Source organism: Mus caroli, unplaced genomic scaffold, assembly GCF_978045245.1.
Source record: "Mus caroli unplaced genomic scaffold, Mus_caroli_1 scaffold_3, whole genome shotgun sequence".
Lineage (NCBI taxonomy): Eukaryota > Metazoa > Chordata > Mammalia > Rodentia > Muridae > Mus > Mus caroli.
In genome coordinates, this window is record NW_028227258.1 from 62,893,977 (window position 1) to 63,159,351 (window position 265,375).

The 265,375-nt window shown below is 45.3% G+C and overlaps 2 protein-coding genes across 3 annotated transcripts; both read right to left on the bottom strand.

Annotated features, from left to right (window-relative positions):
* Positions 1–21,118: 21,118 nt before the first annotated feature.
* On the bottom strand, positions 21,119–23,641 carry Adam30 (ADAM metallopeptidase domain 30). The gene has a single exon (XM_021158248.2). It carries the CDS (start codon positions 23,411–23,413, stop codon positions 21,215–21,217), a length of 2,199 nt encoding a protein of 732 aa, XP_021013907.1. The 5' UTR covers positions 23,414–23,641; the 3' UTR covers positions 21,119–21,214.
* A 10,130-nt stretch (positions 23,642–33,771) lies between these two features.
* On the bottom strand, positions 33,772–204,255 carry Notch2 (notch receptor 2). Of its 2 annotated transcripts, none has more exons than XM_029475637.2 (34): positions 204,206–204,255; positions 135,794–135,875; positions 112,914–113,173; positions 111,126–111,461; positions 102,301–102,423; positions 85,903–86,136; positions 84,654–84,809; positions 83,866–84,054; positions 82,607–82,720; positions 81,797–81,910; positions 79,619–79,852; positions 77,068–77,178; positions 72,629–72,821; positions 71,217–71,362; positions 69,020–69,133; positions 67,502–67,621; positions 66,974–67,126; positions 63,342–63,570; positions 62,153–62,354; positions 60,381–60,534; positions 59,946–60,130; positions 58,066–58,198; positions 52,956–53,192; positions 49,961–50,073; positions 48,804–49,309; positions 46,921–47,268; positions 46,015–46,157; positions 45,692–45,902; positions 44,861–44,957; positions 42,952–43,117; positions 41,353–41,654; positions 39,757–39,904; positions 39,046–39,143; positions 33,772–38,263 (listed from the first exon to the last, which is right to left on the bottom strand). In XM_029475637.2, the coding sequence occupies exons 1-34, from the start codon at positions 204,219–204,221 to the stop codon at positions 36,872–36,874; spliced, it is 7,359 nt and encodes a 2,452-aa protein (XP_029331497.1). In that variant the 5' UTR covers positions 204,222–204,255; the 3' UTR covers positions 33,772–36,871. The 2 variants fall into 2 exon arrangements, with proteins under 2 accessions (XP_029331497.1, XP_021013091.1); XM_021157432.3 differs by lacking the exon at positions 204,206–204,255 and adding an exon at positions 169,942–170,216.
* Positions 204,256–265,375: the final 61,120 nt, after the last annotated feature.

A 265,375-nucleotide genomic window follows, 5' to 3' on the forward strand; every position in this document is an offset into this window, starting at 1 on the left:
ATAAAAGTACAGTGCAAGGCATAGGATACAACTTCATTGAGTAACTGATCAGATGTATTTGGAGACTCTTCAAATAGTACAAACCATTTTTATTGCCCTAGAATTTGTATGTCCCTAGAATTTGATAAGACTATTGCTGAAGACACAGCGCATTTTGGTCACAGAACTTGAATCTTGTTTCTTTCTTTTCTTTTTTTATAAGTTTTTAAAAATTATATTTTATGTATATGAGTATTTTCTTTGCTTGTACGTATGGGCACCCTGTGTAGTACCTGCAATAGTCCGAAGAGGGCATTGGTTTCTCTGAAGCTGGAGTTACAGATGATTATGAGCTACTATAAGAGTGCTAGGAACTGAATTTGGGTCCTCTGCAAGTTAGTGAATGCTCTTAACTGCTGAGCTATTTCTCCAGCCCCAGACCTTAGGGGTTTTGTTTGTTTGTTTGCTGTATTGTATTGTATTTGTTTGTTTGTTTGTTTGTTTTAATATATGCAGCTAGGGTCTCTGGAGGTACAAATGTATGCAGGATACAAAAATAGAAGAAATAGAGAGGCAATTACAAAGGGGAAGAAGAAAGAGGTCTAAAGGAGAGGAACGGGGGACAAGAGAAAGTGGCAGAGTCTAGCTGTCATGAAAGGAGGGGGAGGGATGGAGGCATCAAGAGAGGGAGGGAGGCAGAGAAAAAAAATAAAACAGTATTTATTTGTATGCTTACCAAAAAGTTATTTTTAAAATACACTAAAATTAGAGAAAATCAAATATAAGCCAGAAGGAAAGCACTTAAAAAGGCCCTGAATTCTCTAATATCACAGGGAGAACAGGGTAACAGTGCAAATATCAAACAGGGCTTCTGAGATTAAAAGTTGCCTCTGTGATGAGAAAGAGGGTAACACAAGACAGTTTCTTTCTAAGAGAGTGGGGGTGTAGTTCAGTGGAAGAACATTTGCTTAGAGGTGCTTTGATCCTCAGCACAGTGTGTGTGTGTGTGTGTGTGTGTGTGTGTGTGTGTGTGTGCAGAGAGAGAGGAATTGAGATTCTATTTCTAAGAGAGTAACAGAGGAGGAGTAGCAGGTACCACATAGCCATTGACAGGGAACCGGAGGAGCACAACCGAGAAGCTATACAGTGAAACCTGGAAAACAGTCTCCAACCATGGCTTCCAGTCCAGAGAGGCGAAGCCATGGCCGTGAGCTAAGCCAGATGGCGTTGGTTAAACAAACCTAACCCCAAAGGACAAGCTCCCAGTTGTGGCACACTTAAATCGAGTGTGGGGACTCAATGACAGTTACTCCTCCCAATACTGCAGGCTCTCTCACATGTCAGAATGCTACAGCCAGGCAGGCACCTTGAGGTGGGGGCTATTGTTTGAGACTAAGTTTCTCTGGGGACCTGAAAACAAGAGACAGCCACAAGTCAGGGAATCTGGGGATACTATGTCACAATGTTTGGGCAGGAACCTCTGACTGCATCACATCAGCAGATGGCATAGAAGAGGAAACAGGCAATATGTGTCTTTTTACATCTGGCTTCGTTTTGCTTATTTTTCAAGTTCCATCCATTTTCCCGTGAATGCTGTGACTTCAGTGTGCACATGAACCTGTGTCCTGCTTCCTCTCTCCATTCTTCTCTTGACCCACCCCCGGGCTGGTTCCATGTCTTGGCCACTATGAACAGTGTACTAATACGAGCCAATGCGTAGGTATCTCTTTAGAACACTTGCTTAGGAGCCTTTGGGAGTATTCTTGAGAGAAGTCTAGGGGGGTCATGTGGTAGTTAGCTTTTCGGGGTTTTTAAGAACACACACATGGACTTGCACAGTGGCTGCACTGCTTTAATTTCTGGCAGTGAGTGAAGGTCTTGCCCCTCATCATTGCTGGCCTTTGTTGTCACTGATTGTCTTGATGTCAGCCATTCTGACCAGGATGAGATGGAGTGTTGAAGCAATTTTAAAGGGTTTTTTTTCCCCCTCCTTCCTGATGACTAAAGGCACTGAGTACCTTTAAAAAGAAATATTGGTTGACTGTTTGCATTTATTCCTGTGGGAATAGCGTTTTCAATTCATCAGTCTACTTACCGACTGGATGGTTTGGATTTGGTATTTAATTGGGGGAGGGGGATCTTTATGGTTCAAAGTATTAATTTCCTGTCAAGAGAGATCTGCCTTGCTCGGGCCGCAGACACTACCCAGTAGTCATTGCTAGAAACCTCATACAAGCCTTATGAAACATAAAATCACAAAAACGCAAAATGTTTCATTAATAAGATTGTTAGTGTGCTAATTGATCAGTGAATATAGTTGCACTTATTGCTAAAAGAAACAAAAATACTGCTTGTAACTCCATCTGTCATTTCTCTGTCAGAATTTAGTGGGCAGGAGCATTGCCATGAGTTCTTAGCCAGCCTGGATGATATAGCAAGTACCAGGCCAGCCAGGCATACACACAACAATACATGAATATACTCTAATAACTGTGTATGCATACTCAAATCAGGCTTTCCGGGTCCTCTCTTCCACAGCCTCAGGCAAAGGCTCTCTCAGCAGCTGTATCCTTCTGATGGTCACTTCTGCGCATTCGTGTTGGTGGTTCAGAAATGGTCAGACTAATGCCAAGCTGTCTACACAAGTTTCTTGTTCAAATTCTGGGGAGGCATTGTTAGGATCTCTGGGTCCAGGGATCATTTTAGGGCCAAAAGACTTTTCAGGACCTTGACAAACATGATCAGAACCCTGATTCAGGACTTTGATTCCCATCGCTGCCTGGCAAAAAATGTTTGCATCATAACCCCCCAAATCTATGAAGCTCTAAAGAATTTTATACCTGGCATTGTTGTAAATCTTTTGCTTCTCACAAAAATCCTGTGAGACAAGAAGTGTTAGGCTGAAGAGATGGCTCAGTAATTAAGAGAGCTTTCTGCTCTTCCAGAGGACCTGAATTCAGTTCTCAGCACCCACTTTAGGCAGCCCACAACTGTCTGTAAAGAGTTTCCAGGGGATCCAAAGGTCTCTGCTGATCTCTTTAACACACACAATTAAAACAAGTATTTTTATAGATAGAGAAAATGAAGCATAGGAAAGTAGATCAATCTGAATCAATAGATGGTATAAGGAAACTAATCAATATGAGCCAGTGGATGATACATAAGGACTCATTCAGGGGACCACACTGCCTTTGGAGTAGAATCTGTGCTGAGAATATCTTATATTCAGATTTCTGTATACTCACTGATGGTCTTCCTGATTTCCAGAACCTAATTCTTACACCAATGTGCAGGCCATGTCTGAGCCTGAACCTAAAGTGTTTTATTTCCTTGAACTAGTTTCCTCTCCATCACTGTTTACATCAGAAAATGTCTTTCATTCTACTTAGTGCTATTTTGAAACTTTGAAGATAATTTTGACTCTTTTTCTCATACATTCTCTGTACTTCTCTATTGAAGATTTTTAATCCAGCAATATGGCTGCTCTGGAAAGAGATCACACCCAAAGACCTTCTAGGTCTATGGAATCTGACCAGAATGCAGACACACTCTGGATTATAAGATGATCTGGCTAGAATACAGACATGCCCTTATTACATAATCCCTAACAGTGAAGGTAAAGTTAGTTTATAGAATAAAGCAGCTATGTTTGAAAGTAATGTCTAGTTGAGGGGCAGACAAAGTGACGAATCAGAGAAAGATTTCACAGAATGAATCAGAAAGAAAATATGCCCAACTCTCATGAGAACAGACAGGAGAGAGAGACTACTTAAGAGAGCAGTGAGGAGGGGGGCAGTGAGAGAGAGTTTGTTTTACAGAGACAAGCTAACAGGTGAACACAGAATGAGCCAGAGAAAGAGAATGAGCCAGAAGATTAGAACAGATCACCAGAGTTAGTTTGAGCCAGAACATCTGAATTGAACCAGCCAGTCAGAGTTCTGAAAGAGCAGAAAGGGTGAGTGTATTCAGTAGTGAGTTTCTGATGTGACAATTCCATCTGGCAAATAAAAGTTACTTTTATCAAACCTTTAAGAATTTATCTAATACTAATATTAGTAACTAATAAAAGTTATTTTTATCAAACCTTTAAATGTATCTAATACTAATGTCTCGAATCCATTTCAAATTATGGGTGACATGTGTATGGTAATAAAAACTTCAGAGTCTTTAAAACATAGAGATAAACTAGAGATTTTAACTTCCTATTGAAAATTATTTCAGAGCATAATACCACTTCCACCCACCCCTTCACCCATGTATAGTCCTTTTTACAGAAAGAGAAACTTCACATGTCCACGTGGCCTATGTTTAGGTTAACATCACACAAGGAATAATCTTTTGAGGGCAAACCTGTGAGAGACAGCTGCTGTTCTATGAGAAAGTTCCATGTAATGACTTCAGTATTCAGTGTTTCTGATATCAGAAGAGAGATATCTGATTTCATCACAAAATCTATTCTTGGTGCCCCACACTTATTATTATTATTATCATTATGGAAGTGCCTCCTTGTCTGTGATAACAGAAGCAGCAGAGTTGAGGCTCTGAGGAAAGTGAAGACACTTTAAATGCTCTTTTCAGAAAAAATGTTAAGGTGGGTGTGGTGGTACCGTCCTTTAATCCTAGCACTTGGGATGCAGAAGCAGGGGGATCTCTGTGAGTTTGAGACCAGCCTGGTCTACAAAGGACAGCCATGGCTGTTACACAGAGAAATTCTGTCTTGAAAACACACACACAAATTGCTTACTCCCAGAAATGTTTTGAGAGGACTATGAGATTTTAGAGCAGGCTAGTTAATCAAGTTCTGTCCTTTCAGGGAGCCAGTTCCCAAATACAGGACAGGTGGCTGGTTATCCTAATGCTCAGTTTTCAGTGATAAGACCACAATACATATAAAGAAACAGGAAGAAATGCCTCCATTCAGAGGACCAACATCAAGCTGTGGGAAGCCAACCCCGAAGAGACCCAGACCCCTGGATTACTGTAGATGTCAGTAAGCTAAAGGACTGCACAGAAACCTAAATGCAATTAGAAAAATGGCCTGCAAACCAAATGAGAACACAGTTTTGTTTTGTTTCTTCTTTATACATAGTGACTCCCAAAGTCTGTGTAGAAGGCTTGGTCCTTGTGTAGAAGGGATGGTAGCCAGGCCTACTGCAAGGTCCTTTGCCATGGGAAGCTGTGCCTTTTAAGGGATCATGCTGCTGATACGGTGGAGCCTGCAGTTCATGATGTGAGGTGGTTTGCTACAAAGTCAGTTTCCTGGATAAAGGAGTCTTGTTGTAACAGCTCCCAGGCCTTAAAATATGACTGCCAAAATCCCAGCTAGATGAGTAAATGAGTTTATCACGAGTTACTCACAAAGTACTGAGCAACTGCAGGGACTGGGAAGGGGAACTGGATTCATCCACAGTCACCACTACTTGGCCTACCTACCAAAAGCCTGTCTGGCAAGGCTGTCTGCTGCAGGATGAATGCAAATCTAGGCATAGGGCGCCACCTATTGTTATCACGCCAGCAGCCACTAGGCTCACCAATCACGTGATCAGCCCATCCTAGCTCACAGTCAGACCACCGAGAATGGTCTTATTTTGCTGCAGTTGGGCATGCCAAACAGTGAACTGGAAACTCTTTGCAAGAAGGACTTATTCTGGCTATGCTGTGGGAGAGTCTCATCACTAATATTGGTCCCTAGTGATGCTGTCTGGTACCCTCACAGGAGACCCAAAGTGAAGGGGCTTCTTCATCACAGCCTGGAACTTGCAGAAACATAAGGTAAATTATCGATTTCTCTAAACTGTGTCAAGCATTTCATCGTAAGAGAAAGCCAACTAATGTATGAGCACAGGCAAGGGTAAATATTATGAATAAAGAAAAGAGGTTTAAATTACTGTGCTGAAAAATTCAATTACCAGGTTAAAAATTAGCTAGGTGGTTGTTGTATTAATCTAGTTTACAGTGCTATAGCAAAATAACCAAAGCTGGGACCTTACAAAGATAGGAGGTTTGTTCACCTCACAATTTGAGAGGATGGAAAGCCAAATAGCATGAAAAATGCTCCAGTGAGGGACCCCTTGACTGAACCACACAGCAGATGGCATCACCCAGGAAGGGTAAAGAAACAAGAAACAGTAGACCCTGGAAAAGGAAGCCAGTGTACGACTGAACCACACAGCAGATGGCATCACCCAGGAAGGGTAAAGAAACAAGAAACAGTAGACCCTGGAACAGGAAGCCAGTGTACAAAGAAGGGCCTTTGATGACTCTCGCTGAGTCCCACCACATAAAAGTCTTGGTGCCTCTTCCACATCATACCCAAGACAGAATTGAAGTGGAAATCTCTGGTTACTTTAGACTCAGTTGTGTGATGTTTTTCTGGAAACTGTCTTATGAGAGGATGCTTTGCTGAGAACAGACAGGTGGTGTTTTTCAAGAAGCTGCTAGGGGTCAGGGGGAGGCACATGATGTGTGGCTAGAGTGGATACTTGAGAGGACATGTGATATTTGGAAAGGATATAAGTATAAGCCAACGGACATTGGACAATGAATGCTGTGGCATTGGTTCACCTTGCTACTCTTTGCTGGTCTTCATTGGGCTTTGCTGACACTGGTCTTCACTGACAACACTTCATGGTATTGGTTCACCTTGTCTTCCTTGGTGAGCATTGTTTATTGTGACTTCCATAGGAAAAAAACGTGCCAAAGAACTTCTTGGGATATTCCAGCAGCTTCTTGCTGCTTCTGCAGACTCGGGACAATTGGAAGAGCCTCTGGCTTTCTTCTGGATCCAACTGTGAACTGAACTGCTGATATCCTGACAACAAAGATCAGAATTGCCCCAAAGAACTATTTCTAAACAGGTCCACTTCCCCGTGTCCTAATAACCTTTCTTTTCCACTACCTCTGGTGGGTGATAGGCTAAAACAGAGGTTGAAGCATTTAAGAACCTGTATTAAAGTAGGTTTTCTAAGCCTACACAGAATCCCAGCACATTCACCTTTCAAAGGACAGCCCATGCCCAAGCCATAGTGTTCTTTCTCTGGCCCCTCAGGTCCATATCTCAATGCAAATATGTGTATTTCATCATCTTAGCCCCAACACTTTGTAGAACTACTCAAGGGTTCCCATCCAAAATTTTGTCTCAGACATGAAGCAAACTCAGATGTGAGTGGTTGTAAAACAAAAACCAAATGCCTGCCTCTTTGATTCATGATGGGGCAGAGATAGGATGAACATTCATGTCTCGAAGGGGAGAAATAGGGAAGGAAATGGGAAAAGACGATTCAGAGCAAGACAGAAATCCAGCAGGAAACCATTAAAATTCAAGCCGGAAGCACTGTGTTCTGTGCACGTGGGACTGGAGGGTACTAGAGGTTATGACACTCTAAGGCCCTGCTGCTTACACTGTTGCTCTCTTTGACTGCATTCTGACATTGGTGGCTTTCCGAAGTACATGCTGCTGGCCATTCTGCCTTTCTGGGATATTCACATATGGTCCATTTTTTTTTTTTTTAGGTAATTTCCTCAATTACATTTCCAATGCTATCCAAAAAGTCCCCAATACACTCCCCCCCCAGTCCCCCACCCATCCACCCCCACCCCTTGGCCCTGGCATTCCCCTGTACTGGGGCATATAAAGTTGGCAAGTCCAATGGGCCTCTCTTTCCAGTGATGGCCTACTAGGCCATCTTTTGATACAAATGCAGCTAGAGACAAGAGCTCTGGGGTACTGGTTAGTTCATAATAATGAACCTATGGGGTTGCAGTTCCCTTTAGCTCCTTGGGTACTTTCTCTAGCTCCTCCATTGGGGGCCCTGTGATCCATCCAATAGCTGACTGTGAGCATCCACTTCTGTGTTTGCTAGGCCCCGGCATTGTCTCACAAGAGACAGCTATATCTGGATCCTTTCAGCAAAATCTTGCTAGTGTATGCAATGGTGTCAGCGTTTGGAAGCTGATTATGGGATGGATCCCTGGATATGGCAGTCTTTAGATGGTCCATCCTTTCTTCACAGCTCCAAACTTTATCTACATATGGTCCATTCTTATAGCTTAACTCAGTATAGCTCACTATAGTGAGAGGTCCCTGCAGGGATCATGACCATCAAGCATACTTTTGCCTGCCCATTCAGTCTTTAGGTTGAAACCTCAGTGGAAGCCACCATAAACCCACAACTCTTGTATTCTGTACACCAAGAAGACCCTCGCCATATGCCCGCATGTCAGCTACCAGTGTGAGCTGTACCCCAGCCTGCTTGAACAATGGTCAGAATGGCCACAGAGCCCTTTCCCTCAGAAGACAGAGGGATAGGTTCCAACGCAGATCAAAATAGAGTTCTAGGGCCTTCTTTGAAACAACTCCAGCCTGCCAGAGCTCCTGGCCTGTCATGGAAGCAGTAGCCTCAGAGATTCTAATATACCCTCAGATCTCCTTCCTGCTGTCCTGGCACAAAGCGACTGGTGCCCTTCGTCCTTGCCGGTCTCCTTAGAAGACGGGCACTCTGCCATGCTGCTTTGTTTTCTGACACACACTTTTCTGTTTTCCTTGGCTAGGCTGAGATTTTTCCAAAGCCTTTTGCTATGCTTTCCTTTGCTCTCAAATCATGCTAAATTCAGCCAAAACCATCCACAGCCCATTGCATAATGTTGTTTGGGAATTTCTGCCAGCAGAAACCTTAGTCCATCACTTCAGTCCAGACTTCTCTGGAGTGGTAAGGGCGCAAATCACTATTTCTTTGTGGTGGTATAACAAGGGAGCCATTTTCTCCAATCGAATTCATATTCCTAATAGCATTCATATTTCTGAGACCAGTTTCTTAGTCCTCCCTGGAGTTACCTGCAAGGGCTCTGCCTTGTAAGAGTCTTGGTCTTTTCTCCTTTTCTCCACCACACTTCTCTAACATTTTCCAGCTGCCAGTTACAAAACCAATTACAGAAAGAACATTGAGGAACCAGGGAGCAGTTTGGGACCAGAGAACACAAGGAATAAGGGAATAGTGTGGGACCAGAGAATGCTGAGTAAGCAGATCTCTGACTCCAAGAGCCCCAGAAGACCAAGGCTGCAGAGAGCAATGGCTCCCAATCTCTCCTCTGATACATACTACCACATGGAACCCAGCAGAACCAGATGGATCTCACAGAACATCACCTTTCAACTCAACCCACCTGGGCCAGCGACTCAGCTCATAAGTAATTTTTTTGTCTCTTATTTTACCTCCTACTTGTGTCTCACTGTGGTTTAACTTTTGTTTGTCTATTGCTCAGTTGGGTTTTGTGTTTTTCTACTCAGTGCCCTGTAAGGTATTATTTATTGTTCTCTTTAGCCACGCCTCCCCAATAGACTCCTCCCCTTCCTACGCCTTTTTATCTTTCTTTTAGCCTCATCTCCTCCTCCTTTTGCTTCTTAAACAGAAACTCCCACAGCTCTAAGTCTCTATCTAAGATCTGCAGACCCGAACAGTAGCCTACCTCTCCCCTTAGCTACTTTACCTACCTTGATTTTTCATCTTTTTTCCGCAAGGTTATCTAATGATTAATCCTTAACATTACCCACTTCACTGCTAATCCTATGAACTAAAATCCAAGTATATTTCATACTATCCTTCTTTTTTTACTCTTCTACATTGTTTTAATTTTTTACTATTTTAAATGTGTGTGTGTGTGTGTGTGTGTGTGTGTGTCTGTGTGTGTGTGTGTACAGAGGCCAAATACCCCTGGAACTTCAGTTCCTGGCAATTGTGAACCACCTGATATAGGTGCTGGGAATCAAATTCAGGTCCTTTGGAAGAGCAATACATGCTCTTAATCACCAAGCCATCTCTCTAGCTTTCTCCAACAGCTTTTGAAACCCAAGGGGCTACTGTTATTAATTGGTTAGTACTCCAGGTGCTTAGCGGCAGTGTCAGATAACTGTGGTTGCTGTCCCCATTAAAATTCTACTCATTAATACAGAACTTAGAACAGGCATCCAGGGCTCTGGGTCTGAGTAATTCTCTTCTGAACTACACACTCAACACTACTACATCCAAGTGTCTCATAAACATTATAAATACTTCAACAGAAAGATTATAACTGATTAAAAAAAAAAAAACCTTAGCCATCCCAGCACTTGCTGGACTTCATGAACGAGGATAAAAAAGAGAGAGAGAAGACAGGAAGTTAAGTGGGTAGGAATAGGGAAAGGGGGGAGTCTAGGAGGAACTCTGGGAGGGGTGACTATGATCAAAGCACATACAAAATTCTCAAGAATTATTAAAAATGTGTTTTTAAAACACCTCAAAATAAAAACAAGCCAAGCAAAGAAGTAACGTGAGATGTGTAAATTACAATGAAATAATATAATAAAAATGAAAAATACAAGACAGCATATTCCTTCAAAAACTATTAATCCTACAGCAGTGGCACCTAACGAGAGTAAACTGGAGGGACATGAATGTTTCCCAATTTTCTGAGAAACAGCCATATTCATTTTCAAAGTGGTTGTACCAGTTTGCACTCCCACCAGCAATGGGGGAGTGTTTCCCCTGCTCCACATCCTCACCCAGCGTGCGCTGTCACTTGTGGTTTTGATTTGCATTTTCCAGATGACTAAGGATGCTGAACATTTCTTTAGTCTTTCTGGGCCATATGAGATTCATCTGTTGAGAAGTCTGTTTAGATTTGTATTCTATTTTTAAAATTGGATCATTTGATTTGTTGATATCTAGTTTCTTAGATTCTTTATATATTTTGGATATTAGCCCTCTGTCAGATGTAGAGTTGATTCCTGGTATTTTCTTGATTTTATCCTTTTTTTTTTTTTTTTGGCTTGCTTCCTCTTATATTTAGCTATTACTCCAACATCATTTGTTCTTTCCCGTGGCCTTATAGATAGGTTTGTTTTTCTCTTTAGTTTAATTTGTAGGATTACTTCAAGGATTGTCTGGGGAGCTAGCTTAAAGGACATGAATTCTTTAGTCTATTTTGTCATGGGAAGTTCAGATCTTTCAGGTGTACTCTTAAATTGCTAGTCTGAGATCTCTCCATTTTCTTTATGAGGGGCACTTTAGTGCTAAGAACTTTCCTCTTAGCACATCTTTCATGTGTCTGACAAGTTGTCCGTTCATTTTTGTTACATTCTAAAAAAAACACTTTTAGAGCTTTAGTTTGGTACAGGATGAAAGATCTGATTGCATTCTTCTACACGCCAATATCTAGTTAGACCAGCATCATTTGTTAAAGATGCTTTCTCTTTTCCACTGAATAGTTTTGGCTTCTTTATAAAACATCAGATGTCCATAGGTGTGCGGATTTACATGTGGACTTTGATTTGATTCCATTGACTGACCTGCCTATTTTTATGCCAATACCATGCAGTTGTGTTGCTATGGCTCTGGAATAAAGCTTGAAATCAGGAATGGTGACACCTCTGGAAGTTCTTTTCTTGTACAAGATTGCTTTACTAGCCTGGGTTTTTCAGTTTTCCATATAAAGTTGAGTATTGTTCTCTCAAGGTCTGTAAGTATTGTGTTGGAATGTTGATGGGGATTGCCTTGACTCTGTAGGTTGTTTGGGTAAAATGGCTGTTCTTACTGTGTTAATTCTACTGATCCACAAGCCTACAAGACTGTTCTATCTTCTGATATCTTCTTCAATTTTTTTTTCTTCAAGGACTTGAAGTTCTTGTCATACAGGTCTTTTGCTTGTTTGGTTAAAATTACCCCAAGATTTTTTATATTATTTGTGACTGTTGTAAATGGCATTGTTTCCTTGATTTCTTTCTCAACCCATTTGTCATTTGTATACAAGTACACAGTAGCTGTCTTCAGACACACCACAAGAGGGCATCAGATCCCATTACAGATGGTTGTGAGCCACCATGTGGTTGCTGGGAATTGAACTCAGGACCTCTGGAAGAGCAGTCAGTGCTCTTAACCTCTGAGGCATCTCTCCAGCTACTGTTTTGTTTTTGTTTTTGTTTTTGTTTTGTTAATCTTATATCCAACCACTTCGTGGAAGGTGCTTACCAGCTATAGTTCTCTGATAGAATTTTGGGGGTTGCTTATGTATACTATCACATCATATATAAATAATGATACTTTGACTTCTTTCTTTCCACTTTGTAGCCCTTTGCTCTCCTTTAATTGTCTTATTGTTCCAATTAGAACTTCAAGTATGATACTAAATAGATGTAGAGAGAGTGGACAGCCGTGTCTTATTCCTGATTTTAGTGGAATTGTTTTCGAGTTTCTCTCCATTTGATGCTGGCTATTGGCTTGCTATAATTTGCCTTTATTATATTTAGTTAAGTCCCTTGTATCCCCAATTTAAGACATCATCATGAAGAGATGTTAGATTTTGTCAGACATTTTCAGCATCTAATTAGATGATTGTGTGGTTTATTTTCTTTCAGTTTGTTTATATAGTGGATTACATTGATAGATTTTTGTATGTTGAACCACCCCTGCATCTTTGGGATGAAGTCTACTTGATCATGGTAGATGATTGTTTTTAATGTGTTCTTAGATTTGATTCCAGTATTTTTGTATTGATATGCATGAGGAATTTGGTATGTAATTCTCTTTATTATTGAGGTTTTTTTTATAGTTCAGGTATAAGGGTAACTGTGATCTCAAAAAATGAATTCATCAATAGTTCTTCCATTTCTATTTTGTGAAATAATTTGAGGAGTCTTGGCACTTTTGGGGAGTCTGTGTGAAAATGGTTACTTTGCAAAAGCAATATACAGATTCAATGTAATCCCAATAAAAATACCACTGACATTCTTCTCAGAAATAAAAAATTAAAACAAAACAAAACAAACAAACAAAAAAATCCTTAAAATTCTTATGGAAGCAACGAGACCACAAGAAATCCTGAACAAAAGTACATCGCTGAGGCCATGACCATTCCTAATTTCAAGTTATACTACAGAGCCTTAGTAATAAAGACAGCATGGTACTGGCACAAAACCAGTCACAGATCATTGGAATAGAATGGAGTGCCCTACAACTACACCTACCTGGGTTTCAACAAAGATGACCAAAGACACATAGAGAAAAGAAAGCATCTTCAACAAGTGGTGCTGTGAAAACTGGAAACCTACATGCAGAAGAACGACACTAAACCTAAACTATGTTCGGATCTAACATAGACCTAAAACTTTGAAACATCTAAAGCAGTGGTTCTTAACCTATGGGTTGTGACTCCCCAAAAGACGGTTAGAAAACATAGATATTTATATTACAATCTCAGAATCATTTGATTTGCATTTCCCTGATGGCTAATGTGAAACATTTCTTTGTTTTTCAGAAGACATTTGTGTTTCCACTTTTAAGAATTCTGTTTAGATATGTACCCCATTTTTAATTGAGTTAGTCCTCTATTGGATGTGGAGTTGGTGAAAATCTTTTCCCATTCTGTAGGCGGCTGCTTCTGTCCAATTGAGAAAGTCCTTTGCTTTACAGAAACTTTCAGTTTCATGACTTCCCATTTATTGTTGATCTTAGTGCCTGCACTATTAGTGTTCAGAAAGTCTTCTGTGCCAATGAGTTCAAGGCTATTCTCCATGTTCGCTTCTGTCAGGTCAAGTGAATCAAGTGAATCTGGTTTTATGTTGAGGTCTTTGATCCACATGGACTTGAGTTTTGTGCAGGGTGATAGATATGGATCTATTTACATTCTTCTACATGCAGACATCCAGTTTGACTAGCATCATTTATTGAAGATGCTCTCTTTATTCCCATGTGTATTTCTGTCTTCTTTATCAGAAATCAGACTTACATCTGGATCTTTAACTCAATTTCATTAATCAACATGTCTGTCTTTATACCCATACCATAATTTTTATTACTATAGCTTTGTAATACAACTTGAAGTTAGTGATGGTGAGACCTCCAGCAGTTTTTTTATTATTCGAACTTGTTTTAGATATCCTGTTTTTAATTTTATTTTCTTGTTTGTTTGGTTTTTGTTTTGTGTGTGTGTGTGTGTGTGTGTGTCCGTATACAAGTAAAAACAGATTTTTCAAAAATCTATGAAGAACTGCTTTGGAATTTTGATGGGAACTACATTGATTCCGTAGATTGCTTTTGGTGGGATAGCCATTTTCTGTTAATCCTACTGATCCATGAGCATGAGAGCTCTTTCCATCTTCTCATATCTTCTTCAATTTCTTTCTTCGGTGATTTATAGTTTTTATCATGTGATTCTTTCTTTCTCTTGGTTAGATTTACCCCCAGAAAATTTTATATTATTTGAGGCCATTGTGAAGGGTGTTGTTTCCTTGTTGTTTCTCAGTTGTTGTTTCCAGGACTTTTATCATGAAGGGGTGTTGGATTTTGTCAAAGGCCTTTTCTGCATCAAATGAGATGATCATGCAGTCTTTGTTTTTCAGTTCGCTTATATTGTGATTACACTTAATGATTTATAGATGTTGAACCATCCCTACAACTATGAGATGAAGCCTACTTGATCATTATGGATGATCTTTTTGATGTGTTCTTGGGTTCAGTTTACAAGTATTTTATTGTGTATTTTTGCATCTGTGTTCATGATGGAAATTGGTATGGAGCTATCTTTCTTCTCATGCTGGCAATGATAGGTAGTAAGGAGAATACTCACCCATTGCTGGTGGGAGTGCAAGCTGGGAGAACCCCACTATGGAAACTGGTAAGGCGATTCCTCAGGAAGATGGGAATCAACCTATCTCAAGACCCAACTGTACCATTCTTGGGCATCTACCCAAAGGACACGACATCCTATCACAAAGACACTTCAATAACCATTTCAATGCTTATCTATGCACAATAGCCAGAAACTTGAAACAACCTAGATGTCCCTCAACTAAAGGATAAAGAAAATGTGGTACATTTACACAATGGAGTGTTACTCAGCCATTTTTTAAAAAATGAAATAATGAAATTTGCAGACAAATGGATGGAACTAAGGAAAAAATCGTCTTGAGTGAGATATCCCAGTGCCAGAAAGACAAATATAGTATATATTTGTATAGTATTTATATGTGGATATTAGCTGTTAAGTCAAAGATAACCAAGCCACAATCCATAGAACCACAGAGGGGGATTAGAGGCTACAGATAGTTCTTGTTTGTTAGGATAGGGAGATAGAATAGATAATTATAGATGGATGGATGGATGGGCAGATGGAATTGGAGGACCGAGTGGAGAGAGGATGGGAAGAGAGACGGTTAAAATTAAGGGGCACTTGAAAGGTGGTGTGTAAACTTAACATAGTCGAAGCTTCCTAAAATATATGCATATATGTAGGTGTTCTATGTGAAACTGCTAAGTAATGGGGGAGACAGAGTCCCGTTTGGCCTTCTCTTGTTAGTAAATGAAGCTTCCTATGTGAGGATTGGGTTGCATCTAATTGAGTTGTTGGCCAAAGGGGTCCTATGGAAATCCTCTAAAGAATCCAGGCTGTTACCAAAACAATAGGTTGCTCTCTACAAACTAACTGCAAGTCCCCATTGATGAAGGCACTTACCCAACTCATGAGCATGGAGAAGTTGAGCTGGTATCTACATAGAGCTTTCACCACTACATGCTAGTGTCTTTGGTACAGGAAGGCACTCTTCTCGCTACCAAAAGAGAAATATAAACAAGCCACCTGCAAACCCTACAATGATGTCCTGCCCACAAGATAAGCTAGAGCAATGTTGGCACAAAGTTTGTGAGCATAACCAACCAATATCGATCTGACTTGACTTAAGGCCTACTTCACAAGATGGAATTCACACCCAAAACTGCTTGGATTACATAGCCCATGGTTCTAGAGTAAAACCAAATTCTATTGGTCAAAAAAAAAAGTCATGATAAAATGACTCCTAATGATATTTTGCTAGATCAGTGCCTTGCTCAGCCATCATCAGAGAAGCTTCCTCCTGTACCAGATGGGAACAAATGCAGAGACCCAAAGCCAGACTCTGTGCAGAGAGAGACCTTGGAAACTCTCATCCCTAAATGGCATATTTCTCTATCAAATGCCTCCTCTCAGAGTGTAGGAAACTCCATGGAAGAGGAGACAGAAAGAGTGTAAGAGTGACAGGGGATGAGGACACCAAGAAAATAAGATGCTCTAAATCAACAGGAGCAAAGCTCATATGAAGTCATGGAGTCTGAAGCAGCAACCACAGGACCTACACAGGTCTGCACCAGGTCCTCTGCATTGTGTGTTCCAGTGTAGTGTTTTTATGAGTTTCCTGACTGTGTGAATGAATGGGTCTCTGATCCTTGTCCCTTCTCTTGGCCTCTTTTCTTTTTGTTGGTTTGTATTGTCCAACTTTGATATGATAGATTTTGTTTTCTCTTATTTTATTTTCTTATTATCTCTTAGAAGGCTGTTCTTTTCTAATGAGACAGAAATGGAGTGGATTTAGATGGTAGGGGAGATGGGGGAGGAACTGGAAGGAGTAGAGGGAGGGAAACTGTAATCAAGATATATTATGGAAGAAAAAAAAACTACTTTCAATAAAAGGAAAAAAGAAAGGAAAAGAAATCACATGACATATCTTTTCCAATCACAATGGAATGAAGCTAGAAATCAGCAGCAGAATGAACTGGAGAATCCTCAGGTCTACAGAGTGAATTACAAGGACAATTAGAAAGTATCTTGACATGAATAAAACTGTAAATACCAGGCATCAAATTTAAAAGCACAGGAACTAGAGAGATGGCTCAGGGGTTAAAACTACAAGCTGCTCCTGCAGAGGACACAGGTTCAATTAATTCCCAGCATCCACATGGCAGCTTGCTACCATCTGTAATTTCAGTTCCAGATGATCTGGTGCCCTCTTTTGCCCACCCCTTCAGGGGCACCAGATATGAATGTGGTTCATAGATATTTATACAGGCGAAACATCTATATACATAAAAACTTTAAGAACCCAATTTATTAATATACCATAAACAATCCCAATAGGGAACTTTTAGTTATTAAATTCACCGAATGAGAGAAAATAATTTTCTTTTTTTAAAAAATAAATTATTTATATATTCACTTTAAACCCCAATAACAACCTCCCCCAAAGAAAATCTTAAATAAACTCATCTTAAGGTAATAGAAGCAAAATTAACTAAGCCATAGTCATGGATGGAAGGCCCAATAAAGATGTGAGCAGAGGTCAGTGAATAGTAGAAAACAGAAAATTAATAGGTCGACATCAATGAAACCATTAGTTGGTTCTTGGAAAACACCAAATAAACAAAAACCTGAAAACCTGAGCAAGAGATTTTAGTATATATTCGCAGTGAAAACACACAAATAGCCAATAAACATATAAAAAAGATGCTCACCATCCCTAATCATCAGGGAGTCGGTAAATCAATTAAGTTGTAAGGAGATAGTACCTCAGAAGCATAGAAAGGCTATTACTAAGAGTCAGAAATTTCCTGTCCCGAGGATGGGCAGAAATTTGAACCCTTGCAGAGATGCCTCTGTAGCTCAAGCATTTTCCACGCAAGCATCAGGACCTGAATTTAGACCCACAGATACTACCTTAAAGCTGGGCCAGGTAGTACACAGCTGTAATCTCAGCACTCCTATGATGAGAAGAAAAAGAAAGGCAAGAGACATCTGGACCCTTGCAGGTCAGCTAGCCTGCATTTGTAGCAGTGAAAAGAGAGACAAGGTAGAAGGGTAGAATCAACACCCAAAGTTGTCTTCTATCTTTCTCATGTGCACCTTGTTTTTGATGTGTAATATGTATGTATGTATGTATGTATGTATGTATGTATATATGTACAGAGAGGAGATTTTAAAAAGAAAGGAATTGGAACCTGGGCAATGCTAGCCAGAATGTGAAAAGGCACCCACATATAGTGGAAAAAGTAAGGCAGCTCAAAAAAAAAATCATAATTAAAAATATAAATATCATAAGATCTAACAATTCCACTTTGAGACATATTCTCCCAAAGAATTGAAAACACACACATAGAAAAATGTTTCTGCACCAAGGCTTTTAGTGGCATTGCTCAGAATAGAAGAAAGGTGGAAGCAACTGGAGTTGGATGGAGAAAGAAATACAGTTCTTAACAATATGATCTCGTAAGCAAGACCTACACGATAACACCACCAGCTAACATGCCAAAGGGAAGAGGGAAATCTCACAGGGCTCCACCCCCTAGACGAAGATCCAGGCAATCAAAGGCTGGTGAGAGAGAGAGGCAGGATCAGTTTCTTCTAGGGCTGAGCCCCTGGTAAGGTTAGCCATTCCTAAGTGGTCAGCCTCAACAGGAGTTGAGCAATATTAAATGAATTCAGTATGCTCAACTCAGGGCTTATGGATTAGAGAGAAAGTTAAGGAATGCAGGTGGTTTTGAGGGGTGTGTGGGGTTATGATGTAAATAAAGTGCTTGATAGGGGTGTAAAATTTACAACAAAATAAGACTTTAAAATTTAAAAACTTTACAACATAACAGACCACTAAATTTTTAAAAAGAAAACGTAGTATATAGACACCTAGCGATGCCATCCAGTCTTATAAAAGAAGAGACTTCTGACACATGGTTGAATCAAAACTGTTGAGAATGGACAACCTCTGAATTAAAAGGGTTTGTTGAACCATCAATGATGTTTGCTAGAAATGGTCCAGGGACTGGGGCACATTTCTGCAACTGGCAGCAACTGAGTTACAAAGCAATTAGGAAAATGTCTTTCATGCCTATAAGCCAAGAGCATTTGGATAGCAAATTATGTGGCCATGTCAGGGTTTCTCTCATACCAACATAGTACAATACAGATACCAGCCACAAAAAAGAAAAATACCACATAAATGTACTTCTATGAGGGATCTAGCTCACTAAGTCTCACAGACTGAAAGCAGACTATTGGGGCGGGGGGGAGGGAGAAAAAAATGGGGCGTGGTTTATTGGATATACAGTATTGCTTGTGTAAGATGAAGAGAGTCTTGCTGGGTGCAGTTAAGGCACAGCTGGGGCAGGGTGTAGAAGGCTGCGGTGCTGCCGACAGGAACAGTGGGAAGATCCAGCTTTGAGCAGGATGCAACAACCGGGGCTGGTCCAAGTATGGAAGTGGGACGATCCTCTCCCTGGACATAGATGTGGCAATGACTCCTGGGAAATTAGTTTTCCTCTTCTCTTGGAGTGGCAGCACTGTGCACAGGGGAAAGATTAGAGGCTTGAGGGATAGTGGGGGTGGGTTGGGAGGTGGGGAGTGGGGTAAAAGGCATTCTTCAGTCTCTAGTTGTACTTAGGGGTGCAACAATCACCTGACCTACCTGTGAAACAGACGCACTGTCCTAGTTAGGTTTCTGTTGCTGTGAGAAACACCATATCATGACCAAAAGCAATTTGGGAAGGAGAGGATTTATTTCAACTTACACTTTACAGTCTATCCCAAAGGGAAAACAAGGCAAGAGAGGAACCTGAAAGAGCATGGAGGAGTGCTGCTTACTGGCTTCCTCCTCAGGACTTGCTCCGTTTGTGTTTTTAAAGCACCCAGGACCACCTGCCCAGGGGTGGCACCACCCACACTGGGCTGGGTCCTTCCACGGCAAGCATGAATCAAGAAAATGATTCCCCAGACTTACGGACAGGCCAATCTGGCTGAGACATTTTCTCAACAGAGGTTCCCTCTTCACAGAGAGCTTCAGCTTCTGTCAAGTTGATACACAAAACAAAAGTAGCCCAAACCATGCAGCAAACATTATTTTTTTTGTTAGCAGCCATGTTAAGAGACTGCTGAGGGCTGACATCTATAGACTATACAGAATACAGGTGTTATGATTGTTTAGGATAGTGGGCCTATCCGTGCTCACCTCATCTGAAACACACAGGGACAGACAGAATTGTCTGTACCCACCAGAAGAGACATGACAGGAAGTCTCACTGAAGGGATCAACCCTTCTAACTTGTGTTTGTTTGTTCTTCTAACTTATAAAGTGTGTTATCACCAAGTATATCCTGCAGCAGGTGCACAGGTGCATGCAGCAGGCACACAGGTGCAGATACTAGCACCAAAGAAGCTGAAAGATACACAGGGGAGAAATGAGCTTCCCTCATCAGGATGCTAAGGGCTGTACTCTGAACACCACAGCTGTCCTCTGACAGGGACTGCACTCAGACCATTAGCCATCTTTTCAGGTAATGCAACGCTTGATCCCAAATTGAAGGGAAAACGAATCCTGTGGAGAAGTTGCACTGTTTTGTATCCAAACAATAATATAGTTTATTTTTGCTGATTTGAAATGTATGGGAAATTTGTACGGGAAAATAATGAAGAGTCATTTGAATAAATGGTGAACTTGTTAGATGACAGGATTGCTGGTCACATTTATGACCTGACCTTCTTTGCTTTAGATAGAGTCTTGGCTATTTTTGTTTTGTTTTATTTTTGGTTTTGCTTTTTTTTTTTTTACATTTGAATCATGTTTTATATTTTAATGCTTAAGTAAATATAATGTAAGTAAATTACACTAATATTAGGAAGGAATTTACAGTACAGATTTAACCACACTCTGCTCCTGGGGAGTTTTTATAATTTTGTTTTTGAGAAGGAAGCCGAGGAATTGCATCAGTGATAAGTAGGGGAATCTCAAATTATTGTTGTGACCCAGCTATATAGCATTGATCAAATACTTAAATAAGGATCCCAAGCAAGATCTATAGATTGCTGGGGTGCACTGTGTGAAGGTTGTCTCTGTATATCCAACCACTGACTGCTGTACCAGCAGAGAGCTGAGAACTGTTATTCTTATGGCTTCTCACCTGCCTTATACTTCATAAACAGTCACCTTCCTCGCTTGTCCATTGGCTTAATAAAGAACTGGTGGACAACAGCTAGGCAGAAAGAGGAAGGCAGAGCCTATGAACTGAGTTAGGGTCTCTGGGAGAAAACCATTAGAAGCAGGGATTCACCAGCGGGACACAGAGGTGGCCGGATGTGAGCAGACGCAGAGAGGTAACTAGGCACGTGGCAGGTCGTGGGCTAGGATAGTCAATAGTTCTGAGTCTGCCCAGCTAAAGACCTAAGTTATCAAACAAATTAATAAGTCTCAGCGTCATCATTTAACTGGAGGATCCAGAAAGTCCCACTACAATATATTGCAGATAGTAGGACTTTAACATGAGCCATGGATACAAAAATGCCACTCCAAGTGCCAAAGTCACCCCAGTGTGAATACAAAACAAAGGGATTATTTTTCATTCATTCATTCGTGTATTTACTTTGCATCCTGATCACAATTCCCTCTCCCTCCTCGCCTACCAGTCGCTCCCTCTCACCTCTTCTTCCCCCGAGTCTCAGCTGGATTTTTTTGCTGGAGATTACGGCGGCGATTACGAAACAGATTTCTTATCAGCTGCCCCAAACACACAACGATCATGGAGATGAGGAATAAGATAGTACGCAACATGTACAGAGCGCTAGTCGTTGAAAGTACTTCTGTCCTGGGTCCAGGAGGCCCACTGTCAAGGCTCCCACCGTATCCTACCTCTGCACAGAATGGGGGTTCCCAGCCATATGAGCAATGGCAATTCCTTCTATTGTTGCAAACACCTCGGCTATTGCACTTGTCAGGTAAACAGTCAAACTTCAGGTTGGTGTAGTCAACACAAGTCCTGTTAAGACACACCTGATTATGACCACAGGAGGTGCCATCACTAATGTCACCTATGTCAGGTACCCCATGGGGTATCATGGTTCCATGATAGCTTGTGCCCCAGCAAATGAGATTATCTCTCCTCAGATAAGTGGACAGTATAATGGTGTGATCTGGAAATTTGGAGAGGGCTTTAACATTGATACACTGTAGCCTGCCACAGATTGCGTTGCCTCTATGACACCTTGTATATCGGGTAGCATTTACAATGCCACAGTTCCCAGACTGGTCACCTAACATGTTCACTGCTTCGTAACACTGGTGAGGGGCCTCCTTGGCTTTACGCCCAAAGATAGACTGGCACTGCAGGTACCTGGATCTGCATCCCTTACTGAAACAAAAGCCTCCGTTTCTGCATGGAGTTCCATCCTGCTTGTAAGAGTCATCTGGACAGAAACCTGAGGTCCCATCACAGTACTCTGCGAGATCACATTCGTTCACTTCCTTCCGACACACATATCCTGATGGAAGGAAGTTACACTTATGACAGCAAAGCCCAGAGGAACAGTTGACACCTTCTTTCCATTTACAGTCCGGCCCACAGCACAGGTCTTCTTTGCAGTCTTCTTTGGAACCACAGTCACATTCCTCTTTGTTTTCCACAATTTTATTTCCACACCTCTCTACTATATGTAGCTTTGGGAAGTCAGATAGACAATAGGACATTTTATAAGATGCGTGTAAAAAATACTGATGGTAACTACAGTTACTAAACCCTGTACGTCCTGTCCCCATGATGCAGCTCTTCCTACCTCTGCACTGACAGAATTCCTCATCGTGTAGCATCCCCACACAATGGCCCAATTCATGAGCAGTCCAAGTAGCAGGCCCAAGGATATTAACATTGAGGAAGCTGCTTGCTGATCCAGCATGGAATTCTTCACAGGCTCGTCCCCAGGACCATGCATTTGCATCTATATATCTTCTCGCAATATATAGATGGAACCAGTCTGCGGGGAGCCGGTGATGCATTGAGTTTCTTTTGTAATGCACAAATTGACCTAAGACTTCAGATAAACTGGGATAATAAAGACGTATTCTATTATAATATGTCCAGACTTCAAGTGCTTTCAGTTGAATCTTCAAGCTGACATCCTGAAAGTAGGTGTCTGCAATTGAAGCCAAAAGAATGGCGTCATCCACCATCCTAGACAAATTGCCACGGGCAAACACAAATCTATTCAGGTCAAAGACCATGACCAGTTCCAGGTACCTTTGGTGCTTGTAGGACTGATGAAAGTTACTTATCCTAGCCATCTCCTCTTCCTCAGCTGTTTGCCCACCCGTTTCTTCATCAACCACACCACAAGTCTCATTGTTAACGTTGTCCTCAGTTACTAGATACACCACATGTTCAAAACTGGAAGAGGCCCTGAGGGGCTCGATTTGGTAGTATCTGGAGTCAATGTTCAGTACGCCTCGCAGACCTCCCATGCATGTACTCAGAGTAGATTCGGATTCCTGAGAGCCTTCCACGGAGCCCACGTAATTACACTGGTCTGGTATATGCGGATAATCCTCTATCAGACTGCCCTCTTGGGTGAAGGAGAAAACTGGCAGATGTCTTGGCAACAGTAACTTCTTGGGCCGCAGGTGAACAACACGCGCCTTGCCTTCTATCTGTAAGAGGTATGACAAAGAACTGTCTACACCCTGCGCCCCTTTCCTAAAGCTTATTACTTTGGGAATGGTGATTTCATATGAGTCAAAGCCCCAGTCGGGGTCAAATAGTAGGTCTTCTTCGCCTACAGCCTCAAGAAAGAGCATCGTCAGAAACAGCCAGTGGTGCTGGGGCAGGAAAGCCCACACTGACCTCATGATCTGTTCTATTTATCCCCGCTTGGTTTGTCCTGGACCCAGGAGTTGCAGGAGCAACTCCAGCCTCTGGTTTGTGCATCAGATTTCCATGGGACTCCTCTATAAATGCAGGAGCCCCAGGGGCACTGCTCCCCTGGCAGGCTTTCCTGGGAAAACGGGATTCTCAGGGCCTAGATGGCGGGTTTCCCCAGGCACGCCCCTTACCTAACGCATCCAGTTCCGTTTTCCTCCCCCACCCCCAACCCCTAACCCGGCAGTGAATTAAGCTCGCGCTTAAGAATAGAGGGAGACCGCTGTGGCGCTCGCCTTTAATCCCAGCATTTAGGAGGCAGAGGCAGGCGGATTTCTGAGTTCAAGGCCAGCCTGGTCTACAGAGTGAATTCCAGGACAGCCAGAGCTATACAGAGAAACCCTGTCTTGGAAAAAAAAAAAAATAGAGGGAGACAAGCACGATAAAGAGCGCGCCACAGCATGTTCTGAATATGTGGGATGCAGAGGGGTGGTTGTAGTGTCCGAAATGGAGAAAGAATAGGGAAATTGGCTCAGAAGACAACTTACTATGGAGCCTGTCTACAGGAGAACAGAAAAAAAAATTCACATGTTTTGCCCGTTGGTTGTGGAACATGCCTTTAATCCCGGAACTCTGAGTGGCACAGGCAGTGGGATCTCTGTGAGTTCGAGGCCAGGCTGGTCTCCAGAGTGAGTTCCAGGACTACACAGAGAAACTCTGTTTCAAACAAACAACAACAAAAGCACCATCACCACCAAAACAAAACAAAAACAAAACAAAACATAAAACTCCCACATTTGATAGCACCTCCCACACCTCACTAGTAAGTGTGCCCCATTTTCTGGTGGGTCCCTCCAAGAAGCTGAAGACACGTCAGACAGTCCCAGATTCCACATCCCACCCTCTGCCCCAGGGTTCCAACTGCTGGCTTTTCAGAGTTCTATGGCCAAACTAGAAAACGATGGTTTTGCCTCTTTTGCTGCAGGTCAAGAATTTTCATGATAGTGTTGCCATGCTCAGTAAGCACTTGTTGGGGTCGGGAGAAATCCAGGGATATTCTGAGAAAGGTACATGGTGAATATAACTGTAGTATGACTATGCACAGGTGACAGATGACGAAGCAATGGTGAAGAAAAATGTGTAGCAGAAGGCATGACTCTGGGCTGAGAAGGAAAGGGAGGGGAGGAGGATGAGAGAAAAGCACAGCCCTTATGGAGGGGTGAAGGCCTCAAAGGACTTTCCCTGAATGAAAGACATGAGCATTGAAAAGGCTGTCGCCATACTCAGAGGTGGCAGCTTGCCAGCCCTTCCACCCTCCAGGCTGGAACGTTAACTGCCTTGGTCTTGTGCAGGCAGCCGCAGCTGCTCTGCTCTCATAATTGTGGAGATCCCATCATGCCTAGAGGATGCTGTTTCCTTTGGTCCCCCTCCGCATCTGGCTCCTACAGTCTTTTCACCCTTTCTTCCTAGATGGCCCCTGAGACCTGTAGGGTGGTGTAGGGTGTGACAGATGCCTCTGTGGCTGAGCACTCCATAGACTCTTACTCTGCACTTTGGCCAGTTGTGAAGTTTTGGTTCTTTGTTTTGGGGTGTGTGTATGTGTGTGTGTGAGAGAGAGAGAGCTAGTCACCTGAAAAGACAGAATTTCTTTTTCATCTTAACTTTTTTTTTCTAATTCACTTTATGTGTCTACATTCAAATAATATTCCCCTTCCCAGATAGAATATTTATTTATTTATTTATTTATTTATTTATTTATTTATTTATTTAATGTAAGTACACTGTAGCTGTCCTCAGACACTCCAGAAGAGGGAGTCAGATCTCATTACGGATGGTTGTGAGCCACCATGTGGTTGCTGGGATTTGAACTCCTGACCTTCAGAAGAGCAGTCGGGTGCTCTTACCCACTGAGCCATCTCACCAGCCCCCCAGATAGAATTTTAAATGTGGTCAGGTATGTGGACATCCTAAGGTAACATAGCATGGGCTAGGTCCATCCCAGCACCATCAGCAGAGCCTCACATCAGCAGAGCATCCCATCATATTCCTCCATGGAACTGTGTAAGGGAAAGCAGACAGGGAGACCAAATAAGAGACCCCAGAAAACCTAGGGTGTATGGTCACGCTAAAAGAAGAGGCTTGGAGGTGGGCTGAGGAATGAGTTTGGAAAAGGAAGGGCAGGTTGAAGGGGAGCTAAGCAGGGTTCCAGGAATGCTGAATTCAGCCAAATGAAGGCTACGGTAACCGTGTGAGCTGGTTCAGGCAAGAGCTCGTGAGCTAAAGCAGACACCAGGATGCAGGTATACTAACTGGAGATTAGTTAGCTCGCCAGCTCACCTCTTCAGCTGGGCAAGAGAGAAGAGGCAAGGAGGAAGCTGGTATGGACACCACGACAAAAGGGAAAGTTAAAAAGGACAGGGTTCTGACCATTCTCATCTGCTGCTGGGAAGCCAGGCAGAGAGCCTGGCCAGCCTTCAGGGACTGGGATGCCCCATGGGTGGGGCTCCCCAGCAGAAGGCTGGGCACTGTGGGGTAAGAAGGTGAGGGAGGATCAGGCCAGCCCCAGCCCCCCCTCCCCCATGCTCTGTGAGCTCAGCCTCTGGCAGTGAGAATGAGGACTTGGCAAAGGGAACCCAGGAGCCAGGAGAGAACCTGTGCCTCCCCTACTGTGAAAGCCCTGCAGAACACTGTCAAGAATGCAGACAGTGGCAGCAGCAGACACAGCATAGCTGAGGAAAGGCTGAATTACCCTGACCATTGCTCCCCAGACTCCCTTCACCATAAGAAATAGAGAAATCCTACATTGTAAGACATCACTAAGTAGAAGCACACCGCTTAGGAGCAGATCTCTGCAGATCCACGGAGATGTACTACTGTCTTGTAGTGATGCTGTATAGACAAATAGATGACTTAAGTCTTGATGATGATCCTACAAGCATTCCTAAAATTATATCTGTGATTATTAAGTCCTTTTATAATGGAACTGCTATTTTAAAGAACTTTCTTTTTATAAAGAGAACATCTTTCTCTTTTCAGAGTCAGTCTTGCTACTATGCTCAAACTGTAGTGAGACCCATAGGGAGTACAGACATTTGCCACCACATCTGGCAGGATATTGGAACTTTTGAGACATGGGGCCTAGTTGGAGGAAGTTGCATCACCCAGGGTGTGCCCTTCAAGGGGTTATGGAGATGCTGGCCTCTTCCTCTTTGCTTTCTAGCTATGAGATGACAGCTTTTCACATTCTTTGCTGTGATGTTGTTTTAGCACTGACCTAAAAGATACAGGTCAAGTGACCAGAGTATGTCAAACTCATAAGCCAAAATAAACCCTTTCCTTTACAATTGGTTATTTTAGGTATTTCCCCACGAATATGACAAAGGGGGCAGAAGAAACTTTGAAGAGGCAGTGGCTCTTCTAATGATCTCAACGGTGACAGCTCTACAGGTACACACACATCTCAAACATGTATGTACATCTGTAATAGATATGAGTCTGTATACAGACAATTAAATATGTGCAGCAATTTATATGTGGATCATATCTCAGTAGAGTGCCTATTGTTTATTTTTGCATCTGGTCAATATAAATATTTAGGTCAATATAAATGGTACATAAATACAGTGTTAGGAAATAATGACTAAAATGAACTAGTTCAGTTCAATGGCCGTCTCCACAGCCACCTCTCTGCCCCACTTCCTCATGGTGTTTCTGCTCCTGGTAAGTCTCCCTCCCCCTTCCTTATTTCACGTGTTCACTCCGTCCTCTGAAGCCCCTTTTAGAAAGTGACTTAAATCTAGAAAATAGTGCCTATTGTTCATTTTATTGCAAGATTGGCTTTTCCCAATGAGCAACAAATACTGCAAATAATTTTCTAGATTTACTTCAACGGCCCGACTGGTGCATGGTATTCTAGCAGCATGCACTGCTCTCTGACTTGACCAGTTCTCTCGTGTGCCACAGTTACGCTAGTCAAAAACTTCACATTTATCCTGTTTTAAAGTTTTCCTATATTATGCTAGTGAGCATGAACAAATTATGTACATTACAACAATTAAGATGTATGTTTATATATAAACACACTTTTTTTTTGCCCTTTGAAACTACTTCCATTGTATTAGATTGCTAGAATTTAAATGAATATATCAAAGAAAGTGAACGTGTTCATACTGACTAATGTTGACTCACCCTTAAAAATGGTGTTCTTTACAAACTAAGAGCCACACTGCACACTTGGGTTTTACATATTAGAATTAAGACCATCTAATTAGCAGCATGTGCCAGTAGCTGTCATCTGAGGCACCTGAGAGCCATTATCCACATTGTATAATAGCTAAGATTTTTCACTAGAAAGAGAATGTAGTTCAATAGTTACCTTGCATCCTTGGATTGTTACTAAGGTGGGGTATATTTAGTAACTGAAAGTGAATCTGCTTTTAGTTGTCAAAAATATCAACATTTCTAGGGGTTTGGAGAGGGCTCAGTGTGTGAGCCTGCAGCTTGAGGGCCTGACTTCTGATCCCCAGCACCCATGTTGAGAGCTGCACAGCTGTTGTGTCCCTGTATTCCAGGCACTGAGGGGTGTGGCACCGAGGGGTGTGGCACTGAGGGGTGGGGCACCAAGGGCAAATCCCAGGAGCTTGCAGGCCAACCAGCCCAGCTGAAATGGTTCAGGAAGAAACCCTGCCTCAAGGCAATATGGTGGCAGGGAAAGATAGGAGGATGCTTCCTCTCCTGCTTTGTCTTCCATATGCACTTACACACACACACCACATACACATACCACACACACACCACACACATCACACCACACACATCACACCACACACACCACATATCACACCACACACACTACACACACACCACACACACTATATCACACACACCATATCAAACACACACACACATCATACACACCACACACACTACACACATCACAGACACACCACACACACACAGACAAACCACATCTCTCTCTCTCACACACACCCTTAAAAAGAAAACACTCTGGGAACCTGGCACTTGGGAATGAGCTTGAAATAATGTAGGAAGAGTTTGTTTATGGAGCTATTAGAACCAACAAGGAAAAGTTCTCACTCTTAAAATTCTTTCCAGCTCAGTGTACTGATAAAGCTTAGCAGAGTGCCAGCAAAAAAAGTTTAATAGATCTTTTTTTTTTATGTGTGTGTTGTGGCTTCCAGTCTCCATCTGCACCCTGGAGCTAAGGCTGTCCTACCGCCCTCTGCACCCAAATCCCGCTCAAAGAGAACTGTTCTCCCCAGAAGTGCTGACACACATAAGATCACAAGTTCACAGGCCCACAGGAAGGACAAGCTCCAGTCAGAGACAGCAAGACCAACTTTAACACCAGAGATAACCACATGGTGAGAGGCAAGTGCAAAAATATAAGCAACAGAAATCAAGTCTATTTGACATCATCAGAACCCAGTTCTCACACCACAGCAAGTCCTGGATACCCCCAACACACCGAAAAAGCAAGATTTGGATTTAAAACCACATCTCATGATGATGATAGAGGACTTTAAGGACATAAATAACTACCTTAAAGAAATACAGGAGAACACAGGTAAACAGGTAGAAGCTCTTAAAGAGGAAAAACAAAAATCCCTTTAAATTTTACAGGAAAACACAACGAAACAGGTGAAGGAAATGAACAAAATCATCCAGGATCTAAAAGTGGAAATAGAAACAATAAAATCACAAAGGGAAATAACCCTGGAGATAAAAAACAAACAAACAAACAAACAAACAAACAAACAAAAAAACCTAGGAAAGAGATCAGGGGTCATAGATGCAAGCATCACCAACAGAATACAAGAGATAGAAGAGAGAATCTCAGGTGCAGAAGATACCATAGAAAACATTGACACAACAGTCAAAAAAAAAAAAAATACAAAATGCAAAAAGCTCCTAACCCCAAACATCTAGGAAATCCAGGGCACAGTGAAAAGGCCAAGCCTAAGGATAATAGGTATAGAAGAGAGTGAAGATTCCCAACTCAAAGGTCCAATAAATATCTTCAACAAAATTATAGATGAAAACTTCCCTAACCTAAAGAAAGAGATGGCCATAAACATACAAGAACTCCAAATAGATAAGACTGGAAAAGAAATTCCTGTAACATAATAATCAAAACAGCAAATGTACAAAACAAAGAAAGAATATTAAAAACAGTAAGGGAAGAAGGTCAAGTAACATATAAAGGCAGACCTATCAGAATTACAGCCGGGCAGTGGTGGCGCACGCCTTTATTCCCAGCACGTGGGAGGCAGAGGCAGGTGGATTTCTGAGTTCGAGGCCAGCCTGGTCTACAAACTGAGTTCCAGGACAGCCAGGGCTACACAGAGAAACCCTGTCTCAAAAAAAAAAAAAAAAAAAAAAAAAAGAATTACACCAGACTTCTCATCAGAAACTATGAAAGCTAGACAATCCTGGGCAGATGTCATACAAACCCTAAGAGAACACAAATGCCAGCCCAGGCTCCTATATACAGCAAAACCATTACCATACATGGAGAAACCAAAATATTCCATGACAAAACCAAATTTACATAATATCTCTCCATAAATCTAGCCCTACCCAGGATTATAGATGGAAAACTCCACCACCAAGAGGGAAACTACACCCTAGAAAAAAGCAAGAAAGTAATCTTCTTTCAACAAACCCAAAGGAAGATAGCCACACAAACATAATTCCACCTCTATCAACAAAAATAACAGGAAGCAACAATCACTATTCCTTAATATCTCTTAACATCAATGGACTCAATTCCCCAATAAAAAGACATAGACTAAAAGACTGGATATGTATACAGGACCCAGCATTTTGCTACATACAGGAAACGCACCTCAGCAACAAAGACAGACACTACCTCAGAGTTAAAGGCTGGAAAAAAGTTTTCCAAGCAAATGGTCCCAAGCTGGAGTAGCCATTCTAATATCGAATAAAATCAACTTTCAACCAAAAAAATGTAAATACATAAAATATCCAAAAGAAGATGTGTGTTGTGTATGACTGCGTGCACATGCACATGTGCCTTTTTGTGCAAAGGCCAGAAGCTGGCATTGGATGTCCTCTATCATGCCACCTATTTCTAAGACATAGGCTCTCTCCCTAAACCTCAGATTGGTGTGTTCTCAGGTAGGCCCAGAGGACTAGCAAGTCCTGAGCTCCTGACTCTACCCTTTCAAACCTGGAAGTAAGGCATGTGCTGGCTCGAGGGTACTGGGATCCAGATCTGGGCCTCATGGTTGTGTAGCAAGTGCTCCTGACCACTGAGCCATCTCTCCAGCCACCCATCTGCTTTTGAAACAGATCTTATCAGATCTTTTGATCCTCAATCTTATCAGATTACTAACAGCTCTAAATTTTTGCTCAGCCACAAACCAGCCTTCCTACCCAACAGAGTCCTCACCCCACAGCAGCTATAAAATACATCGTCACATTTGTGTTCACTCTTTGCAGTGGAGACAAATGTCAATAGTTGGGAGTGTGGTTTAATGGTTATCTCTGTGTAAATGTATATAACCGACTAATATCTATTCTTTTTGTTTTCCTTAACACAGGTACCACTTTAAGATCTTTTTGAGTACAGGGTTTAACCTCTTTGATTACTCTTTCACCAATGAGCATAGCATTTGTTTTAGATGGTAGTTGATACCTTATTTTGTGACATTCCCTGGCATAATTTATTTCATAGTTTTTCATGAGCATGTAATTTTATCAGCACATTCTTGACTTCCCTGAAATTGTGAGTTTTCTTGATGGAGCAGCATCTTAAAAATGTTTGTTTTTATTGTATTTGTTATGGGTGTTTTGCCTACATGTATGTGTGTGCAGGATCCCCACAGTCTACAAGAGGGCATTAGACCCCCTGGAACTGGAATTTCAGAGCACTGTGAGCCACCCACTATGCAGATGCTAGATTCTAAATCCAGTTTCTCTGGAAGAACAAGTGATCTTAACCACCAACCATCTCTTCAGTCTTATCAATACACTTCTTTGCAGTTGTCTCCTTAGGAGATGGAATGTTATAATACTCACGTGTGCCAAGTTGTGTTTACTACCTGACACAAGCTAAAGTCATCAGAGAAGAAACTTAACTGAAAAAAAAAAAAACCCTCCCCCACCGGATTCTCCTGTAGGCAAGTTTATGGGTCGTTTCCTTGACTGATTGATGACATATGAGAAGACCCATCTCACTGTGGATGGTGCCGCCCTGGCAAGCCACAAACATCAAGCCAGTCAGCAGTGTTTGCCCATGTCCTCTGCTTCAGTTCCTGCCGCCAGGTTTCTGTCCTGCTCTCCCTCCCGTCATGAATTGTAAGCAGAAATAAATCCTTCCCTCCTCAAGTTGCTTTTGATTATGGAGTTTGCCACGGTGATAGGGAGCAAAACAGATCACCACTGTAGTTTTAGTTTGCTAACAGCTGATTTAGATTTGTGTATCTATAAGTAAGATGAATCTATAATTTTCTTCATGTTTTCCTCTACGGCACACATGTGGAGGTCACAGGACAACTTGAGGAGTTGGTTCTCTTTGTCTTACCATGTGGGTCCCAGGAATGGAACTCAGGCTGTCAATTTTGGCGGCAAGTGACTTCACCCATTGAGCCATTTCATCTTTATAGGGCTTGAAGAGTTTCCATTATCTATCCTGCTGCTGGACTGTCTCCAGGTTGTGCCATCACAGCTAAAGAAACCCAGCAGCAGGCCAGGAGAAGCCGTTTTGTCACAATTATCACAGAATCCCTTTTACTTTGTGTCTCCTGGACTAACACATCAGTGACAGTGGAAGTTTCCCCCAAAATGTGGTTGGACAACGATTGAGGAAGACCTGTGCCTTCAAATACACCCTCCCCCCATTCAAACTCTGGCCCAGGACTCTGAGCTCTCTCTCAGGGTGGGGTGAGACATGCAAAGTTTATGGTTTGCCTTGACAGGGAACCTGTGCTAGGTAGCTTTCTTTCCAGGTTCCAGTAACTCCTCTTGGCTTCCATGCCTTTGTACTAAAAATGAAGAGACTGGTCAATGCTACTCAGGGGGTCTCTGCACTCCATGTAACACTCATGCATCCACTCCATTATTGAAACACAGTCTTGTGTAACCCTAGCTGATCTTGAACTATGTAGATGAAGATGATCTTAAAAATCTGGGATCCTCATGACTTCATTCCCAAGTACTGGGAATACTGTCACCTGTTAGTTATGTTGTTAACTATTCTATGCCAAAAGAAACATTGTGTTCTTCATTCCTCCCCCTCTCCATGACAGAGGCTCCTGCTAGAGGCAGTGGTCAGCTCACAGATCCCAGGCACCCCACATCCTGGAAAGTGTGTTGGTACTGTATAGGAGACTGCTCTATTTGATTCATCCCAATCTGATGTAAGCCAGTTCCCAGCTCTTGGGCTGTGAGGCTCGACTGATGCTTGGCTGAGGGAGACAATTCACTCCCTTTCCTTCCACGATTGTGGGAAGTATCCGGTTCTGCTGATCTACAGCAGTGCACACAAGAGCAATGCTGCAAGGCTTCCAGATGCAAGGGCAGGAAATCAACAGACCAGTGATCTTCAGCCTACATCCACGGAAGGAAGTGTCCTCCAAGCAAGATTCAGCACCACAAAAGTCTGCAAGAAGCAACTCCAGCTCTGAGAACCGCCCGTGGGGCATCCCTCTGAGGTTCTTATGATCTTCACACACCAATTAAAAAAAACCCACGTGGAGGCCGACATGTCTTATGTACAATTATAAAACTTGAGGACTGATGTGTGCTAATGAACTGTGAAGTCCTGACTCTTTCTTAACCAAAGCATCTCCCAAGATTTGAAATCAAGTCATTTCAGGAGAAAAACCAAACTGTTAGTTTTTTTAATTATGCACTCTCGATCTAGAAGTGTCTATAAAACACCAGGAAGTGAAAATAAGCTAGATGGTTTGGTTGCTGTGTTACTGCTGGCATCGTACTGTGCCAACCCCAGGGACTCGTGTGCATACTCTCAATGATTGCCTCTATAAATTAATGTACCTGTTAGCAAATCTATACCCCGATATTACCATATAATCCTATTGTATATTATATCCTACACAAGCCCACACAAACTAGCAGTGCCCGAGCAAATGAACCAGTAAGTGTTTCTATCCCAATTCTTGCCCCAGCACACATTCCCCACTTCTGTGGGGGGCACCTGGTCCCAAGCAGCTGTCTGTTGGTCAATCCTACAGTCAGGGTGTAGAGGAATGACTCTGTATTATGGCATTTCTGAATGGATGAAAACTTTCCCCTCTGAAGCATTACTTTGTGATCAAACTAGAAAAGAAAATGGAAGAACCCCATACTGGGCTTAAGATTCAGGATGAGGAAGATTTAAGTTTCTCTCACCAACTGTGACATCACGAGGTGATCACTGTGGAACCAGGGCCCCAGCGATAGGGAAGGGCAGAGTACGCTATCACTGAGTTTTGACATGGAACCTTTTTTATTTTGTGATAAAAATGTTTTCATATAAATTTCATCTTAATCTACTTTTAGAATGAAACTTTAAAAAGTAAAAACAGTGTGCATATTCCTTCCTATATTTAGTCAGGAACACGAAGTCATTTTCTGGTTACTGAGTTTCTCATACAAACAGATATAATGTCACTTTTCAGGGAAATATACACGAGGAAGTTGCCATAGTACCAAAACAGTTAAGGGTGGGGGCCTCAGGACATAGACATGTGTCCTTCCAAACAGTCCTCGTACATTCAACTCGCTGGTTAAAGTCTGGGTCCTGAAATCACACGTGAACAGTGAACACCTTTGGTTCTTTTCTATGCAAGACTTCAAGTGGCCAAGTTTAACAAAATGATATAACCAACTCGTGCTGACAGCTTTCTCGAAAATCTTTAACTCAGTCTTTCTTTCCTTCAATCCCCCCACCATTGCATAAGTCAGAAAATTATGCTTAAAACAAAAAAGAACAAATTAAAAAAATATCCTTAAAGGCAGGTAAAAGTCAAAGGAAGATTTCATAGGAATAAAAAAAAAAAAAAAAAAGCCCAAAACAGGGCTCTGTGTATGGAATAAAGGATGTGCCTCATACAACCTGGACCTCTGATTCAGATCCCAGAGTAAGGGACTGCCCGTCCCCCTTCCCTTTCCTGGACACAACACAGGTCAAGAATTCTAACACCTAAGGGACTGATCAGATAGATGTATGACTGGCAGTGTTGTCTTCTTCATCTCTGTAGTCTGTTGTCTGTCACGGCAGTTTTCACATTCCTCCTCCTAATCCCAAAGGATCCTCTTTGAGGGATTCTTGAAGGAGAAACAGCAAGTTTGTTCTTCTCTGTGTCTGGGGTAGGACCAGTGACCACAGACCCAGTGGCTGGATTCTTGGTTATTGTTCGCAGGCAGTGGCACTAGAGCTTTAGGGCAGAGAGGTCCACACACAGGTTCTCTTTATCTGGAACTAGCTGACGGGTGCGTGGGGAGACAGTCACCATTTAGGGCAATAAAATGTCTCTATTTCATGAAAGGGGCTGGTAAGATGATGTCACTACATGAGAATAAAGTCAAATGATCAAACTTAATCTGCCATAGACCAGGACAGAACAAATTATTTTTGTTGATTCAGTGAACTTGAATGGGACTAAAATCCTCACTTGTTCATAGACTTCTATGTAACAGATACACAGACTTACTAAGTTCACAAACTGATGAATGAGGGGAGGGGCACTTATTTTAACTATCACAGGAATAAAGACTATTATTAAAACAACAACAACAAAACCCATAAAACAAATAAACACCCCCAGGTGGTCCCCCTAATAATATACACAAATGCTCCAGCAGAACTCATTTTCCTGTGTCCTGGGTGCCATGGCACCAGGAAGCAGTGACTGATGACATGGCCATAGGGCCAATTATTAGCCCTGTGACTGAGGAGAAAACTATCACCCTAGATTACCACAGACAAAAACGTTTCTGCTCTTGAGAGTCTGAGAAGTCACTGAGACCACACTGCAGGAAGCAGGTTTGGATGAGGTACAATCTTAATCTGAACACAAGGACAATGGGGAGCCGTCATCATCTGAAGGGGACTCTAGGGAAGGAAGAGAATGCAGCATCGACTAGCAAAGGCTGCCTCGTGAGCTCAGGAGACTGTCCGTTCTCCACATCTGGAACCCAAATACAGATTCTACGTCTTCACTGAGAACCTACTGTGTGTGCGCCAATCACTCAGATCACAGGCTGTGGAGAGAAACTGGCTTCTGATCTGAAAGGAAAGTGGTCCTAAGGAAGTTGGCAGTCACTGGGTCCCCTGTGCCCCAGGCAAGTTCTGTCCTAAATGGCAAGGGCAAATGGAGAGGCATTTTCTTCTGCGGGCATTGATGAGGAGCAGTGCAGCAGCCAAGAGTACCTTCATCTGCTGGATCAATGAGTCCTAAGATAGGGTGGTAAATGTGCTTCACAGTGGCAGTCAATGAAGGGCCTGGGGGGTGGGGGGCGACTGCTTCTTGAGCAAGTTAGCTTATTTCTTGGACATTCCAACATTCACCCACTTTTCCTACTTTACAACAAAATGAGAGGAATATCACAGTACCTAAGCCTCCTAGAGTTCAATTTTATACTGCCTAGGCCAACTGACAGAAGAACAACTCATATCCTCCCCCTGATGAGTGTATATGGGGCCCCACGTGCAGGGAGAGAAACTAAGGTGCAGGTTCAGAAGGAGGCTTCTAGTCCCCAAGTATTTTGCTTCCTCTTTCCTTCTAGGAATAAGACCTGAAGACTAGTGTGTGCATTTTCCATAGAAGCATACTTCAGAGGCCAGGGCTGAGACCCATGGCCAGAGTAAACCCTGTGAGGCTCCTTGGGTGCCGGGAATGTGGGAACCGGAGGCTGAAGTTGGTTTCCAGGTCAGGAATGATTAAGAGCACAGAAGTCTCACTTATGACACACTGACGGGGATCAACCACAGACGGGCGCAGAGAGGAAAGCACCGAGTGACATCAAGGCCACTTCCAGGGCTGAGAAGACTGGACACGTCAGCCTGGACAGAGTCCCAGGGCACAATTCTCAGTCAGAAGCCCCGGGGCTTAAAACGTTACTCAGGCTGCGAGAATGTCTGGGCGATAAAAGGCATCCATGGTATTCTCCAAATTAAAAGAGAGTAAGGGGTCTCAAGGCTTGTCACTCATCTTGCATCTCCATGAACTTGCAGGATGGGTGAAGGTCAGTAGAGCTGAGTCCTCCCCTAAAACTTCACAGAGAGTCAGGGAAGATGGAGATAAGGCTTCTCATGCTTGTCTCAAGTTTGGAGCCTCTCTCTCCTGCCTCCGGAAGCTGCTTACAGACGTTTCTGCATTTCTCTCTGGATAACCTTCACTCGCCCCTCAGCAGTATGTGTGATAGGCACTTCCATCTCTATGACTGAGGCAGACTCTTCATGCATAAACCTGCATGTTGCTGTGTGGTGGCTCGGACATGTGTGTTCCGGGTCCCCGCTGACCGCCTCCACCACCTCCAGGAGTTGGGCTGGTGGTCACATCTGACCAGTCAGATGCAGAGTGTGGTGAAGAGCTTGACCATTGGTCAGGAGACTCTGGGGATGGTGTCAGGTATGGGTGCTCACCCTGGAGGTGACCACCATGACTGGGGGTTCGCTCAGCAGCATTTGAGGAGGCGTAACTGTGTTGGGAAGGAGGTGTGGGGTACTTGCCCACAGAGGCTGGGAAAGGATGATAGGTTGGCAAAATGGTCTGAGCTACCTGCCCCTCCTGCTGGGGCATCATGGTAGGTGGGAAAGCCACACTGGGCAAACGGGCCATCTCTGGGATCTGGTACATAGAGGGCAAGGGGCCTGCAACAGCTGGAGGGCAACTGGATTGCGTCTGGGGAGCTCCGGCTGCCTGGGCAATGCTGCCTTTTGGGATAAGCTGGAAAGTCACGATGGGAGGCAAGGGCTCCCGCTGGGTGGACATGTGCTTCCCTTCCGGAGGTCTGCTCTGGGGAGCTGCTATGCCAGGGTGGGCTCCCTCTGCGGGAGCCAGGACCATGCCAAACATTTCATTGTACTGGGTCTCATTCATCTCCACACGGTTCATCCAGTCTGCTGGGACAGGAACTGGATGTAACCTGCCCAAGCTTCCTGCACTGCTACTACCTGGGGGAACGATGTGGTGGTGGGATAGCAGCTGGCTGACTGAGGGAAGCACGGTGCTGGCTCCAGGAGCCAAAGGCTGCATGTCATGAAGGTTAGAGAAAGACAGTGCATGCTGTGTATGCACTGGGGCAGCCGGGGCGGCAGCAGCCAGCAGAGGGGTGGGCGAGGCCTGTAAGATTCCAGGGGATGTGATCATGGGAGAGGATGTGGCATCAGAGACATATGTGTGAGGAGACTCGAGCGAATCGACGGGGGATAGAGTCACTGAGCTCTCGGACAGCTGGACCTTCTCGTTCAGACACTTCTTCCTCCTGCTGCCCTTGGCATCCTTGGCCTCCTTGGCAAGGTTTGGCAGGCTCGTGGGCATGGTGCTCTTGGTGTTGGGCCGCCTAGCCTTCTTACCCATTGGGGTGTGCTTCAGACTGAGGAAAGACCTGTTGGGCCCACAGAGGACAGGTGAGAGAGCAGAAGTCAAGACCGTCCCCGGAGGGCTAGGAGTCACGTTATACTCGTCCAGGAGGCGAACGATGTCATGGTGCATGCGGTCCCGAGCCACATCCCGGGGAAGGCGGTCCATGTGATCAGTGATGTCCCGGTTGGCAAAATGGTCTAACAGGATTTTGGCCGCTTCATAACTTCCCTCTCGGGCAGCAAGAAACAAAGGTGTCTCTTCCTGAAGAAAGACCGTAGAATACATTTTAATACCCAGAGAACACAGGATTGTTCCTAACCTTTACTCTTTTACAACCTTTTTAGTGCTTTTCCTAAGTGCTTCCTCTATAAAATACCACGGACAGACAGCATCATTTCCTACTTATTGTGTATCTTTGACTTCCATAGCAATCTCCTCTCTCCCAAAGAACCCAGTCTGCTCCCAGGACCATCAGCTTTTTAGACAGCCTCAGAGCCAAAGCCTCACTGAAGAGAGATGGGCTTGTCAACACGAAGTGCCAAGGGGAAACTGGGCTACCAATAAGAAAGAGGAGGGAAGCCAAAGTGTACAAAGGATTCAGAACACGAGAAGGCGGGGACGTGGGGTGGGGGTGGGGCTTGAGGAAAAGAAGGAAAACAGTAAGTGCAAGAGGGATAAAGGAGGGGTAAGGAGAGGAGGGGAGCCACAACAGGAGCGGAGCCACGACAGGCAGCTCAAACACAAGTGTACCTCGGTATCCAAGAACAGAGAAAAAAACTACTGCACAGAGAGAAGGGAGAGAAAGTGAGAGAGGGTGGTGAGCACCTCCCAGAGAAGACAGACTGCTGAAAGAGAAAGGCAGGGAGGGGTACGCCAAGTGATTCCCAGGACAGTGCAGTGAGCACCAGACAACCAGGGGCTGCCTCCCAACAAGCCCTGCATCCTCCCTCCCTCAGGCTCTCTGCACAAGCTTTCCCAGGTGTCCTCCTAAGTGAGAGAGACACTGCTGTGAGAATACTCAGGCTCTGAGCTAAGAGCTGTACCTTATTGTCCTGCATATCTCGGTTGGCCCCATTCTTCAACAGCAAAAGAGTCGCCTCCACATTATTGACGGCAGCTGCCCAGTGGAGGGCAGATTTTCCTGCAGGGGAAACATTTTGTAAGTAAGACACTAAGGAAAGTGCTGTGCTGGTGTTTTTGTTTTTTCAAGAAACCTTGAACCCGGAGAGCAGCAGGAAGTCAGGGGCCAAGGGAGACCACAGGAAAGCACACTTGTATTTTCCTTTCCTTGTGTCTCAGAATATTTCAGCACAGGCTGGGAGCCTCTAGCTACCAGGATCCCTGGTGTGGGACATCCATGCCCTCCACATGCCCAAGCTTCACAAACTGAAGATAGCAAACATGTTACTACACACCAAGTACATATTTAGGATGTCTCATAACCCACAGTGAATCCACTCCCGCAGTAAGAATGGCTATGACTAGGAACCCACAGGCAAACTTTCCAAGAACATTCTTTGAGGTCCAAGAACCCTCTTACTGAAAAAAACTAAAACTAAAACCCCCTCTCATCTTAATGTGGGACTCCTATCACCTCAGTTCTCTGAGCCCCGCAGACTGAAGGAAGGATGTGCAAATGACAGGGAAGAATAAGGGGCTCTCCAGTTTCAGATCTGAGAAAGTCCTCTCAGGAGGGTAGCAAGTCTCTTGTGTAGAGACGCTCTCTGCAGATGGAGCCACCACCTTGTCCCTACCATGGTCATCTACTGCATTGACATCTGCTTGGCAATTGATCAACTCTGCCACCATTCCTTCCACAGCCAGGCGGGCAGCCAGGATCAGGGGGGTAGTACCATCGTTCATTCTGGCATCTAGATCGGTTACACGGTTGCGGATCAGAATCTAGAAGAGAAGCAAAGAAGTGTCCCTTAGATAAGGAAAAAGAACGAAATAAGAGCACTCAAAATGAGGTGTCCCTGGGAGGCACGCTATTCTATGCCCTAGGAGCTATAATGGCTGATCATTATGCATTTGCTGAATAAGTGGATGAGCCACTACATAGGGAAAGGTGTGTACAGGTGTCACAACTTCAATCATGCATACAGCTAGAATGTTTCCAATTTCCTCTTCAGGTTAAAATATGAGTATCAAGGAACACACTGCCCACTCATGTCAGGGATGAGCCGTGGGCCCACAGACAGGCAGAGCTATACAGAGAGTTAACAGTAATCCAGGGGGTTGGATCATTTACTGCTCCCATCTGACCGCCATCTGCGAGGCATCACTGCACATCAAAATATTGCTGATAAGATTCAGAACCCTGCTGCTGACTGAATCATTCTCTGGCTACTCACAGTAGGTCAGCTGGCCTTCCTCCCTTTTCTCTGGCTACTCACAGTAGGTCAGCTGGCCTTCCTCCCTTTTCTCTGGCTACTCACAGTAGGTCAGCTGGCCTTCCTCCCTTTTCTCTGGTTACTCACAGTAGGTCAGCTGGCCTTCCTCCCTTTTCTCTGGCTACTCACAGTAGGTCAGCTGGCCTTCCCCCCTTTTCTCTGGCTACTCACAGTAGGTCAGCGGCCTTCCCCGCTTTTCTGTCCCGCATAACACTCATTCAGAAGTTCTGAATGAATTCAGTGAGCGGGTAAGTGTGTCAGTTAGGCTGAACCACCACAGGCCTGTAATAGTTGTTTTATTTTGTGCGTGTGCAGGTATGTCTGTGCAATGGTGTGCATGTGCAGGTGTGTCTGTGCAATGGTGTGCGTGTGCAGGCGTGTCTGTGCAATGGTGTGCGTGTGCAGGCGTGTCTGTGCGATGGTGTGCGTGTGCAGGCGTGTCTGTGCAATGGCACACTCACAGAGGTTTGAGAACAGCCTGCAGGGATCAGTTCTCTCTTTTTACTATGTGGTCCTAGGGGCTGAACTTGGGTTCTCGGGATTGGTGGCAAACATCTGTGGTGTTTTGAATGCGATGTCCCCAGTAAATCTTGGACATTTGATTTAGACTGGTGGACATTTGGGAAAGACATTATGGCCTTGTTGGAGGAGGTATGTCACAGGGACGTGCTTTGAGGTTTGAAAAAAATGTGTGCCACTCCCAGTAGCTCTCCACCTCCCATTTGTGGTTCAAGATGTGAGCTCTCGGCTGTTCCTGCCCCCCCCCCAACACCCTCCCCCAGCCCGGTGTCCTCACTCTGCCATGATGGACTCTGAAAGCATAGGCTCCACTAGACTTGCTCTATTGTAAGTTGCCGTAAACATGGTGATTTACCACAGATAGAAAAGTAACCAAGATACACCTTACCCACTGAGCCACCTCATCCTTCAGATTCAAACCAACTCTTGGCTCTTTACCTGAAAGACACCTTGGGCGTCTGCTGCAACCGCAGCATGAAGAGGACATCGGCCCATGTTGTCCTGGGCATTTGCATCTGCACCGGCGTCCAGGAGGCGTTTGGCAGCATCAGCTCTCGAATAGCGGGCTGCAAGGTGCAGGGCCATCTCGCCAGTGCGGTCTGTCTGTGCCTGAAGGCTGGCACCTTGGTAAACCAAGTCTGTGATGATGTTGGCAGAAGAGTCCTCAGCATCTTCATCTTCATCACTCAGGTCTGAGCTGCCTCCTCGGAGAGAAGCCAGCATCAGTGGAGTACACCCATCTGTAGGAAGGGAATATTGCAAACACATTCAAATTAACCCATTACAGGAACAGTTCTGCTGACCGCCATCATGCTGTGGGCTGTGGACTCTCCGTGCTTGTAGTAACTATGACAGGTTTTACATGACAGCACCAGCTATGTGAAGAGTGTAGGGAAGCAGCTGCCTTCTGCCCTGAGGCTCTTCCTCAAACTGATAAACTTTTCTGCTTGAGTTTAAGTGCAATTATGACATCTCAAACTAGACAGCATTTTAAACAGACAATATTTTAATCTGCCTGTAAGACAGGAACTACAGTAGTTCCCCACATTCTGCTGTGGGATACTGTGGTGGTTCGAATAAGAATGGCCCCCACAGACTCATAGATTTGAATGCTGGTTAACAGTAAGTGACACTATTTGAGAAGGATTAGGAGGTATGCTCTTGTTGGAGGAAGTGTGTCACTGGGGGATGCATTTTGAGGTTTCAAAATCCCATTTCAGGCCCAGTCTGTCTCTGTCTGTCTCTCTATCTCTCTCTGCCACAGTGTCTCTTCACATCAGACCAGTGACTAAGACAGATACTATTTTTCTATCCCCCTAAAATCCAATTTGTTTAATTAGCCCGCTTTCTCTCAGCATGCTGTATATGAAGCACTGCAAAATCCGTCCTTTTCTTTGGAATCTGCATTTTCAGTTGAAAAACAACTTAAGGATTTATCTAACAAGTATGAGTGTTTTGCCTACATGTATTTTTGAACCATGAGCATACAGTGCTCATACAGGCCAGAAAATGGTGTTGGAGCCTCTGGCACTCAAGTAGTAAGTCGCCATCTGTGTGCCGGACACTGAAAGCAGGTCCTCTGTAGGAGCAACAAGTGCTCTCACCACTGAGCCCTCTCTCCAGCCCATAATTTAAAGTTACTTAAATATTTATTTATCTTATTGTATGTGTATGATAATGTGCACATATGCCTTAGCACATAATTACTGGTATGGTGTGTATGCATGAGCACATGTGCATGCTTGTGCATGTACATACATGTCCATAACACGTATGTGGAGGCCAGAGGATGACTCTGTCCAACTTTCACACGGACGCTGAGGCTTGAACTCAGGTGGTCAGGCTTTCATGGCAAATACTTTTACCCATGAGCCACCAATGTCATTGTCCCAGGTTCATAATTTCTGCACGACAAGGTTTCTCACATATTCATTCCCTCGAGCTTCCTCGAGGTCTGCAATTGGCAGGGGCAGCTGGCCAGGGGGAGAAACGCTCACCGACCACCCAGAACCATGGAGGGCAGGGACCGCTACTGACCTGGGCCTCGGACATTCACGTCCAGCACGTCCACCTCCTGTTCTGCCTGAGGAGGAGTGAGTGCCAGAGATGGAGTGCGGCGGATGTCTGCAGCTTCAAGGTGCTGCTGTGTCCAGGGCCGTCGATCGATGGGGTCATCTTCCGACAGCAAAGCCTCATCCTCTGCCTGGAGAGGGAAGAAAGGTTCCCCTCATTAACCTGAGCCCCCCAGAAGCTGCAGACAAGGCTGAGGAGTGGCAGGGTCTCCTACCATCTCTTCTAACCTGCCTGTGATGGTCCCCTCCATCTTGTTTGGCTAACTCCTATTTGCTCTTCAAATGAAATTTTAATCTTGTTGACTTTAATAAGTGGTTTCTCTCTTCTCAGTTGACCGTGTGGTATGTGCTACCTGGCACTACCTGGCACTGCATCACCCGTCAACCATGCTTGCTTGCCAGCTAGCTAGCTAGCTTGCTTGCTTGCTTGCTTCTTTCCTTTCCTTTCCTTTCCTTTCCCTTCCTTTCCTTTCCTTCTTTCCTTTCCTTCTTTCCTTCCTTCCTTCTTTCTTTCTTTCTTTCTTTCTTTCTTTCTTTCCTCCTTCCTTCCTTTCTTTCAAAGAGTTTAAATTTAGTGTGCAAAACAATGGTGTTTTTTAAAAGATTTATTCATTCATTCATTCATTCATTCATTCATTCATTCATTTATTGTAAGTACACTATAGCTGTCTTCAGACACACCAGAAGAGAGCATCAGATCCCATTACAGATGGTTGTGAGCCACCAGGTGGTTGCTGGGAATTGAACTCAGGACCTCTGGAAGAGCAGTCAGTACTGTTAACTGCTGACTCATCTCTCCAGCCCCAAACAATGGGTTTTTACAAATCATTGTACCTTGCTGATACATTCACCTCACACCCCTTTCCTGTCCTCCATCCTAACAGTCCCCTTGTGTGTACTGTTTCTGTCCTATCGGTCTCCATAGTTAAATATAGACTCTGCACATGAGAGAAAGCACACACTATTTTTCTTTCAATTGGAAGGTTCTTGAGAAGGGGAATAAACTCTGTAGGACAGTGCTCCGGGGAGCACCGCAGAGAGGACAAGAGATCAGCATCTGCCCTTTACTTGACTCTATCTGTGAAAGCAGACAGGCAAGAGGTACTCTGGCAACTCAGAGAGAAAAGAGCCCTCACTGTTGTTGTTACTGTTGCCATCTTATAGACAAGGACTATTAAATACAAAGGTTTAATGTAAATACAAAGTAGCCGCAATCGAGTAGCCTGACTAGAGCAAGGCTTCTTGTTGCTTTTACCACTTCCATTTTTTGGAGATTATAATTACACCATCTCTCCCTTCTCTTTCCTCTCTCCAAGGCCTCCCATATACCCCTCCTTGCTCTCCTTCAAATCCAGGTTTCTTTTATTATTAGTTGTTGTTAAATGCTTATATATCCCTAAATACAACCTGCTCAGTTTGTACAATGTTATCTGTATATGTTTCATTTGTTTATTTTATTTGGTTTTAGAGGTAGCCCAGATTGGCCTTAAACTTGGATTCCCCTGACGCAGCCTCTAGAATGCTGGTTTAAAGCAACATTCTTAACCGTCATGCTCAGTGACCTCCCCAGAAGTTAGTGGTCTTGGCTTTCTTCACGGGATAACTCCATCTCCTCTTACAGAAGTACCAGAGATGTACCCATAAATGGAACTGTAAGCATCTACACCACCAGTCCTGACTCAGTAAACACAAGTGTGACACCTGAGCCAGAAGGTAGGCTGGCTTTACTATTTAAAAGGTCTTCCTGAAGAACATACAGGAGCCATAAAGACTGTGCTCTACGGGTCCCTGCCAATGATGGGGCTCCAGGAAAGACACACACTGAGAATGTGGTCACATGACTGCTAGCAACATGGCTTCCTAAGACAGCTTACCTTGGCTTTCTTTGGCTGGGGTCCTTCATCATCAACCCAATGTTCACTTGTCCCAGAACCAATCAGGTTAGCCTCCGACACTTGCACGGAGAGATTTCTGATGATATTCAGGGGAGAAACAAGAGGGGAGGTTACAGCTGGGCAAACGCAGTAGCTTTCTGCACTTCACCAGCACTCCCACACATCCTCTCACTCCGTCCAATGGGATAGGATCCACAGCACTTTTTCAAAATTACATTAACATTTTTCAAAATTAAGTGCCTATGTCTGTGTGTATCTGAGCACGTGAGTTCAGGTGTCTACAGATCCCATGGCAGGTGGAATTACAGGGGCTGTAAGCTGCCCAGTATGAGTGCTAGGAACTGAACCCAGGTCAGTTCCTGTTCTTGACTACTGAAATATCCCTCCAGCCCTTTAATTATATTACACACTCACAGCACAACATGAGGAAGTCAGTTCCGTCCTTCTAGCTTATGGGCACTGGGGATCACCCTCAGGTCAGCAGACGTGGTGGGGGCACTTTCACCTACAGGGCCACCACACCAACTCTGATGGGCAATGTGAGATGTGACACTTCTGAGCACTCATTCTTTCTCTTCTCACTAAAAGACCATGTCTTTTGAGTGTTCTCCCACTCAAACGCTGAGCGGCACTTCATCAGGTGTGCACAGAAAGAGGCGGCCATACTCAAAGACCTAGACAAGCCATTAGGAGCTGTGGTCAAGGTGACTAAAGGTGAATTTAGAATTTGAGATTATGATTTAGTAATATGCCTATCTGCTCATCTCCGCTTCTCCCTGTGAACTGTGTCTTATTGTAATGCCCTCTTACTTCAGCCCTACGGCATCCTGTCCCACAGGTTCACGGCGCTTGTGATTGCTAGAGTCTCGGCGGAGGGTGAACCCTTCCGGCAGCCAGAGGAAGCCATGCTTGCGCTTGCGCTTGGCCATGATGACCCCCAGCAGGATGAAGAACAGGATGATGACAACAGCGACCGCGAGCAGATAGAGAAGCTGGGCGTTTCTTGTACTCTCCAGTTCACCTGAGAGTTCAGACATAGAAACAGTGATTAGAAACAGCAACTTCTTCCTACCAGAAGGGCGAGCCCCAGTGAAGGCCCTTCCCAGTCCCCCTCCAGCACTAATGCCACTCACTGAAAACAGACACTAGAGGGTAGGAGAGGGTCCCTTGGATGGCATGAGAAGCCAGGAGAGCAGCTGCCGCATCTGTGTTTTTGAAGCACTGGTCTGAATCTTGAACACACTGTCGGTTGTCGATCTCCAGAAATATCTTAGAGCTTAGAGGGAGAATGGGGGATAGAAAAGAAGGGTCAAGTCTGGCAGGCTCAGTCAGAAAGGCTCACGTGGTCCACCCTCCCCTCCTTCAGCATCAAGCTTTCCACCTTTGGGAGAAAGAACTCAGAAAGCAGGATGCTTCAGATGCTGAACACGGACTACTGCCTGGGAGGGCTCAAGACCCTTAGTCCAGCTGACATAAGCCCCTGGCTGGGTGACACATAACAAGTAACTGGGGAAGCAGTCCTAGTGCTCCCCCAGCCCCGCCTGCTCAGCGCAGATTGGTGCTCCCTTGTTCTCCATTTGTCTACACTCATATCTCAGCAAGGAAAAGGCTGAAAGTTACAGAGCATCAACACACAGAGGGGTGTGAACGACAGACCCACCCACTGAGGATTACTGCTTGGGTCAAGCACAGGCATGAAGGGGGGCCTTGAAAATGAGGCAATAATGAACCCAAAGACACATTATGAATGTTGTTCTCAGCAACTCTGGAGAAACATTACGAATCCCAGATCTGAGGAGTCCTTTCTGATACCTGGATCTTTCTTGCTTAGCTGATCTTTAGGACTCCTCAGTCAAGGCAGATCTGTATCCTTAGATTTAAGAGGCTAAGCTGTGCATTTTAAATGAGGGCTACTCTACTTGAGCTTTTCATTTGGATGGGCTGAGTACCTGTACTAGGGATCAAAGTGCCCAGCTGTATGAACTCGCCTGGAAATGCTGGTCCTTTGGGAACTTCTAAGTCCAGAAACACAAACCTACCCTATCACCTCTTGCTCCTGCTCCTCAGGAAGAGACCTGCGTGTCATCTTCTGCTTCTTCATGGCAGCTGACTTCTCCCCAAAGTAGGGGTACACCATGAGAGCGCCCTGAGAATCTTGTTTAATGCGCAAGTTGGTGTGGAGCAGGGTGCCCAGGGCCCTCAAGAAGCTTCGAGAATCCTGCAGCAGCTGTTCAGGGGGCAGGAGTACCACGATGATCAGGGTGCCCTCTGCCAGGTTCTCAGGCTGGTCTGAAGCGCAGTCCAGCCCATCCCAGCCACACTCCTCACTGTTGCATCCCTGATCACAGTGGTTGTCTTTGAAGTGGTCTGCACAGTATTTGTCATACCTAGTCAGGAGAGAGGAGGAGGGCATCAGAACACACTGCAGCCTCGGCTTCCATTCAGAATGACCGAGCACTTTCCTACCCATCTTCTCTGGCTCATTTTCAGCACATCAATGTCTAGAGAAACTTCCCATAAATCATGCACTCCAACACCATGGGCTATAAAGCTATGGCACTCAACATTATCCCGTGCCTCTGGAATGGGGAATATTGTTATACCCATCATCCTGCATGTGTTTAGTAGGTCCCACTGAGCTAATCATACTACAAGGGCAGAATTTTGTATAAGAATGCATATCTGATTGGTTCTATACTTTCGTTGAAGATATTTGCTGGCCCTTTGAGTTGAAAATCTTAATTCTCATCTACTCCTAAAAAAAAAAAAAGAATGCATATCTGAAGCCAAAGTCAATGTGGCTCACACTTCCCTCTCCCCACTGACTCAGTCAGAGCAAAGGGTTCTAGAAACAGAAGGAGTCCAAGCTTGTCCCAGACCTCCAACTATCTAAGTGCTATTCAGAGGAGTGTGCCAAAACAGTCTGTTTCTTTCTCTTTCTGGAGTAAGACAATTACAGAAGGTAAGGGGCAGAGAGATGTTCATACAGGGTGTGAGATCTAGCTCATTTACCCTCTTTCAAATGCCAAGAAAAATCTGGGTGTGGTGGTGCATGCCTATAACGTCAGCACTTGGGAAGGCAGGAGGAGGATCAGAAGTTCTAGACTCAGGAGTTTAGGGCCAGCCTCTGCTGTATGGAACTCTGCCTCACAACACACACACACACACACACACACACAGAATATTGTGTATATACACAACTACCACTAACATGTCAGGCAAAAGAATGAGAACGGCAAAGGTCCCCCTGAGGCATGACTGGTTCTCTCTCCTCCTCCTCCCGCCACCCCAGACCTTTGTTATTTGGAGGGCTTTCCTTGCCATCTGCTTGACTAAAACCAGGCAACTCCAACAGCTGTGTATGTTCTTGGCAAGTTCTTTACCTTCCAGGGAAGATCACTAACAACACCTAAGCCTCACAGAGCTGCTGAGACTCTCTTGGGGTGAAGTGCAATAGTTAATAGGACAGTTACCACAAGGACTCTGTCTGCAACACTGATGACAAGGAGGGAGAGCCAAGAGGTCCGAGCTCACCCTAAGCTCACGCTTCTTAACTAGATGGGAAAGCTAGACTTAAGGAAAGAAATGAGCAGGGAGACAGTGGTACAGACCTTTCCATCCATCCTGCAGCAGGCTAGGCTGGAGGCCGCCTGAGAGTGGCAACGCCACTTCCAGGATTATTTCCCCCACGGTCGCAAGAGCAGCATGTGAGAAGGCAGAGATAGGCAGAGAGAGGGGATGTTATGCAGTGAGCAGTCCCGGCCCTCTGTCAGCAAGGGGCAGCGTGCACCGGGACAAGGCTGGCACCATCTGAAAGGCAGAGGCAGCTTGGGCCGAAGCACCCGAGCAGTTAGGAGCAAGAACAGGAGACTGAGTGTGTTAGTGACAGCCCCCCTTGGCCTCTGAGGCCTGGGGCTCTTACTTGCACGTCTTGCTATTCTTCTGGCACTCAAAGTTGTCAAACAGGCACTCTGCGGTGTTGCACTGCTCATCACACTGGTTGTTGATGTATTCCCAGCAGCGAAGAGTGGAGGTGCAGTTGGCCCAGGGGTCCTCCATAGTGAGGGAACAGTCACCTCCATCCCATTGGCAGGCATGACTGTTGCAGGCCTCATCACAGATGCCGTCCCGAGCCTTGTCGGCGCAGTACTGACTCTGACAAGTAGCAGGAGGGGTGCTGGTGGGGGCTGTGTAGAGTTCGCAGTGGCTGCCCCCGAACGGCGGAGGGCAGTGGCAGGAATAGTGAGGAGGCTGGCGCTGAGGATAGCAGGTGCCCCCGTGCTGGCAGGGGTTACTGGCACATCCTGACTCGCAGTCCTTGGGGTTCAGGCAGAAGCAGCGAGGTCCCGAGTCAGTGTGAATACACTGCTCCCCTCTCCTGCACTTCACTTGTCCACAGCTGCTCTGGCATCTTGCCCCGGAGAACCCCTGTATGACATGGCAAGGAAATGAGGATGGCAGAAGGGCTTAAGAGCTCACCCACGGGTAATATTCACTGGTGTTCTAGATATAACCTCTTCAGATCAGCCAACAGGTGAGGGCTGATGGCTCACGGGATGAATGTGGCACGCTGTCACTTTAAGGTCCTAACTAGACAGGTGTCCTCTGAGTATCACCCCACACAGCACTCTCTGTGTGAGGGGACTTCTGGCCTTTGGCACTGGCAAAGGCCTCTGCACAGCAAAAACTGCATCAAGCTTCCTTCTAGTTTGAGAAGCACTTACTTGCCAATGGCCACTGCTAAAGAACAGGAGCAGCAGAATGGTGCTCACCTATGGGGCAGGGAGGTCGCCATGCCACAGCACCAGGGCTAGGCTGGGAAGCCAGGGCGCTGGCCCCATTTCAGGGAGACAGCAGACCACTGTGGTTCCCACTTAATGCTCTGAAGGCTGACAGGCTTCACTGGGAAGCTTAGATGCTGAGCGTGGCAGAACAACTAGAGCCAGGGAAGACCTAGACCACCTTCAAGACACTAACACCTTAGCATCCTTCTGGGGGCACGAAAACACAGGCTCAATCTCAGCTTCCTAGAGCATATGGAAAGCGGTGCATCCCTTACATCAGCAGCAGGCCACTTACTGGGGGACAACGACAGATGAAGCCATCGGGCATGTTGCTAGCCACAGCACAAGTCCCTCCGTTCAGGCAAGGCTTCTGGGGACACACATCTAGGAAGGTTTCACAGTGCCGGCCTTGGGAGAGAACATGAACATCAGATTGAAAAGGTATAACTATTAACTCAGAGACGCTAAACACTACCCTAAGGGACAGGAAGCCGCCTCAGAGGCAGCAAGAGGCAGGGCAGGGCAGTTCTAAGCCTACAGGATAGTGAGAGGACACTCTGTGGACCTCAACACAAAGGGCCCATCTCTACTCAGACCAGTCCCTCAAGTGTCTTGCTAAGACAGCAAGCACACAAGAACTATCTACCCCAGCCTAACCCCCAAAGTGACAGGCAGAAAAGTGGAACAAACTCCAATAAAAACAAAAACTAGCCGGGCAGTGGTGGTGCGCACGCCTTTAATCCCGGCACTTGGGAGACAGAGGCAGGTGGATTTCTGAGTTCGAGGCCAGCCTGGTCTACAGAGTGAGTTCCAGGACAGCCAGGGCTACACAGAGAAACCCTGTCTTGGAAACAAAACAAAACAAAAACCAAAAAACCAAAAGCCAAAAACCAAAAACCAAAAAAACCTAACTCCTCTCAGGCAAAGGGAGGTTACACCTCAGCTTCAGTATGCGTCTTGTTTTTAAGTTGAAGACTATTGTTAGCATTTTGTTCAACCACCTCACAGAAGCAGCAACATTAGGCCAAAGCAAGCACCCAACCGGGGACTGATAGTTTGGAGAGAATTTTCATCTTGTCTTAGCTACTCTGACCAAACTGCTTAAAAAGACATCTGACTTTGCCCAGAGCTCATCTCCTCTAAACCCATTTCCAAGGCAGAGGACACCTGCTGGCTGCTTCTCCCTGATACACTGGACAGGTGCTTGGAATCACAGAGGGAATGTAGGGCTCTGCTGGGGTCTCTTGGCAAATCGTAGAAAAAGGGTCCCATCTGCCCTGTGGCCATTTGAAGATTTAAACTAACAAAAGCTTTAAAGTGCAATGCTTTTGCCATTCAGAATTGAGAAACAAGAATATGAAATGTCTCAGATCACAGAGGCAGACACTAAGGTGAAACGGCTGATGGGGACAGCAGCATCAAGAGCCCCCGCTGACCATTAGAGGGGACATCTCACAGCACAGCTCAGTGGATCACTTCCAACATGGACATGAGCAGACAGCATTTCCTGACTGTGGGAAACTCACTCAGGTGTCCCCACACTTCGCCTCGCCCTGTCCTACCCCTCTGCCTTTTTCTCCTTTTTAAAGTTCTGGTCGGCATTTGACATACGAGCATCCTCAGAGCCCACACTGCCCCAGCATCTGTAACAGCTGGAAAGAACAGTTTCTTGTTGGGAGTTACTGCACTGAGGCAGCTTTCACACTGTGAAATCCTATCCATTCTCTGTAGAATTCCAAGCATTTTAAGGGTGGCATGCATTTCAGACTGAAAAGAAGGAAGGGGTGGGGGGTGGGGGGTGGGGGAGAAAAGAGATGGAAGGCATGCAGGCTGGACAGGGGCTCAGCATGGACCAGCATCCACACTGGAAATTACCAGTTAGTAAGAGGGCTGTGCTGTTACCAGGCTTCCAGAATGTGAGGACACGCCCAGCATAAGAAGTCCAAGCAGGTTCCAGAAAGCACAAGACAGATTTCAAAGCCTATGACCGTGACGTGACACATCTATGTACTGGCAACTACTTTAGCTCCAAATGTCACCATAAGTGACGACGTGGCCTACAGAGCTCCTATTCTGAGGCAGCACTTGCTCTCTTCATGCCATCTATGAAGAGCAGGCTCGGCACATAGCCAAGCCTTAGTCATGCAGGAGGACCATGACTATTCCCTGGAGTTCACATCGGCTGCTTTTTGGACCTGATCTTTTAAGTGTCCTAACAGGCCTCCCAGAGTTAGAAAGATGACAGGACAGACAATGCAAAGTAACTCAGCACAGGGTGTCAAAAGGTGCAGGGTAGTGGGTGCACCCAGACTCAGATATATGGCTCCTGAAAATAAACATCTTGTATTTTCTTTTTCTTTCTTTGCTTCTTCCTGTCCTTTCTTTCTTTCATTCTTTCTTTCTTTCTTTCTTTCTTTCTTTCTTTCTTTCTTTCTTTTTCTTTCTTTCTTTCTTTCTTTCTCTTTCTCTCTTTCTTAAGATTTATATATTTATTTTATAAATGTATATGAGCACACTGTAGCTGTACAGACAGTTGTGAGCCTTCATGTGGTTGCTGGGAATTGAATTTAGGACCTCTGCTCGCTCCAGTTAACCTTGCTCACTCCGGTCGGCCCGCTCGCTCAGTCTCTGCTCACTCCAGCCCAAAGATTTATTTATTAATATATCCAAGTACACTGTAACTGTCTTCAGACGCACCAGAAGAGGGCATCAGATCTCATTACAGATAGTTGTGAGCCACCATGTGGTTGTTAGGATTTGAACTCAGGACCTCAGGAGCGGTCAGTGTTCTTACTGACTGAGCCATCTTGCCAGCCCTTGTATTGTCACATAAAAGTTTGAGAGTATACAGTGATCTCTGTAGTACTCAGTGTGGGTGTGCTGAATGCTCCTGCAGTCACTGCAGTGTGGGTGTGCTGAATGCTACTGCGATCACTGCAGTGCTGAAAGTTAATGCACAACAGGCTTAATATGATGAAGATGGCAGATTTTATGTCTTGTTTAATTTATCTCAATTGAAAAATGTTAATTTTGCCCTGTACCCCAACAGATTATTTTTCATACTCTTGCCACGCATGGTACAATCCATATACCACAAAAGTGTCTCTCGGAAAGCAAAGGTAAAGATGAGCCTAGTTATGATGCCCATGGTGTACAGACTTAAGGAAACCTGGGCCCTGAGTCCTTGCCCCAAGCTGGTCTTGGCTTGCTGCAGGAGGTCAGGTAGAGATCATGGTTTGCTTACTCAAGCCTCCTGCACATCAGACTAGCAAGGGCTGAGAGGTTCTCACCCGTGAAGGCGCTGCGGCAGATACACTTGTAGTTATTTTGGAGTTGAACGCAGTCCAGGCTGCCCTCTGAGCTGCAAGGGTTGGACAGGCATTCGTTGATGTCCCCCTCACACCGCTCCCCAGCAAAGCCAGGCAAACAGCGACAAGTGTAGCCTCCAATCCGGTCCACACACTGGCCACCATTAAGGCAGTGGGGACCCCCAGCACATTCATCAATGTTCTCTTCACACAGCAGGCCTATGAAAGAAGAAAGACAGAATTACAAAAATCCATTGAACCTGCCATTAGCAAGGGATAAACGCCCCTGTGGTCTTTAGAGATGAACTTGATTATAATCCTCAATCTACAGTGGGAGCTTTTAAATTGGGCAAGGCAAAAAACACTCTTAGCCCATGCCAGCTGCATGCAGTTCGTGCAGTTGCTTCCTGGGGAGCAACAGGAGAGGAAGTTGCACCCTGAGGCTCCACTTGTGCTTCACCCGATCCAGAGCAGCAGGGACAACTGTGCCATCTCAAGCACACGGGAGTCAAAGTTCAGGAGACTGTGGGAGTTTTCCATTCCTTATCAACTCCAATCAAACTATGAAAACAGTTCAACATGGAACACACTCTAGTCACTACATAGGCTATGCTGGGATTAGATTTTGGGCAATAGTATTTTATCTTTTATAAACACTGACTTTTTTTTTCTTTAAAAGAGGATAGGTGCACTAATATCTTTTATTTAAGACAACAACAGAGTGGAAATATCTTGCTAAGAATTTGAAGATTATTCTGGCTAAGTAATGTACTGAAGATCTATGAGCCATCTAGTTAAAATATCTGTGAACACGTTTAGAAACAACAAAATCAATGACTACTACTCCACAAAGTAATTTGTAAAGGTTAAAAATGAAGATACTTCTATAACACTTTGGTATACTTGAAGAGAAGCAGGACATAACAAGGGAAGGAGACACAGATGTACCTCACTGCCACCAGCAGTGTCAAAAGGCAAATGGCTGAGAGCATCAGAACAAGCTGTGTGGCCTTGCAGGCAAGTGCTATGAAGGACAGACAGAGGAGACGTGGACAGATGGAAGGCATACATTATCTGATTATGCGACTCCATGAAAAGGCATGCTCACTGTATTATATATGAATGTAATATGATCTCAAAAAGATATCAGCAATACTTTTTAATGGCAAACTGACTCAAAAATGATATAGAAAAACTAAATCACAGCCAGGAGAGCATGAAGAAGAGTCCTTCATGGTTAAAAGTTTGTTGTGAATCGACAGACAGAACAACAGCCCAAATGCACACCGGAGCTTAGAATTGATAAAAGTTCCATCTCAAGTCATTGTAGAAAACATCAACCATCCAGTCACATGGGAAAGCCACTTCAGGATTCTAGTCCAGGATAAAAACACAGAAGAATGTCTTTATAAATCTTGAAGCATGGAGGATAAAATCAACTACCACTCAGATGCAAGCAGCCATAAAAAAGATGGATAAATTCAACATGATTAGAAATAATCTGCATGTAAAAAACTCCCCAGAGACATCTGAAAGATTCCGACCTCAGAATAAGAAAGATTGCAACCCCAGTCCATCAGGAAAATATCCACATCACACAGCAAAGACAAACAACTTCTGCACATAGTAAGGATAGGCAGCATCTACAGAAAGGAGGAAGGGATAAACCCCAGTGGGAAAACAGGAACTTGTAAATATGCTAGATGATGAATCACATAGAGAGGATGCAGCCAGCACTGCCACTTAAATGACACTTAACCCCAGCAGACTCTACTTCTGAAAACACATTCTGTAACATGCACTTATATGTGTCCTTAAAAAAAAAAAAAAAACAATGTCTATCACTAGAGGACCAGTTAAGCACAATATATAATGTTGTCATAAAGGGGAATTCTGAAGCTATGAGAAAATACTGAAGAAGTTCCCTATTTTGATATGAAAATATTCCAATTAAGTAAAAAGGTCAAGAGAAAAACAGCATCTTTGATACATCTTTAGAATTAAAAATGGAGGGGGTAAAACTATTTTTGAATTTGGCTCCTACATAAATAATGCAATTCTAAAAGATAGCCTTTTAACTCCTCTAGAGACACACAAGAGGCTGTCTGCAGTGTGAGGGGAGAGGGAGGGCACGGTGCTGGGGGTGAGTACAGTGGGGAGTGTGTCTTTACTGCATGTCTTTCCATGCATATGTGGACATGTTTACCCTGTCCACATGCACATATCACCTTATCTACTCACAGATTAGATTAAATTGGGAACCAGAAAGTGGAAGCAAACACAGCCAGGATGTGTTCCCAGTCTCACAGGATACTTGATGTTTGGCATGAGGAGTAAAATAAGCATAAAACTTCCATGTAGACGGAACTATCAGTGATGCACAGCTTATCATGTGAGCGTGACCTCATTCTTAGCCTGATGCAAACACAGGATGACAGAAGTGTTCCAGGTTAGCCTATGCACTGGGAGCAGGAGGTATGCGCAGGCAACATCCAAGGCCTGGGAGTACAGGGCTGAGAACAAGCTCTGGAATAACTCTCTGTACTGTAAGAGAACTCCAGAGTCGCTGGGAGCAGTCCCAGATGGACAGGATGGATAGCCAGAGAGGAAAAGTCAGAACAAATATACACTACGTCAGGCACCTGGAAAGATCATCACACAGGATATAAGCCAACAAACATTCAAATAGACCACACTGGAAGAGAACCACACTGTAACAGACCGTTAAAAGGCAATCTTGGAAACACTGCAAAGGAGAGCCAGGTATCCTGAGAGACCATCAGTAAGACTAACTGCTAAGTTCTTGGTGAAGACCACAGCAGGAACATCAGCAAGAAGACACATCTGAGGAGCTGGCTCAGAAACAGTCAACAGATCAATAGATATACTAGATTATTATTCTAAGCTACCACAAAGAAGTATTTAGGAGCTAAGCAGTGGCACAAGGCTTTAATCCCAGTACTCAGGAGGAAGAGGCAGGCAGATCCCTGAGTTCAAGGCCAACCTGGTATATAGAACAAGTTCCAGAAAAACCAGGGATATACAGAGAAACCCTGTCTCAATACAACAACAACAAAAACAAAGAAAAAGAAGGAGGAGGGGGAGGAAGAGAAGGAAGAAGATGAGAAGGAGGGGGGAGAGAGAAAGATTGATTGATCAGTTGATTGACTGATTGATTGATTGATTGATTGAGAAAAGACAAATATCTCATTGTCTTAGGAGATGTTCCACTCTGGGACTGGATGCATCTATGTCTATGTGGTAGTCTGTGGTACAGTACAAATGCATGCCCTTTCCTGGGTTCTCAGCCTCCACAGGCCATGGAAGAACAGTAATGAGTGGTTCTGACACACCTCTGGGAGTGTGATGTGTGTCACCTCCACACTGAGTGAAAGCCCCTGCACAACCCTGTACAGTTTCTCCACCTTTGCTGTGGCTGCCTTGGAGCCTGCAGCCCCAAAGCACAGAGAAAGAAAGGCAGCAACCCAACACCTGTGCAAGTCTGAGTGCCAAAACAGCAAACAAAACCCCCAACAAATCCACTATTGTGCTACCTGAGACTTGATATATATAATTAGCTACCACTAGAATTGTCGCTTGTTCTAACCAATACCATTATTTAAAGGCATTAACCACTCAGGCATGGTAGTACATGCCTATAGTGAATTTGAGGCTGAGGCTACTTGGAATTCTGGGAACAGAAGGAGAGAGGAGGGGAAGAGGTAAGAAGAGAGAAGAAGGATGAAAGAGAGGAGAAGACGTAGGGGAGAAGAGAAGAGAGCGGGGACAAGAGAAGGGAGGGAAAGGGGAGGAAGAGATGGGAGAGGGAGAGGGACTGAGGGGAGAAAGGAGGATGGATGGGAAAAGATAGAGAGGAAAAGAGGGAGATGGGAATAGGGACTGGAGAAAGAGAGAGAAGGAGAGAGATGGAGCGGGAGATGTAGAAAGGGAGAGAGGAAGTGGGAGAAGGATGAGGAGTTAAGGAAAGGGGAAGAGGAAGAGAGTAGAAGACAGAGGGAGACAAAGAGAGATGGGGTGGGGGACAGAAGGGGCGATCAGATGGGGGTAGGTATGGCTATGAACCTCCCAAAGGAGAAGACAGAGAATCAATTTGCTTCTTGCCTTATGCATTTAGCTTTACTACTCAAAAATGCCCTGTCACAAAAGATGGATGGATGGATGGATAGATGGATGGATGGACGGACGGACAGGTAGATGGATGGGTAAATACAAAGAAATACACTAGTGAGCACCTGGAACTTTGTACCATGGAGTTTCCTATTTCTAGACTAGGAGCCATGGAATGAATTTTAAAACAGTTAGTTGTAGGCTAGTCTTCAGCTTTCCCTTCCCTAAGACTCATTCTGTACTACATACCTATTAATGGAGTATTCTTCTGCCTCAATTTAGCCAAATTTGATCTCTAAGAAAAAGAAGGTATTCAAATGCACTGGCACAAAAGTCTACGTAAACACAAAGCCAGCTATGAGGGTCTCCTCTGTTTGATTGCTGCCTAAACATACAACTGCTATCTTTGCCATGTTGCTCACAGGCTACGCATTTCCTTCAGCACCAGATGTCCCTAACAAGCAATGTTAACAAGCAATGCTCTCTCCAGGAGGCAGTCTGGAGCAAGTGGCAATTCCCAGAGCAGAGTGATGCTCTGTGGACCACAGTCCAGGGGTGTAGTAGGTGCAGGTGCAAGAGCACAGCCTCCAGGACAGCCGCCAAACACATCTCATAGATTCCCTCATTCTATGGACAGACTTGGCTAGCTTAAATAATTAAAAGGCAGGCCTATGTGGATTCGCTTCCTTTAAAAGGCTGACAGTTGATTTCACTTGAAGCACCAAAAAACCTGGTTAGCCAGGGTTATGTTCATTCTGCATTCTGTTTCCTGAACATAAGCTAAGAAACAACCAAACCTGAATGGAAGCTGGCAGGAGATCAGAGTGAGAGCAGATGAAGAGTAAGTGGCTACAATGAAGCTAGTCTTCTTTAAATTGTCTCAGATTTTAAAAGTTGCTTCAGCACTAAGAATGTATGCCCAGAGGGAATGTCCCTGGTGGAAAGAGTAATGAAGACTGCATACCCCGGGTGCCTGGGGGACATGAACACTTGAAATGGTTCACAAGGTCGATGCAGGTGCCTCCATTCTGGCAGGGTTGGTTCTGGCACTCGTCCACTTCATACTCACAGTTGACACCCTGATATCCTGGAACACACTGTCAGGAGAGAAGGACATGGAGAAAGGGTCATGCTGCAGACCAACCACAGGGCCAAGCGAGAGGTCAAGTTACCATGACTTTGCTTCCATCCCACTAAGCAACTGTGTATCCACCCCTCTATAACCACTGCATTCTCTGCTGCTTCCTGGTGCAGGGTCACGTTTACCTATTCCTCTTCTAGCCCCTTCACCCCCCAAAGCCACTTTAAAGGAAAGTGAGGACTGTATTTTCTAAGGGTCATTTTCATGACATCCCCCAAGCAAAACTTCCAGGTAAGGATTTCCTCATCCGTGTAGTGCACACCCCTTCACACATGATGTGTAGCCTAAGGCTCAAACGGCACGTGCATGCAGGAGTAGAGATGCTGTGCCCATTACAGGATTGTGTGAATGGACAAACAATGAGGCTGAAGGCAGTGAGTGACGGAGGGCAGGGGGAGACTGTGGTGTGTGGTGGGCAATGGAAGGTGGGGGAAGATAGAGGGCGGGGGGAAGCAATGGAGGGTGGTGGGCAATGGAAGGTGGGGGGAGATGGAGAGGGAGGGAGAATGGAGGGTGGTGGGCAATGGAGGAATTGGAAGAAACAAGACTTGATAAGGAAACAGACAACTGTGGGGGAAGTTTCATTTAGACACCTCTATGCCAACAGTGCCTGCAGAGGAAGTCCCTCACAGCACAAGTCGACAGAGTAAGAGGAGAAGCAAACTTTGAAAGAGGGGATACCATAGCTTAAAACTGTGTGTGGTCACATTCAGTGACCCAGAAACACCAGTCTTACGGTGAGGGAGCTCCCGGGGGAGTTTAGGCTCCTTGGCCTCCAGAGTTAATTACCTCTGGAGGATACACTCACTGTGTGTCTCTTTGCAGGCCACACGAGGCAAGCAATATTAAATGGCTATAATTCTGCTCATTTGGGCTATTAAAAAAAAGTCAGCTGTGGAGAAGTTTGAGTTCAGCAACGGCAGGCTTTTGAACTAACAGACTGCGACCTGCTCCGAGAGTGGCCTGCTCAGAGATAAACAACGGAGGCAGAAGGAGAGAAGCCTTCTGTTGTTGCTCGGTGGTCTGGTGGGTTTTGGGTTCCCTTTCTGGTGTTTGTCTAACATCTGGCTCTAACTTCTATCAGCCCAGATGCTGAAAAAAAAAGACACTTTTTTTTGTTTGTTTGGGTTTTTTTGTTTGTTTGTTTGTTTGTTTTTTTGAGACAGGGTTTTTCTGTGTAGCCCTGGCTGTCCTGGCACTTACTTTGTAGACCAGGCTGGCCTCAAACTCAGAAATCTGCCTGCCTCTGCCTCCCAAGTGCTGGGATTAAAGGCGTGTGCCACCACTGCCCAGCAAAAGACACATTCTTAAACATTACAGTAACACTGAGCATGGTGTTGCAGCATAGCGGGTGAGACCACACCTTTTTTGGTGTGAGAGAATTGCTCATTGGCTGATGAACTGTGTTGCTCTTCAGGAAGCATGGGGACGACGACGACTACTACTACTACTACTACGGGGGCCTGCAGGATGCCAACACAAAGAGCAAGTCAGTTAAGGAGGGATGGTCCAGACTCTATGAAGACATCTTACCAGAGATATGGGAAAGCATGGCTGAAAATAAAAATGCTGGCTGCAAACACTATGATAAGGACGAGTAGACATTCATACTCCGTAGGACACAGATGGATGATCTCAGTAACCAGTGTTTTTAACACCGGCACTATGCCATCGGAGCCCTCTGAGCTCAGCCATCTCCTCACCTCACATCTGTATCCTCCGATGAAGTCATTGCAGGTGGCACCATGCTGGCATGGATTGGATGCACACTCATCAAGCTGCTCCTCGCAGTAGCTCCCCGTGTAGCCCAGGGGGCACTGGCAGTGATGGGTGTTGCCAGCATTGATACAGATGCCCGAGTGTTGGCACAAGTGTTCAACAGGTACTCCTGGGCACCAAGTGGAGAGAGAAGCATCAGAGAGTGCGGCCCACGGCAGGTTCAACCCAAAAGCAAGTGAGCCTGGCTGGTGGCTGCTCTAGGGTTTGCTTCATCTGTGTCTAGTTCTTCATTTCAACCACCTTTCTCTTTGGGATCTCTAAATGTTCCTCTAGCCTTTCTTCAGACCCTTGTCCCTTCAGTACTGTGCCCTAAGATACTGGCATGTATGTCAGTACCTGATGCTTGGGACGGAGCTCACCTTTCTGCAAGGCTGCCGCCTTACAGGACACGTTGAGCACATCACAGTATGCACCGTCCCATCCAGGCGGACACAGACAGTGGGGCCTTGCCTTTTCCTGAACACAAGTTCCTTTGTTTTTACATGGAGACCGGCTGCAGAGGTTCACCAGGGTCTGAAGTGGAGGCAAGGGTGTACATGCATCAAAATCCAGACGCCATAAATGAAGTCTCTAAGTTACAGTGTGTCACAAGATGTCAAAGGAAAGGACTGGTTTTAGAAAGAAAGGGACACCTTCACAGAAGCCTTCACTGGGCACCCTGTCCTAGACACACTCTGTCACTTTATAGCCTCGTTTGTCCGGCCAGTGTCATTTTAAAAGCCCTTACCTCAGGAACCTAGCCACTCTAGAGGCTCAGTAAGCTGTTCTCCCCAGAGCATTAGTCATGACTGTGTGAGCATATGTGGCCTCCGTGCAAGGCTGGCAAGAGCTATAGCTGCTGCCTGGGCCCATGCTTCCTATGTTAACCCCGCAGGACCACATACACCTTGACCGTTCCTGCCTACGGGGGAGATGGGTGAAATGATCCAATTCAAAAGCCTAAATGGTCCACAACCGTATTTTCAACTCCAGGATCACAAATAACATGAAGCAGAGAGGGGCCTGCCTTCCTGACACAGACTGCTGCTGGCTGAGAGATGGTCAGTGGAGGATGGGGCAAGACCAAGCTGCTTCATGTGGGGAATGGGGGTGGGGGGGTGGCTGCTTCTGGGTCCAGTGTCATCCAATGTGGTCTCTAATTAGTCACGTATTTATGAGCTCTCTGAGTTCTGTCACTTTTACAGAAGATGTAAAGCGGCACAAATTACCATTTGTTTGTGACCTTGGAAAGTTTAGAAACTATCCTTTCTGGGGACCAGGTGGAGGCCGTTTCTCCTCCATGAATTGAAAGTCAGTTTCCTATGATGGCTTCTTCCATCCTATGATTATAACAGATTCATATTTCTATATTTGAGTTTTAAGAATACACAGTTTGGTGATGGCTATGTTATAACACTGTAAAGCAGTACCCTGGTAGCTCTCCCTGGTATTTACTGATTTGACTTTGATTGTTCTGTCCTGTGTTTGAATATGAAATGCCCTCAGAGGCTCGTGCACTAGAGGTTTGGTTCTCAAAGATGGTATTACTTTTGAACAATTCTGAAAACTAGAGGAAATGCCAGCTGGAAACGGGGCTCACTGGGTACATGTCTGGGGGAGCTACATCTCGTTCTTGGCTTTCCCTACTTCATCTGTCTGTCCTGCCTCCTCTCTCCCTCTCTTCCTTTGTCTTTTCCCTTCCCTCCCCCTCCTCTTCTCCTGTCCCTCTCTGCTTCAGGCCACTATGAAGAGTTCTACACCAGCTCTGTCCCTATGACACTTACTCTTGTCTCAGGCCCATAAACAAAAGCAGCCAGTGAAGCCTAAAATCTCTAAAACCACAAACCCAAACCAACCTCCTATTAAGTTGTTGTTGTTTTGTTTTTTAGGTTAGCATTGAAAAACTCACAACCATTCTTCCTGCATATGCACTGCGAAGGTGTGTGCATGCTCACTGTCAGTCACAGTTTCCACAGAAGCTTGTTAGCCCATATGGCATTGCTGGTGTCACCAGTCTGGCCCAGCCACCTCAGGGACCACCTGAGATGCTGTCTTCTCTTCTCAAATGGTTCACCCCACCTGGAAACTAGACAGCGTCCCCAGCTACTGTGGGGAGCCGGGTGAGCGGGTGAACGGGAGGGAGGCTGATTACCTGACAGTTTTTCCCGGTGTAGCCCAAGGGACAGATGCATCGGTAGGTACCCAGACCATCAACACACGTTCCCGCATTCAGGCACGGGTTAGAGCTGCACTCATTGATATCATGGAGGCAGAAGGGACCAGTGAAACCCACGGGGCACAAGCAAGAGAAAGAGTTGATTCCATCAACACACGTGCCGCCATTGAAGCAGGAGCTGAGGAGCAAATGAGAGACACCATCAGCTGTGTGAGCTGAGGCCCTGAGCTGCTACTGTAAAGTCTGGCTGCTGAAATGTAGGATGTCGGGGCTGGAGAGATGACTCAGCGGTTAAGAGCACTGACTGCTCTTCCAGAGGTTCTGACTTCAATTCCCAGCAATCACATGGCGGCTCACAACCATCTGTAATGGGATCCGATGCCCTCTTCTGGTGTGTCTGCTAATAGCTATAGTGTACTCATATACGTAAAATAAATAAATCTTAAAAAAAAAAAAAAAGCAGAGAAGTAGAGGATTTAACTGGACAAACACCTCTGAGACTCTAATGCCTGTGCCCAGTAAGTTTTAAAATCTTCTAAACTAGACTGGGGGTCAGAGATTGCAGTATCAACTTTCTTCCCAATATCCACCTTAGGAGCATTTGAAAGACAGATCTGCCTAGAATCCTGAAGAGAATTGTTTTTCATAACATTATTTTATCATTAAATAAATCAGCCTTACATGAAAAGTCCTAAATAGCTTTTCACTCTAGATTTCTTTATGAAAGGGAATAAACACATTGCTAAAATAATAAAAAGAAATCAAACAAACCTTCTAAAAACTACTTAGACAGTGGTAACAGATCTACAAAGAAAGAAATCTTACAGCTGGAACAAAGAGACAGGAGAACAGAACAGAACTGATGGCTCTTCTGCTCCATGCAGGAAAGAAGTGATACTGTCTATTCAGTCTATCCCACTAAAGCCTTTCAACCTCTGACCTTTGACCTTCCAATTACATGTCTTTCAAAAACTGAGCAATGAGAGAGGACTGTGGAAAGAAAGGCCTCAAGTGCGGTTCATCCTTGCCCTACAATCCTGGCATTGTATTGTGATATGCTGTAATGTTACCTCCCCTACCTCCCCTTCCCTGTGAGCTGCTGTGATGTTACCTCCCCTCCCTCCCCATCCTGTGAGCTGCTGGTGCCCAGGTCCACCCTGCTCACCTCTCAGTGCACTCGTCAATGTTGTTTTCACAGTGGACTCCGTGGAAGCCCGCGGGGCATGAGCAGGTGTAACTGTTGACATAGTCGGAGCAGGTCCCCCCATTCTTACAGGGCTCGCTCAGACACTCATTCATGTCTGTCTGGCACTTGTCCCCTATGAAGCCAGGATGGCACTGGCAGGAGAAGGTATTCACATGGTCCACACAGGAGCCTCCATTCTGGCAGGGGTCTGAGACAGGACAAAAGAAGTGGGACTCAGGACAGCAGCACTGTGAAGGCAGAAGACCCAGGCCAAGCCACACCCTTAAGAACCGCATTTCATCCCCCACATTTGATCTATTTCATTTATCCTGACATGAACCCTATCATGAAAATGAATTCAGTTATCGCTTGCCTGAGATTTTTATCTGTTTGAAAATCAAGATCAATCTAATCTATATTAACACTATTTTATAACATTAATAGTCATAAAACTTCCATTGATCCTCCACGTATATATAAATCAATTATGTGGCCTAACACATACAATATTGGGAATATTGATAAGTATTTTCAAAACATGTTTGTGGAGGCTGAGGGGTCAGGTTATAAACTCAGTCTGTTCCAAGAACACTGCATAAATCAATCGCCTTTCCTGTACTTCTCTCTCACTTCTTTTTTTTTTGTAAATCACTTCAGTCGGAGAAATGTCAACAGGTCCTGCGTTATAATCACAGCAGGGCTTCACACAATCTAATGACAAAGGGGCTAAAGCAAGAAAACCATGACATTGCTGCTGGCATTCAGAGTGTTAAGTTATAGTGGCAGAAACCATCACAAATATGAAATGAAAATTTAAGCAGTGAATTGAAAGGTCAAGTGGGCTCTGCTTTACCAGAGAGCCATTTAACACACCCCAAAACATGTTCAAGAAGAAAAGAGTCAGCCTTGCTGCTTCACACTGTAAGCCCATCATTTAAATGGCAGGAAACCTGCCATAAGTTCGAGGCCAGCACGGGCTGCACAGGGACTCCTAGGGCAGGCTGAGCCCTGAGAATGAGGGACTGAATTCTACCCAGATTCTTCTCTGAGAGAGAGGGAAGAAATGATCACTACCAGATCCACAAGGGAAAATTAGCATACATCTCATAGCTATTCAGGGTAAAATAAGACTTATTATTAATGAACCTATGCCAAAAATTTGAAAATAAGTCAGTTAGGTAATGTGCCATGCATGTTTTTCTTGTTATGCTTTGTTCGGTCGACTCAACACAAACCACAGTCATTGGAGAAAACGCCATTGTCAGATTTTCCTGTAGGCAAATCTGTGTTGGTGTTTTCTTTATTAATGATTAACATGGGAGGACCCCAGCCTACTGGGGATCCTGGATTCTATGAGAAAGCAGGCTAGACAGCAGAGCTGATCCTGGTGGTGGTAAAGCAGGTGAGCCAGCCCACTAGGGTGTGAGTGTGAGTGTGATACCGTGCCTCATTACCCCCCAGCCACCTGCAGTTAGTCAGGAGAGCTCTCAGAGAGAGCGGGAGAGCGAGCCCTGCCCCCTGAGTGGCTACAGCATTTACGGGAGCACACCCTGCACCTTGCCTAGGAAGCACAAAGGAGCTGGGTTCAGTGCAGGAGAGGTGACCCTGCCTCCTGCAGATAGAGACATAGGTGGCCCAGCCAAAGTAGTGCTGAAGAGCTCGCCCCAGTGATGAGGATAAGGGAGAGCCTGTAGGCTAACCAGCTCAGCTACCACCCAGGCCCAGATCCAGGGCTCTGAGTTGGCCTACAACAAAATCTATATCATCTGTGAATGGCAGGGACACAAAAAAGGGGCCAGTTCTGTTGAACCAAAGATGCAGGACCTCCATGATCCTGAGCAACAACAGGTTAACCAGGAGAAGTCCAGGTGAGGATACAATATTACTGATGTCACAGAAGCTGGAGGCCTCAAACCAGACCAATGACGGACTGTAATGAACATTTGCAAGTAAAGATGTGTGGACAAAGGAGTATACTGTGGGACACACTGTGACACACTACAGTTTCCATGAGGAGATGTTTTCTATGCCTTGGTTTTTCATTTGTTTGTGTGTGTGTGTGTGTGTTTTATTTTGGGAAGGAGGTTGCAAGGGTAATGGGGTGAATATGAAGGGATGGAGAGAAGCAGGATTGGGGTACATGATGTGAAACTCACAATCTATCAATAAAATAATAATAAAAAAATAATGTGGGATAAGGATTTCCATTATGAGAAAGAAGGAAGGAAGGAAGGAAGGGAGGGAGGGAGGGAGGGAGGGAGGGAGGGAGGGAGGGAGGGAGGAAGGAAGGAAGGAAGGAAGACTGAGCTAGCCATGGGGAGCAAGCCAGTAAGCAGCACTCCTCCATGGCCTCTACTTCAGCTCCTGCCTCCAGGTTCCCGCCCTAACTTCCACAGTAATGACTATAGTAGTACGATGAAATAAATCCTTCTCTCCCACATCACTTTCAGTCACAGTGTTCATCAGAGCACTAGAAACTTAACTAAGGCAGATGGAATCTCTGAAACACATTTCACCAAAGCTCAATCCAAACCAAACTAAAATAATCAAAAGTTAAGACTCAAAAAGAGTAAATCTTAAAAAAGATTTAAAAGTTGGCAATGATGATGATGATGATGATGATAAAGAGTTCATATCTTGCTGGTTTTGGGAGGAGTATACACCCACTATGCACAATATCTTTAAGAAGAAAGAGAAGGTAAACTCCTATCATAACATTTTTATCTATAATGCCTAAAAACTGGAAAAGCAAACAAGTAACAATAGCACAGGTCAAAATAATCCAAAAGTCTGAAATGCAAAGCTCTCCAAAGTCTGAAACCCTATGAGGGTCAGCATCATGTCACAAGAACAACTAAAATTCATCGCACAGTCAGCATTCAGATGCATTGAAAGAATTGCATCAAGTTACTTCGGTCTACTCATGCACGGTACATATGAAAGCATGAACACACCTCATGCTCCCACTTGGGTCACATCCCTAAGATGTGAATACTCTAAAACCAAAAGGCCTGGAATGGGTGAGCGTCCGATGCTCAGCCCTGAAGGCTGAGCATGCTCAATGTGCACAACCAGAGTGGAGACCACTCGGCAATAAGATGGAAGACACTAGTGGTGATATCGACATGAACCAGCCTGAAATATTACTGACAAGAGCATGCCTATATAGATGCATCTATATAAAGTATTAATTTATCTATGGTGGCAGAGGCTGGTCTGTGCTGGCGTGAGACAAGGAAGTAGAACAGGTGAAGCTATGGAGTGACTTTTAGAGGAACATTCATGATGGTTGATGGTTTTCTCTATCATTTTGCCAAAATTGGATGAATTTTACCAAGTATTAAAATACTTGTAGCTTTTGTATGTTTACTGCCTTCCAAAAATCTATGTTCTCACAAAGCTACCACAGCACTGTCCATAGTTTGTCAGCATTTAAGATGCTGTAGAGAGATGCTCTAAACAGATTCTACTATTTTGATTTCTAAAGACAGTAGCTTCAGAAGGAAGACTTAAAATTACTGGAGTGTGGGACATCGACGTCAGTGTAGGGAACATGGCCCTCCCTTGACTGAGTTTTCTCTCCCTGGGACCCAGAGGGCAGGTGTACTCACTGGCAAGGCAATCATTGATGTCCTCTTCACAGTCCATACCACTGAAGCCGGGAGGACACTCACACATGTAGCTGCCCTGAGTGTTATGGCAGACACCATTGTTCATACACGGCTTGGAGATACACTCATCAACGTCAACTGTACATCGTTTACCTATGAAGAAAGGAGAATGAATAGCCAGTCTTCGGAAGAAAATGCCCATAGAAATCAAGGCAGGGTGTAAGCTAAGGTGGGTGTGAGTTTCAGTACACTGTGAGCTTAGGGTGTTTCGATGCAGAAGGCCACCTGATTGGTCCGATGCAGGAGGTCCTTCAGAAACTCCTCCCAACTGCTACTCATAGCTTGAAACCCTTGGGCTGGAGGGTCTCAGCTACTTGAGGACTATAAAGATGGAATCTGGGAAGGTGTTTTATGAGCCCTTCCAGCTAGTAGCTCCTTCCAGAGATTACAGACGTCAGCATGGTCTCCCATGTCATCTGAGGGCCCGATGGCTTTGTTTAAAGTGCAGGATGCATCCAGCATCATTACCTTGCCAGCCAGGAGCACACAAGCAGCTGAAGCTCTCAAAATTGGGTGCCTCTTTACAAACAGCAGCATTCTCACACGGGTTTGGGGAACAGGGAGCCAACACTGTTTGGCAGTTCTTTCCTGGAAAACAAATGACAGTCTATGATAAAGAGTCAATTGAGGAAAAGACGGCATCCCGAGACGGCAAATACAGGTATGCTCAGAATCCCAGGCTACAGCAGCAACTGAGAGGTTCTAGCTTGGTGGGGTGCCATGACCCTTTAGTACAGTTCCTCATGCTGAGGTGACCCCAACCATAAAATTATTTCCATTGCTACTTTGTAACTGTGATTTTGCTGTGATTGTTATGAGTCCTAATGTAAATATCTGATGTGCAGGATATCTGATATGCACAGGACCCACAGGTTGAGAATCATTGCTCTAGGATCTGAGAGACACCTGCTCCTTCCAATATTGGCCCACTGCAGCTAATCTGGTGACCGTGGGCAGCTCGTTTATCTCTCTGAGACTTCCCTAGCATGTCCTCAGGAAGGATTTCTGTGGACTAAGTGGGAAGCACACTCTAAGTCCTGTCTAGCACCCTGTGAACTCTCAGTCTCTCTGCTGGCTGTTTCCTCCCCTGTTATCACTGGGGCCGGCTCTATACACTGTATACCTGCATCTCTGTTGCCAGGCAATCTCTACCGCTATCACCAGATGCTAACAGATGCCTGCCAGTGGGTGCTTCCTGCCTTAGAATACTGAATTCACACTTAGAGAAAAATTTAAATTAAAAATGATTCCACTAAAAAAAAGGATCAAGGTATGTTTTAAAACACATTTTGAGAAGGTGAATCGCAGACTCAATGCTTCAGTTCTTAGGATTGGCGGCAAGTGCCTTTACTTACTGGGGAAGTTTACAGGATATTGAGTTGTTTCTAAAGTCAAGTTACAACAAAGTCAACTTTAACAGTCATCTTAAAACTTTGTATTTAGAAAGAAAAACACATTACCATGAATTTTCTCAACAATTTTGTTACAATGTCAAAAGGATAGATGCCACTAGACCAAGTAGGCATCCGGTTCTAAATATCATACATAACTTTAAAACCCCAAAGAGTAAAACACAGGGCTGGAGGTGTAGGTCAGTCACAGAGCCCTTGAGGATGACCCACAATAGCATGGCTATGTCATCTAAAAGTTCACCCCAACATGGGTGGTGACTCAGGAGAGCTGTGCCCCTGAAGCTCACCGAACAACTTAACAGGAGAGAAGGAAGGGGCAATTGCTGAGAGAAGAATAAGTAAAAAAATGAAAACAACAACAACAAAACAATACTAAGGAGACACAGGCCCTGGGATCAACTCCCAGCACCAGAAAAACCAACAAACAAAAACCCAAACACTAAACAGCATAAAGGAAGGACGCCTCGGAGACCACGAGTGACACCAAACTGAGTCCTCAGAGCATCGTCACTTACCCAAGTCACAGGGCACCCCCCCCCCTCACTCCAGCCATGCTGGCACCTGCAGTACCCACCTGTGTAAGGCAACACGCAGTGGCAAGTGTAGCCACTGACGTCATCAAAGCAGGTTCCTTGGTTCAGACACGGGTTGGAGGCACACTCGTCTATATTCACCTGGCAGTTGTAGCCTGGAGGAGGAGGAGGAGAAACACATACACACTGAAACTGTCAGCCTCAGTTACTCACCAGCTCTCCTGGTGGTTGTGAAAATTAGAAGTCGCAGACGTGACACTCATTTCTTTGGGTCATGGGAGCACCTGCTCATTCATTTTAGTTTGATGGTTGGCCAAAACTGTGATGTGAGGGAGGGCCTGACTCAGGCCTAACGCTCCTCCTTATGGAACTGGATTCTGCATAATGAACTGAGCACTCGCTATGCTGAAAAGCATGCTGCTCTACCTAAACATGCACCCTTTAACGGGAAGTCTCTGGTTCGTCAGAAAAAAGGGCAAACTCATGAAGAAAAGTCCTGAAGTGCCTGCCCACTCTCACTGGTATAGTCTCTGCTATCAGTGAGCTAGGTTCCAAAGCCTTAAAAATGGTTCTCCTACTTCAAGGCAGAAAGTTTATTCCCACTAAAAGATCAAAAAGAAAAAGAACAGAGTAGGACTAAGGCAAGACCAGAATCCGCCCGTCTTTGCACTTCCAATGTGACCCAACAAGGACCATAAAGATGGCGAAGCCAGAGCACTGTGAGCAGAAGGGAGCAGGGAAATGGCGGGCTCAGAGGGGCTCACAGCTCACTGAACAAACAGGGTTTGATGGTATATTCTCATTTCCCATGAGATAGATGGTAAGTTACAGTGAGATTTAAAAAAAAAAAAAAGAAGAAGAAGAGAGGAGAGGAGAGGAGAGGAGAGGAGAGGAGAGGAGAGGAGAGGAGAGGAGAGGAGAGGAGAGGAGAGGAGAGGAGAGGAGAGGAGAGGAAAGAGCTTTGGAATCTACAAGTTTCCTGGAAAATGTAATAACATTAGTGTCTGATATAGAGACTTTCTAAATCTGTCTGGTGTCATCTTGGGGAAAAAAGTCTCCTTTCTCTGACATACCTGGTATGTGTGCTGGACAGTTATGTTACTGTGGTACACACTAAAGCTATCTGACAGATGGAACCTCAATAAATAAATGTGGGCAAACCTACAGAGCACTCCTTAATTAGTGATTGATGGCAGAGGGCCCAGTCATTATAGGTGGTGCCATTCCTGGGCTGGTGGTCCTGGGGTCTCTAAGCAGGCCGAGGAAGCCATGGGAGGCAAGGCAGCACTCTCCATGGCCTCTGCATCAGCTCCTGCCCCTTGGTTCCTGCCCTGTTTGAGTTCCGGTCCTGACTTCGTTCAATGATGAACAGTGACGTAGAAGTGTAAGCCAAATAAACCCTTTCCTCCCCAGCTTGCATTTGGTCATGGTGTTTCATCTGTTTAGGATTTTTTAGGGGTAGGATAGAGTGAGGATTCTTACAAATAAATAACAAGCTACTTGAAGGATGTCATTGTGTCTCTCTCCAGTTATCCTCCTGCACAAAACTGAGGGTGACTTAATACAATCTGTTAGAGTAATACTGTACAAGAAATAGAGTTTCACTTCGTGCTGATATTCAAAAAGCTCCCGATTTTGGAAGACTCCATGTTTGGAGTTAGGATTCTCAACCTGCAATCAAAATGAGTAGTTCTAAAAGATGCCAAAGTGTCAAACAGCCCAACTCGGGAAAAACTGACTGTAAAATATTGTTGAGACATGTTCCTCTACTATGTAGTTTCCCAAAAGAGCACAGGAAACTGAGTGTCCAGAATAGCTCATGTGTGAGGATTTGCTGGAAAGGTCCTGAGCACAGCACAGGGCCCGATCCGGTAAGTACAACACTCTCACCTCACTTCTGAGAAGCTTTTTATAGAATCAAGCCTTGGCCAGGAAGCTTACAATTACACAGACACTGGAACTTAGGTTGTCAGGCAGCACGTACCTTTACCCACACGCCCCTAAGTCGAGTCTTAACTGTTTAAGTATTATTGTCCCAACAATTTACCTCTCTGCTAAGCTGAAGGTAGAAAGACATCTACTCTTGTTTTTATTCCCCACATGTCTCAGAAATACTAACTGCTCAGCATGGTACTGTATTAGTCAACTAAAACAAAAAGAAATGGAAACCAATATGTGGACGGGTGTACCACAAGGGAAGACAAACAGCGGGTATAACAAGCCGGGCCTTCATTTCACCTTTGAACCCCTTTTTGCAGGTACACCTGTAGCCATTCACCAGGTTATTGCACGTTCCTCCATTCTGGCACGGGTTAGAAAGACACTCATTTTTGTCCACCTCACAGTTGACACCAACCCAGCCTGCATCGCAGAGGCACTTATAGCTGCAAGAAGAGAGAGGTATGACTATGCGGTCCAAAGGTACAACTGAGTCATAAGAGACACATAAGAGATAGGTGACAGTCAGTTTCACCTTTCCTTTTGTCTGGTATTTTGAGGACAGAGTCTCACTCTGTTGCCCAGGCTGGCCTAGAACCACTATGTGGTCTAGGCTTGCCGCAAACTCATGGCAATCCTCCCACTTAAGCCTCCCCAGTACAAAGATTACAGGAATTAGCTCATTTCTATATTCCTATGGATCTATACTGGAATCATCACCACATGGTAAGAGTCATGAATCCATCTAGTATATTCAGTTGGGAGACCTACGTAGTGCTTCCCTGGATCATGAGGAAGCTGGTGAATTGCAAACACAAGCTATGGCTTGTCAAATATACTGGGGCAATCTGAAGGAAACATGAACATGAAAAAGCTCAGAATCTCTAGTACAAAGTAGACATCAGAAAATAAGCCACTTAAGCCTGCTGAGGATTGACGGGAGTCTTAACAGGTCAGTCACACTTTCTTCAGACCAAAAAAAGCCAAAAAGCTGAAGATATCTGAAACACATATAATATCTGACTTCAACATCATTAGTACTTAAGTGTAATATCAGATCAGGCAGAGAAGGGGAGCTGGGAAGTGGGGGAAGGATGGAGAGAGAGTGGAGGAGGGGAGAGCCATGAAAGGGTGCTTTAAAGATTATCATGTTCTGGATCAGAAATCTAGCTTAAGCCAGTAAGAAAACGAAGTTATCTAACACACTCTCCATTCTTTTAGGCTTGAGGCATGGCCATGCCCCTCATAGTGTCTAAGACACTCTTGTTCTAAAACCATCACATGCCACACAACTCTGAGGGAATGCAGGCTGCAAATGCATTGTCCCAGGCTCCATGACAGAACAGGGATAGACGGTGTTAAGGTGCCTGTGGATCTAGAACACTCCTCAGATCTCAATCCTGTAGTATAAAACACAACTGCTCCATGCATGAATTCCTGGACCCTCCTGTGGGGTCCTCATTGATTACTTATGTAAAGGAGACAGCCCTTATTTCTCAAGTAAGCTCTCAGTCCTAGGAGACAGGCCAGCTTCTATAGACAAAGCGGTGATCTGAAAGACTTTGACACAGACCTTCAAAACCTTTACCTAAATATCAGGTCAAGTTCCCAACCGACAAACTGAAGCTATTGTGTTAGTGTTTCCTTCAGTTGGTTTTAAAGACCAACTGGGCCAATCAGTAACTACTAGCTAGCACAGGGCAGCTACTCACCCACTGAGACCTCCAGTACAGTTTCCGTGGATGCAGGGATTGCTCAGGCACTCGTTCACCTGTGAGTAGCAGCTGGGATGATGCGGTCCCTCGGGGCATATACACCGGAAACCATTCACATCATTGATGCACGTCGCACCCTTGCGACAGGGGTTGGAGGCACACTCATCAATGTCAATGTTGCACCTCTGCCCTGTAGAGGGGTCAGGGGCTATGTTACTCAAACTTAAATTCTCAAGGGACGGGGTTAGAACGATGAGACGCATATGCAGACACTCCACGGAGGCAGGCTGTAAGGTTCAAGGACTAACACGGAGAAGCATGTCACACCATGCAAGGAAGGCTCGAGGAGCACTTGCTATTAATAAGGAAGGGAAGTTACTAATGACAGCAGATCGAAGCCACAGCACTCTTGGGTAGACTGCATCTAGCTTAGAACTTCAGAACTTCATAGGCATTAAGGAGAACACCAGATGTCACCAGAGACAGCTGCCCTCCTGGCGCTGCGTGTGTGCGGGCAGAGCTCTGCCTCACATGCATTCTGTCACTTTTCCTCAGTCAAGGTTTTACATTTCTATCTCTAGTTAATCACAATTAGCTGGGATATGAATGGACTGCTAGTTTAATGTTAAACTGATTTTAAAAAATAGACACTTTGGTTTCATCCTTAGAGCAGAGCCAACTCACTTTCTTCCTCTGTAATAGTCTGTAAGCAAGCATTTACTGCCCTCCAGAAACTGAGAAAACACTTTGGTGACTCCCAGTCCAGACCAGTGGTTTTCAAACTTTACTGTACAAACGTCTCTTTGAAATGTGGTTTTATGGTCCAGTGGTTAAGAATGTTGACTGTTCATACTGAGGACCAGAGTTCAGTGCCCAGCGCCTATGTGAGATGGCTCGCCAGTGCTCAAATCCAGCTCAGGAAATCCAGTGTCCTCTTCTGGCCTTCATAGGCACCAGAAATAAACAAACAAACAAACAAACAAATGTATGTATGTATGTATGTATGTATGTTTTTTTTAAAACAGTGACAACAAATTTCTAGGCTGCACTGCCATAGACTATGATGGCCTGGCCTGCCAACCACATTTCATATGATTTATGTGGTTCAGACACCAGAGCCTCTAAAAATATAGGTACTGGCAGTACCTGAAATTGAAGTGGACATGGTCCTGCCAGAACACACCCACGGCTGAATTTTGAAGGCCTGTCTGCTATAGCCTTCATCACCGTTGTCTTATGCTGTTTATAATACTATGGACTAAGCATACAAATGTCTTTTTATATTTCTCATAGTTGAGAATTAACATGCTCCCTATAGTATTGGGAGTGAAATCTAACAACTATTATGAAGGAATTTATGAACGTCAAGAACACAGTGCTCCAAATCAGGTTTAAAGGTCTTTTTCTAAAATTAATTTAAGAAAGAATAACACTATATTTATTTAGTTCAAAAAGTTCCAAATAAAAGAGACACACCCTTTAAAGTAAGGCATTCGCAGGCTGCCAGCCTCCATGCACAGTGAACCATCTCTGGTGGCTCCTGTGGTAAAGACCCACAGTCTGGGATAGCTGCCATCTTCCTCTGTATGTCTTGCCTCAGTCTTCCAAGAGTTCAACATGAGCCACCTCATTCTTTTTAATCTTTTTTTTTTTCTGTTTCTTTTTCTTTTGTTGTGGTACTGGGGATAAAACTTAGGATCTGCAAGCACTCATCCCAGCCCCTCATTTGCCTTTAAACAATTTCAAAGATAAAGTTTTAAGCCATTTTTTGATATGCATTTGCACCATCCCTACTTGTGCAGCCTGTGTGTAGGTTGGTAGCTACTTCTGTAGTGTTCTTCCGTAGTTGTCACACAGTATCCACTGGGTATCAGAAATGGCTAGTGTCAGCTCTGCACCTTGTGGGGCTAAGCGTTGATCAACATGAGAATTACTGCATGTTTCTTACTATTTACAGTAAATTAGTTGGTGTATAATAGATGACAGCGTGCTGCAGTGTGGACCTCGGGTTCTAGGCTGGATATGACAGCATGCTGCAGTGTGGACCATGGGTCTAGGCTGGACAGCAGAAATAGTCTATTCATTTGCCAATGTGTCCTGAGAACTTCTCCTGAGATAACTACTGCCAAAGGATGAGAAAGAGGGTCCCAGCCCTGGGAGGAGTGCATGTGCTCTCTGTAGCTCACTGGCTTATCTAGACCATCTCTGCAGCCATATTCATTAACTGAGCACTGCACAACTCCATTTATGGATAGTGAGGAAATTTAGGAAGACAGTAGATCTGGGGTAGACTGGGCTTTTTGTTTGTTTTTGGTTTGTTTTACTTTTTGGGCTCTGTTGTTCTTGTAGTTTTGGTTTAGTTTCTGGTACTTGGGTTGGAACCCAGGGCCTCATGCATGCTGGGTAAGCACTCTACTACTGCGCGTGCTCTCTCTGCCCCGTTTTTGTTGTTTGCTTTTGTTGTTTGCTTTTTCACTTTTCATTCTGAAACAAGCTCTTACGAAGTTGTGCAGCTGACTTGAATTCAGTCCATGGTCCAGGCAGACCTTGGACTTGTTGGCCATCCTGCATGAGCTTCCACAACAGCTAGGATTATGGGTGTCTGCCACCAGGCTGTAACCCAAACACCACCAGGGGCTTTAGAAAATGGAAAGGAGTTTGTAGGATCACATGATGCCTGACTTTCTCCCATGTAATCAGAACATGTAGAGCTCCTGGGAGAATAAGGAACAGCCGTAGGAAGAGAAGAGACAAAGGCCTCCCTCGGATATTCTAAAGCTCCTTTGAAAACGGCAGGGGAAATGATTAAAATAAAATAGAAGGAAAAGCCCAAATACTTCACAGTTATGGCTCATGACTCTTGGACGTTTCCAGCAACAGATTTACAAAACAGCCTCTTGGACCAGAAAACAGTTCCCAAGAAGGGGGCACCACCCAGCAACCAAAACATTCCATCTCTTGGTTATGTGGTTTCATGCTACACCTTATGTTTATTTTAGAGTATTTTTAGTCTATGTGGCCCCTCTTTGACCCCGTTGATTTACTAAATGTTAAAAACAGACAGAATATGATTCACTGACATTTAAAAAAACTAAAACCGGTGAGAAGCCTTACATAAAACCCAGAAGAAACCGTAACAGGCTCCCCTTTGGCCATATAATGGGAATGAGCCTGGGCTCTGGCGTCAGCAGACGCCCGCCTGGGAAAGACCCCTGATTGCAGGGCACTGGGAATATCACCCTGCATCTCCGCTCTCTGCCCTCTCCTCAATACCACAGGAACAGTAGCATCTGTGCCAACTAAGTGAGATGAGACAGCATCTTTGGTTCCTAGCTCAGAATAAGCCGTTCATACAAATTAGGCATTCTCTTCCTGTTACACTTAACAGGTCTGTGTATTTAGTCAGCTCCCACGTATTTGAGAGAACAGCTTTCAGGATGCCCAAATTCATCGGGCTACCTCAGTGGGTCGGGGCATGAAACCTTCACCACACTGGCGTCTCAGTCACCAAGAAGAACTGAGATCCACCAAGGCCACAAAAGTTCCTGACATGTCATACCGCTGGCATAGAGAAACTGAGTACCTAGCACTCTCTTCACCTGGCTCTGACTGTCCTTAGGCTCTGCCAAAAGCTCTGAAGTGGGCTGTACACCTGAGGAGAAGATAACCATAGGGCAGTTACTAAAGGGTAATATTATATATGTCTGCACATGTGTGGCAATGTCCAGAAAGAGCAGAACACACAGTGTATCCTAACAATGGGACTGTCGCCGATATGAGGTGCCAGTGAGGGCCCAGGCTTCCTCTGGAGCCTCGACAATAATTTTTCCAGAAACGTAAATGACAAAGTTAATATTAACAAGGAAAAGGAAGAAGAATGTGTGGATTATACTTCACCTATGGACACATGTGCAAACTCTCTAGGTTCATACCTAAGGAAGAGTCACAATGCAGAATAATTCTAATCTACTTTCTTTTCATGGGCAAAAAGATCTTGCTCACTGTAGACAAACTATGTGGTGGTCTCCTCAAGTTATGCCCTCCCCAAACAGGCTCCCGGGAGAGGCAAGACCCCAGGGTGAGCAGCCAGTGTTTTCATGCACGTTTACCTTGGACACAGCTTTACAGAAGGCACTGGCCTCTGCCTGCACGGAAGCAAAGGTGGCTTTGCAGGCATTAACCCAAGCACGGGGATGGAAAGTTACCGTCTGCTAGGAAGTCTCAAGGAACAAGACACACGTGACCTGAAACGCTAAAGGAAAGGCTGTGTTTCCACTTAGGAAGGTCTGGAACAGAAAGAGGAGTACAGAGCAGACTGCAAACCTTCCAGAGACGATAAGAAACAGGAAACAGGTGAAAAAGTGATTTTCACGGAGGGACCCCTTTCCCAGCTTGATGGAGCTGAAGGAGGCCCCTCCAAAGACAAGGAGTGTTACCTGTGAATCCCGGAGAGCACACACAACTGTAACGATTGATGCCGTCCACACAGACTCCGTGCATACAAGGGTTGCTGGCACAGTCATCAAAATTAATTTCACAATTAAGGCCTGTAAAGAGACCCAGAGAAATGATTCTGTGTTACCACAGGAATGTCAGCACTTCCGCCTGTGGTGCTACTCAGTCAGAAGTCTGTAGGGGATCCAGGCCATCCGAACAGAACAAAGTAACGCATCGCCAAGTACAGTCCACAGAAGCCAGGACTGAGAAGCCAGGAGGACTGGATTACTCATACTTAGCCATGATTTGTCCCTTCTTCTCTGTTGTCATGGAAACGGTACAAAGGCAATATAGGCAAAACTGTCAGCATCTCTGCCAGGATCCAGGCTGCAGGCCCCAACCAGATGGACACATATCTACATACCCACAGCCAAACAGACACATGCCCGCTTCATGGCTTTCGTGAAGACAATAAAATCTGTCACTGTGTAACTTGTTAACTCTCAGCCCTCAGGTTGAGAGAGCGTCACAGCCAGGAGGAGCAGCCATGGCCTGAACCATGAACTGAAACAGCGGCAGCCTACCATTCTAGAATCCCATTTTAACTAAAACAAAACAAACAAGAAAACATACTGCATTCATTAAAGTGCATCTAAGCAAGCTATGTGGGGTCCATAGACTGTTTTGTGGTATAAAAAGTGTAAAAGTAAAAACTCATGTAAGAATACAGATAAAGCTCCTAGACCAAATGTCACCATTTGAGTCACTCACCAACCGTCCTATCTGTAAGTGATCAGATATTTGTTAATAATTACTACCTCTATGCTAGCTCCAGAATGTCATGCAGCCTTCCTATGTTGTTGAGGCTAACCACAATGACCATTAACGAGAGACAAGTTTCCATATTCCTGTATGCAGGAGTGGGCCTTCTAGCCTCTGGCCCCCAGTCCATGAAGCCCTAGCATGCCAGTACAGCTCCAGTCCCTGGGGTCCTGGTTCAGCTGAGCTGCCCACAAGCATCTACACCGGCAGAGCAGCCCTCTGGGGCCTCAGGTCTGCAGCTCTCCTCTGCCAAGGTCTGGGGTTCTACTGTTTCTTAGAGCCCACAGAGACTTCTATGCTGTTGCTGAATTGGCTGCTTTTCTGTTTTCTCTTCCTTATGCTAGATCAAGCCATTTTAGGTGACTTGAAACTCAAGAGAACTAATTATTTCAAGAGTTTATCATTATAAAGGACAGATGAGAGAAGACCCTAACAGTGAGCGAGCGCCCAGACAGTGGGAACCACAGGAACGGTGAGCAAGCTGTGATGATTCCTTCCTTCCAAACATCAAACTGCCAACAGAGACTGCATGATACCTGGATCAGAAATCGTGACTCCATGACAGTCTATCCACACTGTCCCCTAAATGGACTTTCCAGCCAGGCTGGCAGCATCCGCCAGCTCCTTTCTACTGAACACAGACCAGCAAGTCTGTATGTTGCCTGCAGCTCTTTGCTCTAACTCTTCAAACAGCTGCAGCAATGGGTCTGGCCTCCCTCTGCATGCTGCCTGCTGCAAACCATGAATATTAACTTCTTGCCTCTGTTCCCGAAGGAAAGTCTACCTGATACACTCTGGCACAAGGATATAATCCCCAGAGGAAAATAAGTTCTTGCCAACCCACCACTCGCCAGGTTTCCAGCGTGTTTGTTACAATGAGGGAGACAGCAAGCCTAACACAGCCCCTCCATTCTAAAGGCCCCTATTCAACTGCTTGTAAATCTCTCACTTTTCCTTCGTACTGCAATTTCTCATGTCTGGGGACCAGCCCGGAAGCAAATTGCTTTTGGAAGGTTTCACAAAGCTCTATTCAGTCCTTTGAGGGAGTTATCTAAATGTGGGGAGGGGACCCACATTCTCAGCTGTGAAGGCATGGGATGTTTTTCGTATGCTTGAGCAATTCAAAAAGGACTTTGTTTTCAAACTTGGCATGTGTGAGGCCCTGGATGAAGACCAGGACCTTTGACAAGTTTGAAGAAATGGATTTGAAGGAACACAATAAAATCAGGGCAGCTCCCCACTCCCCTACCTCTGCCCCCTCCATAGGCCGACTTCCTTAAGTCCAGGATGAGCCCCTACAAATCACCCCGTGTATCCAGTAGGCCCTCTGCTCCGAAAGGCTCACACTGGTTAATCTTCCACTCAGACATTTCCCTTTGATCTCTCACAGTATCCCTCTGTCTCCAGCTAAAGCTGTGTCCAAGATCGTTCCTCTCACAGGTAAAATGGAATTCTGGGAAATCTGGGAAATGCAGCTGCCCAGTGAACTAGCTCCAGAGCTCATGATAGGACAGAGCAGGCCCTCGTAGCAAGCATCCTCCCTCCAGGCTCAGGTGGCCTGTGAGGAGCCTGAGGCATTTGACTTTGCAACTACCAAGGTCTTACCTTTGCCTGAAATTCCTGAGGCCCCACCAGACACAGAGCAGGAAGAAAGCTGTCACTTTTAGCTGACAATGCCAAAGAGCAGGCCCTGGATGGAGGGACTGAGGGAAGGAGGGACTGTCCTACCTGATGTGCCTGGTTGGCAGTTGCACTGGTAACCATTCACCAGGTCAATGCAGCGTCCATCGTTCAAGCAAGGGCTGCTGTAGCATTCGTCAATCTGGTCACTACAGATGGCTCCCATGTACCCAGGGTTGCAGATGCAGGTGTAGGAGTCAATCCCATCCTGGCACTGGCCATGGTGGCAAGGATCTGGGTCACAGTTGTCGATGTTCTCATCACACAATATGCCAGTGAAACCTGCAGAAGGAATTTTAGTGAGGAGCCTTTGAAACCAGGGAGCACGCTGAGTCTACACCCAAAGGCGGCCTGCCCAGCCGCCCTGCACGCCCCACATCTGGAGCAATCTTCACAGCTGGCTTTGAGCAGTGGCCTTGCCTGCCTGAGTTAGAATTCGAGCTTGGGAACCCCGTGCTCACAGATGTGGAGTCTGCAGAGTGGATCTGCCCCTGTGCCTGAGCCTGGGGTCTGCTGCGCTCTTCTCAGGGCACTTGCTTCCTGGCCTGCAGGGAAGGAAGGCACTCCACACTTCCTCCTTGCATGCTGCCTCTGAACAGCTCTCCTCCCAACACACAGGCACTGACTATGACTTCACATATTCCGTCTTACAGATCTGAGTCTGGAGAACAGAGATGGAGTCTCAGAGCCTGTCCAAGAGTGTTGTGCTACTAATTTCTAAATAGGTACTCATTAAATAAAATGAATGATCCACTTGTGACCCTCTGAAAGACAATGAGAGAAGTAAGCATCCCACAACTGAGGTATAACTTGGTCCATGTCCCACCTCTTCCTAAAAAGGGTCCAAGGAGGTCTTTCCTCCTTTTTATTGTTTAAACTTATTTTTTAAACTATTATTTTTCAAATGGGTGGTGTGGGTGTGTACATAGCAGTCATGTGGAAGTCAGGGGACAACTTTTGGGAGTAGGTTCCCTCCTTGCTCCCCGAGGTATGGGAGTTGAATTCATGTTTTTAGGTGTGTGCGGCAGGTGTTATCACCCACTGAGCACCTCAGCACCCTCCTGTCCCTTAAACATGAGATCTAGGACTTAAACCTCACTACCGTGAAGTCATGATCCACAGAAGCAGGCTAGAAACGTCTAGAGCATCTCCAACAGGAGGCAACGTTCCTACGAGGAAAAGGCAGCTCAGCAGAGTCCACACCTACAACAGACATCAGCTCTGCACCACTATGGGAACAGAGTGTACTTTCCTGAGACCTGAGAAAATCAGAGGCACAAGGCCTACATGCTAAGAACCTGTTTCTAACTTATGCTCTGACTTTACTCATGACTTTGAGTGTCTGCCTGCCTATATGTATGCATGCGAACTGTGTGTGTGTGTGTGTGTGTGTGTGTGTGTGTTTGTGTGTGTGTGTGTGTGTGTGTGTGTGTGTGTGTTTGTGTGTGTGTGTGGTGCCCATAGAGGCCAGAAGAGGGTGTCAGATTCCCTGAGACTGGAGTTACAGATGGTTGGAACCTGCTATGTGGGTGCTGAGAACCAACCCCAGGTCCTCTGCACGAGCAGCAAATGCTCTTGCTCCAGCCCTCTCTCCCTATAGCTTCTATCTCAGAATCACATAAGGAAGAGGTTTCCTTTTTGAATGGTTTAAGGCTTTCTCCATATTGATGAGCCATGCATCTGCACAGCAAGTGTGCTGTATTCAGCTCAATAAAGCCCATTCCCATGTGAGAAATATGATCCAAGACCCAGAAATGTGTTACCAAAGCTTCTCAGGATACAGAATCAGATCATGCAGGGAGCACCTTCCTAGAGAGAGACACAGCCAACTCTCAAGGACATCTGTATTTGCACCGCACAAAGGTTGGACTCAGGAGACGCAGAGAGACCCTGTAGAGAGCCTCAGTGAAGAACAGATTTCTTCTAGAATTCTCCTATTCCCAAGGAACCAGGGAAGCAAGCTAGAAGCTCACTGCTTCCCAAACCCTGTCCATAAACACACAGACACCAGCTGAACATGGGGGCAGAACTACTGTGTGGTGACAACGAGGCGGCGTAAGAACTGTAAGAGCAGCAGGAGGTCTGCAGCGAAAGCTCTAGCATGAGCCAGCCCCTGGCTGTTAGAGGAGGGTGGCACCCTTTACGCTCTACCTCTGAGCAGCTAGGGGAAGACAGTCGCCTTGCCCACAGAGGGGCCTCAAAGGGATGGGAGGGGCTGACACTTACCTGTGGCACACTGGCATTCATAGCCATTTGGGTGATCGATGCACTTGGCCCCGTTCAGGCAGGGAGTACTGGAGCAGTCATCAATGTCGATCTGGCACACTGGTCCTGTGAAGCCTGGAAGAGGTACCGAGGTGACACATATCAGAGACTGACCCATCTTCCTTTACTGAAACAGTGGGTTGAATCACTGGCCTAGCATACGCCAAGGGGTCACCAAGGCAAAGCTCAGAGGTCAGAGGTACTGGGGTTCTACCCCTGACTCTCAGGTCCATCTCCAGGGGAAGCAAGAGGAACTGAGACACTACTGAAAGATGGAGTCTCAAACCAGTAACCGTATCCCCAGACTGAAAAGATCTTCACTTTGGAGATTAAGTAGAAAAGCCACTGTCCACAGCAGACAGCTGGCATGCCTTCAACATCAGCAGAGGCACAGGACCTTGGAAAAAAGTCTGATGTGTGTTGCTGGCCTGGACTTAATGGAATAAAATGTCTTGGGATTTAGGAATATGACTCATGAGGAAAAAATAAAACCCTGCGCTTCTGTGAGGTGCGAGCACTCTGAATTATACACACAGACAGGGAGGTCAGGGGCCATTCGAGAACAGACTTGGACTTAAGGCCACAAAAGTCTTGGAAGACATGCTGGCTGAAACAGTTCCCCACCTCAGCATATACAAAGTCTCTTCCCAAGTAGCCACTTTAATGACTTCCTCATGCTCAGCCCACACACACTCGCTCCCCCTCCCCTTCCTGTGGTCAGCTGGCTTGGGGTTTTGGAGAGCACAGGGGCAGGTGGCGGCGGGCGCTTACCAGGGGGACACAGACACTGGAAGCGGTTGACTTTGTCCACACACTGCCCGTTGTTCACACACGGGTTGCTCTGGCATTCATTCACCTCCAGCTCACAATGCACACCTTTGAAACCTGCACAAATGGACCACACATGCGGTTCAGACAGAAATAAAGGGGCATTCCAGCCAAGAAAGCAAAAAAAGTGCAGAGAGCGCTAAAAACCTCGGCAAGCATGAGCAGCTTTTCAAAGAAAGAGAGTCTTCGCTAGGATAGAGTAGCCGCTGTGGTGGACAAAACATAGATGCCGTAAGACACTTTTGCCAATGTGAGGAAGAGGCAGGGTTGGTATGGTACGGGTGTGAAATCCCCTCCCAGGCTCATGTGCCTGAACACCCAGTCCCAGCTGGTGCAGTGTGAGGCGGCGAGGACAGCTGTGGGAGAGAGATGGGGCCTAGCTGGTAGACTGGCAATGGGACCTTAGGACAATAGTTAGCTTTGCTTTTGTTTCTGTTATCTCTGCTTCCTAACCCACCAAAATATGAGGAGCTGCAGCCTCATGTCCTACCCCACGTCTTCCTCTGCCACGATGGACTGACTTGCCTGTGGGACTTTAATTCGTTCTGTCAGGTACATCACCACAGCGACAAGAAAAAAGACCAATACAAGGTACACCCCAGGACACAGCATGCAAACCAAGACTCCCACATTTTGGACAACTTCTAGTTTCTGGACCCCTTCCCCACTGCCTTCCTAAGACCAACTGAAGTGGTGCAACTTAGGGTTCCGGTCAGGACTGGGAGGAGCTCCTTCTGAGGCTAGGGTGCTGGCTTCCATCATTAACAGAACAGCTGACCTGTGCTGTCACGGCATTCTGTTTTTGTCCACTGAGGAGTCACTCCAGGACACAACTGAGCTAGGGTCTCATTCTGGGTAAGCAGCAGATGCCTGCATTAAGTGTGGCTAACGACTAGCTCTGTAAGTGAGATGGGATGACACATGGGATCCAGCAGAGCATCAGGACACTCCATGTTTAGAGAGTTCTGGTGGGAAACGGCTCCGGAGACTTCCCACTGTGTGAAGCTGGAGCCTGAGGTGGAGCTCCTGTCTGACTTGGTCTGCTCTGCTCTGACCACCCCAGTTGTCTCCTACTTTCTCTGCAATCATGGGGCTTGCAGGGGTCCTGGGCTCAGCTCTGCTCAGTCAGCTGGGAAACTCCACGCTGGCTCAGTGCATGGAGTCAGTGAGTCCTGTCAGCACAGCTGACCAGCCCTCCTCACCTGGCATGCACAGACAGGTGAAGCCTCCGATCTTATCCAGGCAGGTGGCATCGTTCTGGCAGGGGTCTGAATGACACTCGTTGATGTCCATCTCACAGCGAGGCCCTGCGTAGCCCTTCAAACACTCACAGTGGAAGGCGCCATCTGTATTCACACACTTTCCTGCATGCTCACAAGGGTTACTGTTGGCTGTAACACATAAGAACCAGTTACCAGGACCAAGCGCTTGCCAGAGTTCCCACAAAGATAGATAACACAGGGCAATCTGGAATCTACAACACAAGGCCCCACTTTAAACAAGATCACTCTGTTTTCAGGTTTATTTGTTAATTTATAAGAAGAAATGACAAGAGTGATCTCCAAATGTGTGCTGTTTTTTTAAACTCTTACTGAGGTAGGACTTTATATTAATTTTATTTATCTATTTTTAGCTATGTGCATGTATATATGTCTGAAACCAGAAGATGAGGTCATATTCCCTGGAGCTGGAGTTGCAAGGAATTGTGAGCTGCCTGATGTGGGTGCTAGGAACTGAACTTGGATCCTCTGCAAACATAGTACAAAATTAACAGCTGAGCCATCATCCCAGCTCAGGAGCGTCTATTAAGAGTCAAGTCTAGACTTGCCGTTGCACTGAATTCCCAGAATGCATGTACAGTAAAGGTTGATTGTAAATTACGTGTGTAGCCCAGGAAAAAGAAATTCAGGTTTGGGTGTAACAGTTGCTAACGTGCAGCACTTTCTGAGCCGACATCCCTCCAAGTCTAGAAGAGATGCCAGACACTCACCCATAGCACACTCATCCACGTCTTCTGTGCAGTCAGCGCCCTTGTAGCCCTGTGGGCAGGTGCAAATGTACTGCCCGTTCAGGGGGTTGGTGTCACACAGCGCCCCCTTGTGACAAGGGTTGCTGATACAAGCATCATCCAGATGGCACAGGAGACCTGTCTCAGGGTAGAGCGAGAGACACACACAAAATCTCTCTTAGAGAAATGCTTTTTCTTGTCAAAAGCAGGAGAACCAAACAAACCAATCAAGACCCGGAGGCAACATTGCCTTCACCTGATTCTACACTAGGGACATGCCACAGCCCTCAGCTGCCGCTGACAACCTGGGCGTAGGCGAGCGCTCTGTGCCAGAGCTCTCAGGGCCGGGCATGTATTTGTGGAGGAACACAGGAAAATGGAGATATCCTGTGGAGAGTACCAGCATTAGCAAACAAAAATTGCAGGTGTCCAGTTAAATCTGGATTTCTGGTAAGTATTCATGTAAGTATGTGTCAAATACTCTGTGCTTCCAGTGTTTGATCCAGCATCTTCCGTCTCCAGTGTCACACTCCCGAGTGAGCAGGGGCTCGCTGGCATCTCACTAGCCTCGGAGCTGAGCACCACCTGTCTATTCTCCAGCACCCAAGGAGTCACATCAGCACATTCCTGGATCAGGTGCCAGGGGAAGGGGGATGGGGACCTGCCAAGTGCCCAGGCATGAGGAAGCGAAGCAGGGAGGCATTAGGCTCCCTGCTCTGCAGAGTTCTGGTGGGAACCGGATTTTCCAGTCTGCAATTGGCCAAGACTTCTTCCACAAAGCTAGAGGTGTGGCTTTGGGAAGGCAGAAACAAAAGGATGTCTCAAGACTGCCAGGTACAGGTTTCTTGACTGAGCTCTCTTCTGCTAGTGGGTTTGCCTGCAGTGCTCGGCCACTCCTAAAACTAGATGCTGTCCAGAAAACAAGGTGACCTGTGCCCTCTAAAGAGTTCTTCCTAAGAGACTCCTAGAGGCACACTCTTCTGAATCAATGGGTATTTCATTTAAACTGTCTTCCTGAGTCCACGGATTGGCCATCTAGTCTGGATTTCTGAGGTGCTTCTCCGGCCAGAGTCTTGGGGAATTAATTCTACTGGAACAGAATGTCTAGGGAAGATGATTGCGCTTCACTACCAGACTGCATTCCAGAATGGTCCTCAGAGGTGCCATAGAGGCCAGAGTGTGCACACTCCGGCCTCCGCCACCTCTAGCTCAGCTGTGCTGTTGGTCTTACCCGCCTTTCCCTCCGGACACAGGCAGGAGAAGGAGGCCACTCGGTCAATGCAGGTGGACCCTGGAGTGCAGGAAGCATAGGCACAGTCATCGATGTTCTCGCTGCAGTCATCTCCGCTCCAGCCGTTCACACACACGCAGCCATAGCCTCCGTTTCGGTTGGTGCAGGTGCCTCCATTCTGACAAGCGTTGGGCTGCAACAGACACTCGTCCACATCTTCTGTGCAGAACTGCCCTGTGTGGGGGGAAAGATGCTGGGTTAGGACCCTCAGGTCATAAATGATTGGCATCTAACAGCCCTTCACTGAGCTGCCTGAGCCTGATGGAAATGGTACCTACAGCAATCTGTGTCCTCTTATGAAATTTAAGGTGACCCTGAGTTATCCAACACTTATCAGAACAGAAATGGCCTTTCTCGAAGCTCTGGCAACATGAAAACCTATCCAGCTAGCCAAACTCTGTAGGTGCCTTGTCTTAGCTAAATTCTTGGGCCAAGAAATAGAAAAGTAGGGCTAGAGAGGCTGCTCAGTCATTCAGAGCACTCACTGGCCACTCTCTGAGAGACCAGGGTTTGATTCCCAGCACCCACAAAGTGGCTTCACAGCTGTGTGTAACTCAGCTCCGGGGGATCTGATGCCCTCTTCTGGCCTCTGAGGGTTTACATGTGGTGCACAGACATACATGCAAACAAATACACATAAAAAGAGAGGAAAGAAGGAGGGAGGGAGGGAAGGAAGGGAGAAGGAAAGGAGAGAGGAAGGAAAGAATGCAAGCAGGTAAGCAATTGAAAGTGGACAGAGCAAGGAGAGACATGGATGGTGCTTGTGTCAGTGCCCTGGCTTCCACACGGTAGACACATCTCACATAGCAAAGACCACTAGGAAAGGGTCCCGGGTATCTCTCATGAATTCTCCCAAAACAGACTGTAACATTTTTAAAAGTAAGGATGAACAAGAATAAACAAAAGCCTCCATAAAGTACAGATGTGAAAGAAAAAGCCACAAAGAATGAAAATGGAGCACAGCGTCTCACCCCAGGGGCACGGTCCACCCAAGTGTCTCACCCCAGGGGCACAGTTCACCCAAGTGTTTCACCCCAGAGGCACAGTCCACCCAGGTGTCTCACCCCAGAGGCACAGTCCACCCAGGTGTCTCACCCCAGGGGCACGGTCCAACCAAGTGTCTCACCCAAGGGGCACGGTTCACCCAAGGGTCTCACCCCAGAGGCACAGTCCACCCAATGCCCCAGGAGCTGAGTGAGGCCCACTGTGTCGTCCGACAGAACACTGAAGGACCACTGCTGGGTATGTGCTCCTACAGATGAGCTATGAATGCCGGCTACCATGGGGACTGAACTGCTGGAAGGGTCCTCGGCACAGAATGAGGGAATGTTTTGTGTTCCTTACAACAAAGCAGTTTAGTCTCAGACCACCTGGATTATAAACAAATTAATAAACTGGTCTTCTTGGAACTATTTTAAAACCAGTTTTTTCTTCAAAGGCTATTAAAATTAGACTATCTAAATTCTCCAAACCATAACAAATTCTAAAACCAAACAACAACAAAAAGTCATTCATTCCCCCTTTGTAAGTAAATAAATAAACCGTCAATGATCAATTGAAGGGGACATTCTGATTAGGAATCTACTTATGAAAAAAAAGCATAGAATGCTTGAATTTTAAAAATACTAAAGCCAGTTGGTCCTGGTGGCACATGCCTTTAATTCCACCACTTGGGAGGCAGAGGCAGGCAGATTTCTGGGAGTTTGAGGCCAGCCTGGTCCACAAAGCGAGCCCAGGACAGCCAGGGCTATTACACAGAGAAACCCTGTCTCCAAAGCTAATTTATTAATTTATTAGATTAATTTTAATGAATTAAAAAATACTAAAGCTCCCCACAGTCCCCGGAATACCTCCTAAGTCATATATCTACATGCTTCATATACCTCCCTTCATGCTTGTGCTAAATGTCTGACCACCCACACTTCAGCCTGGTTTGGCCTTCAGCCTCTCTACTATAGAAGCAATATAACTGTCACTTGCTTAGTTACATATTCTTCTCCTGCTCCCTCACTGCAAACAATCTGTCTGGGGCTTCTGTGTCTTTGCAGCAGAGCCATTACCTTGCCTGACAGGATGGATGTGGATGTTTGGGGTCTCCCCTAAGAGACCTTCCTGCTCCTCCCCTTGCTTCACTTGCAGGGCCTCTGAGAGAATGCATATGACTACCATGATCTGGCCCTACTGCTGGATGCAGGATGGCATCCGATCCAAGTTACATCACTGTGTCTCTTTCCATTATTGGACTGAAACCACCCTGCCACAGGACTGACTGGCTAAGGCTGGTAATGGTAATAGGGAAATGGTAAAGTGTAGAGCAAAGTAGAATATCATCACAGCACTAAGACTACTGGCTCCTGTCACTCCTGAGTCAGCTGGCTGGGAGCCCACCCATCAGCACACAGTTCTGAGCAGGCTCTCGGTGTACAGCAAGCTTCTTGATCTGAAAGGAGGTTCTACCGATTGCTACCAGAAGTATCAGTGACTCCAGACAGACTAATTGAGAAGGGAGGGAGTAAGGGAGCTAACGAGTGAAAGAGAAAAGCAATGAATGAGTGAGTGAGTGAGTGAATGAATGATGGGGTGAATGAGTGATGGGGTGAATGAGTGAGGTAGTAAGCAACGTGCTGAAAGATTGAAGGAGTGAATGACTAAGGAAGAAGGGGAAGGAGGAAGTGATGAAGGGAGGGAGAGGAGAGAAGATGGAAGGTGTAGAGAATGAAGGGGGGAGGAGCTGAGTAAGGGGAGAGGAGAGAGCACAACAGAGCAAAGGCCGAAGAGCTCAGAGTGCAAACACCCACCCCAGGATAGATGACGTCACTCGGTACAAAACATTTGCTCCCTTACGCTTCTAGCAAAAATGCTACTTCAAAGAATGACAGCTGTGTTATTAGGATTCGGGCGGGGCTGAGAAATAAATACATGACCACAAAGTAGGTAAAGAGCTGTTGTAACCTGGGTAATTGCTGAGTCTAGCCCACTGCACTTACACTAACGCAGTCGGCTGTGCTGCCCCTGAACCTCACTGACGTGTGGAATGCTAGCATGGTCCGTGTCACCATTCTTTAGTGAGGCCCCGAGATAAATCTGGGTATGAGACACTGTTGTGTTTAAAAATATACTTTATACATACTATCGTAAGAGAGACTGAGTAAGAAAGAAAAAGTAGGTAAAATAATATTTCCTTGGGAAAGAAACCTGACACTCCTGGGAAACGATAGTAATAGCTGGATTGTCTACAATGAAGCAGACATTGTGAGCTGCCACCCAAACCATGTCATTTGTAACCGAACGACAGGCTCAGAGGAGTCACTGGCAGGCAGCAAGGGCAGGAAAGCTGGGACTGTAACTGGTCCACCTTGCACTAAACTTAACACAGACTCGTGGTGTGAGTCGGATGGGATCAGACCAGAGCTACAGGCTGCATCTTTCCAAGGGCACAGGCATGCAGGGGGTGGGGTAGGGGTGGGGGTGGGCTGAGATGGGATGGGGGGGGGGGGGGGAAGATGTGAAGACCAAGGCCATGAGTCACTCTGCTGGATTAGGGGAAACTTAGAGCAGCAATGCACTGCCTGAAATGGAAACATGCTTGAGGGGTGGGCAGCTCACGGCTGCTTCAATGAGGCTGCATCTATATGTCCATTTGATACTGCTAGTTAGACACAAAAACAGACAGCTAAGGGCACCCCAGCTTAAAAGTGATTTTCTGCAAACCACATCATTTTTCTCTTAGGTTGTAGAACAAGAACTTCCTAGATTCCTTTCTGATAGTTCTTTCCCTCTCCCTCATACAAGTCTGTCACCAAGCTCTATGGTCAAAGATGCTGAAAATGGTAGCCTGGGTAGTTACTACAACCCCTTGCTCCGAAACTTCCAAAAGAAGTTTCCTAGGATACCACACTTCGTGTCCACATCTGCTTTGAGCAGGAGAAAACCAAGGCAGAAAGAAGCCCCCAAAAAGGGGGGGGGGGCGGGCTCAGCAGCGAGGAAGCTTCCCAAGCTCAGGGAGTGCTGTCACCAAAACCGTTACCATGCCAACTCCAAACCGGAGCCCCTCCCCCAGCCCAGGGGCTTCTGTGGCAGTACCAGGGAATTGAACCCAGCACCTTGCACATGCTAAGTAAATGCTCTACCACTCAACTACATCTTCATCCCTGCCCCCAGTTCCTAAAATCCAGTGAGAAGGCGCAGCTGTCTGAGATAAAGACCATCCTAGTGAAGGCAGCAGAGCAGAGGTCATGAGAGATTAGGATGGGAAAATTTCGGCACTCAAAGGAACACTGGGTGCATGCTCTCTGGTCATCCGACTTTTCTCATTCCCCTCAGGAGCACAGTGCTTGCCTTTGTGGGAGGAAGGAGGCTTACTTCAGAAGAAAGACACAACACAGGCAGGTCTAGAAGACAGCAAATGAATGCAGCATACTCTCCCACTGGAGATTTAAAAGGCTGGAGATGGTTTAAGACTTTAAATTTGAATATGAACTCTGGATCTGATGTAACAGGTAAAGAACAGTTGGGGGAAGACATGGTTGACAGTAAATCATCTGTGAATACAGGCAGGACAAGGACAAGTGATGCTTAGCAGGAAGAGAGGGAGAATACTGAGTCCTGAGCTACCTAGCAAATCAAAGTGTGCGGTGGGAAGGGAGACTTGTGTTGTTGCCCGGCCCTAGTCTTGGCAACCCTGTCATCTGGGTCAACACAAACCACGCTGTGAACTCCCTGAGTAGACTGTGCAGAGTTCAGTGAGGCAAGTCTTCAGAGGACAATAATCACCTCGTAGTAATTTTCACTTGGAGATGCTGCAGGCTGCCACCACTTAACCTTGGGACCAGAGCAATGGGCTGCTTGGGCCCTCTCCGACTCCCTCGGGCACAAGGAAAAGAGTAGGGCTTGTCTTTCTAACACAGTCACAAGGGGCCCAGATCCATCTGGTCTGAGACATCACACTCACCAGTCTGCAGCTGGTAGATACTCTAAACACGGACACCAGCTGAAGCTACCGAAAACTTCTGGCTTGTCCCTGTACGTACTGTCACACAAGACTAGCCCTCCCCTTCAAACATCTTTTCTGACAAACAACAGCTTCTGGCAGCTCGTCTAATGCTGGGTTTTTTTCCCTATGGCAGGGCTCCGCACATCCTATGCTCTCTACCCCTTCCAATTGCAGGGTTAACTACTCACCATCCCTCAGACGTTGCTTGTGACTCAGTCATACCTCTACATGCCCATCTCCCAGAGACTCACCACTGCCACTATTCCAGTCATCTGTCCTGGCATCTGGCAAAGCTGAACTTTATCCCACAACTCTCAGCCCTCCTCCCATTAGGCTACAGGCTTCACAAGGGGAGGGTCTGGATCTACCATCTGCTTCAGAAGGTATGCCAGATACACTTGGGGTTGGTGGAAAAACAGACTTTAGACAGCAACAAATCCACTTATGCTCTAGATGAGGAGTAGGGCCAGAGAAGTATGCTAACCTGCCCAACTGTGAATAGCTCTTTACAGAAGAACTAGAAACACAGATTCAAAATGGAAATATGTGCTTAAAAGGTTGGGACTGACAGACTGCTACAGAAGTCAACTTTCAGAATGGGAAAGGAATCTGAGCTTACTACTGAGGGACAGGAAGGATTGAGAAGCTCGGAAGAGAGCTCAGCAGGATTGCAGGTGAAGACACCACCAGCCCACCATTTGTAAATAAGGCCCTACACTGGGTTTGTAAGAGTTGGGCCATGCCAAATGAGCCACAGCCCATTAACACAAACACCATTTAGCAGCTGTAACAGGCCAGGGTACTTCTCAATGCACCACACACACACACACACAAAAAAAACATCTCTCTGACTTGGAGTTACAAGAGATGGGATGAGAGATCGGGAGGCCACTCAAGGAAACAGAGACCTGAGCTCTGAATATGCCTCGCCCCCCCATCTGTGGAGTTCAAGGTCTGCAGGGAATATTTCGTCACATCATCAGGCACATTAAGAGTCAACACACATCTTGACAATAATCCCCACACAAGAAGCATAAAGTTTAGTTAGACTGTCCCTGACCCTGTTCCCTTCCTTTCTATGGTAAATTCACCTCTGACACATCCTTCCAGCCCGCAATCACTAAGCACACGTGTCCAGGCCACAGAGAGCATTTCTCCAGTTTTATTCTATAGACTTTCTCTATGCAGACTCTAGTTTATTTCTCAAGTTAAAGGGCAGAGGAAAAGTCATACAACTGTACAGGCCTGGAGGACTCCTGGTGATTGAACTAGTCCTTTGCAATGTGCGTGCACTCGATGGACGCCCAAGTACCTGCTCCCAGGGAGGGTGGGAGTAGCTAAGGTATGAAGGGAGAAGGGAAGTTCCCAGAGCTAATTCCACACCACCATCTCCTTCCGGACTCCTCAAAACCTTGTTTCCTGCATCATGACCAATGCCATTTTCTAGAGAGCTTCCAAAATGATCTTAACATATAAACCGGATTGAGCCACTGCTTCTCTGAACCCTCTGATGGTGTCTCTGGTGGGATACGATTCTGCCACTTGTCCTGCTTTCTGTACCAGCTTCTCCACTTCTTTGTCCATACCTCAAAGTGGTCGAAGTCCTTCACCTTGACATTAGGACACGTGGTTCCCTGTGCCTGGGGACATTCTTACCCTGCCTTCCCCACATAACTCTAACTCACAGTCTACATCTGAAATGACATCTTCCCCCAGAGACCTTTTCTGCCAAAACAAAATTAGTTTTCCCCATTAATAGACCTCCTCTCATCCTCTACTAACCTTGCAAGCCATTCCCTACAGATCAGATTTTATACATAGATTATTATTTCTCACTATTGTTTAATTCAGGACTTTAAACCTTATAGAGAAATGATGGCAGCCATCTACCTCATTGCTGAATCCCCACAGCTTAGCAAAAGACCCAGCTAATAATATCCAGGAATGTTAATTTATTAAGTAAGTGATTAATCTGTCTTCTCTTATTATCATAATCTCAATAGAATAAGAACCTTACTTTTCCAACAGCAACAGAGGGTATCAATTCTGTCCATTCCTCAGTCTCCTTCTGTCCTTATCTACATCCACCAGTCAGCTCAGGAACTCCTCATCCAAGTCCCTTGCCCTGTTTGCTAAACGACATCTCAATGTGACACCAAGTTCCCCTTGCCTCTGTCCTAATCTACTTCACTAGATCTAAGACCAATCCGTGCAGTGATGACAATTTTCTTCCTAACTGAAGTCTACCCCATCCATAAAGACATCTTCCAAGACAGTGACCTGCAGTAGAGTCCTGCAGTCCTCCTAAGAGCACCGCCATCTTTGAAAGGGTGCAGGAAGAGAGGTCCGGTCTCGCAATTACTGACCTCCAACAGTAAAAATGGATGTATTAAATTATTTCTAGGTGCCAGACATCTCTGTAAGCTCTTTCCATTTACTGCCAAACATCATCTTTCCAAGAGGTGAGCTCAATTTACAAATGTTCTCAACAAAGAATCCAGGGGGAAAATGGCATCATGAACACCAGAAAATCTAATGTTCCCTATTCATTCATTGCCTCACCACACACACACACACACACACACACACACTCACACACACTCACACACACACTCACGCACACTCACACACTCATGCACGCACGTACACACGCACGCACGTTGTGTCATGCCTGGACTATTTGTACTGGAATTACCCATGAACAAAGCAGCCCTGGTTTCTACCCTGTAGTCGTTTAGGCAAATAGTGGGTATCCCACACAAACAACGATAATACAGGGTGTCAAGTATTTTAATGGGTACCTGTTGCCTCAGGAGAACAGAGAGCTAGAGAACAAAACTGGGAAGTGAAAGCCCGAGGGACACATGGGCAGAGCAGGCTGTCTTCGAGTGTATGTGTGGGTGGAAGGAAGGCGTGGAGAACATTTCTCAAAGAATGACATGGAGTACGCAGTTTGAATGAAGAGGGACCAGGGCTCACTTGAGGCACTGAGAAGGAGAAGGTGCAGCTGAATTGCAAGGCGTGCATGGGTAGTGGGGAGATGCAGAGAGCTGGTTCTATGCAGCACTCTGCAACTCCATCCCAAACCAGGACTCGCCACCAAAGCATTTAAGGAAAGAAACAGCACATCCGATTTGTGCTTCAGAAAGCCCGCCCTGCTACAGGAAGAATTCGCTGAACTCCACCTCACCCCTCCAGGTCAACAGCAATTTAAAGCACAGAGGAGCCGAAGGCCACTGTGGCCACTATAGCAACACGAGAGTCTGTGGTGCATCTGGGGCAAACTCCGGATGCAACAGCACCAAAGCACAGCCGGGCTCAGCCTCTGTGAAGAGCTGAGCCAGAGCTGGCATTCAGGAAGCTGACCCCTGGCACAGAGGCTTCTCCAGCAAGGAAGGTGGTGCCAAGCTTCACTCTCGCCGCTGGAAGGCCCATGTGTTGGCTCCATACCCACTTCTTTAGGCTCCTCACTTCTAAGCCAATTGACACAGGAGGGCCCTCACCTCACAGGGAGGTTCAGGGTGAGGGGATCCAAACAGCCCAGAATTTCTCTATTCACAGACAAGTAGTTACTTTGTACAGAATGAGTAGAGTGGAAAACTCCACCATGGGGCTATTAAAAGGTTCTGCAATATAAAGTATGGATGTGTGCCACATACGATCAGATAAAGAACACACTGTAAAAATACTCATTGCCAGGAACTAGCACACTGAGAAAGTGTTGGTTCTCGGCTCTCAAGACACTGACAAACTCGGGTTCTAAAACAACACACAACAGCAGGGTCAGTGGAAGGGGCTGAGAAGCAGCAGAAGAGACAGGAAGGATGAAGATAACTGTGTGTCCCAAGAAAACAAAATGCTCTGCAAATAAAACTCAGGGTCACAGGCTGTGAAGGACAGAACAGAAGACAAGGAACAATAAATGTTCTCATAAGATGTAAAGGAAAAGGAAGACAGGCTGAAATAGCAAGGGAGAGGAGCTGCACTCTGTGGGAGGGAAGGATGGTCTTCAAGAGATCACAGGGAGAACATCAAGGACAGTGATGCTGACCATCAGGGAGGAAGAAACATCCCACCCAGGACTCATCACCAGATGCAAAGGAGACATGCCTAAAATCCCAGCTTACACTGGAGACCCAAGAATTCTATACTAGCAAAATGCTTTCACACATGAGGACAGCCTATCCAAGAGCTTCCAGCACCCGATGGCTACCAGAGTGCATCCCTGAAGACGTCACATCACTCACAGTTCCCTAATTGACTGAAATCAGCCAAGATGAAGAAGCCACACACATGAGATGCCTGTGGTATAACTGATGTGTTGCACCAAAGCCACACTCACAGCCCAAGGCGTTAGGATGCACTAAGATGTCAATAGTCCTAACTACACTATAAAGTGAATTTTTACAACCCAGATTACAAATGGAAAACCCATGAGGGCAGGAAAGGTGAACCAGAGCCAAGAGACACTCTCACCCCAGAAGAGCTGCTCTGTCAAAAACACACTAATAGCAAACGCTGACTATAATGTGGAGATGAGGGAGAAGTGGGCTCCTACACCCTGTTGATAGGAATGCCTTATCAGGACGGAAGCTGCTCACAGTTTGAAAACAGAACTACCAGGGGCTGGAGAAACCACTCAGTAGTTAAGAGCCCTGGCTGCTCTTCCAGAGGAACTGGGTTCAAATCCCAGCACCCACATGGTGACTCACAACCACCTGAAACTCCAGCTCCAGGGTATTCGATGCTTTCTTTTGGCCTCCATGGGCATTGCGGGCACATGGAACATACACACACACACACACACACACACACACACACACAAGCAAAGCACCTGTACACATAAAAATTAAAAGAAAAAATAGAACTACCATGTGATCCAGCAATCCCATACGGGGAAAAGAAGCCAATATATCATGGAGACATCTGTTTCCATGTTTACTGAAGTACTATTCACATCAGCCAGGAGACAGAGACAACAGAAGTTTCTATCAGCTGACTATGCATACAAAAATATGCTATGTGCACATCACAGACTATGATTCGACCATGTAAAGAATACATGTGATCAGGGCTGGAGAGACAGCAGTTGTTAAGCTCACATATCAGTCTTCCAGAGCACCTGAGTTCAAGTCCCAGCACCCACATAGGCGGCTCCAGCAACACGAGTATCATACACCTCTGGACTCTGTAGGCAACTGCCCTCGCATGCACATACACTCCTGTGCACATACTCACATATCGGTTTTCTTAACAACAACAACAAAAAAGAGTGTGATCTTGTCACTCTTGCCTCTCCTGGTTTTCACTCACTCATCCAGGAGCTGTCACTTATTAAAAATGGTCCCAGGAGTGTGCTACATACAGTAAGACCAGCAATCTACCAGGTAAACTGAACCTATAAGCCAGATGGAGCAGACAGAGTACCGCAGAGGCTGCAGCAGAGGCAGGCAGAGGTGAGCAGGTGAAGCCTTCTTGTGGGATAGCCTGTGACTCAGTGGTGCCTCAGACAAAGCTTTCTTCCAATCTCTTCCCTCCCCGTTCCTTAACTTCCTTCTCTGCCCCAACTTCCTCCTTCATTCCAACTTCCTCCTCCATTTTCTTCAGTTTGAATACTTGTCACAATTCTGGCTTCAATCTTGTCTTACTCACTGGACAGAGTTTGCCTCCCAGACTTAATAGATTCTCATGGAAACTCACTGCCCCTCCCCCTCCCCCGCAAAAAAAAAAAACAAAAAAACAACTCTAGATCTGAGGCTCTGGGCCTGCCTCTACCTACCTCATCTGCCTCTATCTCCCTCTACCTGCCTCTATCCCTCTATTCTGGCTTCCTGCTAGTGAGGCTCTGGGCCTGCCTCTACCTACCTCATCTGCCTCTATCTCCCTCTACCTGCCTCTACTCCTCTATTCTGGCTTCCTGCTAGTGTTTTCTGAAAACTTACTTCAAAGTCCACATCAGAGTCCAAGCATAGCTTTGCCTTCTCAGTCCTCACTAGGTGTGTTAATTCTAACCCACACCGCACCTCTTTTGGAATCTGTCTTGTTCATGCTTTCTATCTCTTACAGTGATTCCATGCAGGGTTTCATCTTCTTTTGACAAAGCTTACAAGGTAGGACTTGTCTTTGCTTTGTGCTCTTTATAGACTCACAGAGCGCCCTGGACTGTGAGTTGTTCAGTAGGTGTCTGCTCCTGAGTGTCCTCACTGTCATTCCATAAGGGCTTAAAAATCTGGAATACAACTGCTGGCCTATAGTGAGGCCCAAGCTAGATATGAATAAGGAACTACGGGCAGGAGGCCTTCCTGGCCTAGCCCCTGCCTTCGCAGCTGTTTCCACCCACATGGCCTCCTATCAGCTGTAAAGGGGCCTCTAGGCTGTGGACGCTTCAGGTGATCACCCGGGTGATCTGTCCAACTGACAGGAAACCAAAACTGGGGGTGGGAAGGCACTTTCCAGAAGGTGGGCTGGAGGTCAAGTTCTAACAACCGGTGGACAACAAAGAAGGTGAAGTGTGAGGAGTGTTTTCCCATTTACTCAGACAGTGTCTTAGCCTAAGACATGTTCCCCACTCCATCCCTATAGTCTTACACACACACACACACACACACACACACACACACACACACACACACACGGGGTAGGGAGTGCTTCCAGGGCGACTCACCAATCAGAGGCTGGACCAAAGCAGAACCACCTCACTCAGCATCCAAACACCAGCACAGGCTCTGCTCGCCAGCCCTGGAGCTCACGGCCCACCTCTGGCACAAGCACTCAAATTCAGGCCAGATGTTCTTTCTGAAACCAGAGCAAGAGCAATCCTAACCCCCTCTGAAGGCTTGCTGCCTTTATTATATAGGAGAGTGAAGAGCAGATGCGGTCCACTTGATTGACTCAAATCTACCTAACTTTCATTGCTTGCCTCTGCTTCATGTCCCAAAGCAGTGTTCCAAGCCCAAGTTGAAATTACACTTCTGGATTAATAATGAGAGCAGGAGAATCAATCACATCCGCCCTGGGAATGAACTCAAAACCAAAGCAGCCACACAGAGGAATTTGTGAGTTGAGCTTAGAGTCAACGTTAATTCTGAAGGAAATGAACCTTTAAGAAGAAAATTCAAATAACCATCTATGTAGACAAAACATTAATCTACACTGCCCTCATAAATTTGGGGCTTTTTAAAGTTCTTCCCTTCCATGGACATTTGCCAGAGTAGAGCTGCCCTGATAAGAAGGCAGGAGTCCAACAACGGCTGCATAATAAATGCAACTGTGCTGAGCCTGCACCAACCCTCTGTACTTTCCTGCCTAAGGAATATCTGCATATTCACTTTCTCCATCAGTCAACCCACCCCCAACACACGCGAGCAGAGCTGCCTAGTTTTGGAGGCCTGTAGACTTGGAAAAACCCTCACTAGTGACTGAAGATGAAAAGCTCTGTACTGAGCTACAACAGCCCCACCCAGCCCCTGGGGAGGAGCTACCACCAAACAAGGTCAGAACAAGGCTAGCCTGCTCACCATGGAGGCAGAGTTGCTCTGCCCGAAGCCGAGGGGCCAGCAGCAGCCAGCTCTGCACAGCCCCTGGAGCTGTAGCAGCACCTCTCACACAGAGACAACAGAGAGGCACACGGGTGCTTCTAAAACTCCTAACAGTCACTTTCAGAAAAAGAAGTGAAATTAACCCTTCAAACTCAATACATCTAAAACATTGTAACTGTGACACTTAATCTCTAAACATTCCCAAATGGAATATTTAACCTTTTCCTATCAACCTCCTCAGAAATCAGGTATTGTGCAGCACTTACAACACCCCTGAATTCAGACATGTCACATGTCAGACTCTCTCAGGCACTATCATAACAAATGGCTCCAGAGTGTTCATCATAACTGATGCTGCTGAAGAAACACAAAGGCTACAAGACCTACTGCTGCACCCTGATTGTCAAGACCCCACAGAGTAAATAACATACACGGGTATAACAGGCCATAAACAAAGCCTGAGAAAAAGAAACTCTTCACTGCAAATCAACGATGAACCGAACTGGAGATGCTTCTATTCACCTGGAGGTCTAGAGTCTCGAAGGATGGATGGTGTTTCCTGCTCGCCCACTTACAGAGCAAAACTGCCCTGCTGTCCTCACGAAGGACGAGGCAACCTCCTGATTTCCCCATGGATGTGCAAACCCATGCTGGTTCCTTCTACCAAGTAATCTCAGCCATTCTCTTGGGGCAGGCTAGAAACCTCATTTCCTCTCCCACTAGTCTGGTACAACCCTCCTTGCCTATCAAACGCAGGCCAAGCAGCGCATACTTCAACCACAGCTGGGAGCCGCGGGGGAGTTATGAACAGTTGTAGCAGGCTCTTAGGTACAGGCAAGAGGCGGCACACTGACAATGAACCCTTCACACGGTGTGAATTCCTAACCTCAGAGTCACCGGTGAGGTTCCCAAGAAGAGAAAACAAATCATGAAATCCTAGAATAATGAAATCAGAAATTGAATTTTTGAGCATTAAAGGCACTTCAATGGTCTTTATCCTTAAAAGAAAAAAAAATAAAAGGCACCACCTCACAGAGCCCTCTTGGTACAGAAAAAAAGAGACCACAGATTTGAAACTCAATAAACCTAGATTAAAACATGAACCCAATCACAATTTATTTGCTAAGGACAGATAATTTAATTCTTTTAGGTATGCACTGTGCATCATCATCATCTAAGAAGAAGGATACTCAATAGGTTATACCCCTAATAGAAAATATGCAATTAGCACGTTAAGATGCTGACACATCTAACTCTGCTCATTCCTGTCAATTCTGTAGAGCTCAGAGCACTAACAGCAATAAAACAGGGTTCCTGGGAAACACAACTACCTCTGTCTTCTCAGCATCAGCAGAAGGCAGCCATTAAGTCACAGCAGCTCAACCCCCTGCGCCTCCACCTCTCCACCACAGCAAGCAGCCAACAGTGTCTGTATAGCTGTGGAAGGCATCAAAACGAAAGGCAGCCAGAGGGGAGCAAGAGCCTCACTCACCTGGACAGAGGGAGGGAGGGGAAGGCTTCCTGGGAGGAGAGCACCTGAGTCAGGCAGGGAGAGGAACAGAGGGGAGACCTGAGAAAGGGGAAGTTGGCTGAGGACCGGATGTGGAAGCATGCTTGTGCAGACAGGACTGTTGGGCAGAATCGCTAGGGTGAGAAGAGCTGACACACGCATGCGGAGACTAGAAACCGGACAGACACAAGGTGTGGTGCTTCACACAACCAAGGAAGAGCTTGGATTCCATCTAAGAACAGACACAGCCTTGTCATTGGAAATCAAAGAACCGGTCTGAGTGAAGGAGGAGGCAAGCCAGAGGCTGAGGGTCATAGCATGACAGTGATCAGCAGAAATACACCCTGCCTGAGGAAACTTCTCCATGACCTCTGCTGCCCTTTCTACAGACACTAGGAACCGGGAGAATGGCACTCCAAAGAAAAGACCGCCATCGCAGAAAAGCACTGCCTGTACACCCGGGTTAAACACTGGTTCTCAGAGAACCCTTCCCTACCATGACACTTCCAGGTTAGCCAAGGTTAGAGCAGGCAGCCTGATGCAGCATCAGGAGAAGAGTCAGTTGTGAAGTTACAACACCAGTTACCGAGCCCTGGCGACAGCAGCCTGATGCCCATGCATCACGCTCCACAGAACAAGCAGAGGTTAGGACAGAGCCATGGCCGGCAAGCATTTCTCCCAACCCTGTGTACTGCATCTTCAGAAGAATAAGGTCCAATATTAACAGTGACTATTTCTCACATAATTAACTTTCTGATAAATTTCTAAGCTGGAAGAGAAAACGGTTTCTGAAAAATGTGCCACAGGTGTGGTAAAAGCTAGAGAGAAGAAAACCTGTCAGGAGGTGTTAGGAATGATGTCCCGGGACCAGGGCATCATGAAGAAACTGCAGAAGTCCAACTCTAGACCTGTGGGAAAGCACTCAGAAGAACGGGGATTAGAAGTAGAATTACGGGCTCTTCCAGAAAACAATCACAGCACTAAGTTTTAAATCCTCTTTAGACTTTTCTATCCATAGTCTATAGTACAGAGGCACTCTAAATAATTATACATTTGAGAGACCCAGAGCCCTGGCTGTTTCCTGAAGGAGATAGTTCAGGTTTCTCTGGTCACATTAACTCACTCCTCCCTCTTCCGCATTAAGCCAATCAACTTCATTCAAAACATGGTCAGTGTAGGCCGTTGAGACAGTGCAGAGAAGAAAGGTTCCTGCTGCACAAGCCTAGTGCCCAGAGTTCAATCCCCTTGGAGCCACATGGTGAAAAGAGAGCATAAAGACACACCAGGATGTGTCCTCTGACCTCCAAATGATGCTATGGCATATGCACTCCCACATACATACACAAACATACATACATACATACACACACACATACATATGTGTGCTCACATGAAGGCATGTGCACACACACATGTACACAAATAGAAACTTGATGGCTGGGGCAGGACAGAGTTTCACTGCATAGTTCTGGATGCCCTGGAACATGCTTTGAGACCAGCTGGCTCAAACTCACAAACATCTACCCATCTCTGCCTCCCAAGTGCTGGGGTTAAAAGTGTGCACCACCATGCTGGACATAATTAACTTAAAGACTATTTATTCAGCTCTTCATTTCTTAACCAGTTTCTAACTTATCTCTATATCAGTCATAAACAGGTCAACATGAGCAGAATCTAAAGCCAAATACCTACATAAGATCACTCACCTTTTAAAAAACGGGTTACAAACCTAAGAAACACAAGAAACTTCAAAAAGGCTAAGGGTTTAAGCACAACTGACCTACTCATGTCAGTGATAGGGAAAAAACTTACTTTAAACTACTGTGCAAAAAAGATACAAAAAAGGAGGAAGACATAGTAGAAATGATGTCACCAAGAGTCCCTGCCCATTGCCCCTGGCAATGTGATAGGACAGATGTCTGTCCAAGATAAACCATAAGCTCTGGGTTCTTAAGATATGCACAGTTTGTTATGCATCAAAGTACAATTTTTTTTTCCCTCTCAAATACCTACAGAGCACTTCTGTGTCCAGACCACAGGCTGACAGATGCTAAGCTCTGCTCTCCAACCCAGAACAGTGCTTGTCCCAGCTCTGAGCTCAGAGCTCTTCTTGCCCAGGGGTGCCTGTGAACACACTTCAAAGTGGGCAAAGAATCACGGGAGAGTCCCACTCAAGGCCTGGGAATGGAAGCCAGGCTCCACACTCTGACAGCTAAGCATCCTATGGTAACATGAACACAATACCCACTTTGCTAAGAGTTTTGTCTGCCACGTGCCGTACTCTACCCTGAACCTACCAGTCCACTGAGGGGGACAGCGGCAATTGTAGGTATTGACACCATCCACACAAACTCCTCCATTCTGACACTTATGGTTGGGGCAGTCGTCGATATTCCGATCACAGGTGCTCCCTTCAAAACCTGGTGAAAGAAGAACAAAAGACAATGAGGATCTCACAGCACAGTGTTCTGCTCTCACTAGCAGGTCATGGTCACAGGACAGACCTGCTTTGCAATTTCAGTGCATATCCCAGCAACTGCTGCACAAGAAATACCCAGTCCTCTACTCTTTGGCCTTAAGCACAGCTAGACAATGAAAGTCATTCAGTATGCCTCTTGCGTTCATAGTTACCTCACATTCATTTCTGTGAAATAAAATCAGAGAAGACAAATGTATACTTGGACAACCATTAACTGGTTCCAAACACCAGGGTATTGGGTTTTCCGAAGCTCCTGTCTAGATTCCTAAAAAGAACAGCTCAATCAATCAATGATTAATTAAGTCTTTGGGGCTGCACATAGAGCTTGGTGGTAGAGTGCTTGTCTAGAGGACACAGGCCCCAGTTCCACAAAAAAAAAAAGGACAGAGAGAGAGAGTAGAGGAAAGAGGGAGGAAGCTGGGAATGAGAGGGAAGGAGGAGGGAGAAAGAGAGGGAAACCGGACATTTCTGTGAAGGGGAAGGAGGAGCACTGGACCTAAAGGAGGAGTACTGGAGCTAAAAGCATGCAAGTGAGAAGAAATAGCAGGTTGGGGGCAAGCATGGAAGGCCAGTCAGGGACACGTAGGGGAGGCGGGTAAGGGGCACATGGGGAGAAGATCAACCAAATGAAACAGAAAAAGGAACCTGCGCTTTCACACGCTGATTTTAAGAAGGAATGAAAATACTTCAAGGACTTAAATTTTACCTAACCCAAGAAAAATGTTTTAATGAATGAATAAACTGGAGGAGAAAACAGTGTTGTAACAACAAGATTTAAGTCTCTCTCTTTTTTTTCTTGGACAACAGGTCAGAGGATTCCAAAACTACTCGGGTGACTTGGGTGGGAGGACACAGGGGAGACACTGAGCTTGAGGTAGGAAGAGCAGAGCTGAGTCACAGCGTCCCCACCTGAAGCTGTTCACTGCACAGCGTTACGAACTCTGAGTCAGCGTCGGTCAGTTGGTAGGGAGTCTGAACACACCTGCCCAGCCTGCCTTTCTGGACTGGTAAGTGCCACATCGGGAAGAGTCCTCCACAGTAACACAGGCTTTGGGAGAGGTGGCACTGGTAGTGACTAGAACTGCCAGTATTCCTAACTTCCTCTCTCCATGTGAAGGCTACATTGCTTGTCTTCCACACGTCTGCAACTCTAAAATACTAGGCTCACCCTAACTCCCTGCGGGGTGGTTCTCTGTCACTGTCACTAAGTTTCTTTCCTTCCTTGTGTGACCAAACCTATGAACTAAAGAAGAGAAGCCCTGTCAGCTCTAAGAAGAGTGGCCAGTGAGCACGTATTTGAAGCACTGTGTGACCAAACATTCCTCAAAGTATCTCTTACAGATTTCCTCATTCTACTTACACTAGATCCTGGGGTACCACAGTGATAGACAGATGCCCTATTTGTGGGGTACAGACTTCAATCACGTCTTGCTCTCTTCTTTCCTAACCACAAAATAGTATGAACTCTACATCCAATTTGCTGTGCTGAACCATGGCACAGTGACTGACGATGTGACAGGCATATAAATGAGTATAAACCAAGTAGACAAAACCAAAAGTCACCTTATAGAAGACAGAAATAATTAAAAGCTGTAGAAGCATACACTTACATTTTTTTAAATTATCAAATTACTTCTATTTCTGTCTATTACATGAAAGTCTTACAAATGGACCAGTGCACAAGAAGATGTAGAACTGCTAAAGCCCATCCCTAAGCAGTGATAAAGGGAGGCTTCTGACTACACCTCTACCATGCAGTCAGTGAGTAGCTTCCCTCCGCAGCCTCTGCTCCAGGTCTGTCCTCAGGTCCAGGTCTGACCTTCTTTGATGACAGACAATGATGTGGAAGTATAAACCAAATGAACCTTTCCTCCCCGATTTACTTTTGGTGATGCTGTGTCACCATAGCAACAGAAACCCTAAGAAAAATATCATCTCCCTAACTTAGTCTCTCATGACTAAGGCTAAATCGTGAAGAATAAGGTAGCAGGCTGGTGGCAGTGCCCTTGTAGCTCAGCCAAAAGGAATGTTAACTGGGACCTTGACGTTGTACTAGCTAGTGTTACAACTCATTGAATTTACCAATCATGTACAAATTAAGAAACAGCAACATTTCATCAAAACCATAGGAAGCAAGAAAGACACTGTTTTCATAGCTGATAATTTTCAAAATAGTTCTTTCTCATCAATGAGTAAGCAGGGGAAAAGGAAATGAATTTGCTTTGTTAAAAACATAGGTTCCAAGGTCAGACTCGCAGTCACTGAGGAGACCCCAGCACAGCATCCCACCTACATTGCTGCTAGGATTCCCAGGACCTGGCTCCAAACATAAATGAGTTTGATGTAAAGAACATTTAAATTAACCAATCAGATGTCCATGAGTACAAGGGCGAACGTGGACTCAGATACACATAAAAATTCATTCAAAGACATGTAAGAGGCCTAAATCAGAGGTCCTCAACCTGTGGGTCAGGATCCTTGGAGGGGGGTCACATATCAGAAGTCCTGCATATCAGATATTTACATTAAGATTCATGACAGTAACAAAATTAATTATGAAGTAGCAAAGAAATAACTGTATGGTTGGGGGTCAGCACAACATGAGGAACTGTATTAAAGAGTCACAGCATTAGGAAGGTTGAGAACCACTGGCCCTAGATAAAGGTGCTAAAATAGGAGTGGGATCTTTTCTAACGAGCTAAGCAAAGCTTGCTTAAATATGGCCAAAAGCTCAAGCAGGGAAAAAAATAGATCTCCTCAGAACATCTAAACAGTGAGGGGGCAGGGGACAGCCACAGAATGGGAGAGAGTGCCTGTGAGTCACACATACAATAAGACTTGGATCTAGGATGTATTTTTTTAGAACTTACACAGCTTAACAAAAAATACAAATAACCCAATCACTAAATGATAAAGGCTCTCAGTGGACACTCCCCAAACAAGCACATAAACAATAAGCAATAAGGACCAGGTCTTGTCGCTGCAAGCCATCAGGGAAGCACAAATCGAAACAAAGAGATGGATAATGCCACATCCCTCTGGACTGTTATAATCAAAATGGCAGACGGCAACAATGCCGCCATGGAGGTGGGAACTGGACTACTATTTGGCTACTGGTCGGAGCATAGTGCAGTGTGACTACCTTGTGAGTCTGGCCACGCCTGGAAGTTAGCGTTACCACATGACTCAGCGACTCCGCTTCCAGGTAAAGACCCACAGGACAGAACTTGGAGTCAAAATGTCACCCCCTGAGAAATACACGGTGGCAAGACTGTGCGACAGACTATTGGGCAGGGAGCAAAGGAAAGGTATGGCAGTGCATTCTACCATGCATGTTGTAGAGCATCCAAGTCACACTGAATGAATAGGGGCCCACACGGTATGTGTTTCCATCTATATACAATGCCCACAGTAGGCAAAGCGAGTCACGAAGTCCATCACAGTCACCCAGTACTAGAGGGAGTTAGGAAGAATGGGCGGCATATAAACAGTCAGAATGTGGTTCTTCTGCAGCGTGAGAACATTACAACCTGACTGTGGAGATGAAGACACAAATCCGTAAGTCTAGCAAGTAGGAGCTACTGTACATCTACAAGAGGAAACTGGATGGTGTGTAAATTATATCTCAATAAACCTGTTAGTCCAGGGGAAGGTTCTTAAACGTATGAGCTCATACTATTTTGCAGCAAGGGGATTAGAGCATCCGCTGGGGATCATCTCCTTTAAGCCTCTTATATTATAAATGCGGAAGCTGAGGGGAACTGGGCTGGGCTCACTAGCCCAGAATTGCAAGGCTAGTGGGCAGCATCCAGGAGGGAACCAGAGCACCACTCAGTATTCACCAGTCTGTTTTATGAGACCCCAGAGCTGTCTGCCCTACAACAACCTGAAAAACAGAGCTTAGGTTAAAAGTTCCGAGATCTGAGCAAACTCAAGCCACATCCATTCCTCCCCAATAAGGCATGATTGACACTTTAAAAATAGAGATGCAGACACAAATAATCACATTAAAACAACTAAAACTCTAGAAATCTTTCTGAAAAGGGCTAGCCAATTCTTGAAAGAAACTGTCCATCCAAAAGTGAGGGTGGGACAGGAAGTTACAGCCATCACTCCCTTAAAACATTTCAAGTCTGCCGGAGGAGTAACACGCAGATCAGATATGCGGGTCGGTAGATGCATCAGTCACAGAAGGGCTCCCAAGGAGTCCACTGCTCAAAGCCAACTCCGGTCCTTAAAAGGCCAAAAGGAGAAAATTAAACTCAGAAGGGCCATTTTAAGACTGTGCCATTAGGAAACTGTGGGCCACCCTGCTGAGCAACATTCAGTGAGGGACATGTCCTCCCATGCAGAGAGCAGCTCTCTTAGGAGAGCTGCTGTCGGCCTGTCTTCAGGCCCTTTCAATGAGGGTGGAGAGCTGCTGGCAGGAGAGGAGAAGCCTCTCAGGCAGACTGAGAGACCTCAATGGCTTTTTTTTTTCCTGGAAAGAAATCTCACAAAGGTGAAGGTGTAGGGTGTGATCTGAATGTGTAAGACAAGAGCGCACACCCCTGAGCATGGAAATGGTAGAGAGAACCACTGCTGGTTGTACTTCTGCTCGCCAACAACAGAGCTCAGAAGACACACAAGTGCGCGAGGCCTTTCCTGCCAGGAGATGACACATACTCAGCCTGCACAGCATACAGGCCCTTGCACTTTACAAAAACAAGCTTTCACTGACAGCAATGGACAGACCAGATGGCATTCTGAGAAGTCACCATATAGAGAGTAGAGAAAAAAAAGCCAGTACCTTCCAGGACTGTCCATGCCAATTGTGAACATTTCTCTCAATGTTGCACAAACTGAATGACTTTTGTGGTATGAATTCCTTCCTCCTGGGTCAACACAGTAACTACAGTGCTCTCTGCAGGAAAACCTGCACCTTAACCATGCAAACAGAATCACTAACATGTCCTACTCCCCAACTTTCAGAACTGAAAACACTCAAAATCACTTTTATCCAGTATTAGTGTCCTTGGACAAAAGCGGCCAATCCTGAGATGCAGGATTCCAGACAGGAAATGACATCAGTCACACCCACCATCCTGGCAAGCATCTGTGGGCGTGTTCCACATGGGCCCTGTTTTCAGGTGTTTGGGACAGTGATCAATAAACAAAAACAAGGGTCCTGACCTTCAGTCGAGCTGGGGGACAACTAGCAATAACCAACAGGTATAATGGAGGAAATGACAGGGTACAGATCATACAGTAGGACTCTAAGTGTCACAGAAAAAGAAAACAAAGACTGAGGCCAGGGCCAGTAATTATGGGGATGGAGGGGATGGCTATAATTTTAAATAGAGTGGTCAGAGTATGATTAGAAATGCAAGGACCTGCACTGTAGCAGAAAACAGCAGTGCAGGGGATGCAGAAGGCCTTGTGCCCCGCTGACTCGGTTTCCCCACTGTGACAACAGAAATGACAATTCTATTAGGCTGGGTGTGCCAACACATAGAGATTCCTATTCTAGCAGCATCTCAATCCCCTGTCCAGAGCAGGAACAAGGAAGGGGGAGTGAGGAGGGAACTACAGTAAGAAAGAACTGTGAAAATGAAAGTCTAGGAGACCTGCGAGAACACTGCCCAGGCCTCTCCTGGGATGGAAGAGAGCATGAGCCTTCCACACTCTGGAAAAGCCTAACTTGCTCACAGTGCTGTGCACCACCCACTCCTTCTATACATACAGAAGGCAGTCATCTGTCTCAGATCAGGTGATCCCAAAAGACAAGCACTAGTCCAGTGAGCCCTCTGTGCTGTGTGCAGTACACCTGGGCTAATTTAGCAAAACAAACACTAATTGCTTATAATGGAAGCGTCTTCTTCTCCTCATATGTAAACTACTTTTAATTTTAATCCAAACTGCTCAAAACATTTAATGAGATGTCAAACACGCCTAAGCGGCCTCAGAAGCAGATGAGCGTGTGACAGCCACCAGGTACACCAGGTGCTGGCTTTGGAAATGACCTGCCTGGGTCCCAGGGCTCTGCTTCTATAGGTAGGATCAGCTGTGCAACTCTCAGTAAGTGACTTAACATGCCAGACTCTAGACACTTCCTCTGAGAAAACTCAAAAAATAGTACCTACCTCCAAAGTATTAGAGATGTGTGCACACACACGCATGCATGTGCATACACACGAATAGACACACACACACACCAAGCACAGCATGGAATACAGCCAAACCTCCTTACTCCACCACTCCAGCCCTGGCAGTCCGCTGGCTGTGGAATCCCTGGTCACCTCCTTTCTCAAGGAGGAGCAGCCATTCTCATTTGACAAGCCTTTCCTGGCCTCTCTCAGAATTCCCTGAGGTGCTTTATCGTGCCTATCGGATAACAATGCAGAACAATGCGAGTGAATAATCGCTCCCCAGCTAAAGACTTCCTTTATTGACCTCTCTAACTTCCGGTCAATATCTTGCTGCCAAACAGCCTCCTGTTCTAGGCAACTATTAAAAGCAATTTTCTTGAAACTGAAAATGGCACACGGCCCCCAGCCATAAATCACACTAACTTCAATTATGAGCCACTTGGGCCATTACATTAGATTATTAGAATGTCTGCAATATTAAAATATCTACAAAGGAAGTTGTTTATATTTCTCTTTTTGTTTTTAAGTCCTAAAATGCAAACAAATGCAAGTGTAAAGAAAGATATCGTAGTCTCTCCTACATGATAATATAGGTGACAGCAATTCTTACTAAATGCTTATTTAGCATCTAGAATGATGGTTATTTACTCTTGATTGAAAGAGAAACTAAAGCAGTAGGATTTAATGTACCTCCTTATGTCTTGGCTAAGTGGCCAGCTTGACTTAGGGTTCTGACACGCCGCTTACTGCAGCACGGGCCACATACCCTGCACATTCGGGTATTTACATTACGGTTCATAGCTGTAGCAAAGTTACAGCCGTGAAGTAGCAACGAAATAATTTTATGGTTGGGGTCACCACAACATGAGGAACTGTACTAAAGAGTCACAGCATAAGGAAGTTGAAAACCAGTGCTCTAAAGAGAGAGGGCTTAGTGATTAAGAGCACTTGCTGGTCTGGGTGAGGATCCAGGTTCGGTTCCCAGCACCTACATGGTGGCTCACAACTACCTGTAACTCCGGTTTCAGGAACTACAATGCCCTCTTCTGACCTCCTTGGCTACTAGGTACACATGTAGTGTACAGACATACATGTAGTCAAAACACTCTTAAACATAAAATAAATAAACCAAAAGAGTTTCAAATAAATTGCCATTTGGTTTTCTACTAAGGATTGACCTATGACCTTTAAGCCCCTAAAGATGACACACACAAACCAATTATGTGTTGAGTCCTAGACTCAACACCAGAGTCTAGGACTCCCACTCGAAGAGTGGCTGAACAACTTCTTTTTGAGGCAATCCTGCTTATTTTGCACATTACACACACATTACACACCCCACACCCCACACACAGTTTTCTCTTTTGTTTTTGTGCTAAGGGTATTTGTATAAAAACAGAATCTTTGTTGCTTAGTAATTCATCTGCTCCAGCTGCTTGTGCTCTGTTCCCAATCAAAATTCTTGCTTTCAGCATCCTCATTACTTTTATATGGAGTGAAGTGAGCTGGCCAGCCTTGCGCCTTTCTCCCTCTAAGGATCACCAGACTCTGGGCCCCCAAACACAACTCCTCTGTGTGTCAGAGGTGGGTTGTGTGTGTACCTAGGACCCTGAGCAGCCAAGAGAATGGCAAAGTGTTGTGTCGTGGTTAGTTTCTCCCACGACGTCAACCACAGCTTGTCAGAAAATGCCTTGGTTAACAGAAGAGCTTCTTGCAAAAGTCTCCACAGCTTGAGGTGGGAAGGGCCACTCCCATGTCAAGGTGAAAGGGTTAACTACTATATCAAGGTGGGAAGGGCTACCCTCTCCCCAAGTCAAGGAGGGGACCCAAGAGAGGTAACTATTCTGTGGGGGCTGTGGGGGGGGGGGGTGCAGAAGCATAAAAGAGAGCTGATCCTCCCGCTTGGTGCCACTTTGGCTTACAGTGCTTACCACACACACACACACACATACACAAACACACACACATACATACACACACACATACACACATACACACACATACACACACATACATACACACACACATACACACATACACACACATATACACACACATACACACACACACATACACATACACACAAATACACACACACACATACACACACACATACACACACACATATACACACACATACACACACACATACACACACACACACATACATACACATACACACACACATACACACACACAGTGTGTGGTTCTCACCGTCTTCCCCACTCCAGATCTTCCTGGCCGTTTCTTAGAACTGTTTCTCCAAAAGGGACAATAAACAATTTCCTAAGCACTCATCGTCATAAACTCGTGACATGTTAAATTACCCCCTGCTCTACTTATGGACCACAGTGAGCCCATAAAACCCCTCCCTTGCCAGCAACCCACCCCACACAAAGCTCTCACTTCCCCTTCCCCCTGCTTTGCTTCCTAAAGGAGGCTCTGGGAAGCACACCCTCCGCCTTCATCCTGAGGTTGGTTTATCCCCACTCCCATAGCCAAGAGAGCTCCTCACCTGGCAGGCAGTTGCATTCGAAAGTGAAGTCACCAGTCTGACGGCAGGTGCCTCCGTTGACGCAGGGCGAGGGTGCACAGGGCACATAAGGGCTGTCACAGTGCTGGCCTGTGAAGCCCTGGGGACATTGGCATCTGTAGGAACCAGGAAGGTTGAGGCAGGTGCCACCATGTTGGCAGCGTCCTGGAATGTCACACTCATTGATATCAGCTTCACATTTCTGCCCTGTGAGGCCGGCAGGGCATTTGCAGGAGAACTGGCTGGCCACAGACGTACAGGTGCTTCCATTTTCGCAGGGATGAGATAGACAGGCATCTGTCCACTGACACTGCTTCCCTAAAGGAAGGGTAACAGAACTCAGTACCACTCACAAAGGGAGCCAGGTCCACACTCAGCAGCTCCGTCTCCCAGCCAGCGAACAACAAGACCTTACATGGAGACCCCTAGACTTTAGATTCTACAGCGCATAGTAGTGTCACCTGAAGATCTTCAGACAAATGGTGTCTTTCAGGTGCTCCCTGAGGCCTTGGGGTGACACTCAAAGACACAGGGGATAGGGCACCTAAGTAGACTGAGTGTTGGCTACTTGAAGCCAGGCCGGCAGGAGTCCATTAGTCCTGCGGCCCAGGGTCAGGATCCACCGCTCTCCTAGCTCCAGGTCGCTGCTGAGCCGCTCTTCAGCTGGGAACGCCTCTCGTTTACCTGCTGTTGACAACTCTGCCCAACAGCTGCCACCTCTTCAAACTGCCCTCAATGCCCACCCAGTGCTGTATCCTTCCACCCATGTCAGCCACCACAGCAACAAAGCTGGGTCCCCACAGCAGGCTCTCAGTCATGTCTGCTGATGGGTACTGAGTTGAGCACTTCTTAGATTCTCTAACAAGACCATGTTTCTTCAAACAGAAGAAAGGAAGTCTAATTTTCTGACCACTCTGTTCATTTTGGCTTATAGATTTATAGAACCATTGGTTTAGTGTCTCCAGCAGGGACCAAAATGACAAACAATTCTCCTTTTGTCAGTAAGTTGTAGGGGAAGAAGAGTTCGAGACGCCAGAAAAGCCAGTGTCTAAGCAAATACTTCAAGACCTCTGACCTTTTCCCTTTCTCCCCCTCTATCCCTTCAAACTCTCCAAAGGTACAGGACGCACTGACTGCTCACCTGACAAATTAAAAGATTCTCAGTGCCTCAATATAAAAGAAGTTTTAGAACGTTATTCTTGAATTATTTTCTTTCTATACTATATAAAGGATCTCACATATTGTATGTCCTTTTAATCATATTTTTAACCTTTTACTTGTTTAAAATAGCTAACATTTATCTATTAACAGATTTTTTTTAAGTGTCCCTGAGCCTTTCCCCATATTCCAACTTGTATTATAACGCTAAATGTACACTGGAGTTGGGGGACCCCGATGTGGGAGTTTGAATGAGAAACATCCCTCACAGGCTCCTATCTAGACCGCTGGCAGTGCTGCCTGGGGAGTCCCTACTGCAGGAAGCACAGAGACCAGGGCAGGGTGTGAGCTGAGCTGCTTCCTATCTGGGGTTGAAAACTGACCAGCCAACTTTCTGTCAGGGTGCAGCCCCCCACCTCCCACCCCACCCCCATGCCTTCCCTAGATACTATGTATCCTTCCTCTAGAACTAACAGAGAAAATAAACTCTTCTTGGAGCTGCGGTGCTCGGAGCTGCTGTGATCCAAGTGTTCTATCCCAGCAGTGAGAAGTCGCTAACACAGGGTAAGGCTCGGAGGACCGGAAAGCACATGCTCTGGCTGAACCCATTACCTGTGAAGCCGATCTGGCAGGTGCACTCGTAGGTGTCCCGGCTGAGCATGTGACAGGTACCCCCATTCTGACAAGGGCGGGACACAAAGCAGGGGTGAGAGGTGGAGTATTGGCAGTCCTCTCCTGTGAACCCTGGAGCACATCGGCAGGTGGCTTTCCCCAACATGCCCTGCGGCACACAAGTACCACCATTCTGACAGCGGTTTTTCTCACAGGGGTCTCGATGTTGGCAATATTCTCCCAAGAAGCCCTCTGGACATCTGTATTAAGAAGAAGAAAAAATTCCATGAAAACCACCTGATTTCTTGTGAGTCCAAAGACCAGAAAACGATGTTGTACATGCAAGAAAATATTCAAGTGTGAACAAAGACATGTAAAGGTACAATCTATAAACTCTCTGACTGCGGAAGTGGTACTCAGAGAACTTACTATATCTCCAAGTCCCTGTGAGTCCTGGCAGGTAACAAAATACCAGACGGGCGACCCAGCAGGGTCTTCTACAGCCAGGCAGCACGACCCTTCCTCAGAGGTAAAATATACCCACCACATCTGTCCATCAGCACAGGCTGAGATGGTCTCCTTATACAGTGCTGTGAAGACCTGCCTCCTTTGTGGCCGTAACTTTCTCATGTTGGCGAGGCAGTGGACAGGACTATGACGCTTTCATGATAACAAGTACACTGAGCCCTCCAGACTTCCCAGTTAACATATAGCTGTCATCATGGGCTCCTTCACAACTGAGTGCTAGGACATGGTAGGTCTCTCTCTCTCTCTCTGTTCTGCACTTGGCTCGCTGGGTTATATCAGGTAGCTAAGACCGACACAGAGGAGGAAAGGAAGGTGCAGGAAGGGTTCAAAGAGACATCGTAAATGTTGATAAATAAATAAGCAAATGAAAAACTGGGTATAATGAAGAATGCATAGAAAATCTCAAGTACCACGCACTCAAACAGCTGTGTATGGCAGGGAACTCATTCAAGACCAACGCTCTGGCTGAGCGTGATGACACACACCTGCAACCCCAGGATTTGGGAGGTTCAAGGCCAGCCTAGGCCACGCACTGAAATCAAGGGCAGCCAGAACTGTATGAGAACCTGCTTCAAAACAACTTTCCCCAACATTTTCCAATTAGTTCATTGAGAAGTTGTTCCTCTCGTTTGTAAGACACACAGACACCCCAAACCACATGAATCACTTACAGAAATGTTCTCTAAACAGCCTCAGGAAGGATGTGAAGTTGTTTAATCGGGACCACTAACGACTACGTAACAAGAACACAAAGAGTGTGCTTCTAACTAGAATGTGTGCTGTTTGGCTGGAGCCTCAGATACCTGAGTGATCTACTTGTCAATTTTACTTTTTGGAGGACAGGAGAATGACACAGAAGCCTGTTCCACTCCTACCTAAAACATCTTTAAACCAAACCTTCACCCACAGACCCAGCTCCTGTCATGTCTTCCTTGATGACTGGAAGCACTGAATTCCTTCCTGCTTTTACCAAGCACACCAAAGACACCTCATTAGCCATAAGGTTTTTGAAAAATATGAGGAAGGCATGAAACTGGGGAACTAAGACAACAGCTCAGAAGAATTGCGCAGTAACTATAACGACTGGTGGGGAAAGTAGCTGGTAAACAGGGACGGTGTGTGAGGTCATCAGCAAAGGCCTCCTGCCCCTTCCCAGAACTCTACACGGTGGGGGAGGGGGGGGAGCGGGGAGAGAGGACAGGACTCTTGAGCTTCTTCATCAGTAAGTCACTCTCCAGACAGGCAAGGAGCAGAGCTCACAGTGATGAAACCAACAGACTGGCTGTGGAAAGGGAGTGCACTTCAGAAGGGCACAGGTCTTGTCAAGAGTCCCGGTGTCAGGGCTGAGAGATGGCTCAGTAGTTAAGAGCATTCTGTTCTTGAAAGGACCCGAGTTTGATCCCCAGCACCGCACAGCAGACAACTCACAAGAGCCTGTGACTCCAGCTCCAGGAGAACCTGATGCCTCTGGCTCCCTTCCCTGCACTCACACGCACACACCCACACATAGATACGCACAGACAGAGAATGAAAACTAAGTTACTTAATTTTAAGAAGAGTCCAGGCTTTGGGCTGACTGCTTCTCCTCACTGGCATCTTAAATAGTTAAAAGGGCCACTTACACTGTGGGATTGTGTGAGAACCAGGCAAACTCAAGTATGTGAAAAAAAATTATAAGGATTAAAATGCTCAGCAAATAAAAACCATTTTTCTCTCCAAGCGTGCTGAGGAAAATATGTTGCCTTATCCAAATCACAGCTTGCTTTGACAATAGGCTGTGAGGCTTCGCTAGATTTCTTTTTCTTAAATAGAGGCACTGAGAACACCAGTGTGGCGTGGCTAAAATTAACCCTGCAAGGGATTATTAAAAGCACTTGCGGCTTATTCAAGAAATGTGTTGTGGAAGATGCTAAGAAACTGTATCCCACCTCCCACTCACAGCTACAGGCCTCTGGGCATCAGGCCTGTTGATCTTCCAGGGTGGGAACCATGCACCGTGTGAAGAATGGCGTGCCTGTAAACCCGGGTGGGCTCTGCCCAGCTCTGCTCCTCAACTGTTGCGCCACCCCCAGCGCTGCCATGTGGCGTCGGCTGAGAAAATGCAAACTCATTTAAATGTCAACATCATGAACATACAATGAGAACAAGGTCCCCGAGAACCCAGAAACGATCAACAGGAAAGTTCTGGAACCTCCGAGATGCATTTCTGAATTCTCTGTTTCTAGGGTTTAATCCAAATAGCCCTTCCCTACCAAGAACAGAAAATAAGTTTCCACCGAGTAGATGGTGTTTAAGAAGCTGGCCACAGTGGAAAAGAAGCAAGGAATCCTTAGGGGTCTGGTGTGGCTTGTTTCTGTATGGCCTATAAACCATGAGTGGTCTTTACATTTGTAGATGCTTGAAAAACTTTTTTTAAAAATCATATTTTGTGGCACTTGGAAAATATATAAATTCCCATTTCCGCATCCATAACTAGTCACGTTGGCGATCTGCCAGGCTTGCTCATTTGCAGACGGCCATGGCTGCCACAACAACAGAGTAGAGTGTTTACAGCGAGACCACATGGCCCACAAAAATATTTAGTCCCTGGAACTTTGCAGAAGTTTGCCAATTCCTCAGTAGAGAAGACATGGAGCCTATTAATAGCATCCAATATGCTTATTAATCATGACATTAATGATGATGAAGAATACTCTACTAGTTTAGTACAAAAAATATTAAACCCATTCATTAACTGTCAGAGCAAACACTTAGCAAATACTGACTGTGTGCCAGGCTTTTTTTTTTTTCCTAGTAGTCATGGATACACATAGGTTCCGCATCCAAGGACTCAACCAACCATAGGTCAAAAATGTCTGCCAGGTGGGGGCAAGATGGCATCTGCACTAGCCATGTTCAGTTGCTTTGCCATTCCCCAAATATATATCATGGCAGCTATTTACACAGCGCTAACATTATATTAAGCATTAAAAGTAATATGCAGATGATTTAATGTGGGAGTATATGCACAGGTTGAACAAAAAAACTATGTCGGGCTGGAGAGATGGCTCATGGAGAGATGGCTCAGCAATTAGGAACACTGACTGCTCTTCCAGAGGTCCTGAGTTCAATTGCCAGCAACCACATGGTGACTCACAACCATCTCATCTGTAATGGGACCAGATGCCCTCTTCTGGTGCATCTGAAGGCAGGTACAACGTACTTATATACATAAAATAAATAAATCTAAAAAAAAAGACTGTGTAACTTTATCCAAAGGCTCTGTGGGATTCTTGGAGCCAATGCCCAGCTGGTTTGAGGAACAACTGTGCTGGAAAAACCTCTGTGCTCATAGATGTAAAGTCTAGCAGAGACAAAGGCAATGAGGCCTTAGTCGTGGTGCAGGGTCAGGGTTCCCCAGAGTGTGGTGCTGGGTTCCTGGAACTGGGGTTACAGTAGTTATGAGCCACTCTGTGGGTGCTAGGGCATAGCCCAGGTCCATGACAAACGCAGCCTGTGTTCTCAGCTACTGAGACATTGCTCCAGCCCCACACCACTTCCTGATTTAGCTTTCCTTCTGCCTAATGTACCTTTTACCTGAGGCTGCTGACTGAGGGGAAAGTGTGTGAGGCAAAGGGACACGGAGCACCAAGCACCAAGGTCCTAAGGATGGAAGCAACCCTAGCTTAGCCAAGGAGCAGCAAGGGACCCTGTAATGCCACACCTAAGGGCATAAGGAGGAACGACGGAGGGAAGCTGTAAGCTGGCAAGAACATGGAGACCTTAGTCGCGGTACAGAGTCAGGGTTCTCCAGAGTCCTTGGGATGACACACACAGTAAGTCTAGTTTCATATAAAATTTTATATGAAACTAGACTTACTTATTGGTGAAGATCCAATTTCCTAATTAAAATGTCCTGGGTTTACCATTCCTCTGTGTCTTTGTGTTTAGCTTAAAATATATGCAGGTCTCTTCTAACTTACCTTTTCAACTAAGTCCCTCTGCCCTTTCCTTCTACGAAGGCATCCTGCGTACAAACAGGCTTCTCGGACTCTGGGCAGACAGTCCTCTTTCTCTCCATCCACACCTCAGTTCTCAGAACACAGCCTGCAGCCCAGCAGGCTCCATGATCACCTTCTGAGAGTTCGGACTTGGTCAGGCTTAGCTGACACTTCTCTGCTCACTGTAAGGGAGTCCCCATTCCCACTGGAAGCTGTGCGGGTCACTTCCCACACTATCTAGAATGTGACCATGTCTCTCACAAGACCTGGCAAAGTTAGTCTACCTTTTTCCTCTTCCATCATGGTCATTTCAATTCAACTCTGGGCCACACTGCTCTTTTCTCTACTATACACTTAATGTTTGTCATTTTACAATGATTTAAACACAACAGATGCCAAAGGACACCATTCTAGGGCACCGGTTTAGCTTTCTAAGCCATTCACCTATCATACTATGTCCTGCCAATGACTTAAAGACAAACATTAGGAAAACATCATTTTTCCATGAAACTTTCAGCTCTTCCAATTTTCTAGGGGTCATAATTCGACTTTTATTTAATCCCTTTAAGTTATATATAATTGCTGTGTCTGACAAGTCTTGTTAACCGAATTCCTGTAACGCTTATCAGTCATGTTCACAGTTTCCCTCTTGATAGCAGTTCAGATCATCTTTAAAGCCTCAGGCCAGACATCTTGTTACTGGCTCTTTTCCCACCTCCACACATCCCTAAATAGCAGAACCTTAAGGCACCGTAAGGTGATTTCTATCAAATGCCATAAGCATTTCTAAAATATTCCGAAGAGGCAATCACCAGGCCCTGCTTGCACCAACACGCGCCCATGGCAGGCCTTTACTACGTTGACTACACTTAGATTACTAAGCGTTCACTTGGTGCTACTGAGCCTGTGCCCCATAACCAGCCGCCTGGACTGCAGAGCTGGCTCACCATGGATTCGGGAGCACAGCACTGGCCCCCTCTCTTTGACACAGACTCGGTATGAGTGCCTGCCCTCCTGGGGTCTTCACATCATCACAGCACTGAGAACACTATGTAGCAAATGTTCTTTTTAAGTAAAACTACTGGCTTGCTGCTTTAACAGTCTTTGGTCTTTCCATTATAAGATACATCTTTCTCTAAAATTCTGCCCCACACACACACATACACCACAGTAACTAAAATTATATGTTCATACTAGACTCTTCATAAAAAAAAAATGTTCGTCCATATGTCCATGCCAGCATGACTCGTAATAAATAGCTGAAGGTAGAAATAGCCCAAATACCCGTCATCTGATGAGTAGAGAAATAAAAGTCTGTGAAGAGAGATGGACTCCTGTCACATCCTACAACACTGGAAATATTATGCTAAGTAAAAGACAGCAGAACCAGGCAGCCCCAGGTCTTATTCTGTCCTTAGAGATGAGCACAGCAGGCAGGGCCACAGACACAGGCAGGTGCTTGCTGCCTGGTCCCCACGGCTACATCCATTACCTAGTTCTTAAAAGTCTACTGTTGATGACATAAAAGAACCTACTGTTCATTTCACATGCACATGGTAGAATAGGGTGAAGGCAGGAAAGAGAGAAACGCAGTAGAAAAGATTCCATCCAAAAGGATTCCGGTACAGCCCCCCTTCCCTGAAACAGCCCCTGCGTCTCACAGGCCTGCATTCTTGACATGAGGCAGGGACGTGAATGGCAGTTCCCACCTATAGTCTATCTGCCATGGCTGCAGCTCAGGCTGTCTCCCCAGGAATACAGGGCAGAAAACTTTCCCACGTGAACAGCCACCCATCGAGAGAAACGCCAAGAGCATGAGAAGCTCTGTCAGCTCCAAACGGGTGAAGTCTGAGAAGGAAACAAACCTCACTTGCAAGTAAACCCCAGGGTTTGCTCACCCCACTCTCCCCACCAAATGTCCAGCAGCAGGGTGAGCCCAAGTTGTGCCCCGGCTCTACTGCAACCCTTTTGTTTTTGTTTTTAGGAGTTTTATTTTTACTTTTGGTGAGGATCTGGTCATTAAAAACAACAACAAAGCAAAGCCCCACCACACACAAGAGGGAGGGGCATTCTTCACACAACAGCAATTTCAAAATCGTGAATTTTCAAAACCTGTGCAGAATGTGGGATGGAGGGAAAATGTCTCCTGTGGGCTGATCGCAGCGCAGCTGCTCCTCATTAAAGCTCCTCTTGACTCCCTCTGGGCTAGTTTCCAGCAGAAAATTCTTTAAACAGAACGCAGCTTTCAGCCCACTTTCTTCTTGCCCTGGGCCTCTCAGCCCTCCACTCTGCAGCGGCAGCCAGCCTCTGCTGAGCCCAGGACGGGGACGGTCATTAAGGTGAATGGGGTGGGGGCTAACAGAACCCACAAACCAAATTAAACACTGGTCAGTAACAAAGGTCTACAGTTTGAAGGGACCCAAATCAGTCTGTTCTTTCCTGCGACCATGATGCCAGCCAGGTTTCCTGCCACCGCCACCCACCCCTACCCTGTTCCTGTTCCCCTGTTAAAGTAGATAAAAGTAATTGCTAACAGGCGAAGCTAGCGTAACCAGTGAAAGTTCCCTTTTAACTTTCCCAAAGCCAGGCTGGAAACATCCAGATGCCCCAAAGCATTCGGACTCCAGCCTAAATGCCCCTGCTGTACTCAACAGCCCAGGCCACTGGGTAACCTGACATGGCCCTCATTTCAAGAACTTCAGCCCAACAGCTCACAGGACCTTCAGCCTCTTAACTCTGTGACTCTATGCAAAAGTAACTAACTGGGTTGTGCTCACTGATGACTGTTTTGTTGTTGCTGTGGTTTGTTTTTTTGTTGTTGTTGTTTGTTTGTTTTGTTTTAAGCACAGACTTCAGTTAACTTCCTAGTAATTAGAGAAAATGGAAGCTGCTTTATCATATACATTTTCCCATGTTCCCACTCCCACCCATTCCCCACTGCTACTTCCAGAAAAGAAAGGGAGATAAAGAAAACCAGAGAAAAAAACAGCACACCTTCCTCGGTAAGAAGGGGAAGTGCTGGTGTGCAGAGTGGAGCCCCAAACAGGCTGTTTGTGGTAAAACATGCTTTCTAGGGCCTTCTTGGTTTGATGTAAAGGAAACAAAGACCTATATATAATCAACCTACACACACTCTCTCTCTCACACACACACACATACACACACATTCTCTCTCTCTCTCTCTCTCTCTCTCTCTCTCTCTCTCACACACACACACACACACACACACACACACACTCACATCTGACACACAAAGACTACCAAACCCTGCAAGGCAGGCATTTTTTTCTACTATGTAAATCTGCTTCCTGGACAGCACATTTCTGCCTTTCTTGTACAAGTATTTCAGAAAATGTTAATCTTGATTCCCACATTAGCTGAATGCTTCCAAATTAAAAGTTTCCCACAGGAAAAAAACCGACAAGGGAGCTGGGAGGCCAGGGCTCGTCTTCTGGAGTCCCACCTCGCTTGGTTCACAGGTGCTCAGGTTTTTCCACCCCCTCATCTAAATAAAGCAACAAGCACACTGATGCTAACACATCCAGACTGAAGAGGCTGAAGAGGCACGACCTCAGACCCACTCATTCACAGCAACTCGACCCTCTGTAGGAGGCTGGTATAAGGAGTGAGGAGATGGGAACACATGCTTTATTTACAATGGAATGTCGTGAGCGCCCTTATCTTCCAGCAGACAGTCTCAGCTCATTCATCAGAGCTCTGAGACCAAGCTGAGTGCCCAGGCTCTTCAGCAGCCTTGAATGATGGAACCGGGACACACAGACAGTGCTGAGGCTTGTGTCCTTGCTGTGGCAGAAGAAATAATCAGTCCTTTACCATATGCCCTGAAACCTGAAAAAATATTCGAATGTGACTAACACATCACAGACCGGCTCTTATCATATGAGTTCACAACAAGCACACCCTTCGCCATAACAGACAAACTGTCTGAGAGGAGGAGATGCCTGTTCTAAGTGCTGTGTCGCAGCAGCATGCCAGGGGCTGTAATCCTGACAAGCACTCCTTACACCACTAAGTTGTATCTGATCCACATTTGAATGTATATAAGATGCTGTTATGATTAACCTAACAGTCTATCTGAGAGACTTTTATATTACTGCTGATGGAGGCAGACCTTGCTCGTGCACTGTGCATCATTCCCAAGCCCTGGGAAGATACCTGAATTCCTTGTAGACTTTGACCTGGTGCACTGTGTTGAAACAACGATTTCAATGTAGCTTTTATTCATGCACTGTACGTTCTCTGTACTCAGCTTCCTCCAGCTCAAAGAACATGCTACAATCCAACATGCCTCCTGCCAGACCTATGCACACGCCAGTCACAAAGCCCCCACTCTCTCCACCCTCTGTCTCAACCATGCAACCATGCCCTAAAATTCCTCCAAGCCTCTGCCTAAACGTTATTTCCTGCTGGCAGCCACATGCTGCCTGTAAGCACACTCGGGAGGCTCAGGCAATAAGACCCTGTCCCTACCCCCAAAAGAAGGAGAAGAGGGGAAGATACAGGAAGGAGAAGAAAGGGGAAGAGGGAGGAGAGAAAGGGAAAGAGAAGGTTTGGAAGGGACATCCCCACTTTATGTTCCCATAAATCTGACACACTGCATTAACCTTTACTACAATTATTTATCCTCTCTAATAGACAAGAGTTATTCTCTACTATACCCTATGTGCCAAACACAGTGACTAGCATATGGAAGCCATTCAGCTGTTCAGTGCTCACATTCTTAACGGATGCCAAAGGGCAAGATGCAAGGGTCCACATAATCTTTACAACTTAAAGGCTCCAGACTTCAATTACACTGGAAGTTTGGGAACCACTGGGTTGAGCTATTTACCTAAAGGATCTTTAAGCTAATTAAGATTCTTTATACACAAAGCACCTACCTCTTAACCCTCATAAACCCAAGACTATTCAAAGCTGTCCTACCCCATATGGAATAGATTTCTTTACATCACATTTTCCTAATATATATATATATATATATATATATATATATATATGTGTGTGTGTGTGTGTGTGTAAAGTTACTCAGCTTTCAGAGTGCATATCTGCTGCACATAAACCCTCTGTCACATACAACAGAAATTGTAGTGCCCGTGTAAGAGGCTCTTGCTGCATTGCTGTGCCCAGAAGCAGCTACCAGGCCGCACCAGCTCTGCCAGACTTACCTGCAAGCCTCTCAAGATGCTTTTAAGAGCAAATATGATTATTAAACCACCACTGTCACAACACCCAACCCCAAAACTTGTCCACACAAAAGATAACTTTTATGGCATTTACACCAACTAACATTTATTACTTTGATGGTAATGAGAATAATTATTTGCCAAAGAAAAATGAGTGGTGTTCACTTCTTTGAATGATGTTCCTCGTTAATTTAGTAGAAACCCCGGCTGTAACTAGCACACATCACCTCAGCCAGAGATGGCATCGACCAAAAGCAGGCAGCAGAGAGATCAAGGGTAGCTCACTGCTGTGATCTCAGCTCCTCTGCTTCAAGAACATCATTGCACATTAAATCAAGAACAAACAGCAGAAACAGTGGCTTTCTGGCATCTGGCACTTCTGGGAAAACAGGAAGCTTTCCAATGGCTCCTGAGCCCTAAGGTGAGCTGGCACACTCCACCATCTATGTTTGGATCATCAGCTCAGGAACTGTCACTGGTGGCATTTTAAATGGGCATAAAGTGACACAGAACTGTCAGCTTGACTCTTGGCCTAAAAGATGTGCTATGTAGCATTTTAAAGGAAGTTTGCTGACACTTGCTCTGAGGGCAGGACACCACTAACATCATAAAGGCAAAAGGGCTTACCGTTTAGGTGAACTCTTGTTCACTGCAAATAAGACCATTTCTGCTAGAGATAATAATACTCAGTTGGTAGAACCCTTGAGTCCCCTGTGTGAGTCCCTAGGTTTAACTCCCAAGACCAGAGCAAAAGAAAGAGAAGGAGAAAAACAAAACAAAACAAAACAACAAAACAAAAAACAAAGCAGGGTTATAGAAACCAGGCCATTTGAGAAGCAGTTATTATGAAGAATGTTTAATTTCAGAAAGACAGCCCAGTGCCACACCATCTGTATAGAGAAACAGGAAGACAAAGACTGGGAGCGTGGCTCAGAGGTAGAGCATTTGACAACAGCAGGACTCCAGATTGGTTGCCAACACCTAAATAAATAAATAAATAAATAAATAAATACCTAAAACAGTAGACATCTGCAAAATAATTATGGTTCCTAACTACTCCTCTTAAAAACAGAGTCACTGCCTATCAGGGGGAGGGAGGAAGAGCAATTCTTGGGAGTAAACCTTATCTGAGACTTTATAGTGGTCTGTGGCCTTTCATACTACAGAAACTAAACATTCAACAGACATGCTGAACTTACCACTCCACTGTGCCCAAAGCGAAGGCAAAGGCAAGTGCAGAAATACTTTTAGGGGCAGTAGCAGCAAGCACAGCAAAGCCAGAGCTGACCGGCCCAGGCTGATCTGTGCTTCTAGATGGAGCTCAAGGCCAAGGTCACGAGTGTAAGCAAAGACAGTATACAGCAGGAACCGTGGCACAAGCCACAGACATTCTACATCATTTCTGGAGAGGTGCTTCACTGACTAGACATGTGGGCAAAGCCACTACAGATGGACCCACACTCTCCTCAGCACTGTCCAGAAGCCTTCAGGACGGTTCTATGGGAGACTCTGAGGGCATGGGTGCACACACAAGTGTATGCACGTGTGTGTAAACACTCACAATCCAAGTCTGTCACATATAAAACATATGTGTGCAAACGTACATAGCCATGTGTGTCTAACAGTTGTGACCTTTTGTCTATCTGAATGAATATTAAAGTTTTTACAATGTTTGGCCAAGGGCTCCAGGATGGCCCCAGATCTCTCTGGTAAAGTTGCTGACCCACAGCCCTTTCCTCAGACTAGCCTTGGCTCCGCTGCTGGACATGTTACCTTGAACAAATCACTTTACCTCTCTGATCCTCAGTCTTCCTTGTGTTAAAAATGAGATGCTTGGTTCTGGGCAGATGGCTCGGTGGCTATGAGCACTTGCTGCTCGAGCAGAGGACCAGAATTCAGATCCTGGAACTCACCTGGCAGCTCACAACCCTCTGTAACTCTGCCTTCAGGGAACCTGATGCCCTCTTCTGGTCTTCCAAGAGCCCCAAGCATGCAGGCAGAGGACATTCACACATGCAAGCCAAGCACTCTGCCATATAACGTAAAAATAAACACCCATTTTCTAAAAGTAAGATGCTGGACCAAACAATCTCCAACAGTTGCTTTGAAATTGTACAGGTCCCCTCAGTTCTGTTCACAGCCCTGGAGTTACAGGGACACACACTTCACCCACCGAGAGCTGTGATCTCCCCATTGTTTGGATTCACTGGACTTTTGAAAAATGAAAATGCCTATTCTTTCAAACTGCTCCACAAAAACCCAAATCTTTTGTTTTTAAGGTCTGCTTCCATGATAACACATATGTCTACCCACACCAGTTCTTAAAGGATTGCTACCATAAAGAAAAAAGAAGATAAGCTGTCCAGCTTTCTTCCTAATGAGGTCAAGAGAACTAACTGAATCCCTGTCTATATTCCAGTCCGTCGAATACACAGAGGAACACAAAGGAACTCACTCTGCTGTGTTCTGTGTCATATATACATCACAATGAGTAGGAAGGACCCTAAGGTGTCTTTACCCTCCTCCTGAACGTGGTGACTTCAATAGTGACACTTAACTCCTTCAGCACCCTTCAACCCCAGGATGTAAGAACTCCAAGTCCCACTCCTTGGGCAAGAATCACACCCCTCGTGGAGTCTAGCAGTCCCTCCAAAGGGCCTGTGGATGCTTATGTAGATGAACTGTTGCTAAGGTGTCACCTTGAGCTAAGCCCTCACAGGAAACAAGGAGGCCAAGACCGAGCAAAACAGAACAAACCATCAGGGCACCAGGAGGAAATCCAGAGACCAGGGACCTCTGTCCCCTTCCAGGCCTTAGCATCATCCCCAAACCCCCATGCCAGCATGGCAGCCTGCTTTCTTCAGCACAGAATGACACGGCAGCAGACACCTCAAGCCTTACAGGTAAGTTACAGGAGACATTTTAATGGCTGACATGTGTGTGAGAGACAGTGCTCTGGGAAGAATCCCTCACAGGGAATCAACCCTTAGGTAAATCTGTCTCCAGAACTCATTTTCAGGCATCCCTTCAACTCAGCACGAAGGCCTCTCCTGCTCGCTCCCCAGGTCACAGTGATGTTGTCATTGCCTCCCATAAAACCCTTAGGTAAATCTGTCTCCAGAACTCATTTTCAGGCATCCCTTCAACTCAGCACGAAGGCCTCTCCTGCTCGCTCCCCAGGTCACAGTGATGTTGTCATTGCCTCCCATAAAACCCTTAGGTAAATCTGTCTCCAGAACTCATTTCCAGGCATCCCTTCAACTCAGCACGAAGGCCTCTCCTGCTCGCTCCCCAGGTCACAGTGATGTTGTCATTGCCTCCCATAAAACCCGAGGAGCCAGGTGTGGTGGTACAAGCCTTTAATCCCAGCAGAGGCAGAGACAGGTGGATCTCTTTGAGTTCAAAGCCTGCTTACTCTACACAGTAAGTTCCAGGCAAGGTTAAGGAGAAAGAAGGTTAAGGAGAGAGATCTTGTCTCCAAAACAAACCACCACCAATAACAACTTAGAAGGGCTATGTGAGGCTCATCACTGAGCTGTGTGTAGATACAACTTAGGACTCTGACAGTCAGTGCCAGTCTTTGCCTGGAAGGAAATGAGTCACCTTCCATTAGTAATCAAGGGCTGTCCGGTTTTAAGGAGTGACCTAGACATTCACAAGCATGAGTTTCGGCAATAAGAGACCAAGAGTCAGACACCACAAATATTATATACAAATAGGGCCGTGGCAGAAAAATTAAGAGTCAAGAAGGTTCTTTGGGTACTGCTCAGAATGACTAAGGTTTCAAAGGGGCAAGCTGCCCAGTGAAGAAATTCCTCAAGGAGATGTGCCTGACTTACACAAGCACCAGGGTTTCACAATCTTAAAGGGCCAGGAGGTTGAGGGACGAAGGCACTGCCAAGGTCTAGGCAAGAAAATCATAACCACTGTCAAATGTTTTCCACGCGGAGCAGGCAGCCTGGTCTATTCTGGATAATTGGGGGTTTGGATATGTACTGTATAATTAGAGGAAACAAGCAGTAAAGGACATGAGCTAATTTGGGGTAACCCAAGACTTGGCTAACAGATACCCACTCACTCCAAATTCCTAACATGAATTGAACCTGGCCAGTGAGATGCTGGGCAGAAGACATGACTGTGAGATACCTGGCCTCTCGGCTAACAGAGGGAGCCTGCGCATAGAGCCCAGGCGCTGTCTCTGCTCTTGTTTCACTCCCTCTACCCAAACCTTTTCTTGGCTTCTGAGGTTCTTGAACTCTGAGTTTCCTGCCTAATGCAGCCACAAGCTACCTGGCTACTCTGTCTAGCAACACAAAGAGTCAGAAAGTCCAGGGAAGGAAGGTAATTGCTGCCAGCTGCCCTCTCTTCCTGTGCCTGGGCCCTTTCCCCAGCCTCTCACGCTGGCCACTCCACCTCCACACGCTCATTGCTAACATGTGCTCAAGGGATGTTTGTCCAAACCACTTAACTGTCGCTTGAAACCCGACTGGTCCACACACTGGTTCAGTGAAACATTACATGAACTAGAATTTAGACAGAAAAAGCAACCAAGATGGAGACATATTTGGAGACATATTCACACGACCCAGCACAGAAAGGCCTGAAAGGCCTGAGAAGCCTCTGTCTGGCATGTGTGGCTGCAGTCCTCCGAGTCCTTGCTAAGGGGGACATGGGCTGTTCATATTTGAATAAAACAGTCTGTAGCTGCCTTGTGTGACAGAGATACTGAGAAGTACGAACAGTCAAGCAGAGGAAGCACCTCTCTGGAACAGGAGTGTGGAATTAAAGGCTTCCGGTGCCACTTAGACTCCAAGGCAGGCAATGTTCTCATGAACTTTCTCTTCCTACAGGAGGGGAAGCGGGCAGAAGGGTGTGATTCGGTAGTCATTGAGCAATGCCAGCTATCACCACTGCCCTTGCCTTCGCTCCTCTTTCCTAAAGCCCTTCTCATAAAGGCCATGTGGACTATTTCTGAAAGGAGATATTAAACAGAAGCTGCGGCATCAGAAGGGGAAGCCGGATGTTCCTATCCGAGGACCTTAGACCCAGATGGCTGCCTGCGTCTTCAGGGAGGTCACTAACAGTAGATATGAACTAGAAAGTATAGTGAAATTGAAGAGAAATATTAATTTGCCTTGCATTTCATGAGATATAAAATAGAACTCAAATTAAACAAAAACCTGGAAACAACACAGTCTCCTAATACATGTGCACACGCACGCACGCTCGCTCATTCCTGCATCTGTGTGCATGCAACAAGGGGGAGACGAGACACTCCTTTCCTGGGAATTCCAACCCCTGAGCACTGAGGAAAGGGTCCATCATGCCCACATATTTATGCTATTTTAACAAAATAAGCTTGCAAATCTCTGAATAATTCTATTTCCATTCAGTTGTGACTAAGGGCAAATATAGGCAAAACTAAAATGAAGAATTTAATTAAGCTTCTCTAGAAGGGAAATATTTCTCATTCTTCTCCCCAGGGAAGAGCAGTGGGGAGTCAGGGGGGTTCCTACATGAAGTGATGGCGCTGACAAGCTACGATTGAACAATGAGCAACTTCACCCAGGATTATGGTTAACCTGGAGGCCGTGTTCAAAGAAGCTGAGCTAAATTCCAATCTATTAATGCCAGCTTTGTGAGCCAAAATTAATTGATTTAATTTATTGGCAGCTACCCAAGACGGGCAGCAGGATTCAGGCAGAGCCTACGGATGGCACTCTACTTCCCTATCAAACAATGGTTACTGACTGGTTCAGCCAAAAGCATAAAGGGGACTTAGATAGCGCACGGGGACTCTCTTACCATGCGCTGGTAAGAAACTGGTGGTCAAGGCTGTAATGGAAGACTCTTCAGACAGACAGACAGACAGACAGACAGACAGCTTAAAGGACTCTGAAAGGACCGTGTGAATAAAACTCGCTTTGGAATGGCAGTTAGACAAGGTACAGCCTTGATGGAAACACCAACCGTACATAGGTAATTCATGTGCAAACACCAAGTGCCATGTTTAACAAGTAGTTCTGTGTTGGCAGCAACATCCAAGCAGCCATGCCACGGGGCTTCGTCCATCTCAGTGTCATTCATGGCTGTGTAAAATGGTTCTGGACCTGCCAGTCCCCAGTCAGGAAATGGGGAGGTTCAAGGTTTTGTTCATTTGTTTTCTCTACTGAAAAGCTCAGTCACAAACAATATTTTCCACCCCCCATTCCACTGCCTTTCTCTTTATATTTCATCTACATAATGGCAATAGGCACTAGTAGAGGCTCACCCATGTAACCTAGGCTAGCTAGAAGCCAGTAGTAAATGGTTAAGTGAGATGCTGCGGCCTACCTAAAACCACTATTTCTGCTTTCAAAGCAAGCACTAAAAGGCCAGAAAATAGGCATATCAGATAAAGGTGCTTGCGGCCAAGCCTAACAGCCTGCGCTGAGGGCCTGGGACCCACATGATGAGAGAGAACTGGCTCTCACCTCAGCATGCATGCCACGGCACATGCATGCCCACACATAAAAATAAGTAAATAAATACATAAACTTTAGTTAATAAAAGCAGAGATTTAATCATAGTCTAGTAGTTATATGTTTTCAAGTGTCACAGTTTCTTTTGGGGGCAGTCTTGTTTGAGCTTTCAGTTTAATATACAATTTGGTTCCATTTTATTGATAGGTAAACTGAGACAAAGACAGCACATTTTTCAAGAGTTCCTCTTGAATCAGTTAAAAAAGAAAGTTTTAAGATTTTGGGTAAATTATCCAAAATCTCTGAGCATCCATATACTGACTGATAAAACAAGAATTTAGCATGCATTTCATATAAACAGCTGAACTGATGTCAGAGTTGGTCCAGAACAATCAGCTAGCACTGAACCGTTACACTGCCAAAGATCTGATTGCTAGCAGGAAGTAGACTCAGACTCAGTCTATCTGGCATAGAAATCTATGTTCTCTGCATGTTACCAGACAGGACTCTTCCAAGACTTAATCCACTCACAAGCACCAGGCTGAGCCACACTGGAGCCTGGGGCTAAGGCAGTAATGGGTATTGCTAATCTCCTTATTTAGAATGTTAAGATTTTTCACCATTTTTTGCATTAACTTTGATATTTTTGAACCAAGATATCTCCGACTGATGAGTGAGTTTTCAGGCAGTGCCCTGACTTCCACACCTGAGGCTGTGGCTCTCCCCACTCACCATAGCCCCAGCTCACTCTGAACAGACCATACGAGATTCCGTTGTTTCCTGCCTAACTTTATTTCTCGCCACACCTCACAAGAGCCCTGCAGGGCTTCTCGGGACTGTTGTAAGTCATCCAGTGGACTGGTAAAGGCTGGGTGACTTTCCAAAGAAGAATGAAATAACAATATCAATTAATTGCAACTGCTACCACAGACTTGAGCGGTGCATGTGGCGCTGCCTGTGGTACACACAAACTGCAATAAGTCACTCTTAGGTTTTTCAAGATGTGTTTATTTTTTACGTTATGTGTAGGGGTGTTTTGCATCTATGTATCTGTGTACCACCTGCAAGCCTGGTGGCCTCGAGGCCCAAGATGACTTCAGGTGCCCTAGAACTGGAGTTACATACAGATGGTTGTGAGCCACCATGTGGGTGCTTGAAACCAAACCTGGATCCTCTGCAAGAGCAGCAGGTGCTTTTAACCACGGAGCCATCGCTGCCTGCACAATATGTAACTCTCGGAGTTAATCATTCTTAGGCACCACGCTAAGAAGAGAAGAAACCTTACCCTGTGAACGGCTTTAAATAAGCTAAAGATACCACTCTTCACTTAATATCTGCAAGACTCTAAAAAAGAGGGTGGAGAAAAAAAATTGAAGCCATACCTACAGAGGTATGGCTAACTCTGCTATCACCTTCCAGAGAACCTATGCAAACATGATGTTCTGGTAACTAGGGCACCCAACATGAAGGAACCAGGCTGGCAGGACCAGCTTGGCAGGGAAGCAAGCAAGCAATTGGCAGTGGACAGTCCACTCCATGGCTCTGATCCTCAGCAACCCTTCACAGCAATGCATGCACTCAGGAGAAGGTGACGAAAGGAACGAAGGCTGAGCTGGCCACAGTGGCACACACCCTTCTGAGACCACCACCGCGGCACAAGCACTAGGCTAGGGCCTCCATCCAGAGCTGAGTTCTGGGGGAGTCTGGCTCCTCTGCTCTCTGCTGTGATACCTAACGTGTTAGGAAGACAATGAAGGCAACCCGCCCAGTTTTCTTGGATGGATTTCAGATGCCTGGACCACCAACATCACTCCTAATCCTGGCAAAGAAAATACTTAGTTGCTAATGTTTACTGCAGCTAGCAACAAGGTTTGGATAAAATGTGACACAGCTTGTATTTTATAACATTTTGCATCCATCATCATGCACTTAAAAATGTAATTTTTAGATACAAACTAGAGTTTCCCAGGAGTAAGCCCCCATCCTCAGGGACTCTGAAATTGTGTGGCTTCGCATGTGTCCTTTCCTCCCTTTCCCAGTACTGTGCTAGGCACCTCAACCTGGCAGGCAAGGGTGAAGGACCCTTCACGATCTCAATCTGCACCCTTACGAACAGCAACAATCACATCAGAACAACTCTCTTGTTCATAACAATTATCAAGTCAGAATGCACTATTAAAGGCACTAGAGAAAACTACAAGGGACACAGGACTTGAGAGCGCACAGACGCAAACTGTGAGAATCCCACAGTTAGCTGCTTTCCCTCTGCAAGCTGCTCTACATGAATATCCTGCAGCGCTACAGAAAAAAGCAAGTGGCCAAGGACATCTCTCTAACAGAGACAGCAAGTGGCCGTGGACATCTCGCTAACAGAGACAGGGCAGGGTGGGGGCACCAGGAACCAAAGAGGTAAACAGAATTTGAAAGGCAAAACCTTAGAAAAGACCCGGGAGGAGGAGCTCCAAGCCTGAACACAACTCTGAAAATACTTCCCCTTCAATGGCTTCTGACGGGCAGAAGAGGAGAATACAGGACCCAAGAGAAAGAGTTGGATGGCTGTAAAGACTGGACAGGCAGTTAGTTCCTCCTTAGAACTCAAGTCTGCCAGAATAGAGGGCCTGATAAGAACATCCCAGGCTTGGTCAACCCCTCACGCTCCACAGCAGTCCTCTGAAGGGTCACATCTGGCCATGTGGGCCATCTCCCAGCAGTAAGGGTGAAACAGAAGCAAATCCATGTAACATAGCCTCAGTGGGATCAAAGTGATCCGCCAGGGATGGAACAGACCCACTCCCACGAAGCTCTATTGGGATAAACACTCCGAATGCATCATCCAGTGTCCAGTCAGTCATTTCAAAGAGTGAAGAAAAGCAAACGTGAGCCCTAAGTGAAGACAAGGAGCAGCGGGCAGAAATGTAACCACTGGTACCTCAGACCGTATATAACAAAGGATAAATACATCCTTAGAGTAAACGTCCTGACTGGTAACTCATGACCTCACCTACACCCGACAGGCTAGCACACATGCAGTGCCCGTGATTTTTAATCAAAATGGGATTTGCGTGGTTTATACTTGAAAGCTTGGAACAAACAACTCGAAAGTGATTAATTACATCCAAACTTAATTATATATTTACACCTCCCAGTAGGACAGGGAGAGAATAAAATGTCTTAACTTTAAGTAGTGAGAGGACTTTATTAAGAGCTGACAGCGACTATTTAGCAGCAGTAATTGAGTTTTATGCAAGATTGCACAGGTTCCCCTTGCCTGGCATCACAGTCTGACAGGGTCCTTGGGCTCATCACAGTGCGAAGGGGGGGAGCAGGGGGGAGGGGGAGAAAAAAGCCACACAGTTGAGCTGTGCACAAAACCTATCTTTGAAAGTACTTATCCGCATCTGTCAATGTGATCTTATTGAGGATTTCTATAATTTCTATAAACAATCATTAGGTTTTGGCTGAATCAGCAGGATAATGCCACCTTAGCAGGTTCTGGGATAGCTTCCACTCTAAAACAGTTTTCTCCCAATTCCCACCCTACCCCCTACAGAAGGAACTTGGCTTCAACTCTGTTTCCTTAATCCACTAAGCAACCTCAGGGAAAAAAATAAAAAGACAATCACATGCCCTGCGCATCTGATGTAATTTTCATAATCCTCTAAGTGTTGGAATACTTACGTACTATGTTGTGAAAATATTTACTGAACAAACTGGCATACCTTATCCCTCGGGTGGGGGGCGGTGAAGGATGCTGACAAGTGCCGTGAGTACACGCCATTGTTACTTAAGATGATGCTGAGGAGCCAGAGAGCAATGTGCTCAGCCTAGGCTGCACTGCCACTCTCCCATGGTCAGTCACGCCCGCGACCTCTCCTGAGGACACGGTGGACACTTGGGAGAGGAGAGCACTCTGCCCAGGCTTCTTGCTGGTCTCCCAAAAGGATGGCTCTGCCAACTTTCGCCCTTAGGCCTCCTTTTCCAAACCTACTTTCTTTGCTGTGTGACCCTGGCTGGCCTGAAACTCACTATGTAAATCAGGCTGATCTTGAACCCACAAAGATCACCCTTAATATGCCTCCTGTCAAGTACTGGGACAAACGGTACTCACCACAGAGTGTCCCAGGCTGACACCACTTCTAGCATGCACGTCACTATACGGGGCTTCTTCCTGAAGCCAGGTACAACCACGCCTCCCTGGCCATGCTTCAAGTCTGAGGCTAGCAACTGCCTCTCCCTAAAAGTGAACTTCTGGGCTGGAGAGATGGCTCAGCGATTAAGAGCACTGACTGCTCTTCCGAAGGTTCTGAGTTCAAATCTCAGCAACCACATGGTGGCTTACAACCATCCTTAATGACATCTGACTCCCTCTCCCGGTGTGTCTGAAGACAGCTACAGTGTACTTACATATAAAATAAATAATAAATAAATCTTTTTTTAAAAAGTGACCTTCTGTGTCCTCTCCAGTGCTCAGCCTCTGTTCCCCCTGATGCCTCCCCTCTCACATCAGACCATACGCAGACCAGCATGTATGTGAAACTCCCCCTGCATAGCTCAGTAAGTCCAATTACACCCAACCAGCTTGCCTCTCCGCCAGGCCAATGCCACACAAAGCAAGTAAAATTCCCAGGGGAAAATCAATCTTGTTAAGATAAACAGATAAGAGACATGGAAATGACTACATGTGCTGAAATCTGTGTGTGTGGACCTTTTTACTCAAGGATCCTGTGTGGCTGTTTCCTCCCAATTGAAACATTTATTCTGCAAAGGTAGGAGGGGCTGGTAAGATGCAGCTAATGAAACTCACAAGGCATAAGAAGCTTGGGACCCAGAGGATTTGCAAAGCCCTGCTCCAGGGTTACAAAAATAACCATCAGCTGGTGGGGAAAGCAGGCTCACCTCCTGCAAGTTGTGTGAGTTAAGGCTCTCTAGATTTTGTCACACGGTTGGTGAGCTTTTCAGTGTGGCAGCTGGCCTTTAAGTGGCCTGTGCTCCAATACGGAACCCCAGTGGACTAGCTAGACTTAAGTGGCATCAATTCTTGGTTCCATTTTCAGTGTCTCACTTGAGGTAAATAGGTGTCTGTCGGCAGTGTCCTAGAACAGCAGTTCTCAACCTGTGCGTTGTGACCCCTTTGGGGTTGAATGACCCTTTCATAGGGGTCACCTAAGGCCATTGGAAAACACAGATATTTATATTATGATTCATAACAGTAGCAAAATTGCAGCTATGAAATTATTTTATGGTGGGAGGGGGGTCACCACACATGAGGAACTATATTAGAGGGTGGCAGTATTAGGAAGGCTGAGACCTGCTGCTGTTGAAGAAGGCACAAGACACTTTGCTCTACAGTCCCTACATAGCAGGCACCATGCTAGCTATTAGCTATGCAAAAATGCCCACAGTCGGGTACTAAGAAGAGGCTCAGAGGGTAAACACATCGTGCCAGTTAGAACAGAGTAAGCAACCACACAGCAGATGCTGCGAGAGACAAACTGTGGCGTCCAGTTGAGGTACTGAACTCCTTCCCTTAGTATCTTCCATGTGGAGGAGAGTGCACCATGTCGGGTAGTTTTCCTGGCTAAGACTCAAGTGAGTAGCCACAATCAGTTATATAATCTTCCATTTCCGATGCTATCTTAATTCCAATCCAAACAAACCAATGTTAAATTTGACTGTCATCACAGTTTAAAATATTTTCACTTTGTTGAAGAAAACTGTTTCTGACCATCTTTCTGAAACTCCTAGGACATTAAAGAATGCAGAGCCTAAGGTCAGAATCAAGGGGGTCACAAGGACAAAAGAAAAAGGACCGGCAATTTCCTATACACATCTTACTTCCCTGATGTAAAGAGAATGGAGCTACCTTAGCACTAAAACATCTGAGGTAAAAAACATATGCCATCAGTAAGAAAGGTAGCTTGGTTTGGTGGTGCAAACCTTTAATCCAAGGACTCTGAGCAGAAGCAGGCATATCTCTGTGAGTTCAAGGCCAACCCTGTCTACAAAGGGAGTTCTAAGCAGCCAAGGCTAGATAGTGGGACCCTGTCTTTAAAATAAGAAAACAATACATAAAAGAAGTGGGGAAAAAGCTGTGTATGAAATTATCTCACAGCTTGTCTCAAACAAAAAAAGTAGGCTAGATTAGACAGTTGGAAAAACAGAAGGGAAGTGTTCTTGAATCAAGAGGTACTGAAAGTTTCCAGGTCCGATCCCCTCCTACCCGTGTGGTCCACCCATAGACCGGCCCCTCCTCCATCCTACAAGCTCATATACATCTTGCTCCACAGTCTCGCCTTCAGAACTGGACTTTTTAAACAGGGGGATTAAAGTTTTCCAATGACTACTTGACATTCATTTAGAGTATATCTACTTGGTATGACTTAAAAACATGATCATATCTGGTATTGGAGGGAGAAAAGATTCTAAGGCTATCTCTTACACTGAAAAATAAAAGAAATACTCAATATATATTACTAGCCACTCACTAAAACCCTTTCACAATGATAAAGATAATGGCAGGATAGTGACTTACTTTCCTCAACCATTTCGCTAACAACCAGCCCGCCCTTCCATCCTCACCACCTACAAAAACTACATCAGAAGATCTAAGAGCCAGCAACACTTCACAGAAGTATTGAAATTTTAAAAAGCCCAAACACACCTTGCCCAGGGCCTACTGTCAGAGAGATGATTACAGAAGAACTTACCGGCAGAAGCCTGTGCCGTTGTGGTAGGTAACACAGGTCCCTTCATTTACACAGGGCTCTTGACCGCCTCGACACTGCAAAGCTGAAATAAAAGACAAAGTGGAATCAGAAATCAGGCACCAGTCACGGCCCTTTGACAGCAAAGTGGGATCCAAAGAGAAAGCTTTTCTTTCCCCCATCACAGCACGTCCCTCGAGACTTCACTGACTAGTCAGTGTTTGGCTCCCACGTCACAGGAACACAGTTCACCTCACAGTCTCCTCTCATGGTCTTGTATGTCCTTAGTTCTCTGTGCCTCCATATGTCTGGCAGACACATGTCCTAGTGACAATGAGATTGTTAAAGCTGTACCAACCATAATAGGCTGTGATCCTTTTAGGATTTAGACACTTCAGAAAAGCACACAAGGGTCTACCACTGATCTGAGTGGACAGTGGTTGACCATAGGAGGAGCTGCTTGGCTTCAGGTTACGATTTAATAAAATGGGCCACTTTAGCAAGCAGCCAAAAGCATCAACATTCACTAACAGGACCCAGAAAAAAGGAGAAACCACATCTGTGGAGAAGGGACTACAATAACGTCTCATTTCACAAAAAAAAAAAAAAAAAAGCAAGGAGAAGGTGGTCACTGGAGACGGTGGGAGAAGGGACGAAGTAAACAAAGTAGAAACTAACTTCATATTTACGGACACACAGACGCCCCTTGAGAGACAAGGAAAAGACTTTAGCAGGAAAGGCTCTCCAAAGCAGCAGACTCAGCGTGGGTAGGGAAATGGCCATACCCCAAAACTTGCACTGATTTCAGCCAGGAGAGGAAGATGTCTACCCAGGTGCTTTCAGCATCCAAATGTTCAGCTTTTAGAAGTGGAATTTTCATCACCAAAGATACATCAAGACTCCTAAGGACTACTAGGAAGGCAAGATAGAACCTAGTCTAACATTCAAGACATTCAAAACCCTATTAGAAGTGTTTATTTATCAGGCACTGTACATACGGGAACTAATTCAGCCTTGACAAAAACCCTGAAATGGTTCATTTCATCACACCCTATGTCATAGCTGAAGAAGCAGCATAGGCAGGCAGCCTGTGAGATCATCACACCAGTGAGCCAGAGCCAGATACAATACTGGCTTGGGATGACCAGGCCCAGAGACTTTTCTTAAGCACAGAGACAGGCTACTTCCTGCTACCATGGTTGAGCGGGTGTTATTATGACCACGTGCTGGAAAGTGAGGGCCAGAGAGGTTAAGTGGCTTCCTCATGAGGTATCAGATCCTATCTGGTGGCAGCACTGAGCCTGAGAGCCAGGCCTCTCACTAAGCCCGGCCTATCTCTGCGACAGCTGTTGGCATCACAGAAGCACTCACTGGGCTGTGCACTCAACAGGCAGACTCTGGAAATGGGACATCTTCTCATCCACGGCCCACTTCCCTGTAAGGCGTAAGCGCTCCCTCTTCCCACACTGATAAGCTCCGATGCAACTACCATAATTAAAACAGTAATGTCGGGTTATTTCCTCCATACTGCAGCACTCAAACTCATGTTTTCATCCTCTTGAGACACTTTTATTAGCTCTCCTCTGGTTGCCTTTTCCTCTTCCTCTTATTTAAAAAAGGAAAACAGCTCAGGAAAGGACTGCTCCACCGGCACAGAGCGTTCCAGCTCAGTCCCCTACAAGAATTCCAACAAGCAAAAGCCATCATGAGCCCGAGTCCTGCCTCCTGTATCAGGCAAGACAGCCTCACTGGGCTCCATTCCCTACCTGTGAACTAATCTACGTTGACCACCCGCAGAGTCCTGTAATCCAGAACCCCTGTAATCCAGCAGGGAGTGGCACTCCATAAAAGAGGCTGCAGAGGCTCAGCTAGAGAGCGCTAGCTGTGCAAGAGTGAAGAGATGAGATCAACCCCACCCCCAACCCCCACCCACGCACCCACGCAAAGAGCCAGGCATGGCTGTGCATGCCTGGGATCTCAACCTGAAGAGGGGGATGGAGGCAGAGCCCAAGAGCTTACTGCATGGCCAGGCTAATCCCCAAATCTGAGCTTCAGCTCAGATTAACACCCTGTCTCAAGACAGCCAGGGAAAGAGAAGCAGAGGGAGGCAGCAGCTCCCCTCTGAACCTGGCGTGTGCACACAAGGTCACTCACCTCCACACTCAGTGCACGTACCACACACAAATGCATAAACATTACACCACACACAGGGATAATGTGTTAAGAAATATACAAAGGTTTTTTGGGTTTTTTTTTTTTTTTTGGTTTTTGGTTTTTTTGTTTTGTTTTGTTTTGTTTTGGGGGGGGTTGGTTTAGTTTGGTTTGGTTTTTCGAGGCAGGGTTTCTCTGTATAGAGCCCTGGCTGTCCTGGAACTCACTTTGTAGACCAGGCTGGCCTCGAACGCTTGCCTCTGCCTCCCGAGTGCTGGGATTAAAGGTGTGCGCCACGAAATATACCAAGTTGTAACAAGTACATAAAAATAGGCAGAATACAAAGAGAAATTTATCCAGGAGAGCAGAAGGACCCCAGCCACCCATGACTCAGCTGTGGGCAGGGAGAGGAAAAAAGAAAATCACAGCCTGTTCCTTCCTCTTAGGTGTCCTGGCAAATCATCGCAGTGGCAGATTCATAGAATACACACAACCTAGAGTCAATATGTGCCCAGCAATCTAGCAAATAACTTTACAGCCTCGCTTTAGAGCCAATCCAAGTCAGTGACCAAAAAAAAAAAAAAAAAAGGTGGGCACCCCAGGCTAATAATTAATGCCACTTGGCTGGTTTCTGCGATTCTACTACCTTGAACCTTTAACATTTCCCCAGTCACAGTTTTCAAACTTCAATATGCATCAGAGGCCCCTGTTAAATCAGTACCTGGACGGGCTCTCCAGCCCCAATCAAATCCAAGAGCACATGGAGTCTGAGACACCAGCCCAACTTTTCCTCTCAAGCTGCACACCGTAGCAGAGGACGATCAATCTTTCATACCACGGTCTGTATTTCTGGACATACACCCCACAATAAAAGGAAAAGCAAACACAAGACAGTGGACTTGTGTCTCATTGCCCAGTCACTTGGCAGTGTGACACAAAACGAAGAAGAAAGCTTCTAGAATTTTTCTTTTTTCGGAGTTTTGGGACAGGGTCTCACTGTAGCTCTGGCTATCCTGGAACTCACTATGTAGAGCAGGCTAGCTTCAAAATTCACAGAGCTCCATCTAGCTCGGCCTCCTGAGTGCAGGCATCAAAGGTGGGTGCCACCACACTCAGCTGAAACCCATTCAGAACACAGCACATCTACAAAGCATGCAGATGAAGGGCCCTGATGTCAGAGACACTGTAGTCAGCAAACTCTCACAAACTCTGCTTCTTTTAGGGGAAAACAGAGAACAACAAACAAAATGTAAATAAAGCCTCTTTAGACAGTGGTATGTTCTAGAAAAAAAAAAAAAAAAAAACAACAAGCAACGAGGTACAAACAATTCATAAAGTTCTCAGGTAGAGATAAAGAAAAGCCCACTTGAGCAGAGCGGGAACCCAGGCACAGAAAACTAACATACATTTGGGGATTGAGATCGCGATTAAACAATAGTCACAAGAGAAAGGCCATGGAGGCTAGGATGGGATAAGTCACCAAAGGCCTGGTCAGGTCACAGCTGCTCCTTCAAGTGGGAGGGGAAAGAACTGCCCTGTTTAAGCATGTCAACTTCAAAGTAAAATGACACAATTTAATATAGAGTGTGATATCAATAAATGGGATTAATTCCTCCCAGATGCCATCACCAGCCCTCTAATAAAACACACAAGCCACGCAGAGCTTACTGCTATCCTCCTAAAGGGGCAATAAAAAAGAAATGATTCACTAAATGTACAGCCAGTATACTACACTTGAGCAAAGGACCACTCCAGACACAAGCATGGTGCTCAACCAGCAATACACAGAGACCAACCCACCATGAAGGAACCAGTCTCTGGACACACCATCCTCTCAGCCTACAGGGAAGGGACAGATGGAACAGAGAGAAAGGGACCTAGCCAAATGACTCCAGAAAAATACAAACACAGCAAAAATGGCTTTTATTAGATGCCTTCAGTATACCTCTTAATACTCACTGTCAAAACCTCTCTACAAAGAACTACAAAACAGCACAGACCCTCGAAGCCATTCAGTCCAGACGAGGCTTCATATCCACGTTTATTAGCCTCCACTGTATACAAACACTCCAGACAACAAGGTACCTATCAGTCAGTGATCTTTACCAGGTCCAACGCACCAGGAATTTATCTTCAGAAAGACAGACTGAAGGTATCCAGGCTCGATGGAGTCCCCATCACAATTTTCTAGGCTTTCCGGCGCTTTTTGGGCCGTGCCAGCTATGTATCACAGGCTTCAAAGCCTCCCTTTGTTTTAAGAATCTCAAACATGAGTAATTAAGCCCGGTACCCCAGACGGTGTAATCTGAGCAGCCTACAATGTGTTTCACTCCTTGCTCTGACAAGCAATGTTTTAAATTGGCAATACTTGTTGCTTTGTAGCCTCTTCAAATAAGCCTCTGTCTGTTGTATGACTCACATGACTCTTTTCATACCCTGCTCCTTCTGCCTGCAGCGCGCTCATCCGCTGCACCCTCAGACGAGGTTTAATGCTCTGAATGGCTGCAGAGCCTAAAGTAGAAGAGTGACACAGAGCGCTTCTTTTCTCCCTTCGACGTTTATGCAAATTTCAAGTAGCAGAATTTGAGAGCTGAAGTCTGGGTTGCTGGCTGGGACTTGGCTGTGTCCCTCTGTTGCTTCTGGCACAGGGCCTCTGGAAGGAGTGCCGTCCAGTGGACACGGCCATGTTTTCTAAAATGTTTTCTACTACCCAAAATAGGAGAACTGAGGGCAGGCGGAGACAGCAGGGATATGCAGTGATTTTCACAGCACCCTTCAATTTCAAACAACAAAGAGCTTCCACTTTGCTTTTTATTCCATTTGGGGGGGGGCAGCTGCCGGGGGGGGGGGGGCATGTCATCCATGAAAAAAAAAAATACAAACAAACAGAAGCGCAGAAGCTCCAAGTCCCAAGTGTGACATTTAAACAGAAGCACCGTGGGAGCAGTTGTCTCCCTCCTGAACTCAGTCTTGGTTAAAAGAAAGGAGAAAAGCAGCCAGGGAGACACGGAGTTTTATGCTCCCCGTAATATGTCAAGGATCTCTGTGTTCTTCAGAGATCACCAGTAGAAAATATTTCTGACCTAAAATATGCTGATTCCTGATCCAGACAGGACATCTAGAGGGCTCCCAGTCCCAGCTGATTTCCCAAAACTGAAACCTGCTGTGGTTTGGGAAAACAGAAGCAACAGGGTTTCACTCCGGCCCAGACTGGCCGGAAACTGACTGTGTGATCCAGGCTGTCCTTGAACTCCTGGCAAAGCTCTAGCCTGCCTCTCAGGTGAGTCGCCATGCCCAGCATCTAGGATTTTCATTTTATACAGAAATTCATTTCTATGAAATATTAATCCTTGATTCTAAAACCTGAAATCATCAATGTACTATGTAACACCAGAGTTTACTATACAATGGTGGTGGTGGTGGTGGTCTCCTTCTTCTCCTTCTCCTTCTCCCCCTCTTCCTTCTTCTTCTTCCCCCTCCTCCTCCTCCCCCTCCTTCTCCTCCTCCTCCTCTGCTTTTCTCTTATCAGGATTACAGAAAAAACAACTAGACCCCAATTGTGAGCTGAAGCAAATGAGTTCAACTAGGTAAGTTTCAGCCCTTTCGTGTTAAAGATTACACTATATACAATGTATGGTTTGAAAACCCACAGAAGAACCAGGACATGCCAGTCTGTTAATGGCACCTCTACATGCTGTCCCTCTAGACGGCACTGAATGATGCGACCCCTCCCTAGCTTGCATTCTGAATCGTTTGCTTCCATGTTGCTTCCGCTATGGCTTGGGCAGGTGTATCGTACTCTCATCTTCACGTCTAGCAAAGTTCTTGAAAGGCAGTGGTGTTGACAACAGAGATGGCTCATCTCCATGTGTATGAACCATGGAAGGTGCATATTCACTGACATTCAACAAACTAAACAGCTAAGACAAAAACCTACTGTCAGACTCAACCATCAGCTCCCGTGATTAAAATGTTCAAAGGCTTCCATTTTACTGAGCATGGAAACACTGAAATGAGACTCTAACACAGATTTTATGTTTGTCAGGAGAAGTAAAATAAACAGAGGAAGACAGTTAGACACATCCTAGCCTTTAACAAGAATAAAAGTTTGAGAAAGTAGATTTGTACATTTCTATCTCGGCAAAACTAAAACACCTTTCAAAGTTTCTGTCTTAAAACATGCATGAGCTGGGGCTGGAGAGACAGCAAGTGGCTGAGAGGCCACACAGCTCCTCCTAGCACCCATACAGTGCCCTCTTCTGGCTTCGGTGTGTACCTGCACTCATGTGCACGTGGCACATGCACATATAACTAAAATAAGTCTTTAAAATAAAGGAAAATGTGTGTGCATGATGATATTCCCTCCGACCCAATCCCTGTGCACCTTTAGCCGTGGGTATCAAGGAGGGGAGACTGACTGAAGAAGTTGGACAAAAGCAAAATCATGTGCAACTAACCAACAAATGCAAAAACAAACTTCTCAAAAGTAAACTGTCCAGGAAACTTGAGCAAGGACGCACACCTGCTCTCCTCTCACAGTGAGCACTTTTGCTCCTGGCACATCCACTGGTCAGTAGGTGCCAGTATGGTTCCAAGAAGCCCCAGTGTATTTCCTCAGCATGGACATCCATCTGGGGAAGAAATGACACTAACAAAGACAGACACGGGGCTTACAAGCCCATGGCTCAGTGTGCTAAAGCCTCAGTAGAGGAAGAAGTCCTATCCAAAGGCTCAAAGGGGCAGCCTTCTAGCTGATCTGTTGTACTATCTCTATCTGTCCTCTTATCAAGACAAATTTTGCCTGCCAACAATTCCCTGTACTTTTAGTAAGCCCTTCTCTATTAAAAGATTTTTTTTAAAAAAAAGTATTTTAAGTACAACTTAAAGTTTTTAAACCCCATAATTTTAAATAGAAGCTTTTAAGTACCCTTACTGGAAAAAATTATAAGTATATATAATTTTCTTGCTACCCTCCCCCCAAAAGAAGCAGAATGTCTTTTTAGCTTAAATTTCTTAGTGCTTTTTAAGTGAAGAAGACAATGTCTAGTGTTTGTTCATCCAGAGGGAGATTTCAAAAAAGTCTAAGACACAATGTTATATTAAAAAGAAAAAAAAACAAAACAAAACAAAACAAAATCCTGTGATTGTTAAATGCTATCACAAAATATGTCAACTTCCCAAAACCAAGCAGGGAAAATCCAGAGACTAGTCTCAGATTTCCTGACCAGCGTCCATCCTCATGGTCTTTTTCAAAAACACCCTTGTGTGGTAGGAACAGGGGCTATTCACAAGAACCAGGGCTGGGCAGGAGTCACCGGAACACCGCAGCTGCTGTGCAAATGGTGACGGTACAGAGTTCAACGATATGTTCTGAAGTGTGCAAGTCGGCAGCTACATGGTCATCTCGGTCCCTGATGCTCAATACCTGCGGCACCAAATGAACCCCACTTACCCGTGCATGGTATTCAAGCCCAGCATTCCTGCACACGTCACTGAGAATTGTCTAAGTCCAAGAACCTCAAAAGGTCCTAAGTCCCTGGCCTATATCTGACACTCCAAATCAGCACAGAGACTTGCAGTCAGAAAAGTAACCGTGGAGATGGGTTACAGCACACCCAGGGCCCAAATCCGGGGACCAGAGGGAGCCAGCAGGCAGACACCCACTCTGTAGTACACATGAAGATGGTGCAAGGGGCACAGCCCGGCCCTTCCATCCCTAGTCTTACTTCTCAGTTCTCCTCAGGTGTTTCCTCACACAGAAATCAACTCATATCAGCACAAGGGCAGAGAGAGGCAGGCGACACTGATGGCGGCCACTGATCCCCAAAGCCAGGGAGCTCCTTCATCAAACCCCAGGCTTCCAAAAAAAAAAAAAGTCAACTCACAAACACAGGGTCACGATGCCCTTGGTAGCATTCTCAAGTCTAGAGAGGTCAAGAGTAGCTCAGCCTGGAGGTCTCAGAAAGTCCGCCAGTGACAGTGCAATCTCTAAATTACTAAACTAAGACCTGAGGGTAAGTTCTGTGTGTGGTGCTGCCCCTCCACCCCATCCCTCACCCCCTCCACCCCCCTCCCCGGCTCGTCATTAACAAGTCCTGAGGGAGCTCAAGGATCCAGAAGAGTGAATTCAGGGCCAACTCCCATTCATCTTCCTTGGCATTCCTTCTATTCGGAGCTGAAGAGAGGTCCAGAAGCTTGTGGGTTCTAGGACTAAGGCAACAAACACAAGCCCTTTCTGCTCCACCTACGTCACTCAGCTCAGCTGTGAGGACAGGCACACATACAATCAATGCTTGGGAAATGGTTGCTAAGCTGAACTGCCCAAGGAATGGAGAGACCAGTAATTTTCTATCTCCCACCAAGAGAATGATAAACAAGGCCTTAATTGCCCACAAAGCACAAGGAAAACCTGCAAAATGACAGTTTATTATAGCCTTTTATAAGGACACAGAGACCTGGTGGAGGGGACATTTTAATCCCTCTTGTTTATCACTCTTAAAATTCTCTCCTCAAGAACAATTCACCCCACTGAGGACATGGGAGCGAGAGGCCTATTGAACTGAAGGGATTTAAGAGGGAGTTTATCAGTTACACCAGTCTATGCCCAGGGCTGGGGCCTGCCTTCCCATCACCTCATCTCATTACCAGGGTCAAATCCCTTGGAAAAACTGGTACTGGTACAAGTAAGCCTAGGTTCAAGGAAAGGGACAAAGGAGTCAGTGGTGGGGTTTGGTGGAGTGCCAGAGAGGAAACAAGCATCCCCTCTCCCAACACACGATTACCTCACCGACAATATTAAAACCAGGGTACTGTAATCACTTTGGCTATGCGCCCGAATATGTCTCCATGGAAAGTCTCAAATACTCTACGTTTTATAGTTAAAAAAAAAAAAAAAATTCAAACCAAGTCTCCAGCTCCTACCTGCCCCTGCAGTGTGGCCTGGTTTTCGGCCTGCTAAATTTATAATGTCGGCAAGATTATGACCTTTGAGCACGGTGGGCTCCATCCTACCTCACGAATTTAAGCAGAAAACAATCCCAACCCTGCTACTGGAGACCTCAGGGAGGAACTCTGAGGACATGAACTTCAGAAATGAGCTAACTGCAACCCAAGCCATATAGCTAGAGGGTCAAAGGCACCCACTCCAACCACAGCTGAAGCTGGCGTTGACTGAGCACCAGGGAGCAACACAGACCATAGACAACAGCCCTGTACAGAGTATTTAAGACAGACGACCCAGCTCCTCACAGGCAGGGACTCTCCACCCAGCTCTAGAAATACACGGCTACAATAAAGTACTGTCTCAGCCAGCTAGGTGTCCTCCTACAAATCCTTTAATCCCTACAACCTGGCAAGGCATACAAATTGATATTAGCACCACTTTGCAAAAGAGGAAAGAATTTTAAAAATAACAGACTTGCCTATAGCCATACAGATGGAGACTCCAAACCAAGGCTAGAATGCAGTGTTTTAGGTTTGTTCTGTTTTGTTAATCTACCAATCCTGTATTAGATACAAAACAACAACAACAAACTTGCATTAAGACCATCTGCGACTACAACAGTCTCGTCAAATAGACAGACAGACACATACATATTAGCCATGCATACGAAGAACACCTCTGCCAAAGCCCACATGCTTGTGAAAGTAGGCCTGGAGCTCCTAGGACAGGAGAGGCTACAGTGCTGTGTTCCAAACCCACCCTGGACAGTCAAGCCCTAAGAAGACACACACATCACCATCTCCGACCTCCACAGCAATCCCAGGCTGGAAAGCCTGGGAAACAAAACAAAACAGGGTACTATATGGAGTTGAAAGCAGCAGGTGAGAGGCTGAAGTTGTTGATAATCAGACTGTAGCTAGACAGCATTTCTTCTCAATAACAGAACAGCATGGGAAGGAAGAGAACAGCCAGGAGTCAGAACTGGAACTCAGGAATGACTGACCATACCTCACTTTGACAAGACTTTACTCTTACAGATGGTGAGCCTAGTGACAGGGAACAGTCACCCTCACTGGGACAAAGAATCCACAGTTCAAACAGTTAGATATAAATACCTCCAAAATAAAAAACACATCTGCAAACGAAGCTAATGAAGACGGAGCACTCACCAGGAAAAAGCGTGGCGTGCTCTGTAGAGAGTGGGTAATGACTGATGCGGTAAACCAAAAGGCCATAGGAGGCTGGGGATTTTCTTCATCTGCTCAGCTTCTGTCCAATTAAAAGAATGAACAGAGACGGCAGAGAGCAGCCTAACTTCCCAAGGCAGGAAATAAGCAATTCTGCCACATGCCCCCAATGCTGCAAGAGTCCTTGGCTCATTCTTTCCACATGGCTCGGACCCCAGACTCTAAAGTCTTCCAAAGACAAAAGTACATTACATTTTCATATGTTGTCCCCAAAGTGTCACCTTATTTCATGTCTGTACTACTTTAAAACTGTATAAAATAGGGACTGGGGAGATGTCGTAGGACTTAAGAGCACTGGCTGATCTTCCAGAGGACACAGGTTCAATTCCCAGCACCCACATGGCAGCTCACAATTGTCTATAACTCTAGTCCTAGGAGATCTGACGCCTCCTTTTGGCCTCGGTGGACATTGCACTGAACACACATGTTGCATTATGCAGAAAGGTAAAACATCAGTACACATATAGTTTCTTTAATGAAAAAAACTTAATTAAAAGGTGTTTTAAAGACATTACTTTTCTGCTTTCTTAATGGCACTTTTTAAATATTTTACTTCTGTGTATATGTGTTTGAGTGTAGGTTTGTACATGTGAGCACGACCCTCCAAATAGTAGTGCCCACAAGGGCTAGAAACTGGCATCAGATCCCCTGGCACTGGAGTTACAGGCAGTTGTGAGAGCCAGATGTAGTTCCGGTTCTCTGAAAGAGCAGAGCATGCTACCAGCCAGGGAACTGTCTCTCCTGCCCATCATTATGACCTTTGTAAGGGTATCAGACACCATGTATAGTATGTGTGTGTTTGTGTGTGTGTGTGTGTGTGTGTGTGTGAGCAAGCGCGCGCGCTCTATAAATGTTCTACCAAATTCAAGAAATGTTCTACCAAATGTTCAAGAAATTCAATGACAAAAATCTGAGGAAACTAAAAACAAAGAGTTTTGAAAAGTATCAGAGCACAAAAGGGTTGGGGGTGGGAGGGGACAACCAAGAAGAAACGCAAAGGGTGCCTTCTTATTGTGCAGCCAAGCCCCACGTCTAAGGAGCAGCTGTCTTTACTCAGCTGGAGGAAAACCACAGCACTGGGAAGACCTCGCTCATGCGCTGTCCTAGGCTAGGACACTGCTCACTGGGCCTCCTCAGCACACAGTCTAACTCGTTTTTCCAGTGACATTAATAAGCTAAACAGCCCTAACACTGAACAGACTGGCATGTCTATGGCTGAAGAAATGCCCAAAATGTCTCTTACACTGCACCCATGTCCGTGAGTCTGTCTGCTTCTACCTTACAGCCAGCCAGTTCCATTCTGCTTTTGATATCTCAAATGGCAACCTGCTCTATCACAAAAATGAAAATTCTTCCAATACCAAAATAATCTTTTGTTGCTTCTGCTCAGTGTCCCATGGCCTCTGATAATCCCCACATTGCTGAGCTTCCAAACGCTGAGATGCAAGTTTTTCCTCTAATGTCTATTTTTCTTATGCCCTGCTCCCCTTTGGACCCACAGAAAGGCCGACAGAGAGTCTACAACCGTTGTACGATGCTAGCAGCCTTCAGTAGGACCCTCAGATGATGTATCGCCCATTTTATTACTCTGTCACTTCTAGCTTACTCTCAAGTAGGCTGATTTTTTTTTTTCTATAAACATTTACCAAGCTCTAACTCTGGATCGTGAGCCAGGCTAGTCACCACGATATGAAGGAAAGACTTAATCACAGCAAACACCAACCCAGACTGTTATGGGGAGAGCTGCTGGTTCTCCTTTTCCAAAATCCAAAACAGTATTCTGGCAACAACAGATTCAACTTAATTCACGTCCATGCTCTACCCTCATCTTTTCCACCTCAAAAATGTAGCCTCTCAATTCATGCAGTCATTCACAAAAGCTACTTTGCAGAGGGGCATCAGGAACACTGGGAGTAAAAGATAATCTAGTTAACGAAAGAGTCAACAGCCTTGGCATTAAACTCTTCAACTTACCTTCAGGATCAGTGGTCTGCAAAATGAAGTCTGTGTAGCCTGGAAGTGTATGGGGGAGGCGCAAGACCCTCCACTGGGAAGCTGGAGGAAACGTTAGAACGGTCTAAAAAATGCATGATTAAGCTTTCCTAAGACTGTGCACACACTGGCAGACAGGCTCAAAAGAATGTTTTTCTTGGGGTATACTGTTTTAAAGTTTTCACCCCAACACTCCACACCGTAGGATATGCACGCCCTTCAGAGGACACGGCAGGCCAGGAAAACATAGAGATGAACTGGGCTCACTCACTGGCATCTCTACTGGACCCACTGTCACCCGGCTAATGAAGCAGCAAAAGAAAAATGAGGAAGGGCATGCCAGGTGAGCCAGGCTCTGAGGAAAACAGCTCCGACCTCAGCAGAAACAAAAGAAGGAACTGAAGGTGGCGTACAGAAACATGGGCTTGCTGATAGGCGCCCTTCTCACTCCCAACAGCGATGGCCCCTCTGCCAAAGTAATTAGCATTTACATGAGCTAACACAGAAACATCACGCGCAGCCTGTGCTGTTCACTAAGGCTATCACGTTCATTCCATCATCCATGCCAGAATTCCCTGGAGACATGTTCTGCCTTTATCTGCAAACAGTGGGACTCCATGGCCGAATTTTCACCTACTCAGCGCGGGCTGAGGGTCAGCTTCCCTTTTCAGGCTCTGTCAACATCTCTAAAGCATCCACAGCACCACTTCCCACCACGCAGAAGATAAGACTTGATTCCCAGGCATCCCCAGCACTATCAAGGGAGCAGGTGGGTGTTGTGTGGCTATCTCCATGCTCTTGGAAAGCTAGTTTTTCTAAGGCCTAAATGTCACAATCTGCTAACACCAATCTGTGGGTCCACAGCTAAGGAAGCTGTATCTTGCTGGCATTTTATAATAACCTAGGGTAAAAATATACTTTATACCACATATACATATACACACCCCAAACAACACTTATGACTGTGGTGCCTTCTCTTGAGTCCACTCTTTTCCTACAATGTGCTGTTTGATACATAGCAAACTAGTTCCACACACACACACACAATATATATATATATATATATATATATATATACACACACACACACATATATACATATATATATTCTGTTTATCAGTGTTTTTTTTTTAATCTGCATATACATCTATGTACCACAAGTAAGCAATACAGAAGGAGGTCAGAAAAGGGTATCAGATTCCCTAGAACTGGAGTTATAGCCAGTTGTAAGCTGACATATGGGTGCTGGGAATTGAGAGCAGCCAGTGATCTCTTAACTGCTGAGCCACCCCTTCAGCCCCAAATTATGACCTCTTCAAAGTTCATCACCTTTTACATTGTGATTAAGTCACTGAGGTTTTTCTAAGGATTAAATGCATCATCAGCTACCCTGTGTCTAGCAGAGAGGCCACTGTAACTAAGTGCAGGGATTCCAAACAAAAGCCCAAGAGAAAAGGGCAGGCTTACCTGTACACATCACTAACCATCAGGAACAAGTCAGTGCTGGCCTATGCTCGCTGCAGCCCCACAAGAGGAGGTTTTTAACATTTTCTTCAAAAACCCCTAGCAATTCAGTTCCTGGCACCTGGTGGGCACTTAAATATTTGCTGAATGAGTCCAGTCATTCATGCATCCATGCATGCATGCATATATGAATGAATGAATGAAATGGATGGCTCCAAAGAGTTTTGCTTTTTTGGCCTTTTTATCTAGCACATACCCTGGGCTCACATTGTCCTTACCTGGACTTCTGGAAACTAGGCTCGGGGTGCTTCCTCATATTCTACAGCAGTTCTCACACAGCAAACAAGCCTATCGCCACTGCCTACATAACACTCTTAGTCCCAGCTATAACAGCACTGCTCTGACCCCCTTGTGTCTGACCATTTGTCAAAACAATGAGACTTCATTAAGCATTTGTGTTGTACAGAGAGACACATTCCAAAAACAAGGCACATAAACTTTAAAACACCAAAGCTACAGTTGGCAAAATCAGAGATCATCTACCACATGGGACTTCCTCTCACAGAAAGCTGTGGAGAAGCTCAGTATTTTCCATGACACTGCCTATTTCCCATCCTAGCCAGAAGCCCTGCAGTGCCATTAGGTAGCCACAGAACCATGCATGGTTCAGGGACAGTAAGATGACTTTTATGATAAGGCAACAGTGTGTCCTCTTCCCACAGAGGAAGTGAATCCTAGCACACTTTCCTAGAGTCAACAGTATATCTCCTAAAAGAAGAGTCCACACTTTTGCCAACTAAGTAACAATCCAGTTCTACAAAGAGGAACAGACAGGGAAGCTGGCTTTGTTGTCCCTAACTCATCCTGGTACCCACAGAGCCAGCTGGCCTGAGATCGCACAGGTGCCTGGCTCAGTATCTGCAGACACACGGCCCAGTCTCTGTAAAAGGTACCAATGCCCCTGTGAGTGTGGACAGACTAGAACAGCTTATGTTCTCACATGCAAATCCTCCCTGTGAAATGACTCCTTCCCTCCTACTCATGGTGACCCAAATGCATTGCATTAGAAAATTGCCCACAGGTGACTTAATAGCAGATGTGACAAAACCATAAACTAAAAAGAGTGAATAACTTCACACAAATAAAGCACTATGATGTCACCAAAAGCTTGCACATGACAAAGAAATTCAATTTGAGAAAATGGCCTACAATACTTTGATCTTTTCTGTTTTCAGAAGGAGCAGCATATGTATATGCACATGTCTATGTATGTATGTATGTATGTATATATATATTCATTTTGTTTCTTGTTTTTCATATAAAGTCATATATATATATATATATATATATATATATATATACACACACATATATTTGAAAAACAAGAAACAAAATGAATTCTTTCAAAACCTCTCAAAAGAGAATGTTTAAAGAGAAGTTTGGGAAGAAGAGGGTGGGAAAGGCTATTCTCTTCAGAGCTGATTTAACCTTTGATAGAGTTACCCTGTCTTTTTTCGTGGCCCTGAAGAAATGGCTGAGCCATTATCGCTGTTGATAATGACCAGCAGATGCGGATGAGATGATTGCACATCACCAGTTCTCAGACTCCAGGCTTGTGTAATTGGGTGTGTCAATCTATGTCACTCCACAGATGGTTATTAAGCGAGCTACAACTTCCCTAAACCTATCTTTCAGGAGGCCTGAGCAGTGCTCTAGATGGCTATTCTCTGCCAGCTGAGAAGAGATACAGAGATGAATATCCTTTCTGGAAAAACAAAAACAAAAACACAGTTCCAAAGTCTATTGTTCCTCCATATACACACACACACACATACTCACACACCAACTTAACCTATTAGGGATGCCTAATTTCTAATTCAGATATGCAAATTTTCAGACTTGAAACTTCACCACTGCTTGAGATATAACAAAGGTACTGATTTATGTTCCCCCTACATCTCTCACAGACACATACACATTCTCTCTCTCTCTCTCTGTCTCTCTCCCCCCCCCACTCTCTCTCACCCTGCTACATAGTCTAGGTGGCCTTGAACTAACAATCTTCCTGCCTCAGCCTTCCAAGTACTAGGATTGTGTGCAACCACATCTAGAGTTCCCCAGTTTCCTATGAGAAGATTACACAAATGTTGAAAAGCCGTCTTTGCTGGGGAGCAACCCTGCTGTCTCGGAGTTCTAGGGATTCCAGCACCAGAGATTCAGCTGTCACCTTCCTAGAGAGCAGAGTGCAGCGCCATCCTGGTACAGCTAGGTGCAGCAGCCTTCACGGACATGCTCCAATAACCACGGGCCAAGACAAGCACCCGTCTGGACAGTTGCAGGAGTCAAAATGATGGTCCTTTGGTGTTTTCTGAGAGCTCACATATCAAACTTTTAATTAGCCCCTCACACCTGTGACCAATAGCGCATTTTAAGAGGGTTTTCTTGAATAAATGGTCCATACAGCATGGATGTAGGCAAGGGCTTTCAGATCACCATTACCTCAGGCCTGAGCGGCACACCTGGAGTGCACAGCACGAGTGCATGGGTTGTCTCTCTCCTGAACATCTAGCAGCTAACACTCAGCAGCCTGCCTTTCCTCCCCTGAACTCTATCGCTTAGCACTCCCACAGAACCTGAAATCATACTTCCTTGTAAAATCACCATTAACAAAACATGTTCTATTTCCTCATTTTGATGAAAAGAAGAAACCTGAAGTGCACTTGTGTAAGTGACAGTGCACTGCGGACACACCCGTGTGCATGCGCAGCACGGGTTCTATTTACTGTTATAATGATTAAGGAAGGAAGCATTGCCAGCCAGAGCTTAAAATCACACTAAGGAGTGGCTGCTCCTCACTGCTGTGTACTCTAGACAAACCTTAGGTAACTTTGGGGGGTAGGTGGAGTGTGTGTGTGTGTGTGTACCCATGATGCATGTGCAGCAGCATACATGCAGAGGTCAGAGGGCAACCTTCAGAAATTGATTCTTTTTTTTTTTTTTTTAAACCTCTTGAGTTCCAGAGATCAAACAACCTCAGGCCACCAGGCTTAGCAGCAAGCACCTTTATCTTCTGAGTCAGCTCAGTTTGTCAGCCTTTGTTTTGGGTTTGAGACAGGGTCTCACTTTGTTTAGCCCAGGCTGACTTGGAAGTTACTATATAGTCCAGGCTGGCCTTGAACTAACGGCGATCGTCCTTCCTCAGCCTGCTGAGTGCTGGAGCTGCTGGTGAACACAACCACGTCCAGGGTAAGCTTAGGGAACTTTAAGGAGCAGTTGCTCTGGCAACGTGGAAAGAAAGCAAGCTTAACATACGAAGAGTGGGTAATAAACAAGCAGGGAAGAGTATGATGCTGAGTGAGCAGGCACAGGCCCCCTGTGGCGGCTGAGCTGTGTCAGTGACACTTTCTGCCAGCTTCCCCTTGGATCCATCCTGCTTAGGTGGGACAGGGACAGGTGACTAGAGCCACACCTGGACAGCCCAGCTTTGGGGAAGGCACCCTGAAGTCTAGCCAACAGAGACAGTCAGACAGGAGAAAAGCGTTCCAGGCCATGGGGAACAGAATCCAGATGAGGGGCGCTCTGCAGGAAGCATGTGGTATAAAAAGGCGAGCTGGCAGACATGTAAGAATGTGGGTCCCGGGCCTGGCTGTCAGACACTAACTACATGATTTACAAGAATTCCCTGAAGTTACTAAATATTCATTATTCTCATCTATGGTTGAGTTGATTTGAGGCTCAAATAAGATAGGGTTGAGTATAAACTGGGAAACATTATTTAATATAAGTGTTTCATTAAAACAAAATTCCCAGTCTAAAGTTCTATGAAGCAAAAAATGTCCTCCCCCAACTTAGGCCAGAAATGATAAATGGCGACAAGATTTAAGTCAGGAAAGCCCCTTCCCCAGCCCACAGGGCACAAACATGTACAACATTAGGTGATGTAGCATCAACCACTTCTGAAAGCAGCTTCCCCACGGTTCCACTGCTGTCTCAACCACACTCAGGAGTCAGAGGCAGGAGCAGGCACCCACCCCCTACCCAACCCCAATCCCCAACCCACCTCCAGCCTTCTCTGGCACAAGTTTCAGTGGAAGTCACATCACATGTCTGTTAGTCGAGCTCCCCAGTCCTAGAAAACAACAGCCCCTGGCACCTGAAACCATGGACTTGGGGGTTAACTACAGAAATAATCCAACCACGTAGCTTGGCACTGGCAGAGTTGTGCAACTTTACTCTGAAATCCTGAACAGTATTTTTCTATAAATCAATGGCTCCTGAGGTGAGAGGAGCAAGAGGCTGCATGCTATGAACAAAACCACTGCAAACAAGAGTAGCAGACTCTTGGTAAAGCTTTCGGCCTGCATTCTGGGTAATCCAGAATCTTGCCTTTGGTAGCAGAGCAGAGCAAAAAGGGAGTCACTGAAACAAACAGGCCCAGGGGAGGAAATCCCCAATGTAGAATTACCACAAGCCGAATATAAAGTTCTGGGACCCCCTACCTTTGGGTTCCTACTTTGTGCCCACAGCCACACAGGCATAATTAAATGTCTCTAGTCTTTAAGACTCCGTAAGTTAGTTATTACTACTACTCCCACTACACAAATGAGGGGCCTGAGACCTAAAGACTTCAATGGCTTCTCTGATATTCCCAGCTGATAAGAACCAAAGCCAAGTCTATCCATGTTCCAAAACCCAAGCGTCCAGAAAGCGTATCTAAGCCATCCTGCTGGCTGCTGAGAAATGACCAGTGCTGACTGCCGCAGTCTTTATGCTGCTCCCCACCACTCCCCCAACCCCGTCACTGTTCAACTGGTAGGGAGCACAGCAAGTCCTTGGCAGAAACGGGGTGTGCTGAGAAGACTCACATGCTTGAGTGCCCAGGACAAGCCTGCGCTGCAAAGCAGAAAGGGTGCTCCGGGGTTCCCTCTTCTCACAAACATCAGTGCAAATGACTGCTGGTTCTCAGTGCCAGAGGAGACAACACTGAGGAACACTCATGGAAAAGGCAAGGCCAAGGCCTCTTAGTTCTTGGCCTGGAGCGAGCGACAGGTGCAGAACGCCATACACAGTTCAAACTTCCTGGTCAGGACAGGTTGGAATGGGTAGTTTTAACTAACATCGAGGCAGGGCAGGTTAGAACTGGGTAGTTTTGGTTTCTGGTGAGGACAGGTTAGTACTGGGTAGTTTTAGTAGCAGGCTGTGTCCACGGTTGAGAGCCTGAAGCATTCCAATCTGTTTTACACATCTCTTTTTGAAGGACACAGTAAGAAGACAACTGCGCGGTCCAGAGAATGCTAACTGTAACCAAAAAGCCGGCCAGAAAACATTTCTGAACACAAGCAGGACTCCGAGCTACCATCTCCAACCTTTCTAAACTTTTTATTATAAAAAATAAAAATATGAAAGCTATACTATTCATTCCTGGTCCCAATCTACTTAAGAGTTTCTTTGAGAGGGTCAAGAGAAAACACAGACGAGACCAGTAAACAACTCTTTGGCATTACTATCAATATAAATACATCCTTCCTAGTTAGAAAAAAATCAGAAGGAACTAGAATTCTTGGCCTGTAGAAGTGGAAATTTTAATAATTTCCATAACACTGTGCAGGTATTTATTCGGAGTGAAGATACTGCTAAGAACCAAGTGTCAATTCAGTACACAAATTACTAAACTCAGATCTAAGTCATCAATGGGACACAGGATCCCTCCAGACTTCCCTACGGTTGGGGGTCAGCTTTTGTGTCAGGCCAGTGCTCAGCTGCCGCTCTGATCCACTGGCTAGGACAGTCACATGCATGGCCACTCCCTGGCCTTTCTGTGACCAGGAATCCTAATGCTTACTCTAAGGACTTAAGCCCTCAGAACATGCAAATGGCTGGAAACCACGTAAGCTCCATGAGAACGGAGGTGTCTGTCTGGTTTACTTTATGAGCAAGGGGACATGTCCTAGGTCACCTTTCACACAGACACTGCAGTTTCTCCAGAGTGTCTTCATACATATCTAGGTTATATCCAGATAGTCCCCCCCTTAGTACAGTCTTCTCAGAAAGTAGCTTAAACTGCTTTTGTAGGAAGATCCAAATTATAGGGAACATAGTTTAAGTGTTTTAGGGATATCTTAAGTTAAAATGAATACAGAACATTTTCTGTCAATTGTGTGCTTACCAATAATTATAAATATCTTTAGACTATAAAAGAAACCTTTCATATTCCCACAATGGAAAAACAAAGTCTTAAAAATAATTACAGAGAGAACAGAAGGGAGTGGTAGGTAGAAGGTGGCTCACAAAATCTGCAAAGTAGAATATGAAATCTTGTCTTAAAACAAAACAAAACAAAAGAACCCTAACAACCATTTGTCCAAGGCTGCCAAGGCTTGAGATAAGCAAGCTGCCACGGGAAACAAATGTTAACGTGCATCTGACGCAGCAGCTTCCCAGTCCTGAAGAACCCAACTCTAAATCATCAGTCACATCAGGCCCACTGGTTACCCTCACTGTGACAAAGAAGTCTAAAGGGATAAGCCCGAGTCCCCAGGAAACAAGATCTTTACTTCAGAGACAGCTTCAAGATGGCTACACCTCTGCCCTCCCCACATCCTTCCTACTTCATCACTGCTGTTGGCTCTGAAAGCAGCCCTCAGACCTCAAAACCCAGATAGTCAACACACTGACACACTTCTGAGGAGCAAGCACAGAGGAAAACAACAACAAAAACCACCTGACCAGGAATCAGGAGCATGAATTCTGGCCCTGGCCCTGGCCCTGGCCTGGCGCCTATCCCTTTGGCAGACACTCTGTTTCTACAGGCTTCAGTTTCTCCATCTTTAAAGTGGGTATGAAGTAGGAGGATAGCTCCTAGCTTGAGAACCTCCAATTGCCTCTGCAAGTGTAGTGAGAGATGTGGCACATTGGTATTATTTTGCAATATCTAACAGAGATAACGAATTGAGTATCCTAGCCTTATTAACATCCCTCACCATGGTACCGAATGGCAGACAAGAACATCTGTCAAATCACAGAAAGTCTAGAGTAAGTATGAACCTTGGAGCTAGAGAGATGGCTCAGTGCATAACACTGCTCTTCCTGAAGAAGCAAGTTCAGTTCCCAGCATGCACTTCAGGTGCATAGCCACCTGTAACTCCAAGGGGGCCAGACATCTTCTTCTGACCTCTGAAAACATCCACACACAGAGACACATACAAATAAAACCTGAAACCTCAAGTTAAAAAAAAACAAAGAGTTTTGAATCTAAAACTATTCTAAGATCAACACCTTCAGTGTGGCCTGACATAACATATAACCACAACGCCTGGTTAAAGAGTAAAAGCGAATTCTTACCACCTTCCAAGCAGAACCCAAAACTTGTCCAAGTTGGACTTCCACCCCATGAAGGGAACAGACTTCAACACTTCCCAAGTCAGAAGAAACCAGGGAACAGCCCCTGACCAGGAAGCTGAAAAGTCCCTGGTTCTTCACGGAGGACTGCAGTCACTCACTCACACTAGACTCCGGAAGATGGATGAAGCATTCCGTTCCACGGGAATGAACAGGCTGTCCACACTGTGACCTAAAGGAACATCAGTGCTGAGCGAGTCCTTACCACACTCGCTGCACTCCAGACACTGTCCTGTGAATCTCACACAGACTAGTTAGCGTTCACAACAAGCCCCCAAATCACACACTACTACTCTCCTCGTTACACAGACAGCAAAATGAAGGCACAAAGAAATCTGTCCTGAGGAAAAAAGCTGGTAAGCCAGGAACCAAACTGGTTGGTGCCTCCACCTTCTCCCCACAAAGATGACAACCTCCTCACAAAGGCTGGACACACACTGGAATGTCCCGAGGACAGCCAGAGACTGGTGCTCCTAAGAGCAGTCCTCCTGAGAGAGCTCAGAGCTGAGAGACCCATGTTGACCTAACAGGAACTCCTGCCAATCTCCCTGAATTCTTTTTGCCTGTCCTGGCAGTGGAGCAGCCAAGGGGAGGCCAGAGCCCCAGCTGCACCTGTCAGCTGACACATCCATCCCAGCCTTACTGAAGAGAAGACACAAAGGCTTCCTAAGAGGCTGGCTCTTCAAAACAGAAGACTCTGGGATTTAATGTTTAGTTATTCCTATCATAAAGTGTGTGTGCAGTGTCTTTGAACACAGAAGAACATTGGGATCAAGCCTACTTATGAACCTAAACTAAGCCAACGACTAACTGCAGCCTCAGTCTCCACATCCCGCCCTGTTTTCCAGGGAAGCCATGAAGTGTGCAGCAGCTGCAGAGGCCCTGGTAGGGCTCTGGATGCAGCCTGATGCCCCTCTGACTTAACATTCTAAGCTCCAAACTCAAGCTACAGTGCCCGTGAATACTGTTTACCCCAAAGGATGGTCATGTGAGCGCAATGAGGAACCACAACACAGCCCTGTGGGGATGATGCTTACAGAGTAAAAGCGCAACAGACCTTTTTGGGAAGGAAATGAACATTTTTTAAAAGAGAGAGAGAAAAGAAAAGAAAACAATCAAAATGTGCGTTTAAGTGCCTGCTGTGCCCTCGACCATCTAGGAAGAAGCAACGGGATGCAGTGCAAAGCCACCTGACCCCTTAGTGCTGGGCTACAGCAAAGGTTTGAAGGGATTAAAGGAACAACTCCTGTGAGATGCTCTTTGAACTACACAGGGCTGTACTGATGTTGGAGGTTGTCTTACTTTATAAAAACAATGTTTATGTTAATTATATTGGCTGGTCATTCCAGTACTGGAAAAACTGAGGCAGAGGAATGTTAAGCCACAGCAGGAAGGCCGATGTCTCCAAACACAGGGTGGAGACAAGGGCTAGGCCAAAATAAATTCAGGCCAGGACAAAGCCGCAAACTAGCACATCTTAAGTGAGAAGAGTGGAAACAGGCCGATTGGATCCACAGTCTCACCTGCAGGCTGAGCCAGGCAGCAGGGAAGCAGGCCTAGTAATTCCCTACTTCCTGCCGAAGACAGAATTGGACTTCAGGGTGAGAAAGAACTCCACTATCAAATCTCTTTGCCCGTCCATAAATTAATTATGTGGAAGGGGCACAAAAACAAAGACCAGTTGTCACAAATTAGAGTCCTAGCTTGGCTGGTGTTCTCCTAACCACCTCATTAAAAAAAGAAAAAGAGAAAGAAAGAAAGAAAGAAAGAAAGAGAGAGAGAGAGAGAGAGAGAGAGAGAGAGAGAAAGGAAGGAGTTGCAGTCCTTCAGAGAGTTTCCTTCTTTGGTTGGTCAGAAATGCCCTCATTCCCCAGGTCTCCTCATGCTAAATATGGTAATTGCTGGCAAACAACCAGCCCAGTAAATTCCAATGATACTTAAGCATTCATACAGCCTGAAATTGCTCTGCAGCAAACGCTTGGGGCCGGCAAGGCTTCAGCACAGAGCCGTTCAGCCGGAGCACTCCATGTCAAAAGCAGTGGGGCGTCTTAGGAACACACAAGCTTGCAAAACTCAATCTATTCCTCTTTATTGCAACATTCCTCGGCAACAACACCGATCACTTCCCCGCTGTGCACCACTGTGCACTCGCCCTGCACCCGGCAAGTGGGAGGCTGGAGTGAGAAAGGGAAGAAACAGGTGGTGTCCACAGGGTGCCAAAACAACAGGTTGCTTCAGGCCACTCCATCCCACAACGAATCAATTTGGTGAGGGTGGAGAGAAGGGAGTCTCAGTCACCCAGTTGTCTGCCTGAACTGACTGACTGCCCTGACCACTGTCCAGGCTCACCAGTGAGGTCCCAGTGAGTGGAGAGGACAGGATGCTGGTTTTGCCTTTCAGAGTGTTATGTGCCCCACACATTTCTGCACGCTCCAGAAAACAGGACAGTAGTGGAACCACATACCATTTGCCCCCAAGGTCTCTTCTTAAATCCAGTATATAGTAAATGTATGGTTCCTTGATGCATATAACTTACAAGCAGCTGTTGTGTGGTAAAGTCAGATCCAAATTTGAGAGCACCAAGCCAAGCAATGGCAATCCGTACTTATAATCCCCTCTAGGGACATGAAGGCAGGAAGATCAAGAGTTCAACACTAGCCTCCACTTTCTACTGAGTTCGAGGTCAGCCTGGGCTACGTGAGACTCTCAAAAAATCAGAACTAAACAACTACATCCAAAAATGGAATTTAAGGTAGCTATAGAAAATACTACTTAATATATGTATTTTTTAAATGGCCAAGGACAAGGTATGATGGCATACACCTTTAATCCCAGCAGAGCCAAGGCAGATCTCTGAGTTCTAGGCCAGCCAGGGCTGCAGACCCTGTCTCAAAAACTTTAAAAACGTTGGCCAAGCATTTTAGAATTCAAAAGATGAAAAACAATTACCTTATCAAAGGACATTTCTTATACTAAACTTGGTATTCTGTATGGTATTCTGGTTTGCTTATTTTGGGTCTTTATGTTAGACTGAGCGAGGCAGAGACAGACAGAGTGACAGGGTTTCGTGTGGCCTTTGGTGCCGGACATTGAACCCAGAGCCTCATGCATGTTACACAGGTACCCCACCCCAACCCCAGCCTGTATGTACTGTAAACTGACAGGCATACTGTGATTTTTTTTAAGCAGGTGAAGTACCAATGCCTTTAATAGCTAAAGTTCAGATATATTAAAAGATCCATGGGTAAAAGACACAGTTGAGTAAAAGAAATAGAAAGGAAGAAGAGGCATTAGAAGAATCCACAGAGATTTTTTTTTCTATACTGCTCTAATAAAAGACAACAAGAGATGAGGTAGGATTCACCATTTGCCAGGTAATAACAGAGTTATTTAAATGAATCCCAGGGCTATCGATGGCTCGCAGCGCTGGCAGCCTCATATTCTGCTAATGAAAAGTATGACTGGGTCAAACTCTATAAAAAGTAATGCAACCATTTGGCTGAAAAGCTTCTGGATTTTGGTAGAAAATAAGGGATTCGTTTTTTAAAGATGTGTTTTTATTTTATGTGTATGGGTGCTGTGTCTCCGTGCATGTCTGCACAGCATGTGTGTGCGAGGTCCACAGTAGTCAGAAGGTATGAAGCCCTTAGAACTAGAGCTACAGATGGTTGTGAGCAGCCAGAGATGGGTGCTGGGAATCTGGAAGAGCAGCCAGTGCTCTTAATCCGAGCCAGTCCCGGCAACAATATTCATTACAGAATTCTCTATATTTATGACACCTGGAAACTAAGGATGGATTTCCACAAAAATGAAGACTAGTAGTCCCTTAAGATAGTGTAGTATGTAGCCTTTGAAGTCATATTCTTAAAGGCTACTAACATATATGGAGGAAATGTTCATATTATTTTTAGTGGAAAACTATATGTCTGTTAAAATCCCAATTAAAGTTTTATAATAGACACTGAACATGGAAAAATACTGTAAAGTATCAATCAAAATGTTAACCACAATTTGGCTTATAAACGATGTGATTATTGGAGATGTTAATTGTCTCTGATTTTTTTTTTTTTTTTTTTTTAGATGCCACTCTCTTAGATTTAGAAATCGCTTGAATATCAAAGAACAAAGCTTCCTCCGGTGGGCAGCTGATTCTTATCTGTACATGGGATGGGAGGGGGGAGGTTGGATCCAACCAAATTTGCAGTCAAAAGAAAGAGGTCAAAACACATGAGTCCATTCCTTAGAGTATTATTTAATTACTAGAATCAAATGTATGAAAACATTTTAAACAGAAAACTGCCTGTAAACTGAATATATATATATATATGTATATATATATACATATATATATATGTAAAACTTTTAAAATGTATATCATAGTGACTTTCAAATGTATAGAAGCTTTTAAAATCTAAGGGTGAAAAAAGATATAACAAAATACATACATGAATACCAAAACATTAACAGAGGTGTGGTAGTATTATTCTGATTGCTCACACATACCTAAAGAATTCTAAATGTAACTGCTTTTAAAATCACATATACACACAGAATCTTGTAAAGGTGCCAGGGAAAATCAACACAGTATAAATACAAGTTAATTATGTGTAAACATAAGGAATAATTCTGTTGCTATGTAAACCTACCTAAGCGAAACTGTTACAATGTTTGTTTTTAGTTACAACCATTTTTCTTAATGGCTAGGAAGTGTGGAGCAAGGACTGTAAGTGGTTGCTTGTCTTATTTGGGGAGGACAGGGGATCTTCCTATATAGCCTAGCTGCTTGTCCTTACAGCAATCTTCCTGTCTCGATTTCCAGCATTCTTGAATTAGGTAAGCACACCCCACCCAGCTGTTGCTGACATAATGACAAACCTTGGACTAGGCACACCATTTGAGCTTTTTCCTTTAAATCCTCATAAAGATTTGGAAGTGTCTTAAATGTTGGGGAAAAAAATTAAATATCTAAAGATAAATGTGTGCCACTTAAAAGAAGAGTCAGCAAATGAACAGCCATGTACACTTCAAAGAAAAACATACAAAATGAATAAGCAAGATAGCTTGTCCTGGAACCTCAATGAGACTTAATAGTTTCCAAACACACGAGAGCCCAGAAACACACAAGGCTCCCAGCACCTTACCACTTTCTCTCTGCAGGAGTTAACTCATCCGCACCAACTAAGTAGACAGCATTCGGTTATTCTTACTGGGACACCTCGTGAGTCCAACAGGCAAGATTTCTCCTGCTAGGTAACACGTGTGACCTACACACGATGCAGAATCTTCTCACAGAGGGAGGGGAGGGAGGGCAGGGAGGAGAACACAAAATGAAAAGGAAGGAAACCACACCATTTAAAAGTGCACCTGCCTCTGAAAAGGGTATATACTTTAGAATACAACCACAGCTGTGTCTTCAACACCTTACCTGGCAAGCAAGGCTGCATTTAAAGGGGGTGCTATTTGTTAAATGAAGACGTATTATTAAGGAGACAATATCTGACTCCAATCAAAATATTCTCATCGTGTTTTTCTGGCCTCACAAAACACACATACTTTCTTCATATGAATAAACATGTCTGTGAGTGGGAGAGTCACTCTTACCCCAGAAACAGGTTCTGCAACACCACACACCCAACCAGTCTTTGTGTGGCAATGAGTCCACTCTGGCATGATGTTGGTCTGATATATTCAAAGAACCCAGAATTACTATTCAGTTGCCAGCAACCCTCTGGAAGGAACTAACTTGGAGACGAGAGATCTCCGCTGGCAGGCCTCCAGGGAACTGGGCTTCAGTCCACTGGAAGATGGGACCCAGGTCCTCCTCCACACCTGGCAGAAAAGTCATCCGGTCAACCAAGGTGACAGCCAACAGTTCCAGACAGCAGAGGGAGGACAGTGGAGTGACCGCCCCCGCAACCACCAGGACCTTGCTCCATCTCTCCTGGTACCGCATAAGTGTTTGAGGAGCTGGCAGAACAGGGTTTTGCCAAGACAAGTAAAGCAGGGTGAGGGCTATGTCAGCGTTGATTAATCAATGCCACCTGCAGCAGTGACTCTGGGTGTGTCCACACCACACACTCCCCATGCCTGTGATGAGGAGGTCTTTCAGCCACTGCCGCTGAGAACTGGGATCTTCCCAGGAAGACAGTTTCCACCCTGATATGTCCTGTAGCAAGCCTGCCATGCAGGGCTGAGGACTCGGTGATCTCTCACCACAAACCCACTAATAGCCACCACAACCTCTGCCAATGTTACATTCACACCCGCCACCAGACAAGGGGGTCTTTGTCTTCTCACCAAGTCAAGTTGATTATTCTTTTCCTATGTTACAACAGAGAAAAGAAAATAGCAGACTGTGCAAAATAGCAGAGAAGCCCCCCGGGGTGGGGGGAGCTGGGGCTGTTCTTCTCTCCTGGGTACTCCCCAGGACCCCCACTGCTCTTAGTTACCCAGACTGCAGGAAGCTGCTTTCAGATAAATGGCTAGGTGGCTTTCAAACTACACATCGTGTACCTCTCTGCCTCATCTCAGTGATGCTATCAGTCCTGGGGCGGGATCCTAACTTCCACTCTGGGTACAATTCCCACATACCTGGAGACTATGTTTCCCTGCACTGCTTGCCCCAAGATGCCAAGGAAAACACCAATTACGCCTGACGACACACCCAAGGCCTTAACATAGCATCACTCTAAGGGCCCAGTCTTCAGAGGATTCTACGCAAATGTCCCTGGACCCCTTGAACTGCAGGCCAATTTGATGGCTGAGCTGGCACTTTGGTCTTCAAGACAGGCATTGAGGGCCTGGGTCCCTCTTCTAATGCCCTGGAACCCAGTCCCTGAGAGTCCTGCAGGCAACTGAGCAGTGACCCTGAGTTCTTGAACACACTGACCAAAAGTAACAATAAAAAATGAATGCGATCATTGCTTTGCTCACTCCAGCTCTCAAGAGCCCTCTTTCTCTGTTTCACTCTTTTGAAGGCCACAGTGTTAACTGGCAAACAGGTAAGGATCCCTTCAAATAGGAAAGGGGCAGCAAACCTCCTGCTGCTGCCAGGGAACACTGTGCAGTCTGACCCACTGAAGCCCAAAGGTCAGCCAACAACTTCTAAAGCCACTTCTTTCTTTCCATCAGAGGCGGTAATATGAAGTACCATGGTAACAGAGCGATCCTGGGCCCTTCTTGCTAAACGTGCTGTGTAGGGGGCCTTTGGCACACTCATCATTCTCCCTTTCCCTCGTGCACTACCTGAGAATATCCCAACCCACCCCAAGTCAGTACTGCCACCCAAATGATGGCTTGTTCCTCTAATCACAATAATAAGGAAGCTAAGGCCTACAGATCACTCTAAGTTCAAGGCCAGTAAGTTCGAATACAGTAAGTTCCAGTCAATTCTGGCTACGAAGTAGTAAGACCCTCTCTCAAAAAATCAGGACAGGCTGAAATAAGTTGTCTTCATCTCTCTTCATGCTCCTGTACTCAAGGGAAAAGCTGCCAGCAGAGAGGCATTCACAGGTTAACAAAACAGATATCCTCCGAGGAAGCGTCAATCACCTGGGCTAAAGACAGCACTTCCTGTGAAATCCTTGCATTCCGGGATCTATCTGAGTGACACTGATGGAGGGAGGGAGACTGCCTTTAAAGACACACACTATACCTGTGTCAGTCCTAAAATATAGACTTCACAGGCCAGGCCGGCTCTTTAAAAGCACAAGGCAACGTTATTAGCCTTGCAGTGCCAGCAGAGCAAGCGATGGCCTCCTTTTCAAGCTATCCCTGTATTACATACAGCTATGTTTATGCATATGCTTGTGTGAGTGTAAGTCATGTGTGTGTCAGTGCCCATGGAAGCCAGAAATGGGCATTAGCCCCCCACCCCAACTGGAGTTACAGGCAGTTATGAGGCACCTGATACAGGTGCTGGGAATCAAACTTGTGACCTTGGAAGATCAGCAAGCACTCACAATCCCTGATCCATCTCTCCAGCACCATCTGCCTTGCTTTTTGGGAAAGGATAGAGTTTATTGTTTCATCTGGACTGACTGGCTGGTACAGCCCCAGGGTCGTCCTGTCTCTGCCCCCAGCTATGGAATTACAAATAAACACCACCACAGCTGCTTATTATGTGGGTGCTGGAGATCCAAACCCAGGTGTTCTTGCTTGTAACAGGTACTCTACACACTGAGCCATCCCCACCCCTAACTAGAACATATAAATTCCCAGACACAACTTGAGATCCACTGAGTCACACTACCCAGGACAATCAAGTAAGAGGAGCCAGGGAAGCTGCTGGACAAACTCTTTCCTTCTTCCTGGGCCTACCTGGACAGGGAGGTATGAAGACGTAGGGCTAAGGCAGTTCACCTGAACAGCCTTCCCAGACAGAAGAACATAGCGTTCTTCACAAGTTCCACTCCTTTTATGGACAAGTGAGTGTCACTTCAGTGAAGGGTACATAGCCTACTCTTTTTTACTTCTGTCACTCACACAAAGCTCAGGACTCTGAGGACAAAATCCAGAGATGATACCAATGAATAGAAACAAGAGGAGAGAAACTTGGTGCATATAAGAACTAGAAGTCAAAGCCTGCCTCTTGACAGGAAACACAGGTAACTGCCCCTTGCCAGGTAGAGATCAGATCTAGCATGGACAGAGAGAAGCACCAGAGGGCTTTAAAGTCCCCATCAGCACATACAACAAAGAGGTAACCCTGACCCACCCCTTAGGTAAAAACAGGGGATGGGTTAGCACAAAGCCAGGTGAGACATGATTGTGCACCCTGAACACGAGCACTCGAGAGGCTGACACAGGGGGACCAAGGTTCCAAAGCCAGTCCTGTCTCAAAAGGCGGCAGGTAGTGTAAGTCTGTAGGCACACTGAGCAAGCCACAGGTGCTCAACCAAGGCATTCCGCTCAGGTGCCTCTGCACACTGGACACATGCTGTGAACATCCGTAGGACAGAAAAGGGCTGTGTGTGTGAGGCAGAGCACCTCTCTCAAGGAGCAGGATCTGTGTGTCAGAGGCCAATCACATGTGGTTATCTGGCACAGGATTGCAGTATCAAGTTTAAGATGAAAAGGCTCAAAAATAGCAAAACAAAGCTGACCCCAAAGAAAAATATACTATTCCAGAAATGATCCCAAGCTGTCCCCCAAATGAAAGCCTTCTATAGAAAAAGTGAACAAAAGTGCAGTGAGTGCTAACCTGTGACCACCACACGGAGCAGGAGAGGTCAGGGAAGAGAAGACGCCACAGCCTCATTGCAAACACCACTTAATAGGCATCTGGGAGGACCACAGTGGCCCACAATGAAAAAGGACTGAAAGGTACTGGCTCAAATGAGCACGTCTTCACAGGATGCCAATGAGATGCCAAGGCACCATGCCAAGTACGGGGTAGCGATGTGGGCACCAGAACACAGACAAGCAGAGGCACAATTCTTTCCCTGGAGCACACACTAACAGTAAGCACTCGAGGACGTGTTTCTGTGTACACAAATCCATCTGTACACAAGACAGAAGCAATATGGACGATACACAAGGTCCTGGACCTGAGGCCTTAAACAAAGAAATTCTAGTCCCAACTCTGTAACCAGCCCTGTGATTGGTGACAAAGTCCATGAGAATGTGAACTACCAAACCATGGGCTCCCCTGCAAGGTCACCAAATCAATTAATAACAGAGCTGGAGGAGACTTCTGGTCTTCTGGCTCCCGGCTTAGTGGCCTGTCCCAATTACTACATATACAGTGGACCGGTGCAGAGGGAAAGTAACAGACGGGGGACATTCTTGTTTTCAAGGTGTGTTTGGAAAGCAAGAGAAGACAGGAGCAGGAGGATCCAGAAAGTTCAGGAGGGGAGGGGACAGATCAATGAGACATCCGGACAGACATCAAGAAAGAAAACAGATACAGTCTATAAATACAGCACAAGAACGCATTCCTATCCAGATCATGCATTAGAGGGTACACACAACTCACACACACACTCACTAACACACACACTCACTCACACACACACTCACACATACACACACACACACACACTCTCTCTCTCACACACACACACACACACCACACACACACACCTGGAAAAGTTTATAAAGAATCCAAAATTTATATGTATATATAACATTTGAAGAAGAATCCGTGACAGAGGTGGGTGGGGGGATCACTCACACATGAAGCCTTTTTAGAAGCAGTTGTGCACAAGAAGGATCCAATCACAGTCTACAGCTTTCATGTTAGCAATTTCTGAATTCCTTAAGAGTCAAAAGGGTTAACTGCTAGAATGGCTGGTTAAAGCTGGGTTCACCTCTTGAAAGCAGAATTAATCTGTGATTGTCCCACCAGGCAATTTGTCAGAATCTTTTGTAAGCCTTATTTTTTTTTTTTTTTTTATTACAGATTCTCAGGCCTCCTGTGTCAGGACACCAGGGTGCTGAGTGCAGGTCTGCTGCAGCCAGGACATGCAGCTCTCTCCCACCACAATGGAAGGGGCAGGGAGGAGGAGGGTCACCAGGAATGGAAGAGTGGGAACTACATCAATGCAAATTCTGTGGGCAAGATAAAATTTCTGTGGGTGTGATATTTTTAAAATGTATTATAAGGTTTCTCTCAAGCATCCAAGCATATCCCAGTGCACTTAGACATTCTTTAAAGATCCTGAAATCAGTGACAGGCCAGGTGAGCCAAGGCTGCCCCTCTGGGCAACACAAATCCACAGAGGAAGCAGAAAAGAGATGCCAACAAAATATCAGTACATATTTTTCAAACACCAGAAAACAAGAGATTCTGCAAACAACCACTCCCCCCCCTCCAAGAAAGAAAAACGGGAAATAGTTATAGGGTGAATTTTATCTCCACCCTAAAGGGAAAAAAAAAAAAAACTTGTTCTTTTTATAGTAGGGATTCAACTGAGAAAGTGTCTAGGTGACAGTAAAACCAGGGAGTCACTCCCACCGCAGAGCCAAGAGAAAGCCAGAAGTAAGGGGTGGTCCAGAGAGCTGCTGAGAAGCTCACACAGATGGGCTGACAGCTCCTTGCCTTAGGAACCAGTGATGTTCAAATTAACAACTGGCCACGAGCCAAACACGGGAACACTCAAAACTTAGGGAGGGGGAGTTATAATTGGTACCTTGGCAAAATACACCATAATAGATTAGGAAGCTTCCCTGCTAGACCCTGGGAAGATTTAAGATTTGCAACAACAACTAGCTCTCTAATCTCTTTCATGAGAATAGTTTAGCATCTAAAGAACACCTGTCCAAAACCCAAAATGCCTACATTTAAGCCAGCTGGACTGACACTCCAAGTGATGCCCCAAACGGACATCGGTGACAGCAAGGGCCTGCATTAGCAGAAGTGGGGGCATCAGTTCAGTGCACTGGGGTTCAACACGGAAGAAAGCCCATGTGCCAGCCTCATCCCATCTCTGTTGCCAGCGTTAGCACTTGTGAGTCACTTTACGTACTAGTCCCTGAAGTACTCAAGAAAAAAAATAGTTACACTTTGAATCCTATTCCACATGGGAAAAGACACAGATCATGAAGACTAAAGTTACTTACTACGTAAAACAAGTCGTGGGGGACCAAGCACTTTCATCCTCAGAAAAGAAAAAAAAAAAAATCACACTAATCATACACCTCTTTACACTAAGTCTACACTGAGGGCTAACAGCTTCACTCAAAGAAAAGGGGCAAGGCAAGAATGCCATCGTTGAGTTTTGAGGAAAACTTTCGGGAACCATTCAATCCTGAACAGCCAGCCTCCTGGTCCACTTCTGAAAACCTACAGACCCAGCAATGTAAGACATTCTAACTTTCCAAAAAAGTATCTGGTTGATGCAGAACAGCCCAGCACTGTTTGCAGGTGATACATAATCGAGTCTTCCTCAAAGCATCTGTGATTGGCATGTCAGCTGCCTGTTACAATGAACAAAGACCGTACTTTTCTGAAACTCATCCCTTCTCTGAGAAAATGTACTAGAGTTTTTCTGGTAAAAGTTTACTGTTCTTGAGTAAAGGGGAACCCTACCAGTTCAACAAACCAGTACAAGACATAGCCCCACTGGAAGCACAGACTTCAAACCAGTACAAGACATAGCCCCATTGGAAGCACAGACCAAACCGCTGCTCCTGCCCTGAAACAACTTTTCTGAACATCTTTTAAGGGCTACGAATTTAATATACATTCTTTTAATTAATCCTATTAGCTGGGTAATTTCATCCCCATTTTATTGGTGAGTTAATTCAGAAGATTTGAATCCAGGATTACAGAGCTGGACTCCAAAGCCGAAGTTCTTTCCATACAACATTCCAAAGAAACGTAAAATCTAAAGATGTGGGTGGAGTGGGTAAAGTATGATCCGATTTCCTTTCCTGGCTCCCACCGTGTTAGCGAGGGGGCACGGAATATCCCACCATAACGAGCCTTTCTAAGCAAGCACTTCGGATCAACCAACGTCTCCACTTTTCCTCGCCTGCCCCTGCCCCACCCCCAACGGTGCCAAAAGAGCAGCAAGCTGCTGCCAGGTTGGAGGAGTTGGGGATCGTCACACCACATTCCTGGGGCTGGACGCACACTGGAACCGCAGCAGAGCTCCGCGCCTCGGAAAGAATAACAGCAGTTGAGATTTTCAATCATGTGGCTCAGCACGCTGCCACACCAGTTCCCCCACTGCTGCCTCCACCTCTCCAAGACCTAAGCCCCACGCCCAACTCCTCCTCCGGACAGACCGACCGATCCGGGTGTCAAAAGCTGGGAACGCCGTAAGCCCCCGTCGCCCTCCCGACCACACTCGCACCTCCGCCCGCGAGCTGCTCGCCCAGGACCCCGCTAACGCGGAACCTGGGACGCTACGCGTTGCCAAGACTCGAGGCCCGGACGAGGCAGTTTGGAAGACGCAGTCCCCGGAGCGCAGAGACAGAGAGGGATGGTCTCCCGGGCGCCCGGTACTCACCGTGCGCGGGGCCCGCGCCGCACAGCCAGAGCCACAGCAGCGCCCGCAGCGCGGCGGGACGCAGAGCGAGCATCTTCGGGGCCGCAGCCAGAGCAGATCCGCATGGGGAGCGGGTCCCGACCAGGAGCCCGGCTCTCGCGTGCTCTACCCTGCCCCCGCGGCTTGCTCAGTCCTGGAGCTCCCGCTGCGCCGCCCCTGCACTCCGCGCAGCCAGGCCGCCGCCCGAAGTTTGGCTGAAAGTTTCTGGCTGCGCCGCGCGGCTGGGCGGCCCGCGTGTCCTTCCGCCTCGGCCTCCTCCCACTGCGAGGCTCCGCCCCCATCGCCGCTGCGCGCCCAGGGGTTTCCCGCAGAAAGAAGCGCCGGCCCGCTGCGCGCGGAGGGATCTGAGTGAGCAGCACTCCGTACTCCGCCCGCCCGCCCGCCTGGCCTGCCCATGAGCTCGGAAAGGGGGGCGGCTGAAGCGCCCAACATCAAACACTAGGGTTTACCCGGGTCCTGAACTTGTAGAGAGAGGCAGACCTCATGCCCCACACACCCACCCACACACTTCTTGGCTGGTTAGAGGAATGAGGGAGAGCAGAAACGGGACTGAGGCAGGGGGCAAAGGCGCCAAAGTCCTCTTAAGAGGACATTCCTTAAGATGCTCTGGACATTTCGTTCATTCATCCGTCCATCCACCCACTCATCCTTGGTTCTTTTAGTGAACTTCGTGTAGCAAGGTGCTTGGGACACTGGAATCGTCCACTCTAGGGTCTAGAAGAATTTAGGAGAGGCTTTCAAGAGACAGCAGGAGCCTGAAACTCTAGTCAAAGGTGTAGAAAATAGAAAGAAGACCCAGGAATACTCTTTATAACCTATTAATAGCTGCGAGTGAAGAGTAACCTAAATGCCCCACCCTTGGGGACTAGATGAATAATGCATAATTATAAGTGCAATACAATTGAAAATACCATCTTCATATACGTCAGCCGTAAAACCAAAATGATGATGAAAACACAAATCACAGAGCGAGACTCTAAGAATGCCATTTACATATAAATGTTTCCAAACAACCCTGAACACGTATGGATGTTTGTGTGCATAGTTTTTTAAAGATAAGGCTATTACACTAACAATTTCCAAAGTGGGAGAGTGGAGGGTGTGATCTGTCTTAGGAATAAATGCATTTGTAGAACGAAATTGGCAACTACGAGGAATTGCATAAGTAACACAGGACTGTTTGTATTTCTGTCTTGACTACACCGGGAAGTCTTTATGGCCCAGGATCATGGCCTTCATCACCAGTGCCTATCAATTAGTAGATGGTGACCTAGAATGCAGAATACCATTCAGCAAGTGCAAATGGGTGTGAACATTAAAACTGCAGTTTAATAAGCACTATAGAGTCTGAGGAAATGGCTCAGTGGGAAAGAGTCCTTGCTGTGCAAGCACGGGGACCTGAGTTCAAATCTCCAACACTCACAGTGAAAGCCAGGTTTGACTATGCACATGCCTCAAACAGCTGTAGAGGGTAGAGTTAAATGAATCTCTGGGGCTAATTAGCAGGTAGCCCAATTCCAGGTTCAGTAAGAGATCCCCCCCCCCCCAGGGAATAAGTTAGAGAGTAATAGAACAGGATATCTGATGTCCTCTGACCTCCACACACGTGCATATATACATACACATATACAGCATATATCATACATATATACCATATATCACACACAAACAGCATATGTCACACACATATACCTTATACCAAACACATATAATAATATACCACATACATTACCTTAGGAAAGAGAAGCTAGTACTTACTGCAAACAGTCACATTGGGACCCTAGAAGCTCTTTTCAAAAAGTAGCATAATTGAGGACTAGAGAGATAGCTCAATGGTTGCTGTTCTTGTAGAGAACCTGGGTTCACTCCCCAGCACCCACATCCCACATGGTGCTTCCCGACTGTCTGCAACTCCAGCTCCAAGGGATCCGCTTCCCTCTCCTGGGCTCCACAGGTGCCAGGCATGCACATGATGGACAGAGATACACACAGGCAAAGCTCCCATACACATAAAATAAAACCAAATTTAAATTTAAAAATAGTATAGTTAGTGAAAATCACTAGGCAATTTCTGCTTGTGCCATGTGTTTAAAGAAGAGTAATAACATTAACTTTCATTTGTTCACCCATGGTGTTACCACTCTAATCTCTACTCACGTAAGAGGGTAAATCGTGAGTTGCCGATACAAACTTTAAATTGACCTACAAAGATCAGATTTCTCACAACCAACGTTCGTACAAAAGAGAGTAAAGGTGCTCATGCCTGAGGCACAGCTCCAGAAGTGGCTGTAGCTGTGTTCCTCAGGGTGACAGCTTTAAAGACAATAACCTTCAGGGCTGGGGAAACAGTCCAGTGGGTTTAACCGGAGCTTGCTCTCCCCTACCATAACAGGCAGAGGGTGGGGGAAATGGCTTAGCGGTTAAGAGCTAAGTCTGCTCTTCCAGAGAACCAGAGTTTGGTTTCCAGCACCCATGTCAAGTGGCCCATGACCTCATATAACTCCAGTTCCAGGAGATCTAATAGTTCTGGCTTCACGGGTACCCACATATATGTGCACAATCCCCACCATACACACAGAGAAAGAGAGACAGACAGACAGACACACATACACACACAATCTTGACCAAGAAAAAAAAAAGCCAAAGCCAAGTATTAGGGAGGCAGAGACTAGCGCTGGCCCTGGGAGCTTGTTGGCAACCAGTCTAACATAATTCATGAACTCTAGGCCAATGAGAGACCTTGTCTCAAAAGAGATGGCAGTCCTGATAATAATACCCAAGTTTAACTTCTGGCTTCTATACACATGCACATATATGCATGCATACCTGCAGATACATGTGTACCTCTGTGTGTGTGTGTGTGTGTGTGTGTGTGTGTGTGTGTACATTAAAGAATAGAAAGTATTACATGATGTGTAACTTCTGTTGAATTGTTGGAGTGTTAAACTCACTGCATGTGTGTTCTAGTAAGCACTAGATAAATAATGCAGAAATATTATAAATAAAAGAAGGAATAAGAAGGGTCTCGTAAAAAGCATTATAATCCAGTCAAGAGTGTCACAGGTTCAGCCTGGAATTAGTCAGGAAACATAAAGTGAATTACATATTCTAGCTAGCCAGTATAAAAGACACAAAATCCTGGTATTTTATTTTCAAGCTGTAAACCTAAATGGGACAAGTTTGGAACTATTATTATTTATGTTCCAGCCACATGTCCCTTGTCACTTGCTGTTTTGTTCTTGCCTGGGTTATTCTCAGGGTCCATTTCTCCTTGTTGTGCTCACGATCCATCCAGCCTCGAAGTGACCTTCTCCTCCCTCCCTCTTGTCCTTTCTCCTTCCCCTGGTCTCTCCTGAAACCTCTCACTAGATCATCAAGTCCTGCCTTTCCCTCTCTGTCTGCCCATCACAGGTTGTAGCCTTTTATTAACCAATTAACTTGAAATTGGGGAGCAAGGTTTTATATAACAAAGGCTGATGTATGTGAGAATTCTCTTGTTGGGGGGCAACCAGCTCTTAGGGTACAGAATATAGCATTTGTATACACAGCACCAGACCAACTACCAGCAAGGAAAAGCTTCAGGAAGAGGCCAATAAGTAAACTAAAAGTCAGAGGATTAAATGATCAATGAGATGAAGAAATAGCCAATCAGGTGAGCAGGGACTTATCACGTTTAGAGGCTTACTTCTGCCGCAGGGACAGGGCAGGGTCTGTGAAAGCAGATAATCAAGAAGATCAAAGTTTGTCCATGAACTGGGGAGACAGCAACCTAAACAGGAGCTGTGGGAGTGCGGACAGGTGGGCGTGGCTTTGGGGATTAGCAACTGCTCAAAGGAGAGAGCAAGAGTAACGTCAAGGAATCAGCAATGGCCTCAATACCTTGGGGCAGAAAGACACCATTCCCAGATAAAGGCTAGGAAAAGGAAGAGAAAGGTGGTTCGATAGAGGAGATAAGTAGGCAAGAAATCAGCATAGCTCTAAGGGGAAACTGTGTTCGAGACTTACAGCAGTTACCGGCCTTTTGAAAGAGCCGGATGTAGCCTGGCTGATTCACAAAGTGTGGCCTTGCACTCTTGCAATTGGTCTTTTCCCTGGATGAAGCCTGAATATCACTGTCTGCATCTGTTTTCCTGCTGCCAGAATGGCTTGTGGTAGCATCTCAAACCCTGAACCAGAGCCTGAAGAGGTGGAAGTCTCCAACCTGCCTACAAAGCTAAACCCCAGATAGACTGAGCATTGTAACTAGACTGGGGATGGCTCTTCTCCTAAGAACATAGTTCCTCATTAGAGCAAGTCCTTCTTCTAAGCCAGATTGGCAGGGACACCTGGAGATGAGGGGGGGTGAGGGGAGTCCTACAACCAGTCAGAGCAGCTGCAGATCCTTGGTGAGCCATAGCTTCACTGGTGCAAAGAAAAATGGGATCCCGAAGACCTTCATTTGAAAACACACTCTGCCTCCAGAACCCCGTCTCAATTCACACTCCACTAGTATAGAAATACAAACAAGGGCTACCAAAGGCTTTGATTGTACTCAAACCTTAAAATATGCGGTTAGGCCCTATTTAATTAAAAACCACACATAAAATGTCCTTCAAAAGTAAGAACAGAAGCGAGTGCTTGCCTGCTATCCAGTCTGTCCTCTCATAAAACGCTCAAGGGCTCCTCTGGAACACACAGTTACAGACAGTTGTGACTATCTCATTTACCTATTTTGTCCTGGTTTCTAGGGTATATTTGTATACAGAGGCACTCAATAATATATGGTGGGGGGGGGGGCTTGTGATTTGACCTAGTTTTGCTTTATTCCGGTTTGGTTTAGGTTTTTCTTCTGAGACAAGCTAGCCGTAGACATCACAGATGATGACTTTGAACTCCTGATCCTCCTGCCTCCCTCTACCTACCAAGCGCTGGGATTACAAATGTCCCATCACAGCCAGCTAAGCACATGCCTTTTCTCTCCTGCAGAAGCCATTGAGCCCATGCATATGTTTGTGTATGAGTGTGTGTGTGTGTGTGTGTGTGTGTGTGTGTGTGTGTGTGTGTGTGTGTGTGTGATAAATGAATGTGTTGGAAGGGAAGCGAGTTTGCAACAGGTGTGAGACTGCATCTTGGAAAATCCCAGGCAGAGTCAGTCAGTCAGTGTACTGGCTATTTTTGTGTCAACTTGACACAGCTGAGTTATCACAGAGAAAGGAGCTTCAGTTGAGGAAATGCCTCCATGAGATCCAACTGTAAGGCATTTTCTCAATTAATGATCAAGGGGGAAAGGCCCCTTGTGGGTGGGACCATCCCTGGGCTGGTAGTCTTGGGTTCTATAAGAGAGTAGGCTGAGCAAGCCAGGGGAGGCAAGCCAGTAAAGAACATTCCTCCATGGCCTCTGCATCAGCTCCTGCTTTCTGACCTGCTTGAGTTCCAGTCCTGACTTCCTTTGGTGATGAACAGCAGTATGGAAGTGTAAGCCAAATAAACCCTTTCCTCCCCAACTTGCTTCTTGGTCATGTTTGTGCAGGAATAGAAACCCTGACTAAAACAGTCAGGTACTAGACATCCTGAGGTAGAGACTCAGCAGGGACTAGACCTGAGCTGACCTACATTACATATCTCACCATCTATGAGATGGTGGAGGTGATGTTAGTGGAAGCAGGAATTACAAGTGAGATTTCTTTTAATAATGCCTTCTATTTAGAAAGTGCTTTATACTTACCAAAGCACGTTAAGGTATATTATCTCTCGCGATCCTCAAAGCAGCCGTGGGAAATAAACAGACCAGCCATTATCATCACCATTCACAGATGAAAAAAAAAAATTGAAGATAAAGTGTCTTGCCCAAGGTTAAATAAGTAATTAATGACAGAGCTAAGACAAAATCCCTTGGTTTTGACTACGTATTCAGTTTCACTGCATGGGGCACAATAGTACAAGCATTTTTGGACGTGCTTCTCAGTGCAGGGGCCTGTAGGCACAGAGCGCCAGCCTCTTTCCACTTTCATATTGGTACAGGGCAAGCTGACCCACTGCAACTGAGAAATTTAAACAAGTAAGTCAACTCTTGGATTTATTTTAAAACCATTTTGAGAGCTTGCACTCTGCAGAGCACGTCCTTGACTCTGTGACAATACAAATATAAACAAGCCCCAGCCCCTCTTGCTCTGTGGACATCACAGACTCACACCACAGCTCCAGTGGTGATAAGGTGCTGGCCCTTCCACCACTCTCAGCACTAAGATTAATTTCAAGGCTGTCTGTATTTTCAAGTCCTCGTCCTGAACAATATGAATCAGGGTGGCCAGCACAACTAATTGAAAAGTATTTGAAGAGCGGGGCCATATCTAATTTATTTCTTCTTCAGGTTTGTAGCCCCACAGAAATGGATTTTTTTCTCCCCTCAACAAAGTTCTCAGTAAAGATCCTCATTTCCAGGCCTGTAATCCCAGCATTTGGGAGGCTGAGGCAAGAAAGCTCAAGGTTCAGAGTAAATTCAGTTTTGGCACAGACTACGAGACAAACCCTGTCTTAAAAACAACCACGAAATGAAACAAAACCAAAACACTCCACCCTCAAAATGGTCTGCAGAGTTCAGCCAAACAGATGACAGGAGGCAGGAGCTGACCTCAAGATTCAACTTAGCAGTCAGTCAATACAGTGATCAGACCCGGCTCTGAACATAGACCCAACTGTCCCGCCTTAATGAAACATACAAATAATAAAAGCTGCTATAATTTTGGTGTCTTGGTATGTTCTTTTCCCTTTTGCAAATGTAGGTATCTCAGTCAGTATTAAAGCAAAGCAATGTGAAGATGCCTTTAGGAGGGCTGCTCCCTCATAGGCATAGGCTACGTGACAAACAAAACTTAACTGGGGATCCTGTGCTGCTCAAGAGGTGAGGAGAACTAATATGTTAGCATGGAACTTTTGCCAGAGCAGCACATGACTTTAAAATTAACATGTTAGCATAGGAAGGCTTGCCAGAGCACCACTTGACCTTAAAAACCTCTCTTACATATTTTATACTGAGAAATATCACACTGCACTTCCTAAGTGGGTACACACACTACATAAATATAAAATAGGAGCATACAGAAACAGCTGACCCGTGTGTACCAAGACAGCTCCCCCATTCAAGAGCATCACAAACCCACACGTGTATAATTATCAACCCATGATTGGATGAGTATCAATCAGTGTGTTAGTTACTGAGATGGATATGCAACTCCAGATATTTATGAAATGTTCCCAGAGACGATTCCATCGTCTCGACCCGCATCCTTACATTGCACCTTCCTGAGTAGCCCAGCAACTCTTGACCACTGAGGTCCAAGTTCTCAAACAGCTTTCCTTCTCTAGTGTGGACCATCATTGTTCCATACTCATGCAGATCCACGTCTGTGTCTTCTGAAGCAAAGAGGGACATTTGTCTTACTATGCAGAATGCCAAAGTGATTAACGAAGTTTGAAAGCAGAGGCACCAGAAGTAATGAAGGGGAATCCTTGTTTATTTAAAAAAAAAAAATGAGCATCTAAAATCTCCTTCTGAGTGAGTAATTCATCAGGGGATAATTATTGGCTAGCAACAGGTATTTATAATGGAAGAGAACACAGCCTTAACGCGGAGGTGCCTCTGGAAGCACCCTAATTAAAAAGGGAAAGAGTAATTTCATGGGAAAGTACAAATCAGCAGCGTGTGCGTCTGCTAATGTATGCAGAGAGATGGGGTGGGAATTGCTGGACCCAGATGGAGACAATGGGCTTATAAACATGCAAATGGAATTTCTAGTAAAACCAGGGGCACCCCAGTATTTTTGGCGAAGGTGGAGTGGGTTAGATTTTGGCAGGTGAGGGGTGTTTTGCACTCAAATATCCTGGGTGTCAGCTTGGTTTTGCTTTTAATCACCTTGTTCTAGTGACAACCCTGAGCTGTGACTCCTCCCTGGTCCGGCTGTGTGTCCTTCACGCCTGTGTGTGTCTTTTCCTCTCATAACAGCTGCTGGAGGTTGAAGCAGAAATCAAAAAGCAAGTGGTGCCAAGACAGAGAATGTTTCTCACACTAAGATCTATGTCTGAGTCTAGGAAGGCATTACCAGAGTGCAGAAAAGTTCTGGGGAGAGCCATGCCTCTGTGCAAGACAGAGTTACCTCTATCCTGTCTCTGTTCTAGTGACTGTCACTGTCATTTTTGACATTTACTAAAAACAATCTTTGGGAGAATAGACATTCTTATCACATTTTATTAATTTGTTTATTTAGTGTGGTGTGTGTGTGTGTGTGTATGCATGTGTGTGTGTGTGTGTGTGTGTGTGTGTGTGTGTGCTGATGTCAGAGGACAACCTTCAAGAGTCCATGTGGCTCTCAGCGATTGAACTCAGGTCTTCAGACTTGGCAACAAGCACCTTTACCCATAGAACCACCCTCCTGCTGGAGAAAAGGCATCATTAAAAGGAAGAGAAGAAGGCCGGGCGTGGTGGCGCACGCCTTTAATCCCAGCACTCAGGAGGCAGAGGCAGGTGGATTTCTGAGTTCGAGGCCAGCCTGGTCTACAAAGTGAGTTCCAGGGCTATCAGAGAAACCCTGTCTCGAAAAACCAAAAAAAAAAGAAGAGAAGAGAAGAGATAGTAGGGTGGACACAGCTGTACTCAGGCAAACTCCAAGTGCTGGCATTAGGAAAACAGCTTTTCAGTTTCAAATAAAAAAGGCAACCACGAAGAAGACAGAATTGTTCCTTAGTCATCTACCCTCTTTGGGTTTGGGGGAGAAAAGGGAAGTACGAAAAGTTGAAGAAAAGAAACACAGAATGCAAGAACAGGAAGGTGAAAGGCTGTTCTGGGGCAGCGTGCACCTGCTCAGATGCGGGGAAGTAGCATGAAGAGGAGCAAAAGAAGAACCAGCATGGAGTTCCCCCTTGCACATCCCCATTCTCCTCCCAAAGGGGACCACAGCAACGTCCCAGCAATGAGAGAGCTGCCTCTGGCCATCTCTCTAAATTCAAAGTATCTGAAGTCCAAATTGGTACACACACACACACACACACACATTGTGAATCTTCATAGATTTTAACAATAATGACATTAATGGCACAGGCAGCCAGTGTTGATACAGTAACTATCACTTGTTGTGTGACACACTATGTACTTTAGCCGGTTGTGATGTATAACTCTCCAACTTAGCTTACAAGTATGTGTTGTTCTCACTTCACAGAGAAGTAGCCAAAGATCCTCCAGCTTCTACCTGACACAGAGGCCACATGTCTCTGCCTTAGAAAGCCAAAGCCTCCTGTCTTATTCTGTATTCTATTGCATCATGACCACAGGAACTCACCCTAAAACACTGCCCCTGATCAGAGGACCTATTTGAGCACTAAGTATGTCGTCATTCACTTATCTAAAGCCAGGTCTCCTAAGGGCATTATGAGACCACAGACCTCTGTGCTCCACTAAAGCATGGCAATTACATTTCTGTTCATCTGCCTCAAATGCTAAAGCAAGGCTTGCCCACCTACTGTGTCTGCCACAGGGAAGCCCAGACTTCAGTGCTTGGTTAGATGCTACAACTTTTCATTTTAAAGTATTCTCTTCTAATATTCTCTACCCAAAAGGAGATAAACCCAATAAAGAATCCATTCTACTTTTGCCATAACGAATTATAAACATAAAGATATCTATTTTAAATTTTTCTATAATAATATTACCACTGACAGTTTGCATTTATTCAGTTGCTCTTCAAAGGCACTGTGTGTGTGTGTATGTGTGTGTGTTTTTGTGGGTGAGTGTGCATTCATGATGTGTTTGTGCGTCCATCAGAATGATGCCAAATGTAGGCAGACTTTGGCTACTTTGTGGGTTCATCTTTCTTCTACCCTTTCAACCCCCTAACACTAGATAAGAGAGAAAAAGGATACATTATCAGTAGACTACTTCCTGCTGATTAGGGGTGTTGAGTTCCTTGGAGGCAAGTTTGATCTTCACCGTCAAGATATCTAATTTCTTCTTGTTTCTTCTTTGTGCACGATTACCTAACAAACTACTACCAACAGCAACCAACCCACTACCAACAACCTACCCTGTCTCTCGGGGTTCTATTCTAGTATCTATATACCCTGTGAAAAGTTCCCAAAATTCCAAGTGTCACACAATCACAGAAACTATCTGCTACTGGCAAAAATCACACCCCTGCATGATGCAAATCACAGTCAGCTGCTGTGAATAATCCGAAGCATCCCCATATTCCACACCTGGGATTAAAATAAAAACATACTCTTATAACATTTCTGTGTGTTTAAAACAAACAAACAAACAAACAAACAAACAAACAAACTTCTCACTACAGTCAAGCACGTTCCTCAGTTCACTCTCCACCTTACTTTTTGAGGCAAAGTCTCTTTCTGAACCCAGAGCTTGATTCGAACTCAGACGTTAGTGCTTGTACAACAAGTACTTTATCAATCGAGTCACCTCTGCAGCCCACTCATGTGTGCATTTCTATGGAGTGATAATCCAGACACGTTCCTAACCTTTATCTTGCCTCCTCCAGTAAACCCATAGATTCTGTTTTCCCTTGTGGCTACATAAATGTCATATGCAACGTTGTTGCTATCTACAAAATACTCAGGTGTTAGTTGATACATGAATGCCAAATACTTTCTCCCAAGTTAGGGATCAGCGTTCAGAAGTATTCTACCTTACTGAAGGGACAACCGCTGGAGACAGTGCCCTGCTCTCTGCTTTCATTGCCAAGGTCAGAAGGATGAGGCAGTGGGCCCTTCCTCACTTCAAATTATTGAGAAGAGATGAGAATTCCCTGTCACGCTCTCCCCAGTGCTCTTTGCCCCCTCTACAGGGCAGTTGGGCCTTACCATGCTGCCCTTTCCTTCTTTCTGTTCCTTGTCCCTTCCCAGTAAAAGGCTTCACTTCCTACTTCATCAAAGACATGTCCCAGCACAACCATCACCTCCTCTGTAGTCTTGTCTAGCCTTCACATCTGTGCTAGCCAGCCATCTAAGGACTTCCCAGCCCCTCCCTTCATGGCCCTCAGCCTTAAACTACACTCAACTCAACCCTCTTTATTTTTATTTTTATTTAATTTCTTTCCTTCTTTTTTGAGAGTTTTTTGTTTTGTTTTGGTTTGGTTTGGTTTGGTTTGGGTTGGGTTGGGTTTGGTTTGGTTTGGTTTTTTGAGACAGGGTTTTTCTGTGTAGCCCTGGCTGTCCTGGAACTAACTCTGTAGACCAGGCTGGCCTCAAACTCAGAAATCTGCCTGCCTCTGTCTCCCAAGTGATAGGATTAACGGCATGTGCCACTACTGCCTGGTTAGTTTTATTTAATTTATTTTGATATTTTCAGGTTTTCTCAGTATTTCAGTTCTGTCTGTCCTAGAACTGTGTAGACCGTACTGACCTTGCCTTGGAGTCACAGAGATCTGCCTGCCTGTGCCTCCCAAGTTGAGGAGTTAAAGGCATGAGACACCACTCTGATTCAACCCAACCTTCTTAGAGGGGCAGTTTATTCCTTGATAATGCCTAACCTATGAGAGCTTCACCCTCCTCCATGTAGCAAGTATCTATCAGGTAAAAGTAACTTTGAAATAGAGATGGACAAGGCAGTTTCTGTTCCTAAGAAGCTTTTAGTTACTTGGGAGGACAGATAGTGCATAAAAAACAACAAAATTAAAAGAGGTGTCATAATGGAAACGTATGCAAAAAAGATCCAAAGGAACTTTTGTGGAGTCCTATGGAGGTGACATCAAACAACCACCTTGATGTTTGCATGTATTCTGAGTCACTAAGTATCCAACTAAAGAGGGAAAGACTTGTTATGTGATAGATTCCCTCTGAAACTGAGACATTCCATTCTTCAGGGAAGCCAATTAAGGAGAAAGGTAAACCTAAAACAGCTTCAGGAAGTCCCTGAAACTGACCAGATTCACTAGACCCCTCCCTGACAGAGTAAACAAAAGCTGAGAGTACATGTCTAAGGTCGCAAAAGCAAGCCGCAAAGAAGACTCTCAGACCCGATCATCTGCCTGGAAGAAGCAGAAACCTGCCAAGCTGCCTGAATGAGTAAGTTTAGACCAGCTAAGAAACTTGGAAAGGATACTGTCCAACCTGTTGGCCTGCTTACAGGTTGTGCTGTGTGCTCCAGGTTCCCAGCTTTTTGAGCTGTCTTGGTGATACAGCTGTCTTTGAGTCATTTATATTTCTGTAAGTGACCCCCTTGCCCATATAGATTTGCTTAGACCAATGTTTCTCAATCTTCAGTATACAGCAGCATCACCAGAAGGTGTATGAGAACTTCAAGTCAGTTCTTGGTGACCCAGGTCATGTGCAGTTCATCTAGTTTGGGATGTGGTGGGTGGTGTGAGGGTTCCTGGTCTGGAACCTTTTATTATCTCTATCCTGTTGAAATTGTTCAGATGAAGTGACTTTTAGGTGTCACCAGACTTTCAACTGCCAAATGCAACAGACAGAATCTCAATCCTTACCCTCTTGACCTGTTTATACCATTACTACTTAACAGCACTAACAACCTCACTGAACCTAGTAATCCCCAGGTACCAGTCTCACATTGGGTCAGTTTACAGATACACTAATCCCACAAGAGTTCCCAAAACACAAGTGTACTTTATGACTCCAAACTTAAAACCCACCACTCTCCACTGGTCCATCCTCAGCACCATGGACCGGCATCGCAGTCCACTGACCTCCAGTCATGCTCATTCCTTTCTTGCTGCTGTCCTATAGCACACAAACTATGTCCTGGTGCCATCACACTACCAGGAACTCCTAAGACAGGCTGTGGGCTTACATTCTCCTGACCTCTCTCTATATTCTTTCTTTGCCCAGAATGCCTTTCTTCCTTCCTCTCCCTCCCCATCATTCTCTCATCTGTGGAATCCCGATTCAGGGCCTAGTCTAATCTCTTGTGAAGCATTCCTTTGCCTTGTGGTTCCCCTCCTGAGCTACTCCACAGCTGGCCGCAACATACTACATACTAATCCAACAATAATCCCAATGTACTGGGATGTATGTAAGTCTAAACTCTCTCTTCTTATCATTGTTACTCTCATGGAAAACTTTCAATATTGGTCTATTGAACGAATGCTAAGAACTAGTGCATACTCAATACAGGATGACCTAAGTAGGCACTCCCAGCTCATGCACTGGAACCTAGCAGTGGACAGGCAAACGGGAAGAAGAGGCGATAAAAGGAAATTTAGCCACAAGCAAGAGCCAGTCTGCCACCTCATAGACACCCAACTCGCTGACTGAAAGGTGGAGTCTCAGTCTCTCTCTTGCTTCATATGACTCTCTCTTTCCTTGATGACACAGTGGCTTGTCAGCTTTGAGCTGAGCAGTTGGTTATGCATCTCGCTTTCTTGCTTTGGCAGGCACAGTTACCCAGAGCTAAGGAACAACATGTGTGGAGATTGGGTGGAAAGGTTTTGGTAGCCTGACTTGGTGCACACACTCCAGCAGGCAGCCATTATATTCCACTACTGATGGAGTGTCAGGAAATTCTCTGCCTAGGGAAAGAACAGATCCTGTCACTGCCATTTTCCTTCTTCTCCCTCTCTCACGCCTCCCTGCCCGCCATGCCTCTGCTGACTTCTATATTGGCCGGATACTCCAGACAGCAAAGGAACTTGAGTTACTGTGTGACTGGCCTGTGTTCTCATTTTCTAGTGATCCTGTGAGGTTAGAAAGCATGGTTAGCCAATGAGCTCACCTCATGGTACCTGACTTTCCTGCAGAGCAGCCATTCACAGAGTGACTCCTAAGTGCTAGATGTTTCGAATACATAATCTCATCGTATTCTTTCAGAGCAATATCTTTCCTTTCAACAAATAAAGACACAGGGACTTACAGAGGTGAAATGATTTGTTCAAGGCCCAAGGCTAACATAAAGTAGAGGGTGAAGCTTGGACTTTTACTGCAATAATTCTCCAGCTTGTCTGCTTTCTATCACTCAAGACATCTTGGAGAAGTAAGCAGACTGAAAATGATGACATCAGCCAGTGGGTTACCAAGGACAAAAATCCGTGTGTCCTGTTTGCCAGGACAGCCCACAAATACCCACTATATTGAATTGGATGGATATGTTTAATGTTGTAAGAATCTATAAGACTTTAAAATGATATTATAATGTGCAAATGACTGAGAATTAAAAGAACTGTCTAATGGCTCACCACCTATTCTTATCTCTCCATTCCCGTAGTCATGGCCCCTCTAAGTAGGGTAGAGATAATTCTGTGGACCCAAAAGTCAAATATTCATACCTCATTTGTATCTTATTTAAGAATAATGCTTTTAAAACCGTCCCTCTTCCTCATCCTCTCTCTAGAGTACCAAGTATGGGCAGAAAGGAAGAACAAAGTTGTGACTCTATGTCCGACTACTTTAGCAAGATATAAATGCTATTCATTTCTAAAACAATATCGGATCTACCAAAACAACTATTTTTTTTTCTAATCAATGTGGCACCTAAAAAGTAGAATTTTTTTTTCTTTTTTTAGTTTTTTCGAGACAGGGTTTCTCTGTGTAGCCCTGGGTGTCCTGGAACTCTGTAGACCAGACTGGCCTCGAACTCAGAAATCCGCCTGCCTCTGCCTCCCAAGTGCTGGGATTAAAGGCATGCGCTGCCACTGTCTGGCAAAAGTAGATCTTCTTGAGTATTTCATTGTTCTGCTTCTAGCCTGGGTATTATGAGCACATAGAACTGAAGATAACATCTGTCATAGAGCTCAGCACACAAGAGCGGATGATAAAGTCAACACAAAGCTGGAAGCAAGCAAGATTTACCATAGATAAGTTGCCAAGACTTGGCTGTGGGTTCTAAGTGGACACTGTGGCTCAATCATCTTCCCTCTTCAGCTTTGCAGCTCAACATCACCCTGGCTTCAGCTCTCAGGGTGGGAGCAGGAGACAGGAGAGAAAGAAACGACAGGAGTATAGAAGATGAGCCCACTCCGTGTGTGATTCATCTGAACAGACGTGCAAGGATTCAAAAGTCAAAGAAGTCACAGGCTGGAGGAATGAGTAGACAAACAACTGTTGGGCTTCCCTCGAGTGCTCTTGTCTATTAAGTTGCCCTGGTCTCAGCTAAAGGACTTGTAGCGTCTGTCATTCAAAGATAGCACGTTCCCCTCGGATTATTCCCTCTTCTATAATTTTCTTGCCTCTCATTTCAGAAGTAGGTTAAGGATGTTCAGGTTTCCCTCAAGCATGGTAATGAGTTAGTCACAAGAGGACTGCATCATTTAAATTGCCCAACCTGTTGAAAGGATGCCATGAAAGCCGCTTCCACAAACACAATCTGGGCACTGTTTTTCTCCTCTTGTGTTGCAAAATGTGGGGGTGGAGTTAGCTGCAGGTGTGTAATCAGCATAAAAGCTGCTGAAGCAGGAGAAAGTGGGCAGCTGTCTGGACCAAAATGCACCTGTGATGGTTTCATGCTGTCCACTACACTGGGGCCTGAAGCAAGGGGATTGTCAGACATCAGAAGAGTGAAGTTTGCCAAAACCAAAAGAAAGAAGGAGGGGAAGGAGAAGGAAGAAGAGGAGGAGGAGGAGGAAAAGGAGGAGGAGAGAGAGGAGGAGGTGGAAGAGGAGGAGCAGAAGGAGGAGGAAGGGGGCTGGAGAGATGGCTCAGCAGTTAAGAGCACTGTCTGCTCTTCTGAAGGTTCTGAGTTCAAATCCCAGCAACCACATGGTGGCTCACAACCATCCGTAATGAGATCTGACTCCCTCTCCTGATGTGTCTGAAGACAGCTACAGTGTACTTACATATAAAATAAATAATAAATAAAATCTTTTTTTAAAAAAAAGGAGGAGGAAGGCGAGAAGGAGGAAGAGGAGGAAGTGGTAGAAGATGAGGAGGGGGAAGAGAGGGAGGAAGAGGAGGAGGAGGTAGAGGAGTAGAAAACAATGGTACTCTTCCTGAAGGAGACATCAACCTGAGGCTAAGCTAAGAGACAGCTAGCTGACCTCCCCTAAGTGCTCACAGTCACTCACTGGTTTGGAATCTCTCCCCAAGCTACTTTTCATTCATCTAATCCAAAATGGCTGCCCCCTTTCCTCCTCATGTGCTCTCTGGTGCTCTTCTTGTAGCCTGAGCCGCAGCCTCCTCACTTACACAGTATCCATCTTCTTTTCTTTACTGCTCCTTTAAAGAGCCTTTTACATTCATTTTTCTCTCATCCATGAAATTTTAATACTACTTTCTGGTGTTTGATTTTGGACGTCAATGGTACTGGGCTAAGGATTGCCCGGAAGTCAGGTAACTCACTGATTTAGGGGGTGGCTGTGTTTCTGGAATAGGACTACAATGGCTTTGGTGCTCTCTGATCGCACCCACCAGCATCATCAACCCAGCAAAGACTCCAGTAAAACACACAGGTGGGGGAAGGGTGAATATTCTCTCCTGGAGCTGGGACAGTGTCTCCCTGCCCCGTGAGGGGGAGGGGCAGAGTTCCCAGTGCTCGCACCTCTGAAGCAGACTGGAACAGCAGGATCAGCTTTCCACAGGTATATTATGCTGGTGCTCTATGTGAATGCACGTGTATATATGAACGTTATACAATCTTTCAATTATTTTATTCCTCAGGAGCCATCCTCACTCTTGGTGGGGAACACCTCACATATCTGATATCTGTAGAGTATAGAACTGCATGTGCAAATGATAGAAAGATACGATAGGCAAAGTTCTCCGGGGGGGAAAAAATCCATGAGGATGGCAGATGTAGGAGTTTATGGAGGTAAGACTGACAACTTATGTAGGTTATGACAGACAAGTGGCTACAAAGGTTAGCCAGGCAGATCATAGGTTAAATATGAGGCTGAAGACAGTGTTAATGAAAGGCAGTAGAGCCAAGTTCAAGGCTGGCAGAGGGAGCTTTCATCCTCTCGATCGGAGAACCCGAACCCCTCACCCCATCCAAAAACATCCTATGGAAGAAAAATTGCTCTTAGCTCTAAAGCTTTAGTGCTTTATTTTTGATGCTAAGAAGCTTGGGCAGCCAGATTGTGCCCCATAACAAAAGTCTCGGCTTATGAAAGGGGGTCTCCCTGAGATCTGTTCCTACCTCCCCGTACTTCGAACCCCTTTGTATCACACAAAAGAACCAACCCCTACATAGAGGTGGCTAGTTAGGGTCAACCTCACCAGGCAGTTAAGCAGCAGGATCCCATGGGAACTCTGGTTTTCCTTTTATTCAAGTAACATATTTAGAAACAGAAATAGACCCAAGGATCCGAGGGGACCTTCCCAAAGCTATGCTTCCTGGAACCCTAGGATTGCTTCCTAGTCAGATCCAGGGGCCTTTCTTGTTAATTGCCTCACTCTAGAGCTGGTGGGTTTGGACCCATTCATTCTCTGGACAGAGAGTAACTACTAGCTCCAGAACAAATACAATGTAACAAAGCAAAACACAAAGGAAGGCATGTAACATAGACGAATATGTGACGCCTTTGTGACCCAAATGAGAAAGTGACTGACTCCGCCTTGAGAAGATTAGAAAGGGTATATAAGAGAAAAAGAGTTTTATCGCTAACTCTTATTTATTTATTTATTTATTTATTTATAGGCAGGGACTTGCTATTTAGCCCTGGTTGGCCTAGAACACCTTATGTAGACCACACTGGCCTTAAACTCACAGAAATCCACCTGCTTCTGCCACCTTCAAGCTTCATTAAAAGGCCTGCACTACCACCTAAAGCTATTCCAGCTTTAGTCATTAACTAAATCTCCATGCCAAAGTTACACGGAAATGAATCATCTCGGTGCCTGGCTCTTTGACTTTTGATAAATCAAGTTAGCTCACACTTAGTGTATGTCGTAATGAGCTAGGTACAGGCAGGAGGATGAAGGCAAATACGCCATACCTCAGGAAGCTAAAGCACAGAAGAGAAAGAAAATCTGCTTTCAAAGCAAGCACGCATGGTGAGCAGAGCGTGGTGGCATGCATGGGACAGCTCCGAGGAGGCACATCCAGAGAGTGTGCTGCAGAGGGAAGTCATCCTAGCTGAGCTGGAGAGCGGTTGGAGTTGGACGTTTGGGTAACGGCTTCCCACACAAGTCACCACTCTAAATCCATAAATGTGAGGTTATTGTGCACTGGGAACTTTTCAGATGCGACAAATTCAAGGCAGATTGGAAGCTTAGACTATTCGCATGGTCCTGATGGGGTCTTCTTTTTTTTCTTTAAGGAGGCAGGAATGAGAGAAGGGAAGAACTGTGAAGTGATAGAAAGGTGGAGCTATTTATTAGAAGAAGGCAAAGAGTAGGGGGCAGTCTCTCACTAAAACAAGAAAATAGTGAACAGATTTTCTGCAGGACTCCTGGAGGGTGAGTAGTTCCTCTGAGGCCTTGCCTTCAGCCCAGCCATTTCAGGCTTCTAATTGCTGAAGAATACGATGTTCAATTACTTTTGAGCCACCGAGACCGTGGTAATCCATAGGAGCAGAAATAAAAATCTCATACAGATGGCCAGGCCAGTCAGGTGTGAGAGGGGAGGACACTGTGGGCACAAAGAATGGCAGACGCTAGGGCACAGAGGCCTGGGGTAGCATGGCACATTCCTGGGGGTCACCAAGTAAAAAATAAACAAGACTGCAAACAAACTCTTGACGGTAAAGGGGCTGTGTGAGGGGGGCTGCCATGAATGGCCATCGATGCAGCTAAGGTACTGCTTCAGTTTAGAAGTGAAACTGAGAGCCATTTTATGGTCTCAAACAGAACAGCAAGGCTACTAGATTTTCAATTTTGAAAGAAAGAGAATGGGGAAGAGCCTGGGGTGGGGTGACCATTTAGGAAGTGGTTGCAAAAGTCCTGCACAAGGGACACAATGTGAGCAAATAGAAAGTCAGAATAATGAGACTTAGGGCTCAGAGAGTGACAGAGTATTGGGGACAAGGAAAAAGAAAAGAGTCCGGGTGACCCAAGGTTTCTGGCTGGGCCTTTGGATGACCTTGCTGTCTTAACTGAATGGAGAGAAGTGGAGAGTCCACCAAATACATCTCGGATCCATTTGTTTGCTTGTCTGGGACAAGGACCTTGCTGTGTAGTTTAGGATGGCCTAGAACTTATGCTCATTCTCCAGGGGCTCCCAAGTGCAGGAATTATAAGTGACCAGCAATCTTCTCAGCTCGAGGCTTCATTTCTACACCCACCGAGACAGCAAGCCCACCAGCCTTTGGGTAGATGCTGCCCATTGCATCTCCTAGCCTTCAGAAAGTCTCAGCTTCCCACCCTCACTGCAGTTCCTGCCTTGTAGTTAGAACAACTCACTCAGTGCCCACTGATAGTGTTTAGTGCTTACAGTTTACGAGACGTTAGTGACTCCCGGTTACTCTAAAGAATGAAACAATGACAGAAGTAAACTAGCTAAGATTGCATCTAGAGTGTCCAAGGCAACTTGGAACCTTTCCATCTTGAGTGTGCACCTCCTGTAATGACATCCAGTTTCTTTTCACTTTACATGTACAACTTTGGGTGTGTCCGAAGGCTCCCTGTCAACTTCCTCATCCCAGATTAGCAATAAGAGCTCTCAGGTTACAAGTGAGAACTGAAGCAATATTGCTTAAAACTATCTCTGGGGTTTAAACTTATAATATATATTTTTCTAATTTTTTTTCAAACTCACTAAGTGTCCTGCACAGGACTTACGCACAGGTCACACTACAAGTGACTCATATGTGAATTTCATAACACCCAAACTGGCCCACACCCAGTCCAGTGACATAAGCCCTGGTGCTTGTCTGATGTAATATCTTGGTTTATGCTCTAAAGTTTCTTAATGCTTATCATTTATTCTTTCACACTTATCATTTATTCTTTCACTGAGATAGTTTAAAGGAAATTAGAGATATATAGGCATATACTCCTATATATGTATATAATTAGGTACACATACATATATGTGTATATATGTACATAATTAGGCATAGGATATGTGTGTAGGTATGCCTAATTATATGCTAGTTGGTGTTTGGGATTTGGTTTTGTTTTTGCTAGCCCACTAAGGACTCTGATGGCCCTGGTAGTTGATGCTGTTCCTGTAAATAGACCTCGGGCTATTGCAGGCAGAAGGATGTTTGACAGATCATCTGTTTTCAAAGAATGAGTACTTCCTGTTCTTTCTTCCACTTCTTTCATCAGCTACTTCCTTATACTCCTCTCAACACAAATGAATATTAAGATTAATGTGAGACTCTCAGTTCTTTCTTTCTTTCTTTTTTTTTTTAAGATGCTGAATTCTTTATCAAGTTCTTTCAAAAGAGTCAGTCCAGCCATCTCGGTTTTGCTAGCCCTAATTAGATGAAGCTACTGAGCATAAATCACAGTTTCAAATCAACCTCAGGCTGTGTGCTGGATGGGTGAGGAAAGAGAAGGAGCCATTGTCTCTGGTTCTCTGGCCAACTCCAGGGCTGCCCTGTGCTGGATTCCCTCCAGGCCCCAATGAGTACCATCACAGCCTTATATTACAGCTCTTCTGGGACGTTAGTTCAGCCCTCATCACCAGTATCCAGCTGTCCTCTGTGAACAAACCCTTTTCTGTGGCTTCCACAGCCCCACATGGAATGTTCCTCATGCATTCCATATCAGAACAACACTATTTACGTAAACACTCACGATAAACTCTTGAAGTCACTCTTGACCCCTTGTTTCCCACCACGCCCGCCTCATCTTCAGCCAGTTGCCATCACGGTCCATCGCCACTGTGCTAGTTTAGGCAGCTTTTCTGTTTCTCCATCTCCACTGCTTCTCTTCAATTCTTCATCTCTTCTCCCATGGACCAGTCTTAGCTCTCTGGTCCTTACTATGGCAATGCTTTACCTAGATTCAGCTGTTTGTCTTCCAGACTCCAGAACCCAGGTACCCCAGCGCCCATTCCCTTATAGGCTCTGCTAGCATTCGGAGACAATACTACTGACCTTCAAGACATCTCCTTTCAATTTCAATTTTCCTTTCTTAACAAGGACTGTCAGGCTTTTTTCCCCCCACATAGGGCCTGACTAGACTCTGTACCCACCCCCAGTTTAACAATGACATCAGTAAAAAATCACTAAGATGCATCCTCTTGGGAATCTCAACATTTCCCAAACATGCCATCATTTCTCAGCACGCCCAACCTTTGTGATACTCCTTTCTTGCAATCAATCAACCCCTGCCCTCTACCCCAAGGAACTTTGGGTGTTCACCACCTTGAAGCCCATGCTTACAATTCTGGGAGGACCCCTGCACTCCAAGCACAAGCCACTACATTATCAAGAGCATCTGTGCAACCTTTTAATGACGTCTGTGGGTGATTCATTCAACAGAGGTTATGTGAGCTAGACACTGAGTTAAAATCTAGGGGAACCAAAAAAAAAAAAAAAAAAGACCTTGGCATCAAAGGCCTTCCATTCAGATGGCAGAGAAAGATGGCAGTGTAAATAGTAGATATACTTATGTATTGAGAAACTATCAGTGTTCCAAAAAGTGCTGCAGTTTCTGGCTCTAGAAGCACGGATGACAGAATACACGGAGACTAGAACAAGGGAAGCAAGGTCAATTCAGCTTTCAAGAGGAAACAGAGAGATGCAAAGCTACTGTTACAAAGGACACAGCCTTCCTAGAGGGTGACAGAAGAGGCCATAACACTCTGAGGACAGTGTGAGCAAAGGCCCGGTGGAGTGGCACAGCTTGCTAAGACAGGAAAAAGCAGCTTGGGCCTAGGGCTTGGGCATCAGTGCGGAAAGGAGGTTTCACTTTATTGGCTTCCTGGAGCCATTGTTGGGTTTTAAGCCAGCACTGCCACAGGGTGATCAGTGTTTTTAGGGGAATCATTTTACCAACGCGGCACAGAGAGCAAAGACAACTTGAGGCATGGTATAAATGGCTCCTGGATTTGCAGCTCCCTGGTGTCAGGTGCCCTGTGACTTTCATCTCTAGCTCCCCCCACAGGCTCATTCGCTGACCAGTGAGGGCAGGCTTTGTGCTCCTGGTGCCGAGCATGGGTTTGAGTGAGGAGAGGGTGCTTCAGGCTTGCTGTGTCCCTTGTCTATGAGGCATCAGGGAATCCCTGTGCGCTTCTCTTTCTTCATCCTTAAAATGGTGGCCCATACAGAGTCATCTTTCAGTTCTCCTTTGCTCTGACATTTCTGTGATTGTATAAGGGAGGTTCCCTATTTTTTTTTGAAAGTTTGCAGCCAATATTTGGCAATACTAATAACCGTTAAGAGAGGTGACAAGAAATTAGTGTACCATGAAGCACAGGTTGAAAAAAAAAAAGAACATTGCATCAACCAGTGGTTCTCAACCTTTAGGTCTCAAACCTTCAGGGGCTCGAACAACCCTTTCACAGGGGTCGCTTAAAGCTGTGGGAAAACACTAATATTTACATCATGATTTACAACAGTAGCAACATTACAGTTAGGAAGTAGCAACAAAAAAATAATTTTATGGCTGGGGGTCACTGCAACCCGAGGAACTGTGTTCTAGGCTCACTGCATTAGGAAGCTTGAGAACCACTGAATAAACTGTCTCTTGAGTGGTCGTTACCCTGGCTAATCTCTGCCTGCTGTCTGATACAGAGCTGTGCCCTCTGAGGTTTCTTCCTTTTGGGAGGAAACAAATAGAACTTTGAATACTGTAACCATGTGTCTGTAAGTACACTTGGAGAATGCTGGGGGCTTGAGAGGAACCCCTATGGTGGTGTTCCCTTGAACTTAGTTCTGTCTTTACTCGCTCTCCAGAGTACATAAAGCTCTGTCAGGTTCTCCATGAGCCATATGTAGATTTTTTTTTTTATTTTTGTCTGCAATTGATTTAACAGAGTAGGCCCTGATATTTCTGAAGCATAGGCATATTACTAGCCTGACCACCAGATATAAAATTCCACATTAGAACTACTACGGTGGCCCAAAAGAGGCAAATATTTCTCTTAACTTTGGAGCTATTTGGCTTTTATATTAATGAGTCTCCTCCCCTTGAGAAGCACCCTTTGTGGATAGGATGGCCCACTTGGCAGGGTGCCTGCCCAGCCCTGGCTTCAAGCCCCAGCACCACACATACCAGATATGCACGCATACACCTGCGATCACACTACTCAGACTGCAGGCAGGAGGATTCGAACTTTAAGGCCATCCTCCGCTATGTAGTGAGTTCAAAGACACCTTAGCCTATATGAGGGCTTGTCTTAAAAAACAGACAAGGGACTGGAGAGGTAGCTCAGTGTTTAAGATCGGCTGCTGTTCATGTAGAGGACCAGTGCTCAGTTCCTAGCACCCATCTTGGGCAGCTCAAAGCTGTTCATAGCTCCAGCACCAAGGAAACTGGTATTCTTTTCAGGTTTTCATAGTCACACGTGTGTGATTACACCACACACACACACACACACACACACACACACACACACACACAGAGGCAAAAGTAAGAAAGAATTTTTTGGGGGGCGGGGAGGGACAGAGTTTCATTATGTAGCCCTGGCTGTCCTAGAACTCTCTATGTAGACAAGGCTGGCCTCACACTCACAGAGTTCCACCTACTTCCACCTGCTGAGCACTGGGATTAGAGGTGTGCACCATCACACTTAGCGAAAGTAAAAGATACCTTGAATTTTTTTTTCCACTGCCAGGACAATTTATTTGATTGGGGATAGGGCCCTACTATGTAAGCAGGCTAGCCTGGAACTTAGCATGTCTCATCTCTGCAGAGTACTAGATTAGAGCATAGGCCACCACACACACACTACAGCATTGATTATCTGCTTTTCCACAGGTTATTTTTCTCAATTAAAATAATAAATTTTCCTAGTATATGTCTCTGTCCTAATTGAGCTCCGTGGGTGTTGGAATAAAATGATTTACATTTAACTTATTAGACGTGTTTCTTTTAACTTTTAGAACGTCGTGACCTCTTAGCTTTTTCTTACGGGATCCTACTCACTCTCCTTTACTGAGCTCATGTGTCTAATTCCTCAACCCAAGATCTATATTTACTCCAAAAAACCCATGAAGAAAAGTCTCATTTGCACCATATTTTCATAATAAATTATGCCCCTGGGTTTCTCTTTAACTGAAAAACAGAGCTGCTAATTTTATGCCAGGGTATAATTCTCTAGGTTGGCTTGTAAACCAGCCACAGAAATGTGGAGATGCTTCCACTGGCATGAGCCTCCCTTAAATCAAGAGGGAGGGAGGGAGGGAGGGAGGGAGGGAGGGAGGGAGGGAGGGAGGGAGGGAGGGAGGGAGACCTGTTTATTTCTTTGGAGGGCCGAAAAAGAAAGAAACAAAGACACACACACACACACACACACACACACTCCTCCATCCCCTCCCCTCCGCACCTCTCCCTCTTTGCTTGCTTGCCTCTCTCAGGCTCCAGTTGGGCTGGTCATGTTCCCATGAAGTGCCCGTTGGGCTTTGACTTAGCCAAGCCTCAGCTCTTTTTCAGAGACTTTTCATTCTGGAGAGTAAGGAATAGAGGGTTTGCCTCTAGAGTGTCACCTAAAAAACCAAGAGGAGTAATGTAGGGGCCCTCCCCACAAAGACAGCTCCCTTCTCTGGAGAGCTTTGGCATTCTGGATTTGAGTAAAAGTGCAGGCCCCTGTTGTTACATAAATAGTTACCTCTAATCCCATTCAGAGCCCCTAGAGTTCACTCACTAAGCTGCAGATTCAAGAAATGCGGGGCTAGGCCTGGAGGGCACATGCCTGTTCATAGCTCTTGGGAGGTGGAGGCTGAACAAAAGGTTATCCTTGGCTACATAGTGAATTTAAGGCCTGGGCTACTAATGACTCTCAAAGCAAAAATGAAACAAAATAATAGATAAGAAAGAAACATGGGGGTATAAGGTTACTGATGGAGGAGTGTGACACAGTGAGGAGAGGCCCTTGCTGCCAAACCTGACCACCTGAGTTCTTTTCTGGGAACCCACAGGGTAAAGGGAGAAAACTAACCCCCCAAAATTTCCCTCTGACCTCTGTACAAACACACACACACACACACTAACAAAAAATAAATACATGTGATGAAATATATTTTAAAAGATAATAACTAAGAATCAAGAGTTTCCTAACCAGGACACTGTGATACAGTTCTAAATGATATGTTCCAAAATTCCTATAGTTTGTTCCAAAACTCACCCAAGCACAGCTACCTGAATATCATTCTGGCTTCTCAGTGATAAGAAAAACAAAATAATATTCTCAGGAAAACCATCCACCTATAAGCTGGTGCTCAGTGCCTGTTTCCTTGTCAGCCAAGGCTGAAGATTACAAGAAAGTATTCATGCTGTAGGCAAAAGCTAGAGCTCTGTTGTCACAGTGTGAACCTATGTGCATGGACCCCAGGTGTAGTCCCCAGCATCACACAAGCCAGGTGCAGTGGCAAACTATAATATCAATGAAATGAGTTTCTCTTCCCACTTTTAGACACTGCAGAAGGGGGACAAAACACCCAAAGAGTCCTAGAAGGCTATAGAACATCACAAATTAATAAAAGATTGTGTGTGTGTGTGTGTGTGTGTGTGTGTGTGTGTGTGTGTGTGTGTGTGTGTGAGACAAGGTCTCCTGTAAGCTAGGCTGGCCTTGAACTTTCTACCCTCTGTTTTCCCCCTCCTAGTGCTAGGGGCCATGAATATCTCAGTGTTCTCCCAACTGCTTCTTTTGTCTGATCTTCCCCTAGTGGTACTGAGTGTGAAAGGGCCACTGTTCTGTCTGTCCTTGGAGGAATAAAGGGAATTGTGTATTGATTTTAAAAAATAACAGTACAGGAAAGATACATTGATGCTATTTAGGGAGGTTCTATGCGTACCCATCAGTGCGGACAGCAGTCAGGACTCCTGACAGCGCTGGCTGGGCATTGCCTTTGCAGTATGCAACTCACACTTACTGAAAACAAGTTCTTTGGACTGGAGGCATGGCTTAGTAGCAAGAGTACTTACAGCTATTGGAGGGGACCCAAGTTCTAACACCAGTACTCATGTCAGGCAGCTCACAACCACTTGTAACCCCAGCTCCAGGGGAATCTCATGTCCTCATCTGGGTACTGCTGGTACCCATGTGCTCTCTCTCTCTCTCTCTCTCTCTCTCTCTCTCTCTCTCACACACACACTCACACACACACACACACACACACAGAGAGAGAGAGAGAAAGAGAGAGAGAGAGAGAGAGAGAGAGAGAGAGAGAGAGAGAAAAGTAGATACAAATAAATATAATAATTAATATTTTTAATTAAAGAAAAACCGAAAGTTTTCAATGAGGAGCCATGCATCTTTACAAACATAGCTCTGCCTCACTTGTGTTCTTGAAAGGCTACTCTACAAACAACTGCAGCTTGTGGAGAAACGGAGCAGAAAAAGACGAATCATTTTTTAAACTAAACTTGTCAGTTTTAGAAACAAACCTAACAAGTTCCAGTGGCAATAGATAATCTTCCAGTAGAGGGGTGCCAAACACGTAAACAGATCTAAGTGCTGTTTTAGTAAACCATTTGCTCTGAGAACGCAGACCCAGTTCACCACGCTAGGGGGGGAGCCTACAGTGTGTGTCTGCAAGCCTGACCGCCTGGGTGTGAATCCTGATTGTCAGTTTCTTCCATATAAGTTCTTAGCCATCTGTGGCCTCAGTTTCCTCCCCTGTAAAATGGAAACAGTGGCAACGCCTGTTTCGTAGACTTGGTTGAACAGGGAACAGATTAATGCATGTACAGGGATTACAACATGTCTGGCATACAGGAGCAGTTGCTTTGAGAATCTTTGTAGCCATGAGATCCTCTGCATTCTTATTGGGAGTAGGACTTCCACCGAATGGAGGGGACAGACCTGGAAAGCTTGTAAGTGATTTCTAAAATCTGTCTCCTGGAATCCACGTGGTTTATATTAAGGCAGAAGTTGACATTTTTCCCAGCTAGAAACAGTATTTGTCATCTTATAGGCAAATTTGGTTTTGTTTAAAGATGAACTTTTCTTCTTCCTCCAGGACTCATTCATTCTCCCATTCTTTCTACCGGTGTAACATATGTTTCAATTAGAACAACTGGAGTTACCCTCAAAGGCAACAAGGAGAGCTGCATGCCATTGATGCTTAACTACCCAAGTTGTTACTAAGAAAAACAGTTTCGGAATGGCAATGTTCTCTAGGGGATTCATCTCTATTCCATTCAGCAAGTCAAGGGCCCAGAACTATTGTTTACATTAGCTCTGCTTCCTGGATTCACTTTCAATAATGGGGAGGAATCTTTTTGCCAGAGAGAACAGGAGTGACCGACCCTACATCCCTTCTCGTGCTGGGTCAGTAGGGCATGCACCCTGACCCAGAAAGGAAGCACACTTCTGAGTTAGATAGCTGCATCTTAGAGGGTTGGGGATGGGATCCTCCCTGCAGACTCAGCTGCCTGCCTGATCCCTCCGCAGGCAATGATGCAGAGTCCTCACCCTGCAAGATGGCTTCCTCACTGTGACAATGTGATAATGTGGAAGTAGGCCATGCTCTTCCTTCTCCTGTGGCTGCTTCTCCTCCGTGACCTGAAATGTGCCTCTTATGTCAAGTTTATTTGGATACACTATTACTTTGAGAGATGAAAATCAAGTTTCCACATCACCCCGTGCCATAACTATATTTGTAGGGAATATTTATAAAACAGATAATTTGTTAAATATAAATGATTCTGAGTCAAGACTAGAAAATAAACCCAACAATCTGGGAGATGGCTTGGTGTAAATATGAGGACTTCTATACAATGCCCAGGGCCCAAGTAAAAATACTTTGAGCTGTGATGCCCACCTAAACTCCAGCCCTGGAGAGGCAGAGGCAGGAAAATCTCTGGGACGTACAAACCAGCCAGTCTAGCTGAACCAACAAGCTTCTGACTCCGTGAGACACTCTAGCTTAAAGAAAATAGTGGAGAGCAATAAAGGAAGACTCCTGGTACCAATTTCTGGCCTCTAGGGAGACACACACATGCACGCATACAAATGCACACAGCAACGCCCACACAGAAAAGAAACACATATTCCATGAGTAATGTTAAGGTTGTCTAAGTCTTTCCACCCCAATCTAACACTACTATCCAAGTAGAGGCCTGCCTCTTGTAGACACAATATTGATCAGGTCTGGGTCAATGAAAATGACATCTTTAATTTTTCCTCCACGGGAGGAATCAGGAAATAGTCTGTTATTTCCAGTGCCAGCACCCAGTTCAATCCCTGGCACACTGCCTGGGCTATAAAGAGCATGTGGTAAATATTGATGGAATGGACAGTTACATTGCCACCCATTCCTGTAAGTCAGCCTGACTCGGGATGAATTCAGCCTCCTGAGGCTCCCTGCACGCATCTGCTCTGCATCTTCCCTTCCTCCCCCTGCATCTGAATGACCCTCCTAGGTGGACCTCTGATCTGGATCATCATCTGGCCATTGCTCCAGTGACCCTGTGAGGGCTGCAGTACAGTCTGCCACCGCAGCTGGTGGACAGTGATTGACAAGGGGAGCCAGACCTTCTTGCAGGGCCCAATAAGTCCTTTTCCTCAGCGTAGGCCTGTTTTCAGGATCCCTTATACTGCCAGAAACATGCTCATCAACAGCGTTGGTACCTGCCGCTGAGCTGCCCTTCCCAAGGCTTTACTGGGCTCGCTCCCTCGCTTGCTCATCCAATAACACTCTGAGAATCCTCTCTGTTTTATGACATATCTCTGGCCCTTTTGGCCACAAGGTGTCTTACTATCATGTTTTGCAGCTAAAAATCCCAATATGACTTCAATATAAGCATAAATTTATTATAGATTCCCAAAAAGCTTCAGGGACTTTGTCTGTTTCTTCCCTGGTTTGCAACAAGCTAGCCTTCAGGTCACGTGATTTCTTCCCTTAGAGGATTCTTTTAATTTTTTAATTAGGGTTTAGGGTTTTTTTACTTTTCTTCTTCTGTGTGTGTTTGCAGGATGTGTGCATATGTGTACATGTGTACAATGTGTATATGTGTGTGAGTGTGTGTGAGTGTGCATGTGTGCGTCCTTGACAGCATGTTTGCGTAGAATTCACAGGACCTCACCCAGTATTGGCCCTTACCTTCCAACCTCTCGGTGGGGTGGGGGTGGGGGTGACAGGATTTCTTTATTTGCTGCTGCAGGAGGGAGGGTGCCTAGATATTTGAACTCAGTTCCTCATGCTCACAGGGTAGGCACTTTACCCAATCACAGTTTCCCCATTACTCCCCCACAAACCCCATCTTCCTTCTCTTTTTATGTTTGTCTCTTCTCCCTACCACCCTTCTTTTTTTTTTTTCTCTTTCAAGTTCTGATCATTTATCTGTTACTCTTAGAAGCCTTTCTTCCCTCCCCCTTTCCCTTTTCTTTTTTTCTTTTTTCCTTTCTTTTCTTTTCTTCACTCTTGTCCTCAGAAGTAGAAGCTCTCCATGAGGACAGCTCAGGTCTTCTCACAATCTGCCCCTGACATTTTCCTTTGACTTCCTTTATTCTCTTGGCTGAATGTTCGCCATATTTTGCAGCCTCCTCCTTGTTTGTTTGTTTTTGTGTTTGTCTGCTTTGGTGTGTTGTTTCTTCAGAGCACTGTGTCAGCACTTGTGTTTCAGGGCAGGGGCGTGACAGGGTGCCAAGTGCTTTGGCCCTGGGCTTCTGACCTTCTTTGTTTGGGGCTTTCTGATAACACATTGATGGACATCATCTTCTTCAGGGATACTGAAAACTTTCAGATTCTGCTGGCTCTCTTGGTTCCCAACCTTTGGGGCACAGTAATATCTGTCAATCCAGGAATACCCTTCTGTAGGCATAATTTTTTGCAACCTACTTTTAATAAGGGTTCAACTTCCCCTCTAGACCACCACCCAGCATAAGTAGTGGAAGAGAAAAGTTATTAGGGTATGGGGGAAGTAGACCTGTTCAGCAATAGTTCTTTGGGGGCCAGCTCCATCCTCTTTGGCAGCAGTTCAGTCCCATAGCAACACCAAATATGACTCAGCAGCTATAGACCAGTCCTCTAGGCAGGTAGACACCAGGCATGAACCAGCAACTGTAGTTCAATCCAGAAGTAACCACCAGGCTCCCCAACCAGTCCAAGGTGAAGCCGAGGAAGTGGCAAGCTGCCACAGGAACCGCACAAGCAGTTCTTTGAGTTTCTTTCAATGGTGTCATCATTACCACAAGTAGTGCTCCACAACGCAATGTAAGGCGAACCAACACATGCATGTCACTGGTGAAGAATAGCAAGGCGGAGCCAACCAAACCCATGCTCAGTGCTTGTCTTCCATATGTATTCTCCTTCACCATGGATCCTTTCATGTGTTTGCTATATCAAAACATCATTTCACCTGTGTCTGCTTCAGGAAAACAGTCTTTCACATGTCTGCTTTAGCAAGACGTCCTTTCACCCGGGTGCCCCATCAATTGACATAATTGACTTTCCAAAGAGCTAGAAGCCTTCCACTTCACCCTTCTCTCTGTCTTGTACAATAACCAGGTTGATGACACTCAGGCTGGCACCCACAGTGCTTCCCCAAACAGCTTTGTGCTCCTCTCTCCAGTTCTCCCTGGTCTATAACAAGCATGTCCGTACTCAACAGCAGGCACACTCTGCCGTGGGGCGGACCTTGCTGCTGTTCCCATGACCATGGTAGTCTTCACCCAGAGCATCATCACATGCTTCTCTGTCCATGTGCTCTCCAGAGGAAGTCTAAAGCTTGTGTCTATCGTCCACTTCAACAAGCTTCTCACAGCCAGGGGGTGGAAAGGAGATGTTCAGCTTCAATTCAAAATGGCAGACTGCCTAAGAGGCGCCAGAAAAAGAGCTCTTCTTTTGTTGCCTGTGCTGGCCTCAAGTTCACGATCACCCTGTCTCAGCATCCTAAATGCTGACATGGCCATGTGTGCACCACTGTGCTTTGCTTGCTATTTCCCCCTCCCGCTCCATTTCATCCTCCCCTATTAAGGTTTTCCCTAGCTCCTGCCTCAGCTATAGGAGGTCTACATTCTACAGTTTTTTACACTGGTTTCACTAGCTGTGGTCAATTCAATCTCTATAGGGCCAGAGGCAAGTTGTGTCTTTACTCTAATCCCTTGGTTTCCTAATATTAAAAAAATAAATAAATAAGCATATCAGAGTATTTCCATTGTAGGGTTGTTACAACATAAAGAAAAATCCTAGGTTTCCCTAGTCTATAATTAAGATTCTGAGAGTTATCTTCCCCCTCAAATATTTTTGAGAAACTCATGAAGTGGATTAACTTAATGTATATTGAACACTCTGTGCCCACCACTGATTCAAGGCACACAAAGATAAACAAACCAGGAAAGTCCTTCCATGGTATTTACATTATAAGATAAGGAAAAGAACAACAACTGTGTCCTGGCTCAGTTTCTGTCAACTTGACACAAGCTACAGTCATCAGAGAGGAGGGAACCTCAATTGAGAAAATGCCTCCACAGGACTGGGCTACAGGCAAGGCTGTAGGGCATTCCCTTAATTAGCGACTGATGAGGGAGGGCCCAGCCTGTTATAGGTGGTGCCATCCCTGGGCTGGTGGTCTTGGTTCTATAAGAAAGCAGGCTGAGCAAGCCATGAGTAACAAGCCAGTAAACAACTCACCTCCGTGGCCTGTACATCAGCTCCTGCTTCCAGCTTCCTACCCTGTTTGAGATCCAGTCCTGACTTCCTTTGATGCTGAACTGTGATGTGGAAACATAGCCAAACAAATCCTTCCCTCCCCAAGTCTCTTTGGTTATGGTGTTTCATCACAGCAATAGGAACCCTGACTAAGACAAACTGCCTAGTAAGATAGATGGCTCAGTAGTAAAAGTGCCTGATGCCAAGATTGACTACCTGAGTCCCATCCCCAGGTCCCGTATGACAGGAGGAGAGAATGAACAACTGAATTCTTTTTCTCTGACTGCCCCATGTATTCCTTGGCATGCACATGAGCACTCGCTCGCAAACACGCATGTACAAAAAATAAATAATAAAATATAAAAGAAAAACAATAAAAAGGAATCAAAAGGATGGAAGAACACAAAATGGCTGAGTGTTGTGGAAAGCTAAGGTAGGAGGTACTAGGGTGTGACCAACAGTGAGGTCCCTTTGAGATACCTAGGTGCTATGCGGCCAGACCAGACCGCAGCTCACGATTAGTGAGCTTGGCTGGACCCATGATGGCAGCTATATAGTATGAGTTAGAAACCCAAATCAGGGCGTGAGCAGGGAGCCCTTGTGGCTACCCCAGTCAATGATGCTTTTCAAAAACAGGAAGTAAGACAGTCTATGTTTTCAGCATCAATGCTCACCTGAAGTGTTATTATATAATTACATGAAATAATTGCTAATGCCTTGTAAGAAGGCTAATGCCTTGAAGAAAACATCTCCTGCCATCATAACTGGTCCATGTTATTGGGTCTATAGGGTACCAAGGACCATGGCAGCCTGTGAGATGTCTGACAGCATCCTCTTTCAAAGTAGGAAATGGAAAGCTCTCCTCCTCACAGCGTGTTCAGGTACTGTTTGGGTGGCTGGCTCCAGAAACAGTTCATATTACACAGCGGCGTGTTTTTGTTTCTCTCTGAAAAGATACATATTGGGTCATGGCTTAGTCTTGACATGAATTGGCCATAGGCTTGGTCTTCTAGTGCCAAAGACTAGCCTTGCCATTCAGACTCTTTCCTCCACATGCTGTGCCCTCTGTGAGACCCTCCTCTATCTGCCAGCCATCAGTCTATCTTGGAAATCTCACACATTTCTGTCTACTCCTGACAAAACCCTCGTAGAGCTAAGACCTAGGGTTTCCCCCAGCAGAATTTTCCATCCCTTGTAAACCAGTGGATACCCACTGATGCCCAAGGAAAAGGGATACTGACCTTCTCTGCGTGACAGATCTCTTTGTCCAGAGTCTGCTTGGCTAGAACTTCGTATTGTGTAAGAAGTAGAAAGTGTATAAAGCTCTTAGCATAGATCTATTTGGTAGGTGTTCAAAAATTAGAAACTATCATTTTCATTTAGCTAGTACCTTAATGAGACACTATGCATTTGCCTGTAATGAATAAATAATTATATTTACGGGCAGCAGAGTTTGCTCAGTGGTTAAGAGCACTGTCTGCTCTTTCCAAGGACCAGAGTTCTATTCCCAGGCCTATGAGTTGTCTCACAGCCATCTGTAACTCCTGCTCTGAAGAATCTAATGTTCTCTTCTGACCCTGGCATGCACCCCCACATAAGTGACATAGACTTGCACAGACATATGCACATACACCTAAGCTTTAAAAATATAAAAATAAAAGTTAGGGCTGGAGAGATGGCTCCGCAGTTAAGAGCACTGAGTGTTCTTCCAGAGGACCCAGGTTCAATTTCCAGCATGCACGTGGCAGCTTATACCTGTTTGTAACTCCAGTCCCAGGGTTTCTGACACTCTCACACAGACACACATGCAGTCAAAACACCAATGCACATAAAATACAGATAAATTATAAATAAATAAATAAAAATAAATAAAATGTATCTTTAGAGGTACTTAAGATCACTTACTATCGTCTAGAGGACCTGAGTTTGGTTTGGTTTCCAGCACTCAAATCAGGTAGTGCACATCTGCCTGTAACTCCAGTTCTTGGGAATCTGATGTCCTCTTCTGGTTTCCACAAGAACCTTCACTCATGTGCATAACGTCCCCCCCCACACACACACATACACATAAGTAAAAATAAAATAAATCTTTAAAAAGAAATAAATTGGTTGTTCATATTTTTCTTTGAAACTGTATAAAATCATATACTAAATAATTAGAGACACAATTACTTAACAAAACAACAAGATTCTAGACTACAGCTGTTTTAGCAGTCTTTCACTTATTGAAGCCACTTCCACACATGGCCACTGCCTGGTTACAGCCCCAACAATTTCTCTAAAATTGCTCTCCCTAAACCCAATAGCTCTTGTTAATACCATTCCTTACGAAGAAGATGGAGGGTCTGGGAAGGGAGGGTACTCGGAGGTGGATGACAACCTGGAGCAGAGAATTCAAGAGTGGATGAGAGGGAACAAGAAGGAAGGCCATTAGTTTCCAACATGAAAGAATGATTCAGAACCTAGGTTGGATCCAACCACTCACTTTCCTCACAAGTCAGGCAGTCTAGTTAGCAGCCAACTCACCAAAAGAGGAGAAAAACTCCAGGCCCAAATGAACTCCAAACAGGTACAGGCTGAAGAATCACAGTAGGCCCAGAAAGAAGACAGCAAAGAATAGATGATGGGAAATCCAAACTCACAAAGCCAACGGTGCATCTTTTTCTGGGAATGTCTGGTGACAGATGTAAACCCACAGTTATCTCTGTCAGAGATGAGAGATGGCTCCCAGGAACACTCCTATACTGGATTTTATGTCAACAAACTGCCCGCCACACCCAACTTCCTCTTTGAGGTGAAACTGCCCCACCCACAGCCCCCTGCTCTGTGCAGCAGAGCTAGGTTGTTCTTTACCCAGGAATGGCTCCTGATTGGACCAGGGATTGGGCTGTCACCTGAGGGCTGCCTCTCCAAAACAGAGTGCAAAAGATGAGCTTCATCAACGGATTCCACCCTTCCAGGTCATGGATCAGAAGGCAAGATATAAAGAAGCCTTTGTCTATGGAAAAGAAGCTGAAGGGATGCCATACAGTTGAGTGGACCCTCAGAAGACGGTGGCAAAATCAAGGCTGTGAGAAAGCAGAACAGTATGATAAGAATGGGGTTCGTGAAAGGGCAGCAGTTATGAGGTAGAGAAAATGTACCAAGTCAGGGTCAGAAGAGTCTGCTAGCTAGAAGAGGTAGGAAGGGAGACATCCTGCACAAAGAGACTGAGCAGTGGGGACCTCTATCCTGAAGATCTTGTCAGCCACTTCCTGTCACCTGGATGCACCTGACTTAATAAGCCCTGTGTTCTTCATGAGGCCATGCCCAACTCTGCTGAGTTCCTATGTGCTGAGCACCACCACCCAAGAATTACACGTGGTTCCAGGTATCTGGGATCCATCAGTGAAGGGATGGATTAAAAAGCATGCTTATAGAAGAAGAGATGAATACATATAAAAGCAGGGGCTGTGGATTTATTTAATCAGCTCTTGTACAGTTACTGAGAGATTATCCCTAATCTATACTTCTAACAATAGACTGTCTGCTGCCCGGCTGCGCACCCCAGATACTTGCTGTTTGAATCTTGCCTGGATTACATTTTCTCCAACAGTCTGTTCTAGGAGAGCATGTCACTGGGGCATGTGACCATCCCCCTACCCTTCATCTCTCACCCTCCATCCCCCAACCAGTAATGGAAACTCTACCTACCCTATACTTCAGTAATTGACTGTAGCCAGTTTTATTTAACCAATAGCTTAAAATTGGGGCACTAGGTTTACATAGCACCACTTGGTTTGTGTGAGGATCTGCTCTTGGGGGGGCTACCAGATCTTGGGGGGCAGTATTTAGCATCTGAATACATAGCAGCACCACACCAACCCCCAACAGTCTCTGTTTCAAAGGACCAACTTAAAAGATCTCCTAGCTGGGCACCCCATGGCTTGTACCTAATCTCTGTACTCAAGAGGCCAAAGCAGGAAGGTTGCTGTGAATTTGAGACCAAATAAGACTACATAGAGTGTTTCAGGACCACTACAGAGTATGGCTACACTGTCTCAAAAGCCAAAGGAATGAGAAAACCACCACAGGCAGGGGGGGAGGGGTGGGGGAGGGGTTGGGTGTGGGGAAGGGGCAAGGTGTAGGTGAAGGGTCACTCTCCTGCCCTCAGCTGTCTCATGCTCCATCACTGTGGCATCAGGGATTCTACTTCCTCTTGGGAACACAATTCCTGTTCCTCTGCCCACATTGCTGGTGGCTGGAGAATCAGAAACAGTACTTAGTAGCAGAGTGACCAAAAGTCCACTTTACAACTTGGCTTTGTCATCGACTTGTTTGCCCTTTGGCACGTCTCTCAGTTGTAAACCGATGATAAAACAGCACCCTTATCATTGCATTTTGGCAAGAATTACAAGGTATACTATATCCAAATCTTCTCTTGGAAGGCCAAAGCAGTCCAGAGTCGGAAACTCTCGGGAAACTTCTTTCTGCTTGGGGCATCCCTTCCCAGGCACTGTCTGCCCTCAGGAGTGCTAATAGTACCGGATAAACTGTCGTTAGAAGGAAGGAAACGCACAGTGTGACCTCTTGGGTGGCACCGAAGGCACCCCTTGGGTGTTGGTACACAGTAGGTGGCTGAGCCGAGGCTTCAGGTCTTCCTGGCAGGAGTGAGCACTGGCCTTCCCACACTGCTCCTGGTTGTCTCTCCAGAAGTAATGGCTCTGGGCTAGACCACATGTAAATGCAGGGCTGTCATCTGAAGAGGAAATTGAGAATTTCCCAAGTGAAATTTCCAGGATGAGCCTGGTGCTTTTGGTACTCCAGCTTCCTGGAGAGAGAGAGTCGACTTGGGAATTCCTGTTGCTGGTTACATAACTGACAGCTGACTATCTCTGTCTTGCAGAACATGGCTGAGCTTCCAGGTTAGGCGGCTAAAGTTCGCATCCTCAGCTAGAGCCCCTAGGGCTGTTTGCTTTCCGTCACTGTAACAAAGTATCTCAGGCAAATTAACTAAAGGAGGAAAAGCGTTATTTTGTCTCTTGACTTCCTTCTTCATTCACCTGGTGGGGCTGCTGCTAGGCCTGTAGTGAGAGTTCCTTTTGGTAGGAGCTCCTGGCAAAAGAAAGCTGCTTATCCTTGGTGGCCAAGATGCCAAGAAGAGAGAAAAGAGGAGCCAGAGTCCCAGTGACTCCTTCAATACAACCCCAGTGACCACCTTCAGTTAGCCTCATTGCCCGAAGGCTGCACAGCCTCCGTAGCTGATGACTAATTCAGAGGACATTTCACACTTAAGACTGAAAGAAAGGTTTGATGAAATCCTGGCAGAAACCCGTTTCTGTTTTCTTTTATATTTATTTTTATTTCACGTTATTTGTTTGTTTTGAGATAGATTCTTACTATGTCGGCCTAGAGCTCACTCAAAGTGATCCCCCGCCTCTGTCTTCAAGTGCTAAGATTAAAGACGTGTGATATCATGCCTTGTCCTTATCTGTTTTCAGTTATGAATAATGGGGGGCTCCTTCTGGGTCAGGCCAGCCCTCTCAACAACGTGGGCAGCACTAGTCTGCGCAGATTAACCAATCTTGGTTTGGTTGTACGGGTTGGCACACTGGTGAACAGGACAGAGTGGACCTGTCCGCATGCAACTCTCAGCTTCTAGTTCTTGCAAGTTTTAAAATCTGTTACTTTAATGAAACGCTAACATCCAACTGTGCTTCTAGACCTCTTGCCTATAAAACAGCAATAATAACACCATATGTCTCTTACATTAGCATAGGTTTGAATTAGGTGACATAGCCACATTCTGAGAACATTGGCCGGGTTGCAGCTCTTCTACCGGAGCAGAGGTGAGGGGAGACTTGAGCTGCATGGACATAGTGTTAACCTCAGTATATCAAGGCTAGTTTCCTGCTATGTTTTAGGAGGTCATTATTAGGGCAGCTACACACACACACACTCACACACACACACACACACACATACACACACCAAAACCCTCAGCTCCTGTGGTGGTTTGAATGAGAGAGATGTCTCTCATAGGTTCAGGTATTTGAACACTTAGTCCTTCCGCTGGTGGCACTGTCTGGGGAGATGGTGCAGCTTCCCTGGAGGGATTCTGTCACCGGATGGACACCACCAGCTTTGAGAATTGTCTCACTTTCAGTTCATCCTCTGAATCCTGCTGTGATCTCTTCTTGCTCTGGCTGCCTGCTGCCGTGGCTCCCAGCCATCATGGACTCTCTTTGTGGTGCCATAGCACAAATAAGCTCTTCGCAGATTGCTTTTGGTGGTTGGTATTTTATAGTGGTAACAGAAAAGGAACCAATACAGATCATTTATGCAACTTCTTAGTTGGGAGACTTAGGCTGGCTTTTATTTTGAATTTTAAAGTTTCTCAAGGCTTCATTTCCTTAGCTACCAAGTAAGGCTAAATGATATCAACAAGCATATAGGGCCACTGTGAGAATTAAGTGAAAAATAAAATAAAATAAAAATTTTCACAGTCCCTAACACAGTAAATAATCAATAACACAACCCAAGCAGCTGATGTTACTGTTTAAACGCTTTCAGGTCTCAGGTTTTTGATCCAGCTCAGTAATCTTTCTGGAGACTTCCTTCCCTGTACAGCTGCCTCCTGTCTCCTTCAACAGGGATGCTCAAAGGCAGGCACACACAGGCGGAGACCAGACACAGGCTCTGAAAACTGAGAGACTTGGTCAAACAGGTCAAAATCAAGGCAGAGTTCAAAGGGTCTGAGCCAGCAACAAGTTGCCTAAAAAATAGGCATAGCCTTTCCCTGTGTGAAGCTCCCTTCCTCTTCTAGTCATAAGCTTAGTTGCTGGCATTGTTCATCAGCCACCAGGGGAATCTGAGACATGACCCTTAACCCCTGTCTGTGACTCGCCATTGCCTCTTATCAAATCATCATTAGATTCTGACATTTTCACCTCTTTTCCATTTTATGTTTTTGTCCTATATCTCATAGAGAATCTCCTAAATGAATAATAATCCAAGGCCAAGTTTCTGGCTCTGAAGCAGTTCGTGGCAAAGGCATACTGCTATGGCAGCTTCTGTGGGGCCCATAGAAGAAACTGATAGCTACCACGGCCACTGACTTGCATTGGCCAGTAGAACATAAGCATATGGGATACATCTTAATCTGGCAGGAATTAAGCTCTGGGAGCTACGATGCCATCCCATCATCTCTGGCTCACTGGCTGTAATAGTCCCACGGCCCAGACAGGACAGCAACCAATTTATGATGTGCAAGACATAAACAGAAGATAAATATGTTTGTTGGTAGGATGTGGGGGTCATTATTACATCACATCCTATATAAAAGTGATTCAACTCCTGCAGGATTATTGATGGAGTCTTCAAGCTAATGAATGGTGTCATGTGAAATCAGTGGGCCACAGTGTTCTCCTACAGAGGAAGTAAGCTTGACCTTCTACTGTTCATCACTGAAGCTTCGGACGTGCAGGAGGCACCAAGAATGTTCTACTGGACAGAGCTCTATTTTGCAAAGTAAAGTTTTGCTGTTTTGGAAATGCTGGTTTCCGAAAGGAGCCAAGAAGATGAGACTTCTACCATGGGTTTGGTGTGTACATAAGGAGAAAACAGAACAAAGCAAGAGTCGCTTGACTAAGAGGTGTTGGGAATTGCAGAGTTGCATGCCGAGAGGAAATGGCATTGCTGTGAGTTTATTTATGATCTACATCACCATATTGGAAGATGTCAGCAATCTGGGAGTTGGTAGCATCGTTTGACAGAGAAAATAGCTTTGATTTTCTAATTCTACCGCAAGTTGCTACTCCATCTGACCACATTTCTTCTGCTTGGCAACAGCAGTGGCCCCCAGTAACAACATAGCGTGAACAATGTTAAGTTATCAATAGATTTTATGCAGGGTGTTATTTTCCATTCTGTGTGACAAATTTAGATATCACGGGGCATTTCAAGATTAAAGTCCTCTTGCTTCCATTGTAAATACTCAATATAAAAGCAGTTTCTGTACCCCATCATGGTGACATTTTGTGAGGGACTGTCCTGGGCCCTAGGACGTGTTGAACATCATCTATGTTATGATCTGAGAGGTCAGCAGTACCATTAAATATCTCTAGACATTGGGAAGTTCCCAGGGTGACTTCTAAAAGAATCAGTGTAAGGCTAGGAAGTTAGCAGCAACAGCAGAAGAAGCTGGGGGTAGTTCTCAGGAGGCCTTTGATTTGTTAATTCATTTGTTACTTTCTTTATGAATCAAACCCAGCCTGTTCCAATTCTCTACTTAATGTGGAGTGTAAATATAATTTTCATAGCAGGGAGGCTGAACCCTAGACTCTGGGATCAGCAGCGCAAGTTGGGCTCTTGACTGACATTTGTTTGCTGTGTAACTTGAGGTGAGTTTCTTTCCTTTTCTGCTATTGTTTTCTGGACCAGGGTAGCATACGTGAAATAACACGGAGTCGTGACAGTTCAGTGACTCAATGCGTGCAAGGTGCTTTCAACTACCCAAGAGTAGAAAAACACAGTAGATACTTCTTGCTATCCTTACCCGCTACACCATCCTGCAAGTTAGGCAACTCGCTCTCTCTGTTTCACATACATGGAAGCAAGTAGTCTGAGAAATCAAGTCCCAAATCGTGTAACTGTTCAGTCATTTGAAAGTCAAATCTCAAAGCCTGAAGCGTTTCCCACTGCATCCCAGGTGTGGGTGGAAGACAGGTCAAGGCTAGGAGAACAGGTCTTTCAGAGATAGAAATGGAGACCTGTATCCACTCTGCTTGTATGCACACAAGGGATGGTGGAAAGCCCCGGTGAACAGGAGGCAAAAACACAACCTTTACCCCTGACTAGCTGTGCAAATCTGGGCAAGTCTCTGGAACATCCTGAGTCTGTCTACTCATCTGCAGAATGGACGCAAACACACACACACACACACACACACACACACACACACCACCTGTCGATCTTCACAGAGCATGGTCACAGTTTTTGTGAGAAAATGTATGCAGGGGAGAGAGGTGGAGAGGTACAAAGCCTTCAGCAAGGCCAGGTGAGGAAGGTGGCAGCTCTCTCTGCAGCTGGCTGTTAGAAGGCAAGACCCCTTGATTCCTGGGTCATGTTTTGTTTCTCCTACAAAAGTGAGTGTGCATAGAGTCCCCACATGGCCATCCCATGTCCATGTTCAGCTGAAGCTGGGGGCACAAGGAAGGCTCTGGGCCATAAGGGTGGGTATGCTGCCTGGGGTCAGGGTGGACAATCTGGGAGGGGACCCTAACTTGAAGACGGCAGCTGCTGCTTATCTGTAGTTAGTCAGCAGCCCAGACAGATGAGGTGTCCGTGGTGACCTTCCTGCCTCAGTGAGTGTGGGAACTTGGGGCTTCCCAGGGTGAGGGAGTGGGAACATAAACAACGGGGCTCCAGCGAGGGCATCTTGTCCTCCCTCAGTACTGCCCCATCCAGGAGGAAGCACAGAGCATATGGTCCAGGCATGCTGTGTAGCTCTGAAGATGGAAGAGAGCCTGGTTTGGGGTGGGGGCCGGTAAGGGGGTTGAGTGTAGGGGATGGGGAGTAAGGGAGGGTGACGGTGGGGAGTGGGGGAATTGGGAGGAGAGTTCAGAGTCCAAAATGATTCTAACTCCTTTAAAGGTGGACACTTCCTGACAAAAGTCCCGCCACGGGCATCCTTTGCTTTCCAAGAGGGTGGAGGCAGAAATGGATCATCCTGATGGAATCCTTTCTTCCCTCCCCAGGCTCTTTAAGGCTGTGTTCCCTCCGCTGTGCCCCGTCCCTGTGAATAGCAGGGCCTGGTATCTCTTCCTAGATGAGGGCAGCAGACACAGTAAACAAAAGGAACCTGGAGAATGGCTACAGGCTCAGCTTCCAGAGGTCTATCACAGCTCGGGGCTGTCAGGATGCATGCAGGATCGTCCCTGTCACCCGTGTGGACTGCACAGGGCTTCTCCGTGCGTTTCAGCATATGCTACTGCCTCTGCATCTCCTCCATCTGCACTACTTAGAGTGTTCTCAAGCAAAACAGCAGTGCATCTCCCCCCATCCCTGACCCCCATGTTAGAAGATTTCCCATCTTTTCCTTAAACATTTTCCTCTCCCTTTTTAATGTCAGCTGTAGCCTGCTCTGCATTTGACAAATACACTCACTGCATGCCTTAAAGGTGCAGTAGAGGCACCAGTCAGCACACACAGGAGAGTGGGTGATTTCTGAGTGTTGAGGTCTGGCTGGGAAGACCGTAGATCTTGACCGAGTACTCTGAAAGGGACGTCTTCTCTGGGTGCTACAGTGTCTGTCAGAGGGTGTGGCTAAGGCCCAGGGACCCGTCCTGCATGAAGATGAGGTGGTGGGTTTGAGAGCAGCAGGTGGAGAACTGAGCAAACGGAAGGTAAAGGAGGAGGGAAATGTGCATGGTGAAGGGGCAGAGGGGAGACAGAGCATTTGAGGAAGCAAATGAGAACAGTGCCACAGCTTGTGGTCCAGGCCCAGGCCCTGCCCTCTCCCTTGAGCTCTGCTGCGGCTGGAGACTTCTGCCCTACTCACCCACCATAAAACCTGTCACACAGATCCTTCCTTCGAGGCACTTCCTTTTTCCTTCTTTGATTTCAATCTCAAGGGACAATTTCCTCAAATGGGTCTGAAGTATGAAAGCTGAGATGCTCAGCCCAGTTTCACCCTCCTCTGGGATGGTCAGCAAGGGACTCGGCTTTCTGATCTGTGGCTCTAGAAGTAAGGTGATTATCATGCTAAGAATAACGCGTAGTCTGAACATTTACTCACAGGCCTGTAAGTGCTCTCTATTGTTTATTACAACCGATTCTCATATGTCTACTTAGGTAGGTGATCTTCCCTCTTACTTTCTACAAAGATTTCTTAGAGAGTCTTAGTAGGGGCTAGAGAGATGGCTTAGTAGTTAAGACCACCAGCTGCTCTTCCAGAGGTCCTGAGTTCAATTCCCAGCAACCACATGATGGCTCACAACCGTCTGTAATTGGATTTGATTCCCTCTTCTGGTGTGTCTGAAGAAAGCAACGGTGTACTCATATAACTAAAATAAGTAAATCTTTTTTTAAAAAAAAAGTCTTAGTATGACACTCACTCTGGATGTGTTCTATAACTAACTTACTAAAGTAGAGGAAATACCTAAACAATATTATCAGACTTTTCAGCAAGTATTACTTCACTGAATCACTGCTTGTTCACTGTCCCAGGAGTGTGGAATATGCATGATTAAAGGAATCTCTAAACCATTTGCTCATCATCTGACTGACTGACTGAATGAATGACTGAATAAAAAAGCAAGAGTAAAACAGCTTATCATCCACAAACCGAGTGAAGGACCGGCCATTCCCCAGCATGGAAGGGAAGACTCCATAGATGTGACCGGAGGTTACAGAGAAAACAGTCCGAAGACCACCAGTGCCTGGAGTGAAGGCTCAGAGTAAGCAGATGAAGAAATGAGATCTGACTCACTGTCCCCTCGGGGGAAGGGTCTGTTTATGCTTGCAATAGCAGTCAGGATTGGAGTGGAACCCAGGAGGTTCTAAAGCAGTGACCCCTTAGGGGGTCAAACCATCCTCTCATAGGGGTCACCTAAGATAACTGGAAAACATAGATACTTACATTACAATTCATAAAAGTAGATAGTTACAGTTATTATGAAGTAGCAATGGAAATAATTGTATGGTTTGGGTCACTATGTGAGGAGCTGTATTAAAGGGTCGCAGCACTAGGAAGGTTGAGAACCCCTTCTCTGCAGGCTCCTGTTAGTCTCCCTAGTAGATGCATCCTCCGTTTCTGTCATTTTATCACAGCTTTTTTTTTTTCCATTCCAAACTCTAATTCTGGGTGTTACTTACACATAATACAATAATGATATACTCTTAAACTGTCATTTTTTAAAAACACATATTGGTACACCACACTAACATGAATATGCATGTACATGTGTGGGTGGATGTTGACGTGTGCGAGAGTGTGTGTGTATGTGTGTGTGTGAGAGAGAGAGAGAGCAAGAGAGAGAGAGAGACAGAGACAGAGAGAGACAGAGAGCGAGAGCATGGCTTCTTCCATTCACATCCCTGCTGGCAAGAAGTAGCATGTGTTGGAGCACAGACAGCAAACACAGAGGAGATGAAAGACAACTGTGGTTTGATGCTCATAGATCAGAGGGAGGCAATGACTAAGAGAGTCAGTGAGCAGAACAGGAGTTTAAACACAAGCATTCTGCACAAGGATATTCTCTCTGAGTGATTGGAGCCAACATCTGCCTAAAATCTTTCAAAGGACTCTGAGTTTCAGCAACCGCTTTCCCCTCACATGTTAGGTAGAATAGCCTAGGGGTTAGCTATAATCTGGATGCAGAACAGTCAGTATCGTTCAGCAGTTGATTGAAGCTGTGTGAGTCACAATATCTCTCCACCTCCACCTCTCCATCTGTAAACAAGAGGACTACTGCATATCCCCTGCAGGTCCCTCCAAGATAAAAGAAAACTTTAGAGGTGCCTTGCACTCAGTGTGTGCTACGTTGCTAGTTGATGCTAGTTCATAGATGACAGAGCAGATATTCAGAGCAGATAACTCTTCAGATCCCCATCTAGTTCCTGGCCGTGCTGGGGAACAGTCAGGCACCAAGTCTGGCCTATACTCTTATTCCCACAGAGAGCCAAGCTCATCCTGGAGTGACACTCAGGCCTCTAATAATTGCTTTTGTAAATCCTCTTTAATTTCTCTGCCAAATTTGTATCTCTGTAAGTTCAGAATTCCAACAAAAAGATTTCTGTTGCACCTCTGGAAAAGCAGATATGGGATGACCCTAGGAGACCCAGATGGGGGAGGGCATGCTTCATCACACCCACTTCATTTGTGGATAGGAGGATTATTTACTTTGTGGGTTGATGTGATATGATCATAATCCCATATTGGCACCACTCTGCCACTTCCCTACCACGGTAGGTGTGTGCTCAGGCTGTGTAAACTCTGGGAAGTTGGGCAAACACCTTGTGTGAGCCTAGGAGGCATCTGTGCTTTTTATGCCTCTGTCTTATTTCATCCCCCCCAGCAGCAGGGAACCACCAATAAACACAGTTTTAACTGTCTTCACTACAGCTCTCATTCTGGAACCGGTGGAAACACAGATAAACTAGAAGTCAGGGAAGCAGGGCTTTGATCTGGGAGAGACAGTGGCTGACCTGGGTCCCCAGGCTTCCAGGCTCTGCCCTTATCTCTAAATGAAAAGAGGAATGGCAGGTTTATGGAGTACCTATCCTGCTAAGTGCCTTCAATCATATCACTTTGTTTAATACTAAGAACCCTGCTAGGTAGGAATGCTTATCTGTGTTGTACAAATGGGAAGATAGATGATCATGCCTGCTGTGTTTGCCCAGACCTCAACAGCATTAAACGGGAACTGGAGATGGAATTTGAGTCAAGGACCTTCTAAGTCCAAGTTTTAAGTGAGAACTAGTCATCCATTCTCTCTGCGGTGCCTTGGGTTCTGTGCGTAGGCTGAAGTCCCTAGAAGACTCATCTCAGCCCTTACTCACTAATTGTATCAGTTGTAGACCTTGAAAATATAAAGTAGGATCTCCTCCTCCTCCTCTTCCTCCTCCTCCTCTCCCCTCCTCCCCCTCCCCCTCCTTCTCCCTCTCCCTCTCCCTCTCCCTCTCCCTCTCCCTCTCCCTCTCCCTCTCCTTCTCCTTCTCCTTCTCCTTCTCCTTCTCCTTCTCCTTCTCCTTCTCCTTCTTCTCCTTCTTCTTCCCATCGATTAAAGTAAAATACTTACTTCCATCTGACATGTTTTTCCAACAAAAAAGAAAAAAATTCTGGGACAGTCTTTTGTATCCTTGCCCAGGAGCTTAATATTCCATCAGTTTTCATTTATTGAACAGTGTTAATCGACAGATCAAGGGTAGCTCACAAGGATATGGTGGTACTTTGAATAAAACTGGCTGCCATAGGCTCATAGATTTGAATGCTTAGTCATCAGGGAGTGACTCTCTTTGAGAAGTTTAGAAGGGTTAGGAGGTGTGGCCTTGTAGTACATGTGGCCTTGTAGTACACGTGGCCTTGTAGGGGAATGTGTCACTAGGGCGAGGCTTTGAGGTTTCAGAAGCTCACACCAGGCCTAGCCTCTCTCTGTGTCTCTGTCTGTCTGTCTGTCTCTGCTCTCTCTCTCTCTCTCTCTCTCTCTCTCTCTCTCTCTCTCTCTCTCTCTCTCTTTCTCTCTCTCTGCCTACAGATCAGGTTGTAACTCTCAGCTACTGCTCTAGCCCCATGTCCATCCCCATGATGATGATAATGGACTAAGCCTCTGAAACTGTAAGCAAGCCCTGAATCAAATGCTTTCTTTTATGAGTTGCCTTGGTCATGGTGCCTCTTCACAGCAATAGAACAGTGACTAAGATAGATACACTTTATAGATTCTAATCCACACAGGATCAGAGCATAGGAGCAACACAGGCCCCAGGGTTTACAAGCTACTGACTTGGCAATGAGGCATTGCCTTTCTTCCCCTGATTCACACAAACATGTGTGGCAGGGGTGGAAGTCAAGAGTGTCTTGTGGGGCTAGAGATGGTTCATTGATCAAGAGTGTCTACTGATCTTGCAGAAGTCCCAGGATCAGTTCCTAGCACCCACATCAGGGAGGTCACAACTGCCTATAGCTCTAGCTACAGGAGGCTCTGATGTGCTCTTCTGAACTCCAAGCATACCTGTAGTCACACATGCATATACATATACACATGTGCACACAAATAAAAATAAATAAGTATATTTTTAAAGAGTACTCTTGAAAAAGGCTTATTTACCAAACCAGGGTCTCCTGAAATGGTCAGTGGGAATGAAAATCAGGCTCAGGTTGAAGGGGTCTCTGAAAACCTAAGGTTGAGACAAGTATATTGCAAGCAATCAGACTTTTTATACCCTTATCAGATACAGAATATAATGGCAGCTGCCAAGAAGAATAGAATTATAACTGCCAGGATACAATGATGGCACACAAGATTAATGTCTAAGACTAATTGTCCAGCCCTCTTATATGCTTCACCGACTTCTTTGGAATGCAGAGAATACAGTTGGCATGAATGTTTCACTGCCTGAGGGAGTGACTCAGTTTCTCAGGAACTGAAAGGCACATAGTGCCCCAGAAGCTACAGACCCTAACCTGAAAACTCCACGACCCACACCTCTCAAGACAGCTAGACCAGGCCAATTCCTTGATTCCCTGTACTTCTTTCTGCTGTTTGGAATCAATTTCCTGTTGGATCTTTAGGAAATGTGATCCCCAACTTTCAGAAGCTCTGAAAGGTCTGTCCATCATTCCCCAACAGGCCTGAAGCTTAACTATCGAGTTTCTCATGGGCCCACTTTGGGTTTTCCTCTCCCATATTCTTATGTAGAGCCATTTCCTCAGTAGGAGACCCAAGATGAATTCCAGCACGTTGACTCCTGGACTTGGTACCATAGCCTTCTGCCACCTTGAAGGGTTGGGAGGAGGCAGTAAGTCATCTCTGGATCAGGATTCATCTTCCTGATTCCTCATGTGTCTTCCTGGGGCCTTGGCTGTGAGCTATCTTATTAAAGAGAGAAAAAAAATCAGACTTTTTAAGCCTTAGTGGTGACAGGGCATCCTGATACATCAGAGGCCCATGGGTGAAAGGGCAGAGGACTCACAGATGCTTCAGAGACTTCTGCTGTGGCATCAACCTGACTCAGAGTAGCTGAGACAGGAATAGATGAACAAAATGACTTTGATGCCTAGTGACTAAAGCTTAGTTTAAAGTCTAGAGGGACCAGTGTTCTGCACAGATGAGTAAGATGGGAAAGATTCTTCTGTCGTTGTTCTTCTTCTCTCATGTAATACATCCCAAGAGCAGAAGCCTCCCCTCTCTCCCTCCTCCCAGAGCTCCCCTCCCCACTCCTTCTCTCTACCTCAGATCTACCACTTCTTCGTTTCCCCTCAGAAAAGAGCAGGCCTCCATTATGGTACTTAGAGAACAGGCATGAGATCCAAGGTTCGACTCGCCAAGATTTAGAAAAAAAAAAAGTTTTGTTTTTTTTTTTTTAAGCAGAGCTTTATTCTTATTGGATAATAATAACAAACACACTCAGCATTCTCCTCCTCTCTTTTGGTTTATTACTTTATTCAGTCTTCACAAGGCCATGAGGTATATCTTAGTATTGGCCTCGTATAGTAGAGTAGGAACCTGACACAGCATCTAAGTGGCAAAGAGTAAGAATTTGGAGTAAGCTCCATTCTCTACTAATATTTACTTCCCTAAGTATGTGCCAGGCTAGGGCTTTAGTCTGACCCCTGGATTTCTGAAGCGCCTTAGGCAAAGAAAGACTAAAAAAACCAAAAAGTCCTGTTACACCCTTCTATCGTCAATATTAAGATTATTTACTTTTGAACTAATGTGGCACAGTCTTTAATCCTGTATTTTCATACACACTTTTCTCATAAAATTCATACCTACACATCTATATTGTGGTATTCATGTGCTCAGGTATAATATGTCACCACCCATCAGGTCACCAGGTCCTGCTTCCTTCTTACTTCTTGTGACTAACATGGTTGCCATGAGTTTTTCCTGAGAGGAAATGAGCAGCCCATGTGTTGCCCAGATGGTGAAAGTCATGTAGAGGTCAATGACTTGAGCAAGGTCATAGACCAAGTTAACCACATTTGGCTCCAATCGGGATCAATAACGGCTGTGTGTCCTGTCTCATCCTTTGCTGGTCTGTCTATCCTGGTCCTGGGCCACATTCCAAACGGGGTCATCCGGTGTACACCGCCTGCCTGAAAACTCCCCCTGTGGTTTCGCTCACATCTGGTGTTTTTCACTTCTCTTTCTGACACGTGCTTTGATCCGATTGCTGCTACAGCAGAAAGATGTCCAAAGGCTGGGTGGAACACAGCTAATTCAGTGAGAGGTGAACAGTATGCCCGCCTCCCACCTCCGAGGACAGGACTTCTAAAAATAAATGGTAACACAGTTGCAGTGCTCCATCCTTGAAGCATGCTAGAAGCCCCCAAACTTAGTACCTCTACCAGTTCATGACTGCCTACCATGGCTGAAGTCTTCCTCCCTCCCTTTTGTGAATGGCGAGGGTGAGGTGTGGCTTTGTGACTTCCCTAAGGGTTCGTGGATCAGATCTCGACATCAGCTCTCACACACAAGCGGAATGATTCACAAGTTCACATCCACATCACCTTATCAACAACAGGCTTCTCCACTCTGTTCCTTTCAGCAGTTGTTATTACTAATTTTGTCCTGACCCCAATGTAACAAGTCTCTTCTTAATTACAAGAGAATTTTTTATTACATTAATTTTCTAAGGGAGATATTCAGGTATAGTAGTGCAACGCTTGTGATCTCACATCTGTAAACTCATGAGGCCCAGGCAAGAAGAATGTGAGTTTGAAGCCAACCCTGGGCTACGTAGTAAGACCTCCTTTCAAAAAAACCAAAACAAAACAAGCAAAATCCCTCAAAATTATTTAAATAAAAAACATTAAGAACATAAAGAGCCGGGCGGTGGTGGCACACGCCTTTAATCCCAGCACTTGGGAGGCAGAGGCAGGCAGATTTCTGAGTTCGAGGCCAGCCTGGTCTACAAAGTGAGTTCCAGGACAGCCAGGACTATACAAAGAAACCCTGTCTTGAAAAAAACCAACCCTCCCCCCAAAAGAACATGAAGAATAAATAAAAAAGGGGGGGGAAGGGGGTGGAGAGATGGCTCAGCTGTTAAGAGCACTGACTACTCTTCCAGAGGTCCTGAGTTCAATTCCCAGCAAGCACATGGTGGCTCACCACCATCTGTAATTGGATCCTATGCCCTCTTCTGGTGTGTCTGAAGAGAACCACAGTGTGTGCGCATAAAATAAATAAATAAATCTTAGACAAAAAAACAAAACAAAACAAAACAAAAAAAACCCCACAATTCTTTCATCTTACCAGTTCATTATTTTGTTTCCTCCAATCTCATTTTCCTTGCAGGTTCATAAATTTTTGTTCATTTACTGACTTTTACACAATGAGAATGATAATCTGCACGCAGGTTTTGTGCCCTGTTCTTTTGCTTACTTAACGTTATAAATGCTTCCTGTTGCTGCGGCTTGCATTTGGTTCCAGTCTCTCCCAAGCTCCGTGTGTTGAAATTAAACCCCGTTGTGATGCATTAAGGCTGAAGAAACTTAATCCCACTATGGACTTTAGAGGTGGGACTTTTGGGGAGGATTAAAATTAGACAGATAGAGCCCCAGGCTGACTCTTGGTGACTTTATGAAAGGAAGAGAAGGAGCTGGAGAGATGGCTCAGTCATTAAACTGCACGCTGCCCTTACAGAGGACAGAAGTTAGGTTCCCTGGCTCACAACTGCCTGATGCCTCTGTGGGTACCTGCACTCATGCACCCCCCCCCCATCTGTATAGTTAAAAATAATCTTTAAAAATATTTTGTAATTAAAAAAAAAGAGAGAGAGCTGGGCGGTGGTGGCACACGCCTTTGATCCCAGCACTTGGGAGGCAGAGGCAGGCGGATTTCTGGGTTCGAGGCCAACCTGGTCTACAAAGTGAGTTCCAGGACAGCCAGGGCTATACAGAGAAACCCTGTCTCGAAAACAACAACAACAGCAACAAAAATAAATAAATAAATGAAATAAAATAAAATAAAAAATTTAAAAAAAGGGGGAGAGCGGCCAGACACATACATATGTACCCTTGTTTCTTCCCACGTGATGACCTGTATTAACCTGGGCCTCTGGCATCACCAGGTGGACCCTCCGACTTGAGCCTCTGCAACCGTATGCCAGAGCCTCTTCCTAAGAGAGCTCCTCTTTGTCAGAGATCAGTCTTTGCTATTGACTGACTAGTGATATACCCAAGCTCCCACAGTATCTCGAGGAAGAAAGGAGACACTGAATGGGAGAAAGACATTGATTGAGGACTTCCATAAAGCAGTGGGGCTGTGAATGAGTCTTGTGGGGACTCAACTTTTCCTTAGAATGAAGCTAGAGAGAAATAGGGACATGTGGAGGGGGAGGGGTAAAACAACCCACAAATAAGCAGGAGGGTCCAGACGGTTTTTCCCCTGATGAGATGAACTAGAGGCAAGGCTACACATTTTGGTAACATCTTCCTCAACAGACTTCAGAGAAGAGTGGCTCACGGTAGACACAACCCCCACCCTTGGGAAAGAGCAATTTCCCATGACTGTGGAAAAGGATAGTAAGTTACGGCGTTTACTGCACTTCCCAGAGCTTTTCCAGAGTGAAATGAGGAAGTGGAGCATTCTTCCTGCCGGCAGGGTCTGTTTGCATGCCTGGCTAGGATTCCTACTTTATCTTGGCCCCTCTTTCCCTCTCAGCTGCCCCACTCCAACCCCACTTCGCAGATGTGTTGCACTGTCCTTATCCAGCCAACCTTCCTCTGCTTAAACTAGCAACAGAGTTTCTTGCTTTCCTTTGTTGACTTTCCAAAGCCAACACAGCCACACCAGCTCTCCTCCTGGGCTGTGTCTGCACAACCAGCTTAACACACTGCCAGCGCCACCGGGCAGCATCCGCACACTGGCCTGCAGCCCCTGGAAAGCTGAAAGATGGAGAGAGGATGCAGGCAACTGCATCCAGCCGTGCTTCTTTGGAGTTGTTCTGCACCCCCACGGGGAAACCAGCTGACCTACTAGACTCGCCAGGCGCTTTCATCTTTGCAGCTGTTCTGCAGTGACAGGTGAGGATTGTTGTTAGTGAAATAATATGCTCATATGGGTGTAATAGGATGGGATAAACCAAACATGCCCAGCAAAGAACAAGGTAAAACTGCATATTATCCACCTTCTCAAACGGCTAAATGCAAAAACCAGGAATGGCAGCTCTGGCCTGTAATCCTATCACTTGAGAGACGGAGGTAGACCGGTCAATTCAAGTTTGAGGCCAGCTAGGGTTGTATGACGTGTTCCAAGTTAGCTTGGATGACTGTGTGAGACCTAATCTCAATAATGAATTAATGAACGAATTTAAAAAACAACAATTCATTATTAACCTTTTCTTTTGCTTTCATTTGAGGTAGTTTGGGAGGTTGTTTGTCTTTCAGCTGGGGTGGGAACAGAGGGTCTTGTACATGATGGGCAAGCACTGAGTTGTATCCTTAGCTCCATTTGAATCCCTCTCTCTTGCCGCGCTCCATAAGGTGAGGTTCCTTTCCTTTGCCATTTGGGATCATATTCTTGCCTTTAGTTCCCTATGCAGTCTCAGGGAGGCATCATAGCTAAGCAGGGGAGACAACAGACAGGCTCTGAGATCAAGCTGCTGCAACTCTCTTTGGGGGTCTGTGGGGTTCCTGGCTTCTGCTGTGTGGCCTTGCTCTCTGCCTCTGTCACCACGGTGCTCTCCCTACTCACAAGTCCTCGTTTCCATGGCACAGTCTCATTATAAGACAATATTAATAACGGGCAGGGATCTCCTTCACTATGCCCTCACCTTAACTGCAGTAACCATAGCTACTGGGGTCGCAGTAGCATTCCGAGGCACTTGGGAGTGTGGACTTCTCCGTGCGGATTGGGTTGTGAGGAGGGAACAAAATGCGGCTCTGGGCTCTATTGCATCTTTCTGCTTTTTGCTTACAAGTCTATTGTGTGCATGTGAGAGGAAGAGAGGAAGAGGCCTGAGTAAGGAGCTATGTGATGCTGAGGGGGAGTCCCACAGGCTTGGAGAGAGGGAGAGGGAGGGAGGGAGGGAGAGAGAAAGAGAGAGAGAGAGAGAGAGAGAGAGAGGAGCAGGCCAACTTTACAACACACACACACACACACACACACTTTTCCCCCCTCATGCGAAAGGGCTCTTTAGAAACCTGCTCCAGGGGAAGTTGTGGGAGGAGCTCACTGGGACCCCACCCAGGTCCTCAGCCAAATGCCATGATCAAGCTTGGACCGCTTGCAGGATGAATGCTGGAGGGAGCTACGGAGAAACCATGGAAATTAAGAGGAAATGCGTGTGGCCACTCACGCTTTGGAAGCGGAGCGCATTGAATTTATCAACTGAGAGGCACTATACTACAGTAACACTAAGAGTCATGCACTGCGCATGATAGCCACACCTTTAATCTGGAGGAGGCAGAGGCAGATGGGGTTTTGTGAATTTGAGGCCAGCCTAGTCTACATAGTAAGTTTCCCAGGCTAGTCAGGGCAATATAGGGAGGTCTTGTTTTAAAAAAAAAGAAGAGAGAGAGAGAGAGAGAGAGAGAGAGAGAGGCAAATACATTTTAAAATCTCAGATCTGAGCCTTTTTAAAGAAAAATAAATAAAGATTTCATTTTTCAGTGGAGTTTTAAGTTCACAGAAAAGTTGACCAGAACGCATAAAGATTCACCATAGGACCCATCCCCCCCAACACCCCCAAGCAGAGGAGGGTCTGTAAGGAACAGAGAGTGTGCCTTGAGGTTAGCTTTCCATGCTGCACAGAACGTGGGTCTGGACAGATGTCTAATGACGTGTAGCCGTAGCCAGCTTTAGGATCTTAGAGTGGTTTCACTCCCCTGAATAGAATCCCCGCTCTTCCTGTTTCTCCTGCTCAACCTGGTTTTCTGGGACCGTCTTGTAGTCTCAGAGGACTAGCATCCTCTGAGGTGGAAAGGCACAGCAGTGGAACCAGCCCCGCTTGGGGCATTGGGAGTGAGAGGCAGAGGGTCCTTAAGTCAAGTGGACCAGGAAGCAGAGAGGAGGGAGGGATGGGGCTAAGGGTGTGTGTGTGTGTAAGAGAGAGAGGTACATGCTCACATGTGTACACATGTGCATGCAGGTGTACATGCCTGTATGTATGTAGGACATCAGGTGTCTTCCGTGATCACTCTTGACTTTACTTTTTGATATGGAGATCTCTCTGTGTGTGTGTGTCTCTGAAGCTCATTCATTTAGGTTAGGCCACCTGGCCAATGAGCTTTAGGGACCTGCCTCTCTCCATTCAGCCCCTGGGCATGCTTTTATCTAGTGGGTGCTGAGGATTAAAACTCTTATTTTTAATGTGAGTTTGGGGACCCAAACTCTGGCTCTCATGTTTGCATGTCAGGCACTTTACAGACTACTTCATCGTCCCAGGGATGACCTTGAGAGGGCTGTCCCTGGTGACCTACTGACATCAGCCAGGACCCTTCTCCTAAAGGTTCCACAAATTACAAAATAGAGTCCCAAGCTGGGTCCAAGCCCAAAACATGGGGCTGTCAGGGGCATTCTGGGGTCAATGATGGGTCTGTCAGCCGTCAGCGATCCTGCACAGCTCCACGGTTTGGGTGTCTGCAGAGGGCCCTAGAGCTGGAATTACTTAGTTCATACATAGTCTTTCTGGCTGCCTTTTGTCAGTTAGAGATGTGTAGTTAAGATTCCTCCGTAGCCTTCCAAGACTTGGTAGGCACTCATACTCATTTTCTGTGAGATCTTGGCCTGTCTCTTAGTTTCTATGAGATTCTGTTTCCTCATGCAGAAATTGTGTATACCGCAGTGGGTGATCCACAAGTGCCTGGTGTGAGAAAGGTACTCTGCATTTTGATTATTCAAGAAATATCTTTTACCTACAGTTTCAAGGCCTATTAGGTGCGGCCTATATGATGTTAAATATAGCTAACAGGGGTCCTCTCCTCATGTAATGCATTCTTTGGAGAGAAAGGCAGATATTCACATAACAATTAATTTTATCATTTTAACCCACATAAAAAAAAAAAAAGCCTTAAAGAAGAAAGGAGAGAACGGAACAGTAGGGAACTGGGAGGAAAATAAAGGACTTAGTGAGAGCCACTCTGAGGAAGTGACTCAAAGCTGAGACCCGAAAGTGGAGTTGGGGGTGGGCAGCCAGATGGGGGGCTTTCGAGGGGGCAGTGTGTGTGTGGCGGGGGAACTGATCCAGGTAAAGGGAACAGGTCCTAAGGCAATGCAGAGTTTAGCACGGCACAGGAACTGAAACATCACTGTCACTAGAGAGTAGTGAGCAAGGGAACATTGCATGGTGCTGGAGACACCAGCAGATGGGTGGAGGTCAGGGACTCTGTGGGCACTTGTCCTTTAAAGAATGAGAGAGAAGAGTCAGCCAAACAAGAATAAGACAGGAAGGAAAGGCAGAAGAGTGATGTGGAAGATGGGTACCAGGCATGGGGGAAGGAGAGAGATGAGTGGAGGGGAGGCTGAGGGAAGTTAACAAAGATGGGGACTTAGGAAATTCCAGTCATTCAGCAAGATGACTACCCCACCCCTTTCTCTTTACCTCCCATGCTGGCTGAGAACTCACAGTCTCCCTGCTCAGCTTCCCCAAGGCTGGTGTCACAGGCATCGGCCAGTGGGTCAAGTGGTCCCATGACAGTTCTGAAACAGCAGCAGGCTCAGAGCAACAGCCAGGGGGGAAAGCCACACTCAGGATTCTCAGAAGCAGTACTCAGCGAGGGAAGAAAGGGAAGGAAGCTGGGACCACTGTCCTGGGAAACAAAAGAAAAAGAGGGGGCACTACTAAAATAGCTTCTTGAATTTTATCTTTAATTGGAAGTTGTGAGCATCATCGTTCTAATGTAGGAAGAATCTGATGCCTGGAAGGTTAAGTAAGAGAAAGTAGAATTAATCTGCCTTCCAGAGGCTTCACTTCCAGGGTACTTTACCTACAAGGAGAAGGTGGTAGGGAGGACCTGGGCCAGCAGGCAAGGGTGCTTGCTACCAAACCAGCAGTCAGATGGAGAGCCAGCAGTCCATCATGGAAATCCATGTGGTGGGGGGGAGGTGTGCCTCCTGCGAGCTCTCCTCTGACCTCTGCATGTTCCTTCACCACACATACAACAAATGAATAAGCAAATCAAAAAAAGAAACTGGCAGATTCTGTTGTCTCAAGAGGACCGAGGATCTAAACGAAGCAAGTTCAGCCATCTATACATTAGTTCCAAGACTGTACAAGATATGTCCACGTGATTTACAATGACGACTATAAGTCAAATCTGCAAGCCCTGACTCCAGATCAGTTTTGCATTCACAGCTCTTTTAAAGATCTTAAAGTACAAATTTCTCAGTTGCTTATACATTTTCTTCTGCCCCAACAGAAGACAGAAAGACACCAGCTAGTGAGCGAGGCATAGGAGTAGTGGAAGAGGAGAGCTTCATTTACCCACCTGCTGTCCTTACTAGCTGAGAACAGTGTTTCCCTCCCACCTTCTCCTTTTCTCATGAAGAAGAGACATGTTGACCATTTATATCAAAGTTTAGCATGTGCAATTTAAAAAACAAAACAGTTGTTCTGTATTACTCTCCCTCACCAAAAAAAAAAAAAAAAAAAAAAAATACCCCTCCAAGAGAAGTGCTCTTTCAGGGACTTCTCTAACTAACTCTGCTTGTTGTAATTAGCATACCTCGAAATAGCTCCTTCTCGGTCTTCTTCTCTATTGACTTTCACTGCAGAAGGTGGGGATTTAACTTTCACCCCAGCTCATAATCCATGACACATGTGTTTCCTGGCCTTATACACCTGCATTATTTTAGCCTAATACTGAGTATTTACATCACCATGGGGAAAGAAGAAGAAGAAGAAGAAGAAGAAGAAGAAGAAGAAGAAGAAGAAGAAGAAGAAGAAGAAGAAGAAGAAGAAGAAGAAGAAGAAGAAGAAGAAGAAGAAGAAGAAGAAGAAAGAAGAAAGAAGAAGACTAGGAGGAGGAGAAAGCAGTGTTTTCACCTATGTTATGAATACATTCTGATTCCATCTCCTCTCCTCAATCACGTTTTGCTCTCTCTGGCATCGATTGTCTTGTTTTCCATATGCCTCGTGTTTATACGTATATGTCACTGACAACCTGTTTTGGCATTCTGTCAGTTAGAAAGAGCCGCTCTTGATCGAGAGCCTTCCGATCCACTGGCATTCATACTCATTGATCACCAGGCCTGCTGGCTGCTATCAAGCTGGGATATCTCTTTACAGCATCCTGGGGATTTCCTTCTTGGCCTCCTCCTCTTTCTGGATTTACTCCATTGTTTGGCTGGGAGCACATCCTCCAGTGAGTGAGAAAGCAGAGGGCGGAAGGAGACACTGACCTGTGTGCCCTGCCCTTGTTCACTTGGCAATTACCATGTCAGTGTCTTCTAAATTCCCAGCTCATCTGTCTTTTTGTCTGGCCCTTTCCCCTAGCCACTGAAGATTCATTCAGGAAGTGTTGCGAAATTAATGCCCTCTTCCCCAGAGCAACCCTTACCTAGTGACCAGAGATGAAACAAATACCTTCCTCAGCCCTGAAGGTGATAACTTTGAAGTAGATTGTGTGTGTCTCTGTGTGTGTGTGTGTGTGTGTCTCTGTGTGTGTGTCTCTGTGTGTGTGTGTCTCTGTGTGTGTGTCTGTGTGTGTGTGTCTGTGTGTGTGTCTCTGTGTGTGTGTCTGTGTGTGTGTGTCTCTCTGTGTGTGTGGTTTTGTGCCTGTGTGTGTGTCTGTGCCTGTGTGTGTGTGTCTGTGTTTGTGTCTGTGCCTGTGTGTGTGTGTGTCTGTGTGTGTGTGTCTATGTCTGTGTGTGTCTATGTGTGGGTCTGTGTCTGTGTGTGTCTGTGTGTGTCTGTGTCTGTGTCTTTGTATCTTGCAGATGATGAGGCAGTATAGGTGGTGGTGGCAAGGTACTTAACCTTGTGTGCATTTGTGGAGCCAGAGACAGAAGTCAGGTGTCTTTCTCTCCTGCTCTCCACCTTCCCTTTCAGAGACAAGAACTCTCACTGAACCTGGAGCTCCTTGTTAGAGCTAAACCTGCTGGCCAGCAAGCCCCTGGGATCTGTCTGCCCTCTCTCTCCCCTCCAGTACTGGGGCTAGGGGAGGCACTGTCACCACAGCGCTGGTGATCTGAACTCAGATTCTCATTCTCACACCACAGAAACTTTACCCACTGATTCATCCTCTACGACCTAAGGTATACTTTCTGCCTAGTCCTCAGCAGGGTTTCCAGCGAAGCCACAACTCAGAAGACAGTCCCTACCCTAGTCAGATCCAGCGGCTTCCTGGTCTCACTTCACCCCTGACAGATACCCACTGAGGTCTGAGGTCGTCTCCAAAATGAATCACTTTTGCTCTATTGTATGTCTCTAACCCTTCTGCCTTGCTTACTTTCCAGATATGAGTCTTGTTTCTGCTGGTACATTTTCATTTCTAAAATCTTGGGTTTTGTTTTTGTTTTTGTTTTGTTTTGTTTTTGTTTTTGTTGTTGTTCTCTAAAAAGTTCATTAGAAGAAACCTAACAACAAACATTGTGTTCTTAGTTTGTGTATATGTATATATCTTTCTAAGGATATCAGTAACTTGGTTTTCTTTGATAAACATGCCACTGTTTCCAGTTTATTTTTAGGGTATTATTTTCTCTAGGAGCCCCCCGAGAAAGTTTTGCTAACTGTGGGATGGCCATCTGTGTTTTTAGTGCTACAACAGGGTTGGAAGGAAGAAGGTAGAAGGCAAGGTCTCCATTCAGTGGCTGTGGTGGTTTGAATGAGAATGCCCCCATAGACTCATCTATTTGAATACCTGGTCCCCAATTTGTGGAACTGTTTTGTAAGGATCAAGGGGTGTGGCTTTATCACAGGAAGTGTTTCCCTGGGAGCATACTTTGAAGCTTCCCACACACCACTCCCACTGTCTCATGATTTTATTTCAAGACATGAGCTCTCAGTTACTGCTCTGGTATAATGGGTGTATGTTGCTGCCATGCTCCCAGCCATGATGATAATGGACACACCCTCTGAAACCGTAAGTCCCAAATTAAAGGCTTGCCTTTATAAGCTGCAATAGGAAAGTAACTAAGATGGACCTCAGAGTAATTTTTGGGTAGTTTCTTGTCAGCATTTTCAGGGACTTATCCCTCCATATAGCCAGGCTTGCTTTTCCTATCTTTTGCTCTTCTGCCAGAAGAAAAACTTCTAGTCACTGGAGCCTGCATGGAAGGCACAGTCCACCACCAGGCAACAGCTAGGGGAGGCAGTTCTGCCGTCTCATTGCTTCCTGCAGTAACTTCCGTTCATCTTGCTTTGGCTGTAACCTCATCTATATTCCCCAGCACCTAGTCCATAAACTGTCTAGCATCTGGGGGTTATGAAAGGTAAAGTGTGCTACTTTAATATCCTCAGACCCAGATCTAGAATTCAACTTGCTCAGGTCTCTTGATCCAGTTACTGCCATGTATCTTTGTCTAGCTTTAAAAATAATCTTGCTGGGTTGGAAAGATGGCTCAACGGTTAAGCACTGACTGCTCTTTCAGAGGTCCTGAGTTCAAGTCACAGCAACCACAAAGGTGGCTCACAACCATCGAGGATGGGTTCTGATGCCCTCTTCTGGTATGTCTGAAGAAAGCAATAGTATACACATGTACGTAAAATAAATACAACTTTTTAGAAAAATGATCTTGTACTGAAGTGGTAATAAACACCTGTACTCCTGGCACTCCAAAGACAGAGGCAGGAGAGTTACAGTGCCAATCTGGGTATGGTGGTTTGAATGAGAATGGTCCCCACCAGCTCATATGTTTGAGTGCTTGGTTGCAGTAAGTGAAATTGTTTGGGAAGGATTAGGAGGTGTGGCTTTGTTGGAGGAGGTGTGTCACTGGAGGTGGTCTTTGAGGTTTCAAAAGCTCACATCAAGCCCAGTCTCTCTTTCCTTTCTACCGGATGCCTGCAGATCAAGATATAAAGCTCTCAGTTACTGCTCCAGCACCATGCCTACTGCTCCCCACCATGATGATCATCAACTAACCCTCTGAAATTCTAAGTCTCCAGTCAGATGCTTCCTTCTTTAACAGTTACCTTGCTCATGGTGTTTCTTCATAGCAATAGAACGACAACTAAGACAAGCAACAGAAACAAACCAATCCAAATGAAACAAAGCCAACACACACGCAACAAACAAACAAACACATCGTGTTGTTTCCCTTTACATGTAGTTTGTCTGTGTAGTCTTTTCCTAGAAAGCACTGGTACCTATTTACTTATTTGCTTAAATGTGTATATCCAGAGATCCTGGAGACAATACTGGAGAAACTCGGCACAGTGCTCAGATATGGATGGGAAGGAAGGAGGACACTTTTTTGTTCTGGGCCTTTTTTTTCTCTTTCTTTTCTTTTTCTTGGCTTTCATACCTTCAGAGTGTCCTGCTTAACCAAACTATGAAGCTTTGCTTGAGGTCTGGGAAGAAGTGGAACACAGTGTACTTGTTGAATCTGCTGCTCTTAACCAGAAGTATCAAGTGCTCGTTGTTTTGTAACTGCAACTTCAATATTAGAAATGCGAGGTTTCTCAACTAAAAACCCTCTTAAGCTAACAGAGAGCAGTGAGCCAAAATGCATTAAAAGAGTTTTTGGCAAGACAAAGAAGAAAAATTGAATAAAGCAAACAAGGCTAAATGACCAAAAAAAAAAAAAAAAAACCAAAGTTAGGAAGTATATTGGCATGAAATAAAATGGAATGAAATATGGCTTTCTTATAAAGTAACTTAAAACATGTTAAAATCCAATAGAAAATTAGTGATATGAGTCATAAATGTAGTTAAAAATATCTGCCATTGAATATTAAAAAGTGTTCCGCTTCTAATATAATTTAAATAAAAAAACCAAAAACCTCAAATTACATAGATCTGGTGATCTAGGTGATGAGGTAAGGATATGACGAGAGAGAAGTCTAAAATGTTTTGCTTGCTTTTTGGTTTGTTTTTGAGACAGGACTTCGTTATGTAGCCCTGGCTGTCCCAGCGCTGGTTATGTAGAGCAGGCTGACTCTGAACTCACAGAGATCTGCCTGTCTCTGCCTCCTGAATGCTAAGAATAAAAGCACAAGCCACCATGCCCAGCCTCTAAAACATTTTTAGTGGGCTCAAAAACTGCAGTGCAGTTTGGTACTGTTGAAATTACACTCTTTGACTAAAACAACTTCTCTATCAGAAATTTATCCTGTGAATTTGTTTGCACTGGACACCATGGCCTGCTTCCAAGGAAACCCTTGAAGCATTTGCTTGTAGTCCCCAAAGTGTAAGCAACTCAACCATTCGTAGTAGCAGATTGGCTGCGTAAATGATACAGCACTCATCGAAAGACGTGAACAGTCACTGAACAGAGCACGGCAACTTTATACCTGTGTAATTATTTCTAGCGTGTATTGTTAAGTTTGAAAGAAAGATATGATCTGATGAAAATGCTTACACTCTTATATGAAAATGTCACAGGGAACCCATTAGATCACACAATTAATACAAGCTAATTTTAAAGGACAACTTATGGGAAACAATGTATGAAATGACACTATGTGCACACATGGTGACTTGTATTGTTTTTCTTAAGAATATAGACATGCTTGTGTCCACATAGAATATCTCTGGGGCAGTGCCAGGATGGTTTAATATTCTGTATGTTCAATAAGTGCAATATATAACATAAATGGACTCAAGGACAGACATCACATCATCATCTTAATACTCTAAAAGGCTTTTGACAAAATCCAACATCCTTTTATGATAAAAGTCCTGAAGATGCTAGGAGCAGAGGAACATATCTCAACAAAACATGACAACACTCTAGCCATGACAACACTCTAGGCAAATGTATAGCCAATATCATGGCAGAAAAATTCACAGTATTTTACTAAAATCAGGAATAAAGCAAGGTGTATGCTTTCTCTACTCTTTTTTTTTTTAAGATTTACTTTTTTAAAGTTTTGAAACTTGTCTGTGTTTGTGTCTGTGTGTGTGTGTGTGTGTGTGTCTATGTCTGTATGTGTGTGTCTGTGTGTCTGTGTCTATGTCTGTATGTGTGTGTCTGTGTGTCTGTCTATGTCTGTGTGTGTGTGTCTGTTTCTCTGTGTGTGTGTGTCTGTGTCTATGTCTGTGTGTGATCTGCACATGAATCCTGTTGCCTCAGGAAGACGAAGAAAGGTGTTGGGTTCCCTTGGAGTTATAGGCAGGTGTGAGCTACCATGTGGTGCTGGGAACAAAACTTTCTTTGAGAGAGCAACAAATGCCTTTTAACTGCTGAGCCATCTCCTCAGTCCCTGGATTTTTCAACTCTTACTCAATATAGTGCTTAAAGTCTTGGCTAGAGCAATAAGACAAGAAGACGGAAGAGAAACAAACAAGAAAGGGAGAAGTAAAAATATCCCTTTTAGTAGATGGTATGATTCTAAACATAAGAGACCACGTAAGACTCTACCCTCTACCCCCTCCCCCACCAAAATAAAACACAAACAAACAAAAAACAAAAACAATGAACACATTTATCTAAGTAGCATAATAAAAAAAAATAACATACAAAAATCAGTAGCCCCACCTGGTTGGTGGCAGACATTTTAAATCCCAGAATTGAAAAGCAGGGGGATCTCTGTGAGTTCCAGGTCAGCCAAGACCTTCTTAAAGAGAGCCTGTCTTAGGAAAGCAAGTGAGTGAGTGAATGAGGAAGAAAGAAAGAGAAAGAAAGAAAGAAAGAAAGAAAGAAAGAAAGAAAGAAAGAAAGAAAGAAAGGAAGGAAGGAAGGAAGGAAGGAAGGAAGGAAGGAAGGAAGGAAGGAAGGAAGGAAGGAAGAGAGAGAGAACTCAGGGAAACAACTCTACTCAAAATTGTCTAAAACAAACAAACAGAAACAAAACAGTTACTTGGCATAAACTTAGCCAAGGAAGTGAAAGGTCTCAACGATTAACTAATCAGTGGAATAGACTGTAAGAGACAGAACAGAGCTGGGTGGCTTTGACAAAGGTGCCTGCAACACAACATAGCCTCTTCAGTGTGGCTCTGGGAAACCTAGGTATCCACATGAAGAAGAGTCAAACTAGATCCCATAGCCCTACAGGACAATCAAGTCCAAATGAATAGAGGGACCTAAAATAAGACCCCAAACTTTGAAAATGTTAGAGGAAAAAGATGCAAAAATATTCCAGAATATGGAATGGGCAGGAGTTTTCCAACTGGGCCTCTAGTGGCTCAGGAAACAATTCAAATAATTGTTAAACAGAAGCTCTTGAGTTAAAATGTCCTCAAAACCAAGGAGAGGATTAATCAGATGAAGGGTCAGCCTGCAGAATGGGAGAGAGGCTTTCTAGCTCTATGTCTAACAAAGGGTTAATAGCTAGGAAACACAGAAAAGTAAGAAATCACAGAATTTTGTCAACAAATGGGCTAACACAAGGGATGTACCTCAAAGGATCAAATAGAAACAGCCAGTGAACATTTACAAGTGTGCAGCATCACTAGCCATCAGAGGAATGCACGACAAGAGCCTATCTCATCCCAGTCCCAGTGACAGTTAAGAAAACAAGATAACAACAGATGTTGTGAGGATACGGACAAAGGGGAAGTCTTGTGTATCGCTGGTGGGAATGCAAACTGGTCCAACTAGCAATGGAAGTTTGTCAGGAAACTGAAAACAGGTCTAGATTACGGACTAGCTGTAGCACTCATGGATATATATCCAGAGGGCCCCAATGTCTTCACACATTCTGTAGAAATGTTTGCACAGTGCTAGTCATGATAGCTACGTTTCAGAGTCAACCTTGGCTCCAACAACAGGGGATGAAATAAACAGATAAAGAAAATTTGATAAATGTATACACAGAATTTTTCTTCAGCCATGAAGGACAAAGTTATGCCTCTTGCCAGGAAAAAAAAAGCAACTGGAAATAATCACATTAAGTGAATTGAATCAGTCTTGGAAAAACAAGTATGTTTTCTCCCATAAGTGGTTCCCAGATTTTTTTGTAGTTTCGTAGTGTATGTAAATATGACATGGAAGTAGAAATAGAAAGGGGAGAGAAAGGAGATAATATGCTTAAATTACACGGGATATGTAAGAAAATATCCTTACATAACCTATAGTAGGTATAATGACTATTCATAGTAAAAAAAATACAGTCTGTGTGGAGGCTAAGAACTAGTAAGGCTGTATATATTCTGAATAAAGAGATACAGTCTGTGTAGGGACTGTAAGAACTATTGATGTCATATACATTCTGAATAAAAAAAATACAGTCTGTGTGGAGGCTGTTAAGAACTAGTTATGGTGAATGCATTCTAAATAAAGGATCTAGGAGGATGGGGAATGAAGAAGGGGAATGGAACATATATCTTTTCTTTATCTATTTTCTACTGTAAAAAAAGAACATGTCTGAGCCTGGTATGGTGGGACATGCCTTTAGTCCCAGCATTCTGAATGCAGAGGCAAGCAGATCTCTCTGAGTTCCAGGCCAGCCTGATCTACAGAGTGCGTTACAGGACAGCCAGGGCTGTTACACTGAGAAACACTGTCTGGGGGTATGTGTGAGGGGGGCAATAAATCCATGTTCTTTTAAAAAATAAGTCCATGTCAGTTTGGGGGGCGGTTGCTGCAAGAACCCATGGGCCCACGGGCAGTGCTGGCTGCTGGTCTCTGATGCTTGAGCCACCATTAGTGCAGCCGTGGGTCCCAGTTCCTGAGCCAGAATCCAAGGCAGATCCTTATGCTTGTTCATAGCTGCAAGGGAGGCTAGGAAACACAGATCTGAATTTTCAGCTTTTAAAGTGGAAGGTTGCAAGTTTAACTAAACAGTGGAAGGAGAGGGGAGGAGAGGAGAAGGAGGGGGAGTTACATCAACTTTCACTTTCTTTGGGGCGAGTATGAAACTCCTGCCTTGCCTCCATATGACATGTCTGCTTTTGTATGCAGATCTTCTGCAGAGTGTTACTCAGAACCATTAGACTTCAGAACAGAAAGGTCCCTATAGATCATTTAGTTCAAAAGCCTTGTGTAGAAACCCAAACTCATTAAGTGCTGGGGAAACCCCAGTTACCCGAGGTAATTCAGCGAAACTTTCAGATGGTGTGAGCAGGTGTTCCCATCCAGGTCTGATCTGCACAGAGTCTCTGGGCCTTGGCAGCCTTTAGCAGAGGTTCCAGTACAGAATTCAGAGGTTTGCTTCTGAGAGAGCTGCCTCCTGAAGACTCTGGTGCCCCTTATTACAGAGATTATCACATATTTGCTTAGTTTAAAACTTTAATGCTTAGTTTAAAAACACTTAGTTTTAATCCCTAGAACAGTTTATTAAAAGCAAACAAACAACACAGTAGAATTAAAAGAGGCCAGAGAGATGACTCCATGGTTAAAAGCACTTGTTGCTTTTCCAAAAACACAGGTTTGATTTCCAGCACCCACATAGAAGCTCCTAACCATTTCGGCCTCCTCAGGCACCACATATGCAAGTGGTGCATAGCCATGCATGCAGGTCAAATAGCCATATACATAAAATACATACATCTAAAGGTTTTCTTAAGAATACAGTGGGTTGTTTTCAGATCTTTTCTATGTATATGTGTGTGTGGTTATACACGTTTTTTGTTTCATACTATTTCATTGCTTGCTTGTCCTTGACATGCATTATGGTGTTAACAGACATTGAAGTGGCTACATGCCCCCCTCTAACTATTGGATGGTCCAGAGGCCTCACACGGGCATCTAGTGCCTGAGGAGGGACAGCCATGAACCATGGAAGATTTGGGGGCAATATGATATTTTTAGCTCATCTAACCTCATTACAAACTCAAAATGTCAGCTGCTTTTCTCAATTGCTTCACTAGTACTCGGGGCTGCTTTAGAACACATAGACTCCTCCAAAACCACCTAGTCCCACTTAATGTGTAGGAGGGCAACAGTTTTCCTGGGGTAAAAGATGGGGATTGCTGGGGACTTGCCCAAGATCACCCAGCCAGGACAGTAGCAGAGCTGAGTTTTCTCTTTCCCAAAACCTGACTCACTCCATGGCCTTCTGCAGCTCTGAGGGGGAGCGGGAGGGAGGGTGGCGCCATTGGAAGGTGCTTAAGCTCACAGCAGCCCAGCGGAGCTCTGTGCCCAACGTGTCCTGTCCTATCCACGAGTCCTTCAGCAGTTTCCTTTTGCCATGCCTCTACCTTCCCACGTACATTAACTACTGATTAGGGGGCACGTATCTGATGTGTTTCCATCTTCCTTTCCATGGCAACATCCACTTTATACTTTGCAAACAGCTTTACTACCTGGCCAGGTCTTAGCAAATTACTGAAGAAGGCATAGCTTTAGGCCAGGTGGATGGCACAAGGAAGGGAAAACCAGAGCCAATCTGGTTCTCATAAGGGTTAAATCCCTTTAACCGGGACCGATCATTTAGTGCTAACAAAGGATTCAGGGGTAGGGGTAGGGGTGGGAGATACAGTTAAAACAAGATATGCCCTGCCCACAGGAGCTTTCTTTCCAAGAGTTAGTTCCAAACACTGTTAACAAGAAAACCCAAAGACTGAGTGCACACCCAGCCACCTCACACTTACTAATGGTTTTCTGTATACCCACAGCGGTGCTATTTTAGTGTTGATAAAGCTGAATCTCTACGTTAGATTTTAAATAGGAGCACACCTTCACATATTCCCTCCTAGTGCCTCAGCTTATCATTTGGGGTGCCCTACTTTGGAGCTCACTGTCTCTAGGGGAATCAGATAATACCCCAAAAGTGCAGCCCCAGAGAGTGAAGAAGGCTCTAATATCAAGGTAAGCAATGCTTTCCTGAACATCAGGGAAGTAGGAAATAGTCCCAGAGAAAAGGAAGACTGAGTATTTCTGAGCATCGCAGACCTACCCTGGGGACCAGTCAGCATCCTTTGGTCTGTGGTAGAGATTACTGGCAGCCTTAATGCCCTTGACTGGTATCTGATTAGCCTTTGTTATTGGTTTACAAAAAAAAAAAAAAAAAAAAAAAAAAAAAAAGCTGCACATGAAAAGCGACCTCACCCCTGAGGAATCCATTTCCTGCCCTCCGCATGTGTGGGCTTAACAAAGAACACACTCTTATCTGACAGTGGCCCAGAGCCACCCACCCTGTGTGTCCACAGACAGGGACACAGCAGCCAATGCCCTTGCCATGAAATTAGGCTGCAGAGTTCTAACTCTCTTCCTAGCCCTTCCCTGACCATCATCTTTAAACTTCTGAGCCTAATTCCCTCCTCTGCAAGAGGACAACAATTGTACCAGGACTATGAACAATTTCTAATGTTTCTGTGCTAAGTGCATCACATGGGCCCTGTCACAAAACTACCAAGATGATAACTGTTAATTAAAAATATAAATATATAATTTATTTCAATGTTTACTTTCATTTTTATTGAGACTATTTGACAAATACTGTAACTTCAAATTCAATGACCAGAAATGCAGAAAATGTTTCTAGGTCATTCAATACTGCAGTGAATAGAGAGCTACTGCATTTAGAAAAGCTCTGGCACACACCTTTAACCCAGTGCTGGGGAGGCAGAGGCAGACAGATCTCTGAGTTTGAGACCAGCCTGGTCTATAGATCAAGTTCTAGGACAGCCAGGGCTACACAGAGAAACACTGTCTTGGAAGCCCCCATGCCCCAAAAAAGTCTAAGAAAGTCGAATTTAAGAGTGTGATGTTTGTTTTGCCGTTGAAAGACCCTCAGCGCTGCTCTTCTAACTGCCAGTTTATCCAGCTTCTGCAATCACTACTATAAAATGTTTTCTAAATTTAGACCTTTATCATTTATGAAGTATGACTTCATACATTTGAATTTTTAATTTTCACTTTGAATCTGCATGAGCAAAAAATAACAGGACACTGCTACCATTATTAGTTACAGAAAGAATAAACCCCAAGTCAGGATCTATGTCATCGGCAAGTTAACTGATGGCATTTAACTATTAGGCTCTAGTGAGCCTAAAAAAAAAAAACCCAACCTAAGGTACTAACTAATAGTACATCATGTTCCTCTTCTTGGTAACTCATGCGCTTGAAGAACGGAAATCCTCCTATCCCGTGGGTGGTGTTTGACATGGCAAGACAATGAGAAGCCTTTGCGAGACTGATTTGTAGTCGTTGTCACAAAACTACAATTTTCCTCTGAGAATTCAGCAATGCTTCCATCCCAAGAAATAAAGGTTTTAAAATCATGATTAATAAACTATACCTCTTTTAATACAAAGTAAGCTTTTCACCTCAGAAGGTGTAATTCTCTTAACAATCCTAATATCCTCTGTCCAGAACCGTACTTCTTCCTACTCAAGCCACCATTTGAATGGGATTCATAATATAAAGCCATTTTTTCCCCACATCATATTTTCTATGTGCGTGTATAAGATCCCAAAACGCAGATGGCTGTCAGTTTAGAGAATTTTTATTACAGGTTGAACATACAAAATGCTTGGGACCAGTAATGTTTTAATTTTGTTTTCAGATTTTAGAGTATTTCATAGTACCCTAAGGATGTATCCAAGTCTAAACACAGAGTTCGTCTCTATTTCTTGTAGCTAAAGGTAATTTATATAACCTCTTCCGTGACCCGTATTTTGACGGAGACCCATCAGAAGGCTGGTATGGAATGTCATTGTCCCAACCTCATGTTAAACACGTGTGGGGTTTTGCAGGAAAATCTGTGTTAGATGTGCTTCACCAGTGTGATAAATACTCACTTATATGACCTGTCAGTAGAAACCAACAAACTTCTTTTTCCAAGTCCAGAAGTTACTACAGTGTTGCGGTTAGCATAAGATTCTTGTATGTGGGGTTCAGTCAGACTTAATTTGCAAAAGCACACTGTCATGAAATCCAGGGAAACCACGGAGTCCCTCCAAAGCGCAGGACTTTCCAGATGAGTTTTCACTAGCTGCAGAGCCTGTGCACTTCTTCAGTCCTTTTTCAGTCCTTCAGTTTTTTGCAGTCTTTTCTTGACTTTTTCTTTTTTCTTCCTTTGCTCTTTCCCCCTGGCTGCAGTCATCTTGGCCAAATTCCAGGGCAATCCAGGGCTAGCTAGGAACCCTGGCTTGCGGGCCAAGTCACTGTTGCAAGGAAGCTCTGTGGGTTCCTGCAGCTCACGCCATTCTTAGCCCAAGCCTTCATGTCAAGCATCTTGGGCTGCAGTGGTGAATTCTAATTTTTTTTGCCTGGTATTATTGAGAGAGCCAATGACAGTTCAGAGGACTGTTGGCTGATGTCTTTTTCTTTAGTTCTACCACATACTTTGGAGAGGCTTAAATTCTGGTTTGTGGCAAAGGTATTGTCCCCCGGTGGAGAATCCCACAGGCAGTCTTGGATTCACATGCTCTTGTCCTATGCTCAGGAATATTCTTCCATCCTCAAAACCCAAAAGTCTCTGGCCCTGTGTGACACCTGGTGGCTCTTTGCTGCCATCCTCTCTCTAACTTTTCCTCCTTGGGATTCCTCCTTGCTCATTCTTCCACCAGCACCTTGGCTACATCCACCTCCGCTGGTAGGTTCAGGGCTCTATCTTGTCTAGCAGAGCCAAGCAGGGTCTGAGGGCTGGGGGCTGGGGAAGCTGGAGTGACCTGTCACAAGCCATGGCACACGCCAGGAGCACCTTCCTCCCTACCATGATATTATAATGAAGATACGGCACTGGCTGGTTTTATGACACAGCTAGAGTCATCAGAAAGGAGGAAACTCAATTGAAAAAAATATCTCCCGTGAGTCTGTAAGGCATTTTCTTAACTAGTGATCTATGGGGGAAGGCCCATCCCATCCTGAGGGGGGCCATCCCTAGGCAAATGGTCCTGGGTTCTATAAGAAAGCAGGCTTAGCAAGCCAAGAGGAACAAGCCAGTAACCAGCACCCCTTGAAGGCCTCTGCATCAGCTCCTGCCTCCAGGATTCTGCCCTGTTTGAGTCCCTGTCCTGACTTCCTTCAATGATAAACAGTGATGAGAAGGAGTGAGATGAATACACCCTTTCCTCCCCAGGTTGTTTTGGTCAGTGTTCCATCACAGCCATTGTAACCTTAACTAAAACATGGTCCCATTCATTTTGCAGGAAGCTAAGTCTTAGATTAATACTTTGTAGATTAATACTTTGTGTGTATTTATCTACACAGCTAGTGTAGTGACAGAATCCCAGGGTCTTCTGGACTCTGGAGCCCATTTCTCCTTCACTCAGCAGCAGACCTCAGAATGCTCAAAAGAAGTGATGAGTAACCCGAATGCATCTTGTGAACAAGGCACACAAAGTGGAAGCCTTAGGCCTCTTGCTCAAGTCTAAATTCAAAAATTGTTTTCTAGGCAGGCTTCAAGATCAACAGAGGAAGATTCACTTAGAATCAAGAAGACGACAGATGGGAACTGAGTCATGGCTCGGAAGTTAAGAGCACTGTCTGCTCTTGCAGAGGACTGTGGTTCAATTCCCAGCACCCACATCATCTGTGCTTCCAGTCAGGAATTATAAACTATAAATTATAAATTATTATAAACAGTCAGGGGATTATAAACTCTCTCCTGGCCTCCCTGGATATAATGCTCACATGTGATACACAGACATATATGCAGTCAAAACACACACAAAAGAAATAATAAAAGAAATAAAACTTCAAAAAAGATAAAGTGTCAGGCATGGGAGTGCACTCCTTTAATCCCAACATTTGGGAGGCAGAGGCAGGCAGATGTCTGTGAGTTCGAGGCCAGACTGGTCTACATAGTGAGTTCCAGAAGAGACTCTGTCTCAACAAAAAAGAAAAAGTGGACAGAGAACCTCAAAATTAAGTCCCTTATTTCATAGTTCTTTGGAACAGTGTAAGGTGACCTCAGTGCTGAGTGGATCAGGAAGAAAAAGACCAGTTCAGGCCCTCAACTTCCTTCGGATCCACCTCAGTAATCAGCGGTGACTTATCTCTTATGCTGTGTTCAGTGATCTTGATGAATGAGCCAGTCTCCGTGCCTGCAGCCTTAAACTCCAATTTCAGCAGCTCTGCACTCAGGGGAGAGGGCAGGGAGGGCGTGCTCACAAGCTGTGCTCCTCAGGTCAGCTAAGCTTACTCAGACATGGCCTCATGGGGGCATCAGAGGCAGTGGGTGGGGACTTCAGCCCGAGCCCCCGTGGGCTGGACTGGGAATTGTAAAGAAACGCTGCTGAGAAGGATTTTGTTGTGGTTGTTCCCTTTGTTTACTTTGGGCAATGCTGTCATTTTTTTAACTGACCCTTCCCAGATGAGGTCCTCAGTTTTCAGCTGAGTAAAGTCAGGGGCCTTGCCAACGGGGCATTTGAAAAGCTTTGTGGTCAGTTGCTGGAGGGAGTCCTGGGCAGCTGACACCCCTCCCCCACCCAGAGAAGCACAGACAGGGCTGCTAACCTGCTGACTGCAGCCATGCGCCTGTAGAGCAGACATCTCACCCCTCTGCCTTGGTGAGGCACTGTGGAAGGCCAGGCAACTTTCCACGGGAGGGGAGAAGTTAGTCATACCCCTCCCGGCCACTCTCCACCGCGCTCTGGCTCCCGGCCGCGTCCGTGCGGGTGCCTGGGCTGGCGCTGGGCTGTAGTTGAGAATTGCTGGCATCCACTTCTTGGCTTAACACAAAACACTTTCCTTCAGGGCTATAGATTCACACAGTAAATCCCAACCCAAAGGTGTGTAATATATGCTTTTCTTTCCGGACTTAAGTTGAACACCATCTGTGCAGCTATGTAGAAATGAGGAAAAAAGAAAGTTCCTTTGCTGTATGCTTTTTAAAAAAAATTCTCTAGTTTCTTTTGGACCTCAGATACCAAAGAATGGAGTCTTTTATGCCTAAGATTAGAAACATCTGGTCTGCATGTCTAGGGAAGGCTAGACTATGGTAGGGTACAACTTGATAGACTAAGGTGGGTTGCCTTGCCTTTTTGAATTATTGCATCTTGAGTCTTAATGGACTGAAAGTCACTCAGCACAACCTCTTAATTTTAATAACATGGAAAGAGGCCAGAGAGGTGAGAGCTTGTGTCAAAGGTAAACCAGCACTCAGGTCGCCTTTGTCTGATCTCCACTGTAAGCACTCTGTGCTTAGGGAGGACTTGAGGACTAAATGGTAAACCATAAAATGCACAATCCCTGTATTTGAGGCCCTCACTTATCTCCAGCTCTGCAGTTTTCCCCAATGGATATTCAGAAGAGAAGCCTGAGGCTCACACTGTGCCTACTGTGTGCCAGGTGCTTCCACCGTGCCTACTCTGTGCCAGGCAGTTGCATATATTCCTCATCTCATCTTTACAACAGTTCTGTGAGGGAGACCTTGTTATGACTACTTCATAGGTGATGGAGTTGAGAGGTACAGTTGCCCAGTTGTGCCCAACTAGAATAATGCAGCATCAGGACCAGAATCCAATTTCCTTCTACTCTGTAGCTCCTACGCACACCACACTTAACAGTCAATACTTTCCAACTCTCAAAACCAACGCCTCATTTTCCTGATTTTTAATTGTGTAATTACAGTCATTTAACACATATCAGAAAGCACATTTTGCCAGGCACAGCTGAGATACCGATGCTATAGCCGTGGACAGTGAACACAAACACTTTTTTCCAGAACACAGTCCCCGAGGGGAGCCAACAAGTAACCCTTAAAATAAGAACCCTTAAAATAAGTCCCACAAAGTAAGACACGCTGCTAAAGCATGAAGCAGGAGGAGGAGTGGGGGATCCTGGAATCTGGGGCTGGGGAAAAGACAGAGATTTCACCAAAGGAAGTTTTCTGTGTGGGTGGCATTAGAACAAAGAGCTCAAGGAGCCTGAGAGAACAGACCAATGGACAGCTGGGTGGAGAGGCTGAAGTGAGCCAAGGATGCCTTTAAAGTCACGGCAGAGAAGAGTGTGCAAGAAAGCAGAAGCACAGGAGGTGGAAGGTGATGGACGGAGGCCAGGTTGGGTTGGTGGCAAATCCACCAGCTTTTCTCCTGCATGAGAGGGGAGCCAGGCACGGGAGCACACGACAGTGCATTCTAAGTTTCTAGAGGATTACTAAGTGTGCTGAGCTGAGAGCAAGAACAAGGCAAAGCAGAAACGCTAGCTGGGAATCCACAGCAATTCATCGGGTGACGCTGACGCTGACAGGGCCCCGGGCAGTGGACACAGACGCAGTTCTGTGAGCCCGGTACTACTGGCTACAGTTTTTACATGCCATGGTATCATGAAACGTGCTCCTGTTTTGGAGACTTGGATATTTCCAGCCTTGCAGATGATTATAGACAATGCTGTCATTAATATCCCCACTCCCCCCTTTTGCATATCTTATTTCTCTGGGGCAAATTTCTAGAAGTTGGATTACACAGTTACAGGATGTTGTTTGTATAATATTAATGACATTTTGTTATATTACACAGTAGGGTCAGGGGTCCTTTGTGTGTGTGTGTGTGTGTGTGTAAGAGAGAGAGAGACAGAGAGACAGAGAGAGACTGACTGATTGATTGTGGCTGGGGTCATTGGCTCATGCCACAGGGATCCTGTGTTGTCAGAGGACGACAGTAAAACTGCGTCTCTTCTTTTGCCTTTGTTGGGTGCTGGTGATTGAACTCAAGCCATCAGACTCACTGCGGAGTGCCTTTGCCTACTGTGCAAACCTCACCTACCAGGTCTCTTAATTTTTAGAGATTCAGAATCCTCTCCTACCCCCAGCATCTCTAACTTTCTCCCTCTCTTCTCTGACTCTCTCTGGCTTTCTTTTCTCTCTCTCCTTTCTTTTTGGGGGAACATCTAAAGGGGAAAACTTAGCAAAGCAGGACAGAGGTTACAGTGTCCACAGAGGAAGGCAGGAAAAGGCAGAGGATATTTCTTCTTTATTATTTGTTTCTTGTCTTTCAGCTGCAGAAAGCAGGCAGCAGCTGCTTCCCTGGGTGGAAGAGAATCCTCTGTGACAATCAGCAGACTGAGGGAGGGCCCTGCTTACTCAGACTTTCTCGCCTTCTGGGGAGATCAATGGACTTTGCCATTTCCATTATCTTTCACAATATCCCCTGGTGCTAGCTCAAACTGCCCTCTCTGAACAAACATTCCTCTCTAGGGGCGGGAGGCTTGCTAAACTTTCTGGCTCTCTTATTCCCAGCCTCCATTAGCGGGAGCTCTTTGAAAGGGCCTGTCGTTCCTCCAATTCCAAAGCCTACCTGCTCAATTTTCCTTTTCCAATTTTACGCTAGGTGTGAGGTGGGCACTTTCCTTATTAGAATCAGAGTTTTCTGGTGAATTCTAGAGTCTCCCTGTGACTGGTGCTGATGCTAAGATTCATGGGGGAAGTGCAGGAGACTCAGAGGCGGACGCAGCAGTGTTAGCAGCAGTGTTAAGCTGGTTGACTCAGGCTTCCCAATCTGAAACCTTACTGCAATGCTACAGCAGTCAAGACCTATTCAGTGTAAACACACTCAGATCAGTGGGACAGAAACACAAGCCCTAACAGTTATGCTCAATTGAATTTTGACAAAGGCACCAAAAGAATTCAACAGGGTGGGGGATGGTCTCTTAAACAAATGAAAAGCCACTGGAAAGACTGGATATCCATGTACAAAAGAATCAATTTGGACAAATGCTTAATATCACACACAATAATAAGTTCCCAGTGGATTGTAGACCTGAATATCTGAGCTAGAACTAGACAACTTAGAATATTAAGCAGCCTTGAGTCACGTGATGATCTTCACTATAACAGGAATACACAAACTGATAAAAAAGACAAAATAACAGGTGACATATTGAACTTCATTAAAATTGCACACATCTGTGCTTTGAAGGAAACAAGAAGGAAAACAGAGGAGTCTGGAGGTGGCACATACCTTTGATCCCAGTACTCAAGAAGTAGACCCCAGTGACTTTGAGACTAGAGACTAACCTGGTGAATTCCATTCCAGATATGGGATTTGTCCTTGAAATGTTCACAATCCAATAATAAGAAGCCAAGCTGGGCAGTGGTAGCGCACGCCTTTAATCCCAGCACTTGGGAGGCAGAGGCAGGCAGATTTCTGAGTTCGAGGCCAGCCTGGTCTACAGAGTGAATTCCAGGACAGCCAGGACTACACAGAGAAACCCTGTCTCAAAAAACAAAACAAAACAAAACCCAATAATAAGAAGCCAAATAATCAAAAATGTGAAAGGACAGAGGGTGAGGGATGTAGCTCAGTGGTAGAATGATTACAGTGCGCCAGGCCTTGGGTCTAACCCCCCCCCCCCCCCGCAGCATCACAAAATAAAGAGACACAAATAAAAATGGGCAAAAGATTATAATTTTATTCCAAAGTAATTATAGAAATGGCTGATAGCGTGTGAGAAGTCATTAGGTCACAGAAAGCAAAAGCCTGCCTGGTCGGAGAGCTCTGCTCGCCACCATGACTACACTAAAACACGCAGAGAAACAATTACTGCTGAGGAGAAAGAAATTATAGACCTTATTGCTGCTGGCGGGAAAATACAATGGAAGCATCCTCTTTGAAACAGCTTGACAGTCCCTCAGAACACTGAGGATGGAGTTACCACCATCTAGCAATTCCACTCCTAGGTGTGTGCCCCTCAGAGATGCAAACATGTCTATACAGAGTCTGCAGAGTGGAAACAACCTAGCTGTCCACCAGCTGATGAACGGATAAGGTGTGACACATCTGTCCGGTATAATGCTATTTAGTAACAAAAAAGGAATCGAGTTCAGACAGATGCTACAATGTGAATGAATCTCCAAAGAATTCCGGTAAATAAAAAAAGTCAGAAATTAAAGATGTCATACAGTGTGGCACCGTTTACATATAATGTCAGAACAGGCAAATGGAGCCAAAACAGGAAAGCAGATGGTCTAAGATTAAGGAGAGCACAGGGCTGGGGCCAGGCATGGGGAATAATGAGTCACCATGGCGAATGAAGGTTTCTCTTTAGTATGAAGAGAATGTCTAATGTTACTTAGAGTGATGGAGGGAATGTTCTACAACCTACTGAAAACGGAACTGTAGACTTCAAACTTGTCGCTTTGTAGTCCATAAATCACCTCTCAATAAAGATGTGTTTAGAGAGCAGCTTCGTTTTCACTGTTGAAAAGAGACAGCGGATTGTGTGGTTCACTGCCCTCAAGAAATTCGTTCATGTAATGCATGAAGGAGCAGACTATGGGATTGGCCTAAGGGGTTGCTGGTGATAAAAGCTGAGGGGGAGAAGGGCCAGAGAGAGGAGGGCGACATGGTACAGGAAGGACAGTGGAAACAAGGGCTGGTCAGAGAGATGCTCCCAGAAACGAAGTAACAAATTATCTCAGGGCCAGTAGCCTAGGTGAGAAGCAGGTGGAGATGGGGGTAGAGTCTTCAGACATCTTCCTAGAGAGCAGTTGGGTGGTGGGAAAGGACGAGGCTGATTTGCTGAGTATGTAGAAGGCCATGCTCAGCTCACAGCAAGTGTACCGTTAAGAGCGTGCAAATATTACAGTCAGCTAGACAAAGATTCTGCTTCACGCTAACAAATCTTATCAAAGGAAAATGATACTGCAGTTCAGACACCAGCCACAAACGGCAAGAGATTAACCCTTTCCACAAATGAAATGCGGATTAACACCAGGTAACTTTCTACGCAACTGTTTCTTCATTTAAGAGAAGTTCATGGGTGTAACCAGTCCCCTGGATCTCGTGTGTGTGTGTGTGTGTGTGTGTGTGTGTGTGTGTGTGTGTGTGTGTGTGTGTGTGATAACTGTAGGGGACAAAGGAAGCCCTGAGTTCTGAAGGAATGTGTGCTGCTGTTGATGTGGGCTTGGCCATGTCAGAGACCCTAGAAAGGTCACGCAGGAATGGCAAAGCCTCCCCGCATCCCAAGAAAAGTTCAGAGGGAAATGGCAAAGCCTGGTGCATGTGTGGAAACTGATAGCATGTGAAGAAATGTCCACTGGAGTTTTCACTCCCATGTTCACAGCCTAAAGACTGCTCTTTGCAGAAACCAATCCTACAGAGATTAGCTAAGTGTCTCCTTGACCCAACTATGTACCATAAACCCTGCCTCCTTGTTTATCTGTATAACAGCCTTGCCTTTTTGTTCAACTCAGTATAACAAATACGTTGAGCTTCTTGGTGGTGGTGGTGGTGGGGATGTTGCAGTTTCTCCATCAGAGATCCCACAGTCTCCCCAACACAGCTTCACTGTGTGCCCATGGATCCATCTGATTGTCTTACTTCATTCCTTCAACACCACAGTCAGGTCTGTCTGTGGTACCATGCTTGATATGGCAGTCATTTAAAACAAATTTTGAGCCCCAAGTGATAGACAGGTTTGATTTTACACGTGTGTGGTAGCTTGAATGTTGGAATGCTTGGTCCCTGGTTAGAAGAATTGTTTGGGAAGGATTAGGAGGCGTGGCCTTGTTGGAGGAGGTGTGGCCTTGTTAGAGGAGGCGTGTCACTGGGACCAACTCTGCGGTTTCAAAAGCTCATGCTGGGCCCAGTTTCTCTCTTCCTCTTCCTAAAACTTGTGGATCAGACATGAGCTTTCTGCTACTGCTCCAGTGCCAGGCCTGATTGTCCTCCTGCTGCCACACTCCCTGCCATGATTGTCAGGGACTCACCCTCTGAAATTGTAAATAAGCCCCCAACTAAATGTCAGCAGTTGCCCTGGTCATGGTGTTCCTTCCTAGGAACCCAGGGGTAACCAAGACAACGCGTCTGTCTATTTCCATTAGCAAAACCAAGAATACAGGAAAAAGAGGCTGTGGGGATGGCTCGGTGAGTAACTCCCTGTATAAGCACGGGGATCTGAGTTTGAATCTCCAGCACCCACATAAACAGCAGGGCATGGAGCCCAGCATTCAGGAGACTGAGGCAGGTGGACCTCAGAGTTTGAAGCCAGCCTGGTTGAGAGAAAGATCAAGATTCAGGACAGGGAGAGCCAGGGCTACACGGAGAAACCCTTTTAGCCAAACTAAATCAAAACCCAAAACAAACAGCAAATGCAGGGCGTGTCTGTACACGCTTGTAACCTGAGCACTGGGGAGCGGAGACAGAAAGATCCCAAGGTCTGTCCCTGGCCAGCCTGCCTCGCAGAATGATGAGCTTAGTAATAAGAGTGTCTTAAAGTAACAAGGAATTGTTAAGGAAGAGGGTAGTACTGAAAGAAGTCCTCCTCTGCCTCAAGATGCATCCATGTGGGTATCGCCCCCTACCTAACTGGATATGCAACAGACAAGAATACAGGACAAGTTAAAGAATATAATGGTATTATTATATCTCATTGCCTCATTGTATCTAGTCAGACACAGACACACAATCACACACAGACACACACACACACACCCTGCCCTTAAAAGCTCAGAGCATGTCCAGACACATAGCACATCACAATGATTCTTCCTTACATGTCGTAGCCTCTCCCCATCAAAGCCTGTCTTTTTCTGACAGCCCTGTGACACTGGGTAGAAGTGACAGAACAGCTGTGGTTAGGGCTTACTCATCTGTACAGTTACTAGATGGTAACAGCTAGAAATATAACAAGCGTAAAGGTTACATGTAATCTTAACCTTTGTAAAAGCCACATTGGGGCATATGGTTTTAATTTTAATAGAAACTCAACCATCCCTGCCCCTGCCAGATGAGAGCATCAAACCTTAGGTAAGAGGTGACGTGTTAAGATGTTGAGAGAGGAAAGGTGAGCCCCTCCCATTTAAAATAAAATAAAATGCAGAGAGATTGTAAAGATGAGTCAGCGTTAAGAGTGCGAGCTTGTTGCCTTTTTTTTTTTTTTTAATTTGAAATGCACTGGCGTGAGAGTGTCAGATCCCTTGGAACTGGACTTACAGACAGTTTGAGCTGCCATGTGGGTACTGGGAATTGAACCCTGGTGCTTTGGAAGAGCAGACAGTGCTTTTAACCACTGAGCCATCTCTCCAACTCCATACCTGCTGCTTTTATAGAGGACCTGGGTTCTGTTCCAAGCATCCATATCAGATGGATCATAGCTGCCTGTAATACCAGTCCCAGTGGATCCAATGCCCTTTTCTGGCCTCTACTGGCAACTCATGCATGCACACACACACACACACACACATACACACGCACACACCAAACAAATCTTTAAAAAACTAATACTGAAATCTATTCTTTATTGCTCATGCACAGCACCCAAGCCCTTGCCTCCGTGAGCAGCTCAGGAGTTCTCTGTTCCCATATGAATTTTTCTTTTCTAAAGAATGTAATGGGGGGCTGGAGAGATGGCTCACTGACTGCTCTTCTGAAGAGTTCAAATCCCAGCAACCACATGGTGGCTCATAACTATCTGTAATGAGATCTGACTCCCTCTTCTGGAATGTCTGAAGACAGCTACAGTGTACTTACATATAATAAATAAATAAATCTTTAAAAAGAAAAAAAAGAGAATGTAATGGACTCATCTAGTCACAATCTGTGACAGATACAGTCACTCAGCTACTGCATTTGGAGGAAGCACTCATGATTCTTACACACTGCCTGAGGGATGTACTCGACTATTGCAGCATGCGGGTAAACCCTCACCCAGACTGAGGCTTGCTGAATTGGTGCCTCCCAGTCCCAGTCCCCTCTTCCCTGAAGAGGTGGGAAGGAAGGTGGGAAGACAGGAAGAGAGCCATGAGGAATAAGGAGAGAGAAGGAGGGAGGTTGGGAAGCAAGAGGAAGGGAAAGGGAATTTCAAACATTTCCCTGACTACAGACTCCATTCTTTCATTTATTAGAGCCTTTCTAACTCACTGCTGTCAAAGTTGCTAAAGCCAAGACACCTCTACCACTTGTAAAGAAGCTAATGCCAGAAAAGGAAACCCATTTCTCCAAAAAAAAAAAAACAAACGTCTCCCTGACCTCCCACTGCTATGTCCCAGATGCCTCCATTTTAGTTTCAGCATTGAGCTGCGTCTTGGCAGACCTGGGTCAGAAGCCAAAAGCTGAAACATGCTTTGAACTAAGGGACAAGACCCCAGGGCACATCTCATCTCTTCCCCAGTGAGCCTCCAGTCAGCCCTGGTTGGGTCAAAGGGTGAGAGGGGAACTTAACAGGCTCAGGCTCAAGCAAGCTCTCCTCCCAGCTGCGTGAACAGCACTTCCTGTTCTGTTCTCTGAAGTGTGAGCTTGGCACCCTGTGAAGACCCAAGAGCCTACTTCTAGCCAAGCAAAGCAACCTTTCCTCCACGCTGAGAAGGTTGTTCCCATTCTCTGAGTTCTGACTCTTCAAAAGCAGGGGCCGGCTCTCCCCTCCCGGATTCTGAGGTAGCCAGGGAGGTGAATTCTAAGACACTGTGCTGTGCACCCTGGGGATTTCCCAGCCTTCCTGGTGCTTAAAATATGCATTCCATACCTTTCACGCCCTCCCATATACTCCAGGCTTTGGGATTATCACTTTTGATAATAAAGGGAAGAAATACATATAGGTAGGCTGTGGTAAAATCAGACGCAAAATGTTTTTGATCCTCCCATTTCTCTTCTCTCTCCACTGAAGGAGGGACCGGGAAATAAGCGTTCTCACCTAGGACATAGGGTATAGCACGCAAATGGAACATGGTCACTGGGAGTTCCCGTTAGTCAGGAAACCCGATCGATACAAAGAGTCTGCATCACTACAAATAGCTTTTCAGGTAGACAGACAGCAAAGGTATAACAAGGACATGGGGATCAGCACAGGCTGAGAGCGATTAACCAATACCTTCCCCAGATTGTCATCCTCTGGGCTGGACTGAACTCAGAGCTGGGCTAGAATAGGGTATGAGAGATGAATAGTTGGTCCACAGCCATTTGCTTCTGAAACCTTTCCTTAGTCTCTATATCTCTGGTGCCTTTTCTTAATTATTTTATGTGTATAAGGGTCTCTCTCTCTCTCTCTCTCTCTCACACACACACACACACACACACATACACACACACACACACACACACACATTACAGATGGTTGTGTGCCTCTATGTGGACTGCAAGAGCAGTCAGTGATCTTAACCATGTCGCCATTTCTCCAGCCCTCCCGCCCCCCCCACCAGTGGCTTTTTGTCTCTATACTGGGGTGACCCAGGAAGGCTGTGTGAGGGAAGTAGATGAGGGCGATGATTTATTAAACCCTGTGGCTTCTTGCTCCCTCACCAGAGGGTGCGTCTTGGGTCACGCCGGGCACTCAGCAGCTTTGTGGTGGGTATCGGTTTGTGCTTCCTCCCCTCTGCTTTCGATTCAATGCCTTCCTGTTGCAGTCTGAGCCTAATAAACCGCAGCCTCACAGCAGCTACCACAGCATGCAAACTGATCCATGTAGGGCTAAGTGTGGGACAACAGGGGTGAGGGTAGGGAGGTAAGCAGAGGGGTAGAAGCTAGCTGGAAAGAAGAACAATTCCCAAGATAACATGTCGCGCTGAGGAACAAGGACGCCTTCGAGTGTAATTCAAAGTCACCTACCTCCCTGGCTGCATTCAGCTGTGCTAACATCAATCCTGAGTGAACCTGGTTAAACACATGTTCATGTGCATTATAGTGGGGGTTTCCTTTCCTTTTCTTTTCTTTTCTTTTTTTTTTTTTTGAGTCAAGATTTGCTTATGTTAGCTGCAATCCAGCAAACCCCCTGCCTCTCAGCAACAAGACTTACTGGCATATATCAACATACCCAGTTTAAATTATGATCTTAACATAGAGTTATTTAAAAATTCAGCGTCCAGGTTCAGTTCTGATCCAGATCAATGCCATTGTGAGGTTAGAACTCAGTCTGGATACATTTGAGGCCCTGCAGTAGAATGTGTCAGGGAAAGGAAAGTGCATTTGTGGAGATCTAGAAGAGGAAGCAGGGTGTAGTCTGGCTGTGGCACAGCCCTGCTGCTGAAGAGCGATGAGCTGCTAACCTCAGACAAGATCTAGAGGTCAGTTTAAAGCCAAAGGGCTATAAACAAGACATGGATTTATCAGTTATGGAAACGACATCTTGATGGCCGATAGAAAGCAAGCAGAGAAAAACAGCAGGCAAAAGGCTGACAGGAGGTAGAACCCCAAGTGCATGCAGACAGTGCACACACAGACCAGAAGGCGACGGCAACAGTGGGAGATGTGGGTGCTCAAGGAGGATGCCTTACTGAATGTGGTGCTGATGGGATTTGGAGAGTAATCAAGGGTGAATCCCAGGCTACTAGGTAAGCTGGCATATAGCATATACTGGGGTGACGAGCACTACAGGAAGAATAGCTTTGGGGGAGTGAGTTGGCTAATAAGGTTTCAGAATTCCCAAGTGGGGTTCTGTGTGGAAGCTGGATATATAGATGTGGAATTCTGGGGAAGCTACTATTGATATATAGATCTCATAGTGCTATGGGAGGGCTAGACTTCCCTTGAAGATATGAAGTAAAGCGGCTGGTACAGTACAGGATCTCTAGCAGTAACACTGCAGGAGCTTATAAGGGAAGAGAAGCCTGCAAAGGATGCAGATGAGCCATGGCTAAGGTGGAAAACAACAAAAAACAAAGCAAAGCAAAGCAGTGCATGGAAATCAAAGGAAAACAGTGAGCGCGTCAAGGCAGATGCGGTCATCAGCATCCAACGCTGCCCAGAGGAAAGATAAAGGCTGATGTGTTCGCTGGATTTCACCATCCAGGTAAGGTGGTGTCCTCACCATTCCTAGGGAAAGCGCTCTGAATCTGCTGTGAGGCAATGCCATTACAGAAGACAAGCGTCATTAGAAACAGCGAAGAAACACAGCTCATTAGCTCACCCGACTCCCTTTCACACTATCCCCAACTGGGGTGGATGGGGTGTGGGTGAAAGGGAGTTATGAATTGCCTGAGGAGTGTCTGTGTTTTTTCCAAAGAGAGTTGAGGTTAGGGATTGGGCGACTTATTCCATGCCCAGGAGAACATTCAGCCAGCCAGTGATGGCCTATATGCTCTCTGGTGCCAGCATGAAGATGTTGGTTAGATTATGCCAAGAATGGGATGCAATTCTCAAGAACAGGAAGAGGTCTATCCGAAATGGAAAGAAAATTCTGACATGGGGGTGGAGTGGAAACCAGGGCAGTATTTTTCAGAAGAGCAAACCCAGAAATGAACAGACAAGGGCAAAAGGAATCAAAGAGCTGCCTGATAGCCTTCCTATCCTGTCTCAAAACAGCCAGCAGAAAAACATCACGCTCAAAATCGGCTCTTATGGCTCTTATTAGGAGAGGGAAATTACTCACCCCTCGGGTCCTCTTGACATGTAACGCTTCTCCCTGAACGTTTTTCCCCCTCAAACAGAGAGCAACTATTCTGAGAATAGATGAGAAAATTTATCTATAAAACAGGAAAAAAGCAGCCCATAGGGCCCCAGTGAAGATCAAATGACAGCATTTCTGTGAAAGTCAATTTTACGCTACTGAGAACAGTTCAAATGTCTGTTGCTTATGTTACTCAAGGCGACTGATAAGAACACAAGAATATTTTTAAGTTAATTTCTCTGTAAGACAGAGATACCATTACAGCCCCATTATGTACATATATGACTGGGAATTATCCTTTGGACTCGGGAGGCATCAGGGCTGAGCATCTCAATGTCCTACAAAAATTTTTAAATTTAAAAACCCAACTAGGCATGGGGTAGATGCTTTTAAACCCAGCAATCAGAAGGCAGAGGCAGCCAGCCTGGTGTACATAGGGGGCCAGCCTGGTCTATATAAGGAGGTCCAGGATGGCCAGTGTTACCAAGTGAGACCCTGTCTCAGAAAACCCCAAATGAAATTAAAAATAAACAGAACTAAGTGTTAAGTTACATCTAAAAAGCTTGGGTAGGGCGTGGTGTTGGAGTGCTTGCCCGGGATACACAGAACCCTGGACTGGATCTCCAACACTGTGAAAAAAAAAGTGGAACTGGGGTGTGGGAGCGGTGGAGCTGGGGTGTGGGAGCGGTGGAGCTGGGGAGTGGGGGTGGTGGTGCTGGGGTGTGGGGGTGGTGGAGTTGGGGTGGGGGTGGTGGTGCTGGGGTGTGGGGGGTGGAGCTGGGGGGTGGGGGTGGTGGAGCTGGGGTGTGGGGGTGGTGGAGTTGGGGTGGGGGTGGTGGTGCTGGGGTGTGGGGGGTGGAGCTGGGAGGTGGGGGCGGTGGTGCTGGGGGGTGGGGGTGGTGAGAAGCTAGACAGTAAAGTACTTGCTGCTCAAGCCCGAGGACCTGAGTCTGAACCCCAGGATACACTCATGTCAAAGCTGACCACACAAGCTTCTAATCTCAAGGCTGGGGAGACAGGCAGGCCGAGGGCTTAAAGCCTGGCCAGTAAGACTGACTACCACTCAGCCATTTAATTTTTTCTTCTCGAGACAGCATGTCTCTGTGTAGCTGTCCTAGAAATCACTCTGTACACCAGGCTGTCCTAGAACTCAGAAAGTATGTGTGCTACCATGCCCAGTTTTTGTTGTTTGTTTGATTGTTTTTAGTATTTGTCCACAAGCATTCCTGGTACCCTGGCACAACAACAAAATGTGTCAGAGCCCATGGATCTGGAGTTACAGTAGTGATCTGCCGCGTGCATGCTGAGAATCTAGTCTTCTAGAAGATCAGCCAAAACTCTCAACTGTCACTGTTCTCTACCATAGAGTGGTTTCTCTGTTGAGGAAGCAGCAGACTTTGGAGTTTTGCTGCCCTCTGCTGGGAATACTCATGGTCTTTGATGTGAACCAGAACATCTGAGCACTTGCAACCAGACACCTTTCCTTATGGTAAAAAGCCAAAGGAGTAGATCTGCGGTGACTTGATGTTCTGCTGTGATGTGCAGATTTCTGAGAGGACAAATAAACTTAAAAGCTTCTAAAAAAAAAAAAAAGACTAAGAGAACAACTGAAGAGGTTGTCCAGAGTCCAGAGGAAATAGGCAAGAATGCTCAGGCTACACAGATCTTTTTATTAAGTACTAGGATCAGAGTCAGAACCGCGTGGATGATGAGAGGCTATATCACCAGTGCTCAGTATATCAAGACAGCGTCTCACCATGTAGCCCTAGGCTGGGTTAGAATTCCAAATCTTGCTTTTACCTGCAGTGCTAGGCATGGGCCTCTGTGTCATGCTACAGTGCTCTTCTTGAACATTTGTAATAGCCAAGGTGATTCATTGTGTACATACAAATTGCTTCAAGTTTGTAAAGCTCACCAGCCAGGACTGCATTTTAATCCTCAAAGAGTCCATGAATGGGAAGAGATTGTAATTCCCATTCCCCCGTGTGGAAACTGAGGCGCGTGGTACTATATAACTCACCTAAAGCCCTACTGCTGGAATGCCGAGCTAGAGCTAGAAGTCATGCCTTTTGGCTCACAGTTCTGTCTTTTTGGTTTTTTTTCTACCAGTTCACCTGCTGCATTTTTTTAGAAGCAACATCTCTGTTGCAATTTCATACAAATCTCTATCCCGATCCAGTAATGTTCATTTTACAAAACCGTTCCAGACAAATAGATATGCAGGTGTACAACTGATTCTAGTTCCAACGGCCTCACCTATACAACCATCAAGGAACAAACTTCTCAGCATGCGGATTCAACCATCGTAGGTCTGTGATAAGCAAACATATTTACATTATATGATATATTGGCCAAGGCATTTATCACTGGAGTCACCTTTTCAGATAAGTAAGAATGGTTATATGACTTGCATTGAAGTTCATTAAAGCAGCTCTACAACGTGAAGTCCCTGAGTGTGATGGTTCCCTGGAAGTCCCCCTGACAGATCTGCCGGTTGCCTGGGTCGTTTTCCTCCTAATCTGTCCCATTCCTTCTCTATTTACCTTTCGATCGTTTCTGCTCCAAAAAACCAATTTGGCTTGCTAAGCCTCCTCCAAAGTGCCCACTATACATTCACATCACTGGTATTTTGTTCTGGTTTCTTTCACGTGCTTCTACTCTGCTCTGATTATTTTAGTACCTTTCATTTAAAATTATTTCCCCCAAACTGTGCATGTTATTTTATAAGTCAGTGTGCTGACCCTGCAAACATGCCGAGTATGTCCCATGAACTAGTCATGGTTCTGAGTGCCTGAGTAACAGTTGGTTTCTCCTGTAGGGATCTCACAGGGCATACATTTAAGGACACAAAGAAGTACACACCAACAGGTACTGAGTTGCTGACCTCCATATGCTATAAATGTGAGCACGTTACTGTGGAGGGTGAAACTATAGCTCCTCCTAGACCTGTGGGAACGGGTATGAGGATGTGAGCATGCTACATTCTGGTGACACTGGAGATAAGAACTTTAGCAGACTTAAAGGGAAAGACCAGGCATGAAGGCACATGTCACCCCAGCACTCGGGAGGAGCAGGCAAGAGGACCAGGAGTCAAGGGCTTCATCAAGAACAGAGGTGGAGGCCTCACTATGAGCTGGGCTAGATGAAACCAACTCAGAAACAAACAAACAAACAAACAAAACCAACAGGATAGGAAGAGGTTACAGCAAAGGAATTTAGTGAGGCAAGACCCTGGGTAAATGCTTGGTTACAAGCACCTGTGGTGTGACTGGAACAAAGTAAGTGTTCATGGTGCAGGCGCAGGGAGAGGAGTCCAGGGGAGCACGGCCACCGGGGTATGAGCTGGAGTATGTAATCTTTTACTCTACAGGAAGTGAGGTACTGTCGTTAATCGTTTCAGAAGACTCCTGGCATCACAGCACTACTGGGAGACGTAGCCCACTGCCAGGGCCTATGCTAACGTCATCAAATGCTTAAACCAAGGCAAAACGTTGGGAAAGGAAGACATGGACAGGAAATGGTTGGAAGTTATGAAGAAGTCTGGTTAACAGTTGAGTTGGAAGCTGGCAAGCAAATGGGGTGTCAGAAGCAGCTCATGATCAGACAGTGTAGGGCGGGTAAAGGAAGCTGGTTTGGCTTATCTTCAAGACCAATGTGGTAAACACCTTAGAAATACTTAAGTTACTTATGGAACCCTAAAAACAGCCAACAAGCAGCAAAGTGGGGGTGCAGAGTCTCCAAACTCAAGTTTGAAGAGAAGAGAATTTGAGAATTACCAGCATACATGCAATAGCTGAAACTCTCACTATGGGAAACCAGAGACATTTGTGTCTTGAGTTCTTGTACTGCATACATTTTTTTTCTCTCTCTAAAGGGTTTCCTTAAAGAGGAGCTTATGGAAATGCTAAGTAAAAAAGAGAGAAAACATTATAAAAACCAATCAAAAATAAAACCAGGGCTAAAAATAGTAACCGTAAAATGTGAATTTCAAAGCTCTCACAGAAGCATCAACAGCATTCTATCAATAAAAACAGCATTGAGAAATGGAAAAGGAGGGAGGGAGACGGAGGACAGACAAAGGGCACAGGAAACTGGGCAGTTATTCCTATTCTCTGTCTCTCTGTCTCTTTTCTCTTTCTTTTTTTTTTTTTCAATAAAGGACATAAAAGAAAACCTAAAAATTTATATTTTAAAGATTGTTATATAATATGCTCATTCTGAGATATAAGATATTGACAGTTCAGTTGTTAACAATGGCTTGAATTTCATTAATTCACTAATTTTATTAATATAGAAAAATAAAATATAATAATATAAAGTAAAACTACCACTTCAAAGTTGGATAAAGCAAAACAACAGAAGAAGAGCCCAAGAAAAGGCTCAATAATCAGAGAACCACTCTTTTGCTCACTCAAGATTCTCATAAAACACTAAACTGGAAGTGATACACACACACACACACACACACACACACACACACACATAAGAACAGTACCTTGCAGGCCCTGTATATGATGCTCCAGACTCTGCAAGTTTATATGAGCTTTACTTGTGTTGATTTAGAGAGCCTTGCTCTTTTGGTGGTCTCCTTCCCATTTGGTTTTTTCAGTCCTTCTGCCTCATCTTCCTCTGTGTTTCCTGTGCTCTGAAGGGAGAAAGAGTGATGATGATGATGATGGTGGTGGTGGTGGTGGTGATGATGATGATGATGATAGCCCTTGGAACTGACTGTTGGAGGTCTCTCACTCTCTGAGCAATGTGTGACTGGGTCTCTGCATTTGTTCCCATCTGCTACAGGAGGCAGCTTCCTGGAAGATAGCTTAACAAGGCACTGATCTATGAGTTCAGCAGAGCAGCATCAGGAGCCATTTAATCACTTCATTCTGATCTCTGGTTTTACACCAGTGTTATCTTGTCGGTTTTACCTGCCAGGAGACAAAAGGTATCCATTTTCTCATAGTGACTCTGGGATATCAAGCACTGAAGAACAGGCCTCATGTTCAGTAGTAACTGACCAACATGAAACGGACCCCACAGTTCTTTGTGTGTGTGTGTGTGTGTGTGTGCAGTTTCATTTGATTATAATTTGATGGGATTGGAGCAGAGTATGAATTTTATTTATTTATTTATTTATTTATTTATTTATTTTTATTTTTTTGTTTCACATATTTATTTTTTTTAATTTTTAATATTTTTATTACATATTTTCCTCAATTACATTTCCAATGCTATCCCAAAAGTCCCCCATAGCGCCCCCCACTTCCCTACCCACCCATTCCCATTCTTTTGGCCCTGGCATTCCCCTATATTGGGGCATATAAAGTTTACAAGTCCAATGGGCCTCTCTTTCCAGTGATGGCCTACTAGGCCATCTTTTGATAAATATGCAGCTAGAGACAAGAGCTCCGGGGTACTGGTTAGTTCATCATGTTGTTCCAACTATAGGGTTGCAGATCCCTTTAGCTCCTTGGGTACTTTCTCTAGCTTCTCCATTGGGAGCCCTGTGATACATCCAATAGCTGACTATGAGCATCCACTCCTGTGTTTGCTAGGCCCCGGCATCGTCTCACAAGAGACAGCTATATTTGGGTCCTTTCAGCAAAATCTTGCTAGTGTATGCAATGGTGTCAGCGTTTAGAAGCTGATTATGGGATGGATCCCTGGATACGGCAGTCTCTAGATGGTCCAACCTTTCATCACAGCTCCAAACTTTGTCTCTGTAACTCCTTCCATGGGTGTTTTGTTCCCAATTCTAAGAAGGGGCACAGTGTCCACACTTTGGTCTTCATTCTTCTTGAGTTTCATGCGTTTAGCAAATTGTATCTTATATCTTGGGTATCCTAAGTTTTGGGCTAATATCCACTTATCAGTGAATACATATTGTGTGAGTTCCTTTGTGATTGTGTTACCTCACTCAAAATGATGCCCTCCAGGTCCATCCATTTGGCTAGGAATTTCATAAATTCATTCCTTTTAATAGCTGAGTAGTACTCCATTGTGTAAATGTACCATAATTTCTGTATCCATTCCTCTGTTGAGGGACATCTGGGTTCTTTCCAGCTTCTGGCTATTATAAATAAGGCTGCTATGAACATAGTGGAGCATGTGTCCTTCTTACCGGTTGGGACATCTTCTGGATATATGCCCAGGAGAGGTATTGCTGGATCCTCCGGTAGTACTATGTCCAATTTTCTGAGGAACCGCCAGACTGATTTCCAGAGTGGTTGTACAAGCTTGCAATCCCACCAACAATGGAGGAGTGTTCCTCTTTCTCCACATCCTCACCAGCATCTGCTGTCACCTGAATTTTTGATCTTAGCCATTCTGACTGGTGTAAGGTGGAATCTCAGGGTTGTTTTGATTTGCATTTCCCTGATGATTAAGGATGTTGAACATTTTTTCAGGTGCTTCTCTGCCATTCGGTATTCCTCAGGTGAGAATTCTTTGTTCAGTTCTGAGCCCCATTTTTTAATGGGGTTATTTGACTTTCTGGAGTCCACCTTCTTGAGTTCTTTATATATATTGGATATTAGTCCCTTATCTGATTTAGGATAGGTAAAGATCCTTTCCCAATCTGTTGGTGGTTTTTTTGTCTTATTGATGGTGTCTTTTGCCTTGCAGAAGCTTTGCAGTTTCATAAGGTCCCACTTGTCAATTCTCAATCTTACAGCACAAGCCATTGCTGTTCTATTCAAGAATTTTTCCCCTGTGCCCATATCTTCAAGGCTTTTCCCCACTTTCTCCTCTATAAGTTTCAGTGTCTCTGGTTTTATGTGAAGTTCCTTGATCCACTTAGACTTGACCTTAGTACAAGGAGATAGGAATGGATCGATTCGCATTCTTCTACATGTTAACAACCAGTTGTGCCAGCACCATTTGCTGAAAATGCTGTCTTTCTTCCACTGGATGTTTTTAGCTCCCTTGTCAAAGATCAAGTGACCGTAGGTGTGTGAGTTCATTTCTGGGTCTTCAATTCTATTCCATTGGTCTATTTGTCTGTCACTATACCAGTACCACACAGTTTTTATCACAATTGCTCTGTAGTAAAGCTTTAGGTCCGGCATGGTGATTCCACCAGAGGTTCTTTTATCCTTGAGAAGAGTTTTTGCTATCCTAGGTTTTTTGTTATTCCAGATGAATTTGCAGATTGCACTTTCTAATTCGTTGAAGAATTGAGTTGGAATTTTGATGGGGATTGCATTGAATCTGTAGATTGCTTTTGGCAAGATAGCCATTTTTACAATGTTGATCCTACCAATCCATGAGCATGGGAGATCTTTCCATCTTCTGAGATCTTCTATAATTTCTTTCTTCAGAGACTTGAAGTTTTTTTTTATACAGATCTTTCACTTCCTTAGTTAGAGTCACGCCAAGATATTTTATATTATTTGTGACTATTGAGAAGGGTGTTGTTTCCTTAATTTCTTTCTCAGCCTGTTTATTCTTTGTGTAGAGAAAGGCCATTGATTTGTTTGAGTTAATTTTATATCCAGCTACTTCACCGAAGCTGTTTATCAGGTTTAGGAGTTCTCTGGTGGAATTTTTAGGGTCACTTATATATACTATCATATCATCTGCAAAAAGTGATATTTTGACTTCATCTTTTCCAATTTGTATCCCTTTGATCTCCTTTTGTTGTCGAATTGCTCTGGCTAGGACTTCAAGTACAATGTTGAATAGGTATGGAGAAAGTGGACAGCCTTGTCTAGTCCCTGATTTTAGAGGGATTGCTTCAAGCTTCTCACCATTTACTTTGATGTTGGCTACTGGTTTGCTGTAGATTGCTTTTATCATGTTTAGGTATGGGCCTTGAATTCCTGATCTTTCCAAGACTTTTATCATGAATGGATGTTGGATCTTGTCAAATGCTTTTTCCGCATCTAACGAGATGACCATGTGGATTTTGTCTTTGAGTTTGTTTATATACTGGATTACGTTGATGGATTTCCGTATATTGAACCATCCCTGCATCCCTGGGATGAAACCTACTTGGTCAGGATGGATGATTGTTTTGATGTGTTCTTGGATTCGGTTAGCAAGAACTTTATTGAGGATTTTTGCATCAATATTCATAAGGGATATTGGTCTGAAGTTTTCTATCTTTGTTGGGTCTTTTTGTGGTTTAGGTATCAGAGTAATTGTGGCTTCATAGAATGAGTTGGGTAGAGTACCTTCTGTTTCTATTTTGTGGAATAGTTTGTGAAGAACTGGGATTAGATCTTCTTTGAAGGTCTGATAGAACTCTGCACTAAACCCATCTAGTCCTGGGCTTTTTTTGGTTGGGAGACTATTAATGACTGCTTCTATTTCTTTGGGGGATATAGGGCTGTTTAGATCATTAACCTGATCTTGATTCAACTTTGGTACCTGGTATCTGTCTAGGAACTTCTCCATTTCATCCAGGTTCTCCAGTTTTGTTGAGTATAGCCTTTGGTAGAAGGATCTGATGGTGTTTTGGATGTCTTCAGGATCTATTGTTATGTCTCCTTTTTCATTTCTGATTTTGTTAATTAGGATGCTTTCCCTGTGCCCTCTAGTGAGTCTGGCTAAGGGTTTATCTATCTTGTTGATTTTCTCAAAGAACCAGCTCCTTGATTGGTTGATTCTTTGAATAGTTCTTCTTGTTTCCACTTGGTTGATTTCGCCCCTGAGTTTGATTATTTCCTGCCGTCTACTCCTCTTGGGTGAATTTGCTTCCTTTTGTTCTAGTGCTTTTAGGTGTGTTGTCAAGCTGCTAATGTGTGCTCTCTCTAGTTTCCTTTTGGAGGCACTCAGAGCTATGAGTTTTCCTCTTAGAAATGCTTTCATTGCATCCCATAAGTTTGGGTATGTTGTGGCTTCATTTTCATTGGACTCTAAAAACTCCTTAATTTCTTTCTTTATTCCTTCCTTGACCAAGGTATCATTGAGAAGAGTGTTGTTCAGTTTCCACGTGAATGTTGGCTTTCTATTATTTATTTTGTTATTGAAGATCAGCCTTAGTCCATGGTGATCTGATAGGATGCATGGGATAATGTCAATATTTTTGTATCTGTTGAGGCCTGTTTTGTGACCAATTATGTGGTCAATTTTGGAGAAGGTACCATGAGGTGCTGAGAAGAAGGTATATCCTTTTGTTTTAGGATAGAATGTTCTGTAGATATCTGCCAGATCCATTTGATTCATAACTTCTGTTAGTTTCACTGTGTCCCTGTTTAGTTTCTGTTTCCATGATCTGTCCATTGGTGAAAGTGGTGTGTTGAAGTCTCCCACTATTACTGTATGAGGTGCAATGTGTGCTTTGAGATTTACTAAAGTTTCTTTAATGAATGTGGCTGCCTTTGTATTTGGAGCATAGATATTCAGGATTGATAGTTCCTCTTGGAGGATTTTACCTTTGATGAGTATGAAGTGTCCCTCCCTGTCTTTTTTTGATGACTTTGGGTTGGAAGTCAATCTTATCAGATATTAGAATGGCTACTCCAGCTTGTTTCTTCCTACCATTTGCTTGGAAAATTGTTTTCCAGCCTTTCATTCTGAGATAGTGTCTATCTTTTTCTCTGAGATGAGTTTCCTGTAAGCAGCAAAATGTTGGGTCCTGTTTCTGTAGCCAGCCTGTTAGTCTATGTCTTTTTATTGGGGAGTTGAGTCCATTGATATTAAGAGATATTAGGGAGAAGTAATTGTTGCTTCCTTTTATTTTTGTTGTTAGAGTTGGTGTTCTGTTTTTGTGGCTGTCTTCTTTTAGGTTTGTTGAGGGATTACCTTCTTGCTTTTTCTATGACGTGGTTTCCGTCCTTGTATTGGTTTTTTTCTGTTATTATCCTTTGAAGGGCTGGATTCGTGGAAAGATAATGTGTGAATTTGGTTTTATCGTGGAATACTTTGGTTTCTCCATCTATGGTAATTGAGAGTTTGGCTGGGTATAGTAGCCTGGTCTGGAAATTGTGTTCTCTTAGTTTCTGTATAACATCTGTCCAGGCCCTTCTGGCTTTCATAGTCTCTGGTGAAAAATCCGGTGTAATTCTGATAGGCTTGCCTTTATATGTTACTTGACCTTTTTCCCTTACTGCTTTTAGTATTCTATCTTTATTTAGTGCATTTGTTGTTCTGATTATTATGTGTCGGAAGGAATTTCTTTTCTGGTCCAGTCTATTTGGAGTTCTGTAAGCTTCTTGTATGTTCATGGGCATCTCTTTCTTTAGGTTTGGGAAGTTTTCTTCTATAATTTTGTTGAAGATATTTGCTGGTCCTTTGAGTTGAAAATCTTCATTCTCATCTACTCCTATTATCCGTAGGTTTGGTCTTCTCATTTTTTTCCTGGATTTCCTGGATATTTTGAGTTAGGATCTTTTTGGATTTTGTATTTTCTTTGATTGTCGTGCCGATGTTCTCTATGGAGTCTTCTGCACCTGAGATTCTCTCTTCCATCTCTTGTATTCTGTTGCTGATGCTCGTATCTATGGTTCCAGATTTCTTTCCTAGTGTTTCTATCTCCAGTGTTGCCTCAATTTGGGTTTTCTTCATTGTTTCTACTTCCCTTTTTAGGTCTTGGATGGTTTTATTCAATTCCATCACCTGTTTGGTCTGGTTTTCCTGCAATTCTTTAATGGATTTTTGTACTTCCTCTTTAATGTCTTCTACCTGTTTAGCAGTGTTCTCCTGCAATTCTTTAATGGATTTTTGTGCTTCCTCTTTAATGTCTTCTACCTGTTTAGCAGTGTTCTCCTGGTATTCTTTAAGGGATTTTTGTACTTCCTCTTTAATGTCTTCTACCTGTTTAGCAGTGTTCTCCTGCAATTCTTTAAGGGATTTTTGTGCTTCCTCTTTAATGTCTTCTACCTGTTTACCAGTGTTCCTTTGTATTTCTTTAAGTGTGTTATTAAAGTCCTTCTTGATGTCCTCTACCATCATCATGAGATATGCTTTTAGAACCGGGTCTAGCTTTTCCGGTGTGTTGGGGTGCCCTGGACTGGGCGAAGTTGGAGTGCTGGGTTCTGATGATGGTGAGTGGTCTTGGTTTCTGTTAGTAAGATTCTTATGTTTACCTTTCGCCATCTGGTAATCTCTGGGATTAGTTGTTATTGTTGTCACTGTTTAAAGATTAGAGCAGACTCTGTGTTCCACTCACCAGAAGTCTCAAAATCCTGTGGTGGGTGTCCTGGGTAGCTGGCGGGTGTCAGCAGACCCTGCGCTCTAGCTACCCCGGTGCTGTTCAGACTGGAAGAGGCTTGTGGCCCTACTCAGGCCAGATTTCTGCCTCCCCAACCAAAGCAGTCTCAGGTCCCGCGGGATTGGACTGGAGCAGAAGCTGTTCCACTCACCAGAAGTCTCAAAATCCTGTGGCGGGTGTCGTGGGTAGCTGGCGAGTGTCAGCCGACCCTGTGCCCTAGCTACCCTGGTGCTGTTCTGACCGGAAGAGGCTTGTGGCCCTACTCAGGCCAGATTTCTGCCTCCCCAACCAAAGCAGTCTCAGGTCCCACGTGATTGGACTGGAGCAGAAGCTGTGTTCCACTCACCAGAAGTCTCAAAATCCTGTGGCGGGTGTCGTGGGTAGCTGGCGGGTGTCAGCTGACCCTGCGCCCTAGCTACCCTGGTGCTGTTCTGACCGGAAGAGGTTTGTGCTCTGTCTCTCTTTCTTTTCACTTTGTTAACTTCCTAGTAAATCAGATACAAAAAAAAATACTGAATTAATGCTAAGACTGGACTTAAAAATAGAGCAAGTGGGCTGGAGAGATGGCTCAGTGGTTAAGAGCACTGACTGCTCTTCTAGAGGTTCTGAGTTCAACTCCCAGCAACCACATGGTGGCTCACAGCCATCTGTAATGAGATCTGATGCCCTCTTCTGGTGTGTCTGAAAATAGCAACAGTGTACATTAAACAAATAAATATTAAAAAAAAGAATAGAGCAAGTACAAGGAGAACAGATGCAACCCATGCCAAGGGTGAAAACTGGCAAGCAATATCCCGGGAACAAAGGGCTAAATGGCAGAGAACTCAAACGAAAATCTTAAACAAGTGCACCAGCAGGAACTTAACAGAGGACAAACATGCCTGCATCATCCCTCAGGGCCAGCAAGAGGACAGTGTAATCTTGGAGCCCTGGACTCTCACCTAAGTATTCAACAAGCTCCCTTTGCAACTTTAGGCAAGCAAACAACAACAAAAGGTATAAAATTATAATCGTATGTATAAAATGCCTAGGACTCAGTGGTCAATAAAATTATGAGTTCAGTGTATGTTACTAAATCAAAGTCGGAATTCTAATTCTTCAAAGCTAAAACATGGACTGTTACAGTACTTGAAATAAAATCATTTGTGCTAGCTCAGTTCCTCTTCTCAGGGCCTAACTCGGGAGGGTTGCTGGCTTCTGAAGAGGTGTGCCATCTCAGTTGCTTGTTTGTATTTTTTGTACTGGGATCTAGGCATCTGGACTAGGCATGCTAGTCTGAAGTGCTCCCTGTCCTTGTCTTTGCTGCCTGGATGTTCTGGTCTTTGGTTGATGTTGCTGTCCCAGGCAGACAGCTGCTCTGTAGGTTGGCATGAGTCACAAGGGACTAGAGATGGGCTGGAAGGAAAGGCTAAAATGGACCATGAGGAAGAACCGGAGGGATGTTGCGTCCAGACCACGAGAACCAGTGAGTGAGTGATAGAATATAAGATCCAATTTGCTTATTTGACCTCGATCCAAGTCATACAAAACCAGCCATAACATAGGTTAGTGTCTAGTGGGCTCATGAGCAATTACAACACAGCATCATCTCTACAACCCTGATGGCTGGCACACCACTGAGCCATACCAAACAACTCAATGTTGAGGCTCAGCCAGTAGTGTTAAGTACACAAAATCCAAAGTGTTAGTTTTATGATCAAGAACACTGGGGATTTAGTAGTGAAAATTTTTGTTAGGTTTTAGAGTTTAAATTGTGAGGGGTTTTA

Coding starts and splice junctions, on each gene's coding strand:
- Adam30 (XM_021158248.2), bottom strand. CDS start 23,413: ATGAGGTCAGTGTGGGCTTTCCTGCCCCAGCACCACTGGCTGTTTCTG.
- Notch2 (XM_021157432.3), bottom strand. CDS start 170,014: ATGCTCGCTCTGCGTCCCGCCGCGCTGCGGGCGCTGCTGTGGCTCTGG. Junction 86,137..102,300: donor CTGTCCCCCTCAGTGGACTG/GTAGGTTCAGGG, acceptor CCCCCCACACAG/GGCAGTTCTGCACAGAAGAT. Junction 60,131..60,380: donor GGCGGCAGCCTTGCAGAAAG/GTGAGCTCCGTC, acceptor CTTGGTGCCCAG/GAGTACCTGTTGAACACTTG.